The 233,706-nt window shown below is 56.2% G+C and overlaps 19 protein-coding genes across 34 annotated transcripts; 9 read left to right on the forward strand and 10 right to left on the reverse strand.

Moving 5' to 3' along the window:
- Positions 1-1,782: 1,782 nt before the first annotated feature.
- On the forward strand, positions 1,783-15,077 carry CRTAC1 (cartilage acidic protein 1). 4 transcript variants are annotated; one of them, XM_040072025.2, is made up of 16 exons: positions 1,783-1,846; positions 5,534-5,730; positions 6,915-7,111; positions 8,005-8,135; positions 8,724-8,880; positions 9,433-9,567; positions 9,868-10,013; positions 10,193-10,329; positions 10,970-11,052; positions 11,517-11,617; positions 11,705-11,873; positions 12,381-12,526; positions 12,659-12,701; positions 13,145-13,288; positions 14,495-14,620; positions 14,946-15,073. In XM_040072025.2, the coding sequence occupies exons 1-16, from the start codon at positions 1,802-1,804 to the stop codon at positions 15,071-15,073; spliced, it is 2,085 nt and encodes a 694-aa protein (XP_039927959.1). In that variant the 5' UTR covers positions 1,783-1,801. The 4 variants fall into 4 exon arrangements, with proteins under 4 accessions (XP_039927959.1, XP_039927961.1, XP_039927960.1 ...); XM_040072027.1 differs by lacking the exon at positions 12,659-12,701 and having other exon boundaries at positions 14,946-15,077; XM_040072026.2 differs by lacking the exons at positions 14,495-14,620; positions 14,946-15,073 and adding an exon at positions 13,535-14,176.
- A 300-nt stretch (positions 15,078-15,377) lies between these two features.
- Positions 15,378-23,812, reverse strand: GOLGA7B (golgin A7 family member B). Of its 2 annotated transcripts, none has more exons than XM_040072030.1 (5): positions 23,753-23,812; positions 17,767-17,892; positions 17,222-17,374; positions 16,972-17,073; positions 15,378-16,858 (listed from the first exon to the last, which is right to left on the reverse strand). In XM_040072030.1, the coding sequence occupies exons 1-5, from the start codon at positions 23,807-23,809 to the stop codon at positions 16,754-16,756; spliced, it is 543 nt and encodes a 180-aa protein (XP_039927964.1). In that variant the 5' UTR covers positions 23,810-23,812; the 3' UTR covers positions 15,378-16,753. The 2 variants fall into 2 exon arrangements, with proteins under 2 accessions (XP_039927964.1, XP_039927965.1); XM_040072031.1 differs by lacking the exon at positions 23,753-23,812 and adding an exon at positions 18,931-18,982.
- A 2,225-nt stretch (positions 23,813-26,037) lies between these two features.
- SFRP5 (secreted frizzled related protein 5) lies at positions 26,038-30,015 on the forward strand. The gene is made up of 3 exons (XM_040071446.1): positions 26,038-26,569; positions 27,230-27,307; positions 27,713-30,015. Exons 1-3 carry the CDS (start codon positions 26,038-26,040, stop codon positions 28,051-28,053), a joined length of 951 nt encoding a protein of 316 aa, XP_039927380.1. The 3' UTR covers positions 28,054-30,015.
- A 1,133-nt stretch (positions 30,016-31,148) lies between these two features.
- ZFYVE27 (zinc finger FYVE-type containing 27) lies at positions 31,149-36,066 on the reverse strand. Of its 2 annotated transcripts, XM_040071824.1 has the most exons (12): positions 35,870-36,066; positions 35,715-35,785; positions 35,458-35,644; positions 35,191-35,286; positions 34,889-35,001; positions 34,046-34,176; positions 33,611-33,682; positions 33,425-33,445; positions 33,091-33,235; positions 32,744-32,790; positions 32,186-32,267; positions 31,149-31,963 (listed from the first exon to the last, which is right to left on the reverse strand). In XM_040071824.1, the coding sequence occupies exons 1-12, from the start codon at positions 36,064-36,066 to the stop codon at positions 31,899-31,901; spliced, it is 1,227 nt and encodes a 408-aa protein (XP_039927758.1). In that variant the 3' UTR covers positions 31,149-31,898. The 2 variants fall into 2 exon arrangements, with proteins under 2 accessions (XP_039927758.1, XP_039927759.1); XM_040071825.1 differs by lacking the exon at positions 33,425-33,445.
- A 1,528-nt stretch (positions 36,067-37,594) lies between these two features.
- Positions 37,595-40,218, reverse strand: MARVELD1 (MARVEL domain containing 1). Its single transcript, XM_040071230.2, has 2 exons — positions 39,150-40,218; positions 37,595-38,616 (listed from the first exon to the last, which is right to left on the reverse strand). Exon 1 carries the CDS (start codon positions 40,039-40,041, stop codon positions 39,514-39,516), a length of 528 nt encoding a protein of 175 aa, XP_039927164.1. The 5' UTR covers positions 40,042-40,218; the 3' UTR covers positions 37,595-38,616; positions 39,150-39,513.
- Positions 40,219-40,957: 739 nt separating this feature from the next.
- AVPI1 (arginine vasopressin induced 1) lies at positions 40,958-41,585 on the forward strand. The gene is made up of 2 exons (XM_040071936.2): positions 40,958-41,241; positions 41,322-41,585. Exons 1-2 carry the CDS (start codon positions 40,958-40,960, stop codon positions 41,380-41,382), a joined length of 345 nt encoding a protein of 114 aa, XP_039927870.1. The 3' UTR covers positions 41,383-41,585.
- A 760-nt stretch (positions 41,586-42,345) lies between these two features.
- On the reverse strand, positions 42,346-49,658 carry PI4K2A (phosphatidylinositol 4-kinase type 2 alpha). The gene is made up of 9 exons (XM_040071935.2): positions 49,255-49,658; positions 46,568-46,768; positions 46,194-46,325; positions 45,956-46,109; positions 45,301-45,362; positions 44,755-44,854; positions 44,366-44,499; positions 44,020-44,079; positions 42,346-43,882 (listed from the first exon to the last, which is right to left on the reverse strand). Exons 1-9 carry the CDS (start codon positions 49,645-49,647, stop codon positions 43,721-43,723), a joined length of 1,398 nt encoding a protein of 465 aa, XP_039927869.1. The 5' UTR covers positions 49,648-49,658; the 3' UTR covers positions 42,346-43,720.
- Positions 49,659-50,192: 534 nt separating this feature from the next.
- On the forward strand, positions 50,193-53,795 carry MORN4 (MORN repeat containing 4). Of its 2 annotated transcripts, none has more exons than XM_040071249.1 (5): positions 50,193-50,266; positions 51,862-51,959; positions 52,088-52,202; positions 52,288-52,397; positions 52,548-53,795. In XM_040071249.1, the coding sequence occupies exons 2-5, from the start codon at positions 51,893-51,895 to the stop codon at positions 52,694-52,696; spliced, it is 441 nt and encodes a 146-aa protein (XP_039927183.1). In that variant the 5' UTR covers positions 50,193-50,266; positions 51,862-51,892; the 3' UTR covers positions 52,697-53,795. The 2 variants fall into 2 exon arrangements, with proteins under 2 accessions (XP_039927183.1, XP_039927184.1); XM_040071250.2 differs by having other exon boundaries at positions 50,217-50,266; positions 51,839-51,959.
- Positions 53,796-53,889: 94 nt separating this feature from the next.
- On the reverse strand, positions 53,890-56,806 carry HOGA1 (4-hydroxy-2-oxoglutarate aldolase 1). The gene is made up of 7 exons (XM_040071635.2): positions 56,563-56,806; positions 55,854-55,982; positions 55,636-55,763; positions 55,390-55,524; positions 55,122-55,218; positions 54,859-54,992; positions 53,890-54,284 (listed from the first exon to the last, which is right to left on the reverse strand). Exons 1-7 carry the CDS (start codon positions 56,789-56,791, stop codon positions 54,135-54,137), a joined length of 1,002 nt encoding a protein of 333 aa, XP_039927569.1. The 5' UTR covers positions 56,792-56,806; the 3' UTR covers positions 53,890-54,134.
- Positions 56,807-57,612: 806 nt separating this feature from the next.
- ANKRD2 (ankyrin repeat domain 2) lies at positions 57,613-60,439 on the reverse strand. Of its 2 annotated transcripts, XM_040071447.1 has the most exons (9): positions 60,116-60,439; positions 59,619-59,732; positions 59,378-59,539; positions 59,082-59,189; positions 58,806-58,904; positions 58,487-58,585; positions 58,263-58,361; positions 57,899-57,997; positions 57,613-57,809 (listed from the first exon to the last, which is right to left on the reverse strand). In XM_040071447.1, exons 1-9 carry the CDS (start codon positions 60,182-60,184, stop codon positions 57,705-57,707), a joined length of 954 nt encoding a protein of 317 aa, XP_039927381.1. In that variant the 5' UTR covers positions 60,185-60,439; the 3' UTR covers positions 57,613-57,704. The 2 variants fall into 2 exon arrangements, with proteins under 2 accessions (XP_039927381.1, XP_039927382.1); XM_040071448.1 differs by lacking the exon at positions 58,487-58,585.
- A 1,078-nt stretch (positions 60,440-61,517) lies between these two features.
- UBTD1 (ubiquitin domain containing 1) lies at positions 61,518-66,625 on the reverse strand. The gene is made up of 3 exons (XM_040071617.1): positions 66,550-66,625; positions 62,540-62,767; positions 61,518-62,348 (listed from the first exon to the last, which is right to left on the reverse strand). The coding sequence occupies exons 1-3, from the start codon at positions 66,617-66,619 to the stop codon at positions 61,963-61,965; spliced, it is 684 nt and encodes a 227-aa protein (XP_039927551.1). The 5' UTR covers positions 66,620-66,625; the 3' UTR covers positions 61,518-61,962.
- A 164-nt stretch (positions 66,626-66,789) lies between these two features.
- On the forward strand, positions 66,790-81,934 carry MMS19 (MMS19 homolog, cytosolic iron-sulfur assembly component). 2 transcript variants are annotated; one of them, XM_040071609.2, is made up of 31 exons: positions 66,790-66,899; positions 70,515-70,563; positions 71,279-71,379; positions 72,866-72,951; positions 73,371-73,445; positions 73,997-74,066; positions 74,263-74,391; positions 74,603-74,664; positions 74,945-75,031; positions 75,342-75,416; positions 75,677-75,754; positions 76,030-76,168; positions 76,510-76,664; positions 76,833-76,911; positions 77,170-77,295; positions 77,593-77,674; positions 78,016-78,113; positions 78,489-78,626; positions 78,856-79,011; positions 79,261-79,360; positions 79,518-79,620; positions 79,730-79,804; positions 79,938-80,064; positions 80,148-80,248; positions 80,324-80,380; positions 80,492-80,678; positions 80,791-80,873; positions 80,973-81,137; positions 81,217-81,276; positions 81,393-81,493; positions 81,569-81,934. In XM_040071609.2, exons 1-31 carry the CDS (start codon positions 66,809-66,811, stop codon positions 81,594-81,596), a joined length of 3,063 nt encoding a protein of 1,020 aa, XP_039927543.1. In that variant the 5' UTR covers positions 66,790-66,808; the 3' UTR covers positions 81,597-81,934. The 2 variants fall into 2 exon arrangements, with proteins under 2 accessions (XP_039927543.1, XP_039927544.1); XM_040071610.2 differs by lacking the exon at positions 70,515-70,563 and having other exon boundaries at positions 66,826-66,899.
- ZDHHC16 (zinc finger DHHC-type palmitoyltransferase 16) lies at positions 81,886-88,172 on the reverse strand. 5 transcript variants are annotated; one of them, XM_040071614.2, is made up of 11 exons: positions 88,094-88,172; positions 85,657-86,316; positions 85,245-85,439; positions 84,950-85,038; positions 84,725-84,753; positions 84,388-84,521; positions 84,121-84,168; positions 83,450-83,535; positions 83,051-83,174; positions 82,908-82,978; positions 81,886-82,569 (listed from the first exon to the last, which is right to left on the reverse strand). In XM_040071614.2, the coding sequence occupies exons 2-11, from the start codon at positions 85,891-85,893 to the stop codon at positions 82,455-82,457; spliced, it is 1,128 nt and encodes a 375-aa protein (XP_039927548.1). In that variant the 5' UTR covers positions 85,894-86,316; positions 88,094-88,172; the 3' UTR covers positions 81,886-82,454. The 5 variants fall into 5 exon arrangements, with proteins under 5 accessions (XP_039927548.1, XP_039927549.1, XP_039927545.1 ...); XM_040071615.2 differs by lacking the exon at positions 84,121-84,168; XM_040071611.1 differs by having other exon boundaries at positions 82,908-83,174.
- A 51-nt stretch (positions 88,173-88,223) lies between these two features.
- Positions 88,224-90,542, forward strand: EXOSC1 (exosome component 1). Its single transcript, XM_040071618.2, has 8 exons — positions 88,224-88,339; positions 88,551-88,666; positions 88,844-88,918; positions 89,490-89,578; positions 89,793-89,826; positions 89,942-89,992; positions 90,071-90,155; positions 90,294-90,542. The coding sequence occupies exons 1-8, from the start codon at positions 88,309-88,311 to the stop codon at positions 90,398-90,400; spliced, it is 588 nt and encodes a 195-aa protein (XP_039927552.1). The 5' UTR covers positions 88,224-88,308; the 3' UTR covers positions 90,401-90,542.
- A 514-nt stretch (positions 90,543-91,056) lies between these two features.
- Positions 91,057-93,680, reverse strand: PGAM1 (phosphoglycerate mutase 1). Its single transcript, XM_040071616.2, has 4 exons — positions 93,467-93,680; positions 92,819-93,093; positions 92,136-92,316; positions 91,057-92,040 (listed from the first exon to the last, which is right to left on the reverse strand). Exons 1-4 carry the CDS (start codon positions 93,606-93,608, stop codon positions 91,871-91,873), a joined length of 768 nt encoding a protein of 255 aa, XP_039927550.1. The 5' UTR covers positions 93,609-93,680; the 3' UTR covers positions 91,057-91,870.
- A 116-nt stretch (positions 93,681-93,796) lies between these two features.
- RRP12 (ribosomal RNA processing 12 homolog) lies at positions 93,797-105,800 on the forward strand. Its single transcript, XM_040071592.2, has 34 exons — positions 93,797-94,249; positions 95,123-95,358; positions 95,459-95,542; positions 95,733-95,809; positions 95,977-96,082; positions 96,255-96,371; positions 96,485-96,623; positions 96,932-97,059; positions 97,346-97,444; positions 97,530-97,621; positions 97,699-97,810; positions 97,973-98,070; positions 98,215-98,329; positions 98,588-98,730; positions 98,916-99,037; positions 99,168-99,232; positions 99,342-99,504; positions 99,595-99,749; positions 100,121-100,188; positions 100,382-100,475; positions 100,654-100,812; positions 100,936-101,016; positions 101,097-101,202; positions 101,346-101,453; positions 101,555-101,712; positions 102,066-102,157; positions 102,245-102,406; positions 102,586-102,758; positions 102,875-102,991; positions 103,269-103,318; positions 103,639-103,717; positions 104,711-104,778; positions 105,173-105,255; positions 105,447-105,800. The coding sequence occupies exons 1-34, from the start codon at positions 94,045-94,047 to the stop codon at positions 105,547-105,549; spliced, it is 3,957 nt and encodes a 1,318-aa protein (XP_039927526.2). The 5' UTR covers positions 93,797-94,044; the 3' UTR covers positions 105,550-105,800.
- Positions 105,801-108,682: 2,882 nt separating this feature from the next.
- Positions 108,683-134,217, forward strand: ARHGAP19 (Rho GTPase activating protein 19). Of its 2 annotated transcripts, none has more exons than XM_040072001.2 (12): positions 108,683-108,757; positions 120,917-121,182; positions 125,141-125,221; positions 125,564-125,773; positions 126,331-126,557; positions 127,073-127,159; positions 128,103-128,168; positions 128,901-129,089; positions 129,769-129,867; positions 130,449-130,541; positions 131,013-131,081; positions 131,486-134,217. In XM_040072001.2, exons 1-12 carry the CDS (start codon positions 108,696-108,698, stop codon positions 131,540-131,542), a joined length of 1,506 nt encoding a protein of 501 aa, XP_039927935.1. In that variant the 5' UTR covers positions 108,683-108,695; the 3' UTR covers positions 131,543-134,217. The 2 variants fall into 2 exon arrangements, with proteins under 2 accessions (XP_039927935.1, XP_039927937.1); XM_040072003.2 differs by lacking the exon at positions 108,683-108,757 and adding an exon at positions 118,096-118,144.
- An 8,354-nt stretch (positions 134,218-142,571) lies between these two features.
- On the forward strand, positions 142,572-201,169 carry SLIT1 (slit guidance ligand 1). Of its 3 annotated transcripts, XM_040071247.1 has the most exons (38): positions 142,572-142,789; positions 154,713-154,784; positions 155,075-155,146; positions 155,796-155,867; positions 184,174-184,245; positions 184,385-184,456; positions 184,861-184,932; positions 185,248-185,411; positions 185,797-185,944; positions 186,450-186,521; positions 186,774-186,845; positions 186,952-187,023; positions 187,146-187,289; positions 187,438-187,601; positions 187,720-187,743; positions 188,174-188,318; positions 188,452-188,526; positions 188,751-188,894; positions 189,153-189,296; positions 189,414-189,580; positions 190,658-190,790; positions 191,837-191,905; positions 192,287-192,358; positions 192,569-192,640; positions 192,927-192,998; positions 194,499-194,662; positions 194,958-195,082; positions 195,259-195,356; positions 195,971-196,110; positions 196,472-196,565; positions 196,736-196,873; positions 197,234-197,471; positions 197,559-197,689; positions 197,781-197,935; positions 198,006-198,294; positions 198,601-198,812; positions 198,890-199,292; positions 200,972-201,169. In XM_040071247.1, the coding sequence occupies exons 1-37, from the start codon at positions 142,587-142,589 to the stop codon at positions 199,132-199,134; spliced, it is 4,617 nt and encodes a 1,538-aa protein (XP_039927181.1). In that variant the 5' UTR covers positions 142,572-142,586; the 3' UTR covers positions 199,135-199,292; positions 200,972-201,169. The 3 variants fall into 3 exon arrangements, with proteins under 3 accessions (XP_039927181.1, XP_039927180.1, XP_058277503.1); XM_040071246.1 differs by lacking the exons at positions 142,572-142,789; positions 154,713-154,784; positions 155,075-155,146; positions 155,796-155,867 and adding an exon at positions 180,610-182,400; XM_058421520.1 differs by lacking the exons at positions 142,572-142,789; positions 154,713-154,784; positions 155,075-155,146; positions 155,796-155,867 and adding an exon at positions 180,610-182,036.
- Positions 201,170-203,358: 2,189 nt separating this feature from the next.
- On the reverse strand, positions 203,359-217,769 carry LOC131378588 (uncharacterized). The gene is made up of 2 exons (XM_058421494.1): positions 217,712-217,769; positions 203,359-212,666 (listed from the first exon to the last, which is right to left on the reverse strand). The coding sequence occupies exon 2, from the start codon at positions 212,597-212,599 to the stop codon at positions 208,175-208,177; it is 4,425 nt and encodes a 1,474-aa protein (XP_058277477.1). The 5' UTR covers positions 212,600-212,666; positions 217,712-217,769; the 3' UTR covers positions 203,359-208,174.
- Between the last annotated feature and the right edge of the window lie 15,937 nt (positions 217,770-233,706).

Here is a 233,706-nt window from a genome sequence, read left to right on the forward strand (position 1 = left end):
ATCCGGGTGGTTACCAAACCTGGGATGCGCCAGCAACTCGGCAGCAGGGGCGCTCACCCTGAGCGCACACGCACTCATGCAAGGCTGCAGCCAGGCACTGGGGCTGTGGACGCTGGAGGCAGAGCTCACTCGCAGCGCTGGGGTGCGCCGGGGCACACGAACACAGCATTGCACATGTGTGGAGGTCGCACTGACTTCCCTGTCTGGTGGGCTGGCTTGGCATCGTGGCTCACCGTGGCAAATGCAGAGAGCAGGTGCGGTTCCTGCCCCATGGCAGTGCACTATAGCAGGTTCCCTGAGCCTGGATACCAACATTCTGGCTGTGAGGACCCTGCAGCAGGCAGCCACGCAGCAAGCCTGGTGCTCAGCCAGGCACCCTGCAAGAGGGAGTCATCAGAAATGAAATAAAGGGATATTTGATGTCTGTATGGCAGCACCTTCGTGGGAAATAATCACTGTGACTGGAGAGCTCTCGAATCTAGCAGTGAGAGAAGAACCAGGAGCAACAGGAGAAGCTGTAGCCAAACGTTCAATGAGAAATAAGGGCTTTAGCAGAGGAGGTGATTAGCCACTTGAAGCAGCCCGAGTGGCATGAGTCTCTGTAGTTCCTGCTGTCTGTCAGCATGTCTCTCCTGCTGAATCTCACAGTGGCCACAGCCCCAGACTGTCCTGGGGCACCTGTGAATGTGCTACACTGGGGTGACCTGGTAGCCTTGTGCCCTGTCAGTACTGTCCCAGTCCCTGTCACAGCCACTTTGTACTTCCAGAAACACACAGAGAGCTCTGTGTCCAGCCCCTCAGGAAATTGTTTTGGGAAAGGCAGGCTTGCATAAATACAATCCTGCCTCGGACATCCACTGGCTACAAGATTTTGGGCAAGCCTGTGCCTTGCATGACCTGAGATGGGGCCTTTCTTGGAGTTCGGGCTGGCTGCCAGGGCACAGCCACTCCTGGGGTCTCTGCAGAGAGAGGTGGTGACATGCAGGGTGATGACACAGGCCGGTGCTGACCCTTCGGGGTGTTGCTGAGTGTTATATTCACAGGACAACGGAATGGTTTGGGATGGAAGGTACCCTAAAGATCATCTAGTTCCAATCCCCCTGCCATGGGCAGGGATGCTGCCAACTAGATCAGACTACCCAGGGCTCTATCCAGCCTGGCCTTGAACGCTTCAAGGGATGGGGCACCCAAAACTTCTCTGAGCAACCTATTCCTCTGTCTCACCGTTGTCACTGTGAATAATTTCCTTCCAACATCTTGTCGAGATCTCCCCTCTTTTAGTTTAAAACTCTTCTCCCTTGCCCTTCCAAGGAAATAGCGTTGCACCAGGGGTGCGCCCAGCTCCATTCTCTTTCCTCCTGCTGTGCCCGACCGCCGCCGCCCCCAGGCCGGGTCAAGCCCCCGGCTCTGGCCAGTCCATCACGCCAGCTGCCCTTGCAGGAGCTGGGGAGCCGTGCCCAGCCGCGCTCCCCACCCCGGCACCCCCGGAGTGACCGCAGCGAGCCGGGACACACCTCCCGCCGCGGCCACGCAGCTCTCTCGGCCGCGGCTCCGGCACCCCGGGAACGGCCCCCTCCTCCCGCTACCCGGGGCGATGCTCCCGGTGCCCCGCCGCTGCTCCGGGGGCCGGGGCTGGCTGCGGGCGGCCCCACCCCGCGCTGCCCATTGGCAGCGGCGCCCCCCGCCCCGCTCGCCGCCGCCGCCGCCCCCTCTTAAGGCGCAGCGCGGCCGGAGCGGCCCCGTCGGGAGCCGGAGCCGGGAGCGGCGCGGCCGCGGGCGGGAGGCGAGGCGGCGGTGCGGGATGCGCTCCCGCCGCCGTGGGGGCTCCGGGCGGCCCCCCCGGCCCGTGAGTAGCGGCGCGGTTTTGCTGCTCCGCGAAGTTTCCCGGGGACTCCGGGGCGGCGAGGGGCGGCTCTCGACTCTGGCACGGGCACCGGCCCGGGGAGAAGTTGGTGGAGGGCGGAGCGGGGCCGCGGGCACGTATCCTGTCCCCGTGGCGCGGAGGGGATGGGGGATAGTGAGGCGGGAGGGAGCGGGAAGAAGGATGCGATGGAAGGATGCTGGACGGGGGAGGACCGCGCTCGGGAGGCTGTACGGTGATGGGGGGGTGTGTGCTGGGACGGGGGAGCGCTGGCAGGGGCAGCAGGACTGTGAGCGGCGAGAGACAGCCCCTCTTTGTAGCGGCACTCGTGCTTGGTCGTGGCTGCGCCCGTGCAGGAGCGGGGGCGGTGGGCAGAGGGGTCCGGCCATGTGTCCGGCCATGTACCTGCCTGCGTGGGAAGGGGCTGGCTGTGTGTCGGGGGGCCTGAGCCCCCAGGGAGCCCGAGTCCGTTTGGACTGAGCTCTGAGGCTAAGGTGACTGCTCATCTCCACACTGCATTAGCTGCTGCTGGCTGAGCCCCAGCCTGCCGGGTCCGGCGCTGAGTCCTGCATGCGAGGGCCGGGCTCGCAGCAGCGAGCAGACGTCGCAGCAGGACCCAGGCTCGTGGGCTTTGGCTGGAGCAGAGGCACTGCAGGGTCTGGACTGCATGGGATTGAGGAGCTGTGGAGGGGCACTGCTGGTACCCTGAGCAGCCCAGCTGCTGTGGAAGAGGGGTCTGCTGGGTCTGCGGGACGTCTCCTGCCTGTCCTCTGCCCTGGCAGGTACAGCTGTGGCGGCCTGGGAGTGTGAGGAATGAGAACGTGATGTTACTGGGGCACATGCAGTGTGGTGGCACGAGGTGCTGTGAGGTCACCATGTTGTCACTGATTTGGGGTGCAGTGAGGCCCTTGCTGCATGATGTCAAGAGATGTCATAGAGGTGCCGGAGGTGACTGCGGCCCAAAGCGGGATGTTGCTGCAGTGGTGGAGCATGACATCACTGGGGTGCGTGGTGTGCAGGGCAGCAATGTCACGGTGACATGCAGCACGGGGCGGCCACACAGGGACCTGACACCCGCCTTCCCCGTGATGTGCACTGGGGGCTGGCGATGTCCATGAGTATGCAATGAGATCTGGGGACAGCCTCTCCCCACTCATGGTGAGAGGTCAGGGGCACAATCGCCTGCCTGTCCCATGGCTCCCTTTCCGGTCCCATCCCACCCTCCCCAGTGGGCACCGTCAGTTGAAGCCATGCCTGGGCTCAGATGAATGCTACATGCTGCATCTCTGCCGTGGGGCCAGCACCTCCCCCTGGGCCGCCTGGCTGCTCCCTGCATGGGTGCCTGTGGCATTCTCCCGGTGCCTCTGCCCCTGCTTGGCACCTTGGCGTCGTGCCACTAGCCATACTGAGGAAGCACCCTGGGGTGACCTTGCCACCGGATGCCACAACACAAGCCAGGACATGGCTCTGCTGGAACAAGATAGACTGAGGTCTGCCCTGCGTACAGGCAGAATCCCAGAGCCTCAAACCTCAGGTGAAGCTTCATGCTGGGACTGCGGTTCTATCAAAAGCATTCTGGGAATGATGAGGCCCTTCTGCATCTGACATGCAGAGCCTGAGTCTCCTTCCCTTCCCCTTCCCAAAATGGCCTGGCTCTAGGCTGGACATCCCTTCCCCATGGCACCAAGCACCGGATCCACTGGGAAAAGCCTTTTGTCTCCAATCAGGAACATTGTTTCCTACTGGAAAAGTTCCATCCATCTTGGAGGGATTTCAGCTGCAGCTGGATGAGGCAGGGGGGGCACCTGGGTAACAGTCCAGGCTCTGGGGAGTGGGAGCTGGAGTGGGGAAAGACAGGGAACCCTGCCAATGGCCTGGGGACAGCCACCCATCATCTGCCTCTGGCTGGGAGTGAGGCAGCACTGCTCTGAAGGGCCAGGGGCTTGTGTGGCAGCCCTGCACCCATATGTCCACAATGTCAATGGCTCCCTCCCGTGCTCGTTTTGGTAACCCTGGAGTGGGGCTGTGGCAGAGGCTCTCCCTCCTTCACTGTGTGGTGCTGCAGTGACACTCAGGGACTTTCCCGTCCCTGAGCAGCCCAATGAATCCTGTCCCCATCATGTGTCTTGAATGGGACCCCTGCACCAGGGAAAGATCCAGGCTCCTGCCCCTTGAGAGCTGCTCCAGACAGTATGGCAGGGTAACAGGCACAGGAGAAGAATAGACATAGCACAGGGTAGAGCTGGGGACACACACACATCTACTCCTGAGTCTGTGCCCAGGGTACAGATGGGGTTGGAGAGGAAAGGGGAGCAGCCTGGTGCAATGGAATACAGGGCTCTGGGTGGTGGGGACAGTCGGGTTAAGGTTTCCTCTGCAGCTGGAGAATGGCCCCTTGCTGCCCAGCCATGTGGTCCTGGAAGTTATTTAGTTATGGCAGAGTAATCCTGCCCCCCAGAGAGCCTTGAGACCATTCCCATCCCCAGGGGAGGCAGCAGAGGGCTGTTCTCCACAACCCGGTGGGGTCTAAATCTTGGGCACCTTCCCCTCTGCATGCTGGGCATGTGTGGTACCACACAGCTGCCACAGCTTCCTTGGCTTGCTGTTGGAGTCCAGCAGCATGGGGATCAGCTGGCAGTGGGCTCATCCACTCCTGTACAGGAGGACTGTTCTGGTTGAGGAGGGCAGTCCTGCCCAGGGAGGTGGCACAGTCACTGTCCCCTTGCAGGTCAGGTGCCCCAGCCACCTCTCCAGTTTGCAAGAACAGACCAGGCTGCTTTTTCTCCCAGCTGGAGCGCAGGCATGTGGGACCGTGCCCGTAGTGTGGGGACACACAGCTCATTTCTGGGCTCTTCCCTCTAGAAGCGACTGCCTGGCCTGGGATAAGGGGTTGCCCTCCTGAGTGCCATCTTGCTCATCACCTGTGCTACAGCCAGGTCAGAGCCAGCTCCAGGATCTCTGCAGCCTTGCCAGCAGTGCTGGCAGGCACTATCCTCTGCAGTCCAGGTTAAATGAGCCTCTCCTCCCAGTCTCCTGTTCCTCCCAGCATCTTCTCATGGCTGCATCCCTGTGTAGAAACATTCCCTGGCCAGGCTGGAAGGAGCTCACCCTGCAGGGACTATGGGAGGAACAGTTCCAGCAAGATGGGGAAACTGAGGCATGTGGGAGTAACCTAATAAAGTATCCCTGTGATTTCCCTGTGAACTTCCCCAGCTCTGGAAGACCAATGGGATAGAAAACAAACTCCTCAGGACAGTGAATGTCTTCTTCCTCTGACTCAGCCGAGGGAGCAATGATTGACATTTTGACTTAGCAGGACCTTGGATGCCAGTGGTACCTTAGGGCAGAGCAAGCTGGGCCTGAGCCCAGCACTCCACAGCTCTCCTGCTGCCTCTCCAGTCCCTCTCATAGGATGGGCTCCCAAGGCTGGGCTGCTGCTCAGCCCCAGCTCACTGGAATATGGTCTTGTCTGAAGGGTGGACGGCACCCAGGACAGTCCATGCATGGGGACACCAGAGTGACAGTGCCCAAGGGTCAAGGGACAGGTGGTGTGGTGCAGGCTGGGGGGCTGTGGCAAGGGGTGAAAAGAGGGCATGTAAGGACAGTGGGGCTCCTTGGGCACCGTGGAGCAGAGTCTCCTCCTGGAGCTGATGGGCTTTAGGTGTCTCCCAGGTGTCCAGGATGCTGGCGTTGTGCTTGCTGTCCCTGGCCTGGCTCAGCGAGGGCTCCCAGCGCAGCGAGCCCATGTTTGCAGCCGTCACCCACCGCCTTCTCCCGCCTGACTACGACAGCAATCCCACACAGCTCAACTATGGCGTGGCTGTCACTGACCTGGATGCCGATGGCAACTTCGAGATTGTGGTGGCAGGGTGAGTGCTGCACCTAATGCCTCAGTGACAGCGGGACTTGTAGCCCTGCAGGGACAGGAATTCCTCCCTCCTCTGTGGTCTTGTGGCCGGCTGGGGGGGGGTTGTACACAAAGGTGGGTGGGTTGGGGTCTGCATGCACCCACCAGTGAACGTGCATTTAGTGTGTGCCCACACGGGGTGTTGATACCAGCTGAGTGTCTGTGTAGGACCATGTGAGTGCCCCCATCGGTCCCTTCTCTGTGGGGGGGTGGCAGCTGCCCAGCAGCCAGGGTCCACCCTGCAGTGCACAGCCAGGGTCCCCAAGCAGTCTCAGCTCCTCTGACAGGCCTCAGCTCTCTTTGGAGATTCAGTTAATTGGCTGGAGGTTTTTTATAGTCCTTTACTGGAGTGATGGCTGGGAAGGGCTGGCAGGAGCTGGGGAAGCAGGGACCCATGTGCTGTGCTGCCAGTGCCCGAGTGGGACTGGACACAGAGCAGCTGCTGCCTGCAGGTCCAACCCTGGTCAGGAAGAGCCGGGACCTGTAGGGTCTGTGTGTGTACTGGCACTGCTGTGAGCGGCTGCTGCAGGGTATCTGTGTACACACCACCATTCTCACTCCCTGAAGAGGCTTGCACGCACAGGTGTGCCCAACTAGAGAGTGTTCTTTACCCTCACAGATCCCATCCAGCTGGATGGAGGCACTACAGTGGCAGGTGGCAGAGTCTGGCCCTGCTGCTGTTCTGAACATCCCCAAGGCAGGAAAACACGGGCAGTACTGGGAGACCTGGAGGGCTCTGGGCCACCACTCCCAGCTGTGCTGAGTCAAGAAGGCAGCTGGGGTTTTGTAAGCAGTCGTGGTGCCCGTTGTATAACTTGTTTACTGGTGCGTTGGGCAGGAGCGGGCAAGGAGCCAGTGGGACACACCGTGCTGAGAGGATTTGCCTTGCATGCCGGTTTTCTTGCCCTGGGAAAGCTCTGCAAGCAGGGAGCTGCACCCCGTCCCGTACTGCTATCTGCCTGGCCCCCACTGCTCCCCTGGTGTTGCCAGACATGGGATGCCTGACAGGGTCCTTGGCCTCCGTGGACCTCTATGCAGTGCCCATCATTGGGAGAGTATCGCACCCAGTGCCCCCCCGGGATGAGACAGCGGCTTTCATCCCATCCCCAAGCCTTGGGAAGCCAATACCCCTGCTTACACTCCCAGGTACAATGGCCCCAACCTGGTGCTCAAGTACGACAAGGCGCAGGGGCGGCTGGTGAACGTGGCGGAGGACGTGCGGGGCTCCCCGTACTACGCGCTGCGGGACCGGCAGGGCAACGCCATCGGCGTGACAGCCTGTGACATCGATGGCGATGGCCGCGAGGAGATCTACTTCCTCAACACCAACAACGCCTTCTCTGGTGAGCCTGGCCGCCAGCCGAGCCCCAGGCGCGGGGGGAGCCCCCGGCGTGGCTGCCCGTGACCTTCGGCGCGTGAGGGATGTGTGCGGCCTGGAGTTAATTTCTCAGTTGAGTGGCTCCATTGATTGATGGCAGCACGGGTGGGACACTGAGCCCAGCCAGCCACCGAGTCAGCACTTCCAGCTGCCCATCGCCCTTCTCGTGGCACCCCAAGTGGGACGGGAGATTCCCTTCCGCCCCCTCCCCTGTCCTGCCGCAGGGACCCTGCCCTGTAAATCCCAGCTGTGCCATGCAGTAGTTGTGCCCTTTGCTCTCGAGGCTCTTCTGTGCCTACTGCACCAAGTCAAGCCTAATCCTGCCCTTCTAGTGCTGTCCCTGCTCCTGGCATGCCTGTCGTGGGAACAAGACTTAACGTGCTCCAAGCTGGCGCTGGGAATCCCCAGAGCTCCCTGGCTTGGTGCTCCAGCCCAGCTCTGCCCTGTGTCCCTGACCTCCAGGCAGCAGATCTGTCTTCCCCGTGCTCCTAATTACCCAGGCTGGCAGTGGCTGCTGGCACACCTGTCCCTAAATCAGGCTCTGCCATTGGCGCTGTCACAAGTGGTGTAGCTCGCTGACTGTGCCTGCCACTGAATCGATCTCTTTTCTGTTTGTTTTTTTTTTTAACCTTCTTGTGGATGATCTACAGGGCTCTGCGCCATTGGAACATATTTTAGCTTAATGAGTTGATTCTTCTGAGTGTCTCCCAATGGCCCTTAAGGGTCACAGGGCTCTTGCAGCAGCAGCCCAACCCTGTATGGCACTGTAGGGGGCTGCAGGGGCAGCAGATATTTGGGATGCTCTGGAAAAGGAGGAGGGGGGTGCTGGAGCCCACTGACCTGTGCCCCCTTCCCCAGGCATGGCCACCTACACGGACAAGCTCTTCAAGCTCCGCAATGGGCGCTGGGAGGACATCCTGAGTGACGAGGTGAACCGGGACGTGGCCAGCCGCTTCGCTGGGCGTTCCGTTGCCTGCGTGGACCGGACGGTGAGCAGGCAGGGTTCTGCGGACACGGGCATCTCTGCCCCCTTCCCGCTCCCAGTGCCCCTCCAGTGGAGTCCTGGGGTCCCACTCCCTCTTGCCCATCCCATGCCCTGCTCTGGCCAAGGGTGTTCCCCAGCTGCCCGTTGACTGTCAGGGCTAGCACCGCCCCAGCTGTAGAGACTGTGGATGCCGGTCCACACGGTTGCCACCAGCTGATAAACGTGCCTGTCGAGGTGATTTATGTTCCTGTCACCTGCTCTTTCTTCTTCCTCCTCCTCCAGCGGTTTGTTTCCAAATGATCATCGCTAAATCAGGGTGCAGCTGCTGCACGGGACAAAGGGGGCGGTGGGAATTGGGAGGACCTGGCACACCGGGGTGGGAGGATGGCGAGCCCCGTGCCAGCCCTGACCAGAGAGCCCCTGGGGGCAATGGGCACATCCCTACTCCCGGGCTTTGCAGAGCTCTTGCTCAGCGCACGGTAGCAGCGCCTGCTCCCGCGGAGCAGTAAGAGCATTCACAGCAGCCATCCTGTGGTCCCCGTGGAGATGAGTTGCGGGTGGGAGGGTGCTGAGGCGGCGCTGCCGGCTGCAGGGCTCCGGCAGGTACTCCATCTACATCGCCAACTATGCCAGCGGCAACGTGGGCCCCCACGCCCTGATTGAGATGGATGTGGCTGCCAGTGACCCTGCCCGTGGTGTCGTGGTGCTGGTGGACGTGGCCGCCCAGGCTGGCGTCAGCAAGTTCACAGGTACACCCGGCTGCTGTGGAGGGGACGGGGCCCTGCCGGGCGTGGCGAAGGTGGGACCCCGCTGTGGCAGGGCCGTGCAGCCGGAGGTGGTGCCACGCGTTGGGCTGCCTGACTGCCCCATCTAGCGGCAGCCCCACGGCCCTTGGAAGGGACCAGGAGCACGGGATGCGCGCCTGGCAGGACCCCTGTGCCCACCGTCACCGCGGCTAATCCCTCCAGAGCTCACGGCATCCATAGGGCAGGCAGCGGGGCTTGGGAGCGTAGGCGTCGGGAGGAACGAGCCCGTGCTGGCCCACCAGCGTGGGGACTGCTGCGTGCCCCGGCGGTAAATTGTCACTAATTAGGAGTGTTGTCACCATGGCGATGGCAGTGATTAGGGTTGGGACTGACACAAGCGGCTGCCAGGCCCAATTAACTCCTGATGAGAGGGATTGGAGGGGGGCAAGAATGGGACACTGCGGGGGTGGGAGGGTGCTTGGGAGCACGGTGTGGGCAACACCGAGGGAACATGGGGAGAACAAACTGTCCCCTCACCCCGGCTACTGTCCCCAGGGGGCCGTGGGGTGGCCGTGGGCCCCATCCTGAGTGACAGTGCCTCCGACATATTCTGCGGTAATGAGAACAGCCCAAATTTCCTCTTCCACAACCGGGGGGACGGGACGTACAGGGACGTGGCAGCTGCTGTGGGTGAGTAGGGGAAGCTGGGGGGAACACACAGACACTGGGGACCTCAGGGTAGGGGTGGCTCTGCCTGTCCCTGCCTGCACTGGATGAATGCCGGGGCCGGGGTGGGACAGCCCTAAGGACCCAGAGCCCCCCTGACCACTGCACAGTGGCTGAGAAACATCGGGGCATCCGTCAGCGCCGGGATGTAACCCTGGGGGTGAGGGACCTGTCTGGGGACGATGGAGCGCATCCTAGGAGGTGTGCTGGGGACAAGGAGGCGGTGGGGTTCCCGTCTCCCCCCGTCCCCTTGCGGCTCCCCAGGGCTGGATGACCCCTACCAGCACGGACGCGGCGTGGCGCTGGCTGACTTCAACCGCGACGGCCGAGTGGACATCGTCTATGGCAACTGGAACGGGCCGCACCGCCTCTACCTGCAGAGCGGAGCTCCTGGGCGGGTCCGATTCCGGGTGAGGGCTGGGAACCCTCGCACTGATGGCTCCGCCGCTGGGCCACCTCGGCCAGGGGGGCTGGCTTCACTCTGAACGGTCCTTGAGCCGCACTTGCCAGCGGGGACGGGACCCGAGGCATCAAAGCGGGACCCGTGTGTCCTGCTTCCTGTGCCTATTGTCAGGCTATGCCCGTGCAGGACATCGCCACCCCCAAGTTCTCCATGCCGTCCCCCGTCCGCACCGTCATCGCAGCCGACTTCGACAATGACCAGGAGCTGGAGGTTTTCTTCAACAACATCGCTTACCGCGGCTCCTCCGCCAACCGCCTCTTCCGGTAGGAGCCCCTGGGGCCGGGGGCTGCGCCCTGCTCTGGGGGTCCAGCAGCCCTCACAGCACAGCCAGGCTCACGGGGCTCCTCTCCAGCAGTGCCACGGCTCGGGCTCAGCTCATCAGAGGCGTCGTGACTGAGCCCTTCCTGGCATCATTACCAGGCACCGTGATCGTGCCTGCAGCAGCCCCTGGGGTCCCCAGCACCACTGATTAGCAGCCGTGTGGAAGCTTGCTCGTGGCTCCTGTTAATTGTGGGGGTCAATTCTTCATTACTTCTGTGTAGCACCTCCTTGCCTGGTGTGTAGTGTTGGGAGCTGGTTGTCTACCCAATGCTTGCACTCATGGGTGGATAGAGGGCAAGGGTTTTGCAAGGAGCCCTTTGGAGGCTCTCCAGGTTCCAGAGGGATGCAACAGATGGTGTTGCTACTCTGCAGTTCAGACTCAAAAGCTCTCATGAAACTCCTGCTGCCCCTGCATAGAGTGGGGATGTGCCAACAGGCAGGGGATGGTCACATCCCATCCATGCCCTATAGCCATCCAGGCTGTCACCCCCACCGTGGTTCTGCAGGAAGGGACAGACATGCCCAGGAAGGTTCTGAGGACAGCAGGGGCTGGCATTAATACCCTGTGTGTGTCCTTGGCAGGCTCATCCGCAGAGAACACTCAGACCCCATCGTGGAAGAGCTGAATCCAGGGGATGCACTGGAGCCTGAGGGACGGGGCACGGGTGGGTCCACCCCGCTCTGGCACAGCACTGCTTGGCACCTTCTATGCCTGAGGATGCTGCACTCCTGCCTGAGTTATCTGCTTGCTCCCTGCCGGCAGGCTGGAACTCCCCTCACCCAGGAATGGCTCCATGCTTTCTCCCCACACCCAGCCAACAGTGCTATCTCCAGTACCCCAGAGGCACTCTTGAAAAACCCCTTTATGGGTGTCCACTGCTCAAAGCCAACCTCTGCATTTGGGAGGAGGTCAGGCTGTGACCCACAGCCCTCCAGGTGCTGTCTGTCCCCTCCACAGCCCAGGGTGCCCACGCACCTGATTACAGGATTGGAGTCACCCCATCTTCCCTTTTGTCCCTCCGTGGCTAGGAGTGCTGCCATTGCCAGTGGAAAGCCACAGAAATAGCAAGGTCTAATTCTGGGAGACATGGGGCCAGGCCTTAAGCACAACATGATCCTGTCCTTGCAGGAGGTGCAGTGACAGATTTTGATGGCGATGGGATGCTGGACCTCATCCTATCTCACGGAGAGTCCATGGCACAGCCAATCTCCGTCTTCAAGGGCACCCAGGTGAGTCAAGCAGGGTTGTACCCTCGTGTTGTACCCATCCTTCTGTCCCTCCCAGCTCCGTCTCTCTGCTCCCTCCTCCCCTTGCAGGGCACCAACAACAACTGGCTGCGTGTCATCCCCCGAACCCGCTTCGGGGCCTTTGCACGGGGGGCCAAAGTAGTGCTGTTCACCCGGCGCAGCGGGGCCCACCTGCGCATCATTGACGGGGGCTCCGGGTATCTCTGCGAGATGGAGCCTGTGGCACACTTTGGACTGGGTGAGCGAGGGGGCCAAGGGGCTGCCTCCACCTCCAGCCTTCCCTGGTACTCCCCGGGCAGGGGCCGTGTCTGCTTCCCCGGTGTCCTGCAGCACAGTAATCGGCTGTGCCTGTCGCCCTAGGTGCGGTGGGTGACATGCAAGGCTGTGGGCAGGGTGTCCAGCCGCTGCAGCTGTGCTGCAAGGGGCAGCTGCCCCCTTCCCCGTCCCCTGCCTGTCGCTTTGCCCAGGCAGTAGGGCTTTCTTTTCCCTTGAACTCTCCCCTGGTGCAGCGTGTGCAGCAGCCAAGCCTGCAGGGGTGTCCCTGCCCACTGCAAGGTCATCCCGTTGTCCCCATGCGTGCCCCTCAGAGTACATCCACGTGCGTGGGCTGTCAGCATGAGCACCTGGAGCTGGGCTCAGGGAGCGAGGGAACACTTTGCCCCTCCCATCCCTACCACCCCACTGGCCTCCTTTCAGCCCCTGCCCACCCTGGAGACCCTCCCTTTGATGGGCTGCCCGCCTGCAGGGCGTGACGAAGCCAGCAGCCTGGAGGTGACCTGGCCAGACGGCCGCGTGGTGTCACGAGCTGTGGCGAGCAGCGAGACCAACTCTGTCCTGGAGATCCCCTACCCTCTGGACGTGGAGGAGCCACTCATGCCTGCCCTGCTGGAGGTGAGGGCCAGGTGTGGGTGTAGGGTGTGAGACTTTGGAGACAGAAACAAGGGACTGGGCTCTGCTGGCTCAGTGGCTGCCCAGAGCTGATTCCTCCCCCTCCCAGCGGTGTCTGCTTCTTCCCAAATGCAGTGCGGGCAGGGATTCTCCCAGCACGAGAATGGACGCTGTGTAGGTGAGTGGCTGCTGGAAGCACAGGTGTGCCTGTGGCCAGGATGCTGTAGCATAGCCCCATGAGGGACACTCTGAGACTGGGAGGTGGCTGCCTGCCAAGTGGCTCAGTGCCAGGTACAGCTGCCTGCCTGGCACATGGCCTGGGAATGGGACGGCAGTACAGCTCTGGGGGGCACCATGGCATCACAAGGAGCAGCGAGAGCGCTGTGCTAGGGCAGGAGGCATGGCTGGCATGTGGCAGGCTTTGTGCTGCAGCCGTGAGCGACGGAGAGGCGGCAGAGATGCAGCAGGGCAGCTGTGGCCATGCTGTAAGCCTCCTGGGCAGAGGCATGGCTTATGCATGGCTACCACTGGGGTGACCAGCTGTGAACCGGGGGAACTGGAGGAGGGGCTGGCAGCCCAAGCTCTCTGCCCAGGTGTCTCACACTGAGGACCCTCTTGCAGACACAAATGAGTGCACTGAGTTCCCCTTCATCTGTCCCCGGGACAAGCCCATCTGCATCAACACCTATGGCGGGTACCGCTGTCGCAGCCACAAGCGCTGCAGCCGGGGCTTTGAGCCAAACGAGGATGGCACAGCTTGTGTGGGTGAGTGACAGCTGGGACACCCTGACTCCATGCCAGCTGGCTTCAGCTTCAGCTCCAGAGCACCACCTTGGGATGCTACTGCACCCCTGACAAAGGCCAGGCCACAGCCTGCAACCTGTCGGATAGCAGCCCAGCCAGCTCCACCCTGGTTCTGTGTCTGTTTGGCTGTGCCTCCCACTGAGCTGCCACTGACTCCCCTTCTCTTTCTCTTTTTCTCTCTTGTTCCTTCTCTCCTTCTCTGTGCAGCTCAAGTGGCCTTTTTTGGGGGATATCCCTCTGCTGGGAGCTGGCCTGGGCTCCCCCATGATGCCCTCCTCCCTCTAGTCCTCGGACTCTGCCTTTGTCTCTATGCACTTTAACCCCTGCCCATAACACCCCAGAGAGCCTTGGCGGAAGGATGGGCTGGCCTCTTTCTGTCTCTCTTTTTCTCTTTCTGTCCACATCGAACCACCCTGGAAATGCCAGCTGGGACATACTGGGGTGACCTTCAGTGGGACGGGCACAGACCTGGATGTCCTGTGCACCATGTCTGGGAAAGCAGCCCTGGGGCAGCCTGGCAGTGCCCCTTCCCCAGCACACCCCGCTGCCCCAGTGCTATTCCTGCCGTGCTGGCACCTCCCCGGTGGTGGCTTGCTCCGTCGCCTCGATACCGTACCGTGTGCCTGCTGGTTTGGCCTGCGACGTGTGTGCTTTGCCTGCCCCTCCTCGGTGACGGGAACCACCTCCCCAGCCCTGGCAGAGGAGGGTGTTCCCAGCCCTGCAGGGGCAGGATCTTCCTGGTCTGTTTTTTTAATGTATTGACCCTACTGTTTGGAGCCGGACCCTGCTTAGTCCCGACAGTCTTCCAGCCCCTCTCCCGAGAATCTCCAATAAACCTTTTCCCATCTATTCGCCTGATCTGCTGAGCTCTGCGGGCAGGGCTGTGCTTGTCCTTCTGCCCACCCTGCCCTGGGGCTGCACGGGGAGGGAACCCAGGAGAAGAAGCACCCCCAGCCTGCCCCAGCTCTTGCCTCCCAAAGGGGCTGGGAACTGGCTGGAGGGTGATAATGCCCCTGGCCCCGCTCTGCACTGGGACTGCAGCAAAATGTGCAGCGCTGAAGGGGCTGGGGTGCAGCAAGCAGCCCTGCCTGCACCCCAACAACAAGGCTGCACTGCTTTTCCCCTCTGCATGCTATAACCCCACACTGCTTTCTTTACCCCCACCAGACATCGACGAGTGTGCTCAGGGCTTGCACAACTGCAGCCAGCTCTGCATCAACACCCCTGGGGCACACACCTGCCTCTGCCACCCAGGCTTCCGCCCCCTTGATCCGGCTGCCAGCCGGTGCCTGGGTGAGTATCTGCAGTGCTCAGCCACCTGGTGCTGCCAGGGCAGCCTGGGCAGGCAAAGCACACTGCGATGATCAGGGGTGCCCAGCTGTGCTCACAGCTGGGGGGCAGAATGGACAGGCTGTGGCTGTGCAGGAGTTGGTGGAGTAAGGACATCTGCCACGCAGCAGCCTTGGCACCAAGCAATGGCACCATCACCTGCCTTTGTGTTCCAGGTTCACCCAGCCCTGCAGCTGCCCCCTCATGCCCCCTCCATCCCTTGGCCCACCTATGCCAGGCATTCCATGTACCCTTGGCACAGCTCTGATCTTTTCCCCCTCTTTCCCAGACATAGATGAGTGCCAGGCACAGCCTGGCCCCTGCGACCATATCTGCCACAACACCCCTGGCTCCTTCCACTGCCACTGTCACCACGGCTTCTCCCTGGGTGCTGGCGGACGCTGCCGGCACAATTAGCCTGCTCTGGCACAGCCAGATGTTCCCTGCTACCCCCCAGCACTGTGCTGGTTGCACCAGTACCAACCAAATAAACCCTTTCCTGCACCGTATTCCTTGTGTGTCCCTGTCCCGGGGCCACATGACTGCTACACAGGTCTGTCCCTACCCCCCCAGACTGCCCTCTCCTCCCCATCCCCTCCCTTCCCCCACGCTCACCCTCGTGGGGCTCCATGCCACCCGCTGTGAAAAGAGATCCCCGGCCTGATTCTGTGTCCCCACGCATTGTCCCGCTCGCCTCTCCAACACAAGAAGAGGCAGGGTCGGCAGTGGAGGAAGAACTGTGGGGTTTATTGAGGAAGGTCTCCATGCAGGGGTGGGGGGCTCCAGCAGGAACGTTGAGGCCAGGGCCACCCCACACACACACACATCATGACCGAGCCAAAAGGAGTCCCACGGGGCAGAGTCCTCCCTCCAGGGCCCCAGGAGAGAAATGCCAGCTCGGTTCAGCCCTGCACCCAGATAGGAGTTCTTCTCCTCGGGGTGCTGGATATCACAGGGACCCTCCTGTTTCCCCCTATCTGACCCTGGACCGTGAACCTCCACACCTTGCCACCAGGCCCAGGTGCCCCTCGAGGTCCCCTCTAACAGGCCAGGCTGAGAATTGGGGTGCTGGTGGCAGCTGCATGCAGGACATGTGGGCAGGGGAGGATCAGCAGTGTGAGAGGAAGGGTTTTATGGAGCTGCTCCGCTGCGCACCCTCCCTGCATTAGGGCAGGTCATGGGGCAGAGTAGGCAGGGGGCTGCTGGCAGCTAGGAACAGGCAAACTCTGCCAGGACTGGGCAGGGAGACTGCCTCACCCGTGCCACAGCTCAGTCTCAGCTGTGCCAGGCCATGAATGAGCCCAGGGCACACGGCACAGGGACAGCATCGTGCCCAGCACTGCACCTCCCCGCCCTGGACACCAGGCTGGAGAAATACTTGGGTCCAGCTGGAGATGGCAGCAGGTCATGCAGGGAGCAGGAGCAAGTGCCCAGTGTCATGGCAGTGAAGGATGCTGCTGGAGAGGATGGAGTGCCAGATCAGGGAGGGGCCAGGGGAGCAGCAATGGGGCAGCGGGTGGGGCCGTGCTGGAGTGAATGCATGGCCCATCATGCAGAAGAAGCGGCACCAATGCTCTGCCAGGCCCCCTGAATGGTGGACAAGCAGCAGGCGAGCCCACAGCACAGCACCAAGAGCAGGGTGACCCAAGCAGGAGCTGTCAGTGTCTGTGGCCGTGGGGTTAAGTGTGTGTCCCTTGCCAAGCGCTGCCTGAGGCTTTGCCAGTCCCGGAGCTCCCCGGTGCAGGGACGCTGCCAGCTGGGACCGCCGGGAGCGGGGCACGCTCCTTTCGCTTGCGGCACGGGCGGCTGCACCAAGCACATGGAGGGCCGTAGCAGGAGCCCCTTGGCAATAGTTTGGCTCAGTGGGAAGCACCTGGAATGCCCCGGCACCGGTCCCTGCCCACAGTGGGTCCGAGCAGAGGCAGACCCACTGGGAGGGACAAAGAGCAGGTGGGGTGGGCAGCCCCACTAGGTAGCCCCGGCCTCCCCCTCCTGCTCTCCCGGGGCTCAGAAACGGGTGCTCTGGTAGTGCAGCCTGCGGAGGTCGGAGAGGCCACTGTCCCGGCAGTACGAGTCCCCGCAGGGACTCCCTGCCAGTCACCGGCCCCCCGCTCCACCTCCACCACCGCCGCTGCTGCTGCTGGAGCTGCCGCTGCTGGAGCTGCCGCTGCTGCACCGGTCCTCATAGATGGAGATCTCGATCTGGGCCCTGCTAAGGATCATTGGTGAGATGTGCCAGCCCCGCTGCCCAGCACCCACGCCCAGTCCCCCCTCACCCTCACCATCCCCCAAGCACCCCGCTGCACAAAGGATACGACCCTCATGCCACGCTCCAGGGGGTCAGTGAGCAGCAGCCCCCGTGGCGCATAGATCTTCTCATTCTGGTCCTGGATGTACTTGGAGATCTTCTTCAGGACCTGTCAGCACAGGGAGGGACACTCAGGGCCTGCCAGCATTCCTCTCTGCTCTGGCCTCCAGTCCCATGTTCCCTGTGGCATCCCTGAGCCATCCCTGTGCCCACTGCCAGCTGTGCCCATCCCTGAGCCCTCCCCTGCCCCTCAGCACCTTCTCATAGTGTGTCTCCATGCAGAGAAAGATGAAATAGGCAGTGGCACAGGCCAGGCACCCCTCGAGGTATGAGCTGCCCCCAATCTTCTCTGCCTCGGCGTAGAAGCCATTTAGGGTTTTCACAGTTTCCTCAAAAAGTTGCCGCTCAATCTAGGACAGAAAACCAGGGTGAAGAGGAGTGTGACCAGGGACTGACTCCCTGCACCTCATTTCCCCATTCCTGGAGGGACTTGGAGAGCACTTAACCCTCTCCTGTCTGCCCAGCTGATGCCTCAGCTTGCAGGCCCCTGCCCACCTCCCACCCATACCAAGACTTGCTGAGCCTACAGCCTTCACCAGAGCCTCCCAGTCCCCAGGAACACCAGAGCCCTTGCGCACCAGCCAAGGCAGCTGTGATTTCGTGCACCCAGCAACACTGGCTGGCCCAGCGCCATACAACACCCCATAAGTCCCCACACCTTTAGACCCTTCTTCCCTCTGAGCCCCCACAGGGCACTGCCACAGGGCATTCCCCCACCCTGACAACCTCTCAGACTCCCTACCCGGCTCTCCAGCTCAGGGGGAAACTTTGTCTGGAACTGGCATGTGGTCCCGTCACTGTAATCCCTCTGCACAAAGACCTTGGTGGCCAGGGACGCGCTGCGCCGCAGCTCCTGCAGGCTGTGCACCTGGGGGCAGAGGGCGAGACGGGGGAGCTGGGCATCCCTGCTGGAGGGCTGGGGAGCAGCGCCATTCCCCCAGGGCCGGGGGCTGCAGGCTCACACACCCCGGGGCAGGGAGGCCCTAGCACAGGCTGTGTCACGCCATGAGCACAGCTTGGCGCTGAAGGTGCGAGGCGGGGGTCGAGGGGAGGATGCCGTGGCAGTCCCCTGCTCGGAATGACGGTGAGTGCGTGTGCTCTCGGTCCCGGGCAGGTGTCGGGTCTCACCCCCAGTGGTTCCTGCATGCGCAAGCCAGTGGGCCACGGCCCGGGGAGGGGACAGCCCCCTGTCCCCAGCAGCGCCCCAGAACACAGCCAACCCAGCAGCCGCCAGGCGGGAGGATGGGAGCGAGCCGAGCAGGAGCAGGGACTGGGCAGCAGGGCTGCAACAGTGGCACAGCGGGTGGGCAGGCTGCAGTGGGGCGTCTCCATGAAGAGAACCGGCAGTCTCGGCGGCAGGTGCTAAGCCCCGACTCTCCACAGGGTGTGAGAGCCCGTGCCAAGCCCCGAGCTCCATGCTGCGGGGCAGCTTCGGTGGCTGGAGGAGGGGATGGAGGCGCCAGGTTGCGCCAAAGGCGGGCAGCAGGCCCCTCCCTGCCCTTCCCCTGGGCGACCCGGGGCTACCGTCTGCTCTGTGCCCCACACACCGTCTGACGCTGTCCCGCGTCCGCCCCACGGCATCTGGGAGAAGAACCCCCGGTCCCACAGCCCGACCCAGGCACGCCGCATCCTTCACCCAAGGCGCCCCGCAGCCACCCCGCACCCCCACGCCCCTCCGGACATCTCACCGGCCTTTCTGTGCCCGCGGAGCCCTGGCAGCCCCCAGCCCCACGCTCCTCTCCCCACGGACCCCAGCCGCACGCCGTCCTCCCTCCCCTCCCGTGCGGACGGAGCCCGGCCCCTGCCGCGCCCGGGCGGCGGGCAGCGCGGGGCGGGGGAGCTCCGCCGCAGCCCGGCCCGGGGCTGCCGCCGCCGGGGCGTCCCCGCCTTGCCGCCGCGCACCCACCTCCGTGGCCATGGCGCGGCGGGCGCCGGGCCGGGCTGTGCCGCGCCGGGGGGACCGGACCGGGCCGGACCGGCGCCGTCTCCGGGGCCGTGCGGAGCCGCGCGGGGCCGGGCGCTGTCCGCGGTGCTGCCGAGGCCGGGAGGCGGAGGCGGGCCCGGCCGCCCCGTGTGCGCAGCCGCCCGGTCCGCCTCGGCCCGCCCCGAGGCACCGGCGATGGGCGCCTGCCGCCGCCGGCACGGAGCCCCCGGAGGACGCGGCCCCGGTGCTGCGGACGGCGGGAGCGGCCGCCCCGGGGCTGGCCCCGCGGAGGGGCTCCGAGGGAGGGCGGCTGCCGTGCGTCCCGGGGTACGGCACGGTGAGCGCCGGAGATCTTTGGGATGCGGCTGTGGGTCCCCGGAGGGAAACCTGCCTGCCGAGGGGATGCTGCCGGGCGTAACACAGGGTCTGAGCGGCCGTGAGGATGGCCCGGCAGGGATTTAGGGAGTCGGCCGCGGGACTGGCAGACCGCCGTGCCAAGGGGCCTCGTCTGAAGCTGTTTGTTTGCGAAGGAGTTGCAGCTGGTGCGATCAGGGCGCGAGCAGACATCAAAGAGCAGAGCTAACGAATTCCCTGTTATCTCTGCCCACTGACAGCTCAATTAGAGCCGGAGAAATGCCAAACGGGGGGAACAGAGCCTCTCCCGAGAGGCGAAGAAGGGGGGCTCCCAGCTGGGGCTGCAGTGGGGCGAGGGATACAGTAGCTGGGCACGGGGCCCTCAGCAGGCAGGAGAGCAGCCAGCCCGTCCGTCAGCACCTGGGCCACGCTGAGACAGCGCGGGGCCCTGCCGGAACATCTGCTCTGGCAGCGAACATGGCTAGCACAGCTAACACACAAACACACAGCTAACACACGCAGCTAGCACAGCTAACGCACAGCTAACACACAGCTAACACAGCTAACACGCAGCTAACACACACAGCTAACACAGCTAACAAAGAGATAACACAGAGATAACACACAGCTAACAACGCAGTTAACACAGCTAACACACAGCTAACACACAGAGCTAACACAGAGATAACACAGAGATGACACAGAGATGACACAGAGATAACACAGAGCTAACACACCTAACACACAGCTAACACAGCTAACACACATGGCTAACACACACCTAACACACAGCTAACACAGAGATAACACACCTAACACACAGCTGACACAGTGAGATAACACAGCTAACACACACACAACACATCTAATACACACAACTAACACAGAGATAACACAGCTGGCACACAGCTAACACACAGCTAACACAGAGCTAACACAGGGCTAACACGGCTAACACAGCAAACACGGCACAGCCAGCTGCCTGCAGCACAGGGGTAGCTCTGTCTGACTCCTGCTCCCTGCTCTGAGCACCAGCCCAGGCTCCGGGCAGAGCCAGTAGAGGCAGGGCCTTGGGGTGATTGGTAGCGTCCCCCTTTCTTTGGAGCACGACAGAGCTTGTGGCCAAGGGACCAAAGAACACATTCAGTCAGGGACCCCAATTGGAGGGTTCATCTTCGCCACAGACACAAAGCTATGGATCCCACAGCTTTTGGGGAAACCTGCTGCTCCCATGGTTCAGAGCAACCCTGCCAGCCCACGCTCCAGAGTAGTGAGGTACACCCTGCCTTGACAGTGCCACAAAACCAAAGGACACCTTTGAGAGGGTGGTGTGTGAAGCGTCCCGTGCACCCAAACGCATGCATGCGCGTTGGCACAGGCACTCGTGCGTGCACTCAGATGCCCACATCTTCCTGCACGCCCCATGCACCCCAGGCACACGCCCAGGTGCACATGCAATGTGCTCACACGCCTAAGCCTGTCCTCAGATGTCCCCAAACCTAGACCCTGCGTCCCATCTCCTTCCCACGCTGCATGCCACTGCCACGTCAGTGCCCGCCTGGCAGGTCCTGCCGGTTGCCATGGCAATGCTGTGCCTGCCAGGAGATGAAGTTTGCTCTCCTCTGCTGCAGTGAGGGGCCGAAAGCAGCCGGGGGAGGTCAGCTCTCCCTGCCACCTGAGGCTCTGCCCATCGTCCCGCATCCTGTAGTGTTGCCCCGGGGTTGTCTCCTCTAGCTACACCAACCCAGCCCAAACAAAGGACCTTCAGTTCTGGGCTCCACGTGCCTCACAGGCTGTGGACCTGCTGTCTGCATGTGTCAAGGAGTATCCTGGGGTGGGACATCGCCCCACCATAGGGAGCTGCCTTCTGCAAACCACACTGCCCAGGACCGAGGCTTGTCCAGTGGCAGGCAGGACACGGACCTGTCCCAAAGCGCTCCCCATCACCACACAGACCCCAGCCCTGCCTGTAGTGCCTGCAGACCCTGGTATCTCCGGGGCCCACTGGGGCTTGCCAGCTCCCCCGTGCAGGGTGTGGTGTCATGGGCTTTCCAGTTTTAGCCAGAGAGGGACAGACCCTGCTGGTTTCCATGCAGAAGGAATAGGCCGGTGCTGTCATGCCATGCCACGCCGTGCTATGGCTTCCAGCAGGGCAGGACAGAGCTGGAGGAGGGCTGGCATAGCCAATAGAATCCCAGGCAGTAGGAGCAGAGACAGCAGGGACTTAGGGCAGCCTCAGTGTGCTGCATGGCCCTGCCTCCCTCCCCAGACCGCTGCACTGTGAGGGGTCCTGGCAGGGTTCTGACCCTTCTACTCCATCTGCTCGGCCCAAAGGGACAATTTTTCAGGCTGCCCTGCATCAGGGATAGGCATGGCTGGTGCCAAAGCTGCCTTTACTCCCCTGTCTGGCTCTTCCCTTGCACCTGGAATGAGGCAGCTATGACCTGTCTCGCCAACAAACCCCACAGATCTGTCCTTTCCCCCAGCCCTGGCTAACCTCCCAGAGGCCCTGGCCCTGGCCCCATGGCACAAACATGGGGCACACTTGGTACCCCTATGGCCAGCCCTCAACAGACAATGTGCCTGTGCCCATAAGACCACAGCAGGCATGGCCCAGCAGTGCCCCTGCTCCAACCCCTGCACTTGACCAGGGGCTGTCCCTAGTGTGTCTCTGGGTGCATGGTGCCGCACCTCATCCCGGCAGCTCAAGCCTCCCTGCAGTACAAGGATGACCAGGGGCATGGAGGACAGCTGGAACCCTGCAACCAGTCTGGGATCAGCCCCTGGGGCTCCATCCTGCACCCACTGCCTGCTGAACCCCCTCCAGCATGTCAGAGCTGTCAGCAGCTCCAGCTCTGCTTCAAAGGGGCCACAGAAGGGCATGGCAGCTGTTTCTCGTAGCACTGGAAGTGCTTTCAGTAACGGTGGGGAGCATGAGCTCACTGTCCTAGTGAGGACAACGGTGACATTTGGGAGGCACAAACACTGCGTGATTAGCTGATAACCTTTCCTGAGAGATCCCAGGTGTGTGCACCTGGAAGGAAAAAGGGAGGGGGACAAGGCCCCCACATTGTGAGCCTCTGGAAAACAGCTCCAAATGCCCCAGCCTGTCCCTTTATACAAGACATGGAGAGTGCCTCAAACTGGGGCCAACTGACCCTACAGACTGGGCGCCCTGAGTGTGGACACCCCTCTGTGGCACCCGTGGTCCAGCTGCGTCCATCTGAAGGGGTGGTTCTAGGATCCCCATTGCATTGGGAGCCCCCACAGAGGGCAGGGGCAGCTCCCCAACACATCCCACAGGAGTCCACAGGCGCTGGGAGACACAGCTGCCTCCTGCACACAGGCAAGCAGAGGAGGATGTGGTTTCAGAGCAAGGTGCCAAGGTCTGCCATCAGCAAAGGTGCCAGATGGGAGCAGGGACTGTGCGAGGATTGCTCCCACACCGCGGATGGGGCTGGAGAAGAAGTGGTGGGGCAGGGAGGGACGAACAGCGCCGCAGAGAAGGTCCCCGCGCACGGTGCCGTGCTGAGGGAAAGGGGCTCTGCTCAGAGGGTCGGCACATGTGACATGCCCCCTCCCTGCCCTGCTGAGTCGGACCAAACGCCGGGGGCCGGGATCGGGGTGTCCGGCAGCGAACAGGGCGGGTGTGTGTGCAAGCCGGCAGGAACTGGGCAGGGCCGGGAGGTGCCGGCTGGGGGCTGGGAGGGCGCTGGGGCGGTCTGGGCTCCGCAGCTGGGCCGGGAGCGCTGCCAGCACATTCCTGGGGCTGCCGGGCAGCGGGCGTGTGTGTGGGCGCGGGGCAAGTGCACGGCGATGGCAGACCCTCCCCTCTGCCCACCGCGATGGTCCCGCGTCACCCCCGGGCAGCCTCGACCCCGCGCTGTCCCCGGTCACGGCCCGACCTGCCGCGGCCGCTCCCGGCGGGACCCGCACGGAGCCGCGCTGCCGGCCCGGCACTGCCCCCGCCACCGAGCTCTCTCCTGGGAGCTGCTGCACGCCGTGGGACTCGTGTCCCTGCACGGGCGGTCCCGGCGTGTGCCATCCCCTCCTGGGACTCTGCATGGCCATCCTTTCCTTAAGGCCCTGCTCCACACCGCGCGCAGCCCAGCGCCGTTGCAGGGTAGGAAGCAGTAGGGGACTGAGACAGGAAGGATGAGAGGGTGGGGAAAGAGGAGGACGGGAGGGAGCCCAGTCAGCCCACCCACCCAGGCCCAGGGGGTGCATCTCTGCTGACAGAAACAAGGTCGGTAGGGCCCGAAGCTGCGGCAGGAGGATGGGTGGGGACACAAGGATGGAAGAAGGCGGCCGGGACCCTGCTCATCTTCTCGTTTCCTGGGAGCCTCCTGCTTGCCTGGCTGGGATCTGCTCTGTGCTACAACCAGGCACGGGTCCTCCACAGGGAGGGTCCGGAGTGTCGAAGGAGCATCCCTAGGGGATATGCTCTTACCATGCCACCCTGGCTGGCCGTCCCCGAAGTCCCCACCGCAGAGGGGGCAGCGCCCATGGCCCCGCTTCCGGCCTCGCTGCTGTGACAAGCGGCACAGGCAGTGACACAAGCGGTGGCACAGCCAGCTTTCTGGAGTGACAGGAGCAGGTGTCACTCTCACAGGCAGCTGCATGGGTGCAGAACGGGGATGTAGGCACCGGAGCAGCCTGCGCAGACAAGACGCAGGGAAGGAAGCCAGCTACAGCTGTCCTGGGTCCATTCCCCTTCTCCGGGGTATGGCCAGATCATCCTGGGTGGGAAAGGGTTAAGGAAGCAACGCGGATGCACCAGAGACACCCCCCCCAGAGCAGAGGCACTGTCTCAGCCGGGAGGTAAGGCTGCCAGAACACCCCATCGGGGGGAGCAAGGGGCAGACACCACTCTTGTGGGGCCAGGCGTGCTCCCCGCAGCACGGCCAGGACGTGACTCAGGGCTCTAATGAAGGCGTCATGACAGATGAAGGGACCGGGGCAGCTGGCACGGAGACCCTTGCTCAGCCCCAGCCTCACCAGGCCCCTCACCTTCATCTGGTATGGCGCCAGCTGGCACAGAGTGCTCAGCACCCCAACACCTTCCTGGGAGGAGCTGGGGACATAGACACCCGACTGGGCTGTGGGATGGGGCAGGCTGAGAGCCAGGAGCTGGTCCCTGCTCAAGAGGACAGTGCTGGCAGTGCCACGGGAAGAGCCCGGGGACATGGCACACCCGTGACTGTGCTCAACATCCGCACGCCGGCAGCTCCACCCTGCACACCCAGCCTCCCTCTGCCTCTGCTCCCAGGCCTCCCCAGACACTTCCCAGCCCCTTCCCAGCCCAGCTCCCATGGCAATTGCACCCTGCCCAAGCCCATCCATCACGGATTAGCTATTTTCTATCAGCATTTATCTCCAGACAGTCTTACTCTTGCCGTGACAGCCTGATGCCTCGACCACCCTCCCTCCTGCTACCAGGCAGCCCTGATAACAGGCTGCTGTATCTTATCGGGCTCCCCGGCAGTTACACATTAATGGTGCCATCTCCGGGGCTGGGCTGGGCTGGGATGAGCCCAACCCACCCTCGGGCTGGAAGCGAGCATCGCTGGGTGATGCAGTGATGGGCACCGAGCACAGAGGGCATGGGCAGGGCGGGTTGTGCAGCTGAGGTTCCCTGCCCTGCCTCGAAGCAGGTGGACCCCACCAGGGCTGGGAGAACAGCCTCTGCCCCCAGCCCAGGGCAAAGAGCAGCTGCTATCACTGCTTGCACCGGACTGTTTGCTCTATCGCCCATTAACTGAGCTGCCTTATCCAGTGGGCAGGGGCCAGCGGCAGCCCAAAGCCCGTTGGCCAAGCAGGGACATCAATCACGGGAAAGGGAGGGGTGCCCCAGATAACCCCTGCAGACAAATGGGTTTCTAATGGGGTCTTAAGCCTTGCACCCCCCATCTCCAAGGGAATGGGGGAATGTCATCTGGGCACGACCCTCACATCACTTGGGCTCTAGCTTTACCCACAACCTGAGCACTGGCAGAGCCTGAGTGCAAGCCTTTTGCTGGAAGGTGTAATCCCAGTTATGCCTGTGCCAGCAGACCATGGACTGCCCAAGGCACATGCTGGCAGAACCATCCATGAGGAATAAGGACCCCATGCCCACGGCATCGCCTCCTTGATGGCACACCTGGCACCTGGGTACAGCAGCCCTCCCAGGGCTGCAGCAGGAAGCATCTGGGGTGTCCTCTTCCTTAAACCCCAGCACCCGAAGCATATTGTCTTGGGAGGAAAGAGTAGGGAGTGGGGTGGCAGAGGGTAGGAACCAGGGTGCCCTGCCCCACGACACAGCATGCCTCTGGGGTGCCAGGTGGGATGAGGGCAGCGGGATGCTTGAATAATGGGGGCAATTTGAGGCCGCAACACATCGCCGTGGGACAGGCGAGCCAGCCCTTCTAGAAAGCATCACTCTAGGGGCACACAGAGCCAGGGTGGGCCGGGGGGGATGCATGCAGGGCAGCTCCCTGGGAGGGCGAGGGGCACGGAGCACCGTGTGCCGGGGAGGGGAGGGAGGGAGGTGGCAGCGATGTGGGCAGACTAGGGGGAGCCGGGGGCCAGCCCCGGGGGACCCGGCAGGCAGAGCAGATTGGCTGCCGGCGAGGTCTCCAACCTCCTTAGAAAGGGCAGTGAGCGTGGGAGGCGCTAAGGGAGCAGGCAGGGTGCCGAGCCGCGCTCCCGTCCCGCTCGGCAGCCGCGGCCGGCAGCGGCAGGCGGGCAGCGGCGATGCCGCAGGCGGGCGGCCACCCGGGCTCCCGGGGCACGGCGCTGCTGGCCCTGTCGCTGGCCCTGGCAGGGTCCCTGGGCGGCGGGCAGCACTACGACTACTACGGGTGGCAGCCCGAGAGCCTGCCCCACGGGCGCTTCTACGGGCGGGAGCCGCAGTGCCTCGACATCCCGGCCGACATGCAGCTCTGCCGCGACGTGGGCTACAAGCGCATGCGGCTGCCCAACCTGCTGGAGCACGAGACCATGGCCGAAGCCAAGCAGCAGGCCGGCAGCTGGGTGCCCCTGCTCGCCAAGCAGTGCCACACCGACACCCAGCTCTTCCTCTGCTCCCTCTTCGCCCCCGTGTGCCTCGACCGGCCCGTCTACCCCTGCCGCTCCCTCTGTGAGGTGGTCCGTGACTCCTGTGCCCCTGTCATGGAGTCCTACGGCTTCCCCTGGCCTGAGATGCTGCACTGTAGCAAGTTCCCCTCTGACCACGAGCTCTGCATTGCCGTCCAGTTCGGTAACAGCAAAGCCACGCCGCCACCAGGTAAGCGGGAAGGGGCCTGTGACGGGATGGGAATGCACGTGGAGCCCCTGGACAGCCATCCCTTCACCCCTCAGAACACAGCTCAGGACACTGGTGTTGGCCAAGGATTTTGCGTCTGTGGCAGGGCAGGAGCGGGCACAGCATTTGTCGGGGCACCACTCTTTGCCCAGGGGCACTGGGCTCCCAGCTGCCTGCACAGAACTGTCGTGGGACAAGGAAGAACCTGGGATGAGGCAGGAGCCATTGGCGGATGCACCGCAGTGCTGTGTCCCTCTCCTCCCGCTGGGTCCCATGTCAGCAGCAAGAGAGCACGCTGCACCTGCGGGTGTTGGCCCCCAGTGCTGCTGCAGGGTGCTGTCCGCTCAGGCAGGAGAAGGGGCATCACCCAAAGGCAGCCTAGGGTCAGGATCAGGGCTGGAACAGCCTTTAGGCTGGGGCCAGCCTTACTGCTGCTGTGCCTCAAAGTGCCAGCATCTCTTCCCCTCCTGTGGATGACCCCGGCCAGCAAGGCGCTCTGTGCCTCCCTGCGTCCCCCCAGCACAGCTCCCGAGGGAGCAGAGGAGCTGCTGGGGTTCTCCCAAGCGTGTCCCTGAGGAGATGGCCCAGGTGACAAGTACCATGCAGCAGGAAGCTGTGACAGTAACTGGTCTCTCACTGCAGTGTCCAAGATCTGCACCCAGTGTGAGATGGAGCACAAGGCGGACGGCATGATGGAGCAGATGTGCTCCAGTGACTTTGGTGAGTGCTGCGGTTTTGTTCCCAGCCCCCCGGACAAGGGTTTGTCTTCCCTAGGTCTGACAGCTGGGGTGGGAGTTGGCCAGAGGGCGGGGTTGTGTGGGGACAGCCCCATGGGAGACCCCTGAGCCATTCCCTTGGACCCTTCATGCATGGGATGGGTGGACCAGAGGAGAAGACATTGATGGGGATAGGCAGAATGGGACATTCAGGAGGGTCGCTGGGGGCCTCTGCAGGAACCCCCCCCAACAACCCCTTTCCCCTCCCTGCACAGCAACTTCCCCAGAAACCCAACCCCGGGAGGGGCTGCACCCTGTCCTGCACAGGTGCCTGCCCTAGACCCGACCCTCCCCAGCCCCCCAGCAGTGCTCCCTTCCCCCAACCATGCCCCACGGCTGCCCCACACAGTGGTGAAAATGCGCATCAAGGAGATGACGGAGGAGAACGGGGAACGGCGGCTGGTGGCTGCCCAGAAGAAGAAGGTGCTGAAACTGGGCCCGCTGAAGCGCAAGGACACCAAGAAGATGGTGCTGCACATGAGGAACGCGGGTTCCTGCCCCTGCCCCCAGCTTGACAGCCTCAGTGGCAGCTTCCTGGTCATGGGCCGCAAGGTGGGCGGCCGCCTGCTCCTCCTGGCCATCTACCCCTGGCAGAAGCACAACAAGGAGATGAAGTTTGCAGTCAAGTTCATGTTCTCCTACCCTTGCCCGCTCTACCACCCCCTGCTCTATGGGGCTGGGCAGCATTAGGGCTTTGCCCACCCTGCCCTTTCCCAGAACTCCTGCACTGGCCCAGCATCCCATCCCCGGCTTCCCTGGCTGCACCCCAGGACCTCAGCTCTGCTCACCTCAGCTCCTTGGTTGTGCCCCAGAACCCAGCTCTGCACCTGCAGGATTCCCTGCTGTGTTTGTGGGAGCCCTGATCCACAGCCAGGACCCCTGCCTCCTCCTGAGAGCCCTGCTCTGCCCCCCTGGGACCCGTGTTCTGCTCCAAGGATCCCCATCCCCACCCAGGAGCTTAGTTTGGACCCAGGACCCTTGTTCTGCATGCTTGTAAGCCCTGGTCTGCACCGGAGACCCTTGTCTACTCCCAGGTTCCCTGCCCATAAGCCCAGAGACCCTTGCTTTCATTTAGAATCCCTGCTTGGCCCTCTTGGCTGCACCTGGGACCCCTACCCTGCACCTGTGTCCTTTGCCCAGCTCCCTCATGATACGCTGCAGACCCTCAGACACCAAATACATCCCATGCCCTCACCTGGAGCTCACATCCAGGATTATCTCACCGTCACAGAGACCCAGCCCAGGAAGGTCCCTCTAGCCCCTCTGCTCCCACAGATTGACCCCTCAAGTGCCCAGAGCAGCACAAACCCTTCCTGGGCTCTCACACTCCCATGACACATGGCCCAGTGTGTGAGGGAAGCCCCCTCCAAGCATCCCAGACCATCTCTGTTGCATCCCTCACACACACCCCTGCTGTGACCCAGCCATGCACCCCCTGCCCATCAACACCACAGTAAATTATTCCACTCAGTGAAGTGTGTGTGCGACTCACTGCAGTTCACGGGTAAGAGCCCCTTGGGATTCCCTCAGGGACCCCAGAAGAATGTGAAGGGGGTCCCAGTCCTGCCCACTGAGTGAGGCAGCCTGAGGGAGCGAGGTCACCTCAGGATCTGGCTCTAGCCTCACTCCAGGTGCCGTGCCCAGAGCCCGAACCTGGGCAGTCCAGCCAAGCCAAGGGATGCAATTCCAAGTGGTCACAGGCATTCCTGGAGACTCAGGCACCCCTGCCACTCCAGGGAGCCTGGGAGGTCATTGAGATGACTAGGATGGGGGGACAGGGCCCCACAGCTGGGTTTGGCAGGGGTTTACCAGGGAAGTTTCTTCGTTTGTCACCCTTGGGGATAAATCCACGGTCTGGGAGCTCACAGCACTTTGTGAGAAGCCTGGCACTGAGTACCATAGGGGCAGATACTGGAGCAGGCAGCCTCCTACCCTGTCCTCCCCACATCTGAAAGTCCTCTCTGCAGCTCCCTGCCAGCCCTGCTTGGCTGCCAGACCTCCCATGCCACAGCTTCTGGCCTCCTCCAAAAAGATTCCTAGGGCCACCCACCTGCACTAGCCAGGAGCCTCCCAAAAGCCCAAGGACCAGGACCGTCCTCAGCTCAGCCCCTGTGATGGCAGCAGTCCCTTAGCTCAGCTCCACTCCCCCAGCTGCCCCCCAGTCCCAGCTGGCAAGAGGGCAGCCTGAACGACCCAGTCGTGTTTGCCCAGTGCATACCTGTGTCCACCTGTCCCAAAGGGTGAGGCGAGCCCGAAGGTGGCCTCCAGGATATTCACCCAGTGCCTGGCTGCCTGACACTGTGTCTTCTCTTCGGAGCTGGCTCGACCTCAGGGAGCCTCCCGGGACAAAAAGGAAATCGCGGCTCCAGGATGTCTGCACCCACCCCCTTCTGGCTGACAAGAGCACTGTGCACCTGCCCTGCTCTGGAGTGACCTCTTCTCCTTCGGCCCTCCTTGGGCATGGCCTTGGCCCCACTAGTCAGCCTCCAGAGCCCCAGATCTCCCGCTCTGACCAGGGAGAGGTGCCTGTGCCCCTGCCCCACAGCCAGCCAGGAATATGGGGCAGGCAGCTGCTGCCTCAGCCTCGCACCAGAAGTGGGCATTCCTCCCCAGCCACTCAGAAAAAAAAAAATAGGGAAAAAATTCAATTATTATTAGAAGGTATGTTCAGAGCTTGACTGCTGAGCACACTTCCATAGGAATAAACACTGTCAATTACATTTTATTGCAAAACTTAAAAAGCATAAATAAAACCCCATCTCCTACAGCCTAAGTTTATCTGTAGCCCTCTGTATTCTGCGTCATTAGCATCTTCTAGAGAGTGTTCAGACATACACAGTCACAGTGCTCATTGCTCCAAGTGTTTTCTCTAGAAATACAAGTAGCTCCTCTGCCTCCCCCTCTCAGCTGTCTGAGCAAGTTGACCTCTCCCAGCCCCTCACAGCTCAGTAGAAATCCCACTGCAGACACCCTCACAAACACACCCACAGCTCCTGGGGTACTACACAGCCCCCTCCCCAATGCTACAGCTGCTCCACTGCCCCCACTAACTGCTGAGCCCTCTGCACCCCCGCCCCCTGCACATCCAGCACAAGCCAGACACCCTCATCATCAAATGCCAAGTTCAGCTTTTCTCCAAATTTCCATGTGAAGGAGTTTATGAGCCCACAGCCAAGTGTTTAGGCTGTCTGCCCCATAGGAGCTCCCACACTGGTGGGTTGTAGAGCCTGCAGCAAGGTCTGGGGTCCAGCAACTTCTCAGACTGGTGGGTGTCACATCCTGGTGGGCACTGGCTCCCCAGATTCCCTGGCTTGGGGGAAGCTGCAGCTGGCTGGCAGGAACCCAGGCCATGGCTGTTCCCAGCTGCACAGCAACCAGGGTCACATTCCTGGGATAGCTGAGAGCTTTGCTGTTCACACAAGGAAAGGTCATCCTTGTGCACACAGGCAGCTGGTGGGACCACCGCCTGGGGAGGGCAGGGGAAGCAGCAGCCGCGGGAGGCAGAGGAAGCTCAGTAGCTCCTGTCAGAGCTGAGGTGCTCCCTGGCTCCAGCCCAGCAGGATTCAGCCCTGGCACAGCTGACAGGCAGCTGCACACAGCTCTGAGCAGAGGGCAAACAGGGCTACAGCAGGACGGAAGATGGGGATTCCAGTAAAGCACGGAGCTCATGGCACAGGAACACCATTTCTCCAGGAGCACCTGCAGGACAGCAGGGCCAAGGTCACAGAGGTGTTAGAGTGACCTGGGACTGGGACAGCTTTCACTGGGATGACACAAGAGGCAGCTGAGGACAAGAGATTTATTGGTCATTCTCTATATGCAATTATATATTAATCTGTAGTAGAAAGCAGCAGTCACTAAGTGCACCGAGCAGCACCAACTCCTGCCTTTTCTCACACTGGAGATCCAGCCACACAGCTCAACCCAAACTCATTCTCTTTCCTCCTCCAGGCTACAGCCAGTTTCAGGGGTAAAAGACTAAACCTGCAGGACGTGAGGCTGAGGAGCACAGCAGTGACTAGCAGTCTCAGCTGAGCCCAGATGAAAAACCTAGCTAGTCTAAGACCCCAAGGGATGCAGGAGGAGCTCTGACTTGATCCCAAAAATACAGTCACTTATAGCACAGTGCTGGAAAAGGTAGGGACAGAGCCCTGAGGTTGTTCTGCCCCACCCAGGAGGTGAAGGCAGGACCACGAGTAGGAAGGATGGCTCTTCCATCACTGAGCCAGACCACAGGGCCTGAGCAAGCACGTGGCAGGGCACAGCAAGTGCCAGAGAGCACCCAGGGCTTGGAGCAGCTGCAGGGATGGGGCACAGCCATGGGCAGTGCTCCACAGGGACCCAGCTGGTGCATGGCAAGGAGGGCTGCTCCGTCCAGCCTGGCGCTGGCAGGAGGAGCACAAGTGCAAGCGTCCTCTGGCAGGGGAATGCCACGCTGGGATCCAAACAGTCCAGGCTCCCAGTGGCAAGGGTGCCTGCCCGCTGTCCCAGGTCTCAGGCAGTGCAGGACACAGGAGCTGGCTGGGCCTGTTTCATCACTTGATGAGCGCCTGGTTGCAGAGAGCGCACACAAACACCGTCTCCTTCTGAGCCTCTGGGGCTGGAAAGGAAAACAAATGTCAGAGATGATCCCCTTTTCCCACTGTGGGCTAGGGACCCCAGCCATAAAGCTGCTTCGAGAGCTGCAAATTCATCACTGCTCTGTCATGAGCCAGGCTGTGCTGGGCACATCCTGTCTACCCTCCCCACCAGGGCTGGGGCAAATGCCTGGGCAGACAGAACACGTGGAAGTAGGAGCTCTTCCCTCCACCCTTCAACTCACCCGTAGCTCCCATCACGGCCTTGGGGACTTTGAAGGAACAACACCTGGAGCAGAAGCTGTTCCCACAGTTACTGCAGCTCCGCTGTGGAGAAAGATGGAGGTGAGCCCCAGGTGTACATCAGACTAACCCAGGAGTAAGTGAAGGGGGCCAAAAGTCCATATCTCCTTCTGAGAACTGCCCACAGACCGTGTGCCAAGCATCACACGCAGAGCTCAGATAAGGCAACAGGTCATTCCCACTAGCATTCCCACGCTCTGCTCCACCAGAAAGGCCACAGGAAATGGACCAAAAACCAGGACACAGAGCAGGTACCATCGACAATAACATGGTTTGGCGTGAGGCAGCTTCCAAAGGAGTAAATGGACAAATGCTCCACAACACAAGGGATCCTTGGTGCCATCAGGCATGTGACAACACCCAGCATTTAGCTGAGGTCATTTGGGCTGTGACCGAGGCCAGACACCTGAGCTGCTGGAGAAAGCCAGGGCAAGCCAGACATGAGCAACAGCTCTGCCCCAGGGGCAAACAGCAAGCTGAGGCAGAAGTCGAAGACTCACCCTCTTCTTGAGCACAGAGAAGGTGGCAGCACAGCTCGTGCAGTTCCCTGGAAGAAAGAGGACAGAGGTCAGGCAGGGCTCTGTTGCCTGGGGCTGCAGGTGGCACAAGAACATCCACAGCTGTTGTAAAGGCTCAGCTCAGAGATGACATTGCTGCACCTTCCCACCCTTGCCCTTCCTAGGAGTGCTGGGACCATTCTCTCCATGGAGTGGAAAAGGTCACTGGAGGTGTCAGCACAGCCTAGCAGGTACCACACTACTCTCTCCACCCCAGTCCTATGGTCACTGGAAGCAGCACAGATCCCACGCTGCTGAGCTCCCCAAGAAGCACCTGCTCCCAAACTCACCAAAGTTGTTGCTGGGGTAGCGCTTGCGCAGGCGCTCGGTCAGGCGTGACACCTTGCTGCGGATCACCTCATTCTTGCTCATAAAACCATTGTCTGGGAGGCTGAGGTCAAAATCTGCTGAGCATTGAGAGGTCTCATCATCCTCCTGCAGAGAGCAGAGCCAGCTGAGCACAGCAGGGCGGCTGGAGGCACACAGAGAGCTGCAGGGCAGCCCACACCAGAGGCAGGCACCCAACAAGCCGGGTGCTCCACCTGGCATTTCTACAAGCCACTGGCACACCAGGCAAAGCTCCAGCTCAGAGGAGACACCACACCATGGCATGGCAGTACTCACCATGACCAGCAGCTGGTTCTCCTTCTCCCGCAGCATGGGACAGAGAGGAGAGTGAGTACACACGGAGTCAAAGGCACCCGGCCCCAAAGTCACTGTCCCTGAGCACCCAGTTTGCCCAACAAGGTCCTTGTCCCTCTCCCACCTCAGCTGCGCTGCAGGCACAGCCCACCCCAACCAGCCTCAAACCTCAATAGCATCTTTGAACTCTTCATCGGGTTCAGCCTCCTCCGCTTCCTCCACACTGCCAGGGGTAAGGTCCTACAAGAGATTCACAAAGCTAGTCCTGCTCTTCCCCTGCCTCTGTTCAAAGGTGGCCCCACATTTCTGAGCAGGTTCCAGGACAATGGATCTGGCCCCAGGCAGCCTCAGAGATGACACAAGTGCCAGAAGGCAAGGTGAGCACCTGCCTGCTCAGACCACATCCTTGCATGTGGCAAAAGGACTGAGCCAGGCCCCGAGGGGAGAGGGCAGCATCCCAGTAATTCAGGAGTGGCTCACAGGCTTCCAGCAAAGCCAGCAGGTGGAAAAGTTTGTGTGTAGAGGGAGACAAGGGCACAGTCAGACCCAAGGGCTGACTCTGCAACTCCCACCCCACAGCTGCCAGCCCTGCCCCTATCTCACCTCTGCACTGGTGGGGGTGGGGGTCCGATCTGGGGCAGCAGCTGGTGGCAGGGGTTCAGCAGGTTCTGGAGAGCTCTCGAGGGGTTTGGAGCCCACACTCTGCTCGATGGAGGCCTTGAGCTCCATTACCACTGGTTAAGAAGGGAATACAGCTGGAGCAGAGTGGTATTTCCCTACTCCCAGCCACATCACACAAAAGCCAGCTGCAACACCTGACCTCCAGGGCTCAAGGTGGGGCATTGACACATATCATTCACTCATCAGATGCCCTGAGCACTCCTCTGCTCACACATTGAAGTTAAGACAGAAAGGAATGCTCCCACCACCTGCCCCGGCTCAGGACAGGGAATGGCAGGGGCCAGCGTAACAGCTCAGACATATCCAACACTCCTCCAGCATGAGCCACGGAAGAGGGCTCCTCTCTCTCCCAATGGCACATTTTCAAGCCTGTGTCATATATTGCCACAGGCACCGAATGTGTTTGAAGTCCTGGAGAGCAGGGTCAGAGATCAAGAGGGGTGGAGAGGCTCACACAAAGCCAGCATTGACAGACCCTGGTTTGCCACGCCACAGAGGAGAGAAGGAAACAGCACCTGGGCCAGGACACACATCAGGAGAGACTCTCACCTCCAACAGCTGGGCCCTGGGACCACACCACCCACCCTGGGCTGCTGAGCACCACCCCTAGGACATCACTGCCTTCAGGGGAGTTCAGGGTCTATGGCAGAGCCTGACATGGGACAGTGAGCGCATGTGAGGGAGAGGTCCAGGGTAAGATCCCTGGCTTCAGAGGGCTTTTCCCCAACCCATCCCACACAGGGCACTTCCAGCCAGGTCTCATACCTTGGTAGAACTGGGTGTTGCCCAGAAAGAGGGTGCTGTTGAGGATGGCCAGGACCCAGCAGAGGGGCAGCAGGTAGAGGACACAGATAGTGCCCAGTAGCGCCCCATAAAACCTGTAGAAAGCAGAAGGATACTGCGGTCAAGTCAAAGCAACTCACTCAACAGCATAAAACTCCTTCCTTCATCTGGTATTCCACCTGTTCTCTGCAAGTACCAAAGAAATCAAACACAGCACCGCAGGCCTGGCTGAGCCCCTCTCCCCACCAAGCCCACCACAGGGTGCCTGACCCGGTACTACTCACTGGGAAGAGACAGCGGGGTTCTCCCAGTACAGCACACGGTACACTGCCTCACAGCTGCAGCACATCCCGCTCAGAAACCCCTCCAGCTGGATCAGGCTGCAAATGAGACAGTCACAAAAAAATACCCCACAAACACACCCCCCTCATTCCCCACATTCACACGGGTTACGGTAGCCAAACTGGCACGAACCCCCACAGCCTCCAAGAAGCCTTTGTGGCCGCAGAGGCCCCCAGAGTCCCAGCGCTGGGGAAGCCGCAGGGACTCACAAGCTCTTGACCTGGGCGATGGCCTCCTGCCGCGAGAGCTGCACCTTGCGCAGATCCTCCCTGCGGACGCTGTGGTACCTCCTGCGCACCAGCTCCGGCTCCGAGGGCCGGGCCCGGCACGTCTCTTGCAGGTAACCCAGCAGGGCCGGCACCGCCACCAGCAGGGCGAGCACCGAGTACCAGGCAGCTGCAAGAGGCGGGACAGCGTCAGCCCGGGGGGGCCGGGAGGGGGACCAGTCCCGACCCCCGACACGCACCTTGGCCGAGGGTGAGCAGGAGGAAGTTGAGGCCGAGGCAGACCAGAAGAGAGCACACAGGCCGCTGCCACCTGCCGAGACGGAGGAAGACAAGGGACGTGAGACCCCGGGGACGGTCTCGGTCTCGATCCCAGCCCAGCCCAGCCCGCACCTACCGGAGGAGGGAGCGGACACCCTCGACGGCGTCCCGCAGCGGCTCCAGGTAGAGCTCCAGCCGCCGGTAGCTCCGCACCAGCTCCAGCAGATCGAAAGCAGCGGCGGCCTTGGGCGGCGACGGCTCCGGCGGGGCCTCAGCGGCTCCCGTCGCCCCTTCGGGGCCGCCTGCCGCCCCGTCCCGCTCCACCGCCTGCATGACGGGACCGGGAGCGGGAGGCGAGCGACCCCGTCGCGCTCGGCCCGACACCGCCGCGCGCTCCCGTGACGCGACCGGGAGCGCCGAGAGCTCCGCGCGGCCAATGGGAGCGCCGGGCCGGGCCGGGCTGGGCCGGGCGCGCCGCCGGAGCCACGCCCGCGGGGGAGCGGCGCTGCGGGGCCCGCCCGGCTCGGCCCGCCCGCGCTGCGTGCCAGCCTCCGTGCTGGGGCCTGCGGACCGCTCTGGGCGTGAGGCTCGGGGCGGAGTCTCGGTGGGCCCGGTCTAGACACGTAGGTCGGCCCTGGGCCGGGGCTGCTCAGGGTCCCGTCCCGGTCCCGACTCGGGTGTGCTCTGGTGTAGGGCTCAGTCACAGCCTGGATTCGGTCCCAGTCTAAGGCTGGGCACCGATCCGGTCTAATCCTGATTCAGGGCTCAGTCCCAGTCTGGGTCTTGGCATAGCCTGCATCCAGCTGTGTCTGGCACGGTGGGTTTGTACCCATGATGTTGCTGGGCCACCTCTGCCCAAGAAGAGACCAGAGAACAGCCTCACAACCAGAGTTCCTGGGAAGGAGCAGCAGGTTCCCCACAGGCCCGTGAGTGTGTCTGGCAGCTAATTCACTGTCCCTCCATGCCCCCAAAGCAGCCCAGCCCTGCGTGCACTGGCACTGTCCTGCCCAGCAGCCTGCAGCCCTGCTCACGGGCCCATGCTCCAGGCACCATGAGCTGTCCTAAAAGGTGCTTGCAGTAGAGCAGGGATGCTGGCTTCCAGGGATGCTCTGGGGATCCTGGGCTTCGTCTGATGCCCAGGATCATTACAACAGAAGTTGTAACCTTGTTATAACCCTATGCTGGCTCTTGGACAACGAGGGCACAATGCTGCTGCCAGCTGCCTGCAGCCTCTGACAAACAGGGCATGTGTGCCATGAGCAGAAGGCTGGGGACCCAGTAACACCCCAGCTGCAAGTCCAGGTCCAAGACTCAACTCTGTCCCAAGAATGCATCCCAGAGCTGCAGCCAGTCCTGGGAGATGCTGGCAGTCCTCCCTTGGCCCCTGACCCAACAAGAGCCAGACAGTGTCCAGTCAGTGTGTATATGGCTGCCCAGTGGTGCCCTGGCCCTGGGACAGAGGCCCCTTTCAGCAGGGAGTGACGAGGCACTTAGGAATGCAACTACATCCTGTCCTCAGTACATCCCATAGCCACAAAGCCCTGGGGGTTTGGCCTCCCTCTGCTCTGTCTGGAGCCCCATGTGAGCATCAGGCTGTGCCCTGTCTCTGGGCAGGTGGCAGGGCCAGGGAAAACTCCCATCCCCAAGGGCAGAGGCTTAAGCCTCTCTAGTAGGAGCAGTGGCTTGGCATCAGGGAGCCTTCCTGTGACCCCAGAGCACTCCAGGACTCTGTGACCATGGCCAGAGGCTCCAAGCCAGAGAGGTCCCAGGGTGAAGGGCTACAGAGCTGGGTGTGATCTCAGCTCAGATCTCATACCCAGCAGGTCCCAGCCACACCACAAAGCCTCAGACACCCAATATGTGAACGCCAATATTGCTTTATTTGGAAGGTGAATCCATTGGCACCTAAAAGGAGGGTCTAGGAGGATAGAGCTGGTGTGACAGACAGGGCTGCAGAAAGCCAGGAGAAGGCACTCATGGTGGCAGAAGCACCGAGGGCATTTTGGACAGCCTAGGCCAAGGGCTGCACCAGAGTAAGGCAGAGGCAGGTGGTGTCAGGGACCAGCCTTGACACAGGGCACAGACAGCATGTCCTGCCCAGGGAAGGGGTACATGGCCTGGGGCTCGGCAGAGCCCCTGAGCATGATGGGGTATCCGCTGGTACAGTGGATATCATGATGGAAGTGGTGACCCAGTACCAAACCCAGACCCCTTCAAGCCCCCAGGGGAATCACGACTGCTGCTCTCCACCACAAAAAAAGACTCCAGGAACCCCAGGCAACAGCAGCTATGGCCAGCTGCTGGGGATACACGTCTCACTGACTTGAGTCTACACAGAGACTGGAGCAGAGCCTTCCTTGCACTGGGAGCGATAGAGAGGACCTGCCTCCAGGCAGGGTGAGGAGGGCTTGTGGCAGGGCAGCCCTAGTACGGTGTTGCTACAAAAATTCTGTCTCTGGCTGCCCATTTCTCTAGTCAGCCCTAAATGGCCTTCTCAGAGCTTGGCACCTGGTTGGTTGTGGAAGCTGATCCAGGGCTGGGCTGGCTCCAGTGTCAGTCTCTTCTTCTGTTCTCCAAGACAGGTTGTGCTCCCACAATGCCTGGCCCCAGCTCCCCCATGGCCAGAGTGCCAGCACAGCCTAGCGCTGCCGTGCTGCAATGCTCACCCTTCCCCTCCACCTCACCACAGCTTCCAGGCACTGCCCAGTCCCAGAGAGTCCAGAGATGAAAATTTTCCAGGACGGTAATCCAAGTGCGGCAGAGACAGGCAGGGCTGCAGGCTGGTGTCCAGAACCATCAGCAAGGCTGTTTCTGTCCCTTTTGGATTAGCCTGGCCCCAGGGCTGGTCCAGTGGCTCTGGGTGGCTTGGAGCCACAAACCTCTCTGCAGGGACAGCAGGAGAAAACAACCCCATGACTGGCTCCTTACAACCCCTGGGGCACCCAGCCCCATCCCAGGACTGAACAAACTCCAGGGCTGGAGGAATTTCCCCCCTGCCCAGGGTCACAGAACAAGTTACAGCTCCACTTGTCCTTCCCCTCCCTCCACAGCAATGGAGACCTTGCTGCCCTGCTCAGTCTCCAAACTGGACTGGAGTGATGCTGGATCTGGCTGTGAGGTACCTGGGTGTCTCCACAACCCCCGAGTGCAAGGCAGGGAGGCACTGAACCCCAAAGGGCTCCAATAAGATGAAGGATGATTTCAGGCCAGACAGAAGGAGGGGGCCAGGCTGGGGAAGCCAAGTTCAGAGCCTCCCTTAGGGAATTGTGGAGGCGCCATGCAGCTGCAATGGCAAGATGCAGCTTTATTGCAGGTCAGGGGGTTTTGTGCCCATCCAACTCCACTAGGCACTGCTGCCCCCAGCTCAGCTCCCCCAGACCAGTCCCCCTTCACCCCAGGGAAAAGTCAGCACCCACCTGAGCATGCAGCATCTGCAAGACCAGGGGCAGGGGATTTTTGCTTGAGTCCTACGGGGGCTCCCAAAGATTGGTATCCCTCTTAGGGACTCTCCATTTGGGTCCTTCCACTTGCAGTAACCTACGTCTGTCCAGGGGTGGGAGAAGGGCCTGTGCAGTGGCTCGGTGTCCATGCTGTCTCGGTGCGCTGCAGGGAAAGCCGTGCTTGGCGAAGGCCTCTGTCTTTCCATCCATCTGTGCAGGAGTCTCTGGAGGAATTGCAGTGCAGTCAACCAGGAGGGGATGGGGTGGCTGGGTTGTTTCATCCCAAAGACAGGCTGTGTCCTGTCTGCGGCTGAGAAGGGGAGCCAAGTGGCACAGGATCTTAGATGATGTCTTGCTGGTCCTGGCAACGCCGTGACAGGCAGTAGAGCCCAGAGAAGAGGTACAGGCAGGCAGTGATGCCCCCGCAGATGGAGGCGCTCAGGTAGGCACTGTACAGGCAGTGCTGGCTGTAGCCCGGCAGGTTGCAAAAGCTCCTCTGTTTGGCCTTGTGACCCATGATGCCGGTGGCAGCTGCGTAGAGCCCCATACCCAGGGCCAGGTCGTGCACCAGGTTGGTGAGCAGCCAGCGGGAGCCCAGCCAGGGGACCAGCTCCCAGCGCCCCAGCAGGCTCAGCCCGAAGAGGGCCAGGGTGAGGAGCCAGACCAGGACGGCGGCAAACAGAGCGAAGTGGGCCGCCCCCTCGTATTTATGAGCCGCTACCGTCACCCAGAAGGCAGCGCCCAGAGCCAGCTGCCCCAGGCGTAGCAGGCCCAGCGGGCTCCGGAGGTAGGCGCGATGGAGGCTGAGGGAGCCGCGGGCCGACGGCCCCGGGGGCGGCGGCACTGTCGGGGGAGCCGTGCGGGCCATGGTGCGGCCCTACCTGCTCCGGCGCGGCTCGGGCGGGACTCAGGGCCCCGGCAGCGACTTCCTCCCCGACCGCTGCCAAACATCTGGCACTTAGCGGTCCTCCCCGCGCGGGGCCTCTCTCCTCTCCTCCCCGCCCCGCCTCCGCGCCCCGCCGCACCTCCCGCCAGCCCAGCGGATGCGCCGTCGGGCAGGCATCGCCGCGCCCCTCCCATCCCACTGCCGCCGGGGAGGGCCACAACGCGGGGCGCAAGGGGCGGCGGGAGGACGTGGGAGACGGCGACCGATGCCGGCGGCGGGGCCCGGGGACGGCGCACCGGGATCCCGTGCGGCGGCCGGCGGGGGGAGCGCGCCGGGGCTCCCCTTACGTCACCCGGGATTCCCCTCGGAGCGATGCGCGGCCTGGCCCCGCCCGGGGGCGAGGCCCCGCACCCCGCCCATGACGTCATCTGTGCCGCGTGGCCCCCTCAGCGCGGCGGGGCCGCCGCGCCCCTCGGCGCCGATTGGTCCTGGCAGCGGGAGGCGGGCGGGGACGGGCCGGGGGACGGGGCGGCACGCAGCCGGGGAATGAATGGGGCGCGCGGGGCCCCGGTGCGGTGGCGCCAAGCGGGTCCGGGAACGCAGCGGGCATCGGGCGGAGCCGCCACCGGCAGGTCTGTGCGAGGGGCCGGCGGGCGCGGGGCGGCGTCGGAGCGAAAGTGGGTCACGGCAGGGCCCAGCGCCCCGGGCAGGGCGGGACCGGACTTGCGTGCCCCGGCCCGAGCTGGGGCGTCTCCCGCGCTCCCAGGCGGCCCCGCCTGCGCGGCTGGCCCCCTGCCCGGCTTCCCGGACCGCCTTTCCCCCGATGCCCCCCCTTCCTCACTGGGCATCCGCGCCGGAGCCTGACGCCGACTGTTCGGTGCCCGCAGCGGCCAGGGCCATGGGCACTCCGGCCTCGGTGGCGAGCGACTCTCCGGGACGAGCGGCGCCTGCAGCCCGCGCCCGTAAGCAGGCCTCGGCCAACATCTTTCAGGGAGTGGGGCTGCGAGAGCTGCGGAGCCTGTTCCGGAGCGGCGGGGCCGAGCGGCCCGAGGAGCGAGCCTGCCTCGTCTGGCGGTACGCGGGCCAGCGGCGCATGGCTCGGGCCCTGCGGCGGCTTCGGCGACGGCGACCAGCCCGGCCCGGCGGTGGCATGGCAGCGCTACGGGGCTTCGAACACCTTCGGTAGGTGCGGCCCGCGGCGGCGGGGCAACCGGGGGAAGCGCGGCCGGGCCACGCCGCTAACACACACCTCTTGCCCGTAGGATCGCGGAGAAGAAGCTGGAGGGTGACTGCGGGGCCGAGGCGGACTCGGGGTCCATGTAGCAGCGCTGAGTGACTGCTCTGCAAGGACCCTAAGTATACTGGGCAGGGTGCAATGAATGGTTAATAAAGGGTGGACAGTGGTGGCTGGGTGAGGCTCTGGTTGTGTCCTGCCCCTTCCTGAGTGGCAGAACCATGGTCCAGGCTGTTGTATGGCACCTAGCACAAGGGGAATGGCCCCACACCACGGGTCACGTCGGAACAGACCTGTGGGTCGGCTGCTCCAACCTCCCTGCTTAAGCAGGGTCATCTGAGAGCAGATGTCACAGGATTGCATCCAGATGGTTCTTGAATCTCTCTTATGAGGGAGACTCCACAGGCTCTCTGGGCAATCTGTTCCAGTGCACAGTCACACAGTAACTGCCCTGGCACAGTCACAGGGACAACTGAAGAATAAAGCTACATGCTGCCCTTCACGAGAAGGAATGCTTGGAAGATATAATAGAAATTCTCCAGGGAAAGATTTCTCTGCTGGAAGACCAGCTGGCCAAGCCGGAGGAGTGTAGCACCCACTACAGAGAACAGAGAAGTCACAGGGGACATTTTGAAGCTGGAGGGGCTGAAGCAGGAGGTATCCAGCCTCACTGCCGAAAGAGCAAAGCTCCAGGCCATGGTCCTGTGGCTGAAGAAGGAGAAGCAGCTGCAGGAAGCAGCCCTGCAGTCTGATGTGGCCACTTGGAGAAGTGGCAGATGAGCAGCCTCATCTCCAGCCTCCAGAGCTCTCTCTCCAAGAGTCACTGGGCCCAGGAGAGACTGGAGCAGGACCTGCAGACACAGGATGCCCAAGGGACAGCTTGGGGCAGCTGGTTGCCCTCAATGCCCAGCATGAGCAGACAGGAAAGGGACTCTGTCCTGCAGCAGCTCCAGCAGCTGCAGGAGGCAAGTGCAGCCCTGTGCAGGTACATATGGATACCGTATGGGCTGAGGAGCCCCGACCTGCTCTAGGGTGCTGTGGAGGCGCAGATGTAGCCAGCTGAATGGCAGCTCTGTTATTCAGATGGTTGCATGGTTTAAATACATTACATACATTTCTACAGTGCATTAGAACAATACATTTTGGGTCAGTCAAATGTAGCTAGGCCTGGCTGGGGAGTTGGGATCTCCACTGCTGCCCCCTCTGTGCTTACACAGCCAGTGCTGAGCCCCCTCCCCATTGCAGGAGACAAAGCAGCTGCTCTGCCGTCCCAGGTTCACCTGCTTTCATCCCTCTCACTCCCCAAAGATGGGCTCACAGGACAGCAAGACCCAACACTGACTTTCCCCAGCAGCCTGAGAAGTCACAGCTCAAGGCAAGCACGTGCAGGCAGCAGCCCTGGTGCTGTTTTATACAACACAAGCTCAGCAGCTGCTAGTGAGAGAGGGGCTCCCTGCCTCCCCCACCCACAGCAGGCCTGCGAGATTGTCAGCTCCAGGGCAGCCAGGAGTCCACGCTGGTCCCCCAGTGCTCCCACCCATGTGGTGGAAGAGCCCCTCCAGCCCTTCCCTGGCAGCCCCTGCCCCTTGGAGGGTCCCTAGGCACAGACAAGGCTGGCACCATGCTGGCTGCACAGCAGCCAAGGAGCTTGCTGGGAGAGGGGAAAAAGTTAAGCAAGAGCAGCCATGGAGACCAGGCAGGAGAAATGGACTGGGGCAGAAGGAGAGAGCTCCCATGGGAGAGCTCTGCAAAGCCGCCTGCTCTTCACAGGGACAAGCCAGCACCTTTTTCCCCTTAGTGTCTAACTGCACCCAAGCCAGTCCCATGTGTTGTCCCTCTTATGTCCCCTCCTCGAGCCTCTATAGCCAGAGAACAGCCGTTCATTGTGGTCCCCGCTACGCCAGTGGGCAGCAGGAACTCCCCCTGAGGAAAGCAGCGTGCACGGGGTTGGGGCACTGGAGGGACAGTGGAGGAGTACGGCACACCCTCAGGGAAAGGGAGGGGGTATCACCTGCTAAAGGCCTTCCCAGCCAAGCATGGTGGGGGAAAAAAAAAAAGGGGCCAGTGGGTGGTGTGAGGGGCTGGACGGATCCTGGCTCTGTTCATCCCAGCCCCAAGCAGGGGTGCTCAGAACTGCATGCAGGCCAAGGAACGGAGGCAGGGGCAGGGTCCCAGCCATGCCACAGTTCCTGGCAGATTCCCACACCTCCCCTGGCCTCTGCCCCAGGCAGGGCACTAAGCTCCCATGGAGCTGGGGAGGGACTGTGCCCAATCTGTCTGGCTCTTCCAGTTCAGCCGCAGGTTCCTCCAGCCGCATCTGCTCGCTCTACCCTGAAGGTCGAGTCCCAGCCACAGGAGCCAGCAGTGGCCCAGCTCCTCTCGCAGTGCTAGTCCGAGGTGGCCAAGCCCTGCCCGTGGCTCCCACAGCTACCACCATGAGAAGAAAGGCTTCCTGCTCTGGAAGCTCTGTGTGTAGGACTCACTGGCGGAGCGCTGGTGGGAACGTGCTGTTTCCACAATCACAGGTGGCATCTGAACCAGGTGCAGTGGACTCTTCCCATCTTTCAATGCCTGAGTCAGGTTCAGGATCTGTATAGCACAACAGAGCAATGCCTGAGCTGCCCTGCTAGAGCAACAGAGAGCATCCACTCCAGCACCCTTCCTGCCACAAAAGGCAGGACAAGGCTTCTTACCTTACCCCATCTGTCTTCCTAGGCACAGCTTACCTGGCCTCTCATGACAGCAATCTGCTTGTGAAACTGTCCTCTGTCAAAGCCAGGGTCTTTCTGCAAGAGAGAGAGCAAAGAACACAATGAGATCCACCCACTGCTTCATGCCATTAACAAGATGCCCGTTCCCCAAGTAAGCCCTGCCCCCTGTCCCATGGGCTTCCTGCTTCTCCCACGTTGAATCTTCAGCTCCTGGAAGAAGGATAACCCTGCTGTGCCTAAGCACAGAAACACTTTCAGGAGCTTGATCACCTTTCTGTCTCTGCAACCTTGACAGGGAGCTCCCTAACACCACTCCTACTTTTTTTCCTCCCACATTCCTTCACCCACTCCTCCAGCTCACCTTGAAGAGCTCATACAGATCTTCCTCCAGGTCCTTCACAAAGTTGGGGTCTGAGATCTTGGGAAGAATCAGGTCCTTGATCTCCTGTGAAAAGGGGATTTTGGCCTGGGGCAGCCATGCCCAGTAGAATGGATCTGTGGAAGGAAGCAGGAGACATTAGAATTGGGGAAAGCAATGCATGGTGCCACATGCCCCTGGGCACTAGATTCCCTGAATCTGGGACACAGGGTCCAGTATCTGCCTTCTCCAGTCTGCTGAGGAGCTGCCCAGGAATCCAGAAGTTGTAGAGGCACAGCCCTAGCCCTTTCCTCTACAATCCTTGAGGAGGATGCCCAAGCATAGAGTTGTATGGTTTGCCATGGTGCCTTGGCATAGCCCGAAGGACTCACATGCTCTCCAGGAATCCGGGTGTTTCAAGGGAAAGGCCAAACCATTGTCTATAGCAGCCAGCTTGATGATGGGCTCCTTCACCACCACCCAGTCGCTGTCCTGGAAGGAAGTGAAGCATGTCACAAGGAGGTCCTCCCAGTAGGAACAGTCCTTCTTCTACTCCCTGCAGCCTTGCTGTCAGGATCTCTGACCTGGCTAGCACAGAGGCACAGCAGCCTCTTGCCTGTAGCATGGCCCCTTAACCGCAGCAAAACAGTCTGCTTTGCGTGGGAAGGGGGACAAAGCTGTTTCCCCCTCCAGGCCTCACTCCAAGGTCCAGCAACACCGGTTTTCCCCAGCATCACCAGCTTCCCCCACAGAGTTCAACTGCATCCTCACAAAGTCTCACTAGGCCACAAACGGTAATAAAAGGCCCATGAGACAAGATCAGGCCTCAGCACACTTGGAAACCCAAGCCAAATGGGAAATTCCTGTCCTGCTTGCTAAACAGGCAGCTTCCAGGAGCAGAGTCCCTGTGTTGCCCCTGCCCAGGAACGGCCACTCACCCGCACGCCCGCGCTGTCCAGGGGACAGTCATACTTGATGAGCCAGTTGTCATTGCCCCGATCTGCAGGGAGATAAAACCAGCTGTGTCAGCCCCAGGGCCTCCCTGCACCATGCTGGGCAGAAGACTATTCCTTCTCTGTCCCAGAAGTGAGACAGACACATTTTAGGCACAAACTCCCAGAGCCCTTAAACTTGCTACAGGCATGGCAAGCCACATCAAGCCCCTCACAGACAGCCCTGGAGGTCCACATATCACCAGCTCTCAAGAGAAAGGTCAGCCTGCAAGCCCCAGAGTGAACCTCAATCTCTTTCAGCCTAGCAGAAACTCAGGAACACGGTGTGAAGTGGTATATAGGGGCACAATCAGGTGCTGGATTTCTAGATGTCCCTGGATCCTCACAGCTGGCAAACTTTCACCTGAGCACCAGGGTAGATTCAGATCTGCCAGTAAACTGGCCAGCAGCCAGAGCCTCAGGTGGTGAGCAGCCCAGCAGCTGCACTCTGCCTAGAGGCAGATGTCACCTGGCAGCAATCGAGGGGAGTGGAGTTTTGGGTGCAGGGAAAAGCCACCAAGACCCTATCTCACTCCCCTTTCTCCAGCCTGGTAGGATAAGAAGGAACAGGCAGCATCCAATGCCCAGCAGCTGGCCCTACCTGTGTTCCTGATGATGTAATCCAGCACCACCAGCCGCTCAAACTGCAGCAGGAGCTGCCTGTTAGTGTTCTCCGGGAGCGGCTCAGCTTCAAACCGCCGCAGCCAGTAGTCTGCATCCTTGTAGCCTTCCACAAAGAGCTGGAAGGAGCCCACCTGAAGCAAGGACAAGCTGCATTACAGAAGGCCACAGAGGCCAGGGAGGTGCCAACAGGCAGGCATGAAGGCTTGCAGCCCTACCTTGGGTGGCAGACCAATGCGGTTGAAGCGCTGGCCAACCTTCGGCACCTTCTCCAGGGCCAGCCTCTTTCCTCGAGACTTCACCCTGTCAATGGCACTGTAGTTAAAGGTCTCACTGGCCAGATACACCACCTGGAGGGACACGAGCACAGTCAGCAGGGGCCTCTGGCAAGTCACAGGACTGCCCGATAAAACCAAGACACAGCATTTCCCACAACTCCGCTCAGCACAAGGACCCCCACAGCTCGAGCAGGAACAGTCCTAGTCTAGAGCACTTGATCTCCTAGGCCAGCAGTGCCACAAGGTGCAAGCAGAGTTGTGTGGAAGCACACAAAAGCCTACCCAGAACAAGACTTCAGCAGCTGTCCCCTCACCTTTGTGCGGGGAACAATGTTGAGTTCCAGTTTCTGGTCTACCAGGCTGGCACCCGCCTCCGACAGGTAGCCCTGGTTCAGGACAAGGCAATCTCTCCCAAAGCAGCACGGGCAACACAACTTCTGTAGCCACTTGGTCCACTTGGGGTTCAGCTGTCCGTATGGCTCCTCATTCTTGGGCTTGAAGACACCAATGATTTTCTGTGAATGGGAGAGAAGCAGGCTGAGTCCAGGAAGCTGACAGAGCTGGGACATCTTCCCAGCCGACAGTGGGAACACTAAGGAAGAGGTCCAGAACTGCCCCTCATTAGGATAATAGCCAGCCTCCCAGGACCAGGCAAAACCCCACAGCTCCTGGGAGGGAGGTGGGCAGAGGTGGGAAGAACCCCTCTCCAGCCACTACCCCCTCCCACAAGAACAGGATGCTGCCTAGAGACCTTTATATCCAACATCTGTCCCAAAAAACACTAGTGATAATGCGGTCTCCTGGTAAACACATCAGTCTCACTCCAGCGACCTTTGGATGGCTGGGGAGAGCTACTGCTCATTGTTGGTCATTATGTCCACACAGGAAAGGGACAGGTATAGCAATCCCTGCCCTGGCTCAAAATTTCCTTGAACAGAGCTGATCCCAAACTGATCAGAGGAAAATGACCATAACAGCTGAGCACCTGCAGGACCCCTGAGGAGCGAGGGCTCTGGGCTGGGGGGTCCAGCAGAAGGGCTGATACCCTGGATACACTGTGGATAAGACGGCACAGGCAGCTCCAAACTGGCTACCAGCTGGTACGAGCAGCAGTCCCAGCCCCTCAATCCATCCTCGCATACACCAACCCAACAGTGGGGACAGCAGCGTAGGTACCCCATGGCGGGCACTGCACTACCACTGAGCCAGTGCTGCTATGGCACACAGATGAGAGAAGGGCACAAGTCAGACATCCCTGGGGGGCTAGCAGTCCTTGCTCTGGGGTGACTCAGCAGCACATGCAACCAGGCCTTCTCCCCATGGCTACTGCTAACCCTGGCCTGAGTGGGCGTCACTTCCCCAAGCTGAACTCCTGCCAGAATGTGGAAGTAGAACATGAGTCCCAGTGCTTCAGCAGGGAACCTCAATGCAACCTCAGTCTGTCAGGGGCCAAAAGCCAGGCCAGAGCAAGCAGAACCAAGGATTTGTCCACCAGGAAGACAGAAAGGAAGAGTCTGAGGGAACAGGATCCCTTGAGCCATGTCCAGATCACATGGTGGAACCACTTTCCCTAGGCAGGCAGGAAGGTACCAGCCTCATGTGGCTGTCACACGACTGCCACACATCCTTGGATATAAGCCTGCGAAGAGGCCTATCAGGAGCTCTGGCAGCATGAAGCCCTGTGCTTCATGGAATCAATCCAGCAGAGCAAGGCCCAGCCAGGCAGGGATAGCATGAAAGCAGAAACCAGAAGCCTGGCAGCACAGCATCCCCTTCCAGACAGACCCGTGCCGAGAGCAGCACTGACAGGGAAAACAGGTCTGCCTAGTGCCAGCAGCAATGCAAAGGGAGCCCAACCAGCACGAAGGAGCAGCTGGCAGTGGGGTGATCATAACCACCAGGGCTGGGCAGCACAGCCCAGCTGGAACAGCTCAGGCCCCAGCAGCCTCAAGGGAAATAATCAAAGAGCAAAGTTTTTTTCCCCCAATATCTTTCCCCTGCTGCCCACAATATCTATGTGCCACAATCTCTCCCATGCCAACAGTAGTATGTTTTTGGTAACCCTGGGCAGCAATCACAGCAACCAGTCACGCACCATATTTGCTGACAGCAGGATGATCTGGGGGACCTGCCAGCTGACAAAGCCAGCAGTACACAAATATTGGCTCCTCACACTCATGCTCCAGCAGCTGTCCTTGAGCTTGGGTCTCCTATAGCCAAGCAGCTTCCAACCTGCAATCCCCAGGCCGCTTATCTGGCTGCCCACTCCAGGTCTCATATTGGGCAATAGGAGGGAGCCGAGCTGTGGCACAAGTGTGTATTTCCCCACATGCCATCAGCTGAGCCAGGAACTGCCTGCCACAGCTTCCAGGAGCCAGCTTTCAACTAAGACACACCAGAGACCACACAGCTCACTCCTGCTTCCCTGGAAGCATCCCAGCACACATCTGGCAAGAGAGTCACAGGAAACAACAACAGCTCAAGTTGCTGGGAGCAGGGAGCAGCAGGTCACTGCCTGTGCTGCACACTCATCCAGTCAGTGGCACAAAGACAGCTGCCAACACAGCTGACCATGTCTAGAGGAGAGCAGCTACATGCCAAGCACTATACCAACCACACAACCACAAAGACATCTCACTCAGTTCAAAAAAACAGGCCAAAACCAGCTCAGCCCGCAAAGCCACAGCCCTGGGGCTGGAGTCACTGTGTTCAGATGCTGATGCACGGGCCTGTGGGAGGGGGTGACCCTTCCTCTTTGGGCACAACGCCGCAGAAGAGGCTGAATCAGCACCTGGACACTGCTGCCCCACATTCCCGCTGTTGGTCCCACTGTGCTTCTCCCCGGGGAGGCTCAGAGCCGCGCTGGCCGCTCCTACCCTCCGCGGCCGGTCAGTCCCGCCAGCGTCCCGCTCCCGGCCAGCGCCGCTCCGCCCGCAGGCCTCCGGAGCCACGGGGGCAGCACCACCCCCGGGTCGGCCGCGCGGGGCTAGGCCCAGCTCACCCCCTGCGGGTCCTTCACGAAGTAGCTGCCGCTCGAGCCCTGCGAGATGCGCTCGGGGAAGATGCCGCGCTCGCTGGCCAGCTCAGCCCGCCGCACCACGTCGGCAAACTCGGGATCCTCGGGGAAGTCGTTGCGCTCCCGCTGCGCGGCCGCCGCCGCCGCCGCTGCCGCCGCTGCCGCCGCCTGGGCCTGCGCCTGGGCCTGCGCCGCCGCCGGGCCCCGCGCCCCGCGCTCCAGCAGCGGCTGCCGCTCGCGGTCGCGGCCACCAGGGGAGCCGGGAGGGGATGGCGGCGGGGGCGCGGCGGGAGGGAGGGCGCGCACGGCACCCCCCGGCAGCCCGTAGTCGGGGGCCTGCGCCCTCTCCGGCGACACTAGCGGGCTCGTCTCGTCCATCGCACCGCCCGCCCGGCCTCGCCGCGCCTCTGCCGCCGCTTCCGCTTCCGCCCTCGTCGCGGCGCTCCGGGGACTGCTCCGCCCTCTGCCACACCCCAGGGGCTGCTCCGTCCCCCGCCGCGCCACGCCCAACCCGGCCTCTGCCGCCGGAACCGCGGGGGCGGCTGCGGCCATGGTACCGCCGGGGTTCGTTCCGCAGCTCTCGGGCCTCGCACCGTTCGTCCGGGGAGACCAGGGTGTGTTCGTCCCCCGTTACCCCCGCGGTGGCGGCTGGCGCCAGTGCCCTACGCAAAGATGGACGCCCTTGAGTGGCCGTGCCCACTGCTGCCCTTCACAAAGATGGCGGCAGGGCGAGGGCGCGGCCCCTCTGCCGCCACGCCCCCAGGTCCGTTCCTCCTGCCCCACACAAAGATGGCAGCCGGCGAGGGCGTGCTGCGGAGCTGGCCAATGAACAGTCGCGTTGCTGGCGGTTGCCGTGGAAACAGCCAACGGCGAGTGGGGATGGACCCTGGCGGCGTGGCACCGCCCGGCGGGGCGGGGTGCTGGCAGGGGCGGTGGCCGCCACCGCCCCTCGGCGGGCCGTGGTGGGGAGCGGTGTAGGCGGACAGCGCGGAGCCAGGTGAGCGCGGGCCGCGGGTCCCTGCGCCGCCAGCCCCGCCCGCCTGGCTCCTGGGCACGCACCGGGCCCGTGAGCATCGCCATGCGTGTCCCGGTGGTGGGGCGTGCGCGTATCAGCCGTGGGTGCATGAACACACCGGGGCGTGGGTGCATCAGCCGTGGGTGCACGGACACGGCGGGGCGTGGGCGCATCACCCGCGGGGACAGAGACACGACGGGATATTGGTACCTGGGGGTGTGGGCGCATCACCCGTGAGCGCGGTCACGCCCCCGGACACGCTCCCCAGGTGGGGTATGCGCGCATCGCCCGTGGATGCGTGGCACGGGCAGGATGTCCGTGGGAATGTGTGATTCAACAGGGTCGTGCACCCCTCGGCCGCCGTGCCATTCGGGCTGTGCCGGGCGCGTTGTCCCTGCTTGCGGCGGGCGCGGTAGGTGCAGGCTCGGGGTGGTGGGAGCCCAGCGCTGCTGGGCAGGATGGAGTGCTCGTGGGGTGCTCTCCTCCGGGTGGAGTGTCACAGCCCGCGGTAACACCCTCTCCTCCGCCGGGCATGGCTGGGCAGGCTGCAGGGTGGGAGCCGGCGATGCGCTCCCGGTCCCTCCCATCAGCAGAGAGCACTGTTCAGTCGCTGCTCGCCTTAGCTGGGGCCATTTCCCTGGACACAAAGCCCTGGCAAGTTCCTGTTGTGCTCCTGAGTGCCGCGTCCTGCTGGTTCATGTGGTTCAGTACCCACCTCTTGGGTGATACGCAGCCGGCTGTAAACAGATAGACCCCGCTTAGGTGCTGGGAGCCCCTTTCCGTCGCTGGTACTGCCTGAGCTGCACCGGCACTGCTGGAGAGGCAGTGCTCAGCCCACCTGCGGGGCTGTCTCTGTTCTGGTCCCTTTCCTGGGTGCTGGGGAGAGCTGTGCTGTGTGGCAGGGCTCTGCGATATGTGCAGGGCTTCAGGGGCTGCTTCTTGTTTGCAGGCAGGTTTGCAAACCCTGTGTAGCCAAACAAAGCCCTGAAGCCCCAGGATCCTATCTCTGCTGTCCCTCTTAGGAGGAGTGTCCTCTCATCCTTGGGGATGAGCCGGATCTGTCCATTCTTGATGCCGAATCTGGAAACCCCACAAGCTCTCTGTTCCCTCTCCTGAAGAACTGCCGATGAACACAATCCAGGATGAGCACAATCCTCTCCAAAATGCTTGTTTCTGCCTGGGACTGCCCCAGCAAAGCTGAGAGTGGCCCTTGGCCTGAGCCTGCACAGTGCAGGACCTCTGGGGTTCTGCTGGAGTGCCATGATGGAGGCAGCCAGTTCTTGACACGCTTCTCTTCCTGCCATTCGCTCACATTTCACAGGGCTGTGACCCCCGTGGGCTCACATCTCCCTGAGCCCTGCAGTGGGGTGGGCAGCAACCCGAACCTAGCGGCTGGGGTTTCAGAGCCTAGGCAAGGCAGCCGTACTCCTGGGGTCACCTTCTCATCTGTGCTGTGCCCTAGCAGAGCTGTCCCCAGGGCAGATAGGCGCCTCTGTGCGAGCTGAGAGGATGCAAGGGCTCTGTGCAAGCCGAGCTGCTCTCCCTTCCCAGCAGCTCTCTGTGCCTCTCCCTGCCAGCTCGTGTCCTGCTGTGCTGGAGGCTGTTGCCATGACCCTCACCAAAGGCTCCTTCACCTACTCCAACGGAGAGGAGTACCGCGGCGAGTGGAAAGAAGGTGAGATGTGGCAGGAGAGAGCGGTGCCACCTGTGCTGGGGGACAAGCAAACCCCACATCTCTGCCTGGTTCCACACCGGGGCAGGTCCCGGCCCTGTCCAGTGCTGCCCATTTCTGCTCTCACCTAGGTCGCAGGCACGGCATCGGACAGCTGACGTTTGCTGATGGCACCGCTTACGTGGGGCACTTTGAGAACGGGCTCTTCCACGGCTGTGGTGTGCTCACCTTCTCCGATGGCTCCAGGTGGGCGCGGCGCTCCTGCGTGCACCTCCCTGGGCATTCCCACTTGCCGTGGGGAGCTGCCGCCTCAGGAGATCCTCCCACACAGGTACGAGGGGGAGTTTGTGCAGGGCAAGTTCAATGGCGTCGGAGTCTTCACCCGCTGTGACAACATGACCTTTGAGGGCGAGTTCAAAGGCGGGCGTGTGTATGGCTTCGGTGAGTGCTGGTGGTGTGGTGCAGGCATCTGCACGGGCCCTGCTCAGCACAGCCCCTTCCAGCACCATCTTCATCCCTCCTTCCCTGGCCCCATCCCCGGTGGATGCGGCTCCCTGCCTCTTCACTCCCAGCCCTTCCTCCGCTCCCCAGGTCTCCTGACCTTCCCTGATGGCTCCCACGGCGTGCCCCGCAACGAGGGCTTCTTTGAGAACAACAAGCTGCTGCGTCGGGAGAAGTGCACGGCCATCATCCAGAGGGCCCAGGGCGCCTCCAAGTCTGCCCACAGCCTGACAGTGTGATGGTGCCCCACATCCCCTCCCACCAGAGCAGGGATCCCCCTGCTTGGGCACTGGCTGGTCCTGATGGCCCTGGAGAAGGGATGTGGCACTGCTGGGTGCCTCCCTGCCCTTCGTCCCCTCCAAATGTCCTCCTGCCAAACCCCTGCAGCTGGAGGGGATGGGACCCTCTGCTCTCCACCCAAGTGCCCTGGGGCAGCCGTGGTGCCTTCTCTTTCTGGCTGTAGCCCTGGCACCTGCTGGAGCAGCAGAAGGACAGGGTGAAGGGGCTTGGCCACTCTTCCCTCCAGGAAGACTGTGGAGCACTACGGCTGCTAGCCAGCTGCAGAGGATGGAGCAGGGGGGTAGAGGCTGGTCCCTGACCCTACTGCCAGGGTGCCTTGGCTGGAAGCTGCTGACTGAACCGTGTGCCCCCAGAGGGGCAGCTCCTGGCTCACTTTGCTGCCCTGGTCCTGGAGGAAGGGTGGGCACCGCGGGCATACCGTGGCCTGCACCCTCAGCTTTGGTTGACTGGCCATCCCCCTGCATGCCAGGGTACAGTGACATTGTGTCCCCAGAGAACCCAGCCTGCTCTCAGGGCCAGCCAATGGGCTGTGTTCCCCTCATCCCTGTGCCAATCCACCCATCCACCCGCTGCCTTGGGGACACCAGCAGCAGCATCCCCACCAAGAGAGACTGGGGAATGCCCAGCCTGGTGCATGCTGGTGCAGGATGGTAGCAATGGTGAGCAAGGAGAAGGGTCAGCTGGAGCCTGGAATGAGGAACATGAGCAGGGCTGCGTGGGGTGCCAGGGCTGGAGCAGGAGGCCTGGGCAGGGTGTGAGGCGATAGAGGTATGGCGAAGGGGCAGGCAGGGGGTACACAGTTCCCCATTTTGCCCCCACATGCGTCCTTCATCTCCCCACTGCATGCTCACGTTCATCCCAGTGCGGTCTGGCTGGCTGTGGCACAGGGGTCCCGGCAGCCCTCACTGCCCAGTGCAGGGCTCCAGGGGCTGTGCCCTCCCTGCCAGTCTCTGCCTGCACCGGGTCCCGTGCCTTGCTGTGACCCTGCCTTGTGCTGCTGCCTGCACGGGCCTCAGCTGAGTAAAACATGTTGCCAAACACCCGTGCCATGTCTTTTTTGCTGGGAGCAGGGATGGCGCGGAGGCCTTGCACAGACAGGACTGCAGACACAGAGAGGAGATGGTAGGTTTATTCATGGCACAAGGATCTGCCTCTTCCCAGGTGAAAACAACAGCACCCTGAGGGCTGGCAGAGATGCGGGCTGGCCTGCGGTTGCCCTCCTCTACCCACTCTGCCCAACGCAGCCCAGTCCAACAGGAAAGAGTAACATAGGTGGCCCTCTTCTGGCCACCTCCCAGTGTCCCCAGAATGTCCCCAGTTCCCAGGTCCCTGACTCCTGTACCTTCCTGGTGCAGGAAGGGGCAGATGGAGAACACCTCACAACCAGCCATTGGCACTGAAGGTGCTCCTCAGCTCTTCAACCTGGGCGGGGCTCAGGGGGGCCAGGGGTGCACGGCAGGGACCTCCATAGTACCCAAACCACTCCATGGCCTTCTTCAGCCCCGGGATCCCAAACCGGCGGGTGACCTGTGAGAGGGAGGGCATGGAGGCTTCCTGGCTCCCACAGGCCAGCGTGATTTCTGGGCTCTGCTGTGCAGCCCCTGCTCCTTTGCTCACCATCACTCCTGTCCTCCCCATGTGGGGCTGCAAGGCTGGCAGGGCGTGAGGTGGCTGCAGCACCCTATGAAGTGCCCACTGTGGGGTGGGGGTGCAGAGCACATTCACACAGGACTCTACACTGGAGCTCTGTGGCATGTTGGGCTCTGCAGCAGGGACAGGCCATTCCACAGTGGGATCAGGGGGCCAGGAGGGAGCAGCTTTCCCACACACACACTGCTGCCTATAAATAGCCAGCAAGGCACTCACCGAGGGTCAGGTCAGGCAGTGCCCAGTGCCATTGGACAGGCTGTTCCTTAACATACCAGGGCTGGCACTTCCCATCTCACCTCAGCCCATCTTGGCTCACTGGTCAGGGTGCTGTGCTGTCCTGTCCCCCTGAACCACCCCTCCACCTGCTGCAGCCCCAAGGACTTCCATTCTTTGCCTCTGTCATGGCCTGGCACGCCCTCCCCTTGGCGTCCCAGGGGTTCTGCCTGCTCACCGCCGTGTTGGGCTCAATGAGGCGGTGCTGCAGGTCACGGGCCTCCTGCCATTGGCCCTTGCGGCACAGGTGGTCCAGCTGACATAATGGGTCACCCAGAACATTGGCGAGGGCACACACACCTCCAGAGGCACCTAGAGACACCAGGACGCATTGGCAGCCAGCTCAGCAAGCTGTACCTAGCTAACACCTCCCCATCTCTCATCCACCTCTCCCTGCTGTCCCCAGACAGTGCCCCAGCAAGGATGGGCAGCTGCACTTACCCACAGCATAGCTCGCCAGCAGGAAGCTGGCTGATCCTGCCAGCACCTGGAAATCCTCCCGCCTTGTCTTGTGGATCATCAGCCCCATGCGGGTGATCTGGGGAGAGACATGCTATGCCCTAGAGTAGGCATCACCCAGTCCCCGTTGCTGCAGGGGGCCTGCTGGCAGCCCTGGGGTGCAGGGAAGGGCTGCAAGTCCCAGTTCCCCCTTGCCAGCTTAGGTCCAGGTTTGGTGTTACACAGCCTGGGAAAGTCCTGCCCCACTCACGTCCCCACCGCTGTCCTTGATCCCAATGATGTTTGGGTGCTGAGCCAAGGTGATGACAGCCTCCATGGGCAGGTCCAGGCCAGTGTTGGCAGGGACGCTGTACAGCACCACAGGGATGGGGGATGCGTCGCCAACCTGCAGGCAGCCAGGCAGATTTCAGTAGCTGGAGTGGGTTGGGAACACATATGGACTTGCATATCCTGCTGCCCCAGCTGGGGTTGCTGTCAGGCACTGGACATGGCTCACCTCTGTGTAGTGATGGACCAGTGCAGCAGTGGTCATGGCCCCCCGGTAATAGCAGGGTGTCACAACCAGCGCCACGTCAGCCCCTGCCTCTGCCATGCTGACTGTCAGCTCAATGGTGGCCTGGGTGGCTGGGGAGGAAGCAGAGGGGTGAGGGGTGCTCCAGGGCGGGGACACATGGCCCCTGCACTGCCCCCCAGGCTGCCCACATGGTCACTCACATTCGCAGCCCGAGCCAGCCAGCAGCAAGCGGTCCCTGGGCAGAGCCCGTCGCACGCAGCTCACCACCTCCACCCTCTCACGGGATGCCAGGTATGGATACTCCCCGTTGGAACCCAGCGCCACCAGCCCTGGAACACAAATGTGGGGAGGGCAGAGCTCAGGCACAGGAGAAGGTACCCCCCATTGCTCTCACTCCCTTCTTTGCTGCTGGCACCCAGGCAGAGCTGCACAACCCACAGTGTGCCCGCTCCTGCCTATGTCCTTGCAGTCCCAGCCTCCTGGTCAGAAGAGAGGAGACTCTGGGGAACATTCTCATGAGGCTGCAGCCTCTTCTGCAGCTCCTCTCCTATCATCTATCCACTCTTGGCAATCAACAGATCGATATCCCCTTAATTTTTGAGTGTGCATGGGACTGCAGTGCATAGGTTAAAGCCTGCAGCTATGTGTGGAGCATGTGTGCAAGCCTGCACACGTGTGGAGTGTGTGTGCAAGCACGTGCTGGTGTGCAGTGTGGCTGTGCAAGGACACACACGTGTGCCTGGGCACGTGCCACACAAAGGGCCCCAGGTGGGTGACCCGAGGGGTTGCCAGCCCTGGAGCAAGGTTCAGCTGGAGGCTGAGCACCCTTGGGAAACTGGCAGGCTGCCAGCGTGGCTGGCAGGGATCTGACGGGAGCCTGCACGGGGAAGGACAGTGGGCAGCCCTTACCTCGGAAAGGGATGCTGGCATAGCGGCGCAGGTTCCCCTCCAGCTGGGCATAGTCCACCTCCTGTGTGGGCGAGAAAGGGGTGGTGAGGGGTGGGAAGATACCCCCAAGATTGAGTGAGGGCTCTGACCCCTGGGGGGTGCTGAGCCCCCGGCACTGCCTGGGGGCTGCCCAGTGCAGAGCTGCCAGGGCAGGCCGGAGGGAGGAGGTGAGGCGGGTGCTGAGTGCCATTGCGGCCGGGTGCTGCCGCTGCCTGTGCTGCTTGCCTCGCCAGGGGGCTGTTAATGTTTGACAGGGCACGTGAGGGACCCACAACACTGCTGGGCAGATTACATGGGGGGTGGTACCAGATGAGCTCAGGATGTTCTTGCCCCTTCAGGAGCTGGCTGTAAGAAGCTCAGCCGCCGCTCCAGGTGAGCTTTGGCCACCGTGGCCATGCTTTCCCTTCTGCTTGCCAACCCTGGCAGCCATCCCTCTGCCCTGTGCAGGGCTGGGCTGCAAGGCCAGGGAGGGACCAGGCATTGCAAGCAGTCCCAGGGCTTTGGTCAGGGATCACCTGATCCCGCCCTCAGTGTAGGGTCTCCTGTGAATGGGTGAGTGTGAGCATTTCCATATAGGGAGCAGTGAGCACTGCTCTCAGCATGTGTGCAAAGGGGCCACGTGTCCCCTGGGGATGGCTGCAGCAGGAAAGGCAGAAGGACAAGAAGCCATCCAACCCCACAGAGTGGCTGTCCAGCATGGGTACAGCTGCTGCTCTCTGGCACAGCCCCAGCCTCCAGCACAACACGGACTGGGATTGAGCTGTCCTCTATGCATTTTTCCTCCCTGAGCTTGCCCAGGTGCAATTTGAAGGACTGTGAGCAATCAGGGTGTCCTGCAGTGAGGAGTCCTGTCCTTGAACCACTCGGTGTTACCAACACTTGAGTCCTTGTGATGGGACCCAGGGCTCATCATGCTGCCAGATAACCCTGCTCCCAGAATAACCCAGCTTCCCCAGGCCCATCAACCCTGGTGCAGGCTGCCCAGCCTCAAAGCCACCTGAAGCCAAATGCTGCTCTTTGCTGGCTTTTATTGACACAGAAAAGTCTTGTCTGGATCCTGCTCCTTGGAGCTGAGCCCAGCCCCTGGTCCCTGCCTGGTGCCATCATGCAGGGACCTCCATCTCCCCCTGCGGCTGCTCCTTGGTCTCCAGAGCCTGGCGTGTGTCCACCTGCCACTGCTGCACCAGGTCTGTCGGGGTCTTGCCAGCCTGTAAGAGTGGGCAGAGAGAGGCTGGGCACAGGGTGGTGCAACATGGTGGGGCAGCAGATGGCCTTGGTGCTGGCCCCACACACTCACCTCATTCTTGGCCATCATGTCAGCCCCGTGCAGGATCAGCGTTTTGATGATCTTGTAGCGACTAAGCCGTGTGGCATCATGCAATGCTGTGTCACCTTCCTGTGAGAGACACAGCTTCACCGGAGATTGTGGTCCAGGGACAAGGACCTGTCCCCACCACTGCTCCCCAGCACACCAGCATCCACACAGACAAAGGGGACTGTTCCTGTCCCAGACCTAGCTGTCGCTGCAACCACCCTGGGGCAGGGATGGGTGTGCGTCCAGATGTGCCCCACTGTGGGTGGTGGAAGCCCTCGGAGGGGTCAGTGAAGGGAGAGGGATCAGTGTTGCCCCCCAGTGATGCCTGCATGGCTGCAGCACTCACCCTGTCTGGGGCATTGATATCCACGCCACAGTGAATGAGATGCTCCACAATGTCAAGGTGTCCGGTTCGGGTGGCCACATGCAGGGGTGTGCTGAGCAGCTTGAGGGGGGATGAGATGGACATCAGGGGGGATCAGCACCCACATCTGCTAACCCAGAGGGGCAGCTCTGGTACTCTAGGATATGCCTCTGGCACAACCCTGTGTCCTGCTCTGCCCTGCTCACCTTGTCCTTCACATTGAGGTCTGCCCCACGGTCCTGCAGCAGCTTGACAGCATCCAGGTGCCCACCCCGGCAGGCCCAGTGCACGGCAGTGCAGTCCAGCTGGTCATACAGTGCTGTGTCATGGTGGGGGACACCCCTACCCTGTGTCTGTCCCCTGCCCCATCAGCTTGAGCTGAACTGGCAGAGCCCTGCCTGCAGCCACCTCCATGATGAGGACAGCACTGCCCCACTGCAAGGTCCCCAGTCCCGCTGTAGTTCTGGCTGCAACAAACCCAGATGCTCAGACCAGCATGCAGCTGGAAGCAGGATTCAGCCTCACCCGGTCCCTGAAGTCAACAGTGGCCCCACTGTCCAGCAGCTTCTGCAGGATTTCCACGTGTCCCTCCAGCGAGGAGCGGTGCAGGGCTGTGCGGTGGAACTGGGGGACAGGGTGGCACATTGGTGGATGGATTCATCCTCCCCTGCCCTGTCTGATTGTACGTCCAGCCCCGTCCCAAGGGTCCCAGCCCTCACCCACAGGCATGGTGGGACGTGGCTGCAGGACGTGGTGGCATGGCACAGGCAGGGGGCAACCAGTGGCTGCCAGGAAGGCTACCTCATCACATGTGTCGGGAGAGCCACCGTCTGCCAGAAACTTCTCAATGACGTGCATCTTGCCCTGGACAGCGGCTCGCAGGAAGGTCTCTGGCTCCACAGGACCCTCCTGGCAATGGGACAGGCTCAGGGCTGGGGCAGCACAGTGGCACAGGAGAGGGGACAACGTGGGGGCCCCCCTGCCCTGCTTCCCCAGGGTGGTCTCTGAGTGGCAGGATGACCTGGGGGCCGGCCTGTGGGTGGTCCAGCCCCTATCCTAACCACTCCCCTCCCACATCCTGGGACACCCTGACGTACAATCTCCAGGGGCTCAGGTGGTGGAGTGGGCTCGGGGGTGGCCGCCCGCTCTGCCCGGCGCTGTCGGCGCTGCTTGCGGAGCTCGATGAGTCGTTGGATGCTCCCCACATCGATGATTTCCCGCCTCAGATCCACTGAACTCCTCCGCACCTTCTCCTGGCCCTGGTGAGCACACACAGTGCCTCATTTGACTTGTCAGTCACCAGCCACCCCTGGCCACCCTGCACCTCAACCCACTCACCTTGATGGCCTCAAGGCCCCAGTTCTTGGGGCCACAGCGTTTCTCCTCCTCCAGCTCAGGCGTGCTCATCCGCTCCACGGCCAGCGGCTCCCATGCGCCATCTCCTTTGAGTTTCTGCACAGGCACAGTGGGTGCTGCATGGTCTTGTCTGGGCACAAAGCAGCCCCACTACCTCCATCCTCAGCCTGCCAGGGAAGGTGGCTTTGGGCACGGCTCCACTCGCCACGGAGGTCTGCGGGGCGCTTGGCAGCCCTTGGGCTTGCGCTTGCCTGCCCACCCTGCTTGGTAAGCTGGGCACCTGCGGGCTGCTCAGTTCTGCCCCATGAGCTAGAGCTGCCGGGTAGGGAACTTCATCCCCCTGAGAGCCCTTGGATACCTTCATATATCCCCCAGTATGGCAAGGTCGGTGCCAGCCTCCTCACGTCCCTAAGGATGGACAGAGTACAATGGGGGTTCCTACTACAGCCCAGGAAGGTTCCTCTGCCCTATGGACCCACCTCCTCCTTCTCCTGCTCTGCCAGCTTCTGCTCAATGAGCTCCTTGGCCCGTTCCACATCCAGCTCCATGTCTGCATGCAGTGCACAGTCCGGTGCAGGATGTGTCCTCTTCTTGCTGCCACAAGCAGGGAGTTCCCAGTCCTGGCTCCTGGTGCTGCCGGCAGCTTCACTGCCCGTGGGGCTTTATGCTGCTGGCCCCTCTGTCCCACAGCCCAAGGGCATCAACAGCTGTGGCCGCTCCACATGACTGGGGCAGCTTTGCCATGAGCTCACCCTCCTGCTTTCTGGTGGCTGTGACTCACCTCTCCAGCCCCACACTCTCTTAAAGAGACCCCCCCACACGCCGCATTGACCAGGACACCTGTACTTGTTATGGGGAGCTGCCGAGTGCAGAACCTGTGACAGCCAGTCAAAAGAGGGTCAGCAGAGCAAGGACATGATCCAGGGTCATCCCATAGGCATGGAACCTATGCCTGCGCCACCCACCCTGGGCACGCAAAATGCTCCCACGGCTCCCATCATCCTATCAGATGTTGCAGGAGTTACCAACATTGCCTGAGGCTCCCTGGCACTCTGGGCAATGGCGTGTGGGGCGGGGGCTGCCCACCCCAAAGGGAGGCAGTGGGTCCTCTCAGCTAGCAGCAGACAGCATGGGATGCCAGGAGTCGTGGCCCCTCTGTGCTGCTTTAGAGGATGACCTCAGGTGTGGAACATTCCGAGCAGCCCAGCCAGGGTCCCTGAGGCTGCCTGGCCTGCCCCATAGCACATGGCAGCCTGGCAGCAGGAGACTGGCCTCACGTGGGGCTAACAGCAGAGCCGGCAGCTATTCCTGGCAGCAGAAACATTGTTCAACCCTCCTGAGCACTCCCCCCCTTGGGAGATGAGGCCAACACTGCCTTGTGCTGGGACAGTTAATGCGCTGGGCACCGTCCACCAGCACAGGACCCGGGGGAGGGACGGACAGCTACACGTCACTGTTACCCTCCTGGGCAGCTGCCAGGGCCACCCTTGGGTGCCCTGTCCCATGGGTGTGACAGCCTCCCACAGCAGAAAGACACAATTTTACCATTTTCACCAGGGCAGGCCATGGCAGCCATGAAGGCAGTCTTGGGACTGTTCCCCTCCACAGACTGTCCCATACAGCTCAAGGGCAGACACGAGCTTAAACCTCCAGAGGGGAAGCACCAGGAAAGGGATGTGGTGACCCCACACTGAGAAGCAGCTGGGATGACAATGGGACAATGCTGGAGAAGGGTCCCAGCAGGCAAACAGCCAGAGTTAGCAGGAGAGGGTCAGGGTGGCACTAAGGAACACAGCTGGGGTGTCCAGGCTACCCTTGACCACCCTGTGCCCATTCCGACATGGGAGCAGAAACAGGACAGACACAGGGACCTCCCGTGGCTATGGGTTACAGCCCCCTCCAGCCTGTCCCCAAGGCCAGAGGAAGGATGAAAAGGCTTTATTGATAAATACAGACTATGTACAGAGGGGAGACATCTCCACCCAGCCCAGCACCCCACGGGTCTCCTGGCCAGGGGGAAGGCAAAGCCCAGTGGGTCACAGCCTCCCCCTGCCGGCACAGCCTGGCAGAGGAGCCCCAGCCCCGGAGACATTTGGTCTCGAACCTCCTTCAGCAAACACGGCGCCTGCCCGTGTCCCCAGCCAAGGGGAGCCACCGTGGTGGCACAGCCCCATGCAGACCTCCCTGGGGGAGTCACCTGTGTGGAGGACAGCCTCAGGGGGAAGCAGGAACAGCTCCGGATGGGCCGGAACTCAGCACAGGGAACCCCCAGAGGTGCCACTGTCCCCCAGCCCCCTGCCCTCTCCCCTCAACGAGTAGGGGTTGCTCAGTTCCTGGGTGGAAGGGGCTGGTTGACAATCACTTGCACAACAAAATCCTTCTGGATCTTGGTGTCCTGCAGTCGTGTGCGGTCAGTGAGCAGCTTGCCTGAGAAGAACCACCGCTGCCAGGCCAGGTCAATGCCCTCCTGCGCCTGCAGCTGCTTCTTCAGCTGCCCAATGGTGTCGCTCATACTGGCGCTGAGCCGCAGGTCCTTGCCGGTGGAGAGGCGCACCTTGAGGGTGAACTCCCGCCGGGTGTTGGGCAGAGGTTCAGCCGGTTCCACCGCCTCCTCCTCGCTCCGCTCCAGGATCAGGTTGACGGGGGGCGCGAGGCAGTAGACGGGCAGCTGGTACCGGTTGCCCAGCTCATCATAGCACTCCGTCAGGGACCCTGGGGACAGCAGGATAAGATGCTAAGATGTTCCCAAATGGGGACAGGGCCACCCCAAGCAGCGTGGCACAGCCTGCCTTACTCCCCTTGGCTGTGCTGAGCTCTGGATGGCAGGTGGAACTCCAGCCTGGGACCCCAGATATGGGGTACTCAGCACACACCCCACCCAAACCCCCAGTGCTGACCCTCACCATGGGGCAGGGTGATGCTGGCTCCATCGAGGATGGCCTGGGCCAGGCTGTGGTCATTGGCTTCTACAGCATAGGCAGCTGCCTTCAGGGCATCCCAGATCTCCTTGCGACCTTCAAAGGCGGGTGCCGTGTCCCAAAACTCGTCCCGCTTGCTGCGCAGCTGTCCGTCTGTCATGGGGTAGTCACTCTTCCACTTGGGACACTCCTTCTTCAGGGGCTCATTGCGGCCTGCAGAGGGCAGGATACTCAGCCAAAGGACAGGGTTTCCCCTTGGGTCCTGAGCCCCCCACCTCCCCATACCCACAGGTTCTTCCTGGGGACCCCCTGCACCCCAGCAAGAGTCTGAGGGATCACCCTGTCCAGTGAAGAACGGCCCTCAATGTTGCCAGGTGTAATTGGGCTAAAGCTAGCCCAGCCCAAGATCCCACTGGCCCCACAGCAGTTGCTGTCCCAAGTGACAATCTTTGCCCTCAGCGGGGACAAGGGCTCTTGCTTCCTTGTTTGGGGGACCAGTTGCTGCCCCGTAGGCTGGCCACAGGGCCTCAGGGCCCTTTGATGCAGAGCAGTATTTATAGCTTGGGGAATTAGCCAGGAAATAAGCTGGTGAGTGGGAACAAGAAGGAGATTACAAAGGCTGAGCTGCAGCAAAGGGGGGTCAGGACCTCACCGTCCCCTCTGCCCACCCCGGGGGTGACAGGGACCAGCTGCAGGCAAGATAGCAGGCACACAGTGTCCCGGGCATCAGAGGGACAGAGGGCATCGCTGCCAGACTGCAGCTGCCCCAGCAACAGGCTGAACTGGGCTGGCTCTCCCCAAAACAGCCCCTAGCCGCATCCCCATGGACCCTCAGCAGGCAGCATTGCCCAGGGATCTGAGCCACCCCAATGTGAGTCCCAGATCACTGTGCCCTCACTACACTGGGCTGTGGATCTGTGGGAACAGCCCTGTCCCATCGGCCCCACAGCCAGGCCGGACACGTGGGGCAGGAAGGAGTGTCACTCCCAGCTGAGCTGGGGACAATGAATAACAACAGCTCCTTCCTGTCACCCCTCTCCCTGAGCTGGCCAGGCAGCACCCCTCCTGTGGGGACAGGATGAGGGGAAAGTGAGGCTCCAGCTGGGCAGGAAGATGCCTGTGCCCACACAGCGATCTGCCAGGCAAGGTGATGCCACACACCCCAGCCACTGGAGACAGCCACCACTGCCAGCTGTGTGCTGAGCCAAGTTCCCCAGGCAGCTGCTCCTGGGCAAGCGTGTGGTGACACAAGGCACTACGTGACCCTCTCAGTAGTACCAGCCTTGCCCCACCCCACCCAAGACCACTGCAGCCAGCATAGCAAGCATCTGCTTCCCAGCAAGCACCCACCCCAAGGGGTCCCCAAGGGACACGGGTGCTCGGCTACCCCAGGGCTGGGCACCAAGCATCCCTGGCTGGCAGCATCCTGCCCACATCCCTGGAGGAGCAAGGGCAGGCGGCTGCAGCCAGTGCTGCGGATTCAGCAGTCACGGTGCTGGGCCAGAGGGATTTGCAGCACCATAGGACACAGCAAGGTCAGAGGCAACACCTGCCCCAGGAGGGCAGTGGAGACGTGTCCACAGCCAGCCTGAAGGACATGTCTGGGATCATGTCCCTACACTGCTGTGGCCACCAGGTTGGGGCACATGTCCTCAAAGCCAGGATTCCTGGCCAGCACTCCCAGTCAGCAGCATTCTCCCAGCTCTGCTTGCAACAAAGGGAAGAGGCTGGCCCAGGAGAGGCAGCAGGATTGGGGCTGTGGGGGTCGGCTGTGGCAGGGAGCAGGAACAGACTGTGACTGCCTCGTGTGTACAGGCATGCCCAGCAGCCTTGCCCAGGTAGGCAGGGGCTTAAGCTTCGTCTATTTATTGCTACCGCCCAGCCAGGCCTGCACCTTCTAATCACCTCCTGCTGCTCTATTCCTGGCCCCTTGTGCAACCCTCCACGGCAGCACCACCAGACAGGTCCATCCGCTCGCTGTGCCTGGACTCGAGGCAACAGGATCTGGCTAGCAGCCTGCTGCCTCCTGCCCTGTGCCTGCAGCACCTTGCCCGTGGCTCAGCCCCCCGCGGTGCCCTGGTGAGGGACCCCCAGGCAGGAGGATGTCACCCGAAGGCTTCCCTGCCCTGGGCTTGCTCCCTGCCAGCAGGAGCCTTAGGCAGCCCCAGCTGACAGGTCCTGGAGGCCCTAGAGAAGGTGTCAGCCAGATGGCACACACCACTGCTTCCAGCAGTGCTGGCTGGTCCACTCCCGAGCCAGGCAGGGTTGGGATGTTGTGTACCATGGGCATCCCCAGCTCCTGCTGCGGTAAGCTGGCCACACCAGGGACAATGCCGTCACCTGCTGCTGGGAGGCCTTGCAGGACCCCTCCACAGGGGGTTACAACAAGCCCCAGCCAGGGCAGGAGCTGGCCAGGCAGATGGGCTGCTTAGCAGGGCCCCCGTGGCAGCAGAGGGGAGCAAGCAGAGTCCCCCTCCCCGCTGATGGTAGGTCCTCGTGTACTGGGACCTGCTGACCCAGGGCAGTGTCCACATACTGCTGGTGAGGGCAGCTGTAGCCTTGCTTCATCCTCCATCACTTGCTGAGCAGCTCCCAAGGGCTGGTGGCACCATGCAAGCAAAGGCAGGAAGCAGCCAGGGCACCTGGCACAAGGGACAGCCCTGCTCTCCCAGGAAGGGACATACTGCAGGAAAGCAGCAGCATACCAGGAAGGACCATGACCCATTCCAAGAGAGCAAGTGGGGATGGAAACACGGGCTTTGCAGCCAGCTGTTGCGAGGCACGGGAGGGGATCACACAGATCCAGATGTTAGGATCTGACCCCACCCCCAATCACAGCAGCCTGAGGTACAAGGCAAAGGCCTCAGAGCTCACCAAGCTAAGGGAACAGTCAGCCAGAGACCCCAGGCCTCACTGATACCCACAAGAAGGCACTCCTGGGGGGCAAAGTGTGTCGGGGTGGGGAAGGCTATCACCCCAGTCCATGGCAGCAGGGCATCCCCGGGGCAGGCTGGCACACCCGGAGCCCCGCGCGGCGGGGGCGGCTGCCCACGGCACAGGCACGGGCACAGCCTGGCCCGGCAGCCACGGCACCCTGCATGCGCTGCCGGAGCGGCGGGCACCGTCCCACGGAAAACGCCCTCCCCTCCCTCATCGCAGCTGCAGGCGAGGGCAGGGGCGTCCCGTCCCGAGCACACGCTTCCTGCCCCTCCTCTCCCACCGCCCACTACCGCTCTGCCATAAACACGGTAATTACCGGCTGCGACGGCACCGACCGGGGAGGCGGCAAGGGAAAGGCGTGATTCATCCTACCAGCCCACGGCTTCTCCGCCGAGAGTCCACCGTACCCATCCCCGCGGCCTCCGGGACCCTCCGGCACGGCATCACGGGGAAGCGCCTCAGGGCACCCGGGTGTTCGGCTGCCGGTAACTCCGGGGGTCCGCGGGGCTGCACCAGCCCCGCCGCTCTCCGGACGGGCGCAGCCGCTCCCTGCCCTACCCGCACCTCCCGAAGCCCCGCGCCCGCCGGCAGCATCCGGGTGTAGGGGACAGCACCGACCCCGAGCAGGCAGCACCCTGCCGTTCGCGGGACGAGCCGCGCCGGGGGACGCTGCCCAGACCGGGAGCATCCGGCACCGCGCAGTCCTCCCCGGACAGCACTTCCCGGGAGGAGCCGGGAACCGGCAGGGCTCGGCTGGGCGCGTTGCGCACCCCAGCCCCGACCCCACAAAGCCTCCGGGGCGCCGGGACGAGAGCTGCGGTTCCCGTCCGCTCCCGGGGCCGCGCACCGAACCGGGATCTCCGCGGTCCGGGAACCCCGAGGGCACCGAGCGGCTCCCGGGGTTGTGCGAGGGGAGGCCGTCCCGTGGCGGACTGCGCCCCTCCGGTGCCCACGTTCCTCCCGCGCCACCCCCAGGGCGACACCGGACGCCCCCCCCCCGCCCCGGTGCCCGCGATCGCGGGGCTGCCCAGCCGTGGGGGACGATCCCCGCTCACCTGCTCTCTTGCGGGTGCTGCCGCCGGCGGCGGGCCGCTCCCGGCGCTGCCGCCCCACGCAGCCGCCCATGGCGGGGCCGACCGGCGGCGCTCGGCATCGGGGCCGCGCCGGCTCCGCGCTGCGCCCGCCCGTGCGCGCGGGGCCCGGTGAGCGCGCGGGGCCGCCCCGCCCCCCCGGGCGCACGTGACCGCCGGCACCGCCCCCGCGCACGCGCGGTAGGGGCGGGGGGGCCGGGCCGCGGCCCTGCGCGCGGGTGTCATGGCGGCGGCCGGGGCGGAGGCGCTCGCCGCCTCCGTCCGGGACTTCGTGTCCGGGCAGCAGGACGGCCGCGCCGCGGAGGTGGCGGCAGGTACCGCGCGGGGGCGGGGCCGGGGCCGGGCGTGGGCACGGCGGCGGGGCCGGGCTGGGCTGGGCTGGCCCTGGGGCGGGCGTGGGCACGGGCGGGTCGTGGCGGTGTGGGGAGGTGTTTGGGAGGAAGCGTGGGGCTGCGGGGCTGGGCAGGGCTGGGCAAGGCAAGGCAAGGCAGGGTGTGGAGGCGCGGGACGGAGCGTCCCTGTGGGTTGTGAGGCTGCCGTGCGGGGCAGGGCACGTGGGAGTGGATAGGGTAGGGCCTGCAGCTCGGCGCTGCCAAGATGTGCGCTAAGAGTGGGACAGCCGAGAGGGTGAGAGGCTCCAGGAGCGAGACAGATGTGGGTGGCAGAGAAATCGACAGTGGGAAGAGAGCTCGTGGCCTTGCTGAGTAACCGTGGGATGGTTGCAGACTGCCCTCACTGTGGTTCCTCCCCCTTTCCTAGCAGGGCTTGAGGTGTTTGCTGTTGTCAGATAATTTATCCTTCTGCTTGGAGCAGCAATTGGGTGACTTTGTTGCATTAGGGTAGTTACAGCTTCAGGAATGTACCTCAGGCTTTCTAAAGATAAAGGTGGTGCTTTTGTGTTTGTAGGCAGTGGCTTCAGCATGTTTCAGGAAGAAGCTCGGAAAGCCAAGAAGGGTTATTTATATATATTTTACATTACACAGACAGGTAGCTTATAGACCTTTCCCGAGGCCTGATGGCTTGCGAACTGCTCTGTTGTGTCTTGGTGATGAGATGTGCTGGCAAAACAGGAAGGTGACCCAGTGGCCCATGTAACACAGAGTGAAGAGAACGCTAAGGAAATTTGGCAAAATTCACTACACTATGCGACATTCAAGATGTTGCAGAAGGGTTGCACAGTCTTTGACATATTTGGGGTAGGTGTGGGGAAGGATAACCTTAGAATTGCTGTTGTCACCTGATGTCATGTTAGAGAAGTGCCTCCAAGAGAGCTTTGTTTCTTGGAAGACGTACAAAGAGAACTGCTCCCCACTTGCTCCCCCCAGCTCTTTTCCGTCGTGTGGCTCTTGTGACAAAGCCGCCTTCACAAACAGTGGGGCTGGCAAGTGTCCTTGAGCCCCTCTGACCTCGTACAGAACCACACATCAGAAAGGATTAAATTGCATTGTGTATCCTTGAGCAAAAAGGGAGGTCTTTTCTAAGCTCATGGCCATTGTGCAATTGCTGTAAATAAACACATTGAGCTTCCCCAATTTGCTGCTGAGGACTAAAATGAGCGTAGCTTGGCAAGTGGCAGAAAGGCCTTGGTGCTGTCATGTGCAGGTAGGGCTGCATGGGTCAGTGGGTGGCAGAAGGAGGCTGAATTCATCTTTCTTAAAGAATGGGGAGAGAAGGTTACTGCTGTTACAGGATCCATTACGCATTCTCTGTGAATGTTGTGCTTATATTTTGAGGGTATGGAGGATACGAGTGGAAGGCCTCCAAAAGTGACTAACACCTAGAAGGACAGTGAAAGGGGGACAGACCTGCCAGGAAAGAGAGCAGGTTGGTTCCAAGTAGCAATCCAGCACAGGCTGAATTGCTCGGTTCTGTTAAATCTCTGGGAACTACAGGAATCCCAGAATAATGAGGCAGCCCCTCCTGGTAAAGGGATTCAAGGTGCCTCATTAACCTTGGGGCATGTGTGCTGCTGCCAGATGTGGAGGCAGCGGTTTCAGGGGCTCACCACTGTGCCTGCCGTGCTGATGAGGCGGGTCCAATTAGCTGTGCTGGCGCTCACGCCGTGGCCTGTGTGGCGCTGGCCACGAGCACACCGTGCTCACAGGCTGTACCTGGCAGGGGTGGCCACGTCATGTGAGGTGAGGCTGATCACACCTGAGTCCCTGAGAACAGAGGGAGCTCCCTCGCTGGGCTGAGCAAAGGAGCTGCTGACCTTGCTGCTGCTGACCATGGGGAATATCGGTACCCTGACTGTGGTTTAGCCATCACACTGCAGCTCTTTCCTGTTGAGTAGGGGACCAGAAGCTTTGTGTAGAGCTGCTTTCACTCTCTGCAGACACAGAGGCAGAGCACCTGGCCACAGAGACGGCATTTGTCTCAGACTTTTTCTGTGATGATGCAGAGGCACAAGGACTCTTCATGAGCTTGCAGAGCAAGATATTGGGATGCTGGATGTGGAGGGGCCATCCAGACTCTCTCTGCAGCCCACTCTGCTTTGGCTGGTACACAGCATCTGCTTGTTGTTTTGCTGTTGTTATTCTGCAAGAAATTTTGCCAGCACATCACAAACATCACAGCTGTCTCTGAGGGCATCCTCTGTTCCATCTGTGCCTGTCAATTCTGAGACCTGCTGGGCTCTTTTTCCACACAGCTCCCCTTATCTGTTCTGTTTCTCAGTTCAGGTTCCCTCTCCCTGCTGTGCCAGGCAGGATTGAAAGCTCTGTCTCTGGAGTCAGGACTGCCTGCTGTCAGAACACACTGTCAGAAAACAGTCATTCCATCCCTAGAGACAGCTCTGTGATGAGCAGTGTGTCTTAATACTGGAATTAACTGTTTAGGAAGAGACAGTAAGTGCTTGCAACAGCACGAGACACTAGCTGGAACAAGGCCTGGGAAAGCCCATAGTGAAACTTTTGGCTTCTGAGAGGTAGGTGCCCTGTCAGTCATGTCAGTTCAGCAGGACAAAGAGGTGAGCAGGTCCCTCCAGAGTGCCCAGAAGTGCCCCTGGACAAAGACAGTGGGTCTCAGTGACTGCCAGGTGATTTGGGTTTTTTGTGGAGGAATGCTTTTTTGTCCAGGCAGAGAGGGGTGTTTTCCAGCAATGTCACTCGACACCTGAGCTGCAGTTTAGGGGTCTGAAGGTAAGGTAGTCCCTTGCGGGCCACCCCTGAGCAGAGGACATACAGAGAGCTTTCCTTCTCGGAAGGTGCCACATGGGCAATGGGTGGCAGTAATGGAGAACCTGCCCTTCTGCCTAGGTTCTTGTAAGGTGCACCAAAGCCTCCTGAGGAGTGACTCTTCCCCCAGTTGAGTTGCAAGAATATGGAGGCACAAGGTGAATGAGGCAACCTGGCAAGGAATCTGAGTCAGAGTTGGAAATAGACTCCAGGAATCCCAGCATTTTATCTCCCTCTGACCACAAAACTGTCTTTCTCCTTGCCCTTCATCTTGGAAGAAGTTTGTGCAGATCTTGCTCAGCACAGCGTGGAGATGATGGAGTCAAGGTGGGAAACTGAGTGTTGGGCTACTTGTTCAGCCAGTTCTCCCTCAGGAAGCCCCTGGAGAGCTGCCCTCTGTCTCCTCAGGCATGCTCACATTAGAGAAGGGGGTTTTAGAATCTCAGTGGAGTGGAGCACAGCAAGACTTCTCTTAGGAGCCACACATACAGCCATGCTGCAGGGAGAGGGTGAGGCAAAGTGCAGGCAAGTTCCTCCCTAGCTGTCTCCTCTTGGCTCTCAGTCTCAGAGGTGTTTGCAGGCAGGGCTGGAAGCAGCTCCACCTGGCTGCTTCCATGGCTCCCTTGGTGTTTGGTGAGGAGTCAGCACCAACCAGCCTTACCCACTGCGGTGCTGGGATGCTTCCCAGCATTCATCTCCAGGAACATGCCTGCATAGTCTCTCTGGTTCACTCTCTTTACCTCCTTTCTCCAGGGGTGAAAGATGGAAGGTGGACAGTGCTGCAGCTCGTGGAAGCTCTGGGGTAAGAGAAGCCTTATGCAAGTTCTACATCGGGTAGGGGCCTTGCAGGGGACATTCCCACAAGGAGGCATAGTTAGAAGGACAAGTGTGCTCCTCCAGCATGAGCTTCAGCACTGGATGACGCATTACAACAGGCAGGGTGTTGTCTGCTCACAGGATGGGGCTTGGGCACTGCTTTGCCCTCCCTGGACGTGGGAGCTCTTTGGGAAAGAGTAAGGCCGGAGCTGCTCTAGCTGCTCTACCAGGACAGAGGAGAGATGCTGTGGCAGGCAGCAAACTGCAGGGCACTTTTCACTTGGGGCTATCTGCAGCAGGAGCTGCCTGAGCACACAGCTGCTCAACACCGTGTCACAAGTTGGCTGGCACTCAGCTTCTGCTTTTGTCTCCAAACTGTCATAGCCTGGGCTCATTTCTCCCAAGCTGGGTTTGCCTCACTGTAAGAAGTTTTTGTGATCTTGGGAGCATGGTGCAAGAGCAATTTCTCTGGTCTGACTTGAGAACTTGGATTTCTTTTGCATTGTTCTGGGGCTGAGTGCACACATGCGGCACAGACAGGAGGAGAGGAGTCTGTTTCCACTCTGCCAGCAAGTCAGACATGATTGGGCCCACAGAGCAGCACCTCTTTGTTTTTGTAATGTGCCTGCTCAGGATGTGCTTCCTGCTTGGATGTACCTGCTCACAGCAGACTTCTTGGGCTTTCTCCCCTCTTGGCCTAGGTTTTCCCTGGAGAACACAGAACCCCGGACACGAGGGCGAGGCATCCAGCTGTTGTCACAAGTCCTGCTCCAGTGTTACTCCCTGCTCCAGGAGAAGGAAGGTAAGGGCTTTTCTGGCCCTTGAGTGTTTGACAGGGGACAAAGCCTGTACCATTAAAATATCTGTCCTGCAATTGGCAAAGGGATTGATTTAACACTGTGACAACTTTGTACGTCCCTAAGAGTCAAAGTCCAAGGAGGGCACAAGGCTTTGCACTGCAGTCTTTTTGCTAACCTCATTACACAGTTCAGGTCACTGTCTGAACACCAAATCCCTGGACAGCTGGGGCCCCTGACACTGTGTGGGTGTTGCACACCCAGGTGTGCTCAGCGCCACATGGGGCATGTTTGGGATACATCTGTATGTCAGAATCCTTGGGTGATGATTCAGAGCAGGAAGACCGTCCTTCACACACCAGTCACACTGCAGCCCTGCAGCCTGACCAGGTTAATGCAGGGGGAACTGTGGGGCCTGGGGAGGAGAGGGGATCAGTGTAAGGATGAGAGTGAAGTGGGAGACTGAAGTGGGGAGGGGAAGATGCCCTGTTCACGGGCACAGGGGGAAGGTCAGCTGCCCCATAGAAGCTGTCTGGCAGCAGGGAAAGCCAGTAAGTGCTAACAAGCTTTGGCTTGGGGACCTTGGAGATGGGAAGCTGAACTTACACCAGCAGGCTGGCTAGATAGAGGGCCTAGCTATAAGTAAGGTGGAGGAAGGGGAGGATGGAAGTAAAAGATGCTTAGTCCTTGGAATTTGGTTCTCTTTGACTGGAGCCAGGCAGGGCTGAGAGCAGCTGTGCATAGAACCTTATCTACTGCAGTAGATGGAGTCAGGTGTGATGATTAATGGGAACTGGGGTACTTTAGAGGTACAGCCAGAGGTGGGGAGGTTCAGTGTGGATACTTGAGGAAAAAAGAGGCTCAGGGCAGCTGAGCAAGGGGAGTGAGCTGTGTAAGAGCCTCGTGTCCCTGCTCACGCAGGTAATTTCTCAAGCGCTGCGTCAGGCTGCCTCCTGGGGGGCTGAGTTTCTGCAGCAGCTGTGGGCACAGGATGCTGCTAGCCGGCTCTTCCAGTCTGCTTCCTGCTACCACTCCCCAGGGCTGGGGTGTGCAGGCGCCCGTGGCCGTGACTCAGGGGCCAGGAACGTGTTGTGGAGCCAAGTGCGAGGAAGCCAGAACTCCTGCCCCAACCCTGTGCCCCACCCCATGACACCCTCTAGTCTCCGCTGAGCAGACTGCCACTCGGCTGCTGGCGTCTGCGTCCACATGTCCGGACAGGCCAGGGCAAATGCCTCTTGGGTAGCTCCAGCACTTCTGCAGCAGCCAGAGGTGGCTGCTGCCCTGCTGCAGTTAGGCGTGGGTTGCTTACAAGGAGAGAACAAAGATGTTGGAGCCAGGTGGGCGCACCCAACAGCAGCAGTTTGTCCCATTCACCAGTGCAAGATGTGCTCACTCTAAATCCATCAGCTTGTGGTTGAGCTGGAGTCAGCAGCCAGCAGCTAGCAGCTGCATTTCCTAGGGCTGACATGCATTGGTGTCTGTTTCTGGCAGTACTGCATCTGGTCCTGTTCTATGAGAGCCGGCTGCAAGATCATCACCTGGTGATTCCCTCGGTGCTCCAGGGACTCCGAGCACTGGTGAGCTCACACCCCCAGCCCGCAGTGCTGGGATGCATTCCAGAGCAGTGTCAGGGAGGTGCAACACCTGGGTAGGGGTTGGAGCAGCGTGTCAAGCAGGGCCTGGCTGGGCTGTCAGCCCATCTGGCAACATTGCCTGTCTCCTCTCTTCTGCTGTGCCTCTTGCAGAGGAGCCAGAGACCGGAGACTGTCTTGATTTCCTGCCCTGTGTTGGTACTGGGGCAAGGATTCCCTGGCCACTCTGGGGAGCAGCACAGATGATGGGCATCTTGTCCTGTTCTGTCTGGGGAGGGAGGGGGTGGTGAGCTTTCCCTCTTGTGGAAGATGATCCTGCAGGCAGCTGCTGCATGGAGGCAGGAGCTCTGTTATGTGGCTGCTGTCACGGTATCCTATTCTTGCTTTTCTCATCCTGTCCCCAGAGCATGTGTGAGGTGCTGTCCCCAGGGCTAGCAGTGTCTGTGCTCAAAGCCATCTTCCAGGAGGTACATGTGCAGGTGAGTAATGTGATTTCCTATCCTCCTGTCCTTGATCTCTGCTCCCTATGTGTCTGGGGATGGCCTGCCTGCCCTGAGGACTGGTCACATTCAGCACAGTGCAGTGCTTTTGCAGAGCTCAGAGACAGCTTGGCTCCCTGCAAGAGACACAGGCAGTAGGCGAGAATCCTGTTTGGCCGTTGTCCTCTCTTTTCCGAGCCCTAGGGGAATGATTTCCTTTTGTTGCGTTCTCCAGGCTGTGTATAAGTGCCCCCAGTCCAATTCTCCTCACATTTAAGATTGTTTTTGCTGGCAGTGCCTTGGGCAGCATGTGTGGCCCTTGTGTGACTGATAGTGCGTTTATGCAGTGATGGGACACAGTCATGTTCATGTGCCATTGCATAGTTATGTGCACAATTTGCATGTGATAAATGGGATCTCTGTGCCCGGAAGCAGCAGCTGAGCTGCTGGGGGTCCTGCTCTCTCCTGAGGGCACGTGCTGCCTGTGGGGTAGTGGGTAGCTGTGCTGCCATGTGTAGAGGATGTTTTGATTGCTCTGCTCCTCCCTTCAGTCCTTGCTGCAGCTGGACCGCCACACAGTCTACAGCATCATCACCAACTTCATGAGCACCAGAGAGGAAGGTGAGGTAGCAGATGGCAGAGCTTCTCTGGAATTGTTGAGGCTGGGTAGAGGACTCACTTTCACCTTCTCTCAGGGCTCTGTGGCTCTGCCTGGGAGACCTGGAAAAGGGCTATGGGGCTGGGGCAGCTGGGCTGGTGTAATGCCATGCTGTGAGGTCTGATATCCTGCACCTCCTCACTCTTGTTCTCTCTGCAGAGCTGAAAGGCCTGGGTGCCAACTTCACCTTCGGCTTCATCCAGGTCATGGATGGGGAGAAGGATCCCCGCAATCTGCTGGTGGCCTTCCAGATTGTGCGTGATCTCATTGCCAAGGACTATGCCCTGGGTGAGCCTAAACCTGCCGTGCAGAGATGACTGGGAGACATGTCCCTTTTCTTTGAGCTGTTGGAGGGATGGCTCTTGGGTCTGACCAGGCCTGGGGTGGTCCCTAACATGCTTTAAAAGCTGCAGAGCTGGCCTGTTGTGGGTGCCAAACATAGCTGCTGTGCCTTTCTTGCCCAATATATTTGCTTACCCCCTCTCTCCTCTGTCTGCAGGTCCCTTTGTAGAAGAGCTGTTTGAAGTTACATCCTGCTACTTCCCTATTGATTTTACTCCGGTGAGTGATTCTGCTGTATGCCACAGCCTATTCCTTATTTCCTTCTGGTGTTCTCTTAGGGAGTTTTGTGCCCCTCAGGGAACGGGATGAGAGGGTGGCCAAGGGTCTTGGCTGGGCAGTGTTCAGCCGTGAGCTGTGGTACCCAGGCTGACAGGCTGGTGCCAAGCTAGCTGCAGTGACTGGCACTGCTGCTGCTTTGCTGGAGATGAAGTGATGCAGCCTTGGCTGATGGCTGGGTTGGGATGTTTCCTGACTGGTGTGTGACCTGCTTCCTTTCCAGCCCCCCAATGATCCTCATGGCATCCAGAGGGAAGACCTGATCCTGAGCCTCCGGGCCGTCCTGGCTTCTACACCCCAATTTGCTGAGGTACAAAGCTCCTTGGGGATTCTTGAGCACCTCACTGTTCCCTGAGCACAGGCTGCCTTTCATAGTACTGCAGCTCCTGCTTTGACTCTGGGACAGGAGTGACTGGGACCAGGAGCTTGCACTTGGGCAGCCCTGTCTCATGCTGGGGCTGGTCATGGGGAGGGTGCTGACTGACTCCCTGGGAAGGGGCTGCCTATTGCAGGTATCCCTCCACCTCTGCTCTCCTGGCAGAGGCTGAACTTGCAGCCTTGCAGAGCCATGGACAAGGTGCTGCAAGGGATGGGCTGAATTAAAGTGCTTCTTTCTGCAGTTCCTTCTCCCTCTGCTTATTGAGAAGTTGGACTCAGAACTGCAAAGTGCCAAGCTTGATTCGCTGCAGACTTTGGTAAGGAGAGATCCCCTACTCCTTTCAGCCTACAGCTGATCTGTGGCAGTAGCAGCTACCAGCCACTTCTGAGCCCTTCTCCCTGCCAGCCAGAGACTCCCCCTTGCAGAGCCACAATTTCCAGAGTCCTGGTTTGGCCTGTATCACTCTTTCCTGGTTTTTTCGAGTGATTTGTGCAGCTCAGCATGAGCAGTGTCCCGGCACCGTGTCCTCCCATTACTGACTTCTCTGTGATGCTTTATCCTGGCTCCCTCTTGCAGACTGCCTGCTGTGCCATCTACGGGCAGAAGGAGCTGCAGGAATTCCTTCCCAGCCTCTGGTCATCCCTGCGCAGAGAGGTGAGTACTGCAGGGCTCCACCGTGCCTGGGCTTCTGCTGAGCAGGAGTTCTCAACCAGGCTGGGTGAGCCCCATATGTCCCAGCAGCCCACACCTGTGACCTTGGAGTGCCCTGGCTGAAAAGTGGAGGGGACAGGCCAGCCCTATCAGCGTGTCTGTGTGGCTTGAATGTGCCCTGCTGCATGTTCAAATTGTGTGGGGAAATGAGGCAGGAGCCTGAGGCCTGTGGTTGTTGTCGGCATGGTGTTCAGCTCATCCTGTGACCTTTCCTCCAGGTGTTCCAGACAGCGAGCGAGAAGATTGAGATGGAATGCCTGGCTGCACTGCATGCTCTCTCTGCCTGCCTCTCCCGCTCCGTGCTCAGCTCTGATTCTGAGGATCTGCTGGATTCCTTCCTCAGCAGCATCCTCCAAGGTAGCTATAAGAGACAGGCCTGAAAGCATCCTCCTGGGTAGAGATCTGCCTTCCTCTTCTCTTTCAAGCCTCTTCTCTTTCTAGTCCTTACAGTAACTTTTGCCTTCTCCAAGGTAATGGGCTGCAGGAAGGGAGGATGAGGGGATAGAGCTGCGTCTGTCTCTGCTGTGACTGCACTGTCTGTGTGCTTGTAGCTGCGGGAAGCTGCTCAGCTGTGCTATGCTGTGCTGCAGCTCAGAGCTGCATGCTGGCAGCACGTTCCAGCCCCGCTATCAGCTGTGTCCCCGCACGCGAGGCAGAGGAGCTCTGTGCCGGTGCAGCTGACGCCTAGCCTATCTCAGATTGCAGGCACCATCTGTGTGAGCCCGACATGAAGCTGGTGTGGCCCAGTGCCAAACTCTTGCAGGCAGCAGCGGGAGCCTCCCTCCGCACCTACCACCGCATCAGCCACAGTGTCCTGCCCCTGCTGCTGGAGCAGTACACCAAGCACACGCAGGTGAGGGGCACCCACGGGGCCTGGGGAGCAGCAGGGTGTCTAAGAGGACTCTTCCTTGGCTGTGGGTAGAGATCCCGTGGGCATCGTGTGGCCTCGTGGTGCTGGGCTGAGGTGAAGCTCTGTCCCAGCAGTGACAATGATCTGGATTACACCTTTGTGTCCCTGCAGAGCAGCCAAAGGAGGACAATCCTGGAAATGCTGCTAGGCTTCTTGGAGTTACAGCAGAAGTGGGGACATGTGGAAGAAGGTGAGGACGGCTGGTCACTCTGCAGGCACCTGTGTCCCAAGGGCTGCTGGCTCTGACCTCACTTTTCCTGAGTGCTGACAGACAAGGAAAACTCACTGGCCGGTGTGGCTGCATGTGTGAGCCTCTGCCATGTCATAGGGACATCCCCTGCATGATTGGGTATCCAATGCAGCACCCCAGAAAGGGTCTGTCCAGTGCTGTGATGGTGGCTGTGGTGACAGCCAGGCACAGGCAGTGATTCCATGCCCCCCTCTCCAGATGAGAGCATTCTGCTGTCGCTCCAAGCCCCGGTTTGCTCTGTGGTGTTCTCGGCGCTGGTGGATCCCAGTGTGCAGCTGCAGCTGGTTGGGATCAAGGCTTTGACTGTCCTGGGCTCCCTGCAAGGTTGGTGCCTTTTTTCACTTGAGACAGAGGGAGGTGTCACTCTCTTCTAAGAGACATGGTGGCTGCTGGGACATGCTTGTCTGCTGCCTGTAAGTGCACAGGAGTAGCGGCAGCATGTTCTACGTGAGCTCCAGGGACATTTGGTCTCTCTCTTGCCTGTTTGGGCACCTTGTATCTCTGGCATTTGGTGTGCTGCTGCATTGCTGCTGGCCTGGATGAGAGGGAAGGATCCTGTCCAGCACACCAGCATCTTCGCCTTTGCTCAAGGGTAGGATTTCTCTATGGCTCTTGTTCCAGGCTTCCTGTCTTCCTCTGATCTGGAGCTAGTTGTGGACCACCTCATCCGTCTTGCTTTGCATGAGGAGGATTCCCAGAGCAGGTGAGGGCTGGGCTGGCATCATTGCAGTCACCCACGCTCTGGGAGGAGGAACAAAGCCTGGCTTTGCTGCAGAGAGGGGCTGTAGTCTGAGGGAAGGCACAGGAACTCTCTGAACAAGATGACTATGTGGGATAAACCAGACAATTAATGGGCTGGAAATAAGAAAGTCTAAGCCTATCAAAGCAGGGGGCTCTGCTGTGCCTACCTGAAAGGTGAAAAAGGCAAGTTGCTGAGAAATGGGGTTCTGGAGACACCTTCTGGCCATGTCTGTGCAGCTGGTGTACAGCAGCCCTGGATTTGCAGAGCTTGCATCACCTTTTCTACTCTCTTTCCCACGGCAGTGAAGCAGCAATGGAGGCAGCTGGATCCCTGGCCCCCACCCACCCAAAGGTTTTATCTGGACGCATGGTACCCAGGCTTCAAGAGGAGCTGCAGTCAGGTAGGGCTGGGAAAGCAAGTGGTGACTGGTTTTGGGGTAAAGCATTTTCCATCCCCATTGGGCTCCTGCCAGGCAGTGGGGCTGTGTTATGTGGTGTAGGTCAGTGGCTGTCCTCGGGGATTCCCAGCGCTGGCCCTGTGTGCTGGTACAGGGTCTGTGCTGTGCTGTGTTGGTCTAGTAGCGAGCCTTTGTGTGGCCAGGGTCACCCTCGTGGGAAGGAGCTGCCCAGCTGCACAGCAGGCAGAGTGTCTCGAGCCTGGCGTGGGCTGTGTCTGCTGTGCTGCTTCACCCCATCTGCCCTGGCACGGTCTGGGCTCTGACTGCCTTTGGGTGGGGTGTCCCCAGGTCCCCCTCTGAGGTGTGTTTCCTCTTCAGATCGGGAGGAGAGCTACCACAACCACCACTCCTTGCAGCAGCGCTGCCTGCAGGCCCTGGCAGCCGTGTCCACCCATACCAGCATCGTGAGGGAGACCGTCCCTGTCCTGCTACAGCATCTCCAGAAGGTGCAGAAAGGTAATGCAGCTGATGCAGGCAGCTCCACAGAGCGTGTCTGGGCAGGAGCTGCCTGTGTTACTGGTGATGGCTGGGAGAAAGCTGGAATGGCAATGCTACAAGGAACCCACACCTGGGCTGTGACTCCCGCTGGTGGAGTGGGTCAGAAGAGCTGCATTGTCCCAGGATCCTGGTGCAGATCAGGAGGCTGGGTGCTGAGGCTGTTTGACTTGGTGACTTTGCCCTGCAGGGACTGAGGCCAGGAACACCCAGGACATGGTCTCCGTGTGCCAGAGCCTGCACCGCGTGGCCCTGCAGTGCCAACAGGATGCCGAGGGCTGCTGGTACTTCCACCAGACGGTTGTGCCGTGCCTGCTGGCCATGGCTGTGCAGGCAGCCATGCAAGGTAAGTGCAGGGCTGCAGTGGGAGAGGGGACAGCAGGCAACTCCCAGGCTCTCAAGGGTCTCTGATCCTGCAATCAGTGCTGCTGCTGCCGATGCCTTTTCGCACCCATGGCCCTCAAGAGTGGGCTCCACTGCTCCCTGCCTCTGTCCCAGAGCCTTGCCCCATTCTGGTGTGTGTTCAGGGGGCTGTGTCTGCCTCCTCCCTCTGAACAGCAGGCTCCAGCAAGTTCTATTCTCCCACTACCTGCAGAGAGCACCCACAGACTGCCAGGCAAGACACTGCTGGAGGAAGAGGTGCTGGCTGCCATGATCCCAGTCATCAGTGCTGCCACTACTCACCTGAGCCCTGAGTGAGTGAAGCTAGGGCAGGAAACAGGGTGTTCCATTGTGGGGAGGGAGCAGGCTGCATGCCCCCTGCTGCTATCTGTACAGGGCGACCCTGTGCCTCCTGGGAGGTCTCCAGTCACCCTTCCAGAGCAGCACATTACAGTGTCTTTTTTCTCCAAGGCTGGCTGCCCAGAGTGTGTCTCATGTGGTGCCCCTCTTTCTGGATGGAGAGGTCTCCTTCCTACCCCAAAACAGTTTTCCCTGCTCCTTCCAGCCTTTCGGGGTATGTTTGGTGATTGGGGCTAGGGCACCAGAATGGGCTGGAAATGAGGATGTTGGTACAGCCTGGCAGAAAGGACTGTGATGACATGGACACTGTTCTTCCCTTGCAGGAGGGGGAGTGCTTGGAGGCACAGAGACGCCTGGTTGCCCTCCTCATGGCCTTTGTCTGCTCCTTGCCCCGTAATGTACGTTGATGGGGAGCAGGGTGGAGAGGAGCCCTACCCGAGCACCCTCCAGGCTCTATCCACACCGAGCTCCAGGGACAGACAGAGGGAGCAGCTGCAGCCCTGGGCCGTAACATGTTCTGTGTCTCTTCAGGTGGCAATCCCTCAGCAGGAATGGCTGCTCCGGGAGCTGCTGGCATTGAGCTGTTCCTGCAACTGTCCCTTTACAGCCACCACAGCTGCCAAGTGCTTTGCAGGGCTGGTGAACAAGCACCCAGCAGGTAAGGGAGGCTGGGGCAGATGCCAGGTGTCCCTGCCCACTGCTGCCAGGGGGAATGGCTCAGCTTGTCCCTTCCATTCCCAGGGCAGCAGCTGGATGAAATCCTGCAGCTTGCAATGAACAGGATGGAGCCCAGCCTTGCGGAGGGGCCCCGCCGAACACAGGCACTCACCTTGCTGCTCTGGGTAAGGCCTGCCCTGGATGCGTGGGGCAGGGGAGCTGGGGGACCCAGCCTGGCACTGACTGCTTTGCCTGCACAGGTGACCAAAGCCCTGGTGCTGCGCTACCACCCCCTGAGCTCCTGCCTGACAGACAAGGTATGTGGTGGTGGGGCTAGGTGATGTCCAAGAAACCTGCCTTGCCTCCCCATGGCTGGCTGGAGATCCCCAGCAGCAGGGCTCCCTGTCTCAGGGCTTTCTCCCTCGCAGCTGCTGGGCCTGCTGGGTGACACGGAGCTGGGCCCTGCCGCAGCCGATGGCTTCTCCCTGCTCATGGCCGAGTCCCCAGACGTGCTGCACAAGGGCTGCCACGCTGACATGCGCATCATGTTCCGCCAGCGCTTCTTCACTGACAACGTCCCCAAGTTGGTGCAGGGGTTCCATGGGGCTGGCCCTGGTAAGTGGCCACCCCCAGCCCAGCCTCACCACCCCTGAGCCTTTAACCAGGTACCCTGAGCCAGCATCCCCTCCTTCTGCAGGCAGCTTGTAACCATCTCTGCTCTCCACAGACGTGAAGGCCAATTACCTGAAGGGCCTGTCCCATGTGCTCAACCACCTCCCCAAACCTGTGCTGGTGACAGAACTGCCCACGGTAAGGGCCAGCCTGCGTGGCAGGCAGGGTGAGCTGTGACATTGTGGAGCGCATGGTTTGGGGTTACTCATGACTCCCATGTTCTCCCTCTCTCTGCAGCTGCTGCCCCTCCTGCTCGAGGCCTTGTCCTGCTCAGATCGTGTAGTACAGCTCTCCACACTGAGCTGCCTCCACCCGCTGCTGCTCGAAGCTCCTCAGGTCATGAGCCTGCATGTCAACACACTGGTCACCAAGTTCCTCGACCTCACCTCCAGCCCCACCATGGTGTGTGCATCCCCTCCTTCCTCCCTGCAATGCCCCTCTCTCCTGCCCTCTGTGCTGCCCTCATCCCTGTCTGTTCCAGGCTGTTCGCATCGCCGCCCTGCGCTGTGCCCATGCCCTCACCTGTCTGCCCACACCAGTGGTAAGTGCTTCTGCAGCCCCCTGGTGCCTGCTCCTGCATACAGAGGGGCAAGGGGGTCCCTCCTGGGGGCCAGCCAGCATCCATTTCTCTCACAAAGAGCCCCTTCTGTCCTACAGCTGCTCCCATACAAGGGCAGAGTTATCCGGGCGCTGGCCAAGCCTTTGGATGACAAAAAGAGGCTGGTGCGGAAGGAAGCAGTGGCAGCACGTGGAGAATGGTGCGTGGAAGCAGCTGCTGAGGGGGTGTTGGCGTGTAGGGGACATGGCTGATAGTACTATCTTTGTCCCTGCAGGTTCCTGCTCGGGAGCCCAGGCAGGTGAGCGCCCTGTGTCCCCTCCCTCTGCTGACCAAGTCTGACCAGCGCCTCGCTAAGCCACCAAGTCATCCGACTGATGCCACGGATCCTCAGAGCCCAGGACTGCCCCGAGTGCTAGGGCTGGAGCGTGCAGGCCAGCAGACAACACCCCTCACTGCAGTCCCTCCCCAGCACCTGCAGCAGGGAAGGAGCTGTGCTGCTTGTGGCTTGCCCACCCTCTGCTGCAGCCAGGAAGAGTGATGAACAGACCCCATCACATGTGACTGGAGAGGACAGGTCTGTGCACATGTGGTGTGTGACAACCCATGTGCCAGAAGAATAAATATATCTGTTTTGATAATGCTCTGAGGGTCTCCATGCAGCTCAGGCTCAGTCCTCAGTGCTTTTGTGTATGCTGGTTATAGGCCCTTCTTCCCCTTTTAACATTGTGGTCCCTCTTCTCCCATCCCCACAAGTCCATGTCCCTCACAAGATAACAAAAACAGACTCCCTTAAAAAAACACAGTATTTAGTAGATAGTCTTAAAAAGACTCCCCTGGGTGCACTTGGGGGTGGAAGTGCCATCCTCTACGCCCAGCCCTTCAGGGAGCTGAGCTGGGCCAGTGCTGGCCCATACCTGTGCTGAGGGGCAGCACCATCAGCTGGAGCAGGGAGCAGCAGCTCTGCCACCTTGCCCCTGGGCTGCCTGAGGGCAGGCATCCAGGCACCAACACTGTCCACAGAGTTTCCCATGGCTCTGGCTCCAGTCAGCGATACATGCCAGCCTCCTGCCAGGCACTTTGGCCAAAGGAAGCAGCAGCAGCAGAACAGGTTTCCCATGCACTCCCCTGCCCGTGGGAAAGGATGTCCAGAGCACAGGGCCTCAGATGGCCAGGAGTGGCGCGCGTTGCTCCGTCACACAGGGAGGCAGGTCCCAGCTCAGGCCTGTCCCGTGGGGCAGGTGAGGAGAGGGCAGCAGGACACGAGTGAGCCAGTGCCTGTGGGGAAAGTGAGGCCACAGCCAAAAGGTGAAGTCTTGGTGCCTCTCAGCTTTGAGGATCCATATCCTGAACTGCCACAATGGCTGAAGTCCTCAGCTGAGATTCTCTTGGCAAAGGTGTACTGGGCAGGCCGCCTTGTCACCAGAAAGGGCTTCTGAGGCACAAGGCCAATGACATCCAGATCTTCCAAGCCTTACAAAGCCCAGTGCAGTGCAGAGTGTGGGATCACTGTCGTCCTCTCCCCCAGTAGCCCAAGGAGAACTGCTGTTTTCCCTACAACCCCAAGAGCTGCTGAACTACCACCTTCTCAGGCAGCAGCTTCCCCAGGATTTTACCTTGGCACATCCACACCCAGGAACACCTTCCAGTTATCCCAGCTGCCGTAACTGTAGGGGTTTCTGAAGACCTGCAGGACAGAGAGAGGCACATCACATCTCGTTCTGCCCCAGCCAGCCCCCATGCCGTGGGCTATGCTCACCTTGCCTTTCTTCTGCAGTCTCTGCCTCTCCTTTCTGTTGATGTGCCGTTCGATGCTCGTTTCCCCGCGGGTAATGAGGGCAGCATGCCACAGCGTGAGGGCACCCAGAGCCAGTGCAACCGAGCTAGGTATGACAAGGAACAGCAGGTGGAACACAGGCCTTCCTTCCCTGGTGCTGCAGCTGCCGGGGGCTGAGGCTGCCTCCCCGCACCCACAACCGCATAAGTGGGTCAGCTTGTCTAATCTCCTGTGACAGAGACAAAATCTCTCCTCTGCGGCCCAAAGGCTGGCAGGGCAGCGACATCTGTGCCAGAGTAAGCAAGCCCAGCTACAGGCGCATAGATGGTGAGCAATGTCACAGGCTTCACTGTCTTTTCCCCAGCCCCTGGGCCCCCTCACCTGCACAGGACCCAGAGGTAGACCACACTCTTGTGGAAAGCTCGCTGGCGAAAGGAGAAGGTGGGTGGTGGGGTCTGGTAGTATGTCTGAAAAAGGACCAGATGGGGAGGATTACCCAAACTGCTTTACAGCTTGAAGCCAGACAGGGATTGCTGCACTCCTCCCTGCTGCAGAGCTTGGACACCAAGAAAAGATTGCAGCTGGAACTAATACAACAGCCAGGGTGAGGAAGAAGCAGCCCGGGACAGCCACAAGACAGACAGACAGACACCCAGAGCTGGCATGGGAGTAAGGAACAGTGGGCTGGAGGTAAGGGGGCAGGGAGCAGCCATGGGACTGGTCAGGACACTGCAGCTGGTGGTCAGGGAAAGATGTGTATGGAGTGCTGCAGCTTCACCAGGAGACCATGGCCTGAGCAGCACATGCCAAGAAGCTGTCACCAGCCCAAGCCCCTGGAAGCTGGGTGCACAGAGGCAGACCCCAAGCTGCTGGAGGCACTGGCCAGAGCAGAGCTGCCTGACCAGCCCCAACTCTCTGATACGTGAGACAAACATGGGGGCTGGTTCCGATAACAGGGTGCTCCTTGAGAGCAGAGCCCCAAGCAGGACCCAGCCTGCAGGGCAGCTCTGCTCCACACTGCCTGGAGCAGCTGGGGGGCAGGGATGTCCCACCTGGTTGGCAGCCACCTGCAGTCTCTCCTTCTCAAGCAGTTTCATTCTCTAGGGGGATGGAAAACAGGGCACCAGTTATGTGTCTCAGAGGAGTGGGGCAGGGACCCTTCCCCTCACACCCACACTGGACCAGAGCAGCTGGGGGCCTTGCCAGAGAAGGAAGAGGGGAAGCAAAGTCACTACATGGCCAGGCCTGGCCCAGCCTTGCTCTGCAAGCTCAGCCTGGGGAAGCCAGGCAGTCTTGGCACGTGGCGAGAGGCTGCTCACCTCAATGGCTGCATAGGCATCCCGGAACATCTCCCAGCCGCTGATGCTGCAGTAAATACAGCCCATGGTCATGAACAAGCAGAAGGAGAAGAAGTAGCGGTGGTTGTAGTGTCCCACACAGTTGTTTAGCCAGGCTACCTCTGGGGTTAAAGGTACGTAACTGAGAGACCGTGGGTCCAAACCCACCCCACAGACCAGGGCGGTTCTTCTGGGCCCTGTTCCCATCACTCATTCCTGTGTTGGCTGTCTCCTCAAGAGAAGGGAGTGGGAGAAAAGGGGGAAGCAGGGCTGGTTCCCTCCCACGAATGTGCCACCGGTTAGTACAGCAGAAGGATACGGCAGTGGTGGTCCATCTTCAGCACACACCTGGGAGAGAGGAGACCAGTGCCAGTGTCAGAGCCAGTGCAGGTGCTGTGTTTGGGAAGGGACAGGCACCTTCCAGGCTACAACTGACAGGGCAAGGAGGTGGCAGAGCAGAGAAGAAGGGCCCCTGTCTCACACTGAGGCAGGGGATGAGGAGTGGGGTTCCAAGGCTGCCCCAGGAAGAGGGAGGGTGCCTTACCTGTTGCAGATGCTGCAGTGGTGGGTGCGAGCTGGCTTAGGGGCAATGCATTTCCTGCAGATGGACACACCAGTGAGGTCATTCTTGGCCTGTGCACAGGTCAGAAGAGATTTGTGCACCTTAAACAAGCATCTTACGCTCCTGCTCTCCCCTGTGCCTACCTGCTGCCTCCCCACTCTGCACTGCCCAGCCTAGCTTACCCAATTCAGAGGCATCCAGCAACAACACTAGGCTGTTCCCAGTGACCATCCGTAGCTGATCCCCAGTGTCCAGCTGAGCAAAGTTGGTGCCTCACCTGTGGTGGGTGCCCAGGTGAAGTGGTGATAGCCATGTAGTAGTGGAAGACAATCATGATGAGGTTCCAGTGTCCATAGGCGAGATGCCAGCATATCCAGGCAGGTGTGTAGGTCTGCAGGATGAGGGGCAGCAGGCAGATGTACACAATGGCCACAATAGAGCTCGTCAGCCCAATCACCAGCGCCACAAACACCTACGGGAAAGGAGCCTGGTCACTGGAGAGGGCAGCGCCTGCCCCTTGCTGCCTGGGGAGAGGCACAGGCAGGACAGAGCCAGAGGAAACCGATCTGAACCACACACTGAGGTCCCAGCTCACTTCCTGCCCGAAGCACAGGCAACCCTGAGCCCATCGCCCCAGCAGCACGCTTGCCCCAGCACCACGTGTACCCTGCCCAGGGAGGGGGACTCACCACACCAAACCATCGGGTGACATGGTCCACCAGCCAGTAGACCGGCTCGAAGAGAGAGTCAAGCACCACATCGCCGTTGGTAAAGGAGTTGTAGAGCAGGGAGCGGAGGCAGAGGTGTCCGTAGTGCCACAGCTGCTCCACCTGCCGCACCAGCTTGAACCGACGCCGCCGGCCCAGCCGCAGGCACTTGAGGAGCAGGCGCATCACCGCGGCAAACATCCGCTGCCGGCTCCTCATCCCTGCCACACCACGCCTGGGGGGACAGGAGCTCGGCGTGGGCAGGCCACCCTGCCGCCTGGCTGTCCCTCGGGAGGGGTTTCCCCTCCCTGATGTGCTGATGCCGGTGGTGCAGCTCCCTGAACTGACAAGGATGCCGAGGTGGAGAAGCCGAGCCCGGGCTCCTGGAGGCTGCGGGGCTGCCGTCGCCGGGAGGTCTCTTTGCACGGAGAAGGGGTCACAGACCCCTCAGCACCTGAGCTCAGGTGCTCTCTGGTCCCATCTCGTCTTTCCCAGCGGGGAGGGGGCCGGGGGAGTGACACGGTGAGTCTGACTCAGAGGAAACCAGAGAAGGTGTGAGCATCCAGGATGCTGGGCCATTTCCAGGGATGATTTCAGCCTTCCCAACATGTTCAGGAACAGGGGAATCCACACAAGGAGTGCCTGGAGGAGCCAGTACAGGATTACTCCTCCTCCCCTAGTCCCTCCTTAACTCCAAAAAGTAGGATGCTACTTCCCTTCACCTCAACTTCTGGACCAAGCTGCAGAGGCTACCCTCCTAACATCACAACCTCACTGCATGAGTCCCAACACTTCCGTCTTTTCCTTGCCTGGATCCTTGAACAGTGCCACACACTAGCAAATGAGAAGCCCAGGCAGAGCCCTGGGCCCATGCTCCCCTGCCTGCTGAGCCTCTTGTCCTGCCCAAGAGCTTTGCTGGGAGTGACGAGGAACCCGATCTGGCCCCACACATGGGAAAACGATCTGCAGGGCTGGGGCCCCCCAGGCTTCCGTGCAGGCAATACCCATCAATATTAAGCAGTGAGGCTGCCCCAGGGTCCTGCCAAGGCACGTTCTGAGCCTGAGCCAAGCACCTGCCTTGGTCTGGTGCCAGGCACTGGTGTCAGAGCTCAGAGTCCCTCCAGCAGGGATCGTCTCTCTGTGCTGCTGTGCCCACCAACACAGCCCCTGCAGAGCAGCAGGGAGGGTGAGGGCAGAAGCTGCAGCATCCAGACGGGCTGCCCAAAGGAGCCAGGGCTCTCTTCCACCCTGCCTGAGAAGCGTGGGACTGACCCCAAGGTTGGGATCTGCTGGATATGAGGACCCCAGACCCAGCAGCCCATTCCACGTCACAAGCACGGCTCCTGCCCAGACTTTCTATACCCTGTTACAAGAGAGGTGGGATATGCAAACGTCTGCATCACCCTCTCCTCCACATTCCCCCTTTGGCTTGCCAAGAGCTTTTCCTTGAAACTCAGCAGGTGCAAAGCAGAGCAACAACTTCCTGCCGTGCAGCCTTTGGGTGGCACACATCCCTTTGTTGCCAGTGTGGTAAAAGACAAAGCTGCAGTCAGAAGCAGGTGTTGAGGTCAGCCCTTTCCTCCAAAGACACAGCCCCTTCCTGCCCCACGGAGAAGCTTCCTCACCTACAACAGCGGCAGCTGTTAGGCAGGGAACCACTGGGGAGGCAGCCAGCCTGCTCCAGAGCAAGACACACTCTCCCCAGTCACCTGCCTGAAGACAGCAGCACAACCACAGAGATGAGGCTCCGGCAGAGCCACGCAACTTTCCCCTGCCCAGCTGGGCACTGGGATCCATCCCTGACCCTGCCCATGGCCGTCCCCACGGGCCAGCGGGGCACCGAGCCCATGGGAATGGGACAGCAACCACCAGCACAGATATGAGCACCGGCAGCATCACAGCCGAGGGGTGGGGAACCTTGGATTTGGCCCCACCCCGGCAAAGGCGAGGCCTTCCCCCGCCAGGTCCAGGCACCCAGGCGCAGCCCTGTGGCACCCTCCGGTGGCTCCACAGCGCCCGGCTCCCCGGGTTCAGTGGCACCCAGCCCCACAGCACCAAGGCACTCTCCGGTATTCAGCCCCATCCTCAAAGGCTGCCCACGCCAACAGCCCCACCGCATCCAGCCCCGTAACAGCCGGGTCTCCCTGCCCCGCAGCATCCCGGCCCCTCCAGACCAGCAGCATTCCCCCCACAACCTCCCATCCCAAATGCACCCCCAGGGCGACAGTCCGCCACTGCATCCCGGGTCCGCACCAGCACCTCCTGCTCCACAGCACACGAAGCCCCCCCATCGCCTCCCGGCTCCCGCGCTCCCTGCCCCAGAGCACCTCTGTATCGCCGCCCAGCCCCACGGCAGCCACAGCCCTACAAGCCCACAGCCTCTCGCAAGGCCCTGACTCCCCCGCCCGGCGCCGCCGACCTGGGGCCGCCGCCCGCCGCCTCCATGCCCGGGCCCCGCCGGCCCACGGGCAGCGCCCGCGCACGGTATGCCGGGAGCACCGTCTGCAGTGGACTACAGCTCCCAGCAGGCCCCACACCAGGTAAGAGAGAACCAATAGCCGCCACGCTTACAGCACCGCATTGACGTCGGGAACTAATAGGGTGAGGGCTTTCTGGTGATGCCTGGTCGACAGCATGGCGCCTCCCGCACGCTACTGCGTCCCTGGTGAGTGCGGCCCGGGGCGGTCCGGGGCTCCTACTGCCCGCAAAGGGGATGCGGTGGGTGAGGAGAGGAGTACGGGGCGAGGCAGTGCGGAGGGGCTTGGCCCGGGGATGTCCCGCGCTGGGCCGGCTGGGAGCGCTGTGCCCGGAGCGGCCTGGGGCCCGCGTACCCGGAGCGGAATGCCCCGGCAGTCCCTGAGCCCATGTGTCGGCAGGTGAGCGACTGTGCAGCACGGAGGAGGCCACGGCTGGTAGCGGGACCTACACTCGTCATGGCTTCATCTTCTCCTCGCTGGCTGGCTGCCTGGAGAAAAAGACTGAAGACAACGAGGTGAGCGCGGCCGCAGCACGGCTGCTCCGATCCCGGCCTGAGTGCCGTACGCCCAGGCTGCACAGCCTCCCTGGAGACTGGGCTGAGACGGGGAATTGGACTCCTGTGTGGTTCGTCTCGTGATCCTGTGCACGAGTTGTGCCCTGTGTTGACCCTCCCCTGTGTGTTGCCTTGCAGCTGCCCGTGGTGTCAGTGGTGAGAGACAGCGAGTCGCAGCTCCTGCCCAACGTGGGGGCTGTGGTGACATGCAAGGTGGGGCGCTGGAGCGCTGCGTTGACAAACTGCACGGCCTCGACTCTGTCTCCTACTGAGCTTTGTTCCTGCACACGGATAGGGTGGGGTTGAGAAGTCCCTAGGATTCTTAGTCCCCTCTGTACAACTCCCACAAGGGCAGGGGCAGCCCAGGGGCACCCTTGAGTCCCTCACTCACAAAGAAAGTGGGTATTGGCATGAGGAGGGACACCTGCCCTGAGACTCAGGTGGGCTTGAGGGGAGGATTTTCTTTGCTGTCCTTCCAATAACTCCTGGGGCAGGGAGCATGCAGGTCAGTGCTTCAGTCAGCTTGGAGAAGGGATGGCAGGGATTAGTTTCCTACATTCCTGGTGGAGGGAGAGGGACTGGGATCACTGCAGGTTTCAGCCTTACTCTGGTGCCTTGGATTGCACAAGTATAATCTTTCTCATCTGGCTTGCTGCCAGGTGTCCCACCATTGCTTGGTCACAGGGACGAGGAAGCCAAGTGAAATATCAGCTCCCCATGCAGCATTGCCTGCTCCCTGCCCTTTTCCTGCCTGGAGCACTGATTCTCCTTTTCCTACGTGCAGGTCTGCAGTATTAACTCTCGCTTTGCTAAGGTGCACATCCTGTATGTTGGCTCCACACCACTGAAATCCACCTTCCGAGGCACCATACGGTACGGAAAAGGTTAGGATCCCCCACCCTTCAGGGGGAGGAAGGCTGTTGTGGGCAGCGCAGCTGGCTGCCCTGAGCTGGAGCTCTGCCCTGAGCACTGGGCTTGTGTCCAGCAGGTCCTGGCAAGCCCCCAGGGAGGCTGGGGCAGCTTCTGCCACAGGCTGTTGAGTCGTCTTTGCTCATTGGCACTCAGATCCCTCCATGTCCTTTTTCAGGAGAGAAGATATCCGAGCCACAGAGAGGGATAAGGTCAGTGAGCTGCTGCCAGTAACTGTTCTACACCCGTCATCCCCGGTTTCTGATGTGGGTGCCCTGTTCCCCCACTGACGGCTCCCTGTGGCATTGCCTGCTCTCTCCTGTGCAGGTAGAAGTGTACAAGAGCTTCCGCCCCAGTGACATCGTCCTGGCCAAAGTCGTATCCTTCCCCCTCAAGGACAGTGGGTTGGCTCGAGCTCCCTTGTGGAAGTCTTTCCCTTAACTCCTATCCAACCAGATCTCCCTGGGGGACGCACAGTCCAACTACTTGCTGAGCACAGCAGAGAATGAGCTGGGTGTGGTGGTGGCACGGAGTGAGGCAGGTAGGGACAGAGACAGGGTCAGGACTGAAACAGTTCTGCCCCATCCCTGCCTTAGGGGCAGCTGATGCAGCTGCTTTCCTCTCCACATGGGGGAATACAAGTTTGGGAAGGATCAACGCTGATATACTGTGTCTCCAGGGGTGCCGATGGTGCCCATCAGCTGGTGCGAGATGCAGTGCCCACGGACGCACACCAAAGAGTTCCGTAAGGTGGCCCGGGTGCAGCCCCAGTTCCTGCAGACCTAACACCTGAGGGGGCAGGGGGCTGCAGGACGGGGGCCAGTGGAGCCCGAGCAGCCCCTGGGCTCCCACCTGCTTCACAGGTTCAGTCAGGCCTCCACTGGCAGGATAGGTTTGCTACTTGTGGATAATAAATATTTTTTTGAGAGCTCCGTTCTTTATTCTTTACAGTCAATGGCTGCCTGTGGCACTATGGTATGGCCCCTGCAGCACAGCAGGTGAGGGAACAGCTTCCTCAGCACCAGGGGCAGAAGGAAGCACATTTTCCCTGCTGGTGAAGGGGAGTGATGGAGTGACTTTGCTGCAGTGAGGCCAATAGCACAGAGCCCTGGGCTCTGCACTCATCTGACTAGGCTGGTTTCCCCACACTGGAGTCAAGCCTGGAGCACAGCCTGTCTCAGCACACCACTAATCAGTGATGCTGAGAAGAGCCTGGGGACATATCTCCCTGGGCCACACGTGGCCTGCCCTTAGGGGTGAGGGTGTGGTACACCCAGAAACCACAGCACGGCAGGGTGTCACCCTCTTGGCCAGGGATTGCAGAGCTGAGCTTTGCTCCTTGAGCCTGGTACCCTCATGTCTGTGCTCAGCAGCAACTGCTGCCTTGTGCACATGCTGGCAGCAGGGAGCCCCACATGGCCCAGAGACACAGGGACTCCTCCTTATTGCGCATTACTCCTTTATTGAACTGGAACAAGACAGCTGCTATGGTTGGACAGTTACACTGACCCCGTGCAAGCCCAGGCTCCTGACACCGGCAGAGGGGAGGCCACAGTGACAGGCCACGTACACACATGTGAGGGATGGGACACAGCAGCACCTGCTTCACCAGCAGGATGAGCATCAGCTGGGGGAAGCATGTGGCAGACACAGACCTCCAGGCAACAGGCTCCCTTTCCCTTGCCCTTGTCTGAAGGCAGTATCATTAAAGCAGGGGCTGGCAGAGCTGGGCCCAGAACTGTGAGAACACCCTGGGGTGCTGTGCCACATGCACCAAAACACAACCCTTCCAGTAGCATCCCAGTCGCTGTGCCGCACACCCATGAGGGGATGAGGTACCCACCTCAGTTGCTGCCTGCACTGCACTTGCCTCACTACTCCCAGGAGGACTAAATCAAGTGACAAAACTACAGTAAACAGGTGACGAGAGCTGCCAGGGACACAAAGCAAAGGAGGAGCCTGGCAGGGCAAGGGATTGCTTGGCCTGTCCCTCTGCAGACAGGGTCCGAGGGTTGGGACCACAGCATGGACACCTGTGTGCAGGGCCAAGGCTCCCTTTCACACCAGACCTCTGTATCCAGCCCTCGCCCTGGGGCCCCCAGGCTATCTGCAGAGGGGAGCCTAGTCTGAGGGAATGGGCCTAACCATGGGGAGCGGCTCCAGCTCCACAGCTCCAAGTTCCTACAACTGTGGGGGTGTGAACAGAGGGGTGGGGATGGCAGGGGGCTCTACTATGTGCTGGTCTGCTGCCTACCCTCACTTCTTGGCCTTGCCCTGAGCAGCAACAGCCTCCATGGCCTTGCGCACGGTCTCCTCATCTCCCAGGAACTGCATGGGCTTGACAGGTTTCAGGTTCTTGTCCAGCTCATAGACAATGGGGATGCCGGTGGGGAGGTTGAGCTCCATGATGGCCTCTTCTGACATGCCTGCAAACACAGCAGTGCCGTCACTCTGGGACCTTCCCACAGTGCCAGCTGGGGAAGGAGAGGGTCCCTGGAATGCCCCTGCAGAGGTGACCTACCTTCCAGGTGCTTGACAATCCCACGAAGGCTATTGCCATGAGCAGCAATAAGGACTCTTTTGCCCTCTTTGATCTGTGGGACGATTTCCTCATTCCAGAAAGGCAGAGCCCGGGCAATGGTGTCCTTCAAGCTCTCGCATGTCGGCAGCTGGTCCTCTGTCAGGTCGGCATAGCGACGGTCCTGGGAGAACGACCATGCTCACACAGCAGCCCAGCGCCCCCCATCCAGTGTGGGAAGATGGTGGCAAGATTCTATCTCTGCCCCAAATTCTCTACCTGAGGACCCACCAGACATAAGCAAAGCCAGGCTTGGAAGCAAGGAAGTGCCTTTGATGTTTGGGGCTGCAATGAGCCACAGTCAGGGCTGTGAGGCCTCCTGGGAAAAGTCATACAGTGACTATCCAGGCAAAGAAACCAGATCAAACATCCATGAATAGGTCATGGAACTAATGATTAACAGAGATATTGTGCCCTCTGCTTTGGGTCTGTCTGTGTAATGCCCAGGGGTTCAACTCCACAGGGAGGAAGCAGATTAAACTCAGCCTAAAGTCTACCAGCACCATGCACAACACCCCCAGACAACATGACAGAGACACAGGAGACCTTATAGAGGAAGCCAGGCCATACTGCAGGTGACTTTTAAGAGACTCTTAGCAAGGTAATCAAAGAGAAACACGTCTTACCTTTGCAATGGTGCTGTAGAAGGGGTGGTCAGACTGCATGGGAGGCGGAGGGATGTCATAGGAGCGCCTCCAGATCTTGACCTGCGCCTCACCATGCTTCGCTGCTGTCTCAGCCTTGTTCAAACCCGTGAGAGCCCCGTAGTGCCTCTCATTTAGGCGCCAGGTCCGGATAACGGGTAACCACATCTGATCAATAGCATCCAGGACGGTCCAGAGAGTACGAATCGCCCGTTTTTGTACCGAGGTGAAGCAGATGTCGAACTCATAGCCGGCATCTAGAAAATACGGGGACAGGGGGAGGCGGGGGAAGCGCAGGAAGGTGAGTGCCCGGCCTTATGCAATCGGTGAAAGGGCAAAGGCGGCGGCCTCATCGCACCGGTACCGGTCGCGTCCTCGTCCTTACAGAAAGTGGCCGCGGCCAGGATGCGACCAGTACCGGAGAACCAACATACTGCGCTACCTACGACTCTCCACGCAGCACCGAACCCCCGACCTGGCACTAGAGGCCCTCGCCTGGCATCGAAGAGCCCCAAACCAGCACCCGTTAGGCTCGACGTGGCCGCACTAGGCGGCATCCCTTCCCCCTCGTCCCCCTCGTGCCCCGCGACCCGCTTCTTGGCCGACACCCCCTCCCTCGTCCACCGGTACCTCGGAGGGCCTCGCCACCGCGCCGCGCCTCCTGCTGCCCGGCGGGGCTGAGGTCGGCGTCGTACCATCCGCTGAAGCGGTTCTCGAGGTTCCAGGCGCTCTCGCCGTGGCGGACGAGGACGAGCCGGTACGCGGCGGCCATGGTGGGCTGAGGGACCGGCGCGCGCTGCTCCTCACGCCGCTACCGCGCGCAACTAACGCCCCCGCTCGGCCCCGCCCCGCCCCGCGCGCCGCCGCCGAGGGGGGCAGCGCATGCGCCGAACGCGCGCCAGGCGGAGGCGCACGTAGCACATGGCGCGGCCGCGAAGGGCGGTGCGACCTTCACCGTGACGTCACGATACGCAGCAAGACGTAACTCGTGGTTCCTCGCCCGTGGCTACGGGCTTGGTCTGAATAGTTTTACAGGGCCGCGGCTTAAGCGCGGGGATGTCTGGAGGACTCTTTTTGGTGGCCCCTCTGGGGCCTTCGGGTCTCCCATCTCAGCCCTGATTGGGCGACACCCCACTGAACCTCCCCGACACCGCTTCTCTCCCGCTTGCCCGGGACGCGGCCTTCCCTGCCCGCTGCCCTCACTCAAGATGGCGGCTGGCGCCGGAAGCGGAAATGGGGCGCCGGGCGCGGCCGCACGTGGAGCCGGGTCCAGCATGGCGCGGAGCGGGAGGCTCCGCTCGGGGGCCGCGGCTAAGCTGAAGCGCTGGCGGAAGGGCCACAGCAGCGACTCCAACCCCGAGAGCCGCCAGCATCGTCTGGCCGCCCGCAGCCGCTTCTGCAGCCGGCCGGCGGGTAAGGGCACGGGCGGGCGGGGCGGTAGTATGCCAGGGCGGCCAGCTCCTGACCTGTGCCCGGCGCTTCCCGGACCGTGGAGGGACGCGGAGGGCTGCGGGGCGAACGTTGGGGTCCTCCAATAGCTGGGGCTGGGGCAGGAGGGAGACCGGAGCTGCTGACAGTTCCAGGGTAGGCGGAGGCAGCAAACCGGGGAGGACAACTGAGGCCACGGCGTAACGAGTTAACGTCATCGTGACACCGGGCCTCAGAAGCGCAATGGAGCACCGCATGCTGCAGTGCCTGTCGCTCTGCGAGGCTCCCCAAAGCCCGTGTCCATACGTCTGAGCGTTGATGTGGTGAGGAACGTGACAAACTAAAATTCAACCGGCCACTTGATGGGGAATGTTAACCAAAGTGTGCCAGGCACTGCGAGAGCACCGGCTGCTCCTGGCCAAGGAGATCTTTCTCCTGCAGATGCTGGCTGCAGACTGATGTCTGGGTCTCAGAGGGACATGCAGCATCTGTCCTGGCTGTCTGGTTGCTCGGACTTCAGATGGAAGAAAATAAATAGGGCAGGGTACAAGAAGGACCTCAGTGTTAAAGCTTTGGTACACTGGTATATGTTTGTGTGGACGTGATGCTCTTTTTCATCAGAGATTACTCGACTATGCTCTGGTTTCTTTGCATAGGGATGAGGAAATCTTTATAGATTTTCTTGAGCTTTTGCCCATTGGAGCGATGCAGCACCTGCTGGATATCCACCATCCACATGCTGGATATGAGCTCCAGCCAAGCTAGTCTGGCTTGGGAGGGGAGGGGAGCATGGGGGATTTCGGGGTCACTGGCGTAGTAATGCGACTTCTCAGTTCTCACACATCTCTCATCCCCCAGAGAAAAGTAACTTGACGGTGGATGCAGTGAAGCTGCACAATGAGCTGCAGTCGGGGTCCCTGCGTCTGGAGCGGGCGAGTGACAGTGCTCAGTTCCGTATGGAGGAGGACAATGCTGAAGAGGCTGCCACAGAGAAGTCCTCTGGCACCTTCCTGAGTGGGCTGAGCGACTGCACTAACGTCACCTTCAGCAAGGTGCAGCGCTTCTGGGAATCCAACTCTGCTGCTCACAAAGAGGTATGGACAGGAGCAGGGCTGGGGAAGGGAGGAGCCTGCTGGGGATGGCCCCTGGCTATGAAGCTTAGAGATGCTGACCTACTTTGCTGGCTGCTCACAGATCTGTGCAGTGCTGGCGGCTGTGACGGAGGTGATCCGCTCCCGGGGCGGCAAGGAGACTGAGACAGAATACTTTGCTGCACTGGTGAGTGGTTGTGTGGAAGACACTCTGAGGAGGGATAGAGAGAGGTGCTATGCTTGTAGCCTGAGTGTCTTTGTTCAGCAGAGATGCTGTTGGGCTGCTCCTGGTTTCTTTTCCCCCTTCCAAGGGTTGGGGAAGAGCTGGCCTGGTGTAAATTCCTACACCTGATAGCTTACCCACCTTCTGTTCCCAGATGACTACACTGGAGGCAGTGGAGTCCCCTGAGTCGCTGTCTGCTGTTGCCTACCTGCTTAACCTTGTCCTAAAGCGGTGAGTGGTTGGCAGAGAAGCAGGGAGAGCTACCAGAACCCATCACGGAAAAAGCATTGGTGCTGTCTTCCCTCCCCAGCTGGAGTGAGCTGGTGATGCAGTCCCCTTTGTGACTGCTACCAGCCGTCTGCTCCTTACTCCATTGACACATCACCTTCTCTTGGCAGGGTCCCAAGTCCTGTTCTTATTAAAAAGTTCTCAGATGCCTCAAAAGCCTTTGTGAGTATCATGTCCTCACAGGCCTGCAGCAGCTCCACCTCTGCCCTGCGATGGGTGAGTAGCCAAGAGGCAGCCAGCCATTTTAGCTCTGCCCGGGGTCTGCTGACTGCTGGGGTCAAGGCTGCTGCTCTTGGGTGGTGCTGGATGCTTGACCTGAGGCCCTTGCAGTGAAAAGGAGATGTCTCTGTGGGGTGATGCTAATGGCCCTGCTGCTCCCTTGTCATAGGTCCTCTCCTGCCTGGCCACACTGCTACGGAAGCAAGACTTGGCAGCTTGGAGCTACCCCGTCACCCTGCAGGTCTATCATGGCTTGCTGAGCTTTTGTGTTCATACCAAGCCCAAGGTGAGAGCCCAGTGCTTCTGGCAGGAGATGATGCTGCTTTTGTGTTTTGTTTCTGGGGATGGCTGTACCCCCATGTCTGTAGTTTCTACTCAGCCAGGTTCTTCTTCCCCCAGGTGCGGAAAGCAGCACAGTATGGCGTGTGCTCTGTCCTGAGGGGCAGCGAGTTCATGTTTGGTGATGCAGCGCCTGAGCATCACCCTGCAGCACCTTCCACTGCCAAGTTCTGTGTGCAGGAGATTGAAAAAGCTGGAGGTGTGGGGCACTGGAGCATGGGGTCTGTAGCTGAGTGTGGGGGACTCTGTCACTGTGGGAGAATAAGGACTTGGAGGGAAGAGGGGAGGTTGCAGCACACTGGATTGCTGGTGTGGGTATGAGATATCTTCGGGGCACCTATGGTGTTTTGTATCCTCCTCAGCCATTCCGTTGCTTTCCTGTTCCTAGAAGTCGGGAGTGTTAGCCCTGGTTCTGTGGGTCAGCCCCACTGCTGTCATGGGGGCTTTGCTTTGGGCAGGGCTTTGCTGTGGTGTGCCATAGGCTCAGAGGTTGCTCTGCTCCTGTAGGTGCCAAGGAGGCCACCACCACCCTGCATGTCCTTGCCTTGCTGCGGGATGTGCTGCCCTGCTTCCCTGCAGCTGTGGTGAAGACCTGCTGTGAGACCTTGCTCCGAGTCATGACCCTCAGCCACGTGGTGAGTGTTCCCACTCCTGGGATGACAAGGATGGACTCTTTCCCCGTGGTCTACGCTCTGAGAGGGATCAAATTCTCTCAGCTGTCAGCTGGGAGCCTGGAAATGCAGGATGCAAATGGAGAAGAGCCCAGGACAGCTTGCTGGCCTGACTGCTGTGGAAGAGGGAGGCCTTGCAGATGGGACATAGTTGCAGTAGTGCTGGTTTTCCAGGGCAGAGCCTGCTTTGGGGTAGGGGGACAGTAGGTTTAAAGCAGAGCACCCTTTCCTGACGTTGTGTCCCTTGCAGCTGGTGACAGCGTGTGCCATGCAAGCTTTCCACAGCCTCTTCAGCGCCCAGGCCAGCGTGGCCTGTCTGCCAGCTGAGCTCAATGCCCAGATCATCACTGTGAGTGTGGGCTGCCAGTGTTGGGAGGGACAGAGCTGGCAGTTGTACAGCACCCAACCACCTATCCAACCTTCTGCTTCTTCAGGCTCTCTATGACTATGTCCCCAGCACAAGTGACCTGCAGCCGCTGCTGACCTGGCTGTCCACCATGGAGCGGGCACACATCAACCTGGGCAGGTGCAGACAGGGGCCATGGCTGGGCAAGGGGAGAGATGGCTGCTTGGTCTCTAATCTGGCCCTTCTTTCCTCTCCAGGCTGCAGAAGGACCTGTGCTGGGCTCACCTGCCGCGGCTCTTCTCTGCTGCCGTGAACTGCTTCCTCTCCCCACACTCCCAAGTGGTGTCAGAAGCAGCACAGACCCTGGAGGTACTGCACCCACACACCTCCCCGCTTGGGTGCCCTGGGCCTTGTGGGGGGCTCTGCCATGGAGCTTGGGGCTTGCCAGGGTTTGGTATGCCCATCTGTGCCTGTGAAGCTGGAGGTTCTGGGGTCCAACAGCTGTCCCGTTTTTTTTGTTTGCCCTTGCAGACCCTCCTGAATGAGTGCATTGCTCCCCACATGGAGGATGTGGGCACTGTGTCAGCATCTGCCCCAGCCCCTGCTGCCTACCTGTGCAAGATGTTCAGGTGAGGAGCAGTGATGTGGAAGGGACTGGCCCCATGGGTCTGGCTGAGCTCTGATCAGCCTCTTCCCAGTCCACAGTGGGACCTGGCAGGCCTGGTGGGCACCCTGAATACTGACAGTGTGACCATCTTCTTTCTCCTCCCCAGATCAGTGGAGGAAGGGCTGACATATCGTTTCCATGCAGCGTGGGGTGAAGTTCTGCGAGTATTGGAAGTCTTCTTCGAGACATGTGGGAAGCAGTGCCATCCCATCATGAGGAAGGTGAGCTAGTCTGGGAGGGCACAAATTCATCCACAGAGGCTGGTGGGGTGGCTGTGATGCTGTCCGGGCTGTGTTGCCCCCTCCAGCTGTGGAGCAGGGCCGTGCTGTTTGCTGTGCTCTGTTGTCCGTGTGTGGCCAGAGCGTGCACAGCTCTAGGACACTTGTCACAGGGACATGAAGGGCAGCTGGCACCCCTGGGCGGGCAGAGTGATATGTGCCAGACCTATGCACATGGCTCTTCTGTGACTGTCCCCACAGTGTCTCCAGTCCCTGTGTGACCTGCGTCTCTCCCCACACTTTCCCTACACTGCCGAAGTGGACCAGGCAGTGGGGGCTGCTGTGAGCACCATGGGTCCCGAGGTGCTACTGGAAGCTGTGCCCCTGGAGATCAATGGCAAGGAGTGAGTGCAGTCATGGGGGAGCAGCTTTGCAGCTGTTGTGTTCCCATTCAGTCCCCATGCAGTGCTGCAGGTGTGGCTGCTAAGCCTAGCTGTGCCCAGCTTTGGGGCTGGGTGAAAGTGCTCTGTGCCCAGGGGCTGATGCTGGCAGTGCCCCACACCCTCGTGACCCATGCCTTTCCTCCCAGGGAGACACTGGATTTCCCCCGGAGCTGGCTTCTGCCAGTGCTGCGGGACAACGTGCAGGATGCACGGCTTGGCTTCTTCACCAGTTACTTTTTGCCTTTGGCGGCCACCCTGAAAAGCAGAGGTGAGGAGAGCAGCATGTTGGGGGTCTCAGCAGTCCAGGGTGTTCTGTGGGACCTCCCTTCTCTGCCCTGGGGTGGAGCATGGCTTTGCAATGTCTTCTGCTCTGCTCATCCTCTCCTTCTCTTCTGCAGCTCTGGAGTTTACCCAGGCTGGGAAGAGTGTGGAGGCCAAGATCTATGACACGCTGCAGTGGCAGGTAACAAGCAATGCCTGGGAGCCCTGCCGTAGTGTACCCCTGGTACCGGGCTGGGGAGCAGTGACTTGGGCAAAGGCTGTGGCCTCTCACCTTTTCCTTTGCCTTCCAGGTCTGGACTCTGCTGCCTGGCTTCTGCACCCGTCCCACAGATGTACTGGGGGCCTTCAAGGGGCTGGCCCGCACCCTGGGCATGGCCATCAGCGAGCGCCCAGATCTCCGCCCCACTGTGTGCCAGGCCTTGCGCACCCTCATCCACAAAGGCTGCAGGACAGGTTGGGGGGGAAACAGATCCTTGTGATGGGTTCCTGTCACCTATGGGAAGGGAAATGCTGATCTGTAGCCCTCTGTCACCCTTTCCCTAGATGCAGAGCGGGTAGAAGTGGGTCGCTTTGCCAAAAATTTCCTGCCCATCCTGTTCAACGTGTACAGCCAACCTGAGGAGGATGGAGGCACAAGTGCTCAGCGCCGCTCTGTGCTGGACACTGTCCGTGCTTACCTGACCATCACAGATCCTCAGGTGAGGGGCTCGTGGGGCACTGGGGCAAGCTGCCCTGGCTCAGGCCAGCAACTCCCAGCCAAACCCAGTCTGATGGGGCTTTGGTGCAGGCTGGATTGAAGAGGACAGGGAGAAGCTCTGACCAGAGAGCAGCCGTTCCTGCCCTTATGGGCAGGGAGACCTTTCCAGCCCACAGTCTGGGATTTCCCAGTCTTGCAGTCACATTAGACCTGTCATGCACAAGCTCTGTGTGTCCAGGTCTTTTTTGACTCACTGGTGCTTCTGGTCTCCAAAAAGTCCTGTGGCAAGTTGTTTGTCAGGTGGATTGCAAACTCTTGTAAAAGCACTTGCTTCCATCAGTTCCAATCCTGCTCTCTGTGCCTACCCTGCAGATGGTGTGTGGATTCCTGGAGAGAGCCAATGCAAAGCTGACCAGTCCTGAGAGTTCCGAGTTCACCAGGTAACAAACACCTGTGAGCTGGTGCTAATGGGTAAAATTCCTGTCGTGCTCCTGGTGAGCAGCCCTAGGGCATTGTCCTGTGTGGGCTTTGACACCACTGTGGACTTGATGTGACTCCCAGCTGGTGTCCCATCTTGGTCGGGATGTAATGCCACAGTTAACAACTGCAGCTGTGCGTCCTTCTCTGCTGCAGACTCTCCATCCTGGACCTGGTAGTAGCAATGGCACCCTATGCTGATGAGCAGTCCCTGGACTCCCTGTACCGTACCATCCAGCCTTCCCTCCAGGTGAGTTGGTCCGCAGCCCCGAGAGGTGCAGGGGCTGCAGTGGGGCACCTGCTTGCTGCCAGTTTGGACCCAGGGACTGAGCAGCTGCCCTCGGGGATAGGTCTCTTCTGGGTGGTGTGGGGTGCTGGTGTCCCCTCAGACACCATAGCGAGGGGGAGCATGTTGGCTGTCCCTGCAGAGCAAAGAGCGCAGCATGCAGAAGAAGGCGTATCGTGTGCTGGAGGAGGTGTGTGCTGCTCCCCACGCTCCCTGCCAGGCCTTTGTCCACTCCCACCTCCAGGACCTGCAGGCAGTGCTGCTGGACTCGCTCAAGAGTGCAGCATCCCCGGCCAAGAGGGTGAGAGCAAGGGCTGTGGTGGCGGTGATCAGCCATTGCTGGAAGGGAAGGGATCGGATGGGCAGCAGGGGTAACCAGGTTGTGTCCCTGGGTGTACCAGTGCTGGTCTGTTTCTTTCCCCAGCCCCGGCTGAAATGCTTGTTCCACATTGTGAAGCAGCTGTCTGCAGAGCACGAGCCTTTTGTCACTGCCCTGGTCCCAGAGGTGAGCACGGTCGCTGGGAGGAGCTGGCTGGTTTTGGCTGTGGTAGTGGCAGCAGTGGTGACATGCCTGTGTTCCTCCAGGTCATCCTATGCACCAAGGAGGTGTCAGTGGGGGCCCGCAAGAACGCCTTCATGCTGCTTGTGGAGATGGGGCATGCTTTCATCCGCTTTGGACCCACCCCTGAAGGTGAGCTTCTGTTCTACTTGCTCAGCTCCACGGCCACTCTGGCTCCAGGGAGGTCAGACCCATGCCGAGCATTCTGCTGAAATGGTCCGGGGATGCTGCTGGACACAGAGCGAGTCAGGGCCTGAGTCATCCCCCTCTTGCAGAGGCTATGGAGCGGTTCCTGCTCCTGATCTACGTGGGGCTCACAGGCTCAGTCACCATGATCAGCTGCACTGTGCTGGCGCTGACCCGCCTGTTCTTTGAGTTCAAAGGTGAGCAGGAGCAGGAGGGCTGGGGGGATGAGGCAGAACCCTTTGGCGAAGGTGGGTGCTAGGAGGAAGCCATCTGTGGCTGAGTCCCACCATGGTTGCAGATCACCTGGAGTTCAGTGTGGTGGAGCAGCTCCTGCAGAACATCTGCCTGTTGCTGGCCTCCCGCACGCGGGATGTGGTCAAGGCAGCCCTGGGATTCCTGAAGGTCACGCTGCTGCTGGTGGACACCAAGCTCCTGGCCAAGCATGTCCAGACGATGGTGAGGTCATGCACAGGGTGCTTCGAGGAGGGTGGTGGGGCAGAGCTGTGTCTGCCTTGGGCAGCCAGGAGCATTTCCAGCTGCATTCTGCCTGGGAGCCAAGGAAACAACCTTGATCTCAGTGGCTGAGAGGGCAGCGGGGAGGCCCCTCTCCTGAATCCTGGCACTGACGTGCCAGAAAAGCCCCATGAACCAGCACTGCCAAGCATGGAGACGTCCCCATGGCCTTACCTGGGGCAGGCATGGAGAGATGGCAGGCAGCAGGGTGAATAAGGTGGCCAGGCAGATGAAGGTTGGGAGGCTGGGTCCCCAAGGCAGGAGTGCTTTGGTCTTGAGGGTCTCTGTCCTGACAGCTGGAGGCTGTGGGGAACCTTTCAGATGACATGAGGCGCCACTTCCGTATGAATCTGCGAAACCTCTTCATCAAGTTCATCCGCAAATTCGGGTAAGCTGGGCTCTCCTAGGCTGGCGAAGGAGCTCTCTGGGAAGCAGTGCAGGAGAAGGTGGTGCTGACTGCTCTCTGTTTCCTCAGGTTTGAGCTGGTGAAGGGGCTGCTGCCAGCCGAGTACCATAAGGTGCTGGTGAACATCCGCAAGGCGGAATCCCGGAACCGCAAGCAGCGTGCCCTGAAGAAGGCAGCTGCGGATATGGATGAGGAGGAGGCACCACCACCACCACAGCCCAGAGGAGACAGGTGAAGATGGGCTTGGGGTGAACAAGGAGCAGCCCTCACAGGGGGCTTGGCACTGGATCTGCTCAGCTCGTGCTTCTAGAATGATGCTGGAAACATCGCCATGGCTGCTATGCATTGAGGGGCAGGCTGCACCCCTGGGCATACTCAGTTTCCCATCATTCTTTCCACCTTTTAAACAGTATGGAGGAAATCCTGGCTGACTCAGAGGATGAGGAGGAGGAAGAGGAGGGGCGGCATCGGAGCAAGGAGTGGAGGAAGCAAGCACGGCAGAAAGGCCAGGCATGGCTCAAGGAAGGGGAAGATGATGAGCCCCTCAACTTCCTGGACCCCAATGTGTCCCAGCGGGTGTTGGGTAAGGAGTAGAGTTTCAGGTGGGTCTAGGGTGGGATGGCTGCAATGCACAGTGGGGTACAGCTGCCCCCAGAATTTGATCCTTCTTGAGGCACTCACCCATTTCTCTGTGAGCAGCCACCAAGCCAGGCCCCAAGCGGTCCAGAGGAGTGAGCCATGATTTCCAGATGTCTGAGGACGGACGCCTGATCATCCATGAAGAGGAAGAGGAGCTGGATGATGATGAAGCCAAAGGTACTACCTGGGCTGACAGAGGCCACTCTAGACTTGCTCTGGGTCTCGGAATGGTTTTCATCCTGCCACCTGCATGTGGGATCTTGACAGGATGTGGGTGGAAGTGGCAGGAGTTGGTACGTCCTCGTGTCATGCCCAGTGGCAGTCACCTACATCATCAGGAAGGTGCTGGTTCATCAGAGGCACCCTGCTACTGCAACCCCCTCCAGGGGCTAGTACAGTACCAGGGCTCTCCTATGCCCTCATCACACACTGACCTCCTTGTCCTGTACCACAGGAGCAGACGAGGAGATGGCAGATGTGCTGCAAGATGTGGGACTCCGCAGTGTGAGTATGGGGCTCAGTGTGGTCCTGAGGAGGTGCTGGGGGAACTTGTCCTTGTCAAACCACTGTCTGTGCCATGGCAGCTGCAGCTGTGCCCAAGAGGCCAGTGGGGAATTGCCCACTGGCAAGCTGCAGCTGTGCCCAAGAGGCCACCAGGCAATTGCCAGCTGCTTGGAGGGGTGCAGGAAGTTGTCTGGGGTAGGGATGTGCTGTCTGGAAAGTCTCTGGGTGCCCATGGGAGGAAGCAGGAGGTTGGGGGTCAATGAGAGGGCAGAACTATAAGGACAAGCCAGCTGCAGGGTTCCTGCTGCCTTTTTCTGCAGAAGAAGAGTCAGAAGCGTCGGTTCAGAGAGGAGCCAGACGATGAGGAAGCTGATGCCGGAACCTGTTCTCAATATAGAGGTAAGTCCTCTGCCTGTGCCCAGTCTGGGGCTCCCCAGAACCGTGTACCCATCTTGCTGTGCTGCTGCAGTGCAGCTGATTCAAAGATCACAGGATCACACACTGGGTAAGATTGGAAGGGATCAGTGTGTCATCTGGTCCAACCTGCCTGCTCAAACAGTGTCATCCCAGAGCACGTGGCACATGATTTCATGAGATGGTTCCTGAATATCTACACTATAGGAGGCTCCAGAATGCCTCTCTAGGCAGTCTGTTCCAGTGCACAGTCACACACACTGGAAAGAAGTTATTCTCATGTTCAGGTGGAACTTCCTGTGCATCAGTTTCTGCCATTGCCTCTTGTCCTATTGCCCAACAGCACTGAGCAGAGCCTGGTGTCATCCTCTTGACACCCTCCTTTCAGATACTTAGAGACATTGACAAGGTCCCCTTTAGGTGCCTCTTTTTTCGGGCTGAACAGGCCCAGTTCTCTCAGCCTTTCCTCATAAGAGAGATGCTCCAGTCCCTTGATCATTCACTGGACCAGCTCCATGAGCTCTGTGTGTCTCTTGTACTGAGGAGCCCAGAACTGGACACAACATTCCAGGTGCATCCTCACTAGGGCTGAGTTAGAGAGGCAGGATCTCTTTCCTTGACCAGCTGTCAATGCTCTTCCTAATGCACCCCAGGACACCATTGGCCTTCTTGGCCACAAGGGCACTGCTGACTCATGAACAACTTGTTTTCCACCAGGATCCCCAGGTCCTTCTCTGCAGAACTGATTTCCAGCAAGTTGGCCCCCAGTCTGAACTGGTACCTGTGGTTATTCCTCCCCAGGTGCACTTGCCTTCATTAATTTCAGACAGTTCTCTACACATCTCTCCAGAGATTTTACTTGTGGCCACCCCTCTGCTGTCCTGACACCAAGAGCTGGAGACAGAAACAGCTTCCACAGCCTAGAACTGAGCAGGGGGAGGCCTAAGACCCCTTTCCAACAAACATTCTCTTTTCCAGCTGGAGGCTCTGGGATCCATCGGCCGGTGAAAAAGGAGCCAGCCTTCGGTGCAGAGTACAGATCCAAGGTGAGGGTCCCATGGGGTTGCAGGGTTTGTGTGCAGGGATGCTTGGACTTTGCTGGGCAGGAAGCACCATTTGTGTTGGGAATCTGGTCCAATAGCACCAAGGTTGGAGGGGATCTCTGCTCCAAAGGGAGTTGCCCAACACTCAGTGTATCTGAATACTGCCAGCCCATTTCAGAGTTTCTCTTCTATCCTTGCAATGGACAGTCCCTGTTCACTGCTCAAAGCAGGTGTCTGTAGCATTATGTTGGCGGGAAATCAGTTCCCAGGACAGTGTACTCAGCTGGAACCCCACTGCAACAGTCTTTGGGATAGCCGGGTGGCAGGGTTGCACGGGAATGGGATGCACACATCTTCCCTGGTGCTGCATCTTCTCCCATGTCACTGTCTCCCACAGAAAGGTAAAGGTGATGTGAAGAAGAAGGGCCAACTCGACCCCTATGCCTACATCCCCCTGAACAGAGCTAAACTCAACAGAAGGTGAGGCTAACCAGGAAGGGCAGAAGGGTGGGAACGGGTTTGATCCTGCTTTTTGTTAGGGTTTTTTGGTGGGTTTGGGAGCTCCCTGTCATCTGCTGTGCCACTCCTTGTGGAGTCTGGAGCGGCATCCCCATGCATTAGGTGTGCCCAGTGCCTGTACCAAACCAGTTCCTGCTCTTTGCTCCCTCTAGGAAGCGGGCGAAAATGCAGGGCCAGTTCAAAGGCCTGATGAAGGGAGCCCAGCGCGGGGCCAAGGCCGGCCGCAGGAACCGTCTCAAGTCCCAGCGCTCCTGAGGACACTCAGGTGCTCGACCTGCCCCTACCCAAGGACACAGCAGTGTTAGTGGAACAGCTGGGGGTCCTCTCGAAGGTGACCTCTGTTTGTTGGAGACTCCCTGGGAAGCCACTTTGATGTATTATGGACTGATGGCCCTTCTGTGCCTAGAGAAAGATGCTGGGTTGCCTGGACAGGCATGGGTGTGAGTGTGTGAGAGCATGTAATATGTAAAGAATTCTCTATATTGATAAACGCCCTCGGTTCTTACCCAGCCCAGATTCCTCCTCCCCTTCAGATTTTGCATAACTGTGCTTCCTGTCCATGTGCAGTGGGTCCTTCTACTGCTGCAGGACTGCATCCTGCAGGGCTCATACCAGCATCAGCCTGGACCTGGAGCCAGAGCTCTCTCTCCCACATTGGGCATGCCTGGAGGCTGCCAGAAGCAGCACTGTGGCCCAGAGCAGCGGGGCATGTGCAGTAGGGCTGAGGCATGGAGCTGGCCATAGAGCAAAGCCAGAAGTCCTTACAACCAGCTTTCTTTAACAAACTCCTTGGCAGGCTCTTCTGCCCAAAACCGTGGCCAGGAAATCTGTGCCGCGTGGAAAGTATCTGCCATTTGGCCACTGGACACTTTTCCTATATCAGCCATGCCTGATGGCAGGGCATGAACAGTTTGCTGCAAATTTCTTCAAACTGGCCGGAAAACTGCTACAGCAAACCTCTGTGCCTTGTCATTTCTCTTACCTTTGAGAGCTGAGAGAAGCCCTTTGCTCTGGCCACTTCCTGCCAGCTAGACCTGAGCAGCACGAGTAATCCTGAACCTTTTTACTTGCTCAGCCCTTTCACAGTGGCCTGAGCACCAGGTTTTGCCCAGCTACTTCTGTGCTGAGATGGTGTTTGGCCAAAGCGTGCTGAAGAGAGTGGGCTGAGGGTAGTGGACGCAGGTCCCATTGCTCACACTGCTAGGAACTGTGTTGGTGAATTTAGCTGGCTTTCCCTTCCTCTTCCATATTAAAAAGCCTTCAGCCCTTTGTAATTTCCTATTGTGGCAGCTTACATGCTGGAATTGCAATGCTTCTCAGTTCTCTAATAAGCTAAAGGGATTGTGCTTGTTCAGCCTCTTACTGCAGGCTTCTTTCTGGAGGCTGCAAATCCAGTTTTGTGACTTTCTTATGCTTTCTTTTTTTTCCCCAAGATCCTTTTAAAAGCCTGGGATGGAGGAGGAGCACTTGTACTGGTACTGGTCCTGCGTTGTCAGGAATGCTGTTCCCTTTGTGCTTTCCCACCCAGGGCTCTCAGTGGGACCCTTGAGCCCCAGGACCATGTTGAGGTGCTGCTGCTTGTCCTGCCAGAAGGGAGCTCACAGCCTGGCCTACGGGACGGGCTTCTCCAGCAGCACCTCATGACCAGGAGCTACACCATCTTCCTCTGCTGCCTGGGCCCGATGCCCTCCCTCCTGTGGGAGCAGGACATGGGGAGACAGGCAGCAGCCATCTTCTGAGACACCAACACCTGTAACCTGTGGCTCTAGGCCCAGCAGAGCTATCTGTCTTCCTGCTTTCCCTTCTCTCCTTGGGCCTGGAGAAGGCTGTAGAGAATTTATTTGGGAACTCCAGCTTACTCACTCTATTGTTCTTCATTTGCACGTTGTTGCTTAAATTAGTGTGTGCCTGCATGGAGCAGGAGAGTTTTCTTAGAACTGAGGATGGCGTTCACTTGAGCCGGAGTCCAGAGAACAGATTCCACTGCAGCAACATCTTGTTAATCAGCTAATTAATCATGTAATGCAATGGAAAGCCTCTTCAAGGAGTTGTCATCCTGCCTGAGCAGGCTGGCTGCATGTCAAGCCTGCTCCCCACCAGCAGCTGCCCCTGGCAGGGAGCAGAGCTGCGTCTTGGGGGCCCTCAGGAGCCTGAGCACATCTCTCTGACATGGGGCAGGGTGAGGGCTGGTGTGGGTCCTGCCTCCTGGAGCTGTCTACCACAACAGTTTTGCAGTTACGTATGGAGAGGCACAAGGGGACTTAGAGCCATGCTTGGCTTTTGCTGCTCCAGCTGGGAGATGGCTTGAAGGCTGTTTCTTCACCTAGCAGGGTCTTAAACCATGCACCTTCTTCCTGCAGTACCAGAATTGAGCTACACTTGTGCATGACATTGTCACAAAGGGTTCTTAACTCTTGCAGATATCAGTTTGAGGAGGGGCTGGCAGGACTAACTGGTTGCCCCCAGTGCTGGCTGGGACAGTTGCAAATACCCACCCTGATTCTTAAAGCTTAAACTCAGGGACAGCCCCGATGGGCCTGTGTCCAGCCAACATCCAGATGGATCACCCCATCCTCCAAGCACACTGCAGCACCTTTCAGGGTTCCCCTGTTGCAAGTTGGGATTCCTCACACGGGTGGTGCAGGGATGGGAAAACCCTCCTGGGGACAGCAGTGTAAGAGGAGCTTTGGTGTTTAAGCTGAAATGATTGGCAGCAAGATAATTAATTGTGTAGTTTTAAGTGCTAAGGGACCACTCCAGCTGAAATCTAGTCAATTAAAAAAATATTACATTAATTCCTAGTCCCCTCAACACTAGAGTTTGAATTGCTTCTAAGTTGTCTCTCTGTAGTTGCTACCTGAGCACTGCAGGTGCAGCAAGTGTGCAGGGCCACAGCGACCCTGGCTGTGAGCACGGTAAGTGCTTTCACCCACAAAGGGGGAAAATGCGAATAAAACTGCTCTTCCAGTGTCTATGTTCTCTATTTGTCCTTGATGGAGAGCAGTGATAAAAAACCATTCAAGCCGACATGGGAATTGCAGTTCATGGTGTAAGTCATGCCTCTTGGAGCATTTGGTGCAGGCTCGGGGTCCATCGGGCACAGTGTGCGTTTCCTTGCAGTGAAGTGGGTGCGGTACCCGCTCTGCAGCCGAGGGCCGAGGCTGGCGGTGCCGGGGTGCCCCGGCGGTACCGGGGTGCCCGGCGGTACCGGGAGGCAACGCCGAAGGCCTGCGCCGCCGGCCTACAACTCCCAGCAGGCCGCGCGCCGCACGGGTGGCTGTTCCCCCACGTCCGCCCCCTCGTGCGCGCGGATCGGCCGTTGCCCGTTCGAACCGGCCAATAGCGACGGGGCGGTAGCGGCCGCAGCCAATAGCGTCGCGCAGCGCGGGCGGGGCGGGCCAATGGGCAGGCGGAGCGGCAGGTATGAGATGGCGGCAGGAGCACCGGCGTCCGGCGGCGGCAGGTAGGAGCGGGATTTCAGACACCCCCTCGCCCCGTCCCGGCGGCGCGCTCTCCTTGGCCCCTCGCCGCCGTTCATACGGGTCGGGCACCCCGCACCGGCCGGTGGGCAAGAGCCGGTCTGTGCGCGTCGGCCCGCCCACTGCGGCGCTGCCCGTGCGAGCCGCGCCGTCCCCGCTGCCGCGCCGTCCGCCGGTGCCCCGGCACCTTAACGGAGCTGTCGGACTCGGTGTTCCGGCGGCTCCGGAGCTCGGCCGAGCCGCCGCGCAATCCGGCGGGGGTCGCGGTGGGACCCCGTGTCCCCGCGGTGCCCGTGTTCCCGCGGGCTGTGCGGCGGCGGAGCGCTCCCCGCAGCATCCCGGTGCTGCATTGCGGGGAAGCGCCGCCCGCTCCTCTGCAAGGGGACAGATCCCGCCCCGGGCGGGGGGTGCTCCCGGGGGCTGACGAGGCGCCGTGCCCGCCGTGCAGCTCTGCCGGGCTGCGGCCGGGCTGGCTCGCTCCTCCTGCAGCCGCGGAGCCGGCGCCGAGCGCTTGGCAGTTGCAGGGTTTGGTAGGGTGATGGCACTCTATAGACTCGCTTCGCATCCAGCCCTCTTCCTCCTTTGCTTTGTCCCCTCTGCTCGCGTTTCTGGCTTTCAAACACACAAGCGATGTCAGCTTCACGTAGTTCACCTTTAGCTCATACTTCTCTATGCAACACCGTTCTGTTACTGCCGCAATAAAATAGCGAGGACTGCGTGAGCACCTCGCTAGAACACCGTTGTGTCGGATGGCTGTTAAAAGGCTGCAGTATTTTTTTTCCCTGTCTTTTTTTTTTTCTCCCCCTGTATGTGTGCTGTGTAGCTGCAAGCTGAGTAGTAATTCTTGAGGTAAATAAATTCAGTTGAGGACTGAAGTCTTATGCTCAGCCTGATTCACAGTGGTGCCATCCTGTTCTCTGCTGAGTGAGGCCCTTCCCGATGGCACTTGCTCTGCTTATCTGGGGGCACTGCTGTGGTGCATGGGATGGGCAGAGCACTCATCCCTCCCTGGCAGGAGGGATGAAGAGATGGTGCTCATTGCAGTGTATTTGGGCAGGGAGTACCTAAAATGCCAGACCTGGTAAAGGGATGTGGATGCTCACTACAGCTGACACTTGAAATGCCCTTTTGGAATAAAGCATTTTTAACATGGCCTGGATCAGCCTAAATGACTAGATTTGTTTTTTTTCTATGTTGGCAGTAGTCCTTAGGATGTATTCCCCCGTTCTTTATCCCCCACCCTCTGCAAACAATTATGTTAACGCAAAGCCTGAAGTACAAGTTTTCCTCCAGCACTGCCTGTCGCCCACAGGTAGCGCTAGAAAATCGATCTCTTGCTTTGCTGGTCTATCACCACACACACCACAAAGCTTGCTTCTTTTGTGCTTTTGCCCCTGTTGCCTTTCATCTGGAGAGAAGTGCAAGTTAGCTAGTAAAGCTTGCATGCTGTGCATGTGGTATCATAGTATGCTGACTTAAGGACTGGAATGAAAAGCTGGTTGACCTAAACTTACCAAATGTTACTGATCACGAAAAAAGATGGTTTGTGTGGGTGTCTCTTCTGTCTGTGGTCTCTCTAACCTCTCCCTGGTTCTTCATAACAGAGAATGAAAATTGCAGTGTGCCAGAGTGCTCAATTTCAAAAGAGAAACATCTGTCTGTTTAATTAATGCATTTATGTCCAACTCAAGGAGTGCCTAAACACTTTGCCAGGCACTCATGTCCGCCATTTGATGTGGCAGGGGTGGGATGAGCAGAAGGGGAAAATGCAATGGGTCTAGAGGAAGCTGGAAAAAACTATAAAGCATCTTGCCAAAATGGCTTGATAGAGTGGCACTGCACAACTGGACATTAAGAGCTTGCATCGTAAACAGGTTATGAAACTCCATTCACAGTTGCCATCTGTGTTTTACTGGTAATAGGAAAATGTTCACTGGAAACATGACTTGATGGCAAAAAATCAAAGTGACTTGCTGAGGGTCAGGCAGAAAAAATGGTTGATTTCAGAGTTAAAGCCAAGTCTGAACACATGGCTACTTTTCTCTGAAGATAGCCTGGGAGCTGGGGACAATCTTATTCATACATTCCCTTTTCCACAGCCCTCATGAGAATCTTTGAGACCTAGATTAGTGTTTGACCCCGTCCTCAGTCCAAGTCCGGGGAGGTATGCATCTGAACCAAACTCAAGGCCATGTTGTATTTGCAGTATTTTTATATGTTTGCATGTAACACCCTGTCCTGTTCCCATCCAGAGTAGGATGGGCTTTGACAACAGGATCCTTGTTCTGCTACACTTCAGTTTATTGTCTGTTTGCGTGAAGGGGGAACATTGCTTCCCACATAGCCCAAAGCAGCATCTGGGTCTCCTTGCCAGCCTGGTTGTTTCCTTGTTGCTGTGTGCACATTTACACGCCTATGAAAATGTCACAGAGCTTCGTTACCACTCCTTTAAAGGTGCTGGGCATTTAGTTCAGTCTGAAACTGAAGCACTGAGTGCTAGACACTGCTGGGAAATCAAATGCCTTGTCCTAAAGGTCAGAAGTCCTCAGCGTGTGTTGATTTAATAAGTGACATGAACAGATGGGAAGGAGATGGGGCGGCGTGGAAATGTTGGCTAATGTCAAATGGTTGTGCTGGAGTCAAGTCCATCTTGGAAATACTGTCCCTCTGTATGCTGCATTGGGCTCCTGGTCACAGCTGAGCCCTTGTATTTTCTGGTTATTTTGGACCTAGCTGGTTCTGTGGGATCTCATTTTCACTCGCCCTTCAGCTGGAGGCAGGAGCAGGGAGCCGAGGCCCTTTCCTTGCCCTCCGCTCTGCTGGGCTCAGGCACAGCCCTGCTGTGCTGCTGCTGTGCAGGCTGTAAGCAAACCTGCACCGTGATCCTAGCGACTGACACCATGGGTTCCTGTGTTCCCAAGTCACAGGGGACTTGGAATCAGCATGGGCAGAGAAAGGGGAGGAAATGTGGCTGCTTGGTGGGATAAAGAGGCTGAAGTTTTTCTAAGCTTCACCGGTCTGGTGTGTCCCTGACCTCTCATTCTGGTAGTGCATTAATTACACTTACTGTGCTGTCTGGCAGGAGCATGGGGCCCTTTGCTCCAAAGTGCGATACCCTCATTCCTAGACTCCTGGCCTTTCTCACCTCTACGCTAGGTAACTGCAATTAAGTCATCTAGAGTTTCCTCATAAATTTTGTTTTCAGAAACTATAGATAGCAGGGAATGTGATAAGCTGCTTAATAATTGCCTGCCAGCTGGCTTACAGGAACTTTTAATGTGTTTGCTTTTGGCCTATAAAGCTCTAATAATTTGGACTCCAGCCAAAACATCCTTTCTTCTTGAACAGTAATGTGGCAGCTCTGATTTTCAGAGACAGGAATTTCTCAGGGGAAATGGCATTAGTTTTCCTTTTTGTTTTTCTGGAGCTCATACTCAAGGTTGAAACATAGCTTTATGGTTTGGGACTTCCATATGGGCATTCCTACAGCTCTGCTTGCAAGCTGTCTTATAGCAGGAGACAAGCATGCTGTGGCTCTCTGTGCCTTGGAGAGCAGGAAGCCTTTTACAGAACACTCTCACAAGCTCTTGGGGGTTTCTGGAGCTCTCCTCATGCACATGCCACTCTGCATTCTCTTGAGTGGCCCCTGGAGCATGTATAAATATATCACAGTTCCCTGGGCTCTGCAGTGAAACACACTTGATCCAGACAGAGATGAACTGTCAGGCAGGATGGGAAGACAAGCTGTATCTCACCAGAGTTGCATAAAATGATGCTGTGGGTTATTGTCATATGAATTCTGGTATCTGTGTACAGTATTGCAGTTTTTGACATCTTAGCCTGCCCAGATCCCCTTCAAAAGCCCTAGGCCCCCATACTGCTCAGTTTGGTGAGTTAATTGGGCTGTTTTGTGTATCTCTGTCTCTCTGGTGCCGCATGCTGTGCTGCTCTGTGGCGGGCCCAGCCTGTTTATCTGTGTGCCTCGGCAGCCCTGACCAGATGTCACCAGCTTATTTAAATGCTGGCATGCATCCAGGTGTTCCTCATCGCAGTTCCAGCTTGTAAGAGTTTACACATCTGGAACAAGGGATGTGGCCTCTGACACACTCAGTGATGTCTGTAGAGGATTGCTGATGAGGAGGGATTTGATGTGCTATCATCCTTTGCAAACACCACTGTGATACAAAACACAGATGCAAGGATGCAGCTTGTTCACTGCAGCTCTGGAGCGCTGTGGAATTACAGAACTGTAGTGAACAAAAACCAAGAGCTGCGATTCCTGGGTACCTTTGTCCTCTGTATTTGCCAGGCTGTGACTACAAAACCTCACTAACAGTACTGTGAGGAGCTGGCTGTGGGTCCTGACCCAGGTCTCAGTGTCCTCTCAGTCCAGAAAAAGCAACTGCAGTCAAGCAAACCTGTGAGTGCTGCAGCACACTGTACTCAAATTTTGGTGCTTTGCTCAAGCACCAGTCTACCAGCTGAAAGTGGGATGGGATTCCCAAATGTGTTCTGGGCACCAACTGGTGCCACCAATTTTGGGTATCTTCCTGCTGGAGGAAAACACCTGTCCTGCCTTGCTGGGTTGCTCTGAGTTCCCAGACTGGTTGCTACAGTAGCTTGTTGACTTTGCTGTGTTGTTTTTGTGTAATTGCTTGCTTTTTCGTGTCAGAAGTAAACCTGATTGTTATGGGTTGCTGTTTATAGATGGGATGGTAGTTGTGTTCTGACCTGGACACTAGCTTGGAACTACTGGACTGAGAAGCATCTAGATGTGAGTCTTTGCTCACCTCTGAACTCCATTTCATCCTGCCTCTGAAGGAAGCCCTTGGATTCTTACCTTCAAGGGTAAGGGTGATAATCAGAGGTGCATGCAGCAATTTTGGACTGCTAGAGGCCAGGGAAGTATAGGCAGATTTGGGCAATGCCTGTTATTGACTTCCATCCAGTACACTCAACATGGGAAAATAAAGAGGATAAAGACATTTTAAAATGAGAAGAGCAAAGGAATGCTATCATTATTGGCAACTGGAAGGTACCCACCAGCTCACTGGGCGTACACCAGACAGATGTTTGGTGGAAAATTGTTGTGGAGCTTCCTCAGGCTGTGTCCCACCCTGCAGTGAGGGTTTGAATGTGCCACACAGTGCCCTGTGGCACTGCCAAGCTTCTCCAGCTCCCTGGCACTGCTGGCTTGCCTCTGCCTCACCAGCAGCTCCCAGCCAGTGTGTGGTGCTCAGCTCTTGCCTCCTCAGCCCCATGTCCCAGCTGTCCCTGCCTGATAGCTTTCAAACCAGCTCCTTTATGCTCAGTCCCATGTCGCCCCTTGCGCAAAAGCTGGATTTCTTCTGAACGTCTGCAGTGTGACCTGATTATTTTTCCTGTCCTTCCTCGCCCTCCTTTTTAATAGTGTCTACAGAAAAGCTGGCAGAGTTCAGTTCTATCAGTCATGCTGACTGATAGTGCTGCCTCTTCTCTTGGGATTCCTTCTCTTTTCTGTCCCTCCAGCATTCATTTCAGATTTAGCTATCAGCCCTCTAAAGACAGGGTATTGCCTTTGTTCTGTTTGTGCAGCACGGAGCACAGCGGAGTCCCCAGCTGTGACCGAGGTTCCCAATGCCACAGTGATAAAAGTGAGCAGATCAGTAACGAGAAGAGGCAGCTGCTGCCATCTAAAAAGATTCTGTTTCGGTGCTGGTTTCAGTGAAACCAGGATTGGATCTAAGACTGTTCTTCTATTGCTTCTCCCAGTAGGAGTTTATATTAAAATAGAGACACAAATTCATTGACAGGCATGAGAATCAGAGCAGCATTCCTGTTTAACACTGTTCAACTGCGTTAATCTGATCTTAAGGCAGACATATGAGCTTGCAGATCTTTAATGTAAAATTACTGGATTTCTGGTGGTAGCTGCCTTTCTGCATTTTTTACAGGGTCTTGAGTAGTCAGTTGAGCCATCACAGAGTGTGGGAGCACCTGAACCTGGGGTGGTGGCACTGGGAAGGAGACTTGATGAGGAGCAGTGCAGTCAACATGCATTTCCTCTCTAAGGCACCCCTCGGTTCTTTCCCCCCTAGCACTAGAAAGCATCTGGGTGCTCTGATGTTGTGATGGCTGATTGAAGTACTGCTTGATTGACTTTAAAATATTCCAGTGGCTATTATTAAAAATATCACAAAGAATTTACTCAGGTCAAACTTGAGAAGTTTCATGCTGAAATGCAAATTTATTGATGTTTCACGTATATCAAGCTGTCTTGCTACTTCTGTTTTCTTTGACGCTGGTAATATATTGCGTTTTCATTTTCTTCCAAAGCACAGACCCCCATCCCTCCCAACCCTTTTATCTTTTCAGATAAGTCCATCTCCTCCAGTTTCACATCGCAGATGCATAGCCAATGTTGCCAAGATCTACTCCCAGTCCTTTACTGACACAGAATTTGAATTCATAGATGATAGCAGTGACATGGATAACCAGTGTACCTGGTTTCCAGAAGGTGGCCAAGAGTTGTATTCGTTCCAGGTTGTTGAGCACAGGCCACCATCGCACGACAGCAGCTTTCTTACCAGCACCTTGCTGTTTAAATTGTATATTATTATCTGGTTCTCACAGCCAAAAGGCTGAATCTCTCTGTGTAAGCTATTTAAATGTGAAGAAAGCAAAGCAAAAATTAAAAAGGCAGCGCTATCTCATAAGGCTTACTTGTGTCAAGGCTCGAGACTGTAGGCAAGGGTTGGCACCCACTGTGCCACTGTGCTGTGCACTGTGTACTCATCACAAAAGGACTCTGCCCCTGAAGACCTTATGAGTATAACCCTGGGCAAAAATTACTGCATGTTTTTCTTGACATTTTTCAGAGGCTTATCAGTCTTCCTGTGAAGAGTTAGGGTGCCAAGTCTGAGGCCTGACTATGATCTTTGTTACACCATCTTACAAGAATGTCAGTCTGAAGTACAGCCCTCAAAGCAACTTTAACTGTGAAGTCACTTCTAGTCTCTCTGCAATCCATTTCCATTAGACTATTTTATTTTTTTATTCTTTTTTAATCTAGGAAATATTTTGTCTTCTAGTCCTTTTGTATTAAAATGATTCCATATAATTCCAGTATGGTTCTTTCATCTCTTTGCAAAATCTGGGATGGCTCCTATCTGGCTCTGGAAATACTGTCTTCAGACATCCTCATTAATTGATTCCTTACTCTGGCACAACATAGGAAACAATGCTACTTCTCCCTCCCTGGGGAAATCCGAGCCTGTGTGCATCTGTCCCGTGTCCCTTTGTGCTTAGTCAGGCAGAGAATTGTTCCTGTTTTGTGTTCTTCAGCACTGCCTGCTTATCACCCCACTCTCAGTATTTGGTAGCAGCCTGGCTCTTTCTTATATTCTAAAGATTTTGTTATTATAGAGAGAGATTTTCTTCTATTACCTGCCTTACTTTCAAAAGCTCTTTAATCCTTTTACACCTCTATGGTAAAACCTGTCTACTGTGGTGTGTCTGAAGCATAGGGCCACAGTGATGACACACAAAGTGTGCCAAATGGCACTGGAGATGGATTTTGCCCACTGAATTAGACGCATCAGGCTCCTGCGAAATCTTTAGCTTTCGGTGTATCTGCTTTCCCAGCTAGACAAACACAGCTGATGCCTTGCCCCAAAGGTAGCTCTTCCTTTTCTTTCTTGCCTTCTGTTCTCCTTATGCTCTATTTCATGTTTCTCAAACCTTTCTTCTGTCACATGTGTGGACTTAGAACAATATCAAATCTGTGAAAGCCACTAAACCAGCTCCATCTCACCTATCCAAATGCAAGCTTGCTGCCACGTGAAGTAATCTGCCTGCTTGCAGAGCTCTTGCACCACAGGTTTGATCACCAGGTTTTGGCAGTTGAAGTCTCATTTTTGTCCTAGTTTCCAAGGCATTTCCCTGGCCTGGATCTAGTTACCTTAGGGATTAATTGATCCATCATGATTTTGACCTCCTGCACCATCCACTCCCCATGAAATGATGGGGCTGTCATGCCTGAAGCAAAAACGCTGTGTGTGACAGACAGCTTTCTTTGTGACTTGGCTGGGATCACAGGCTTTGCCTCTGAAGGATACTAGAATGGCAAGAATCTCAGCACAATATAGGACCCTTTTTTTAAAATCTGCTGTCTTAATCACAACCCTATTAGAACAAGGTTTTATTATTCATTGGGATTTGATTATATTCATGAGACTGGAAAGGAAGCTATTCATTCCTTTATTTTACTGTCTTTTGACGTGTCGTAAAGCAATCTGAGATCACAGCACATAGAAAATATAACTCTGTAATTGCAAGCAAGGAAAAAAAAAGGCAATAAACTCCATGAATACATGTTTGTCTCCTCTTTGCTGCCGTTATATAAACTGTGAGTGTAGGTAGAGTACATCCATCTCTCTTTTTTAACATGAAAACAGCAGATGGGGCACATGGCTCTTTCTGAAGGTTATGGTGTGTGCAGCAGTGAGGATTGGCAGGGTTATTGTGTGTAAAACCAGTGGGGGCTTTATCTTTGCTCAGAAATAGGGGTTTGCTTCACATTTCCATTTTGATTAGCAATAATGATACAAAAGCAAATTTTCTGTGCGAGGAAGAGCTGCTAATAAAGTGACCTTTCAAAATTAAGTAGCTCATTGAAGTGCCATATCACAATAAGCGTATACAAGGCTGGTCCCAGCTGCAGCAGGCAGGGAAACTGGACGGGAATCCAGAGAAACGTGGAACAGGAGTCCTGAAGTGGATGAACGGCACATGGCAATGGCCAGGTGCTGTTTCCAGCTCTGAGGGGCCAATCTGTCTTTGAAAGGATCTGAAAGTATGAAAGGCAGACACAGAGAGTTTCCAGCAAGGTTTCTGGGCACGGGGTTGTGCAGTTAAGGGACTTGGCTATTGTCCTGCCAGCGCTGTAACACCGATTGTGCTTGGATGCTGTTGGGAATGTGTTTGCATGGCTTTACTCATGGTAAACACAGGGTAGACTTGGAACTATTTTGTGGATTCCTCTTGGATACAGGTGGAAAGCACTTAATACCACGCTGGTCCTAATTCAAAAGCCTGGTTTCTATGTAGGAATTATTTGCAGTTAAACTCCAACTACGCAGCCTTTGGCAAGAGACATGAATCAATTTGTCCAGCTTTTCTTTTCTGTTTTGTCCCTGTGTGAAGGCTGATGCCCAGTGTGTGCCAAGGGGGCCTTTCAGACCCAATAATGCGCCCTTGTGTCTCGTAGCATGCGTGGAATTTGCATAGGCTGTGCTGGGACAGGCAGGTTTCTTTTGTTGCTGGAAACAAGGAGCAAGTTCTTTTCCCTGTCTCTGCTTCCTAATGCCTCTTCAAAAGCTCTCAGCACTCATGTAAGAAATTTACTTTATTCTATTTATTTTTTGCATTAAATGTTGTTGGACTTAGTGCGACTTGTAACACGGGCTGTGCAGAGAAGTCATATCAGCCAGTGCTAGTTGACAAAATTGTTTAATTTTCTTTCTGTGAATCTAGATATCTAATTGTCAGAGGGAAGAGATAATCTGTGATGCTTGATGTAACTGCTGCAAAGTATTTGCATATCTTCTCTGTGGGGAAACAAAACTGCTAGTGAGTGAATAACAGTGCACGGATCATTGCAGGCAGGGTCACTGGGCCTATACACTTGCTATTAACCCTTCTCAGGATCTGTATTGCCACAGAATGAGTTGTCATGGGTTTCAGGCAAAGGGCTTGCTCCACATTGTGGGCAGAGCTGGCACTTGTTTGTGCATTGTAGCCCTATGCAATGAAATGCGAATATGATCAGATCAATTGGCAGTTGCTTTTTGGCAGCTGATACAGAGTTGTTGCATTTTGGTCTTGATTTATTGCAGATAACAAACTGCTGAAAAACAGGCTGGGAGGTGCTCAGCAAAATATGGCCCCCATTTGGAGTCAGCGGTGTGCTTGCTAGGCCACTGAGCCAGGCAGCTGGGAGCCTTTAAAAGCTTTCTAAAATTTTAGATGACCTGGCAGATTGCCTTGCAGTCTGCCTTGCAGACCTTCTTCCTCTCCATCCTCTTGAAGGCATCTTTGGCATCCATGGAGAACAGTGTGAAGGGGAGGGGGTTTGGTATGGATTCTCACGATACAAGAGTTGCTGAGAGCCTCATTTCCTCTTGTTTCAGCGAGTATCTTTCTTCTTGTGGAGCCCGAGTCCCAGCTTCTGTTCTGTTATTCTGATCACGCATTCTGGAAGTCCTGGGGGTAGTCTTTCAGGTCAAAAACGTACAGCAGTAGCTCGGATAACTGCTGGGTTCACAGATAACGTGCAGAGGTGGGCTGGAGTTCAGGTGACTTGCCAGTATGTGCTTTGATGTTCTCCTGTCATGAGTTACTGTCAGTTTACATCAGAACAGGGAGATGCTAAGGTCTCTGAACAAGCAGTGAAGTGTTCTGTTTCTGGAGCCAATGGATGTGAGGTTCAATGGGCTGTGAATGCTTTTGGTGGCAGCTGTGTTGAGCAGGGATACCCAGCATGGTCTGAACACAATGGCATTGCCTCCACCCTTCAGCAGTGAGGAGGGGAAGAACAAGGTGCTCCAGTCTTCTGTAGAAAAGCCTGTTTTGAAGGGAAAGCCTTCATGGGCTTGGGGGTGTTCAGCAGAGCACTTGCTGCCCCACATCTGCATCTAAGAGACTGATGTGATCCCTGGTACATAAGAACAGCATCCCTATTAACTGTGCCCTTGGCAGCTGCTCTTGGAAAATGGTGTCCAGTGAGAGCTCACAGCTGAGGACGGGTGTAGAAAGAGTGGAAAGTATTATATAGGAGCTAAAGAATGATTAAAGGATCGGGGAATGTTGTGAACACACACAGTATGTGCAAGCTGAATGGGTAGGCATCCTCCTTCCAGAGCCCTGGAAGAACTGGCATATCCATTCCCAGAGCCAGGCTGTCACAGCTGAGTATGAAATCAAGACAGTAGCTCGTGACTGGAGAATAATGACACTAATTCTCACCTTTAAGTAAAAGGGTGGCAGGAGAGGCAAGCTGGGCAACTAGCCTGTGTGCTTGACTTAAGAAACATGAAAACGGTGGGAAGACAGTAATGGAAGACCTAGAGGTAGATGGAAATTGAGATAAAAGTTAAGTATGAGCATTAAGAGTGCTGATTAACATGAGATATCTCTTTGATAACTCTTTGATTTGATTTTCAACATGGTAAATGTACCTATCCTCTGGTAGAGTTTCGTACCTGTTCAAGATAACTCTTAGCAGAGCAGTGTCTCGGGTTCATTCCTTTTCCCAAGCCACATGGGAAGCTATGAAATGAAGAGAGTAGGTGTCAGTAGAGAATAGGGTGGTCAGATATAGGGCATGTAGGGATGACAAACAGGTAAGAACCAGATGAGCTGAAAAAGGATGATCTCGGTTAAAAGTTAGTAGGGGTTCCTCAAAGACTGACCTTGCACGGCTCATGACAATGACTCACTCCAGACTCAGAGAGCAGTAACCAAAGGGTTGGCAGCATGTCACCTGGGAACATTTGACCACACCCAAGCAAAACTGAGGGTTCAGTGTTACACACATTTATGACCTTAAAAACAAAGTCCCAGGACATGGGAACTATCTATTTGTTGATAGAGAAGTAGGTATGATAGAATGGCAATGGGAGCCGATGAGTGTAAGCTGGCCATGAAAAAATAGATTGTTTTTTGGACTTTCAGGCCACTGGGAGTGTATTTCTGGGGAGGAAGGGAAATAAAACCAAACTTATTTATGACTTAAAGCAGTAAGCTAATGTAAGATATTGGGTATCATCTCTGCCAGAGCTAGTATGATGTAGATGCAGTGAAACAAATAGTAGAGATGCAGATGTAGTGAAAGTTTTCATTGGGTGTTGCCATGTGTTGTCTATGTCACCAACACGCCGTGGAGTGCTAGTCTTAGGCTGTCTTGTACTAACAGTCCAGAAATTATTTTGCTCCATAGGGAAATGTAACTGTGCTGTGCTGAACACTCACCAAAGTCAGACAGTGCTGTTGGTGTAGACTGGTAACTCTTGTGTCAGCAGATGTCTCCTTCAGGGCAGACCAGCTGGCTGTAAAAACCAAAGTGATGAGGAGTTATTTTTTTTCCCCTCTTTCCCTTTTTTCAGTGATGCCATCTGCAATTTTGTCATCTGCAATGACTCCTCCCTCCGCAGCCAGCCGATCATCTTCAATCCTGACTTCTTTGTGGAAAAGCTTCGCCATGAAAAACCAGAGGTGTTCACAGAGCTGGTTGTCAGCAACATTACCAGGCTCATTGATTTGCCTGGGGCGGAGCTGGCCCAGCTAATGGGAGAGGAGGACCCAAAGCTGCCTGGGGCAAACAGCACAGCCTCTGGATTTTTTCGTTCTCTGATATCTCTGAAGCGCAAGGGTGAGTATGGATGCCATGAAGTCTGGTGCCCACCTTTAGAGTGATGCTATAATCAATTATTGCACTCAGTTTACAAAACTTTCAGCCTGTAGTTTTGAGTTTGTGTGGAATGCTTAATACTACAGTTTCACAATCTCTGGGGCTGCCACTTCTAGAAAGGAGCAAAACAGGCCAGGAAATTGATCCCAGAAATGCCCTGCACTTTGAAAATATCCTTCTTCTGGTATTATTGCTGTGGTGTATGTCAGGCTGGCTTCAGTGAGTCCACTGCCCACTGTGCAGCTCAGAAATCTGTAAGCGTCTTCCATCCAAATGCTAGTGGTGCTCTGATCCATGTCCCAATCCAGCGAGTCAGTGACAAAACTCTGCAGACTGACTGATGAAGCCCAGTTTCAATTCCGGGAGGTGACACATCTCTCTTTCTCTCTTAGACAAGCATTCCACTGGAGTTTTCTTCTGCTAAACTGACTATTCTTATCTCCTCTCAAGTTCAGCTGTTTTGGTTGTGAAACATTAGCCCCAGGCCCTTTGCAGAAGTCTTCTTTTGAGCGTAATTGTGTTCAGCTCCTTTTCTCTTCAATGGCTGGCACTCACCACTCTGTTTTGTTGAAACTAAAAGGGTGTTCTAGGTGTGTATGTCTTCTCCCGCCTTTGCCCACACTCAAGGGGAGCCTGGTTCTCCTGGTAAGTTCAGTTAAACCTTCTCACCCATCTAGACAGAAGCAGTCTCCATCTGGGCCTCTCACATTCCTCCTCAGCTCTGATTTCCCAGTTTAGACTGGCTGGCTGCTGGCAGAGAAGTTATGAGCTGCCTTCAGATGTTGGCAGCCTGAGGCTGAACACTTCTGATCAGTCTTCCCCTTCCTCTGAGCAATTCTGCTATTGTATCTCAGAGAAGGGAGCTATTGCTATGGCATAGTTTGACTACCGCTTTTTTCTTCTTTTTTCTAATGGTCTTCAACCATTATATAATTTCTCTAAGTGTTTCTGATTCTACCAAGCCTATTCCTCCATTGTGTTTCATAAGGAAGAGCTTTGCAGCCCCACTGATCAGGCAGAATTCTCTGGTGGCAGCTTCAGCCCTCCACTTCTGTCTGACCCGGCAAGAATCCTGTTACATACACTCACCCTAGGAAAGTAAAGGACTTCAAATCAAGTCTTTTAGCATCCTTAGATGAGAATTACTTAATATTGCTGTGACTTACTTTGCTGCTTCATAACAGGTCTTCGTGCTGCCCCTGAACTGCAGTTAGACTGTGCCCATACCTGTTACTGCTTCTGCCTCTTCCCAGAGGGTAGCAGGACACCTTAAGTTCCAACACTTGCCACTTGACAAACAAGTGAATGAGTAACCAAACTGAAAGTGTTTTCTTATTGTGTATGGAAACCCCCATGTTCTTGTCAAAACCTTCCAGCAGGGGCTGGTGAGCTTTCTCCAGCTCAATTTTTTTTTATTATTAAATTATCTGTACTCTGTTGGAGCACTGCTCTTATCAGACCTGACGTCTCCTGCTAATTCTCTTCCCCAAGAGCTCTGCCTTCCCCCATTCAGATGTCTCCATGGCCATGTGTCACTACAGCTAGCAGATGTTTCCAAGTCTGCTGGCTGCACTCCCAGGCTGCAACAGCAGTGTCTCCCAGCATTGACAGGCACTGTCTGTGAACTCCTTGGCCGAACTCTGAGAAAAAGAACTTTGTGGCTACAGAGAAAATCAGTTTCATGTACTGCGTGTTTCATCTTGGAGCTATCATTTGTTTTTCTTCATGTTATAGACCAGCTAGAACAAACAAGTTTTATTTCTTCAAAGCCAGAGGCCAAGGTCCATGGAGCTCAGAGCTGATCAAACTGCAAATACTTACAACATCTTTGAGCATCAGGAAACTCAATCTCATGCTGCTGCTTAGTTTCAGAAGCAATAGTACAATAAGATCTAAGCCTTTGTAATGCAGCATCCATTCTCCAGATACGTCTTTCAAGTTTCTTTCAGAATCAAATTCACATTCAGATACCAGCTTCTGACTTCAAAACTAAATCAAATTTGTCAGTCCCTGTGTGTCTCAAGAAAATGTATTTTCCTCTTCTGTTCCTTCCTGGCCACTGTTGATTCTATCTATTGAATGTCTAATGAGTTTAGTTTTCTTCAAGGATAAGAATCTTTTGCCAATCATTCTCTCCCTCTGCACTCAAACCTTTCAGATCTTTCGTGTGGATCAAGAGTTTGCAATGCCCTCCTTTCTCTTGCAAGACTGAAGCATGTGCTTTATCAGAGTGAGGTCAGAAAGTTCTTGATTTAACAGGAGGCTGGAGTTCCTTGTGGCTTACCATATATTTCAGAAGTCCTGTAAGAAAGCAGAACATTCTTCAGGCGGGATAAATTTAGTTACACAGGATGGCTGGTAGAGAAGTGCATTGGGTTAACCAGGTCTCTCCCACATGCTGTGAGTATCAACACTACAGAGCAGTAAGATCTGTAGTAAAAGAGACCAAAAGCAAGTAAAATCAAAATGATATGTGGGGTGAGGAGGGGGGGAAAGCAAGAGAAAGCTTGTCAGGGAGATAACTTCTATCAGACCAGCCATTGCATTGCTTGCATTGCTGGGCTGTCAGCTGCAGCAGTAAGGAGAGAAACCTTCAGTGCAAAGGGTGCAAATGTCCAGCCTGCCCTCAGAAGTGACCCATGTTCCTGGCAGTCTGGTCATGGAGAAGGGAGGGATATTCTTTTCTTATGTCAGTTGTCTCTTTGAAAGCTAAGTACAAGGGCAGGACAAACCAGCTCTGTACCTGGTTCCAGTTCTCAGTCCCAGTCAGCATGTTGTGGTACAGTCTATCTTGTCTCCAGTCCAAACCTATATGCATCTGAGGGAAGAAGTGTGGTATCCAGAGTTCTGGTTGCAACCAGTAAAGTTTCTGGGAGTCATCTCCACTTCCTGAGGGGCAGATCATAGTGGCTCTGTGTGTTCGACAGAAAAATCCATTCAGTAGCAAGGGTGCATTTATTAGAAAACACTGGCCTTCTGGATAATCACTGTCTCACCTGGGAAGTTCCTCTGTGGACAAGACGAGTATTCTACATTGGTTCAACAAATGCCCTTCATAAATGGACTTCTCATGTAATATTTCGTTTCTTGCAGAGATCCCGTTCCTTTCAGCTCACTTGCTTCCATCTTTTGGGACTATAGCCTGTGTTATTTACTGGAGTTCTAGAGCTGGCAGCTCATGCCCAATCTCAGACCCATGAGATGGGAACAGACTCTAAGAGTAAGAGGAGCCCAGCTTATTGCTTTGCTACTTTCCTTCTGCCTTGTTCAGCTTTCATACTTTACTCAGACCAGGGCAGCTGACATGGAAGAGAGATTCACTGCGATGAGGAAATTCCATGTTTTACCCATGCCTGAAAAGGAAGCTAGTGTGAGCCAGTCAGATTATGTCTGCCCCCCCCAGCAGTGCTTATTTGCCCCTCCCATAAACTCATAGCTCCAGCTCTTCTTTCTCCTCCACTTCATGGCAAGCCACAGGGAGGATTAATCTGGACATTTCTTTCACGGTGTGGTGTGTGTCAATGTGGCAGGCACCAGGCCTGTCCAGGCTCTTACATCTTTTCCCATTATTTCCCACTTTGCTCTTTTCATAAGGTCTAGGCTTGCAAATTCTATGCCATTTTAAACTGAAGCATCTCTTCTGGTGTTGTTTTTTCTTCAAGAGCTAGAGAATATTTGCTTTAGCTGATAAAAGCTGTAATTACAAAGTGAGGTAAGAAGGAGGATGATGGAGCCCATGTGAGTACAGCATGGTAGATGAAGTGACTTATTTTGGAGTGTTAGTGATATTTCACGTCTGTGAGGGTCCTTGTGACCTTCATTGGTGCACTGCATGTTGAAATCCTGTTCTTTGGGGAGCACTGATTTCTGTGGCTGTTGGGTTCTGAGCTGCCTGAAGACGTTGTCTTCTGTTCTGCAGAGAAAGGGGTGGTGTTTGGCTCGCCGCTGACAGAAGAAGGCATTGCACAGGTTTCCCAGCTAATCGAGTATCTGCACAAAAGTAAGTGGCTCTGTTTGCTGTCTTCCTGTCCCAATGGGTGTCTGTCTGGCCCACCTCAGGCCTCTGGTGCAGACAGCGACAAGCTCTGAGCTCTCCAGCAGCAGGAGTTTGGGGCTGCACTGGGCAACTGTTCCCCAGAATTGCCTAGCAGATTTGTTGGTCTATTTCCCTCTGTACAAGGACTTTCTCTCCTGATGGGAGACAGCTTGCAGTCATGTCCCTGAATGCAGTCACTGAGGTTTGCTGTCAAGCTCTGGAAAGAGGAGAGAACTACTTTAGTAAGAAGGTGGGAAATCAGCCTCTGATTGTTCAGTGCTCTTTTTTCTCCCCTCTGCTGAGCAGATCTAAGAGCAGAAGGCTTGTTTCGAGTGCCAGGCAACAGCATCAGGCAACAGATCCTGAAGGATGCTCTGAACAGTGGTACAGATATTGACCTGGACTCTGGAGAGTTTCATTCCAACGATGTGGCCACCCTACTTAAGGTGTTCCTGGGTGAATTACCAGAGCCGCTGCTGACACACAAGCACTTCCATGCCCACCTCAAAATTGCAGGTGAGTGGGCAGCAAGAGGCAGTGATGGGCAGAAGGACTGGAACTCGCCTCCTGGAAAGCACACTAGGCTGTGAAGTGTATTCCTTAAAGGCAGCGTAAGAGGGACTCTTCTGCCACCTCAGCCTGGTGATGGAAAGACTAGAGCTGATTAATGAATCAGACCAAGTCTGTCTAGACCATTCTTCTCTCAGATACCACAATGGTAAAGCCCACAGTGATAACCTGGGTCTCCATCTGTCTTATGTCCGGGACTCTGAGCAAGCTGTGGTTTCTATGTGTTTAATAACTGTTATTGAACTACCTTACGTGAACTTCCTCCATCTTGCCTTCAAGCTATCACTGCTCTTAGCAGCTCTGTTGTTCTGTGGGAGGAGTAGCATAGATTAACACATCAAGTGGGGAGTTTGAGAGCTGGGGGGAAGAGAGATGGAGGGCCAAGAACTGTGCAGGGGTTTGTAGGAGATCTGCATATGAAGAGAAAAGGATAAGCAGTTGCAACAGACTGCTCTGAGGGAAAGTGATGTACATCCTTCATGTTCTGCCTTGTGATTCGGCAGATTTGACGCTGTTTGATGAGAAGGGGAATAAGACCAGCACTCCAGACAAAGAGCGCCAAATTGAAGCCCTCCAGCTGCTGTTTTTGATCCTTCCCGCTCCCAACCGCAGTCTGCTCAAGCTGCTGCTGGACTTGCTCTACCAGACTGCCAAGAAGCAGGACAAGAACAAGATGTCTGCCCACAACCTTGCCCTCATGTTTGCACCCCACATCCTATGGCCCAGAAATGTGAGCAATGCCTCAGTGTCTGTGGGTGGGATATTGCAAGGTAAAAAGCAAAGGCTTGGCAGGGGAAAAACCAAGAGGAGAAGGTTAAGTACTGACACAATGATGAGGGTTGGAGGCTATGATGGAGAGGTGGGAGCCTCCTGGCAGGACTCAGTCCCAGTGTTCAGCCCAGACCTGCCATGGGTCTCATTTGCAATTTATGCATCTTCTTTTCCAGTAAAATTGAAAGCACAGCACAGTCATGCTTCTTAGAATGTCAGCTCCAGAAAAACCTTGCAGATCTCTCTTCAAGGTTTCTTATGCTGCTGGTGAACTTTTTAGCCACAGACTTATCTGATTCTCCTCTCAGAGCAACTTTGGCTCTGTGAGCTCTGCTGTTGACGTGCTATAAGCCCAGCCTGTGTGTCACCTCAGAGTAGATCTCCTGCTGTGGCACTGCGTGTGTCTGTGTCCCAAAAGAGACCCCTCCTCCTCCCCTTCTAATGGATGTGCCTTTGGCTGTGTCCCCTTGCCAGGTGACAGCAAATGACCTTCAGGAAAATATCACAAAGCTAAACAATGGAGTGACCTTCATGATCAAACATTCTCAGAAGCTCTTCAAGGTAAGTGTGCTTTGGCATCTCGCTCTCCTGCCTCCATCACCGGGAGACTGAATGCCCCTTGTCCAGACAGATCCCACATGTTGAGTGTATATTCTGTGGGCTCTTTTCTGCGGTAGGAGAAGGAGGCTTTCTACAAGAAACTGTTCCTGTAGTGACTAGGGAGGAGGTCTTTGCTGGGCAGGCAGCCCTGGAGGTGGCTTTCCCAGGGCAGGTTAGCAGCACGGTGCAGTGTAACACTCCCCTCTGCTGGACACCAGCACCTGCTGCCCGGCAGGAAACCTGGCTCCCGAGGGCAGGTGCACACCAGGCTGCACTCAGGTTCTGGCAGGATAAGGAAATGGAAGGGATTTGTCCTGCCTGAGTGCTGCCAAGAGCAGAATACGTGATGCAGTGGGTTGTTTTGTTGTGACTTTCTCTGCAAATGGTCATCAGGCCACTGTTGTTACAGGCACTGTCCAGCTCTGAGCAGGGTGCTGTGGAAGGACAGTCAGGAGTGTGGGGCTTTCAACTGTTCCTCCAAGGAAATGTTTCTACAACAGACAGTCTCTTGTTCAGGGCCTGTTCTCAGTCTCAGTTCTCAGGGTCTTCCTGGTCACTGGAGGCATCAGCTCACTGCAGAGTCCTCCTGTGGAGAGTTCCCCTTCTACCTTCTTTGTCAGGCCCCAGTTTGGCCGGCACAGAGCTAATTACTTAGAACAGGGTTCCACAGGAACTTTCCCTGCTCTGAGTTCCACTTGTGCTGAATGTCTGCATGTAAATGATACTGTCTGTGAACGGGGAGTGCACAGGGGACATGAAATTCCATGGCTTTGTTTGCCAGGAATGGCTGAGTCTTGATACAAATGGCTTGTGTTGCGTGGTTGAAAAGCAACTCTTGCTGGAGCCACTGTTGCCCCAAGGCCAGAGCTGTTAAACATACATTTGGCCTGTTCTCTGCTCACAGGCTCCGGTGTACATCCGGGAGTGTGCCAGGCTACACTACCTGGGATCCAGAGCCCACACGTCAAAGGTAAGGCCAGCAAATGCAGCGCCTGCCCTCCATGAAAGGGCAGCGGCTGTGATGCTATGAAGGGATCTTTGTGAGTGATAGAAGCTGAAAACAAACCAAGGCATGAAAGAGGATCTGTCAGAGGGCAGGAGCAAGAGAAGCATATGGTGTGGTAGTGCAGGCAGCTGCATTAGGGAAATTGGACAGAGTTGAAGCATCTGTTAATCAAAAGCACAGGGAAGGAAAGCTACGAGCCCCCGTTTAGCAGCAAACCTGCTCTCTGTGCCCAGTACCTGCAGCACCTGCTCCTTCACAGGGCTGTGCCTTCCAAACAGACAGACATGCCTGCTGCCATGGCCAGGATGCTTGGCAGAAGTGCTGAGATAAAGGCTACTCGCTGCCACTGGGACAACATTTGTGTCTTGCCAGCAAACACTTCCCTGCCTCATGTAGCTGCAGAAGAGGGAAGATGCATGGCGAGGAGCTGCACTGACCCTTCTCAAGCCTGGAAGGGCTCCTGCAGCTCGCATCTGGGAGGGGAGGGAAGAAGCAGTGGGGTCACCTTTGTATTGCTGTCACCTCTTCCTGGCACGGGGCCTGCTGATGCAGTGCTGCTGCAGAGGGGTAGGGAAAGCACAGCCCTGTGCATTCACTGGGGTTGAGACAGCTCATGAGACTCTTCCTAGCCTGGCTCAGATGGGTGGCTCCTTGGGATTAAAGCATGGCAAGCGACTTCTGTCTCCGCTTTCCCAGGACGACCTGGATTTGCTGACGTCTTCTGGCTCCAAGGAGCTGCAGCCCCTCAAGTCTCAGAAGCGAAGCCGCCTGGACTCTTGCCATCAGGAGGAGACCCAGCAGCGCACGGAGGAGGCACTGAAGGAGCTCTTCCACCACGTCCACAACATGCCTGACTCTGCAAAGAAGAAGAAGCTTATCCGGCAGGTAGTGTGGGGAGGAAAGGAATCTTGGGGTATGCTTGTCAGCACAATCCTGGGCACGGGGCTAAAGACAGGGCCTTGAGAGCTGCTCCTAATCCTGAGCAGGCTGGGGAAAGTGGGCTCTGGGCTGTGTAAGGGGCAGAGCTGTAAGAAGACAGGAGGAGGAGGTGTCCTGGATGTTGCTGTACCAAGCAGCGCTTTTGAGCTCTGTTTTTCAAACTAAGGACTTGCTAGCCAGCAGTTTCCCAGTCCTGATCATGGCCTTGTTGAGCTTCCTCCCTCAGAAAGGGAAAAGTTTCTTCCCCTGTTGCTTGCAGAGAGTGGACAAACTGGTCTCCTCTTGGTCTCAGACAACTTGCTGCACCAGACAGACTGGTCAATATGGTCAGCACCAGTCATGACTGCCAGTCTCCAGCTGCTGCCCAGCCTTCTTTCTGCTCCCAACATCTGCTGCTTTGTTAATCTAGTAGCCAGCACAAAGAACCTTTGCATCCAAACTCCCTGTGGTCCTGGGTGGAAGGTGTGGCCTTCCTCTGCTTTCTTTCTCCTGCAGTTCTGAGCTGCTTCTCCATTTTAGGGGGTGAAGGAGGGAAACTGAGTTCTGGGACAGCAGGCAGAGCAGCACACAGCAGTAAGGGACAGGTATAACTGTGCTAACAAACTGTCCTCATGTTTCCTCCTAGTTTAATAAGCATCCAACAGCTCTGACTCCTGTCTCTGATGTGCCCGCATCCCCAGCACCGCGACGCACCCGCTCGCGCTCCTTCAGCGGCCTCATTAAGGTAAAAACAGCCTCTGACCCTTGCTCTCTGCTGTGAATTTCTGATGTTGCTTTTTGCTTCTGACTTGCCCTGCCTTGAATGAGACCCTCAAAGGGTAGGGAATCCTCAAAGTATTCCATGCCAAACAACACAGATCCACTGGGGCAGAAAAGGCAGCACAGTGACAATAGGCTTTGTTTGTGTAAAGCGTAATTATCTTGAAACACATCTATGCATCTTTCTGGAGAATTGATTGCTTCCTGAGATGAGATCAGACGAGGATTGACAGGGAGCTGATCATGTAATCTCACATGTTAGCACGGGTTTTAGCACATTATGGGCTGCCCTACAGCAGCATGTACCTGCTTCTGACAGGCTGGGCTCCTGGGCAGACCTCAGCTCCCAAACCCTTTACAATCAGGTAGGCTCAGCATAGTGGTGTGGTGTTTCAGGTGGTTCTGCTTTGCAATCTTTGTCCCAGCTTGGCTTCCTTTTTTTCTTTCCCAGCATTCAACTGCTTACCAGAATGCATCCTGCTCCTTCCCTTTCTTTTCCACTTTGCACTCTAAGCACTAGCCAACAGCCCTTTCTTCTTACAACAGCGGAAAGTTTTGGGAACTCCAGTTATCCTGGAGAGGAAGAGCAGAGATACCACACCAGAGCCTGTGCGGGTCAGCAAAGAGAATGTCCAGCTGGTAAGAGCTGCTCCCAGCACCACTGAAGCTGCTGGTGGGGAAGTGTGTGAGGGGAGTTTGACTGCAACTTCAGCAGTCCCTGGGGAGCTGTTCTCTGCCCAAGAGAAGGGTGCAAAGTTTCTTCTGTATGATAAAATATTGTCCAGACAAGCTGCTCTGAGCAGAGCAGAGCAGATGGCAAGGGCAGCATCAGAGCAGGAATGACAGCACGGGGCCTCTACTCCAGTCTTGTCTCTCTGGCTGTGTCCTGCCCTGGACCATTGTCTTGTGCCCCCTTCCCTCTCTCTCATCCTCCTCCACTGGTTGTACAAAGACTGCTGCCTTATGCAGTAGGGTTGTCCCTTGGCTCAGACAAACCAAGAGTGGATTTGGGTGATAGATGCTCTTTGGTGGTACAGGGTGCTCCCAGGGAAGGCTGTGGATGCCAGTTCATTCACCACCTCTTTACTCCTATTGCCCTCTCTTGTCCAGTTACAGAAATGTGGCTCTCCAGCTCATATGTCCCCCGCGAAGCTGAAGTCTTTGGAAGGCCAGAAAGAGGTGAGGCACTTCCCCTTACCATTCCTCTTCCCGCAGAGAACCTGGTGTGCTGAAATCTGCCGAGGTGACAGCACACACTCAAGGCTCTGTGACAGCTGTGGTGCCCCAGCTCGTAGCAGTCTGCCCCATGCCGAGCTGCAGGGGGAAACCAGACCCTGAAGGGTCTTAGAGCCCTTCTGCAGGGCAGTGCTAACAGCCTGTCAGGGTGGCAGTGGGACAAGAGGCTGGGGCAGCCCAAGACCTGCTGCTGTGTTTGTTCCTGTCTGCTCACGGCCTCATAAAGCTTTAGCAAAAGGTGTGGGAGGCTGAATCAGGGAAGGGTCCTTGCAGAGGGATAATGTCCGCCTTTCTTTGCGTGGTATTCTGTGTCTCAAGCATTCAACTGCTCTCATTCTCTGCTACAGGGATCCTGTAGACGCATGCGAGCCCGCCTGCTTTCCAAGGATTCATCATCCCTCTGAACCGCCTCGCACCAGTGCATGGGTGGGGATTGCCCAGCCTCGCAAGCTGTGAATAGAAAATGTGCTGCGCTGAGAGGGGAGTGCTGCAGGCTTACAGCAACCCTCACCAACACAGCAGCACTCTTGAAACTTTGCAAGGATTGCAGGGATTTGTTTCTTTCTGTATATAAATTGTGTTTCATTCTACTATGGGGCAAACCACTATCTAACCAAAACTTGTGCAGCATGTCTGACCTGCTGGCTCTGGGAAGAGCTGGAGTGCTTGCTTACAAGGAGAGCCCTGTTCATTGCAGGGCCCTGTGTGCACTCCCAGCTTTCTCTGTAATGTTGCTAGGCTGTATTTTTATGCTTTTCTGCTCTGAGTTTTTAACATGTTGGCTTGTTTTTGCTTCCTCCCCCCTGTAAGCAGTGAGAATGATGGGCTGTAGCCCTTACCCACATCCTGACATCTAAGCTTGACTCCAGTCTTCCTCTGGAGGCGTGCCCTTCTCTGCTTCTTCTTGGCTCCATTTTGCTCTGCCGTTTCCAGAGGGCTGAAGTGCACAAACAGAGCACAGGATGGGCCTGGAAGGAGAAGCTCTGGATGCCATCTTTTCAAGCAGGGCCAGTGGAAAGCAGCTTCCCCAATGAACTCATCCCTCTATTTTAGCGTGAGCTGGAGGCAGCTCTTACTGCCTTCGTGTTTCAGTGGCACAGTTCTGTACAAGGAGTGTCTTAGCTTTGTGTTCACCCTCGGAGGCTTAAGCTGAGGAGAGCAGGAGGCTGACAAAGGCCATCTGGGGCTGAACAGCCTAGTCTTTGGAAGTTAGGGTGCCTGGGGCAGGCAGAATATTGTGGCTGTGTGTGAAAGAGAAAGGGTGAGAGGTAAGAGAGGGCTCCATCCATTTGTGATGTGCTGAAAAAGGTGCCAAAGGCTTTGGCTGAAGATATCTGAATGGCTGGTAAAGCAACTGGCTGCTTAGTCATTAAACTGTGGGAAAGGGCTAAAGCTGGGTTCAGCTCTTTGGTCTGAGCTGCAGAAATGAGATGAAACCCTCTAGGTACAGGATAAACCCCAGTCACAGCTGGCCAGTGTCAGTGGCCTCGTTAAGCCAAAGTACTCCAGTAAGCCAGTCTTGCCAAGAACCTGTCTGCAAGCACTCTTAAGTAGGATACACACATGATCACTACTGTGAAATAAAGATTTAATCAGCCGGAGGACCATCTAAACACTTCTCAGCCCTTCTCGGCAAAGCAAATAATCTCTGGAATCCAATTATATTTGTCTTCTAATCCTTCAGAACCAGCAGCCAGCAGGAGTTAGAGCTCTGCTCTTGACAGCTTTCTGAAACAACTGGTGGCAGGAGGTGTGAATATTGGGATATGAGCAGGGAGTTCAGTCTGATTGGCTGGAGCTGTCAGAACAGGGCTTTGGAGCCCTGTGCAGCTTAGCTGGAATTTGTCACTTTTTTTAATTGTAATTTTTTAAATTATTATTATTTTTTAAGATGCAAATCTTTGTGCTGCTCTGTACACAGAGTGGTTTTTGATACTTTATCAGGGATGCTTGTCCCTAGTCTGACCCCAAGTTGGAGCCCTGAAAATATAGGGGGTAGGGGGACTGTAGATGTGTGAATTGGGAGTTGCTGGTGTTAGGAGCCTCTGTCACAGCAAAGACCTGTGGTTCTTCAGGGACCAGACTGATGATGATGCTGTGAGGAAGGGCAGAGGCTGTTTGCTGTGGTAGTAGTATGTGCTTTTTGGATGTGTCTGTAATAATTCCCTCCAGAGGCTGAAGCTGTCTATGTGCTTTTCTCCAAAAGGCACCGCGTTTTTCTGACTGCACTTCTGCCCTGTCCCTGTCCCTGCAGCCTGTTAGCAGAGACTTGGGAATCTCAGTTTTGCCTCTGGGCAGAGATGAGGCACAGACAAAGGTCAAGTGGCAGCACAGGGAGAGCTGGGTCTGCTCCTGCTATCTCTGCTCTTCCTTGCACTGGGGACAATTGCTAGGTGAAGCATTTGTTCACTCCTCCTCCCCCCGCTGTCCTTACTTGGCGTATCTCACATGTCTCTGTAGGGGTGACTACTTGGCAAGGCAGTCTTGTACCTAAAACTGAAGACACTGCTCCCATATAGATGAGACAAATGTGACTCTCCACTGTCCCTCCTTACTGATGGCTCTAGCTCAGGGGCTCTGTCTGGCTTCTGGCACAGCTGAGATTTGTTCAGCTCTAAGAAAAGTTATCTATGGGGCAATGGCCAAGCCTTCTGCATGTGTCAGATGCCCTACCTGCCAAGGAGGTGGGTGCTATCTCCAGACAGGGCAGTCCCGGGAGGGGTTCAGTGCCCTGGGCTTTAGACTGTGGTTCTGGGCTCTCCATGCTGTGGATAATGGTGGTGGCTGACAGATTCCACCCCTAGGACCTTGGCTGTTGCAGTCCCAATGCATTCACGCTGTCTCCCAGGCACAGGAGAGTTTTAGTCATGCTTGGATGTGTCTTGTTTGTCTGCAGTGTGCAATGACTCATAAGGATGCTTCTTCCCAGAGCAGCCGCTAACTGTTCCCAGAGTCTATCATTTCCAAAGTATTTTTAATCTTTGTCCTTATTTATATACGCTGTGTCAGTACTGAAAGGCAGACTGTTGCCTTTCTGTGTGTTCATGTGAAAACACCACATTAAATGCTTTTATTTTTAGTGGTTTTGCTTGGTGGCTTAAGCAGTTTCATTGGGATAACAAGGACTTCAATCCACCTTCAAAAAGAAGGAAAGGTCTGCTTAGAAGCCCAGAGCTACTACTCTTAAGTGTGGGGGTGAGGTGCTGCCCACCAGCTTCCCATGGCACTAGGGCTTGAAAGCCTCTGGGATACTTGCATGATACAGGGTGCCCAGACAGGCTGTCTTTTCCTTGGAAGTATGAAGTTGGACCTCTTCTTTTCCTGTCTTCCCCCTGCTGTCAGCCAGGGTGATGGGAAATCAGGTTTACAAAGAACACTTTATATAAATAATGTATCAAATGAATAATTTTTTCTCTGTAGGGCCATTCTTCTCTTGCCGCTCTTGGCTGCCGAGATAGGATGCTTTCTGCTTGCATTTTCTTTTCCTCCTTCTTAATAATGGCGTCTCAGATTTTATGCAGATTATTTCTCTGTGAAGTTCTTCCACGTTTGAAATGCCCTGGGCTTGCCTGCCATAGCTCAGACACTCATTAACATCCTCGCCATGCAATTGAAAAGCAAGCAGGAGAAGGAGCAGCACGGCGTGTTTGAAAGCGGCGCTGCCTTCCCGCGGGCTGAGCCCCGAGCGAGCCCCCTTCTCCTCCGTGGCTGCAGTTGGGTGTCATGGGAATGGTGAGCCCCATGTCCCTGGAGCTCAGGGAGCGGGAGGCAATGGGCCTCTGTGCACTTCAAAGTGGGCAGGAGAGCCTGCAGAGACATTTCTCCTCTTGAGCGTATGGAACAAAGGAATGCAGAAACTCACAACAGCTATCTTCAATACTGAAAATCCAAATATCACCCCCCTGATAGGCTGTGATTCAAAGTGACAGCTTTATCTGACTTACATAATTTAAAAAATGAGTAGGTTTTGGCTTCTGAAGCCACAATCCAAGCACTTATGCATGACTGCAAGGGAAAGGGCAGCATCCACTGGGACCCACACTGGGTGAAGGTATATATTTAATGGGGATCACTTGTCTCTCAGTGTGTTTGTTTTGGCCTGTTGGTATGTATGCACAGCAGTGGCATTACAAAGCAAACAAGCAGTGCTCACCTTCATTTCATTAAACAGTTTTTATCTCAAACTGCGCAGCACAGACTTGCAAATAAGTTCTTCAGAGTGTCACTGCTATCTAAATCGATTTTTGCAAGTTGTCTTGATTTTTTTTTTTTAACTGCTCTGCCCTGGTTTGGAGTTGAAATAAGATATTTTCTCTCTTCTAAATTATCACGTGTGGCTGGGAGCTGTCATGTTGCTGCTGCATCTCACTGCCTAGGGCAACAGTGTAGACAAAAAACATGACTACTGCTATCGATAGATACTGGCATCAGCCAGACCACTTATCAGGCTTTACAATCTCATTGGCTTGGATTAACTAATATTTTTTCATGGAGCGAATAAATTACCATGTTTAGTTCTGTTTGCTCATCTCCTCAGCAAGGGTTTTGTGTTGAAGCTCATAAACTGTTCAGGCATGTAGATGCCAGGATCTCTGTGCTGGGTCCCACACTGACCTTACACGTCTATGCTATGACCCAGAGCAGGATCTCAACTGGCACCACATCTCTGGCCCCAGCGTTGTTCCTGTGCCCACATGGAGAATGTGATGGGGTTGCTCCTGTGCAAGGAGCTGCTGTCCCCACCTCTGTATCACATACTGTGTTCAGATACTTCCCAGCACCAGCCTTCAGTTTTAGTCTGGGTCAGAGGGTGACAAGTTTTCCTTTCTCTGCTGAGTCACAGCTGGAGTGGCCATTTCTGTAGCCCCCTCAGCAGTTCCTCCTCTCCCAAGCCAAACCAGCCTCCCTTGCCTTGCTGTTGGGGAAGATTTACGAATCCACAGCCCATGCAGTGCTTTCCATGATATTAAGGTCATCTCCTTTTCCACCGGAGAGAATTGTGTCCCGCTTGATCCTCTGCTTTTGGCTGAAGCTCCTGTGCCACTGGGAATTGTGATGAACAGAGGTGCCAACCTGCCTTGGCCACCACGGCTGCGTGTGACCTGATGTGTGCACGAACTGTATGATATGGGGGTGTCTGTGTTCACCTGCGGTTGTGTTAGAGTTTGTTTCTTCCAACCTTTCTGCTTACAAAGCTTGAGCCTTGCTTGGATCCTGCTGTGGAGCAGGATCTCAGCGACCTCTTGCACAAAAGCCTCTGGCTCCATTGTGCCTCTCCAGGCCGTTCTTCAGCGGCAGCACAAGAGGGGGCTGGCAGCACATGCTGCGGGACAGGACCTCCTGCCCGCCCCGCAGCCCCGGGGGCCCCGCGCCAGATGTGCTGGGGGCAGGCTTGGAGACGCCTGGTTCTTCCTCCCTGGCTACATCTGGCAGATGGAGGCGGTGGGAAGCTGGGACTATAAATAAGGTGAACGAAAACATAAAGAGCACTGAGAAGGCTGGGGAAGGATGTCCTCAAAATCAAAAATCGGCTCTGCAGCTAGCCCCTAGCATGGTCCTCCAGCTCTAAGGAGAGTCCCTGCCTGCATCCAGGGCCAAGCAGAGCAGTCACAAGGCAAGCTGAATCCTTTCCCTTTCTTTTTCAAGTTAGTTTTTTGCTACTGGCATCCTCTTACCATTCTTCAGAGCCAGACCCTGGTAGCCAGTCCTTCAGGCTCATGCCTCTGGGGCTGGTGCTCCTTCCTGCAGAACCTGCAGCCCGGAAGTTTGTCTCCTAGAGTGTGGAAATTTGGGTAATGGAGGCAAAGTGGAGATGGACGGAGTTCCCTTGTCCCACATTGAACAGAATCTGACTTTCATTCTCTAGTAGCTTGTGACTCTCTAAGGGCTGGGGAAGGAGGAGCAAGGGCGCAGAGACACATGCTCACAACTGGGACTGACAAGGCACAGAAAGGCCATCTGCAACAATGAGCCCAAGCGGGCATGCAGCTTATTGATCCCACCCCACCACGGGACTGGCTGCCAGCTAGCCAGAAATATGGAGCATGCTCATCTGCACCCAGGGAGTCTTCATCAACAAAACCAGGACAGAGCCTCTGCCTCCCTCATCCATCAGGCTGAGGCATTCCTTATTTCTCAGGTTAGATGTTTTCCCAGTCCAGGGATGTCAGTGCAATGGGGGTCAAAGGGCTTGGTGGGAACGAGCCCTGTTCCTCTAACAACAGAACACTATCTCTGCTTACCCTGTGGCCAAGGTCATCAGCTGAATCCCGAAAACCCACCTGCTCTTTCTGGGAGGCAGGGTTTTATGGCAGAGGAGCTGCAGTTTATGGCACCGTGGAGAAATATGTTGGATGCGCTTGGCAACAGCAAATGGAAAGTTAGTCTATTAAACAGTAAATTATCCCTCCAATGCATCTTCATTGAGGAAGGTTAATGAGTGGCTGCAGGCAGAGTGAGTGGGAAAGAGCGTGTGTGTACGCACAGCGCGGATGTGGAACAATTGCTGCATCTGGGGACGCTGGAGCCCCTGATCCAACAATAGCATTTCCATGTGCAAGGCGCTTCACAGACACCTCCTCGCGTGTGGTTTATTCAAACCAGCTTGCGCTGCGCCGCAGAGCTCCCAGGCGGTCGGTGTGTCCAGCCGTGCTGGGAACAGCATCTCTTCATCTGCATCTGGGCTGCTTGGTGCAAATGTTTTCCTTGTGGGCTAGAGCTGGTTTTGGGAACCCAGGCTGTGGGGCTCAGCCCCTCTGTTGAGTCACGCCGCAAAGCAGGGATGCAGCGCCTCGCAGACTGTCCCCCTCCTGCTGTTCCACAATTGTTCAAGGCAGTGAGAGACTGGGTTCCTCCTACCTGGATGGTCCGTGTGGTGTTAGGCTGGGACCGAATCCACCTGCTTGGGAGTCTTGGCATCTCCTGCATCATCTCAGAGCAGTCAGTGGATGCTGTTCCTTTCACTTGGTCCCAATGGTGAAGGTCACCAGGCAGTAGAGCTGCCCAGCTCCTGCAGTCAGTCAGCACCTTTGCAGAGCAATGTTTGGGAGGGTGTTGTTGGTGGTGTTCACAGGGCAACACTGGCAGTGTCTAGTGGGTGGTGCTGGCTATGCTCACGGGCAGTGCAGGCAGTTTGCAAGGCAATGCTGGCCACGTTCACAGGGTGATGCTCTTGCTGTTTGTGAGGGAGGGCTCATCCCTGGAAAGACAGGAAAGAGCGCATCCCAGCCCTGCCTGCTGCTGCCAACCAGGCGAGATTTACTGTGATCCCAGTGCCCCCAGCTGCCCACACCACTCTATAATTGACTCATCAAGGGCATTGTGTGCTACAGGAGCCCAACAGGTACCCTAATGGGGCTGACACGCCGGCCCGCTCCCACACAATGCCTCACTCTCCCAAGCCCAGTGTGCCTGGCAGGACAAAGGCAGCCTGGCCTCCCAGCATGAGCCAAGCTGGCCAGGCATGACAGATGTGGCCTGGGACAGCCCGACAGCCCACCCTGCACAAAATCTCTTGGGGACGCTAAGATGCTGAAGGTTATGGCCACTCTGCTCCCAGCACATCTCCACCTGGGTCTTATGATCACCAATCCCCAAACACGAGCTGCTGGTGGAAGGTAGGGTTCAAAGCACAGCCCCAGTGCAAGGGATGACAGATCCTGCTGTTGGCAATGCTCCTCAGCAGGGAGGTTGGAGCAGGCACCGTGCACACGTGCTTGTGTTGTGTTTCCGTGGCAAGGCTTTGGTAGTAGGGGGACTTCTGTGAGAAGCTGCTAGAAGCTTTCTCCATGTCCAGTGGTACCAGTGGCAGTCAGCTTCAAGATGGATTGACCACTGGCCAAGGCTGAGCCCATCAGTGATGGTGGCAGCAGCTCTGGGATAATGTATGTAAGAAAGGGAAAAGTTTCTGCACACCATCAGCAGCAGCTGTGGAGAAGAAAGAATATGTGAGAGGAACAACTCTGCAGATACAAAGGTCAGTGAAAGAAGGGGAGGAGGGGGTGTTCCAGGCACCAGAGCAGAGATTCCCCTGCAGCCTCTGGTGAAGCCCAGGGTGAGGCAGGATGTACCCCTGCAGCCCACGGAGGTCCACAGTGAAGAAGAAATTCACCTGCAGCCTGTGAATGACCTCACACCAGAGCTGGCAGATGCCCAAGGGAGGAATGTGAGAAGTCCCTGTCCTGAGGAGGAAGAAACAGCAGAGACGAAGTGTGATGAACGGACCACAGCTCTTATTCCCCATCCTCTTGTGTCACTGCTGGGGAGGAGGTAGAGAAAACTGGGAGTGAAGCTGAGCCCAGGAAGATGAGAGGGATGGGGAAAGGTGTTTCTAAGATTAGGTTTTACTTCTTATTATCCTACTCTGATCTGAGGAGTAGTGAATCTAACCAATTTCCCCAAGTCAAGTTCTGTTTTGCATGGTACAAAGGGGCCAAGGTGTGCTGCCTCCCCTCTGCATGCCCAAATCCAGGGTACAGCACACTGCCTTGAAGCCCAGGCATGCTGGAAGGTGCTATCACGGGACCCAGTGCCAGCCCAGCCCACGGGAGAGCTAACAGGGGCAAGCTGTGACCCATCCTGGGTGGACGAAATGCCAGGATGCTGCCCTGGGGGGCTTGGCTTAAAACTGGCAACAGTTTTTTGTTTGAAGCTTTGTAGCTGCTTCGCATCTCTTTGCACGACAGGTCTGGCGCGTACCCTGGAACCCTTCCCCGGATCTTCCCATGAAAACTCCTACAAAAAAAAGCTTCTGCTTCATTTTAACCAAACCCAGAGCCCATCAGACGATCCAGATGGTCTATCTCTCTATCAAGCAGTTTGGCCCAAATCCCAGTGGCAGACGGCAGGACCAGGCCTCCCCTGATAAAGAAGTTTGGGGTTTATTTTTCTCCCTGCTCCTCATCCATATTCAGAGGAACCCTGGGATTTTCCTGGGCAGCTGTTGCTCTCTGAGGCCCACCCCGTCAGGGTGCCTGGGTGACTTGGGATCACCCAAATGCATCAGGGGCTGAGGCGTGGGAGGAGGATCTTGGTGCGCAGCCCGTCCCCCGACACTGCTGTCCTGGCTCACCCACCCGTGTTGTGTTGGCAGCCCTGGAAGGGTGTTGCTTTTGCAGCTGGAGCAGATGCTGAGGGGTTGGCCACGGCTGGCAGCCCAGCTCAGTGGGATGCACCGTGGTGCCGGGGCGTGGGGCACTCTGCGTGGCAGGCGGAGGCAGAAAGCTCACAGAGAACAGTGGGAGCTGAGGTACCTGCAAGAAAAAATGTGGATGTCGGTCTGAAATGGAGTTTTCAGCTTCCCAGTCCTGCACTCCCACTGGAACTGGGACAGGGATGGCGGGCTCCAGGCAAGCCCTGCCGGCAGCTCCCTTTGCCAAGACCACAGCCCGGTGTAAGTGACTGGGTGTTGCTGCAGCTGGACAGAGAGATGGAGGGAGCCTGCTGTTTCTGCAGATCACAAGGATTTGCCTGAGGCAAGTGCTGCAAAAAAAACGAAGGAAACAAGATCCCTCCATCCCTCCTGCCTTCCTGCCAGCACCAGAGGTAAAGGGCAGGTTAGGAAGACCCGGTTCTGCTCTGCCAGCCAAGGGGTGAAGTGGAGGGCAAAGGTGGGCGATCACAAGGTCACACTGATAGCAGCCTTTGGGGGACACCAAGCCATTCTGCAACAACCTTCACCCCCCAGAATTCAGCCAACGTCTACAGTTCAGCCCCCCCCCCTTCAGGTGCCATTGATGCCAGGGTGTCCCTGGGAGCCCCAGGACAGGCTGCAGGGCCACCTCTGCAGAAGCTATGCCAGCAAGGGGTCGGCTCCCAGAGTCCTGGGAAGCAGCTCATCTTCCTTGCTGTCAGGGCTGCTGGGTAGCAACGAGGAACAAATCCCTTTCATCCATCTCAGGCACAGCTTCCTCCTGGGACTGGGGCCAGAGGAAGGAGATGTCACGAAAATGCAGACAGATGATGGGAGCCAGCATTTGGGATGGAAAAGAGCTGCTGATCTGGGCCAAGCTGGTGCAACCCTGTGTGTGTGTGAGGTGGCCCTCGCTGGAGCAGGACCCCAGGCAGACACCTCCCTCTTGCCCTGATTAAGGAGCTTGTGGAGCTCCATGTGCAGAGAGCATTGATTTAAGAGGCACTCCGGCCCCTGGGACCTGCCACCATCCCTGCAAATATCCACCATGCCCTGTTTCACTGGGGTGTCCATGCTCACACACCACCCTCCCACTGTGGTACAGCGCAGCAGGCTCCCATCTCCCCTCCTTCTGTGGATTTCCTCTCTGAGGAGGACATTTGTAGCAGTTGCTGCCAGAAGCCGGGGCTGTGTCGGGCACATGAAAATACCTGTTGTTTTATTTAAGGGCTCGGCCCTTGGAGCCATGAGGTTACAAGTGTTTCACGTGTCATTAATAAAACAAGTGACCAGCCCTCCTGGTTACACCCTCCTGCCTTGCATTTGCAGATCTCGGGGGAAAATGGAAGGCAATAAAATGAATGCAATGTTTGCGTTTCTGAGATGTCAACTGTTGAGGGACAAACTTATAAGATTTCTTGGCTTCACTTCCTTTTGCATTGAAATAGGTGCATTTGGCTTTTCCCTTTTCCCTTTAGGTTAGCCAAAAAGACATTTTGGTTACTTGACTTTTAAGGATGTTCCTCTGGGATGGAAAAGAACATAGCTAATGCCGCAGCCAGGACTTCAAGATCTGCTGTTTGTGTGTGGGGCAAAGCACAAAGCAGAGCTGCCCCCAAGTCCCCTCTGCACGCTGGGGCGCCGAGCCGCGGAATTCCCACTCACGGGCCAGGCACCATTCCCGGCTGACGAGCGCCAGCCTGGCGCGCGGTCCCCGTGGGCTGCCCGGTCCCCGTGCCTCACCCGGACACTGTGGACGATGGGATGGGGTTTCAGGATGCCGGGTGGGAGACAGGCCAAGGCTCCCTTCAGTACATCAGGGGATGAGAAAGCTTTCTGCACCCCCGAGGAGAGGTGGGAATGCTCTGCCTGCGGCTGTTTCTCGCCGGGGTGCCGCTGCCGCTGCCTCTCCCGGAGAAGTCGTGTGCCCCGCGAACCCATCCCTGTCCCGATCCGAAGCCCACCTTCCCGCACGGTCGGGGCGGCGCAGAGCCCCGACGGCTCCGGCCCCCGGGCCGCCCGTGCCGTGCCCGGCCAGGACCGCCGCTACCTCCGCCGCCGCGGGTACCGGGGGCGCGGGGAGGGGCTCGGGCGGCGGCGGGGGGGCCCGTCGGGGCGGGCAGGGCGGGAGGGAGGAGCCAGCGCGGGGGCTGAGCCTGGGCTGCGGGATGGGGCGGCAGTGAGGGTGGGCGGGTGCGCGCCGACGGGGCTTTCGCCCCGCAGCCGAGCCGCGCCGCGTCGAGCCCGGCTCCGCTGCCTCCGCTCCGCTGCCCGGTGATGCGCAGCGGCCGCACCCCCTGACCCTACCGCCCGCTGCCATGGCGGCCCCGACCCCCGGGGGCCCGGCGGGGGTCCCGGCGGGGCTGCGGGCCGCCGCCTGGCTGCTGGCGTGCGCCGCGCTGTGCCGGGGCCGCGCCGCCGCCTGCCCGCCGCTGTGCGCCTGCAGCGGCACCACGGTGGACTGCCACGGCTCGGCCCTGCGCGCCGTGCCCCGGAGCATCCCCCGCGGCACCGAGCGCCTGTGAGTACCGCCGGGCTTTGTCCGCCGCCGGCGGGCGGGCGGCGACGAGGGTGCGGGAGCCCGGCGGGGCGCCGGGGCCGGGGGCGCGTCCGAGGGCGTGTGTCCCAAAGCGCGTGGGGAAGGAGTGCCCCGCGGGGCCGCGTGGGCGAGAACCCCGCGGGAGGTGCGGGACGGGCTCAGCAGCCTGCCGGGAGCGTGTGCGGGAGCCCGTCAGGGGATGCGTGCGGAAGGGGCTGTTCGCGGCCGGGGTGTGCAGCAGCCTCTCTGGGGTGTGCGCGAGTGCCCGCCGGCTCTGTTAGGGGCAGTCAGTGCGTGTGTAAATGCCCGCGGGGCCCTGGACGGCCGCCCAAAAGGCGCCTGTGCAAGAACCTCGTGGGGTGGGTGATGTGCGGTGTCCCGCTACGCCCGGGGTTGCGTGTCCGTAAATTCCCGTCCAGGGGATGCGTGTGCGAGGGCCTGTTAGGTGAGTTTACGTGTACCATCCCCTTCCTGAGGGAGCTGCAGTAGCCCGTCGAGGTGGAGAGCGGGGTGTGCGTGTAACCCTTTCTCTGTGTGAGGGTCGTGCAAGGGCTCCGGCATGTGCAAGACCCCGCGTTTGCCAGTCTTTGTGCAAGTATGTGGAGCGGGGCTGGGATTAGAGCAGTGCCCGAGGGAGCGGGTTGCTCCGGGGCGGCATTTCCGCCGGGGCAGCCCAGAATGGACCGGGCGTGTGGGTCCGCCAGCCCCATGGCACCCCTCGGCAGGTGTGGCCACCGCTCCAGTGACTTGTCAAAGGGGAGTTACACAGCCACAGGGGTTCTCTGAGGGATCCTGTCATCCCAAGTCCCTACCTGTGCTGGGCACCCTTTTGTCCCCAGGAAGCTCTCCTGGGAGTGCTGCACATCTTGTTAGGATCAGGTCTCACTGCCCCAGCTCATCCTGAGACTCCCCCACGGTGAGACCAGCCTTCAGCCGTGCAGATCACCCCTCGTGAGCCAGACAGCTCACCCATCCTCTCCAGTCCCCTGTGCCTGCACCTCACTGCTCATCAAATCCCTTGCCACGTCCTCATGGGTGCTGGGAGGTGTCCCTGGCTCTCTAAGTTGGGCCCCCATGAGGAAGGCTTTTCTCTCAGTCATGATCCAGCCGGCTGTGTGGGTCCTGTGTTACCTGCTGAGACACCCCGAGCAGGAGGGGGTGTCTCTGCTGCTGTGCCTGGCCGGGCAGGTCTGCCTGCCTGGGGTTCTGTGGCTGCACGGGGCCCCCACCCAGGGAGAGCAGCATGAGCTGAACGTGTCCAGCCTGCTGCTGGCAGCAGGTTCCTGGCACGCAGGAATCCAGTCCGGGCAGGAGAGCGGGCTGAGCCCAGCCTCTTCCCTCTACTCAGTAGCAGCAGTAGAGCATAGTGGCACAGTAGCTGCCTGGCTCTGGGGCCAGGCTGCTTCCACATCCCCCTTGCAGTGCAGGGAAGTGTTGACTGCTATCTCCTTGGGCAGCAGAGCTGCAGGATATGTTGTAGGACAGCCACACACGGTGCTCCTGGCTCTGTGCTGTGCTGTTTGCATCTCCCGGAGTGTGGCTGTGCCCTTTGCCTGCAGATTGACAGAGAGGGCTAGTGCAGGCAAGGACTGCATGCACGGACTGCAGGCAGCCTGGCAGCTGCCAGGGCTGCACCCAGCGTGCAGCATCAAGAGCTCTGCAGGATACCACTTTAGAGTTTTCTTTTCTTCTACCATAATTATCCTCATACAAATGATTATTACCCAGCATGGCAACCAGGCTGCTCTGAGTTGCCATCCCATAGACCAAGTCTGAGACAGGTTCCCCCTTTCTGCTGTGCCCAGGGCAGGGGGAAGGTTTATGCATAGCCTGCACTAGCCCTTTCTGCCTCTTGGAGAGCGTAATGGGGTCCTTGGCATCAGCCGTCCATGCACCTGGGTGCAGGGTCCTGGGGGGTGTTGGCATCGAGTCCTCACCCCTGCCCGCTGGGCAGGTGCTCAGCACTGCTCAAATGAAGCAGCGTTGGAGTGAGCTAATGGAGGATTGCCCTTGTTGGGTTTATCCTGTTCGGGCAGGGCATCTCTCCTGCTCTGGCAGTGGGTCCTGCTTCCTGTCTCCCGTTCTGCCTGCACTGTTGCCTGTTGCCATTCAGCAGCATTGGGTTTTCTGGATTTTAATGCAGCTGGCGATGCCGGATCTTCTGTCTGGATTGAGCTAGACATGCTTGCTCTCTCGTGGGTGTTGTCTGCTGGATAACTACTTCCTGCTGTTTTGCACACCCGTGCAGGTGCTTGAGGGTGTCTGTGCAGAGCAGGTCTAGCTCCTAGCAGTGAAATCCTGCTGTAACAGCTCGTAAGTGAGTTTCAATTCCCTGTAAGCAGGCTGCAACCTTGCAGTCTTCAACTTCCCAGTGTTCAATGGAGCAAGGTCAGCAGAGGGGAGCCACAGGGGAGTTTGCAGCAGGGTCTGTGCTCGGGACTTGCTCTCTCCACGAGTCAGCTCTCTGTGGGAAGTCATCCTCTTCCAGTGCCCTCCACTGCATGCTTCTTTTCCCAAGCCCTGAGATGCACAGCATGAGCAGTGCCAACCTCACCGTGCATCCCACAGTGCCAGTGAGCAGTGGTGTCCCTGCTGTTGGATTTCTTGCCCGTTGCATTTCATGCCAGTACTGTGTTTGGAGCCTCCAGGCTTTCTCCAGCCTCCTGCCTGGCTGAGCCCCTGGACAGGGCAGCACTGCTGCTGCAGCCATGCCTGCTTGGCACTGCCGTTGTGGGAACTCAGCAGCATCCTGTGACAAGGTTTGTGCTCTGTCACTTCTGAAATACACCCTTTTCCTTTGAAGAACAGGGAATTAACCTGCCTTGCAGAGTCACTGCACCTTTGGAGAATCATGGGCTTGGGGAAAACTGTCTTGTCTTCTGCTTCACTTTGCCGTGTGATATCTTCCTGGTAGGTGCTGTGCTGTTGGTAGAGAGTAAGGGCTGCAGATGTGTCTAGGATGGACCATGAGTGATGGTTGCCTGGAGGGGACACAGGACCCCTCTTCCTTTGTGCCAGGGCACAGCACATTGCTCCCTAAGTGCCTTTTAGTCTGCAACCCAACATAAATGGGGGCTATGCCCCTGTCCACTGACGGGATTGGGGCTGAGCAAGGTGGGGAGCAGCAAAGTTTCTGGGCACTTTGCACAGATGCCTGTGCTCCTGCCTACACCTCTGGCAAGCACAACAGAGACCTGAAGGCTTTGTAGGCAGGATGGGGTGATAATCCTCCAGCACTACAGTGTTATCTGCCTCCAGGAGTCCCTCAGGCCCCAGCCAACAGAGAAGAGTTGTGGGAGACGTTTGCAGTTTCCTTCCCCATTAGCTTGCTTTTCTTTTCTTCCTTTGAAATTGTCTCTGAAGAGCAGACTGCCCTGTTGAGGAGGTGGATAGCTGTCCCCACTCCAGCAGGATCAGTGCAAATTTGCAAACTCTTAAATGGCAGTTTCCAGCCCAGCTCTTTACTTGTAAGAGATTAATTGACTGTGATGGTGTTGCACTCTCTCCTGCTATTGATTTTTTGGCTGACAGCTGCGAATTGCCCCACTTGCCCCTTTTGCCTCCTCTCCGATGAGCTGAACATCCCCCTTCTCATTGTGGGCTGTGCTGTGTCCCTCCCCGCATTTGGAAGGCAGCAGAGCTGGGTTTGGGGGTCCCCATCACTGCATCCCTCTTGGCTCTGGATTTTCCTTTGCAGGGTCCCTGGCCTCAGCATTTAATGGGGTTTCTGTTTGCCTTGCTCCCAAACTTTGGGTTTTGCCTGTGCTGAAATGGGCCCCATGCAGTCTGTAGCCAGCCTGCCATCCCTCTGTGTGCATTGGTGGAGGGAAGGGGTGCTGAGCTACGGCCTTTGGGTGCAGGAGCACCATGCCAGGGCAGCTGCACCTGAAGCACTCTTGCATCACCATCCCTTGCTCAAATTCCAGCAGCAAGCTCTTGTTCAGGGCATGTTTAATCCATCCACCTGCATCTACCTCTCACCAGTTAATCAAAACGTCTCGCAGCAGCCAGGCTGGTGCATCACAGCAGCACTCCTGTGTTCCACACCAGTTGTTGGGCTGCTTCTCCTTTCAGGGGCTTCGGGCAATGCTCGTTCTTCAGAAGCACCTTGAGGAAGGCAACCTCTCCCTTCCCTGAAGTGCCTGGGCAAGTTCTCAGTGAGCAGTCTGGTTGCAGAGGGTCTGCACAGGCTCTGCAGAGCTCTGGAGCAGGATGCAGGACCTTTGTCCAGCCAGGGCGGTGCTTGGCTGGCCCTGCAGCCCTCAGCTCTCAGGAGAGCCAGTGCTGGGTGCTGGGAGGATGCAGGCTGGCTTGGGAAGGTAGCCTGCCCAGCCCACTGCAGTGGCTTCCTTGGGAGCCTTCCTGGACAGAGGAAATTTGCAATTCTATTCCAATTTCTCCCTTCAGCTACGTCCAAGGCAGATGCTGTCTATATATTGCCATGGTAACGCTGCGTTCTCACTCTCTATGGAATTGCATGCTGGAAAAATATTAGTTTAAAAAACTATGTCGTGTTTGTATTGACTGAAGTGGAGGCTGATAGTGGAGGATCTATTGTCCCCTGGTTGGGAAAAGTCACCAGTAACAGGCAATAAAGCCAGGCAGATTGGCCTCTGGTGACCACTTCTCACCCCACACAGCAATTGCTTCCCTATAAACCCTTCTCTGGCTCTGCTTTATTGCATCCTTTAAAACAGATATTTTTGCCTTAAATGTGCTGCCACTTTGGTCCTCCAGAGTGATGCATTGTGCTAACAGCGATTCCCTGCTGCTGAGGTGGGAGCAAGGAAGGGGAATTGCTTCCAGCTTTAATTGTGGGTCTCTCACGTGCACCTTCAGATGCTGCTGCTGTGCCCAGAGGCTGCAGCCCCAGGGTGGGCTGGGCACGGTGGCCGTGGTGCCAGCGCAGGGCAGCACACACAGAAACAGTCCAGTTACAGAAGCAGACTCCTAACAGGACGTGCATTTGCTTTGAGTTTCATTCTCCTCTATTTCATTGTTTCCTATCAAAACTCTGGCCGGCAGAAGAGTGAGGCAGCTATAAAAGGCAAAGGCAAATGCGTGAGGGACCCCCACAGGGCAGCAGAACCTGCAGCCTGAGGGAAGAGAAGGGATTTGGGGTACCAGAAGGGTGGTGTGGGCAGGGAAAGGGTGTCCTGTCCAGGGAAAGGTGTACAGGCCCATGACCTCTCACTGAAGAGGGGCTTTTCCTGTACCCTTGCTCTGATTTGCTCTCTGGCAGACTGCTGGAGGAGAGTCCTGGAGCAGGACGTGCATGTGGGCAACCAGGGGAGCCTTTGTCTTGCTTCTGAGTCCTTCATGGTTCCCTGCCCGCTCCAGAGGTGCTTAGTGCTGCGGACACATCCTCTCGATCTTTATTGCTACTGAAACAACCTTTCATAAAACCTGAGAGGCAAGGAGATGTTTCTGTGCGCGTTTTGCTGAAAAGCCGTAAAAACCACAGTTGTGCGTTGGCAAATGGCCTCATCCCAGGGGATGTCAGGCCCAGATCACTGCTCCCTGGCAGGCTTCCAGGGCGAGTAGCTCCAAGGCCAGCTCTGGCAGCTGGCCCTGTCCCCACTCGAGGGACAGCCAGGGTGGGAGTGGTGAGGGGAGCAGAGCTTTTCCTGCTGTACAGCACCAGGATGCCAGTTAGCAATGGGAGCAGTAAGGATAGCCCGGTCCTTGGGGTTGTGGCCCTGCTGGAAGTGAGGTGGGATGAGGGGACCTCTCCATGGTGTTGGTGTGGGGCTGGCCCAAGGCTGTCCCCTCAGGAATCATCTCAGACCTCCCTGCTGCCTTCAGGCTCTGAGGCTGTGCTGACTATCTGCTTCCCCAGCATGCATTTTGGATGCACTTGCTGCTCAAAATAGCAGAGGCAAGTGTCCTATGGGGAAGAGAGGCTGCTCGAGGAGGAAGATCAGAAAAAGGGAAGATTAATTTTTAAAGCAGTGCAGCCAAGGAGCAGCCCTGGGCACCAGGAGTGAGAGAGATGCAAGCTCCCGGCCCTGGATATTTCTGGGTTGGAGGAAGTCCTACCTCCCAAATGGGATGTTCCAGGAGACCCATCTGATCTGGGATTGAGTAGGCACCTATAACTGAGCAGTTCAGGTGTGCCTGTCCTCTCTTTCCTGGTGTGAGCTGCTCCAGGAGGAACGAGCCAAAGAGGTTTTGCAGGGGCAGGTGTAAAGTGGAACTCGATTTGATGAGTGGCAGGATGAAGCCTGAGGGCTGGGCAACCTCCCCTGCCCTAGGAAACAGAGGAGCTACAGAGCAGCTCCTCACCAGGCTACTCAGCGCAGCATTAAAAGCCAAATTTTGTAGGTATCCAGTAAAATCTGTTCTCTTGGCTGAGTCTCAGTTTCCCCATTTGTGAAACAGAAATGCCCCGCTGCCTTTTCTCTCTCCCACTGGGGTTCAGGGAGGTTATTTATTTATTTTTAACCTGAAGGTGGTACAGCACAATGCTGCGTGAGTGTAAAGCATTCCCTGACTGCGAGCAGCTAATGGCTGTGGCATGAACACCCCAGAGAGAAGTTAGGAGAACAGAAAGCCTTCAGGATCCTCACTGCTACTTGCATGATCGATGCTGTTTGTAATGCTTAAAGACCTGTGGTGATGCTAACCTGCTGCAGTACCTCGTAAAAGCCTACAGAGCCTCCCGTGCTCTGGGGGCCGTCGCTGTGCTTGGGATAGCTGAGTTCTCTTTGGCCAAGGACAGCGATTCCTTATGAGCCCACACAGCTGCTCTGGGCTCTGCTCCTTGGGCACCTGCAGGCAGCTGGTAGGGGTGGTGCTGGCAAGGCGTTCACCCCGTGAGTGACACCCCCAAAGGGACTTGCACGTATCCCTTGGGCACCGTGAGAGCTCTGGTCAGCACAGGGATGGGATGGAAAAGGAGAAGAAGGTGCTGAGCCCCTTGTGCAGCTGTGTCAGCCCAGGACGTGTGTGACCGGTGTCCCCTCCCTGAGCAGCGGGCAGCAGCACCCTGTAATTCCCTTGGAGGGGATGAGTTAGCACCCAGCCATGGCCTTACGGGCTCCAGAGAGCTGGTGCTGGTGCTGGTGCTGGTGCTGGTGCTGGTGCTGGTGCTGGTGCTGGTGCTGGTGCTGGAGGGGACCAGCTCTCCCAGGACTGGGAAGGGCCTCTGCCTCACATTTCCTTCTTTGAGCAGCTCAGTGAGCCTGTGCTGGGGCTAAGTTACATTCAAGCAGCTGGGTGAAATCTTGAGAAGACTTGAAAAATGCAATAAAAGTGTAGGATGAAAGGCTGCAGCTGCTCTGTCCCCCAGTGCTGAGCACAGGGGTCAGTCTGGAGTCTGAGCCTCATCCGTGTTTCCATTAGCAGTCCGTGTGATGGGACACGAGCTGCTTGGGACAGTTGAAGATGCCACCAGGCTGGGAGAGATGCAAGAGGGCTGGAGAACGGGCTGAGGTTTCAGAGTGGGCTTGGTGAATGGGAGGAATGAGCTGACAGAAAAGGAGCTGTTGCCTGGGGACTCGAGGAAAATGTTTGGTGGGAGGGAATCACCAACAGCACAGATGAGGAATGGGAGTACAAACAGAGTGAGTCCTGCCCCTGCCAAGTCAGAGGGGCCCTGAGGGAGAGCTGTGCCCTTGGGCTGGGGGATTGCTGCTGGGAAAGAGGCCTGCACGGGCAAGGGAGCAGCCAGATCTCTGCACCGTGGTGGCCTGGGCAGGCAGAGATGGGGTTCATCTGCTGTGGGAGGGGTTCAGGTGAGAGTTTTGTTAATGGTCCTGGAGGCAGGAGCAGTGACACGCTGGAATAAGGCACAGGCTGGTGTCAGTCCCTGTCCTCGAAGGAGCAGTGCGTGCGTCTGCCTGGATTGATGGAGGGTGGCAGAGGTACCGCTGTGGGGAGCGTGACCTTCCAGCCTTCATTTCTCTGCTTCCCTGATTATTATCTGGCACTGCCGGCTCCAGCTGGGGTCAGGGCTCTGGGATGAGGACTGTGGAGATGCTGGGACGGGAGCGAGGCAAGGGCAGGAACGGCAGAGCAGTGAAGACCGTCGACACAGGGACACATCTCATGGACAGCACACCAACCCCACTGGGCACCAGGGCAGGGGCAGCCCTTGCAGCAGGCACCACAGGAGCACGGATCCTTTTCCACCAGCCCCTGCAGTCGCTGCCCAGAGCTGTGGGCACTGTGTTGGCCCTGATGGGCCAGGGCACATTTTGCCCCTGGTGGGTGCAAATGCAGGAATTCATCTCATAGCCTTTCCCTCTACATTCTTAGAAGCGGGATTCCGGGAAGCAGAGCAGTTAGGAATTCTGCCTCAGCAGGAGAGCGGAGCTGAGCCGAGCCACAAGGACAGGAGTCACATGTGTGCGAATAGCTGATGCCTTGCAACAGTGTAGGGATAGTGGGATTGCGCTGTCTGCTCCTTCCCGCTCCTGATAAATCAGTGCCCAGGGAAATATCATTCATGTTGGCTGTATTTAATAAATTAACTCTCAGCACTTGTGCTCTCTGAGGTTGTTACTGAGTTAGTGTAGCTCCAAACCCTGCAAAGGGAAAAGACACATCGGACCCCCTGGGAATGGATAAGCCATCCAAAGCTAGAAACCAAATATAAACCCAGACTATGCAAATCCAGTCTAACGAACCCTGCTGCAGCACAGACATCCCATCTGGGAGTGGGATGATCCACAAGCAATGTAGCAAAGGGACTGATTGTTTTAATGACTTTCCTCTTCCCAGGGAAAAATGGGAGGGGGATTTCTGAAACTTGAGGGTTGCAAACGTGAAAAATTGCTGCCTCTCCATCAGCAGTGTGAGATCTGGGGTGCTGGGGGGAAGAGGAAGGCAGCCTGAATGAACCTGAGGATGCTTTCTGGTGTTAAATTCTTTGAATCGTTGAGGAAGGAGCACGCCCTGTGTTTTCTGCTTTCAAGTCACAGTCCAGAAATACAACCAATCTGCTGGGCAGTTCCCCAGACACATCAGTCCTTATTGAAGCTCTGCTGTGTGGAACAGGGCAGAGTGTTTTGCTTCACTAGGAAAGGGCATGGAGGCAGTGGGAGAGCAGCTGAGCAGCAGGGATCCGGCTTTCTGGGCACTGCAGACTGTAATTTATCTCCGTGTGGAACCGAAGGGGGTTCAGAGGGGAAAAAATGTCATGAAGTTAAATGGCAGTGTTGCCTCGGCATCCTTACAAATAAGCTTTACCTGCTGTTCGTTCCCATCTTGGTTGCAAAGGCCATCATTTACCTGAACAAAGGCATGGAAGGATGCTGGGAGCAGTTGTCAGGGAGCGCACAGAGGCAGTCCCTGAAGGAGGAGGACTGTCAAGGGGCCCTGAGACACAGCCCCGCTTGGGGATTGCCACCAGCCCCACTGCTGAAGTTCCCTGAGGATGCTCAGCAAGCATTCAGGGAGCGGAAGCTGGGGTGGGCTGCGTGGGCAGCAGACCCCAGGGTTGCTGGTCCTGCCAGTGCCCTCTGGTGCTACAGTCTTTGGGCTGCACTGTCCCAGCAGATGCCTTGGAGAGAGGGCAGAGCCTGGTTTTGGTGTGTGCAGGCACTGGCCGTGTCTAGCCTATTGCTTCCATGTGTGTTTCTTCATGTTTCCATGCTGCTTTGCCTGTGCTCTGCCTCTGGAGAAGGCTCTGGGATGCCGGTGCTCTGAGGACAGCATCACCTGGGGCTTTGCAGGCTGAGGTGTAAGTCCTGGCTTTCAGGTTGGGCAGTTCTAAATCAAGCCTCTCTGCTCCATCCCTCTGCAGTACTGGAGATGTCTCAGCTTCCAGTTACGTGTTGTACTGGGATTGTACTCTAACCACACAGTCAGAGGAATGTTAGGTATGCTTAAAAGGAGGAGTCCTGCTGGGAACCCTCCCTCATCAGCAGCTCGAATGGGTTCCATTACCTCCAGCTTGGTCTCCAGCGTGGCCCTGGGGATCTTCCAGGCAATTTTTGCCAAGGAACCTTTAGGACATTCGGAGAAAACCACTCCTGAAGCTGTGATTTCTCCCTGCCCTTAGCTGACTCCAGGACAGTGGTCCATCAGGAGGTGGGCACACAGCTGCGCATACCAAAAGACCCCCTTTTGTGGTGACGAACGTCCCTAAAACGTGTGACACAGCCCAGAGCTTCGTGCCTGGGATCTACACGCTGACTGACCGTGGCTTTTGCTCGCGCTGGGAGGGTCAGGTCCGTCTGATTTGGAGGGTCAGGTCCGTCTGATTTGGAGGGTCAGGTCCGTCTGATTTGGAGGGTCAGGTCCGTCTGATTTGGAGGCTCATCCCCGGCAGCCCGCTGTGCTCTCCGTGCCGGTGGTACTGGCAGCCGCGGGGCTGCAGGGCCCTAGTGTGGGTTTCAGTTTAATCACTGGGGCTGAGGAACCTCTATTCATTGCCGCTCGCATTCATCTGTGTCCTAGTAACGGTGCTCTCCCAACCTCCTTCCCAACACAGGCGCACACGGCTGGATAATGGCAGGAGCCCGGCAATCGCGGAGCTGAATAGCGCTGTAATTACGAGGCTGTAATGGCGAGCTGGAACTCATTAGCCATTATCAGCCGTTTCAGCGGGACAATGCCAGCACCCCGGGGTGCGCGGCTGCGCTGGCTGCACCCGGTGGCCCTACACGCTGCTCGGCGGCCCCGAGGCCAGCCCGCCGCTGACCTTGGCCCCTCGCAGGGCTGCGGAACGCGGCGGAGGGAAGCTTTGGCTCTGCATGGCAATGATGGACTGTGTGTTCAGCCAGTCATGTCACATGAGGCGTTCCTGGTCCCGCTGTCGGGGCTCAGGAGGTTACAGACCCCAACCTGCTCCGTGGTGGCACTCTCTTGTCTCTCCTTCCCTGGCTCCAGCAGCTCATCCTTCCCTGGGCTGACTTCCCCTGTAGTAAATTGTTTTCCTCTTGATTTCTGCGTCTGTGTTCAGTGCAGGCAGTGTGTCTCCAGCCTGGGAGCCCTCCCCGAGCCCTGCCTTTGCGTGGGCATCCTCCATCCCCAGCACACGCCTTGGGCAGATTGGCCTTATGGCAAGAAGCCAATGCTTCCATGCCTTGTGATGCCAAGCATGGATAATGTGTCCTGCAGTAGGGGGCTGCACAGTGATCCCCAGCTGCACAGACTGTGGGTCCCAGGGCTGATGGTCCTGCTTTTCCTACAGTAATCACATCCTGCAGTGCAGAAAGACATTGCAAAGCTGACTGCGAGGTGCAAATCTCTGCAGCTTCTGGCTTGATGTGTTTTAATGCAAGATAATCCCAGCAGGAGCATGCTGGAGAGCATGGCTGAGGAGAGCTGGGAAGGTGTAGCCGGCAGGCTGGGAGCAGAGGCCCTGCCACAAGTGTGACCAGCAGTGACATGTGTTGTCCTGGTGCTCAGCAGAGCCTGGGCAGGACCAAGGCTGTGGAGTGGGGGTAGGTACCTCTTATTTCCACTAGCAGAATGAGCAAGGAGGGGAAGCATCTCCTTTCTGGCTGCACTGCCTGTCCCTGTGCTCACCCAGGGCTTTTGAATGAGAGAGTGATGCCACAGAGCAGCTTGTCCCGTGCGAGCTTCTCTTGGTAGGTGAAGCCTGAGTGTGGCTTTTTCTCCAGGAAGAAGGTGTGAAATGGCTGTGCCCTGAGCCAGTTGTGATGCAAGGATAATGGCAGGAGCTGGACAGCCCCTGCCCCTTGTTGCCTTATGGCCCATGAGAGATGCCAGCTCACACAGCCGCAGCCATCCAGACTTCTGTGTGCCCAGCTCTGCTTGGGGATCAGGGTCCTCTCTGGAGCCAGGGGCCATTCCTGGTGAGGGGCCACAGAACTGCACCAGCCCCTACTGTCTTTTGGGCCCTGCCTGCCGTTTTTGGGGAGGTACTGGGAGGCCCAGTGCCTGGCTACCTCCTGAGTGCTCCCCTGCTAATTTCTTCCTCTTCTCTCTGCAGGGAGCTCAATGGCAACAACATAACCCGAATCAACAAGAATGACTTTGCTGGGCTGAAGCAGCTCCGTGTCCTGTGAGTTCCTGTTGGGGGGCCAGCTGCCCCCACCTTGGTGGATGTTGTGCTTGGTTTGTGGCCCCTCCTAGGGCTGCTGGAGTTACTCAGCCTCTTTCTGTGGGCTTCAGCCAGCAGGGCTGGAGGGTATTGTGTTGGGCTGAGCATGGTGGATTTCCAGCTGGGAGAGAGTGGGAAGAGTCTGGGTTGTGCTGAGAGGGGATAATGGGAGTGAGACGCCCTGGGTCAAAAGAAGAAATGGGGGCACTGGGGAATCACTTTTCCAGAAAGCTGACCCCTTCTCTCTGCAGGCAGCTGATGGAAAACCAGATCAGCATGGTGGAGCGTGGGGCATTCGATGACATGAAGGAGCTCGAGCGGCTGTGAGTGTCTGGTCCTGGAGGGAGGTTGGTGAGGGGCTGCTGGATTTAGCTGCAGAGAGCATCCTTTCCTTTTTCCCTTAAACCCTAATGTATCAGTGCTGCCTGACTTCAAACAGTTTCTCTTCTGCGTGGCAGTGGTATTTTACAGTTTGGGAAGCACATCTATTTCTGTTTCTGTAGATCTTAGAGTTCTTCCTGATGCTTTTGAAGTGAGGAGCAGGTTAAACACGAATGACTTTTGCTGTATCAGCTGTGTCCTGTGTGTTAGCAAGGGAGCTGTAAGTTCTGGTCCAGTACTCAGTAAAATAGCTCAGCAGTTTAAAAATCCCAAGCTGCTGGAGCAAATATGAGGAGCCGAGCGAGCAGCAGGTTAAGAGCGCAGTTAAGCAGCAGTCAGCAGTTAACAGCTTGGAGTCCTCTCTGCATGTAATTACAACACTGTGAGCAGGGCTATTAGTGCCCAGTTGGTTGTCCCTGCCTGGGACTGTGGTGAGCAGGATGGGGGTGTCCTTGCCAGGTGGGATGCTCTGCTCTGTTGGCGTCTCTGAGCTAGCCGAAGTACCCAGCTCTGCCTGACACATCCAGCTGGGCTGCAGATGGGGTCATTGCTTTGTACCCCAAACCCTGACCCTTTCTTCTTTCCCTGCAGACGGCTGAACCGCAACCAGCTGCACACCCTGCCCGAGCTTCTCTTCCAGAACAACCAGGCGCTGTCGCGGCTGTAAGTGCCTTGTGTGCCCACGGGGCCCCCTGCCCAGCAGCGGTGTGGGCTCACTTGGGGGGCTGCCATGGGGTGTGCAGGGGCACTGGTGTCTCGGGAGGGTGCTGCTCCTGCGGGGAGTGTGCTGCTGGTTACTGGTGTGTTGTCCAATGAAGGCTCAGCACGTGGCAGGGGAATGCACCCTGTTTCTGTGTGACCCGAGCATGCAGCACGGTCTGTGGGAAATGGGCTGTGATTTGCAGAAGACCTGAGACTGGCGGTGTTAAGGGTGTCCTTGTAACACATGGGAATATGGGATGAGGTGCTGGCAGTCTGGGCTGGGTCTGGCACCGCAGAGTTGAGCTGTGCCTGCACAGTGTCAGGTGGAGGGGTGCTGTGAGCTCCTCAGCCTCCTCCCTGGGTGTGGATCACAGCTTTGGAGCAGGGTTCCCTTACACACTAGCCCAGGTTCTCATGAAAGGGGGGTGAAAGAGGGTGTCCCTAAGGGGGTCACATTCTGCCCAGGGGAGCCCCACAGCCCTGCTCAAGAGCTGCCTTTCTGTAGATGTCTGGAGAAGGAGGGGGAAGCCCTGCCTGGGGCAGACTCAGCCCTTCATGCCTGCTACTCCCTCCTCGCATTGCTCTACCTGTCCCCATCCCTGCCCGTCCCTCTGCACCTGCAGAAACAACTCTAGGGACTGTCTCTTGCTGTGCAAGCCCCGGCTCCACAGATCCCTGTGCTCCTCCTCCCTCTGTGAAGCAGCAGGCTGCTTGGGGAGGGCTTCTGGGGCTTTGATAAATATTCTCTGTTCCATATTGGGTTTCCCTTGCCTGGGGCTGTTTTGCTCAGGCAATGGTGCTTTCAGCAGTGCCAGCATTGTTCAAACAAAGTGTTTACAGGCTCTCAGCTATGTCAGGCACCACATACATTGGGAAGGGTGCTGTGAGGAGGAGAGGGTGCGTGCCAGACTGGGGCTGGGTGCTCTCCATCACTCAGAGAAGCAGCTTACACCCTGTGGATTGGGGTGGTGGTTGCCAGGACACAAGCTTTCTGCTTGCTGCATCTTGTATCTCCCTTGATCAGCTGTGACATGAGGATGCCAGGTCCCTGCTGAGGCAAGGCAGGAATGGATGAAATAACTAAATGTGCTGAGACGTTCCCAGGACAGGCATGGCCATGTTGGGGCCAGGCAGCCCTGTCTGTGCAGTCAGGCTGTGTCTGAACCATTTTCTTCCAACAGTGCCAGGGAGTCGGTCCCAGAGTCCAGCCTGAGGCGTGTAACGAAGGGTTAAAACGCTGTGTGGGTTGCCAGCATGGGATGTGTGAAGTGGTGGACAGGTGCCAAAGATGGGCCTAGGTAATGGCAGCTGATAGCACAGGCGTTCAATTCATTATCAAACGGCATTCGTTGAGCTCAGCTGTGCCGTATCGTGGCGCCAGCAAGGGCCCATCCTCCTCCAGCCGCCCATTGCAGAACAGAAACGTGGGCAAGAAAAGAATTTTACCAATATTAGTGTTTCCTTCTTAATCTTCTCTAGATTTTAATACCGGTCCCTTTCAACAAGCAAACCCTAACAATTCATTGCGGAGATGCAGGAGAGCAGCGTGTGTGTCTCCCACACAGACAGTGTGCCCCTGCACAGCCGCCAGGCTCGTGTGGAGCCAGGGCTGTGCCACGGTGTGCATGGGGTGTGCATGCCACCAAGGGTTTAAGAGGGCTATGCAACATGCTCCTTGCAGCCACCTCATGTTCAGGTGCATTTCAGCCTCTTCCTGTTGTTTGTGGCGGTTATTTCAAACCTTTTCCCTCCCACTCTGTCTTGAAGTGGTTTTCTGGCCATTTCTGCCGTGTGCCAGAGGATCTGCTGCTCCCTCTCCTCGAGGCTTCCTCGAGCTGCTGAGGTGCTCAGGGATGTTTTGGGGGGATGGCAGGGCAGGGGGTGCCCTGGGTGGTTTTTCTAGACACACACGTTGGTTTAGCGGGAGGTGGGATCTGGACCAGTGCTACTCCAGCCAGTGCGGGAGGTCATAAGGACACTCTGAAATTGCTGCAAACCCGGGTCAGACTACAGGGGTATGAGTCAGTGGGGAACAGGTTTAAGCTAAATTGAAATCAGCTCTCCTTGAACGAAACTGGAGCCTCCCCACAGGGCTTTGCACTTGTTTAACTGCTGAAATGGATCTGGGGTGGCCCCACTGCTCAGGACCCCCTCCCTGCCCTGAAACAGGCAGGGTCCTGTGGTGGTCTAGGAAAAGAAGGCTGTTACCAAGCACCATTTTCTTGTAAATCCTGGTCTCCAGATCATTTCCAGCAAACTGGCTTCCCCTTGACCGGCCAACTGCGGCCACCCATGGCATGCTTCTCGAGTTCTGGAGTCCTTGCTGGGTCCTCATGTCCTCAGACCACTGCACTAGGAGGTCTTGAAGTAGCAAAAACTGAGTGAATGAGGCAGGCTGCGATCTGTTTAGCTGGGAAATGAGGCTGTCTGGCAGCTGAAGCAGAAAGCCAGGGGTGGATTGCAGGAGCTGCTGGGGGTTCCTTAGATGGGCCCTTGGGTGCTGGCCTGGGTGCTCCAGCCTTTTCTAGACATAGTCCTGATGGATCTTTTTCAGCACATCGGTAACACAGAAGATGAAGGCAAGTCTATTGAATTAGGGGTATGTGATAGCCATAGAGCAGGTTCCCACTGTACCTTTCCCACTGAACCTGATGAAAATTTTTCAGGAGACAAGAAGAGTCCCTCAGGTTCGGGTTGTGATGGGGAGCTCTTTGTCCACCTCCTGAATGTCAGAGCCATGTTGGTGGTACTTTGTGGTCTCCCAGCCCGGCTCGAGTGACAATTAGATACTTGGCTGTAAAGAGCATTTGTGCATCAGGAAAATGGAAAGGGTCGGAGTTAAACCTGATCCGTCGGGGCTTAAATAAACTGGGAATGGCAGGAAAGGACCAACGGAAAGCAAACCTCAAATGAGGGCATGGGGGAGGTGAGACGCCTGGAGAGGAATGTTTTCCCCTTGGAATTTGGGAATATTGAGCTGACGCCTGCCCAGAGCCCATTTCAGTCTGAGATAGGGAGGGGGGCCCTTGGCAGTGGGGCCAGGAGGCAGGGGGACCCCCTGCACGGCCTCCTTTATTTATGTCCCCGCAGTGAGCGGGTAACTCATTAAGCAGTCCCGGTGGCTGGAAATGGTGCTGATCTGAGGTTTCGCTGGAGAGCGCCTGACCTCAGTGACCCATTCTCAAACTGGGTTTAATTAAACTGTCAGCACTGGACGGAAGAACAAAGCTTTGTGGGCTCCGGGGGGAAAGCCAGGGTCCCCCAGCAGCTCACTAGGGAAGAGCACATCCCCTGTGAAGTGGAGAGCTGATAAAAAGATGGATCTTTCCTTCCAGTGAGGATTACCCAGGCAAGAAGGTGACCTCTTCTATTGCAGTGGCCGGTGTTGGTCCCCAGTGTGCCACAGCTGTACACGTCTTGGCTCAGCAATTGTGCTCCTGTACAGCCCTGATGCACTCCAGGAGCCAAGGGCATGCTGGTAGACCTTCCTTCACCATCTCTCTCCCAAGCTGGCAGGAGCTGGCATTTTTTTTTGGCTTTCCCAATAGCCCCCAACAGAAAAAGCAGAGTTTCTCTCTGCTTCCTTGGGAAGAGTGGGGGGACGGATGAGAAAGGAGTTTTGTAGCACTCTCTCCCTTCTCTGCTCACCTCCCCTTAAAACCTCCTCCTGAAGCTGTTCCTAGCTCCCTTTGGGCATTCTGGATGGGGAATGTGAGGAGGAGAGGGGAGCCTGGAGTGGCTGTAGCAGCAGGGTGAGGACAGAAATGCTGCGGGCACATCAGCGGGGAGGCAAAGACATGGGCTGTTGAAATGTGCTAAAGGCAGCCAGGATGGCTATAAATAAATAGTTTTCTCCAAGGGAAGCCGAGCTGATGTGAGGGAGGAGAGGAGCAGTGGGTGCTTGGCTGTGAGGAGCCCTGGGGAGTTGCTCCTGCAGGGGAGTCACAATCCCGGATGGATGCATCCCCATGGGAGTGGCTGCCCAGTGGTTTCCCTCAAGAAAAGCTGCAGTAGCTGCTCCTTGCTCAGGCAGAGTGAAAGAGAGTGAGCAGAGAGTAGGGGGGGAAAAAGTCTTGTCTCCAGAAGGAGGAAGATTTAGGACATGGGCCGCAGGCTGTCAGTTTCTGTCGGACCCATGCCAGCAAAAATGGTGAAGGAGATGGTGCCACATCTTAGCTGGCAGCCAAGCCCAGGGGGAAGGGCTGCGGTGCTGCTCTCAGTCTGCAAGGGCAGGGGCTCCCTGGAAACAGCATTAACATCTCAATCAGGGCTGGTGACTTTCTGAGCCGGGGACAAGTGAAATGTTGTAGGAGCTGGGGGGATTGTCACGCTCCCACTCCCGTGAGACTCTTCTCCTGCAGCCAGAGCCTGCAGAGGAATAGTGATGCTCTGTGACTGCCTCTGTCTGGGAGCTGACAGGGGGACCAGGGGCTGGTTCAGACCCACCGTGGACCCAGGGGTGTTTAAAGATCCGGGAGTTTTGAGCTGAGTGGCAAAGAGCACCACGGCTGGGTGTGCTGCCTGATGAGGAGAGATGATATTGGAGAGCCCTGGGGCTGGTTCCTTGCACCACCTACCCCTGGGCTAAACCCAGCCCTAACTGCCTTTAGAAAAGCAGGCAGGGAAAAATGGAGGGCTGCTAAATAACTTGAGAAAATGCAAATGACATCCTTCAAGAAGGAGAGGATCACAACCATGCCAGAGGAAGCTGTGAGCTGAGTAGTAGCAAAACAGGGTGACAAGTGAAAAAGGAGCTGTCAGGGAAGGGAATAACAAAACAGGCCCTGCTCGGATGGGGCTGGCTGAGCGTGGGAGGTGTTGCTTGCGAGACTGTACTAGTGACCGTTCCTCTTCGGGCTGCACCAGGAAAACCCCCAGAGAGGGATGGCCGAGATGGAGAAAAAAATGTGTGCTTGGTGACAGCTGGGTAAAGGAGCGGTCCTGTGTCCCCACAGTGGGTAGTCATGCTGGTGCCAGGTGGGAGGTGTGGGTGCCAGGTGGGGACGCTCTCTGGGGAATGAATGTGCCACAGCTTTGCTCCCTCCCAGGGGGGGAGACCTGCCTGAGCCCCATTTTCAATTTAGCGGGGGATATTTGGTGCCTGCCTGCTGGTTGGCTCCCTGGAAATGCGGTCAGTGTGGTGGGCTGGCTCCGGCTGTGCCCTGGCTCTCCTGTTCCAGACACCCGCCCCCAGCTCCCACAGTCACTCCTGCTGGGGCTTTGCTTCAGGTTCACTCCCTCCTGCAAGGTTTTGTGCTGGTTCTGGAGCTCGGCAAGTGCCCAGGAGCCTGCAGCCGCTGCGTGGGAAGGGGCCTGCGGGCACAGCATTGTGTTTTCATCTCCCCACGCTGGAGCAGCGTTGCTTTGGCTCCCTGGGCGCGCGGCCCTTTGCTCTCCGCACAGACGCGCGTGTGCTGACGTTCTGTGCGGAGCTCTGCGGTCCAGGAGCAAAGTGCCACGGTCCGAGCAGAGAGCAGCTTTCCTGGAGCAAACCTCCCTGCTTCCCCTTCCCCAGCATCCCTCATTTTGTCCCAACTCCCCCTCTAGCAGCATCCCCCTCCCCTTGCCGGGCGAGGGCCAAGTGTCCCCGCTGTCACCGTGCCCACGGTTTGGACCCCGGGTGCCGCACCCCATCGCGCTCCCCGACAAAGCTCTTTCTGTTGGGGACAGAGCAGGGCTGGGGGGGCCAGGCTGGGATGTGTCCCCCCGAATACCAATGAGGAGGGGCAGCGTGTTTACCCCCGTCGCCGGGGGGAGGGGGAAGCCGCGGGGTCTGTGTGCTGCAAGACACCCCCCCACACCAGCTGGGGGGAAGGGGAAGGGGAGGGGAGGCCTCTCTGCAGCCCCCGGGAACAAAGAGTCAGTGTGGCTCGTGACAGCTCTAAGGAAACGCAGGGAAACAAATGTGCCACTAATAGGTGGGGAGGTTACCTAGGGGAGGATGCTGCCAGGCGGGCGGGCGGCCAGCCCCCTCCCCGGCGGGCTGCCAGGCGCTGAGGGACTGCTCCTGGCACCCCAGCCTTGGCGGGGCTCGGGGGGTGCAGAAGGGCCAAGCCGAGGCGGGCTGATACGTCCTTGTGCTTCTGGCCCGTGGGGACAGCATCCGTACAGATCCCTCTGGGGTTTTGTGCTGGGTCACCCTGCTGGGAAGGAGCACCCTTGTGCAGGGGCAGAGCTCACTGCCTGCTGCTCTTCCCGTTCTTCCTCCATCATTAATGTGCCACAGAACTCAGCTCTTTTTGGGTGGGGAGAGGGCAGTAACACTCCCTGGGGGATCCTGAGTGCGGACAACCTCAAAGCCTCACAAATTAAAGGCATTCTTAAGATCTCTTTATATTTAAGCACTCCCATAAGCGTTTCGGGACTTGACCTGCAAGTCTCCAGAGGCACAGGAGCACTGGGGTGAGGGTAGCAACCATGCCCCAACCTGCAGATGAGCAGCCTCCCTCTTTGCCTCCCACCAGCTGGGCCCTGTCCCACCGGGGCGCTGGTGCAAGCCCAGCACAGGGATGCCCCGGCTCTGCTCTGTGCCATCGTCCTGCCCGCGAGCCAGGGCTGCCAGCAGTGGGCATTGCCAGACGGCTGCCTGGAGATAATCTGCCCCATTCCCTCCATGCACCCCGTTGTGCTCCTGACTCACGGCCGGCTCCAGTTTTCTGGCTCTTGAGAGGCTTCCAAGGTTTCCCTGGCAATGCACAGGGTCAAGTCCCACTCCCGGGGCTCTCTCCTTGGGCCACCGATTCTGCTGGGCTCACCCTCTGTCTTGCTTTGGGTGCAGGCTTGGATTTGGGTTTTGGAATGTTATTAAAGCAAAAGGGGCCGAGTCTGTGCTGAGGCGCAGCTTTCAACCCCCTGCCCCTTTCAGCAAAGCCCTCCCCTCCACATGGAATCATGCGGAGCATCCCTGTCCAGCTTCCCAGTGGTGCACCGGGAAATGGGAATTTGCAGCCCATGGGAAAAAGCAATGAAAAATCAAGCCTTCTTAAATCTGAGCAGCAGTGCTAATTACACAGCTACTAAAACACAGGAATTATTTATTCTTTGCCTGCCTCACAGCTCATTGCCTGCATTGTCCCACATTCAGCCTTTGGCCACCTTTGGTCCCCTGAAAGAGTTAAAAGAGCACTTGGAGGAGCTGATCCCTTTGTCCATCCATTTTGAGCACAGAATAAAGGCATTTCCTTCCTCCTGTTTTCACAGCTCAAATAGTAGAAGGGTTCAAAGTGATATTAAAGAATCGTGAGCAGAATTAACCTCTGGTAATTTGAGTTCCAGAATGCAGAAGAAAAAAGTCTTATGCAGTGATTTGAGGCTAAGTTATAACTTGGTACCACTGCACGTGCATCCCACAGACGTGTGACTGTGCAGAGCCGGGTAATTAAGCTGCATTTGCTGGTTGTTCTCCCCGTGGGTGGGTGCTGGAGCCCCTCATCTCTCGTGCTGGGATTGCCATGAAAACAAGCTGTCAGCGGTGTCCACCACTGATTCCAACAGGGTGCCGGTGCCGTGCTCTTTCTCTTCTGCTCCCAAGGGACCTGTGGTCCTTCTGGCATTGGTGCTGCAGCACGCAGCCTGCAACCCCGACTCCAGCAGTTGGGCTTGGTGGGCTACAACTTTCTGCCCAAGCGGGCTGCCTGGAGCACTGGGATTTAAATCCCTTACAGCTTTATCCAGTGCTGTATGTGGGTAAAGTTCCTTACAGCTAAAGTGCTGTAAAGGCCAAACAGATGAGTGCAGGTGGGAAAGATGCCCCTGTCTGGTGATTCTTCTTGCCCCTGTCCGGCACGTACCAGGCAAAACATGCGGCAGCGTGTCTGAGGCGAGAGCGGTGGAAATGCAGAATGGGTGTGGGTTGGGGGATAGGTGTTCAACCCCTGGGATACTCCTTGGCAGCTCCTCTCTATTGCACAGCCAGGCTGTTACTGCCCGGCAATTAACGCTGGCGCTATTAATTACCAATCATAGGGATAAAATCCGGGCCGTGTAGCAGGAGAGGGCATCTGTGCTTGTGGGGTAAACACGAGCAAGGAAGTGAGGAGCAAGCGAGGGGGCTGGCTGCATTCCCAGGACTCGGCGGTGTTTCCAGCTCTTGCTGTCTGACCGGAGGCATTTCCACCTCCCGGTGTTGTCGTCCCGCTCTAGCTCGCTTGTTCTCCTCCCCACGGGCTCAGCATGTTGCTCATTCCTGCATCCTACGATTTCACAGCATCCCCGCAGCCGGGTGCTAATGAGATTAGACCCAAGCTTTAAGATGTCTCTCTCTATCCTTTGCCATCCAATTACACAGCCCGCATGGTATCTGATTGCCTGTGAGAGGGGAGGACTGGGGCTGCCTGGGATGGGAGGATGCAGCTGGTCTTTCTGGGTATCAGCCCCGCCGTGCTGAGTGGTTTTCTTTCTTTTCTTTTATTTCTTTCTTTTTTTTTTTTATTTATTTTTTTTTTTTTTTTTTTTTTTTTTTTTCCCAGTCTCCCCTTGGCTTTGAGCTGCTTCATTTGGCTTTTTCATCGCTTCTCGATGTGGCGGCTGGGCAGAATTTGTTTAAATTAACTGCTTGAATGGCAGCGTTTGTGTGTGTTGGTGGGGGGGAGCTCAGACAGCACCAGAATGGATGAGGGGGATTAAAGGTGCCTAATGGGTTCCAGATGGGCATCCTGGACTGGGAAACACCCCCACAACCCCAACCCCAGCCAGGGGCCGCTGGTAAGAAGCTTGGGGCTGGGATGTTACAGCAGGCGGCTGCTCTGAGCATGTGCCGATGGGTCTGGGGTGCCCTGAGGTTCCCCAGGGGATGGGGGTGAGCAGGCAGATGCACCACAGGAAGCACCTTCCCTGGCTGGCTCGGAGCATGGGGTGCAGCAGGCTCCACTCTCCCTGCTGCAAGGCTCTGGGGATATGGGGATGTGGGGCTGAGGACAACCATGTTGTGTGTGATTCCAGCTTTCAGAGGTGCCTCAGCTCCATCATTAGCTGACACTGCAAATACAGCCCACCGGGGCAGCACCACTGGTGCATCAGTTTCTGCTCTGCAGTCCTGGTTGCAATGAGGAATGATAATATTTAGTCTTGCCCACATCCTAGGCTCTAGAGTCGCCTGGGGCGGGTGCTTGCTCATTTGAACATCCCCACCACTGCAGAAGTCAGCATATTTTTTGTATTTACGGATGGAAAACTGAGTCACAGAGACAGGAACTAAATTGCCTGTGCAGCCCTGCCAGTTGCATTTCGTGGATCTGTAGGGGTTAGAGACGTGGTGACAGCCCTGCCCATCATTCTAAGGGCTGTGCCTCTCACCAATGGCCAGATTTCATTTCCAGACCTGCTATGTGGTGCCAGGGCTATGTGTTTGCAGCCTGTCTGGTGGCAGAGCCTTGATTGGAAGCGTGTCAGTCCCAAATGAGATGAAGAGTGTGGAAGTGAAGGGCTGCTGGGGTTTGGTGTCACTGGCAGGGACTTCAAGGTCATTGCTTTTGAGTTTTATTAATGGCTGAGAGAGGGAGGAGGATATAAGCTGTGAGACAGTCATCTGCTGGGAATATCACCTGTGCTGTAGGTCAGCACATCATTTTGTGGGGATTTTTTAGGGGGAGCAGGGCTACAGGAGCAGGCAGGTTTAATAGAAGCGAGCATCACACAGAACCTTTTGCTACTGAAAGCTGGCAAAGCCCTGCTCCTGGTGGGAACGAGCCCACTCACCCTAAAATAGCTTTTTTGTGAAGGCAGTGGTTTGCTCTGATGTGTCCAGCTGCATCCAAGCAGATGCCAGAGCCAGGGAATGAGGCAAGGCTCAGGAAGGAGACCCACAGCCACACTCTCCATCCACGAGGGAGGTGACAGAGGAGGGCCCTGGCTGGCTGTCACAGGGACACATAGGGTGCTTGGGAAGTGCTGGCTGACCTCCAACGCTCTGTTGGCCAGCCCTTCCAGCCCATCCTTGGCCCCACATTCCCCCACCCAGCTCTTGTTTCCTTCCACAAATATTGAGAAAATAAACAGCATAGCCAAAAGGGGACATCCCTGCATCCCTCCACACACAGCTGCCTCCCCAGGGAGCCACACAGGTGGTGACCCTGCATTCCTCAGTCTGAGCGTTAACTGAGAGAAAGCAAATACTGGCTTCTCCTGGGGCTGCTCCAGCCTGTGCCTGTGGCTAGGGCTGCCTCTTGCCTAAGGAAAGGGACTCGTGGTGCAGGCAGGTCCCCATCTCTGGCAGGGGTGGTTGCACAAACATTGCTCTTCACACGGGTAGCTCGTGGATTTGAGCCTGCTCCTTAGGACAGGATCTTCCAATCCCCCATCCTCCTTGACTCTCTTCATCCTGGTCTTGTCTCTTAGCAACTACCCCTGCCCAGGACCTGGGCTGTGTAGGGAGGGATGTGACTGCCTTTATGCATCAGTCACTTTGTCACCTCCGGAGTGAGGGTGAGGCCGTTAACCCCCGGAGCACGGTGAGTGACGATGGAGCATCCCTGCCATGCCTCCCCACGGTGGCAGCCGCTGCTCTGCCTCCAGCTTGACACCGATCCTCGCTACAACAACGATACGGGTGGCAGTCAGGGAGGAATTAAAGGATAATTAATGCCAATCCACATGGAAAATTGCTCTCGTCAAACAAACCTGATATCATTTTTTTTGATGAGCTGACAAATTGGGTTGATAAGTAGCGACTGTGCTGACATGATATACCGAGACTTCTGCAAGTCATTTTGCTTTTGCCTGGAAGATACCACAATGAAAACATTAATATTCTGCAAAAATCTGTGTAGCATTTCTGACGGCATTCCTCATGGTAGAAATCCCGGGGGGAATTGCCGTGGTCACCTCTCCGTCAGGGTGCACCGGGGGTCTGATGGTGGTGAACTAACGTTCACCATCTCCACAAAGCTGCCGTGGTCGAATATTTGGCAGCAGTACTGACTTTTGCCAACCACCCCCCGAAATCCTGGTCTCTCGTTGCCTCCTCTTTCTGCCTTGCACCAGCTGAGGGTGAGCTGAGGGTGATGTAGCTTGGGCAGAAACCACCTGCACAGTGCCAGAACTCGGTCTGGGAGGAAACATGAGCCAGCAGGTGAAAGGAGCGGGGCTGGCGCTGCGGGCGGGATGCCGGTGTAGCGGGGACGCTCCGCCTGAAACACTTGCACTGGAAAACATCCTCATGCAAGGTCATGCGGCTGGGGAAAAAAAAATGTAGGTCACAGCTACAAGACGGGGAGCAGCGTCTGGGGATGCGGTTACACTGAAAAGGACTTAGCAGCCACGGTGTAAGCCTGCTCTGGGATGCGGGCTTCCAGCCCGGGCAGTGATGGATGCGCCGAGTAGCTCTGGGTACTGGGGAGTTGCCACTTTGGGGGGCAGGAGAGAGGCCTCTGCTAAGTATAGTTTCTGCTTCAGGGCCCACAGTTTAGAGAGATGTTGGGAAATTAGAAAATGCTCAGAGAGGAAGTGCAGGATAATTGGAGGCCTGGAAAATCTGCCTTCCAGTGAAAAGAATTAAAAAGCTCAGCCTGTTTAGTGTATGCAAGAGGAGGCTAGGAGAGAAATTTATCTCCATCTCTGCATACCTGCATGGGGAAAAGCCTAATTATAGGGATGCCATTAATTAAAAAAAAAAAAAAAAAGAGAAAAAGCATAAAATCATTCAATAGCTGCAGGCTGAAACTAGATAAATTCAAAGTAGAATTAAATTTGTCTCTTTCACGACAGAGAGCAATTAACCATTGAACACTAGGCTGGGAAGAGGTGAATTGAACGTCCTTTGAAGTTGCAAAGGAGACTGTACTTCTTTTCCCAGTGGTGAAAACTGGAAGTGTCAGTTGGAGAGCCCTGGGAGGGCTCTGGGTCTGGGCTGAGTGCTCAGAGGTGTCCCAGTGATAAAGTGTCCCCTTCTGGGTGATGGATGACACCCCATCCGCTCTCCATCTCTGGGCACTGGGGATGTAAGTCCAGTGCCTCCAACACAGGCCAGGTCCTTAACTGCTCTCAAAGCCCACAGGCATCCCCGCTTTGTGAGGCTGGCGGAGCAGAGCCGGCTGCAGAGGCTCTTCTCTATCCGGGATGATGTGAGTTGATGTCTGAACAGGCACGTCAGGGGCTGCCACGGCCGGGGGGCTGCTGGGTGTGGGGGGGTTCCAGGCTGTCCCTGCTGCTCTCAGCCAGGCTGGGGGAGATCCACCGGCGCCGGTCTTCCCACGCTCTCCCCAGGGGATGCTCAGCCGTGGCCTTCCCGACCTCTGCACTGCAGTCCTGTCTGAGCATCTTAGGCAGAGATATATTTTACTAGCACTGTAAAAGGGAGAGACAGCTTTGCTTTAATTTAATGAGCTCTAGAGTACCTTGCCTGGTTAGGTGCTGGCTGAACTGTGCAGGGGCTCTGGCTTGGGGTTCACAGGGCAAATACTGTTGGTGGCCGAAGATGTTCTCTCTTCCCTACACTCCTCCCTTGCCCATCACAACTGTTCCTCCTGTGACAACTAAAACAGAGTGCTCCCTGCTTACCCTAGCATGGGGCTTTCCTGTCTGTCAGTGCCCAAAATTTTGACTGGAATAATGAGAATGTGAAACTGCGCTGTAGATGAGGACACAGCTCTGGGGAAGTCACACCGTGGCTGCATATCTGGGGACATTTACAGAGCGGGAGGATGCTGTGGGGAGCTGTTGGTGCCCCCATGGGCAGGGCACTTGCAGGCTGCCGACCCCTGATCCCCTGGTTGTAGGACTGTCTTTACACCCTCTGGGAATCTTTGTGCTCCTGTCCTTGCAGCCTGCCACTGCAGGGCCTGGGTTTTGTGCTTTTGCTTCTTTTTCTTCCCTTTATTTTCCAGCCTCTTTGACAAAGACACCTATTCTCCCCTCACCGTGCCCTGGGGATTTACACAGAAAGCTCACCCTCAACACGGCAAAAGAAAGGCCCGGGCGGCCCGGGAGAGGAAGCTCACACAAAATGTGGTGTGTGGCTCTTTGTGTGCCCTTTGTAATTCCTCTGCACAATGAACTGCCGCGGCCACCCACCAGCCTGGGGCTGCCCCAGGTGCCTCATCCCTCACGCCTCTCCCTGCGGCAGCGGGCAGAGATGGGCACGCTCCCGGACGGGCGGCCGAGAGCACGGCCTTTGTGCGCAGAAAAGGGGAAATTTGGGCGGGACGGAGATCGCCGCCTTCCCGCAGCAGCAAAAAGCACCTTGCATCCCCGCTAGCCCCCAGGCAGAGCGCCGGGGGTCCCTCCGGCAGAGCCCTTCCATCAGCCCCGCTCTGACGGCTTTTAACATGCTAATGACCCTCTCAAGGGCAGGAGCGGCTCTGTGTAAAACCCATGTTCAGCCCTCGGTCATGGACATTTGCTCGGAGACACAGTGTTAAATATTTATCCTCCCCGCCTTCCCCCCGGCTCCGCAGGCATTAACAATAGCGATTGCAAGCGGCCCCTTCCCCCTCGCCGGGAGCATGTGGCTCCCGGACCATGACAGCGAGCGTTATCGTTTGTACCTGTGAATTATTGATAAGGTATAAGATAGTTCTTGCGGTGAAAAAAAAATAATGAGAGGGAGAGGCCGCAGCCTGGCGGGGCAGGCGCTGCTTCAAACCCTCTCCTCCAGGAGCAGAGCGGGAGGTGGGACCCCGTCCCTGCTGCGTCCATCCACCAGCTGACCGAGCCGCCCTCAGCAGCGTGCGGAGCCGGGCGACTCCTCCCGGCGTGGCTCTGCCTGGCGCCTGTCCCCTCCCGGCCCTTCCCCGGGGGAGGTGGGCAGCTGCCCTCCCTGCCCGGCCCCACGCTGCCTGAGCCGCCCGTGGGGCAGGGACGGCCGCTCAGGCAGCTGCCCGCGGGTCGCGGCGGCGAGCGGGGATGTCCCAGCCCGGCGGGGAAGGGGCAGGTACTGCCCGGCCCCGCAGACGCCCTGGCTCCACGGAGCAGATGGGAGAGCCTTTCAGCTGGCCGGGCTCGGGGGCTCGGGAGGTCTCCAGGGGCTGAAGGAGAGAGAGTGGTCCTTGTTCTGTGGCTTTATGGCCACAGATATGCTGTCCCTGTGCCCTAATGTGTCCCTGGAAAATCAGGGATGATGCTGCTGAGTCCCTGGAAAGCAGGTGGCTGTCCTGAAAAGGGGTCAGGTCCCTGGTTTAGGGCTGACGTTGGGTTGGAAGCTGAATGCAGAGCGTCCATCCCCTTAGCCGTGTCCCAGAGAGTCCCCGTGGCTGCCAGCTGGGGCAACTCCGAGCTCCAGCTCTGCTTCGCAAGCCTCTGGGATGCTCTGTGGGAAGGTGCAGATGGCTCAAGGGGATCTTGTCATGGTGGTGTGGGCAGTCTGATTGAAATGGTTCAAAGCCCAGCTTTGATGTACTTAGACCGTTAACGCTGCTGCTGGGTCTTGCAGGGAGAGGACGAGCAGGAGAGTCCAGGCATTTAGCGTGCAGATCCGGGCCAATCTGGGGCTACACGTCTGTGTCCCTGGGCCTGGCGGTGGAGAGCCAGGGTCTTCCTCCCCGCAGAACCTCCCCGGAGTGCTCTTTATGTTGTGTGCATAAGGAAGCACTGCTGGGAGAGGAGCACTGAACGGTCTCTCCACCAGCCTCAGAAGATGGGCTGGACTCCTGGAGGCACCCTGTCCTCGCCTCTGCTGCTCCCCACAGTGCTGCTCTTCCAGGTGTGCTGACACAGGAGCGGGCAGAAAATAGCAAAGGCTGGAAAGTGAGAATTAAGGAGTGATTAATGGAGCACGTGTGCGTGCAGTGTGCCTGCATGCTGGAGGGAGGGCGGACGTGGTGCAGTGGGTGATGGGTTGCAGTGTGTGCCGCAGTGTGTGGACACAGCAGAAGTTCCCAGGCAGTGCAGCAGTGTGTGGGGAGAGCCCCCAGCCCAGGGGTGCTCCAGTGTCAGGCAGCGTTACCCTGGGTGCGAGCTGCAGCATGGGAGCCGTAGCAAGGAAGGAGTTGAGTACAGCTCTTCATCTCACTGCAGCAGAGCATCCCTGAGCAGGTGATTGATCCCAGCATTAAAGGGTCTGGGAATGTGAGCCCTTGTCTCCCTGCTCACCCTTCCACTCCCTGACTTGTCTCCAGCTGTGCAGCAAATACAAGCCGGTCCACTCGGATATCAACTCTGAAGTGTGAAATTCAAATACACGCTCTGTCCTCATCCCCTCTCCCGTGCCTGATGGGATGCACAGGGAGCAGCAAGAGCACCAGGGAACACCAGGTACATGAAACAAGCCCTGTTCAAAGCCTGGCACTGCAGCTTCCACTTGCAAGTTAAGTTTGCAGGCAATTATCAGGTGGTGTTCCCTGCCTTTGCTCCCGGCCTTTTCCCTTGCAAACCGCCTGCTCTCTGCTCTGCTTTTAGGGGAAGAGCCTGGCACCAGAGCACACAAACACTGTGCTGGGCTGGGCTCCTGCCTGCAGGTTAAGGTGGGGGATGCTACAGCCCTCCTGTGCCCCCTCCTGCGGTCTCCATGGCTCCAACTCAGCACTGAATTGGGCTCACACCAAGCCACAGTTGAAGACTGAGGAAGAGAAGTTTTCTGTGCATGGGACAAAGCAAGACAGCAGAACTTTGGCCCCTTACTCCGGTGGAGGAGATCAAACCCAAGCCCTTTTTTTCTCCAGCTGTATTTTGGCTAGAAGGGTGCAGTGGGGGTGGCTCATCCCGTGCCGGATCCCAGGGTGCTGCGGGATGCTCACCAGCCAGAGCTGCGGCTCTGTGTGCAGGGGGAGGATCCTTCCTCAGAGGCGAGACAGCACATGTAAACTCGACTTCACGAGACATCAAATGTCCTGTGGTCGGATGGAAATTGGCTCTTGGAGCTCCTTTCTTACAGCACATAGCAGCTCCTGGCTCCCGCTCCCCCCTCAGCGAGTGGATAATATGAGGAAGCGCCTGCTCCCCTTGAAGCCACTGTGCCTGGGATCTCAGCTCCAGGCTCACTGACAATTTGCATTCCTTTGCCTAACTAACCAGGAGCCCTCTTACATCCTACTCGCCTTTGCTGGGGGGCTCACATGGCTCATGGGGCAGCAGGACTGGCAGAGGCATTTCTGGACTGCCTCCTTTCTGCTTCAGCAGTCTCCAACCCTCAGGAAAAAAAAAAAAAAAATCCTTTGCCAGAAGAGTGGGCTCTTTACCCAAATTACTTGAAATTATGTCCTGGATTTCTGTTCAGCCAGGTCCCTGTATTGTTCCTGAGCAGGATTTCAGTAATTAGCTAATTTGCAGTAATTCAGCTAATTTGGAGTATTTTACATATGTAATATGTTGTCAGAAATGCTTGTAAAAGCCTATAATATTTAATTAGGAGGCAGATTTCAGCATATTAGGTAGGAATGGGGCTGTCTAATTAGTTATTGATGATTTCATATCCATGAAGGTAATTAAGTAAAAGCTGGAGGCAAGCTCCCATGTATGAATCCACCCCATTTTGGGGCTGTTCTGGGATGCAGCAGGGTTGTGCTGGTTGTCTGGGACTGGAGCAGCTCGTACCTATCCAGGGCTGCTGCAGGGCTTTCCCCTCCATGAGAGCCATTCCTCGTGTCAGGAACGCCCAGCCCACAGTCCCAGCTGCAGAAGGACATCTCACACCTTGGTCACATCTCCAGCCCCCTCTGGCAGGGCTCTGACATCTTCTGGGGCCTGTGATATGCTTGTCTCTCAAACCTGGTATTTTTGGTCTCAAAACTGATCTGGAATCTGACAAAATATGAATCATCCAAGAGATGTAAAAGTGGGCAGAGTCCTGGGCACACTAGAGTGTATTTTTAGACAGCACGTGTTGGAATTTGACTGTTTCACAGGGTAAAAAGAGGAGGTTTTCAGATCTGAGTGCTCTGGCCATGCTGGGAGCCCTACTACTGGCTCTGCATTGCATTGTCTGCCTTCCCACAGCAGCACAGGAAGGAGGATAAGGTCAGGCTGTGCTGCACAGCCCCTACCCGACTCTCCCATCACAGGGGACCGCATGGGGGGTCCAAGCCCCGTGAATCCCTTTATCCACTGCTGGGAGCTCATGGCATGGGCACGCACATGCAAACAGGATTGGCACCTCACCCTTCTGCTGGCCCCAGACAGCAGCCATGGCTCCTGCTGCACCTGGAGCCAGTCACTGGGGCACTTCCAGGAGCACGGGGGTCTCTGGGGACACCAGCACCCAAAGTTGCGCCTGTAGCCCAGCCATGGTGCCGTGTCCTTACACTCATGCCAGTGATGACGACTCATATTCCTCTCCAGGCTGTCCTGAGATGGCTCCTGCTGCGTCTGGTGGTGGGATCCCAGTCTGTAATGCCCCCAGTGTGAGACAGGCACCCACCTCCCTCCAAGGGGGCTGGTACCTGCCCAGCTGCACTGGTCTGGGTCTTTCCCCCCTCTGCGGGGTTTGCAGCCAGGACCCCACTGTTGGGGAGATTTCATTCTCCTTTTTATCTTGGCAGTTGGAAGCCGGGGAGCCGATAATGATGAAGGAGTGTAAATGTCAGCAGGAAACCAGCTTCAATCAGAACTGTTAAAAATAAACCTGCCAGGCCCACTCTGGCAGGGGTAATCAGCCTCAGCAGCTCCCCTCCCCAGGTCCTAGAGCACGAGACACAGCCGTGCCAGCAGTGCCAGGCCACCTGAGCAGCTGTGCTGGAGGCTGGCTACAACCTTGGCAGCTCCAGCCCCGGCCAGCACCGCCCCTGGAGCTATGAGGAGCCCCCCAAGCTGAGCAGGGTGAAGGGTCCCATCCCCTCTTCCCAGGCAACACCCTGACTCTCCCCTCCGTGGAGTTCCCCTCTGCAATCCTGGCTGTGGCAGGAGATGTGCACATGCAGGTAACAGAGCCCCCAGCTACTGAGGCACATCCACGGGGCAGAGTCAGCCAGGGGCTCTTGGGGTCACAGAGCCGCTGTCCCCAGGGTACTTCGGATGCACTTGGAACAAAGACAGGAGGGGCGTTGTTAACCCAAAAGATAATTAACCTCAGGGCAGTTTTGAAAAGGGCTGTGGGGCTGCTCCAGCACTTGAACTTTAATACAGAGATTGAAGATCCGTGTGAGACCCCTAGGTGCCCACAGACTCAGGGCCAGGACTTTCCAGTCTGTGCCTTGTGGCTGGGTGCTGCTGTTGGGCTTGATACTCCTCCAAGGCTCCGTGCATGTGTGGATCAGGGAAAGGGAGGAGCACCCAGATGTGCCTCCAGCAACTCATTTCTGCCTCCCCAAAACAAGGAGGGGCTGTTGATCCACAGCACAGGCAGCTCCATGGGGTGGGAGCTGCAGCTGTACTACCTGCAGGCAGAGGCTTCCCCAGACCTGTGGTGTGGTTTTGTGCCAGGGGCTCTTCAAAGAGCAGCTCTGTGGAGAGAAGCCTTGTGGGCTGGGATGCAGCTCCCAGTCCCCTGTGGCGTGGCTGTGACTGAGAGTTGCTCTCCCAAACCCACTCTCGAGAGGAAATGTTACTGAGGCAAGGGGCTTGGGCCAGCCTCGGGGCAGGGCTTTGCTGCCTGCCTTCCAGCAATTCTTATCTTGGCTTTGATGTATGGCACATCATAAAGAGATGGAGTCTCTTTATCTGCCTGTTGGGTTTTCCCTGTGAGTGTGTCGCTGCGTTTGATTCCCATGCTCTGGTGCTCTTGTAGCCCTGCCCTCGCTCTGCTGTTTCCCTCTGCCTTTCCTTCTCCTATCCTGGCTGTTTCCTCCTAGCCCTGTATAAAATCACATCTCTTTTACCAGCTGTCGGGCACCGATTTGAAATGTCCCACTGGCTCCACCCTGGCTGCCTTTCACCCTGCAATGCATCTCTCACTTCTCATCCCACTGCCAGCCTCTCCCAAGTGCTTTCAGGAGGCCCCAGGCTATGAGACATCAGAGTTTTACCTGTCTGAGCGCTAGGGCCAAACGTGAGGAGTGTGAAGGACGTTTACTCACGTCAGGGCTCCTGCCAAGTTCTCCAGGTGTCTTGCAAGGTTCACCCTTGGTTTCAGAACATCCTCCAGCCCACAGGGAGTGTGCTTTAGCCCTTCTTAAAGCTGGGGCCGTTTGCTGTCCCAGGACGAGTAAAGCTGAGGAGCAGCATCACAGATCCACAGCATCGCTTCTTGGCTCACCCAGATCTGGGACAGATCTGGGACAGCCTGGATGCAATTCTCAGCTTGGCTCAGCCTCATTCACACCTCGGAGGAATCCAGGAGGGCTGGCAGAGCTGGCTTCACACTTATTAGCAATTAAAAGCCTCAGAGCCTGAGAGTCAATTAGCTCTGGGCTGTGCAGTGCTGCAAACCCAGGGGATGAGCCTTACAAACGAGAGCTGCAGCCAACTCCCCACAGGGCTCTGGGCTGGCTCACCAGAAGAGCTATTTGCTTTTTCATTTACACCTTGGATGAGTGTTGCAGCGTGGAGTCGGGGGTATCTTCTCGGCTGTGAGCTGCCAGGCAGGGAGCACGCTGCTTGCTGCAGGATGTAAGGCTTCGTGGCAGGCAGAACCGGAGCCTGGCACTTCTCAGGGCATGGCACAGGCATGCATGGAGTTGTGATGGGGATTGACCTTGTCCTGTCACGGAGCTACTTGGGAAGGTCTTGCTGTGGCACACTGCTGTCTGCTGGAGGTAGAACCATACATGGTCTGGCAAATCCCTGCCACCACCTGCAGCTCGCCCTGTCCCAAGCTCTGGAGCTGCTGGGCTACTCTGATTTGCTGGAACATGTGGGTCTGTGAGCGCTACACTCTGGGCAGGAGTTTCCCTCGGCAGGGTTGGAGGGCCTGGCGTGCAGCCCTTGGGAAAGGGACATCTCCGTGCCTTTTATTTGCAGGGAACATGCTTGAAAAGAGCCGGGGTGTGCAGATGTGGAGCAGGTAGGTGCACAGGCTGGAGGGTAGTACGGGAGCTGGAAAAACATGCTTTGGTGGAGGGTTCGTGCAGGGATTTCCCAGAAGCAAAAACATGAAAAGAGAGAGGAGAAAAGATTTGTTGAACATCAGGGCTGAGGGGACCTGGAGGTGGTGAGAAGCAGGGGTGCAGAAAAGCAGGAGGCTGTGCAGCAATGGGGCCAATGGCTCCCAGTGGCAGTGGGACACCGAGGCTGCGAGCCAGGCAGGCGCAGGTTTAACACTCAGTGTCCAGCCACACGCTTGCTGGAGGGAACGAGCCCTCAGCCAGCAGACAGTGGGAACCGGGGTAGGTGTTGTCAGCCACAGAGCAGGTCCTTTCGCAGAAAGCGACAGGCTGGCTGCTCCCACAGGTGGCTTGCAGGACACTTCCCTGCTCAGCCCGGGCTCTGCCAGACCACAGGGCACTGGACGCAGAAGGTGCTGTGGCTCTCTCAAGGCACTTTGGGACGCGGGGGAGCTGATGGTGATGCCGTAGCCTCGTGTTGGCTCCCCTTCCCGCCGATAACGAGGTTGCAGGAACAAAGGGACGCTGTAGGGAGGGGGCGGTGACAGGCAGGAAGGGTTTGCAGCTTGTTATTTCACTTGTGTTTCCATTAGAGCTGCTGCTTTTAACTTGTTTCAATCTCTGAAGAGGCTCCAGGGTGTGTAGCAGATGCTTTATTCCCCCTCCCTCCCACCCTCCCTCTTTTCCTTGGCCAGCTCCGCTTGTTCCCATAGCATCCCCCTTCCCACGGAGGCCGAGTCCCGCAGCTCTGGCATTGCAGCGCAGCCCACGCAGGAGCCGATCCTTGCCGGAGCTGGACCGGAGCCACCGCACAGGCGCTGCCCTGGCAGAGAGCGGCTCAGCAAAGCCCAGCTCAGGGAAGTGCCCTCCCGGCACAGATCATCCCCCTTCCCCAGTGTCCACGCATGGGGCTGCTGGTGTTACCCGTGGTGCAGCATCCCTGGGGCGTCCCCTCAGCCCGCACTGGCACCGTGGTGGCACCCTTGGGTGATACCAGCGAGAGGTGATTGCTGGTGCTCCGGTAAAGACAGCGGGTCGTGGCATGGGTCAGAAGTGTCCTTTGAAGCCACTGAGATTTATGCATGCCCTGAAATGTTTTGCTAAATCAACACCACCACGCTGGGGCTGGGACTCCTCTCACTGTTGCCATGAAGCATATGTTGCCTTTTACACGTGCTCTGCTTGTCTGTCCAAGCAACAAAGCTCTCCGGCTTTAATGTTTTTGGAAGCATCTGCATATCCTGGGAGGGAAGGAGCCAGGGCCAGAGCCTGGGGTCAGCACGGCGCTTTGGGGAGGGCAGGGTAGTATGCATGAAGCGTTGCTCCCTGCTCTGTTCGCTTTTACACTTTACTGTGAGGACGCAGTGGACAGACAGAATTTGTTGATAGTGCTTGTGTCACTGAGGTCTGTGGTCTGAAACACGCAGCACATCGTGGTGTCAAGCTGTGTTTTGCCTTGCTGCAGCAAAGGCTTGTTTTGTCCTTACATATAAGGCTTGGCAAGGAGGAGCTCTGATTCATTGCTTTCACTGGTGCTGAGAAAATAAGAGGAAAAGAAATATTATGAGAAACTTCAGGTGGGATTGGAGTCAGCTCTCCTAAGGGACGTGATTATTTATTCTCACTTGAACCACAGTGGATATGACTTGGTGGCAAGAGATGCTGAGGATGCTGGTCCCTTTGGGAGGACTGTGGAATCGTATCAGCCACATGGGCGGTGTGTGAGCAGGTGATGATGTGGATTCATAGCCCTTGCACAGGGAAAAAGGGACACTCAGGGCCTGTGTGATTCAGAGCATGGGGACCCTGTATCTTGCAGGGGAGGACACGAGCCCTGCTTTCCAGCAGGAATGGGGTAGCAGTATGCACGTAAGGGCATAGAGAGGCCAAACATCTCACTGAGGTGCAATGAGCCCTGCACAGGGCAGGAGAGGTCAGTGGTGGCTTTCAGGCCGGTGTGGTGACTAGTCTGGCTGGATGTCTTAATCTCTAGGACCCCTGTAGGGACATCACCCTTGTCTTTGCACATTGCTTTGCTGTGCCACAGAGACATCTCTTGTGCTGAATTTGGTTGCTGCCAGCATCCTTGTCCCTTTTGTCTGTGCTGTCCCTGCTCCGTGCGCCCTTTCACAGTACCCATCAAGGCTCTGTGGGCTGGGAGGCAGTTTCTGTGGCTGCAGGTTGCAATCTCTCCCAGCTCGCTGCGGGCTGTGGCAGCCAGAGCTAGGAGGATAATGAGATCTTAATAGTCCAATTATATCCCATCGATTTACTCAGCACGTAATTGTTGGCGGCTGGGGCTGCCTGAGGAGCTGCTCCACTCTGGCTGCCAGTGGGGAGGGCTGTGCCACCCCGCCCAGCCTGGGATGCTCTTCACAGCAACCAGCTGTTCCCCCTTGAACTCCTGTAGGAGCAGCACCTCCCTCCCCCACTTCCAACTCACTGTCATCCCCCCCTTCCAGGAGGGGCAGTGACCAGAATGACAGGCAGAGATCGGAGCAGGGACCCTGGTACCCTGCCCTGGCTGGACATCCCAGCATCGGGCTGACCCCAGGCTGCTGTCCCCCATACTGCCCTGGGGAGCAGAGAGGTTGTGCATCTCTGCCTACCACTAAAATGGGCTGACAGAGGTGGCTCCTGGTGGGTAGCAGCTCCACCAGCCCTGTGGAGCATCAATGTTTCATGCTGGGACGAGTGCCCCCTGGATCCCAGCCTCACCTCAGCGGTGCTGTGCCAGAGGCAGCTGTGCCAGAGCACAAATGGCATTTCCCCAGCAAGGGCTGTGGCACCAGCAGCTATTAAGCAACCCAGTGTCTCTCAGATCACCCCACACATGCTGTCTGTCCCAGCACAGCCTGTTCAGGGCAGAGGGATGAGCAGAGACAGGCCTGACAGCTGTTCACACCACCACCTTCACTGCCTGACAGGTGACAAGGGGTGAGCTGAAGGGACAGTAAGACTCCTGCATTACAAAAAAATCAATAGACTAATCAGCACTTACATTAGCAGCAGCAGCCCAGAATCCCCCAGGGGTTCTGCACTCCCCGTTGCCACTTCAGGGCAGGAGCTGCTGCACCCACTGCTTGTGCCAGCGTCAGCACCTGCAGCCCCGTGCTGGGAGAAGTGTCACCCACATGTCCACAATCCCACATGTGGCTCCACAACCCACACGAGGTGTTGCACACAAGTCCCCAGTGCAGCAAAGACCCAGTGCCCAAGGAGGAGTGTCCGTAAGGGAACTGCTGGCTGGAGATGGGGAGCAGCCACCCCGACGCTGCATTAGCAGGATTCCAGGGCAACAAGGCAGAATTCTGTCCACTGTGTGACCTGCCTCAGCCCCCAGTGCCAGTGTGAGCAGGGCCCTGCAGCCCTGTCTCAGGTTCAGGCTCCTGTGGCATGCCCCCAGCGTTATGTCACACTGTTTGATTTGCAATGGGCTCCGCTGCCCCAGCTGCTGGCACCACTCCATCCTGGCCAGGGGAGATGAGACAGACATCCCAGTGCCCCCAGCCCATGTCACTCCATTGTCCCCAAGGTCTCAGCCTCTGTGCTGCCTGCTACACACTGCAACCCCAGCCCTGGGGCCGATGGCGTTTGCACAGGACAAGGTGGGAGGGCAGAGCCTGATGGCACGGTTACAAACAAGCCAAGGTGTAGCATGGTGAGCTCAGTGTGAGCCCCTGCCGCTCAGGCAAAAAACATGGTGGGGTTTCTGGAAAAGGTGCCTTGGCAGGGGCTAGAAGGGGAAGTGGGAGGGAATGGGACAGGGTCTAAAGCGGCATGATGTGGGGGGAAAGGAACATTATTTACTGCTTTTCACAATACTGGAACAAGGGATGACCTATACAATCAGGAAGGCAATCTAAAAATCACAGCTAAGAGTGAATCCTCCGGATCAGAAGTCCGTGGGTCTCTCAGGCACAGCCAGCTCAAAAGGAAAATGAACAGAAGCAAAGTGCAGAGATACACCTGCCAAGCCTTGCTGTGGCATGTGGATGCTTGGGAGCTGATTCCTGCTGCCGGGAGACCAGCTGGGCACACCTCTGGTAGCACCACACTGCCCAGCGCAGGCTGCATGGACAGTGGCAGGGACTGAAGCCCCGTAAGGAATTTCCAGCATGGATGCTGGGGAGGAAACAAGGTGAAGAGAGGAGCATCCCCCTGCGCTTCACCTGCACTGGACCCGGGCATGCGGGCACTGCCAGGGTGGAAGGTCACTCACCCGCCGCAGTGTGGCTCCGCAGCCCTCGCCGGCACGCTCGGGCCACGACACGGCTGCAGCTTTGGCCTGGACAAGGTGCCCGCGTGGCTGCCGGCACCGGGCACGGCGGACCTCAGCCCTGCCGGGCCGCCTGGCCAGGGCAGCGCCTCTCCCCGGCGCTGCTGGCAGCGGGGCGCTCGGGGGGCGCGGGGCGGCGCGGCTGGGAAGCAATTACCACCCCGCTGCGTCCGGCCGTAATCCCCTCACACGGCGCAAGGAGCCGCCTCGCCAAACAAGGCTCAATCAGGTTAAAGTGTGAAGTCGGGATTAGCCGAGAGAATGAGAGCGTGGTAATAGCCCCGGCCTCCCGCCCGGCCGCCGCGGCCCCGCTGCGGCCCCCTCCCTCTCGCCCGCCCTCCGGCCCGGCGGGCTCTTGCCGGGGAGATTAAGGCTGCCGGGGTTTGTTTGCCTGAGTGGGCTCCCCACTGGGAAGCCATGTCGAACAGTTTCGCTCGGGCGGCGCGCCGGGGGGTTGGCTCCCGCCCCGGGCCCCTGCCGGCCCCCAGGAGCCGCGTCCCCGCGGCTGGCTGCTCGCCCAGCCTCCCCGGGAACCGGCGGCGCTGCCGCGGGGCTGCGGTGCCAGCAGAGGCAGCGCCGGGCACCTCCTGACGCGCCGCAGACACCGCGCCGACAGCCGTCACACGCGGTGGGGCAGAGCAGCCGGGTGAAAGATCTCAGCAGGGAAGCTCCTGAAGTCCCGATCCCTGACCATCGCCATCCCTCTCACTGCTCAGCCAAGGAGGATTTGTTTGGATATCGTCTGGCCATGAGACTTTCAGGGGACTTGGAACAAAAGTGGGTGCCTGCCTTCTTGCCATTGCACACCTGTGGGTTGGAGATGGTTGCTGCTGTTGTACAGGCATCTGCTGGGTTAGAAATCCATGTGGGAGGTGAGCCTGGTGACTGAGGTGTCCTCCATCACCTCCTCACCCCTTGTTATACTTCCCCCTTTGCACCCCTGGGACTTCCAGACTTCTACTCTGTACCTTGTGCTGTGCGAGGACAAACTCCAGCTGCATGGTCCTGTGGGACCGTGGCACAGGGATGGGAGGACAGTGGCACTGTGAACGGGCTGGCTCTTTGGTAAACGCCTGGATCCGGTAGCCAGGAACTCTTAAACCTGGAGCTTTAGGACAATACCTGGAAGTGAAACCAGAGAAAGCAGTGAGAGTGACTGTGACAACTCCCCCTCCTCTGTGCCCGTCCGTCAGCCGGTCCCCAGCGGGGCTGTCACACCTGCCAGCGCTCGTGGTCACCGCTGCAGGCTGGCACTCGGCATGCGACGGCAGTGACGCTCCTGCGGTTGGCGGGGTGTGAGGCGGCAGGGATGCAGCCGCTGCGGGTGCTGTGAGTGGCACGGCGGAGCGAGGAGAAGCCGTGCCATCTGCTGTTTCTTGTGCGCCAAAGTGTAAAGCAAACATAGCTGGGAGCTATGAAACACCAGGAGGGAAGGGGCCATGCCTTGTTCCAAGGCCGGGGCCCAAGGATTCCACAGGCAAAGCATGTGTTTGTCCTGGTGTCGTCAGCTGTGTGACCGCGCAATGTAATCTGAGCCCGGTGCCGGAGCCTTGCTGAAACCCTCGCATCCAGCGTCTGTCCCTCTTGGCTTCGGTACCCCCAACGGCAGCACGTCATGGGTGACTGTCACAAAAAGCTGTGAAGGGGAGAAGCCTCGCAAAGTCAGTTGCAACCTTCTAGCAGCATTTCCCTCGCAAGCTGTAAGTGAGCAGCTTGGAGACAGACGCTTGGGTTTACTCCCTGGGCGCACTGGGACTCCCATGTGCTCCAGGCGGAGAAATGGGAGCAAGCTTTCCATGGGGGAGCCAAACCAACCGCAGACAGCACCTGCCTGGGCAGGCAGTGCCAGAGCTGGGAGAGAGGTGCAGAGCACTGGCGTGTGGTGCTCACCTCTGTGAGGGGTTTAATGCTGGAGGACAGGCAGCTGCCGAGAAGGAATGCGGTGCATTGAATGCTTTGCTAGGAAGAGTGGTGAACTGCACCTGGAGGGTTCACAGAATCATGGTATGGTTTGGGCTGGAAGAGACCTTGAAGATCATATAAGTTCAAACCCCTGGCCGTGGGCAGGGATGGTGCCCACGATAAGGTTGCTCAGTGCCCCATCCAACCGCACCATGAACACTTCCAGGGATGGGGTATCCACAAGTTATTTGGACAACCTGCTCCAATGGCTCACTATCCTCACCGTAGAGAATTTCTTCCTTACATCTGATTTAAACCTCTGCTCTTTTAGTTTAAAACTGTTTCCCCTATCGCTGTCTGCCCATGTAAAAAACTTGCTATCTTTTCCAAAGAGTTTTCTAAGGGATTTCTTCTGGAAGCTAAAAGAGAAAAGAGGGATTGGTGCAGTGCTATCTTTTTCTGAAAGGTCAGTGCAATTCCTAAGGGTCCCCCAGGGTCATCACATCCCCAACATCATATGAGGAGAAGATGTTTGCGTTTGAAGGAGTGCTGGGGAATTGGAGGCTGCCGCAGGTGTCTGGTCCTTTCCCTTTGGGGAGAGGGTGGGGGGACTCTGACCCCTCGTGGGTGTGTCGGGCCGGGGTTCTGGGAATAGCTGGCACACAGGGCAGGCAGTGCACACAGGACAGGCAGCCTGGCAGTGCCGCCACGTGGGTTGCTGCGAAACTGCGCCTGCTGCTCGCAGAGGAGCTGGGCTTGTCCTTCTCCAGACGCCTGGGCAATTCCTGGGGCAGCATCTCCCTTCCACTGCCCCAGCAATGATGCTTTGCCAGCAGGGTTTGGTTTCCCAGGAATGACCCAGAGTGATGCACAAGCTGGGCAGGGGCTGGTGCATCACACTGGGACTGTGTAGCATCTCCTTGGTGGCCGGGCATCCCACTGGAGGGCTGGGCAAGCCCACTGTCCTTCTGTTTTCTTTTTACTAATGCATCTGTGCAAGTAATGCTGGTGCTTCCCCCTGGGAACGTTTCCTCATTGTGGCAGTGAAGCTTTCAGCCGGGGTGAAGTTCCAGTTTGGAGACCTCCAGGTGGTTTCCAGGCAGCTTGTGCCCATTTATTGAGCCCACTTTTTGGAGGAAATGAGGGCCTGGGGAGGGACGTGGATGCTGTGCCTCCATCCTGACCCAGTCCAGCTGTAGGGTATCAGTAGCAAACGGACTTTGTTATGTTGAAGCAGGGCTGATGAGCACTATGTGTGAAATGCTGACATCTGTGGACACCCTAAACCACCTCTTGGGGCTGGGATGGGGGTGTCTGTGTGGCCTGTGTAATTCTGGGGACATTTAATCTCTGCGGGATACCCTGGTCCTCCTCCTCACTCACTCATGGACTTGCGTAGGGAAAATGCTATGTTGTGCCTCAGTTTCCCTCTGTCTGAGGGAAGGAGACGGGAAATTGACCTCCTGCCCCAAGAGTAGCTGGAGCAGGACTGTGCTGGCACCCCGGGATGGGAGCAGGCAATGCAGTTGCCAGCCAAGTTTGGAGGAGCTGCTGACTAATAGCGTGGCAGAGGGAATGGCTGTTTGGGAGCCATGGAGAATAAATAAATTAAAAAAGGTCTTCCCACCGCTGAGCCAGTCCATCCAGACCCTACTTGCAGCAAGATTTGTGGTCTTCATGATCTTTAAAAGCCAGCCCAGGCATGGTGGGAGATCTGACCTGCTGCCAGCCCTGCAACACAGAGCCCTTGCTGGCTTGGCATGCCCTGGCATTGCAGAGCAGGTGATTACACAGACAGTACCCTGCAGTGATGAGGTAAATAATGACCCGATTATTTGTGCCCTCTGAAGTGCAGGTCAGGCTCCATGGGAATGCCTCCTGGAGCCACTAAGTGTAATTACCAGTTAATCAGCAGGGACCTGTAATTATAGCAGTCAGAGAGTATTTAAGTGTGGAGGGTTTTCCCAGAGCTGTGCCAGTCAGCTCTGCCTGTCAGTGCCAGGGACCGAAGTGCCCAGGGAGCCCCAGTCACTTTGAGCTACCACAGATGGAGCTGGACTTGCCTCAGGACAGCAGAACAGTGGTCAGCCCAGGACCTGAAGCCAAATTACAGTTTGTCTGAGTCCCTGAGGGATCATTGAGTGCTGAGGCACGCCCCTGCCTGTGGATGCCGTGCTCCCATGGGACATCACGCTTTGCAGGCACTGCCCATTTGCCTTCTTGTCTCTTTCTTCTGCAGGGATCTGAGTGAGAACTTCATCCAGGCCATCCCCAGGAAAGCATTCCGTGGGGCCACCGACCTCAAGAACCTGTGAGTCCTGGCAGTGTTGGGCATGAGGGAGTTCGGGGTCAGGTCCAGTGGCAGCAGGCAGCAGAAGTGATCAGGAGCAGTGATTGCTCTCTGCCCGGGCTGTCCCAACAATTCTCCCTCTTTTCCCTTTCTCCTGCAGGCAGCTGGACAAGAACCAGATCAGCTGCATTGAGGATGGGGCTTTCCGTGCCTTGCGGGGCCTGGAGGTCCTGTAAGTGACGGGGGACAGGCTGGAGCCTCCAGTCTGCCACCCCATGCAGGATGAGAGTGTCCTCGGGTGTCCCCACTCACTGGGGTGCTGCAGGGACATCCCCAGCATGCCATTTCTCCCTTGGCTCAAGCAGGGGCTGACCAGGCTTCTGGTGAGCAGCTGCAGAGCTGTGCTCCAGTGCTTGATCGTGCCCCAGGGGGACACCTGGGTGCCACTGGCTGTGGAGAGGAGAAACCTGGAAAGGACAGCAGGTCCTGCTGGGTGTCTGGGCTGTCCCCAGCCTGTAGCTCTCCATCCATTCACTCTGTGCTAGGTTGCTCCCAGGGGTTAGTGCCTCCTAGACCATCTCATGTTCCTACTTACAGCCTGTCTGCCCTGACCTGCCCTTCTTTGTCTTCCTGCAGGACCCTGAATAACAACAACATCACTTCAATTCCTGTGTCCAGCTTCAACCACATGCCCAAGTTGCGGACGTTGTGAGTGCCGGGGCCATGGTGGTGGTGGGAGTGACCTGCTAGGCTAGAGTGAGGTGTCCCCAGCTCTGGTGCTGGTGGCTCAGTAGTGCTGGGACAGCACCGTGGCGGGGGAATGGCGGGGGCACCCCTGAAGAACATCTCCAAGTACTGCCAAGCAAGGTGGCCTTGGCAGCTATCACAGATGCTCTTGGACCCCTCTGCATCTCCCTCTGAATTCCCCCAGCCTTTGGGATGAGCCAGGCTGGGGCATTCAGAGGCAGAGGGGTGGGCAGGGCTGTCCTGTAGCTGCTGACCGCTCCGTCCCTCCGCCTGCAGCCGCCTGCATTCCAACCATCTCTTCTGCGACTGCCACCTGGCCTGGCTCTCCCAGTGGCTGCGCCAGCGCCCCACCATCGGGCTCTTCACCCAGTGCGCCGCTCCTGCCCAGCTTCGTGGCCTCAACGTGGCTGAGATCCAAAAGAACGAGTTCAGCTGCTCCGGTGAGGGGGCAGGGGAGGTGGTGGGTGCCAGGGCAGGGACATGGGCCAGGGGGACAATGCATGTGCCACCAGTGCAGCCCATCTCCACTCCCTGCCATGTGTGCCAGCTCAGGGCCTCAGAAACCATGCTGTCGGTTCATCTCAGTCCCTGGTGTGAGGACAATATGGGGACAATGCCACCCTACCGATGTGACAGTACATCAGTCCGTGCCTTTGGAGCTTTTGCAGGGGGTTGGGGTGCCCCAAGAGCTTATGCATCCACTCAAGGGTGCCATGAACTGTCCCTGGATGCTGAGCTGTCACCAGGGTCCTTTCTTCAGGGTGCTGCCACGTGCTGGCCTGACTCAGCTCTTTGTGATCCCAATGCTGGCTGCTTCCCTGGCAGGACAAACGGACTCAGCACATGCCCAGCTCTGCAGCTTGTCCTCCGGCTCCTGCCCGGCCATGTGCACCTGCAGCAACGGCATTGTGGACTGTCGGGGCAAGGGGCTGACAGCCATCCCTGCCAACCTGCCTGAGACCATGACAGAGATGTGAGTATGGCCCCAGACTGTCACCACCGGGCTCTGGGTGGCTCTAGACACTGGGAACACAGGAGCAAGCCCCACAGCTCAGCCACTCTGTAGGGCAGCAGCCTTCCTTTCCCTTCTCGCACACTGCCCAGATTTAGCCCTGGATTTAGCTGCATTAAAAATGTAAATAGAGAAATAATCTCCTTAGAGGAATCCAATTATGGTGCAAAGCCCCTGCTGGGATGGTGCACGAAGCATGTGGGAGACAGCAGGCACCCCCAAACCCGAGGGGCTGGGGAGGAGAGGTGCTTGCTTCAGCCCAGCCACCATGGTTCTCCCCCTCATGGCACCTCTACCTGGTGGAGAAAGCCCCAGCCATAGGATGCAAGTTGTCTCTGGGCAGAATATTTCCACTCCTGTGGGTAACTTACTGTGGCCTTAGGGGTCCTGCTGGCCCAGCTCTGTCAGTGGGGTTCTGGGGTTTGGCCAGCCCTAGAGCCCTCATCTCTCCCTATTCTCTTTGCAGACGTCTGGAACTCAACGGCATCAAGTCCATCCCCCCAGGAGCCTTCTCACCCTACAAGAAGCTGCGGAGGATGTAAGTGTGCAGCCTCTACCAGCTCACCTTGAACCCCAACACCTCTCACCCTGCTGGCCACTGCTGAGAGCTGACAGACGTGGGGCACCTGCTGTGACACGGGTGCTCCATATGGCAGCCCTGGGAGGGGGTCCTGGATAACCCCAGCTCTGTATATTGGATGTTGGGGGTGGTCTCCTGGAACTAGCAGAAGGATGAGGACATGGGACAAGAGAAGAGGGGACCAGGCCACCTTCTCCCTTTGGGTTTCAGAGACCTGAGCAACAACCAGATCTCGGAGATCGCCCCTGACGCCTTCCAGGGGCTGCGCTCGCTGAACTCCTTGTAAGTGCCTACGCTGGTGTGGGTGGGATGGGCTGGATGCTGTACCCCTTTACCATGGCCCACACCGCTCCCCCGCATCTCTCTCACACCAGCCTTCTTTCCCCAGGGTGCTGTATGGCAACAAGATCACAGACCTCCCCAAGGGTGTCTTTGGAGGACTTTTTGCCCTGCAGCTGCTGTAAGGCACCGGTGGCTGTGTGGGATGCTTTTCAGGGACATAGGGAAGCAGCACTGAGGTCCCTGGCACCCATGGTGCAGTGAAGGGGCGTGCCCAGACTCACATCCCTCCCTCCCTGCCAGGCTTCTCAATGCCAACAAGATCAACTGTGTACGGGCAGATGCCTTCCAGGACCTGCAGAACCTCTCGCTGCTCTCGCTCTATGACAACAAGATCCAGAGCCTGGCCAAAGGCACGTTCACCTCCCTGCGGGCCATCCAGACTCTGTGAGTGTCCACACCAGCTCCTGTGCCCGGGCAGGCGAGCCTCTGGGGGAAAAGCCTCTCCAGGGCTGGAGCTGGTGATCACCCGCTGCTCCTGGCAGTGTGTCACCCACTGTCCCCGTCAGTGTGTCACCTGCTGTCCCTGGCACAGGCACCTGGCCCAGAACCCTTTCATCTGTGACTGCAACCTGAAGTGGCTGGCGGATTTCCTCCGTGCCAACCCCGTGGAGACCAGCGGGGCCCGCTGTGCCAGCCCCCGGCGCTTGGCCAACAAGCGCATCGGCCAGATCAAGAGCAAGAAGTTCCGCTGCTCGGGTGAGAGCTGTCCCCAGCCGGGGCTGTCACAGGCGTCCTGCGCCGTGGCTGCCCTCGGCCCTGACACAGCCTGGTGTCTGTGTGCTCAGAGGGCTGATGTGCTGGGTTTTTTTTGCAGCCAAAGAGCAGTATTTCATCCCAGGTGAGCAGAGGAGCCACACACGTGTGCATGGGTGTGTGCGCGGTGCCCTTCTGGCCAGGCTGCCTGGGGGGATGTTGTGTCTGGCCCAGCAGAACCCCGCTTCCTTTGCCCCGTGCTGGGTACCAGGATGTGCCGTGGCGTCTCCCATCGTGCCGTTACCTGCATGGGCACAGAGGTGTCCCCAGGGTCCAGCTCTGTTTGCAGGAGGGTGGTTGGCAGTGCACTGCCCCGTGTACCCAGGACAAATACCTCTGTAGATAAGCTGCTTTGGGCATGGAGAAGAGTAATATGTGTGCAGGGGCTGGAATGAGGGGAGCTGGGGAAGAAAATGAGATCAGGTGGGGATGTGGGAGGATCAGAGGGAGAGGGGGAGGTGCAGTCCCCTGTGCCTCTGCCTGTGGGAGCCCACGCTGCCTTCACCATCACACAGGGACAGAGGATTACCATCTGAACAGTGAATGCAACAGTGACGTGATCTGCCCCCCAAAATGCCGCTGTGAATCTGGCGTGGTCGAGTGCTCCAACCTGAAACTCACCAAGATCCCAGACCGCATCCCACAGTCCACAGCTGAGCTGTAAGAGTCTCTTCCCTCACTCTGCCCTCCCTCCTGCAGCAGGCACCTTGCTGGCACTGGGGTTTGGCTGGGGGTTTGGGCTGTACCAGGCACTTTGCAGCCATCTCCTGAGCTGCCCTGCTGCCCACTCTAGGCGCCTGAACAACAACGAAATCTCCATCCTGGAGGCCACTGGCATTTTCAAGAAACTCCCACATCTGAAGAAAATGTGAGTATTGCGTACAGCTATGTCAGGAGTGCCCAAGGGCTCGGAAGGCACATGGGGGTCCCGATGCCAGGGCAGACTGGGGCATGAAATGGAGGGCATGTCCCAACCTGAGGATCCTCTGAGGGACTGGCATCATGAGGTGCTTTGTGGGATCTGGGGGAGGCAGAGTTCAGGATGAGGTCAAGGCGGAACCCTCATCCCAGCCTGGTTTTCCCTCTTCACAGCAACCTCAGCAACAACAAGGTGTCAGAGATCGAGGATGGGGCGTTTGAGGGGGCGTCCTCTGTCAACGAGCTGCACCTCACTGTCAACCAGCTGGAGTCTGTGCGGAGTGGCATGTTCAGGGGCCTGGATGGGCTGAGGACACTGTGAGTCCCTTCTCCTCCGCGAGCACCCAGATGGGGACGTCCTTACTCCTTGCCTCCCTGCAGGGCCAGCTCAGGATGCCCTGCCCACCAGCTGGCTGTATCCAGTGCTGGGGGGGCAGGTTTTTGCTGCTCAGGGACTTGCTCAGGCTCGTTCTGCTGCCCAGCACCGAGGTGGGCGCAGCCTGGGCACTGCTAAGGTGGGTTTCCCCCGCGGTGCCTGCCTGCGTTGTAGGTGCCCTCGTTCTCTTCCCTCTGCAGGATGCTGAGGAACAACCGCATCAGCTGCATCCACAACGACAGCTTCACAGGGCTGCGCAACGTCCGCCTGCTCTCGCTGTACGACAACCAGATCAGCACCATCGCACCGGGCGCCTTTGACACGCTGCAGTCCCTCTCCACGCTGTATGTCCTGGGCCCCAGGGGATGCCCCCAGCCTGTCTGCGTTGCAGCAGAGGGCTGCAGGTCCCCCTCGCCTGGGGGCTGTTCAGGTGCTGCCCTTGTGCTCTTTCCCGTGTGCAGGAACCTGCTCGCCAACCCCTTCAACTGCAACTGCCAGCTGGCCTGGCTGGGGGACTGGCTGCGCAGGAGGAAGATCGTCACGGGGAACCCTCGGTGCCAAAACCCTGACTTCCTCCGCCAGATCCCGCTCCAGGACGTGGCTTTCCCTGACTTCAGGTGTGAGGAAGGTAACTCACGAGCCCTGCAGCGCCAAGGGTGAGGGGAGACCGGGCTGCTCCTTCCAGGATGACACCGTGCTGCTTGTCCCAGCACCGTCCTTGCTGCCAGGATGTGCCTGTGGCAAGGCGGTGGCTCGGGGGGCCCCATGAATGCCCTCCCCATGTGATACGAAAAGTTTCCCTTCCTGGGACCCAGCCCTTGGGCACTCACATATCCACTCCGAAGCCAGAAGAGGAGTTTGCACCCACTGCACCTGGGGGCTCTTGTGTGTAGGTGTGTCCATGCTGGCAAACGCCGTGCCCTGGGTGCTGACTGGAGCAGAAGTGTAGGCAAAGCGCGCTGGGATTCACCCTGCTCCTTCCCTCCTCAGCCTCACACATGCACGGGAGCTGGCGGTGGGCAGATGGAGCAGATGGGGAGTGTGCGTGGGGAGAAAAAACTCTTTATATATATATTTCTTTTTTTCATTTTCTTTTTTTTTTTTTTTTTGATTTTTAATTTAGATCAGCTTTTGAGCCCTCTGGAAAATATTTACAAACAAATCATCCTTTCTCCAGCTTTCCCTCCTCCACCACATCAAAGACTGAAGGGTTGCATCTTGCGCCTTTCCTAACAGAGATAGCAATAGCGTACGGTTGTCCCGGGGATGTCTTTCCTGCAGGATTCCAGCATCATGGCAGGGAGGGGGAGCAATGCCAGCTCCTCTGGCTGCTCAGCGTAGGCTCTGCTTCATCTAACCTGTGTCTGGGAGATGGGTGGAGGAGGTTGTTTCAGGAGGATTTGCTTTCTTCTGTGCCCTTATCTATGTTTTCCCTGTGACTGCATTTTTGCATGAAAATGGTGAAAATCAGCCGCCCTGAGCTGGCTCCACACCAGAGGAGCAGGCGATTTCTGGGCACAGGAGCAATTTCTGCACTGCTAACTCCCAACTGCTGTTGCCTGCAACACCCTGCTTTGGGAGCAGGGGAGGATGGTTGGCGTGGGAGGGGAGCCATCCTCGGCGGGCTCAAGGCTTTGAATCTGGCCTCACACAATGCCCAAGGGCTGGACCCTGGTGACTTGGTGGCTTTCCATGCCTGGTGCAGGTAAGGAGGAGACCAGCTGCATCCCCCGGCCCCAGTGCCCGCAGGAATGCACCTGCCTCGACACAGTCGTCCGCTGCAGCAACAAGCACCTCAAGGCCCTGCCCAAGGGGATCCCCAAGAATGTCACAGAGCTGTGAGTAGTGGGCAGGTACCCAAGCTCTCCCTCTAACCCTCCATCAGCTTTGCTGCTCTGGCTGAGGGGCCTCTGCTGTGGGGTTGCTGGTGTCAGGGCAGAGACTCCTGGGCTGGTAGTGGGAGTAGGACCCCACTCATCCAAGGTATCCTGTCCAGCCCCAACAGCATCTCAGCAGCGTCTCAGCAAGAGTCTGAAGATTCAGGGCTGTCAAGTGTATTGTGCAAGAGGTGTTGTCCCCCAGCAGCTGAGACCCTTGTCTTTGGCCCTTGGGAGGGGGCAGTGAGGGACAGCCACCCCCTGCAGCTGTGGTCCCCACGCAGCCATGCAGCTCAGGGCTCTGTGGTTCTCTGCCACCAGCAGCAGGGACAGGGGCACCCTGTCTTTGCCATTCCCTCTTACCACAGCTGCAGGGATGCCTTGGCAGTGCCAGGCTCAAGCACATGGGCAATGGCATGTGGTCTGCCTGGGGTCAGCCGCCCATCAGCATGGATGTCAGGGAGATACCCATGCAGCCATGCCAGAGCTGGATGTGCAGCCTCTGTGAAAGGGGCTCTGAACCCATCTGGGGTGAGGGATGACAGCAAGTCCTGTGTGCAGGAGGTGCAGGCACTGCTTGGGCACTTATATATATATGCATACCACCCCTGCAGCCCCCTCCACAGTCTTGCACACTCCTCTCTCTGCATCCTGCTCCATCTCTCACATTCTCACACACGCCTCGGGAATGGTTACAGCCTCCCACGCTCCCTTGGGATGTGTAAACACGGCACATTGCTGGCTGTACCTGCACACGTAGGCTGCTGGGAGAGTGTCCCCAGGGACATGCCTGCAAACCCAGGTGTGCTCATGTTCTCACGCACTAGCTCCCCTGCCAGCCCAGGAGTCCCCTGAAAGCCCCTTGGGCCTTGGGTGCAGGAGGGAGGTGATGCTGGAGATGCTTCTTGAAGCCTGAAGTCTGTGGTGGTGTACAGGAGAAAGAGGGGGAAGAGGGAGGGATCTCCTGCTTTTCAGTCACCCCAAGGTGCTTTTGTTCTCCCTTGCAGCTACCTGGATGGAAACCAGTTCACTCAGGTCCCAGGGCAGCTGTCTACCTTCAAGTACCTGCAGCTTGTGTAAGTAGCCAGGAGCGGGAGCCCAGGCAGCTGGAGGCACTGCTGGAACTTGTGGGTGAGGGCAGGGGCTGTATCCATGCCGTGTCATCCTGAGGAGGGGTCTGGCAGTGTGCAGGGACCCCTGACATCCCTCTGCGTCCCCCCTCTGCTCTGGAACACAACTGACTGGCAGTGATGCTCAGCCTTTGGCTGCTCACCACCTGGTGCCGAGCACGGAGCAGAGAGGGGACAGGTGGCACTGCTGCCATCTCCCTGTGTGACAGCCCTGCAGCTCCCTTGGAGGCTGTGCTGTGCTGCTGTTCATGCCCCACTGCAGCTGGGCAGGCTGGGGAGCAGCGAGAGGGGACAAGACTTCCAAGCCCTGGGGTTTCTGTTTTCCAGCGATCTGAGCAACAACAAGATCAGCTCCCTGAGCAACTCCTCCTTCACCAACATGAGCCAGCTCACCACCCTGTAAGTGAGGTCCCTGAGGTGCCACGCTGGGCTGCAGCCCAGCTGAGCTGTGCGGGCTCTTCGGGGGGACCCTGAAGACGGGGGGCTGCTGGGGATATCAGGGTCTCCACCCTCTGCCTGGGTGCAGCTGTGGTCTGAGATGGAGCAGGTGTAGGCCAGGGTGGGTTTCTTGCAGCACACACAGCTGTGTTCCCTGCTTCCCTTCCGCAGGATCCTCAGCTACAACTCCCTGCAGTGCATCCCTCCGCTGGCCTTCGAGGGCCTCCGCTCCCTGCGGCTGCTGTAAGTGCCTGCCCAAAGCCCTGATGGCTCCTTCTCTGCTGCTGTCCATGTCCCTGTGTCCCCTGTGTCCCCTGTGCCCTCCTGGAGCTGGGTGCGTGCAGGTGGGCAGGGTAGAGGCTGCAGGAGGAGCACAGGAAGTTCACCTGCTCTCAGAGCAGATGGTGCATTTGCCACAGTGACAATGTGGTGGGGTCTAGCTCTGCCACCTGGATGTGTGGGATGGGGCCACAGTCCTTGCTGCCCACCCTGGAGCCCTGGGCATTGCAGGACCTTCTGTTCTCTGCAGGTCTCTCCATGGCAATGACATTTCCAGCCTCCCCGAGGGCATCTTCACAGATGTCACCTCCCTATCCCACCTGTGAGTATCTCCTCCTGCTCCTCAGGGCTGGATGCAGGCTCCATAGACCTTTAAAAACTACTGGGCTGAGCTTGGCTTCTCTGAAGGGTGACCTGCCTTCTCCCCTCTTCTCTGGGCTGGCACCCGTGGCAGCATTTGTTGGACAGTGCTGTGACCTGCTGCCCATGCTCAGGCTCAGATCCACGTGTGCAGCTGGGTCTCCCAGTGCTGCTGGGCTGTCCCTGTGTTCTTAGGTGGATGTGGTGTGGGGTCCTTCCCCAGCCCACTAGATCTCTGGGGTCCCCCAAGGTGTAGGCCAAGCCGTGCAAAGAGGTGTCACAGCTATGGGCTGGCAGGGGCTGCTCTGACACGCACCAGGGTGTTGTTAGCATTCTGCCAGGGCACTTCCCCACAACAGCCCCCCAGTCTGTCATCAGGTATCCTCCTGCCACTGGTGGAGATTCAGCTGAGTGAGCCTGCACACCAGGAGCATTGCCCTGTACCCACCACCTGGGACCAGGGTTTAACTTTGCACACAGTGTCATTTTGGTCCCCTCCCTGTCTCCTAAGTAAGCTGTTCCCAGCTGCATGCTCTTGGAATCTTGGGAATCGTGGGCTGTTCCTTCAGTCTGCGAAGAGCAGCTTGATACCCAGTCGTGGCCTCCTTGTTTTTTGGGGAGCAACACTGCTTGCTCTGCTCCAATTTCCCTCGGCTGTGCTACCTTCAGTGCAGACAGCTGGCACTGCCAGTTCCCGCGGGCTGAGCTGGGTCACAGCCGGTGCTGCAGGTGCTGTAGGACCAGGTTAGTCAGCCCCAGCAGATCTGCTGTCCCTGCTGCCTGCCCTCTGGGCTGCCATCTCCGTCCTTTGTCACAGGTGTCGGTCACACCGGCCCTCCATCACTGCTGACCTTTGCAGTCAAGGAGGATTCAGACACACCCAGGCCCTCCACTTCCCACATCATCCTCTGCTTCCATACCCTTCTCTGCTGTGGAGCAGAGCAACTCTCCATCCTCCTTTCCCAGAGCAATTCCTTGCTTTCCCCCAGTGCTGTCTGCCCAAGCTCTGGCCGTGGCCCACTGCTCATTCCCACCAGCCCACCCCTGTGTCTCTGTTCTGCAAGCTTGTGCAGCAGAGCTGGGGCTGGCCCTGCAGCTCCCATGCAGGTCCTGTTGTTTCTGCATTGCCTCAAGGTACTTTGCCCAGTTTGCTGGCCCCAGGCAGCTCTGCCTGTGTGCTGGAGAGGGACTGCCAAGAATTCCTGTGTGGGCAGTGGAGGAGAGCGCCAGTGGAGAGCATGGAGCTCTCTATGGGCTGTGGGTCTGGTAGCAGGGTGGTCAGAGTGGACAGCATTGTGGGGCTGCGTGTCCCAGCCCTCACATTGTGGGCAGCACCTCAGGTGAGTCCAGAACGGAGGAGCACTGGTTTGCCCATCATGCGGCGTCCCGGTCAAGTGACGAGAGTTGTGCCCAGTTCCCTGTGTGTGGCAGCAGGTGCAATTTTGCCCCTCTCCTTGTGCAGAGCCATCGGGGCCAACCCCCTGTACTGCAGCTGCAACCTGCGCTGGCTCTCCAGCTGGGTCAAGACGGGGTACAAGGAGCCAGGCATTGCCCGCTGCGCCGGGCCCCCCGACATGGAAGGAAAGCTGCTGCTCACCACCCCCGCCAAGAAATTTGAGTGCCAAGGTGAGAGGTGCCCACGCTGTCCGTCCGTACCCTCCTCTGGGCACCGAGCAGAGCGATGCTTTGGCTCCAGGATTTAGTCTGTTGAGCTGCCTCGTGGAGGAGGGGGGGAGCAGGTTGATTCTATCCTCTTACCTGAGCGGTGGCACTTCCCCGGTGACGGAGCGAACCCGTGGCTGTCCCATTGCCTGGCGCAAAGCCCCTTGGACGGGCTCTGCCCCCACGTGGGTGCCCACAACAGGACACGTCCCCGTCACTCCTCACGCCGACGGTCCTCTCCGTGCCTCCCCTCCCGCAGGCCCGCCGGCCCTGAGCGTCCAGGCCAAGTGCAACCCGTGCCTGTCCAGCCCCTGTCAGAACCAGGGCACCTGCCACAATGACCCGCTTGGCTCCTACCGCTGCGCCTGTCCTAGTGGCTACAAGGTACCCGGTACCCATGGGGACATGTCCCTGCAGAGGGCAGGGGAGCGGAGCAGAGCCTCTGCCATGCCCCCTGCGGGACCACCTACCCTCCCTGTGTGCCACAGCATCCTGCCGAGTGGGATGGGGACAGCTGGGCAGGGGCTGTGGCACCCTCCCACCTTTCCATCCCTCCCCAGGGCAGGGACTGCGAGGTGGCACTCGGTGGCTGCTCCTCCAACCCCTGTGCCAATGGGGGGACCTGCCAGCCTCAGGAGGGGGAAGGAGCTGGGTTCAGGTGAGTGCTGGACAGGAAGCCATGAGGAGTGGGTGTTTGGGCGGTAGCATGGGACCCTGGCATCCCATGGAGACAAGTTCTGATACCCTTTGCCTCCTGCCTGCTCCCTTGGACATATAGCTGGGATATTGCATTTGAATGGGAGCTCCAGCTCATGTTGTCTGACTCCACTTCCCCATGCCCCCAGCCCAAAAGGCTCCTAGGCTGAGGTCAGAGAGGGAGAGGAGGGTTCCATCACCGCAGGAGGCAGGGGGAGGTAGAGGGCTTTGGGGTTGGGACTGCTGCTCCCTGTGGGGCTGCCTTACCCTCACTGCCCTGAATGCTTCAGGCCATTCTGGGAATCGGGCTGCAATCAGGAGCTGAAAACAGTTGTCAGGCTGGGGGTGAGGAGGTAGGCTGTGCAGCCCCTCCCTGTGCTGAGAGGCCTCTCAGCCTGTTGTTGTGGCAACACAGCATCCTCGGGCAGGCTGTGCTGCCACCCACCCCTGTGCCCAGGGTCTGACAGGAGGACACCAAACACAGCTCTTTGCCAAGGTCCCGTGCTGGTCATTTTGGGGGAGCCGCCCCAAAATGTTCCATTTAATTTTCCTCCTTGACACCCGGCGCTGTGGCAGGTGCCTGTGCCCGGTGGGCTTCGAGGGCCCGAGCTGCCACACCACCAGCGACCCCTGCAAGGAGCACAGCTGCGAGAATGGGGGCTCCTGTGTGCCCAGTGCCACCAACTACACCTGCCTTTGTCCTGCCCACTACACAGGTACCTGGAACGGAGTCTTGCCATCCCTAAATGGCACAGACCTGTGCCAGGGAATGTGCCCAGTGCTTCTACCCACCCACGAGGGCTAAACAGCTCCTCTGCCTGCTGTCTCAGTGCCATTGCCATGGCCTCTGGGCTCAGTTTGGGTGCACCCAGGTGAACCCCCACACCCTGGGATGCCCTCAGTGCCTGGCTCAGGCAGGAGCTGCCTCCAGGGGAGGAGAACGCTGTGGGTGAGAGCTGTGGGCTCGGCAGCTCCCTGTCTTGAGCTGAGTCCCCCAGGGGTCCCCTCTGCCCCATGGGGACTGGGGCTGCTCCTCTGGTCCCGGAGCTGCTGGGCACCCCCTCTTCTGCCTTGCAGGGGAATTCTGTGAGCAGCCACCCAATTTCTGCTCAGATGAGCTCAACCCCTGCCAGCATGACTCCACCTGCATCTCCACCAGCCAGGGGCCCAGGTGAGCCCCCTCCTCTGCAAACCACTTTTTCTGGCTGGCTGGGCGTGGATGGATTTACTTTCTGGGACTGCAGTGAGGGGGCATGGAGAGGGGGGTTACAAGGGGAGGGGTCGCACCCACCGGTGCAGGGGGGAAGGAAGGGGCAGCCTCGAGCCCCCCACCTGCCCCAGGTGTGAGTGTGCACCCGGCTACGTGGGGAGCAACTGCAGCGAGGACTTCGACGACTGCCAGGACCACCGGTGCCAGAACAACGCCCGCTGCCTGGATGAGGTGAATGGCTACTCCTGCCTCTGCACCGAGGGCTACAGGTACCACCAGGAAAACATGGGACACCTGGGGTAGTGGGGGTGGTTCTGTGTCACTATGCAGAAGGGACAAGTCCTGGCTTCCAAGTCTGTCTGTCCATCCATCCATCCATCCTCAGTGTGAGAGGAAGGAGTGAGGCTGGGACTGTGTGTCTCTGGGGGTGGAGGCTGGGGGGAGCCAGCATCATTGGGGAGGGACCCCAGGGCACGGCTCAGCATCCAGGCATCCCTCTGATGCCAGTGTCTGGGAGAGCCTCCCCAGGGACCCCAGATCAGGGGCGGCTGTCAGAGCCCCGTGGGGCTTTGGGCAGGGTGTAGGGCTCTTTCCCAGCCCCCGCCCCAGCAGCGCCCTTGGCCCCACAGTGGCCAGCTCTGCGAGATGCCGCCCCACGCCGCTGGCCAGCCTGGCCTCTGTGAGCGAGCTGAATGCCAGAACGGGGCCCCGTGTGTGGAGCGGGGTGCCCGTGCCCTGTGCCAGTGCCTGCCTGGCTTCGGCGGCCCCAAATGCGAGAAGCTGCTGAGCGTCAACTTCGTGGACCGTGACACGTACCTGCAATTCACCGACCTGCAAGACTGGCCCCGGGCCAATATCACCCTTCAGGTGAGGGCTGGGGGGGCATGGGGGCACTGAGGGATGGCACTGGGGGTCTGCCCCAGGGATGTGGGCTCCCACCTCTCTCTCTGGCAGGTCTCCACGGCTGAAGGCAATGGCATCCTGCTCTACAACGGTGACAGCGACCACATGGCTGTGGAGCTGTACCAGGGCCACGTGAGGGTCAGCTATGACCCCGGCACCCACCCCAGCTCAGCCATCTACAGGTACCTGGCACCCCTTCTCCACTCACTGGGAACCTCTGCCCCCATTGCTTCGGCCTGGGGGCGTCCCCGGTGACCCAGCCATCCCCACCAGTGCTGAGACCATCAACGATGGGCAGTTCCACACCGTGGAGCTGGTGACCTTCGACCAGATGGTGAACCTGTCCATTGATGGTGGCAGCCCCATGACCATGGACAACTCGGGCAAGCACTACACGCTGAATAGCGAGGCTCCCCTCTACGTGGGAGGTAGGACAGGGGCTGGGCGATGGAGGGCATGGGGGGCATCTGGGTGCGCTGATGGTCCTGCTCTCCCCAGGAATGCCCGTGGATGTCAACTCGGCTGCCTTCCGCCTCTGGCAGCTCCTCAATGGCACCAGCTTCCACGGGTGCATCCGCAACCTCTACATCAACAATGAGCTGCAGGATTTCACCAAGACGCGGATGACGCCGGGGGTGGTGCCGGGCTGTGAGCCCTGCCGCAAGCTCTACTGCCTGCACGGCATCTGCCAGCCCTCGGGCGCCCAGGGCCCCGTCTGCCACTGTGAGCCTGGCTGGGACGGGCCCCACTGCGACCAGCCCCGCGGCGGGCCCTGCCAGGGGCACAAGTGAGTGCCCTTACCCCAACTGTCTGCCCTTCCCACCCCTCCCGCTGCCTGCCCACCCTGCCCTGGGGCTGGTTCCTGGTGCTGTCACGTCAGTCCCGTGCAGCCGCAGCGGTGCCCTGCCGTGCTGCTGGCACTGACTTGTGCCAGGCTGTTCCGTGCCGGTGCCGTGCCTGGGCCACGCCACGACGGCTGTGTTGTTCCAGGTGCTGCCGTACCAGTCGCAGTGTGCAGTGCTGGTGCTCAGCCACGCTCAGTCCTGCTGGGCTGTGCCTGCTGCTGCCACCTGACAGCACCGTGTGCCCACAGGTGTGTGCACGGGCTTTGCCTGCCCCTTGACGCCCTCTCCTACAGCTGCCAGTGCCACGAGGGCTACCAGGGCGCGCTCTGCAACCAGCCTGCCGAACCACCCGACCCCTGCCGCCAGCAGCCCTGTGTCCACGGCCACTGCCACCTCAGCCCAGGCGGCCAGCCCGCCTGCGAGTGCCATGATGGCTACACCGGAGCCCTCTGTGACCAAGGTAGGTGCCGAGGAGCTGGGTGTCCAGGGAAGGCAGCCCCACGGCGCGACACCGGGCTGACCGTTGCCGTCCCACAGAGCCGGAGTGCCGCGGGGAGCCGGTGCGGGACTACCACCAGGTGCAGCGGGGCTACGCCATCTGCCAGACGACGCGGCCGGTGGCCTGGGTGGAATGCCGGGGGACCTGCGGTGGCCCCGACGCCAGCTGCTGCACCGGGCTGCGGCTCCGGCGCAGGAAATACGCCTTCGAGTGCAGCAACGGTGCGACCTTCGTGGAGGAGGTGGAGAAGCCCAGCAAGTGTGGCTGCAGCCAGTGCCTGTGAGCAGCCGCCGGCCCTGCAGAGCCGGGGGGCTGGCGGGGAGAACCCCCCGAGCCAAGGACCTCACCGTACGCTACGGGCGTGGTGCTGCTCTCCGGGTGTTCCGAACTGCAGTTGCATCTGAGGAGCCCAGCAGAGGGTAGAGCTGGTGCATCTAGAAGGTTGGGAAGGAAACAGGAAAAAAAAAAAAAAAAAGGAAAAAAAAGACAAAACACCCCTCCCCCCCACCCCACAAACAAAGCAAATGTGTAGATAGAGAATTTTTTTAAGAACTGCAGCTACACAGATGTGTGGATATGGAGTGGGCACCCTGCCCAGCTGCCCCGTCCTCTCCCTGTGGCACTCTGCCTCCCTGCCAGTGAAGCCCCACAGCCATGGAGGGCAGTGCCTGCATCCTGGGTGAGTCCCCTCCCTGGCAGCCCTGCCCTTGCATCGGCCCAGCGATCTGAAGGCTTTTCCAACACCTGGGACAGGAGGAGGGAGGCCTGACATGGCAGGGCCTTGTGATCTATGGAAAGCCACGGCTTACAGTGGGCTGCGTGGTGTAGCCAGTGTCCTGCAGTCCTGGTGAGCCCAGACCTGGTTTCCCATCCTCCTCCAGCAGCCCTGGTCTCTCTCCCTGCAGGGTGCCGGAGCCCACAGAACCCCAGATAACATCCCCAGCCCCGTGGCCCCAGCCTGACCCTCTGGTGACAGCCCCAGTCTGTGCATGCTGCCTGGGCTCTGCAGCCACGCAGAGCACGCGTGGGTCCAGCCCACTGTGGTCACATTAGGGTGGAACAGGACCAGGGCAGTGGCAGGCACACTGAATGGGAGACGGGAACCAGTGCACAGATGTTCTGAGGGTTCCAGTGCCAACCTGCCCTGTGCCATGGGGTCAGCACTGTGCCATTCATGTGGAGAGGGCCCCAGATTCCCCTGGCTCAGCCAGGTGGCTCTGCTCAGATGTGGGAGCTGTGTGAGGGCAGCACAGAAATCCCTTTTTTCCAGGCTCTGTCTTAGGGGGAGCAGGCCTGCAGCTGGGTGAAGGTGCCCCATGTCCCACTGACCCAGCCAGCAGGAGCAAGAGGCTGCTGGGACAGCTGGGATGCAGGTTTGCCGTGCCCATCACCGGGGCCTTAATCTTGTGCATGCCAAGTTGAAGAGGCTGAAAATGTCCAAACCTGCAAGCCAACACCACTGCCAGGGCAGGACCCACCAGCTCTTGGACTCAAGTGCCCAGACGCAGCAGCTCTCCAAAGCCCACAGTGCCAGGGCGTGTGCTGGGCTGGTGTGGGAGCGGGGGCACACGGGGAGCTCCTGCCGGGGTACTGCACGCACCCAACATCCACGGCAGCATCACCTCCACGACTGTGGGCGCCAAGGATAGCGGGGGCCCAGCCTGGGACATTGCACATGGCTGGACAGTGAAACACCACATCACCCTGGTGGACAGACTCATCCCAGAGCTGCAGTCCTGGGTCTCTCCATCACACCGCTCCAGCACTTTGGCTTCAGGTCTGCACTGCCAGCTGTGGCCGGGCTGCAGGCACCTCCACTGGATACACCCAGCTCTGCAGGTGCTGTCACCATCCCTGCTCACCACTGGCATCCAGGGCATCTCCACCACCACAGGGATGTGTTTCTGCCATAAATGCCCTCTCCATGGGATGCGTCTCATTTTGCCTGTGGCCCACCGGGGGCTTGGTTGTGTTGTGTTTCTGTTCTTGCTGTACGCTAACCGCTAAAGTATCTCTTTATACAGAATACTTACAGATTCTAATATATATTTGTATTTCATTTTGTTATAGTATTTTTATATGTTTGGGGTCAACAAATGATGTTTTCTTTTTGTTTACAGATGCTACTGGGCAGGAAAATGACGGTGGCTTTGTTTGGCCCGTGGGGTTTGTGTGTGTCACTATTGAAGACGCTGGTTTGTACTAGGCTGGCGAGGGAGGCGCTGGGCATCCTTCCGCTGGCAGAGGCTGTATTGTTTTAGGAGATGTTTGGTATTGTCTATGTTGTCTTCCATGTGAACATGACATTTATTCATTCAGAGGCTTGGCCTCTTCTTTCCTGGTGGGGAGAAGGGAGAAGCTGGTGCTTGGGAGCCGCTGTGTGAGGAGGTGGCACAAGACGGAAAGAGTTGGTTGTGCTTTGGGGGATGATTTCCTACTCCTGGAGCAGCCCTGGCCAGCGCTTCTGGATGACACATTGCCCCCGTGGTGCAGGGACAAGCAGCCAGGGTTACCCATGCAATGCCTTGCAAAAGCAGCCATCACTGCCAGGGTCTTGCATGGGGGAAGCTGAAGGGCCAGTGCCGGCTGTGGGGATGGAATGACTCCAGGGGCAACCGGGCACTTGCAGCTCTCTGGGGAAGGGTAGAGGGGGCCTGGGCAGCAGTCCCCAGGAACACCAAGAGATTGCACTGTTGGTGTCACAAACACAAGTCTGCCATAGCTCAGGCACTGATGTGGGAGCACTGAAACCCCGCACAGGCATTTATATGCCTCCTCCGTAGGGAGAGGGTGACACTTGGAGGGTGCCAGCCTGCTGTGCGTGCACTCACTCACCTTCAGTCTTCCCCACTTATCACACCAAACAAACATTGATATCAAAGAAACGTTTAATAAGCTGCAATAAAATACGGACCTTTAGAAAGCTCATAGGGTGAATATTGACAGTGAGGAAGAAAAGAAAACAAGGTGGTGGGAATCCTTGAGGAGTTCAGATCTGAGTCAGGGACCTTTTACCTGGAACAAGAACACAACTTTTTCCATAGGCTAGGATGAAATAAAAGACAGGAGCACAGAGTTCACAAAATGTCAACATTTAGAGAATCGATACATATTCAAAGTTCAAATGACCCAGCTCTTATAGCTATACATATTGATTTAAAGCAACTTAATATAATTTTATTTTCTTTTTCTTTTTTTTTTTTTAATATATACACTTTCAAAGGTTTGTCAGGTGAGGTATGTAAACATTATCTAATGGAAACTCCTCTCCACATTTCCAACCGAGAATTCACAGCAGACAGTTCATTTTCCCAACTTGTGGCGCAGTACTTCCCACTCATTCCCTACACCAACTGGGAATGCCGTCCCAAGCCACGACTCTCCCAGGTGCAGTCACCGGCTCCCACTTCCCACTGCTGGTCTGTACAGTTCACATTGCTTGGGCTCAAACATACAGTACCGGAAAGGAGGGATTTCAGCTCAGTGTCTAAAATTCATATAGAAACAAACAGAGAAACAAAACTCTCCCAGGGAAGCAGACACAGATGAAGGAAAAACATTTGCCATCAGGGTGGAGATAATATTTAAACGTTTTACATCTTAAGAAAAAAATTACTGTGTTGTTTCCTTTTTTTTTTTTTGTTTTTCTTTTTTTTACACACCTGTTCCAAGGGCGAAGGAAGTGTGGGACTGGTGAAGGGTCCTGCAGGGCTGGGAGCCAGCAGCACCCCCTCACTCCATCCTCCAAAGTCAGAGACTCATCATCATAAAAGCAGATCCTGCTGACTCTGCCCCACATAGACAGCTGGACTGGAAGGTCAGAGCCAGCCTTCCAAGCAAAAAGGGGCTAACAAAGGGAAAAAAAAAAAAAAAATCTAAACCCACTTAAGCAAAAATTACCAAATGACCTCAAACCTCCTGGAAGGAGAATTAAAATTGCAGAATGATAAGCAAATGAGCAAATGACCTTCTGGAGCCGGCCCTAGGACTAGCAGCAACAGCAGTGTGCTCCCTTGGGTCACCCGTACCCACAAAGACAGTATTCACTAGTGGGAATTTGCTACCAGCAACTACCTACCCTACCCTGGTGGTTTTGGGGGGTGCTCCTTGGGGGTGACAGCATCCCCCACTTTCTGCATCCCTGGGGACACCTCCTTGAGTACCTCCAGGTCAAGAGACCCCCCTACATGCCAAGATGGACTGAGCCCCTGCCGGGAGCAGGGTTATTCCCACCTGGCCCTGAGCCCCGAGAGCCCCTGCCATCAAAGCAGACATTATTACTACAAATCTTATTGCTTGCAGTGCCCCCTGTCCTGGGGAACAGCCATCCTGGCTGGCCATGGGAGTTCACGGCCTCCCTGGGGACCGTGGCCATCGACCAGGTCTGACATCTTCAAAACGAGATGAAGAGAGTTAATGCTTCAGCTTTGACACAAAACCAAACCAAACACCACCACCACCACCCCCCCGCCCCCCCGTCCCATCCCCCACGCAATCATCAGCCCTTTGGCTGCGGCACGCTGGGCAATACAGCCCCACCGACCGACACACCAGTCAGAACGAGAACCTGTGGAAAGCCCATGAAATAAATATTTTAAAAACCTATTTACAATATTAGATCTGTGAGCATGAAGTGAGAGAAAAATGCCTTTTCCTGCCCCCAAAAAGCTTAAAAAGTAGGTTAGCATCCTGCTGCCTAGCACAACACTATCTTACATGGCACCTACACATAATATATATTCACATTTCATTTTAAAATTAGGTACTCTAACAAACAGACTTAGAAAACATTGGCTAGCAATACAGCCCGTGGGACCGCCTGGCCTCCAGACCCATGTCATAAATGCTGGCCGGCTGCGTCCCAGCTCCTTCGGCTGCCCAAAGCTGCCAACGTGCCCTGAATCAAAACCACCAGCTGCCCTCTGCTGCCCTTTGGGGAGAAGGTGGAAGTGCTCGTGAGAGAGAGGGCTTGTCTGCGGGGAGGGGAGCAGGGAGGACGGGGACTGTGATTTCTGCTAAGCCTAGGGTTGAGCTTAATACAAACAAGAACTCCTGAGAACATCTTAGAACAGATGGATTCATTTCACAACCACCAAGCTAAAGGATGGGCCAAATGGATGCTACAACACACGGGGAGAACACACGCGACATGGGGACACCATAGCCTTGTGGTTTGCTCAAAAAACCTACTGCTACAAGAAAAGCTCCAGTGGCATTCCCTGTCAAGGAGGAGCCTATCCCCATCTTGCTCCTGGGCTGTCCAGGCACACACAGCCCAAGGATGCAGACCCAAGAACACCTTGGCTGGGGTTCAGCCCTCTTCCCCCGGCATGACTGCTGATGGTGGAAAGGTGAGAGCCTCACCTGGATGGCCACTCACACCTCCATGCTGCCTCAAGCACTACGTGTACCCTTGGAAGGCTGGGAATCACAACTTTCTCAGTCACCTTCAACTGGGAATGCAGTTGTCAGGCTGAAAGTTTATGAGCTGGAGGGAAAAAGCGTCCATCAGCAAGTCTTAAAAACAGGGCACCAGTGCACCTGATTGCATGTCTGTTTCCTGGGAGGTTACTAGGAGCTGGCAGAGCTTTTGGAAACATCAGCATTTCCAGAGGTGCCACAAGAGCAGCTGGATCATGGGTTGGGCTGCAGCTTTGCTCATTGGCACACCAGCAAAAAGTGACGTGGGCAGCCAGCCAGCCTGCTCAGTCCAGCCCTGCATGGCATCCCCAGCACTGAAGCGACAGGGGTGCAGAGAGCAGCGGGAACAATTTCATCCCCTCCTCAGAGCTCATGGACCTTGATCAGCAATGCAGCAGAAAGTTTGTCAGAAGCATCGGCGCCGACTGGTCGGCTCTTCAGAGAAGGTTTGCTGCAAATCAGTTTCCCTGACATCCTGGCAGCTGACTACAGAAACCCCACTGCACAGAGCGAACACCAGCAAACAGGACCTTGCCAGGGATGAGTAAGTGAGGAATATAAATACGTGCACACCTTGGGTACATATCACACACCCTGTCAGCAGGGAAACCCATTCCAGGGCTAGCCTTGCTAAACAATATCCTAACAGCTACAGCTAGGAGGAACCATCCCGGGCTCAAACTGCTCTTGCTACAGCACCAAGTTTTGACTCTGAGCTTAGCAAACGCAGCTCCTCCCAGTGGTTAATTAAGATGGACGGATCCTGAATGTGTGAAGTGTGAAGACCCAGGGCTGCCGATGACAAGAAGAGAGAGAAAAATGCAAATGAGAGAGCGGTGCTGGTGGCAGAGGATAGTGAGGACATCTGTGGAGGTGCAGAGCTAAGAGGATGCTGCTCCTAGTTCACGGACCAGGATGCATGACGGAGACTAGTTTCAAAAGGATGAGAAAGTAGCCAGCAAGAAAAGCCAAAGTAACAGAAAGAGTTCTACTTTGTGGGTTGTCGCACTTGAAATCCAGAGCTGAAGAAGTAGAGCAGGGAGCTGTGGGGTAGCCCAGGGGAAGAAAAGCGCAATGAGGCTGTGGATCTGAGGATGGCACTGTGGTAGTGCCAGTGGGCAACTCTGCGCCTGTAGCACATGGAAATACACTCCATGTCCATGTGGAATAAGGTACTAAATCATGTTGCTTTTTTTTCTTCCATTCGTTGAGCTCATCTGCAGCTCCCGTCATCCCCTGCATGATGTAAGAGCCACATTTATTGGTAACAGACTGCTCTAAAGCAGGGACTGTGCCTCAGCAGCACACATCACCACTGCCTGTCAGGGACACTGTCAGGAAGCTCAGTGTTCTGATCCCACCACTGCCTAAGCCAAGCAGTGCACACTGAACTGGGACAGATCTCCAGAAGCTGCTCCACTCCAGCACCAATGACACCTGCTGTCCCCCAACCTCACCATGCTCAAGCCAATCAGTGCTGGTGAAGCCCCAGGGTGCAGGAAGGCATCCAGGACTGGAGCAGCAGCACCCTATCTAGAAAGACTCTTTCCCCTTGCTTTGTATAGGGTTTTATCCTAATGGGATTCCTGCTCCCAGAAGTACAGAAGACAGGGAGCAGGACAGCCTGCATTTATCATTTGCCAGCAGCTAAAAAATGAGAGAAGAAAGAGAGAGGGAAAGCCTCAAGGAGTGCACGGTGCATGGTGACAGGTGCAGGCGCTTCACGAGTGATGGTGAAGGACAGGGAGAGGGGATTTGCTGCAGGGGAATGGTGTGAGGAGCAAAGGTAAGAGGTGTGCTCACATGCACACTGGGCCCAAAGGAAGGAGAGGAAATCTGGGCCCATGAGGCTAGAGAAGGACCACAAGCAAGGATGGAGAAACAAGAAGGGAAAGACACCCTGCAAAAGACCAGTCACCCTGTACAGATCAGTCACTTAACAGCCATCAGTGCCCTCCTGCTTTACACCTCTCTCAAAATGCTTTTAAATCTTTTCTGATGGAGTGTTTGACATATTTAATGCATGCAGTAAAGATTAAAGTAATAGATAACTTCATATTAATCTGTACAGGGACTGACAGGCTAGATTTAATCACTTGCTAGCTGTTCAGAGAGTTAACTTATTCTAGCACAATTCAAAGGAAAGGCAAAGGATTTTTTTTTAAATCAGCCATTTCACAGTAAGAGAAAAATGTGCCGCAGCATTGTGCCTGTCAATGCTTGGGAAAGGGAGTACCTGCAAGAGAGCCAGAGGTGCTCTGTGAAGGGCATGCAATTCAAACACCTGGTTTCATCCTTTGTACTAAAAGGGTTCAATGAAATATTTTAATACAATTATCTGCCTTTCACCTCCAGTGCCCAGGCTTTGAGATCTGGGGTTCAATGCCGACCACAAAAAGCAATTCCCTTTGCAGCCAATCCCGTTCCAGCCTCTGCTCCCAGGGCCAGCATCTCTTGAATTCATGGGCTGCACCAGAGCCGTGCTCTCATCAGGGACAAGCAAGGAAGCTGTTAAAGGTCTGGCAGCCTCAGGGCCCACACAGTGCCCTTACAGGCACTCCTGCTTTATGTGTGGAAAGAGGCTGGCATTGGGATTCCTGCAAAGGGTCCCTGCAGAAATGTGAAAGTGAAGCTGTGGGGGTGCAATGGCTGAGCAGAGGCCTTTCCCTAGCACAGACCATAGCCCTCCCCAGCTGGTGGTCATCTCTGCCCAGCAGAACCAGCACACAAACTCTATGCACTTCTAACAGCTTCTTCTAAGAGAAGACAGGCACTATGACCCTGTTCTGTGACACAAGCAAGGACAAACCTCCCACACCTTGCAGTAAAAGGGTGAAATGCAAATTGCGGTAAAAAATTAACGCAAGCCAGTCCCTTATCCCAACCTTATTTCAACTGCAAATCCTGGCTTAGGAGAGCACTAGGCAAGACGTGCGCAAAAGCACAAGGTGAGGGCCAGAGTTCCCTTCCTGCAGAGCACCAACATTAGGAACTCAAGCCCTTAAAAAGGGAGAGATTCAACCTTCAGTGAAGCGCTGCAGAAAAGCTTTGCCATCAGAGACCACAGAAATCACCACAAGGACAGGGAAAGAGGAGAAGGAAGTCCGTCCAAAAGCAGAGCATGGCAAGACTGGTTCATCCCTGAAGCCAGCAAGAAAAAAGACAGATACAGCCCAGCACGCCCAGCTGGCAGCAGTGGATGTGGCAGCCTGGTGTGCCCACAGCATCTCCTCAGCCTGAGCGGGCTCTCCCCACCCATGGGCCATGCGGTGAGGAGCCGGCAGCCATCAGCAGTACACACACCAGTAGCTGCTTCACATTCTCCTGCAGCTAACAGTCTGGGCCACCAGCAGCTGCTACCAGCAAACTGACAGACTCGCCTTTCTCTCCCTTAGTGATGTGAAATGGGTTTGGTTTTGCTTTAAATGCCACTAAGAAGACAGACAGAAGGAGGACTCTGAAAGAAAGGGAAATGTTTGTGTGCACCCAAAGGCTGACAAAAGCTACTTCATGTGCACGAAGGTGGTTTTCTTTCTGCTACAGTACAAGTGCTTGTGCCTCAAGTATAAAACGCAAGCCTCCAAATCACACAGACGAGCTTCTTATTTTTATTTTTAAAGTGATAAATAAGGCACTGTACTTTTAACGAAAACTGCCTCGTTCCAAGTTTAAAAGAACCCAAGGAACGTTCAAACTGCAGAAACTTCCTTCTGAACAGCAGAGCCAGACAGACCAACCTTTTCTCTGTCCAAGACACATCTGCTGATGCCTAAAATCATGGGCGTTATCCTTTAACTGCGGATTTTTAAAGGCTTGCTACAGCTTATAAAAGCAGCTTTAGTTAATGCATGGTAAAGGGTTACTACTATACATCAGTTTTGTACATGGCTACCGGTTCTTTGCTATTTCGGGTCCAGTCGTGAGCGTTTGCTGTGCGAACAGTCCACTTTTGCCCTCAGCTTCCTCTTGCCCTGAGACACACTGTTCTCCTGCATCTTCTTCATGGACCTTGTCAGGGTCTTCCCACTGCTGTGCTTCTTGTTGGCCATCTTCTGTGATCGCGTGGAGGACTCCCCCAGGGGCTTCTGCTTTGGGGACTTGGACAGCTCCTCGTGACTGGGAGGCAGCACGGCCCGTCTGCTCGTGTTCTCCTTGCCCTTCCGCACGGGGAGCCGCATCTTCTCCAGCTGCTTCTTCGGGACTCTCTTCTCTTTCAAAGACATTTTCCTGGCCAGTTTATTGCTCCTCTCCATGGCAGTCTGCTTTCGGGTGGCGGGAGATTTCGCGCTGACCTCCGAATGTTTTATTTTACTAGCCTTCTTGGCAGGCAGCTTGTCCTTGGTGGAGGAGCTGGATCGCTCCTGGGTGCTCCCGCTCTCCTTCAGCATCTTCTTCTTCTTGCTGAGCTGGAGGTCGACTTTGGGCAAGGGATCTTCTTGGGACCTGCTCTTCCCCTTCCGCCCCTTCCCTGTTCCATCCACTGAGGGAGATTTAGAAGGAAAGGCAGCTGCTTTGATCTGCAAGGCCAACTTTGGAGACATCAGTGGGTTGATGCACACACTCTTCTGGCTCTGCTTGCTCTCCAGGATCAGATGGTCCCCTGGGCCGTCACTCCGCTTCTCTGCCTTCACTATGCGCTGCTGAGCTCGCAGCTTGCCCCGAAGATTGGAGTACTTGCGCAGGATCCTGGTGCTGGCCTGCGTGGGAAAGCTGAGGGCAGGCTGGATGGTTTTGTCTTCACTGAGCTCCTTGGTGCTGGCATCAGTAGGAGATGTCTGGCTGGGAATGGTGGCTTCTTCAGCCTCTGCTTTATCAGCATTCTCACGAATTTTGGCCCAAAGCTTTTGATTCTTCAGGTTATTCCGAGCCGGGGTAGTAGCAGCGAACTTCTTGAGATGTTTTTTCAAACGTTCAGCTTGTAGTGAGCTGGGGTAGAGACTAGAGGAAGAATATTTCTGCATGGGGACTTTCATGGGGGGGATCTCCCCTGGGAGACGGGTGTTGAGTTTCTTCACAATCACTAGAGACCTGGTTTCAGTAGTCTCCAGAAACCACTGGCATATGTCAGACAGCTTAAAGGCCTTCATAAACAGCATCTGCACAGGAGAAAGCTTCTGCACTTCCAGCGAGCCTCTGCTTTTCCGTGTTCTTTTCTTGCTTTTCCAAATCTCTTTCAGTCTGTCAGCTTTGTTCTTTACCTTAGGGGTTGGCTGGACCTCCTTCTCCAGCTGAATCCAGCCCTTCTGGATTTTCATGTATTGAGTGTTGAATTCAGCAATGAGCTCCTGGTTCTCCTCTTCAGCACACCACTCCATGAACTTTGGTTTGCTGTCAGCCATGTCTATATCCTCCAGCGTTGGGCAGTCATCATTCCCTGAACTGTGTCCATCCCTCCTTTTGGGGATTGCTTGCATAGACTCCTTCCCTGGTGTGTTCTTTTTTGCACTTTCTACAGGTGAGGGTGCATGTCGTAAGTTATAAAACTGCAGAGCAACCTTTTTGTGCTTTGCCGTTTTTGCTGGAAGATGCTTGCTTCCACCTCTGCTGCTGGGACACGGAGGCAAATTGGTCACCAGCTCGTAGTTCACTGGCTTCCCCAGATCCCTGGCACTGTCACAGCTCTCCTTGTCCTTTGCACTGGCATTGACTGGTTTCACATCCATTTGCTCAGCATCATTTGCAGGAACACTGTTCTCTGGAGGGAGGTCTAGAATGTTCTGCTTCTCAGAATCAGCTGGGATGCTGACTTCCAGCATCTCACCCGCTTGACTTTGGCTGCTTTTAGCAGAGGACTCATCTTTAGAGGAATTTTCTCCCTCTGCAGCAGTCTCTTTTGCTAAGATGCTTTTATAGGTTTGTCTGGTAGTGACACCATTCTCCCTGCCTGTCTGCTGCTGAGTGATGCTCTCTGGAGCCTGGCCAATGCCTGGCCCTTCGCTGGTTTTGAGCAGCACATTGGGGAAGCAGTCATTTGGGAAGTGCATGGATGCTGCCTCATCCAGCTGCACTTCGCTCTTGAACCGCTTAGCGCCAGGGCTCTTGGAGAGTTTGATCTGAAGGCAAGGAAGCTGCACGGAGCTGGAAGAACCAGAGTCCTCAGCACTGCCCCCGGCAGGTGACTGGGATTGTTGGCTTCGGAGACACCGGTCGGATGCCACTAGTGCTCTCCTGCCTTTCTTTCGCTTCTTGTCTAGACTGTCTTTGGAAGAGACAGAGTCTGAGCTGTTTGGGTCGGGTGGCATTTCCCCTTCAACGGGCTCTTTTTCACCTGCTGTGCTGTTATTCTGCATCGTCTCCACTTCTAAAATTTTGGTGAGAGGTGTGCTGACGAGGACAGCATCCTCTTGCTCAAGAGGGCTGTCACCCACCACAACCAATGATTCGGTTTCTGGTTTAGCATCAATGCTTTTGTTCACATCCCCACACTGCAAAGTGGCAGGGGGCTCCAGGGGGCTCTCCCTATCCATGGTAGCAGGGGGCTCCTCAGGAGCCTGCAAGCCTGGAGAGCATGGGGAGGGCTCTGCCAGACACTGCCCACAGAGCTCAGCATCCCCTGAGCCTGGAAGCTGGACAGGTTCCCTGGCACCATCACAGGGCAGAGGTGTTGTGTCTGCAGCGGCAGAGGGCTGTGAGGAGGACTTTGGCTCTGGGCTGGCAGGAAGGTCTGGAATAGTTTTTATGTCAGAGCCTGGACAACCTTCCTCCTCATCATGTGCATTTGAGACTGGAAAAGCAGTAATATCAGCAGCCTGCCTGCTGCTGCTGCCATCCCCAGAGGAGCCCAGGCTACTGCCAGCCTCCCAGGTGACAGTGCCTCCTAATGTTATCTCCCCTCCTTCAGCAGGAGGGGAGCCAGGTGGCGGTGAGCTGGCCAAGCTGTCCTCTTTCTGGGGGCTGGGTGGAGCAGAGAGGGAGAAGAACGGCATGGCCACAGCAGCTTCCCTTGATCGCGATGCTCGGGTATCCCGGAGCTGCATGGAGCCCAGCTCAGCTCTCTCTTTCGTTTCTTGGCTGATTGGTGCCACTTTAGCCAGGAGCCTCAGGGAAACCCTCTTCTCACCCTCCCATCCTGCCCCTGCAGACCCCTCCACCGAGAGCACCAGGGGTGGCTTCGCACTTACGAGGGTCTCTGTTCGCAGCGCCGGGCTGCTCGCCCTCTCCTCCGCCCGGGAGCTCTTAACCAGCGTGCGGACAGTCGGCAGCTCGCAGCACTCCCCGTTGAAGAAGTACCCGCGGGTGCTCTTCCTGGCCGTCCTGCGGGACGACACCAGCCGCTGGGTCTCGAAATGGCACTCGGTGATGGGCTGGCTGATGTACACCACATCGCACTGGTTGTCGTAGTCATTGACCCTCAGCCCCGACGCCTTCTTGCTCTTCCGAGAGGGCCTGAGGGAGGCTGCCTTGGCGCGGGGGTGCCCGCCGGGGGTCCGGTGTGCGGCCGGCGTGGCGCCGGTGGGCAGCCAGCCCTCTTTGGACTTGTCGAGCGTGCCCTTGTCAGCTGGGTGCAGGTGGCAGCCTGCCTTGCCCTTGGCCGTGGCATGCAGGTGGTTTTCTTGCTTTGGTCTCACATCTTGTTCTTTCGCGTCCAAGTCCTGGTGCAAAGATGCTTTCGAGCCGCATTGCAAAGTGTTCTCTTTGTCGGCTCTGCGAGGCGGGGTCACTGCAAAGCCAGGATCCCAGGACTCCTCTGGGAGAGCCCTGAAAGAGCTCTTTTGGGATCCCAGACAGCTGTCTAAGCCGTCCTCGCTGCTATTCACATTTGCCACTTTGACTGAGATATAACCATCCATGAGAGTCTTATCTGCTAACTGCTCCTTATTATCCTCACACTTCCTGATACCGGCTTCTTGTTCATGTCCAGCAGCTTGCTGCCCTTCCAGGCTCTTTGCAGTATGATGGAAATTCAAAGAGGAAGAGTTCAACGTGCTGAGGTATCCTTGGGTGGGGCTATCCTTTGGACTTGCAGACCGAAGCCTGGAGATGGGGAGCTCGCAGAAGTCCCTTCTCAAAGCGGGACTGGAGTTCTCTGCTCTGTCCAGAGACTTCAGTTCCACTGGCTGCTTCGGGGCTTGTCCCGTAACATGCAGGGGGCCATCGGCCCCTGACTGTCCTGGGTCCAATATAGAAGGGAGCTTTGATTCAGTACAAGTAGCACCCTTATCCTGATTTTCAGTGCTTCGTTGGCTACAACCAGAGCCACAAGTAGAGGCCTCCATGCTCTCAGATTCAGATAACTGCTGGCCGTCAGAGTCTGGTTGTACTTCAGTGTATATGTCGTTTAGCACACGAATGAACTGCTTCTGGTGATGTGTACACAGTCTGACCATAAATTTTTCCAGTGGAGACTTCGGCTGATTGTTAGAGTCTATTGCTATTGTCTCTGCTGCATCCTCACTAGAGAGACAAAGAGAGAAGCAGTCAGTAACATGTCCTAGGGAACATTAGTTTATGCTGCAAAACCAGTTTATGCTGCAAAACCCTTCTCCTCCCAGTCAGGCATATCACTTGCCTGACCTCCAGGTGAGATCAAGCATTCTGTTTTCCTGGGGCTGGCAGGTGTCCCTTCAGTCCCACCATGCCCACTTACACGTGCACACTGCTGGCAGGACACAGGCTGCACGTTTGTTTGTCTGCCACTGCCAGAGCACTCATAATTACACTTCTGCCTAGGACACCCCAGTGTGTAAGGCACCGTGTCACATGTTCAAAGCAAACCTAAAAAGAATCAGACTTAGTATCTGCACGGCACCCGGTGTAGAAAGCCCAGCATTTCCAGGATGGCTGCACACCTCTGCTCCCTCACTCTGCACTGCTAGGCTGGGTGGGAACAGAGCAGCATCCCAGCTGGGCATCCAGATGCCAGGAATCTTCAGCTACTCAAAGTCTTAAAATTCTGCTTACACCTCAGTGGCAGAAGATGGGTCTGAGGCCAAACTGAGTAGATCTGATCCTCTTCTGTAGTCAGCACAGAAATTCTGGTGAGCTTTGAGACCCTGCAGGACCTGCAGGCAGCAAGGCATCCTGTGCCGTGTTGTGCCATTTGCACCGACCTTTGATTAGCTGCCATTTAATAAAGTTTTCCTGCAGCTGATGGGCTGCCAGCACACCATGGTTGTGCAGAAAGGTGGGCTTCTACAGCACAGGGTCACTGCCACTAGCTAGCGCTCAAACCCAGGCCGTTATCAGTTACCTGCTTGGCAGAGGCAATTAATTAGGACTTACTGGTGAAGAGGTTAAGGGATAATTACCCAGTGTTTGCATGAATGCATCATGAGTGCCATGCCAGGTGCTGTTATCGAGACCGTATCTGTTCCCAGCGGCAGCACAGGCGACTCCCACCCAGTCCTGACCACACCAAGAGGGCCCCACACTGACTGACACAGGATCTTTAGCAGTAACGTGGTGTTGCTTTGCAGCAACACTTGCACTTTGCACCTTCTGGCCTTGTACTGGAGGAGTGAAAGTCCTTTCTCCCCCTACAGCCTTTCTCTGCCTGCCCCTCCATCAGACAGCAAACTCACTCACTCAGCTGGGTCAAGGGGGGCAACGCTTATCAAAGGGTTCAGGGCCAGGGAGGAGAAAAGCAGCTTCATCTGGAGTGTGTTTTCCCGCTCCATGCTGCCAGGCACAGGGCTCAACAGGTGGATGAGGAGGAAGAGCTCCAGTTTGGAGGACTTATAAGCAGAGAAATGGAGAAGGGAAAGCCAGTGGCCAGAGCTAGCTGTTCTCAGTGGCATCAGACACACCAGAGCCAGCCCTGGGCAGCCCTCACCTGCTCCTTACTTACTGCTTGCTGGCTGCTTTCTTTGAACCGACACACACCGGGGAGGCACCTCCAGTACCCTGATTCCCTGGGCTGGTGGACACACCTGGGGCCACTTCAGACTCAGGGCTGACCAGGTCTCTTCTTTGCCCAGAAATGCCAGGCTGTAGCCAAGCCTGCCCTGAGCAGCTGCTACCCAGCCCTTTGCTTTCCAGTTTGCCCAGGCATAACGTGTTTTACACATTTGCCTCTCAAGCCCAGCCTCTCGGTTTCCTTAAAGGCTTCTCAGGCAGGGTCTTCCTAAAACCACCTGGAAAGGCTGAGCGAGCTCAGTTTGCCGAATGTATCCCAGAACATACTCCCGGGGTTAGCAATAAACAACGTACCTGGAGACTGCTTTACTACACCCAGGTGAGAAAAATGCCCTCCAGCAACCGTCTGAACCGGTCCTACCCGGCGCTGCGATGGCTTTCAATTTGGAACGTCTGGGATTAGTTTAAATAAAAATACTCAGGTACACCCTGGCCCCTCTCCAGAGCCTTGCATGGGAAGGGTTATGTCAGCCAGGATCTCTTACACGGCCCAGCTCCTCCCCTCGATCTGCTGAATAACAAAAGGGGATAAAAAAAACCCTTTCAACCCCCTGGGCTTGGAGCAGGGGGCTTTTCGAAGAGGCAGAGCTCAGGGTAATCTTTTTTCCACCTCTGCAAAGAGGGCGGTGACTCCCCTTACCTACTCAGCAGCCATCTTCCACCGGGAAGAATGAATTTATAACAACAGCAGCAGAGATGTGGCCCTGCCCTGCCCCCCCACTGCCATGCTCCCTGGGCATCTGTGGGAAGGGGTTATAGGGGCAAAACAACCATCTCACTCCTTGCTGGGACACCTTCGGGTGCTACACCCCATGGCTGTGCAGGAAGACCCCATGGCATAGACAAAGTGACCGCCCGGGTGGGTGGCAAGAAAGGAAAGGCTGGGTGATGCCTGGTGAGGAGGAGGTTGCAAACCTCCTCTGTGTACAGAGCTGGTTCTCTGTTGGTCTGGGAGAAGGGACCAAAGTGGCTGGGCACTGTCCTGTCCTGCTTTGAGGCCGTGATGCCGAGCACAGCTGGCTGCAGGTCACATCTGCTTTGCACAGGCGTGTGGGATGGAAAAGGCTCATGTCCTGCTTGCATTGGAGAGGGGACCTTGGCTCCCTGAAGGTTCCAGTGGCATTTCTGCCTTGTCTTTCACCTATTTTCTTCCTTTGAAGTATGACTAAGGCCTTTGTGCTCACCGTCACCTTATTTGCCCTACTGTACTCCAAGGAGACAATCAGAAATACACAGAGCTTGTCAAGCTATAAATTTAAAAAACAGAGATAAATATTTTTCCTTCTTGATAAAGGAAATAAATCCATTCAGTTTTGATGCCCTTTCTACCTAGAAGACCCATCTCACACTCAGTGACACAGTTCACCTGGCACATTGCATTCAGGGTCCTCTGGTGTCACGCCAGCTCAAAGATAGGCTGAAACTTCTCACCTTGAGCTCATCTGCTCCTTCCCCAGTCCATTCCTGTTTGGGTACTGCAGGCAGCATTGCCTTTTTCTGGGTGTCTAAGGGCAACTTTGGGGCAGAGCTTTCACCGCCACCTGCAGTCAGGCTCTGAGAGTGGCTAGGTCCCAACTCTGTCCTTCCTCTCCCTGTGCCCCCAAGGGTGCCGAGCTGCAGCCTGTGCCCCTCTCGTCCCCAGATCTCCCAGACACACAGAGTTCTCTCCCTGTGGCCTGCTAATCTGTGTGCCTGCTAATCTGTGTACCTTGGTACCTGTTCAGCATTTCCCACTATTCCTGTCTGTTCTGGCTATCACTAATAGATATAACGTGCCCATGGGCATTCTCTTGCGAGGCAGCGATGGACGCAGGACTGACCACAGGCTCCCTACTTAAGGCATTTTTGGAGAAGAGCTTGTTTCTGGCTCACATGTAAGAGCAGAGTTACATCCAGTGCCCCACATTTTCAAGCAGAGTTGCTTATGGACAAAAAAAACTGTTGCAGAGAAACTTTTTTTTCTTTTTTTTTTTTTTTTTAACTTGGCTTATCAGAATAGAGGAGAGGTGAGCTGACTGCAGAGCTGAAGTGTCTTTCCAGGGAAAGGTGCCAGGTGCAGACAAGTTCCTCAGCCTGGCAAAAGCACAGCGGGAGCTAAAGACTGACCAGTAAACACAGAGGATGGGAATTGGGAACATGGTTTTAAACAGGACAAAAACTTATTCTCAGGAGGCAGCCAGTCCTGCCTCTGAAGAGGCAGACAGGCAGAGTCCCACCTTTTTGGAGACACAGGCCAGCCCCACAGAAGCTGCTGGGCTGGAAAGACCAGAGGGGGAGCCCAGGGCTGCCCATCCCACCTACAGCCTTCTCCTTGGTGCCTGTACTCACCCCTTCCCACAGGGCTTGGCCCAGGGTTCTCCTAGGTTTGGGTGTGCATGAGGAATGAGCCAATTCTCTCAAGGGCTGGAAGAGCCACAAGCCAAGAGATTCACGACCAGTGAGAGACTATGTGGGGACCCTTTATGCCTCTAGCCAAGCTGTAAGTGCAGTCACAAACCAGGTCCCCAGAAGGATTCACTGCAATGGGAGAGGCAGCCCACCTGTCAGTGAGCTTTCCTGCAGAGCCTGGGACATGGCAGGTCTGCCCTTTCTGCCCACCAGCCCCAAATGCTGCCTTCACAAGGCTGTGGCTGCTGGACTCCTCTGCTCCTGTGCCCCAACGCCCTCCTTCCAGCCCCACTGCACACGCTACCCTGGGCCAGCAGAAGAGAACCCCAGTGTCCCAGGTGAATTTTATCACCAGAGCCCCTCACTACCTCCCAGCCCTTCTCGATTTCCCAGGGCAGCCCTGTTCTCTTCCCCTTCCCTGCCTGCCACAGAAGGTGTCAGAAGCATCAAGGGGCAGGAGCTGTCAGAGGCACAAGCGGAGCTGTTGCTACGCAACCCCGGCGGTGCAGCAATTAATGCTGGGGAAAACGTGCTGCGCTCTGAAGCTATTTGCATAGCTGCGTGCTGCAATACATTTGTTTGCATTGTGCCTCCACTGTTTAGTGGAGTTTAAAGTCAACCCTCCCCCAGCTCTTGCTAGAGGGGACCTGGGGCTTCCAACAAAGGCCACGCGGTTGGGGATGAAGGGGCTGGGGGAAGGCAGAGGTTTGTCAGTCCATAACACCTATAGACTGCACAGATAGAGGATTTACAGTACGGGGAGGAAGGGCTAAGTTATCCGTGTCTCTCTCTACACAGCCTGAGCTTTTCCCAGCTCCTGCAGTGCCCCCAGCCCACTGATGGGGTTGTCATATCTCTTCCTTCCTGTCGTACCGGGGTGACACCGTGCTTGCTCTGCTTGTGAATGCCATAAAAAAAGAGTTTTAGGAGCAGCTCAGCCTGCCTCTGGTTCTATAGTGTATTTGGGCAGGGAGCAAGAGGGGAAGAAAGAAAGGGAGAAAGAAATCAGCTGGCTCATACCAACCTACCTGGGAAGCCGGTCTCCAAAACCCTGTCAATTGCCAACTGCAATCTTCTGGTTTGCCCACCCCAAGTTTCTCACTATTGAACATGAAGTCTGTGCCCTTTTCGGGCTTCTTTTTTTAGCCCTTGAACATCATTTTGATTGATTATAAGTTTACAGGTATGTTTTGTACCTCAGAGGCACAAGAAGCAGCAGCAGAACAAAAGTTCAAGGCTAAGTGTTTCTGTTCCTTTCAGACCACTCTAAGCACCAGGATTATAGTTCTGTAAAAGAAACAAAACATAGCTACAAACTTATAAAATCCAATTCAGTATTTTTACAGGGATGACCTTTCCCCTCCCTCTCCTGCTGCCACACAGCTGACTCTGCGCCAGTCGGCAGAGAGGTGCCTTGCACCACCCAAAAACAGAGGTGCCACTTGAGTACCACATCAAGCTGAAGGCTGTCTTGGGAACATGACTCAAAGCAGAGATTTGAGAAATGTGGATGACTAAGAAGAAAGACTAACTGGCGAGCAATGCCCTCCAACATCTGAACTCAAGCCACTGACCATGCCCACTGTGAGCCCAAGGTCTGGGGCAGCGTCTCACCGCCCTTGGGTGGCACCTCCAGCCCCGCTGGTTTCAACCACTTATTTTTCAGGGTGAGTGGAAATGCCTTTTTGAGGGGTTGTAAAGGAAGAATACCCTCTTAAAAGGGATCTGCTCACTGCTGACAGTCAGGTGAGCCGACCCCAGCCCCAGGGGTGCAGTGAATCCTGCATGGATTGCAGGATTGGAAGGGCTGGCTGCATGGATTGCGTGCGCTTGGAAGGGGCTGTGCTGTGAGCTCCCAAGGACAGGCTTGCTTTGCCTGTGCCGGAGGGCTGCATGCAGAGATCTTACCCAGCAGAAGGGGGAGATGGGTTCTCTGCCAGTCCCAGTTCAGCTTGCTGGAATGGCTGTGCAAAAGCAAACACGCTGGGAAAGGCCATGGGGACAATCTGACTGTGCTCAAACCCATCTCCACTCACAACTGCAGCACAGACCTCGTGCCTTGAGAGGTGCAGGACACGCTTCCTTCTGCTGGCAGAAGGGATGTGGCGATCCCTGGAAGGGGACGGGCAAATCAGCCGTGGGCACGAATAGTGTAAGCCACTGAAGCAAGATTTTCTGGAGCTCATCTTTCAAAGCCCCAATTAAAGGCTGACACTGGATGCACCAGTTTAAATGCCTGTATTTCAATCCTCAGAAATATGCCTGGCACCTCACACTCCCCACACACAGATGAATGAGTCTCTTCACACCTCTGTGGGTGCTACAGTAATTCTCTCTCACTGCACTGAAAAAAAATAGAAAAGCAGCATGCAAAGAGCTGCGGCTCCACATAACAGCTAGGAAGGAGGAAAAGCACTCTCCTTCTCTAAATTATAAGCTGAAGTTGTGCAAAGCACAGCCAAAATAACTATGGAAATATTGCTGCCAGGCTCTCAAGGCCCCTGAATTTACTCCGTCCTTGGTGACGCACATGGAGATGGACTGAGCTTGTATTTCAACTGAAAAGCAGGAAGAAACAAGTTATAGATGGGTTTTGTTTGGCTGGGGTTTTTTTGTCAGCTGCATGTATTCATCAGCGTATCCAGGTTGTACAATCAGCCAACTGGCTGGACAAGTAACAGACATCCATTATAGATTCAGACTTTTAACCCTTCAGAGTAGTGTCTTTTGTTTGTTTATTTATTTTTTAAACTAGTTAAGCATTAAAAATCACTTCTCCCCACCTGTAACCAAACAGAAATCAAACAAATCAAAGTTGGTTTTAAGAAAAACCTAACAGCAGCCTCAAATAAGTTTTGCTTTTTTATATTCCTGTCATAACTTCCTCGACTCCCACCTTCCCTAAAACCCAACTGTATTTTATAGTAGTTTATCATCTCTGTGATACTTCTAATACAATATTTAATGACTAATTAAAAATTTCACCACTGAGCTATTGCTTTAAAACCAGGGGAAATTTATCATGTTGGAAATACTATTCTACATAGCAACTTTCAAACCCTTTCCAGAATTGTCCTTGCTAATTTTTCTAATTATCAAGATCATTTGGGATCTTCTCTTTAAGGGGAAAAAAAAAAAAAAGTACCATTACTGTTTCTTTCTGAGGCAGTACCCAGAATCTTTGCTGAGCTAGGTGTTCCAAAAGGATAGATAGCACCAGAAGACCAGAATAGATAGAAAAACAGACAGCACCAGAAGACAGATAACAAAAGCATGCAGGGGGAAAAAAGAGTTCTTACAATGATTTTCGCAGCTTTGCACGTTTTAAAAAAAGCAGCACCCAGTTAAGAGAAGGGAGAATGAACCTCAGGGACTGTGGAGTAGGGAGAGATGCCCTGAGTCTCTTTAACAGTCGATATCCTGGCTCTGGACCTGAGGTGACACAGGTGTATGGCCTCTCCCCTGCTCTGAGACCATCGCTGTCAGTTCCTGTCTGTCCTGCAGCACACTGAGGACAAAGCTCTCCCTCCCCAGCCTTCAGACATGCACAAGGTCAGCTGGAGTCACTGCAACTGCAGAGGTTCAACAACTAGCAAACTCCCACTGAAGGTGCACTCATCTGCAGTAAATGAGGGCTTGTGAGAAGGATAGGCTGTGCTGTGAGAAATCCCACCTTCCTCTCCTAAGCTGAACGTACACTAAAGGCGGAAGAAAACTCAAATGCATTGGACACCCTGCTCTAAAACTTTCCTGGTCCCTGCTCCAACAGACACATTGCCACGCACAGCCCCTGCCTACTTCTAGAAGTCTTCAAGGTTTTCAAATTCTGCAGCTATCCAGGTTTTTTTTTCCCCAACATGGATATGAAAAATCAAATGCAGGAGTTAGGTAGAACACTCACTACAGTTAACCACACTCAGCACAGCCTGGCTGCCAAAGCTTTGGAGGGGCCAGTGGAGACATCTGGAGAGAAGAGGGTATCCTGGGTGTAATTAACAGATGTTGGGGGATATGACCCCATTTAAGATAACCTGGAGATTCAGATAATTGGGCCTCAGATAATCAGGGCCACGTTTTTAATAGAAATAGTACCACAACTCCTAACGGCGGTACTCCCCATGTGCCAACGCCATCCCTCCTTGCACAGGAATGCCTGGTGAAATATGAATTAGCCGTTTGATACATGCCCATACTCTCTGTCAGCTGCTGGGCTGAGCAGCAAAGCCTGTTTCTGATGCACCACTTTGGCTGGCTGCTTGGGAAATAGGTTAAGGCAGAGATGTGGATTGCAGCCCTGGATGCCTGGGGACAAGGCTGCCTCAGAGCTGACGGGCTAGGTAAGCTCTGTTTTGAAAGTGGGTTAATTTAGCTGCCATTCAACTACCATTAAATGATGTAGGTTAATTTTATAGTCAGATAACTATTAAGAAACCAAAACATAAGGCAGGAAACGTCTCTACGCATACCAGTGAGGAGAGATTTCCTCTGCGCTAATGCACACCCCTCCCCTTCAGCTCAAACCTCTCATCCTTCCATTTCTGCACATCCCTCACATCATCTTTTTTTTTTTTTAACCCTTGTGATTACACACCCTTATCCTTTCTCCCTCTCTTAAGAGAGTCTATTCCTCCTCTCAAAAATTCACCTTGATATCCTGGCCCGCAATTATTTTTCTCCTTTGTTTATACTGTCACACATCTCAATGCTAGAGGAAGACTAACAAATCCAAACCACATCTGACTCTGGCAAATGCCCACTAAGAAAGGTTCCATCTTCCCCGACACAGACAATATTTGTGCAGCTACGTGGTAAATTGAGGTAGGAAACTACACCTTGCTTAGTATGTAACATTCCATCACTACTAATACACCCAGTTTACTTTAGGGGTATTTATCATATTTAAAGCTTCCTCAATTGGCATTTTACCCTTTATAAATGGATGCTGCAGTTGCAATGTACTTTATCTCTGTGCGACTCTCCTTTCTGCAGCATAATGATAGGTATTGTTTGTTTCTTTATACTGGTGACAAAACCCATCAATTGCTGGTTTGGCATAAAAGGAAAAATAAAATTAAAAAAAATTATCAACAACAGCTTATGCCTGCAAAGGAACAGATCCTTTGGAAAAAGCAGAGGGGTGACTCATCAGTCCTCACGTGCAGCGAGGAAGGAACAAGCATCACAGCCCTGCAGATCCCCCCAGGATGCCTTCACAGATTGCCTCCCTCTGACTTCTGTGCTTTCCTGGTCCCTCCAGCAGGAAAATGAGACCCTACCTTTCACAGAGAAAGCCAAAGCGATGATGGCCCATTAGCACGTGCTGCCCATCAAGCAATCACAGATCTCCTCTACCGCAGATGTTTTTTATCATATTAACAGTAAGTGCACTACGCAAACCCTGAGAGCTCACAGAAGTGAACTCACGCTTACCGACGCGGTTGTAACGAGACAACAACGCTAACGGGATGTTGGCATTTGCACTGCGCTCTTTATGACCGCAGAAATACAGAACGGGACCGTACCCAGGAATCGCAGCTAAACCACCTCTGAAAAATCCTCCTCGCAGTAACTCAGATGTTCAGATGCTGACACCGGAGCCCAAACAATGCACATCATGGGAATTCTGACCCACAGAAGGCTGAGTGCCAAATCCCTTGTTGTCCTGCTGAGCCCTCGCTACTCTCATAAATCTTGCAATGAAAGTCCTTTTTTTTCTTATGAGCTATAAAAGAACAGATGAAAAAGCCAAAACCCCACCCCCATCAATCTGCTCTTTGCCAGCACTAGGCCACTACCTTTGTCACTTTGATTTTAAGCTTTATAATTATTACTATATTACAATATTACATTATATAATTATTATTCCAAATGTAATAATATAGTATTTCTTTTAAATCCTGAGTGATGTTATTTTTTCTTTTATCAATTAGCAACCCAGTCTACACTCCAACAAAAGTAAAGGCACCAGTGTAAGGACAGGTATGGGCAAGGTGGCTAGAATTAAAGAGCAGACGAGTGGTCACCCTTACCATACACACTTGAGTCTGTTAGCCAATACAGGGCCTAAAACAGGAGCAAAAATCTACTTGCTTTTGTGCATGAGCAGCAAAGCTCACTGAATTACAGCTAGATAGACCTCTAGTGAGCAGCAGGGTCAGGCAGCTGCCACCATGGTACAACTAGAACTTAGTTATTAACAACCACACTTCAGGTACCAAGTAAGCTTGTTTAGCTTTCACACCTTGAGCTGATGGATAGAAACAAGAAAGAAACTTGTATTTCTGTACAAACAGAGTGTATTTGCTATGATAGCTCCTTATGCAAACCCAGAATCCTACTGGGTCTTTTTTTACAGTCTCCTTTCAAAATCAAATAGTTTGTTTTGAACCCATGATAACACCTCACAGGCAGCTAGTTGCTTTAAGGGCCTGAAAGGAAATCCGAGGAAGATTCCATGTTTGACCACAGTGCATCTGAAAGCATGAAAAAACTATACTACCACCTTCACCTGAAAGGGGAACATGGTGGAAACTAGTGGATCCTCCAAGCAACCACCTCAGGCTTAGATTATAGCAAGGAACCCAGCACAAATATTGGCTGTGTATATGAAAAACCTCTTTGGATGTGCAGGGAAGTTGTTCGGCTTCTCCTGGTGTCAGGTTTTCCCTGCAGTCCCAGAGTAACTCAACAATTAGTATCAAGGCCTTCCTCTATAGCTCAGGAAGAAGAAAGGCTTGGCTTTAAGAAATGAAACCATAAAAGCTCCTTTCAAAGTTAGGAATTTCATTCCAAATGAGTTAAGCAAGCCCTACACTTTAACAGCTGGGCAGGAGGGATCTGGGACATGTGACAATGGGATCTTGGTGCACATCAGAAAAAAAAAAAAAAAAAAAAAATCCAAACCTTAGCAGGTGTAACCTATTTACCACAGTAATTATTACAGGCAGTTTGCTGATAATCCTGTACAAACCACTCCTCCTGTCAGCACACGGCTGCCTGATCTGCACCTGGAGCAGGAGCCCAGCAATGTTAGGCAAGCAAGCTGTGACCAAGCCAGCCCTGGAAACCACAGCCAGGGAGACAAGGCAGGAGCCACATATCAACAGATCCACTGCAGGCTCGCATACAGGTGACAGCTGTACCCCACCCTCAAGGTGTTAATGTGAGGGCTGGGTGGGTTATGGTCCAGGACTCTGGTCAGCTCCTTAGGGGGATGCAGCTTTATTTTCATACAGGCAACTTTTGTACGTTCAGGCAGCAGTGCTTGTATTTCTGTGCTCTGAAGTATACCTTAAGCGCTTCTAATTTTAGTTGAGCTTTCAAATGATTTCTGGAAAACTGAGCTGTAGCCATCTCATACAAAAATCTGCCCTTTAGTTAAGTGTGTTAGGAACAGACTCCTGCAGAGCTGTGAGACACCTGCAGAGGAGGAGGAAACAAGAGAAGATTTTTAGAAGTTCTATTTCAAATGTGATCTGTAATTTTGATACATTCAAAGTGACCTGTAAGAACAAGATACAGTTGTTTTGTGTTCCTCTTCATGATACCAAAAGGGAGCTTTTAAAGATTGTGTTGTCTGCAGCTTTCAAGTAGGTGGGTAAGAAAGACCTTAATTAATTCATAATTCGTAGGTGTGAAGTCATTCACATTTCTTTCGATTTTCCTTTTAGACAGCTGAGAACACCTTGGATTTCAAGTTACAGAGTCTGCATCAAATGTACCAGATCAGAGGAAACAGGGCTCACAAACTGAGATCCTTCCAGCACTGCAACATCTATTAAAGTGTCTCAAGAATAATTACATTTAAAAATATCAACTTTCTCTTTAATCTCTTTTCCATCTTCATTGTATCAAAGTCCATAATCCTAGATTTGCCCTAACACTTCAAGCTCGTTTTTTTGAAATTGCTTTTCATCTGTAGCTCTGTTCCTCTGCACAGGAATTACATTCCTAAACAGGTCCAAGAACCTGCTACTTGCTTCCAGTTAAAACCTCCACTCAGCCAGTACCTTTGTTTGGGCATCTGGCAGAGCAGAGTTGGCAAATTAAGAAAATAGTGATTTGCTGAAGTATCGTCCTGAATCAGGATTTAAATCCTCCCCCTCCCCCAGACCCACTTTTGTCATGCCTCTATGAAATTAGAGAGCTCAGCATGCTCAGGCAGGAAAGCCACTGGTGATCTGTCTTACTGCAGATGCCAGAGCAAGCTCTGCACTGCTGCTGTTTGACTGAGGAGCCACGACACAAGGGCTTGGCTCTGGTTACTTGGGAAGGTGAACCTGTGATGCTCAGGAATTCCCTTAATTAAACCAGCTTCACTCACAAAACTGAAGTTAATTTCCAACTTTCATATCCTTCATGCTAAGTTTAGGGAGTTGCCTCCATACAGGTTTAGTTTAAATGCCAAAACTTGCAGTTGCACTTGAAGCTGAAGCTTCCCTGCTCTTCCCCTCCCAGCAGCTCTCACTTCCACAGAGGAGCAAGGTCTCATTTCACATCTGGGCGAGTATCTGCATTGTAGCAAGTGACCCAGGTGTACGTGGGTGTACAGTCCACTGCTGCTCCACAAAGAATCTGTTACTTCAGAAGGTGACCAGATATGCTTGCGGCAGGTAGGAAAAAAGGCAGCTGCCTCTTCTAATAACAGACTGAGCAGCTCAAAACCTGCCCTGACTCAAGATAAGCTGAAGGAAATTAGCAGGTGACTTTTAAAGCTGCCTAACAGGGCTAATTGTGTTTCTTTTCTGCTTTTATAAGAGACAACAGCATGGAAGCTTGTTTCTGAGTCTGGATGCAACATCTTGTGAAATCTTGTGATGATACAGGAAACAGCTTTTAAAAGAAGAAATCAAGATTGTGCTCCTTTAAGTTTGAACAATTTCATCGTAGCAGTGCGAGACCATCAGCTAATCCTTCAGGAAAAGCAGAAAAACTTGGTATTTGTGACAATCGCAGGACTAAAAGTGTCAATTAAAAATGTTCTGGGACAAGCCTGCACAGTGTAATGCATCCTGAAAAATGGCAGATGGGAATATGGTTCATCACTTTCAAAGGCTATTTTCATAGATTTGACAGATGTATTCAGACAAAGATAAAAATATATGATAAATGATAGTTTACTGCACAAGGCTTTCAAGCTATTTACACATAAAAACTCACTGAATTCCTGAGTAAGTGTAAGATGTAGTCTCTAGTTAAACCAAGTTTTTTATTCAAGAGAGATTTGTCTTGTAAAGAGAAACCAATGACAACACCCAATTACCATTTTGCTTTTTGTTTTTAATATCGGTATCAGTATACAAGAAATACAGTCGTTAGTTTGTAATGGAACAGTTATTTAAGGATCTTAAAAAAACAAAAAGGCACTGAAAACTGCAAAACCTAAATTACCTACTTTTCAATAGCACATGCTAAGAAAGGCAATTTCTCAGGAGAAAAGAAACCTAGGCTAGATACCATGCAGCATTATGAATTTTTCTGAAGCTAGGAAATCCCCATGCATCACTCTCAAAATCATCCTAGAACTGAACCCAAAGGTGAGCAGAAATGCCTAAACTCACGTGGGTTCCATTATACACCACTTAGTGTAACCTACTTTTTAGTATTCAGCATTTCAGTATCAATAATGCATAACGTCAAAAGTAGTTCAACCCCAAGTACAGTCACGAGAAAGTAAACATGGATCTTGGGGAAGGGCTGGCTGCAGTGTGGTGTCACTGTTGGACTTGCCTTGTGTCCCCGTGCAGAGGGACAGCAAGATAAGAGTTTCTGGAGCTTTAACCGTGCTAGTGGGGAGCTGGGGTCCTGCCCTCTCTGCGGAAGAAGAGCAGAGGAAATAAAGCTGCAGAGAAAATAAAACCCACAGCAGTGCCTTGGCGAGCAGCTAAGCAACGAGCCTGTGCCTGGTGACGTGTGCTCCAGTACAAAGCTCCGCTGCCCAAAGTGGCGCTCTGCCCGCCACCACCCCAGAGCCCCAGACCGACACACACAGGGCTCGGGCCACGCTTTCTTGGCTCATTACTAAGTGCTCGGTGAACATCACTACACCACATTTTACTTTCCCTCCTGAGAGATTGTTTGTTCTTCACTGGATAAATTATTTACCATTAAAAAATTAAGGTGGCCGGTAGGGAAGCGCAAATTAGAGTATGGGAGCTCATGAGACTGGGCTGCTATGAGACAGCGTTTCAGCTTTCACATGTATTCCCTACCCAGCTGCTAAAGCAGCTTGATCGTCAATCCTATTTAGGACAAGAACCCAACGGAGTATGGAGACTCCAAAGCTCAGTTCCTTCAGCCAGAAATTGCTTTACCTTCTATTTTCGCTTCCTCCCCTGCTTCTCCCCCCTTGTGATAGTTTGCATTTCATATCCTTGGGCTACTAATACAGGCATTTAGAAAGCACATTAGAAACAACAGAATTGGAACCCCTTGACGTTTTTCACAACAAAATTTATTAGAAGAATAGTGGTTTTGAAAAGTCTAGCATCCAGTGAAAACTACCATACACAACGTTACAGCTGGGAATGTGTTTCCAAAATGACATGGTCAAATAATACAATGGATCCATTAAATCTTACACATGCACAACAAGAGAATTAGCGCTTTGACATACAATGCAAAAAATAAATGGACCACATGAAATAAAAATTTAAAAGTACTTATCACATACATTAAGACACAGCTTATTTAGTCCAGTCAAAAAATCAGAACTGCATTAAAAAAATTAATGTAGTGCAATCAAACCAAAAACCTTAATTTGTGATCATAAGTGCTCTACTACATAAAACATTGATCATAGCAAGGAACAAAAAATTCAAATCACACAGTACAAAAAAAATCTGTAAATAAATATAAACTACAGTACAAGAGAAATATTAAATTATACAATTCCGTCAAACTGTAAACAGTATATTGAAATGAGGTCCATAAGAGTAAAGGGGGGGTTCCTGTTTTTTTTTCCCATGACACTTGAACTTCTAGAGGTCAGAGAGAAATGCCATTTTCCATACTCTTCCAAGACTATGGGTTACATAAATAGAAAGAGAAGACTTTTTAGATGTAAAGTGTCAAATAATAAAGCAGAGGTGCTGCTGACTTGCAGCTGCCAAGAGATCACCACGAAGGCAGAACAGCAGATTTTAGTTTCAGATTTAGCCTCCAGGTGAGCGCAGCACAGAGGCCTGGCACTGCAGGTGTTCGGTAAGAGCGCTCAGCCTGAGAAAGGAGGCACCTCTTGAGCTCTGGTCCTACCCAGGAGGTGGAAGTAATTATGGACAACCTGGACCTCTGCTGATTATCTGACAGATTTACATGCTTGTCATACAAACACCAACTTTGGCAGAACAATTACTAATAAACTCAAAGCACTCCCGGCCCATTGGTTTCCATCACAGTGGCCAGTGCACAGAATTCTCTAAGGACATTGCATAACTAGAGTGTAGAGGTCAGACAGCCAAGGACCCGTGCTTGAGGTTAGAAGTAGTTATGGTGAGAGAGAAGCAAGAGCCACGTTAAGAAGCTGCCTCTGCTGTTCGCAGAAGCAGCTGGGAATGTATCTCATTTTTAGCTGCGCTGGCTAGTAGTGGCATTTTAAAATATATAAGTTTAAGATAACATATATACTATATATGTATATAATATAATACATATTATATAATATACATAGGAATTTCTTACAATACATACCAGGAACCCCCACGCGATCTGCTCAGTAGTAATAACTGAATATACAGAATGCCACTATAAGTGTCTGAGGCACTGTGTGCTGGAGAGTAAATATGCAGCTTTAAAATCCGTTTGGCTGAGTTATACCTGGATACCTGAACTGAGTTTTAAGTTGACATTCATCAAGGATGTGCTATCAGCACGTCAAAAGAAAAGCAAAACAAAATACAAGTCACTGCTAGGTTTAAGAAGAGAGTACAAGTACCTGAATTGAGTGAGGATAGTGTGTAAACTGTCCCTGAGGGTTTTTAAACAGTGTGTGTACAAGTTGGATTCCTAAGAACATTAGTTTAAACTTACATTGCGGACTGATAAAATACCAATGTCTGACAATTTAACAAGTGGAGGTTAAAAAGAGTTATGAGCAAACACTCAAAACATTTTATACATTTTAAAGCAGCAGTAAGCTGCTGTAAGCATACATCCCATCAGTACAAGCAACACGTGGGACTCAGATAAAGGTTTCTATTTGCAAAAAGCCCATCATATATCGATAAGTAAAGAATATTCACCTGCTAAATTAGAATGCACCTAGTTACAGACTAGCAATTCAAGATTAATTTTTTAATCAAATACTTTGCTATATTTTGCTATTACATACTAAAATTCCTTAAGCTCACTAATGCTGGTATTCTAATCTATTTTTTTTTAAATGTTCCCCCTTCATTTAAGAAATATACCATTCCACAACTTAAACATTAAGATCCATTTTCAGTCCTCAGATGTAAAAAGCATGTTATTGAGTTTATATTAAAAATTTACATGGTAAAAAGGCTTGAATTTCAGCCAGAGATTCTAAATACTACTCATTCCCTGAAGGCATAAGGGAGAAAGAATCCCTACTCATTTTTCTTGTGATATAGTTTTCAAACTGAACATTAAACAATGGTCCAAAATGTTTGCTTTTTTTCAGTTTGGGAAACTTCCTTTCCCTACCCATCATCCCAGATTCCCAATGTTAAGCCCTGAAATGGCCTACTGAAACGATCAGTTAAAAATACCAGGCATGTATATATACATCCCCTGCCTGAACCCTAGAATACTTTGTTGTACTAGTCTTCAAAAGACAAATTAGTATCCCAAGAGACCTTGTGATCTGACCTGACAAGTTGTTAATGATCCTAGTTTGTATATTTGAAGTATCTCATAACCTGAAGACCAGATTCAATTAAGACTCTGGCATTGTAACAGAAAAAGTGCTGCAGTTATTTATCCCTTTTCTGGTACTTTAGAATAGGTCAGACAAGTGCTTTTTGTAGTGACAGTAAAAGTTTACATGCTTTCACGCAGGCATAGAAAAGTATTATCTGCAAAACTATTTGAGAAATGTAGCACCAAGTAACTGATAAACTGTTTAAGTAGCTCTAGTAGTATCCTCATTATTTCTGAGTAGGAAAATAATATTAAGATAAACCGTGTTAGGTGATGATGAGAGAAGTTGTTTTTGATGTTAACTTTTCCTGCTCCAGTCAGAATGAAGCTTTTGTCCTAATCCCTGCTCTATAAGGTAGTTATCATCTTGACTCCTCCTAAATTACACTTGCCAATTCAGTAGAGACAAGCACAGGCGGAGATGTTTGTTTTAAGAAGGTAAATTAAATGCCCTGAACAGGCTGAAAAAAAATCTTCCTTCCTAGTACATCACCCAGGAAAACTGATTTTGCAACTGAGCTAAGAGATTTTTGTGAGGATTAAATAAAGCTCTCTTAATATGAAGGTTTTTATGACAATACCTGAATTTAGGCATAATTCAGTAGGACATGAGGTCCAAAACTGCTGCTGTAATACTGGTTTAGAGACTTGGCCCCAATCAAAGAAAGAAGAGGGGGGAGAGAGAGAGAGAAATGGACACTGGAACGCTCTAAGCACTTAACAGCTTTTTCTGGTATACATGAAGTGGATCTACAGATCATTTTGAGTTTGTAATATCTCTCTGCCTAGTGATCATCACAGCGTGTTGTGTTTATACACTGGATAGTCTGAAATGAGTTACTATAGTGGCTACTTTATCTGCTACATTCATCAGAACTGCATACAACTAGCAGTGCAGATTTTCAGGTTTGTGAAGGTTCCAATTACTGAATTTTCAATATAAATCAAGATCAAGTAGAAACCTTTATAGTACCAAAACAAGTCTCAAAATTATTTTCTTACAGCTTTCTAAAACAATATTAGCCAACATTATGTACTGATGCCAAGAAAAAGCAACATCGACCTAGACTGAAATTACATTTAATTTCTGAAACATTTGTGGGGAATACCTAGAGGTTTCTGATCCTCATGAGAATGAGGGAAGCAACCCTTCCCATCCTACTTCTAACATTTGGCAGAGAATTCAAGCTATTTAAAATATTGTGACAAATCTTTCAGAAAGGTTAATAATTTTGCCTTTGCAAGATTTTGGACTGCAATAAGAGTATCCATTCTTATACTGAAGAGTTCAAATTTTGTCTTCACTGAAGAAAGAGGTCTTTACATTACAGATGCAGCCACACTGTTTTTGAGAAAAAAGGGAACGGCAGAGTGCTCCCTTCACTCCTTGGACACTGTGTTCTTCTCCTAAGACTCAAGGACATCTTAAGAGCATTATGTGAAAGTAAACTGCAAAGAAACACATGGCAATTCCAGTTTTGCCTGTATAACAATCGTTGCAGATGATACAAAAAGCAATTCAATCAGAACTAAAAAGTTGTTTCACAAAGCTTACTCAACCCTAAAGCCCCTGAATCACTTTGCCAGCTCCCATGAATTTCCATGGAAAGGCAATGTACTCCCCAGTACTCATGAATGAAATATTTAGATGTAAATGCTGGCCTGACACAAGACAAAGCATAGGCTATTCCTTGACTGCTCCTGCCTAGTCTAAACACAATTGCAGTTACCTGCTCTGTTTAGGAATTTCCTCCACCGGTGGAAAGTTCTACAAAAAAGGTCGTGCAGGAGTTGTGACAGAACACAGAAGCTGAACGTGTTCCCTTACTAGAGGCATTATCCTATCTGTACCCCTGCATTGTCAAAACTAATTATTTCTCCAATTGCCAAAAAGCTCGAATTCAGGTCTAGCAGTAGGGTTGGTAATGCAAGCATCAAGTTACGAGTTCTGCAACAAAAAAGAAAGTAAAGGCATACCTGTATTGCTTATGCAGCAACTCCTCCTGTGCAACAGGGGAAAAATAAGAAATTCTAAAGGAAACTGCCTTGAACCTTAAGAAAAAAAAAATCAGGGAATGACTGGAAAATAAATTATCTTTAGACAGAAATAAAAACGAGTCCAGAAACGTGTCCCTACAATATCTAACTGGAAACGATCAACTCTATAGCTGTACTCAAGCATTACAGCCACAATAATGCCTACAACACTGTGGAATGAGGATCCAGCTGGCTGAAAGTGAGGTAATAGTTTGTAATAGGTCAGAGTTCTAAAAAAGCACTTTAACATCTTACAAATCCAAATTTAAAAAAAAAAAAAAAAGGAAAAAAAAAAAAAGAAAGAAAAAAAAAAAGAAAACACATTTCATACATGTTGGGCTTTCTCACCAGAACTGTACGATAATTAACTCCACACCAGGACCCCTACCACACTAAGCCTTACTCATCTTCAATTATATGCTGCAGCAAAGATTTACCAAGCAACACCTAAACTTCAGTACAATATGAAACTTCGATTCTTAAAACTTTATACACACAAAATATAAAATTACTTTTCTAGGATGGGGTAGGGGAGGGGGATTCTCCTTCATGGTACTTGGACTGAAAAACTAGTTTTCAGAGACTGCCACAAATATAATTCACAGTTTCTTGCTGTCAGGCTTTTTCAGCTACATCAACAGTAGTACACAACAATACTGTTAAGTCCAATAACTACATCGGATGGACATTCTCAGGAATAAGAGAAAACTAGTGACAAAAAATACCTGAAAGGTCTCCTCCTAACAACATCTCGATTTTTACAGGGTTGCAGTTTGTCTATGTTACACGTTAATGCGATCTCAGAAGAGCAGCAGGAGAAGGCTTCAAAAAAAATCTTTCTCCTGTCCAAGTGATCCAAGTAACATAAGCATCCACTTACCAGAAATAAGATGAGAAACAAGGCTTTTGTTACAAAGACCGCAGTGAACCACACCTTCCCACACCAAAATATGGTCAACCAGGGATTCTGGCCATGCAAACTGCTGGTCAGCAGAAAATTAAGCATGCTAATGGACAAACATTAATTCCAATCATATATTTAAAATGATCCCAAATACTACTAGTTAGCTACACTGAAAGCACCTGCAAAAAATATGTAGTGAAAAATGAAACAAAATCTTAGTGATCATTGCAGCACTTAGAGTGATACTAGTCTTAAGTGATGAATCACCTCAGAGAAAATACGTTAGATGGGACTTTGAAACAAAAAAGTAACATTAAAAGGTGCACCTGAATATTACAGACTAAATTTACAAAACCTACAATAAGGTAAAATATATATCTTTCGAATATTCAGCAGCTTTTTTTTAAATTTGTTTTTATTTTTTGAGAGGCTCATGAAATTTTAAAAAGGGACCACTAACTAATCTCAACCATGCTTCACAAAACAATAATGGCTATTTCATATTGCAGTTACCAATGTAATGCAATTAGTGCTTAAAAAATAATCTACACTTTTTCTTTTTTTTCCTTTTTAAACAGAGACCTTTGGAGGAATTATGGTTGTTCAAAAGCTTCTTGAAAAAGAAAGATTACCTGAATATTAAGATATCACAGATCAAGTGTTGTGTTTAAAAGCTTTGCAGTTATGAGTATTACAATCTTCAGGTCTCAGGACATTTAAACTGAGAAAGTTACGTGTTTGGTTTGTTGTTGTTTTTTTTTTTTTTATTTTTATTTTTTTAAATCCACTTTCTAACCAAAGCAAATAAAGAGTACTCAACTTCTCACTATCTATTTACAATTCTTAGCCTACAGTCTGAAATGACAAGACAAATTCTCTTTTAAAACTGCAGCATTAAAGGGTAGGCACACCATTCTTCTGCTGCACGATTGTCACCCACTTAAACATACACATACAAAATATTTAGGTTAGTAAAATGAGCACTCCACGTACACTACAGTGACAAGTTTTATAAAACTCAACTCATGTTTCTTAAATAAGGACAGCTGCAAAAGGTTAAACCTCTCTCAAGAGTAAAACTGTGTTACTTTTTTTTTAACTTGCAACAAACTTTCTACCATAACCTCCAACAGCAGATGAAACCACACTTTAAACTGCGCCTTTATTGCAATCACCAGCTAAACTGGAGCATATTGCAGAGTTTATATACTGCTACTGAGCTTAAACTGCTTTAAATGCCAAGATGACAACTAGAAAGCTACAAGGAACCAGGATTTTGAGGACTAAAATATATTAAGTAAACAAAAATAAAGTATACTTGGGGCCAAATGGCCAGTCCATTTCAAGAATGAGCAGTGCATATTTAAAACA

The sequence above is a fragment of the Hirundo rustica genome, chromosome 8 (assembly GCF_015227805.2).
Source record: "Hirundo rustica isolate bHirRus1 chromosome 8, bHirRus1.pri.v3, whole genome shotgun sequence".
NCBI classification, from domain to species: Eukaryota; Metazoa; Chordata; class Aves; order Passeriformes; family Hirundinidae; genus Hirundo; species Hirundo rustica.

Bases quoted from the DNA above. Each gene is read 5' to 3' on its own strand.
- SFRP5 (XM_040071446.1), top strand. From the start codon at position 26,038: ATGCCGCAGGCGGGCGGCCACCCGGGCTCCCGGGGCACGGCGCTGCTG. The intron at 26,570-27,229 runs GTAAGCGGGAAG...CTCTCACTGCAG, and splicing joins CAAAGCCACGCCGCCACCAG to TGTCCAAGATCTGCACCCAG. The intron at 27,308-27,712 runs GTGAGTGCTGCG...TGCCCCACACAG, and splicing joins GATGTGCTCCAGTGACTTTG to TGGTGAAAATGCGCATCAAG.
- RRP12 (XM_040071592.2), top strand. From the start codon at position 94,045: ATGGCGGCTGGCGCCGGAAGCGGAAATGGGGCGCCGGGCGCGGCCGCA. The intron at 95,543-95,732 runs GTGAGTGGTTGT...TTCTGTTCCCAG, and splicing joins CAGAATACTTTGCTGCACTG to ATGACTACACTGGAGGCAGT. The intron at 100,813-100,935 runs GTGAGAGCAAGG...TTCTTTCCCCAG, and splicing joins CAGCATCCCCGGCCAAGAGG to CCCCGGCTGAAATGCTTGTT.
- HOGA1 (XM_040071635.2), bottom strand. From the start codon at position 56,791: ATGGCACTCAGCACCCGCCTCACCTCCTCCCTCCGGCCTGCCCTGGCA. The intron at 55,219-55,389 runs GTGAGTGGGGCA...GTCTCTCCCCAG, and splicing joins TCAAGGACAGCGGTGGGGAC to ATCACCCGCATGGGGCTGAT. The intron at 54,285-54,858 runs GTGAGCAGGCAG...TCCCTCTCACAG, and splicing joins TCATTGAGCCCAACACGGCG to GTCACCCGCCGGTTTGGGAT.
- MARVELD1 (XM_040071230.2), bottom strand. From the start codon at position 40,041: ATGGCCCGCACGGCTCCCCCGACAGTGCCGCCGCCCCCGGGGCCGTCG.
- EXOSC1 (XM_040071618.2), top strand. From the start codon at position 88,309: ATGGCGCCTCCCGCACGCTACTGCGTCCCTG. The intron at 88,340-88,550 runs GTGAGTGCGGCC...ATGTGTCGGCAG, and splicing joins CGCACGCTACTGCGTCCCTG to GTGAGCGACTGTGCAGCACG. The intron at 89,827-89,941 runs GTCAGTGAGCTG...TCTCCTGTGCAG, and splicing joins GAGCCACAGAGAGGGATAAG to GTAGAAGTGTACAAGAGCTT.
- MMS19 (XM_040071609.2), top strand. From the start codon at position 66,809: ATGGCGGCGGCCGGGGCGGAGGCGCTCGCCGCCTCCGTCCGGGACTTC. The intron at 71,380-72,865 runs GTAAGGGCTTTT...TGTTTCTGGCAG, and splicing joins CCTGCTCCAGGAGAAGGAAG to TACTGCATCTGGTCCTGTTC. The intron at 80,679-80,790 runs GTAAGTGGCCAC...TGCTCTCCACAG, and splicing joins GTTCCATGGGGCTGGCCCTG to ACGTGAAGGCCAATTACCTG.
- CRTAC1 (XM_040072025.2), top strand. From the start codon at position 1,802: ATGCGCTCCCGCCGCCGTGGGGGCTCCGGGCGGCCCCCCCGGCCC. The intron at 10,330-10,969 runs GTAGGAGCCCCT...TGTCCTTGGCAG, and splicing joins TCCGCCAACCGCCTCTTCCG to GCTCATCCGCAGAGAACACT. The intron at 11,053-11,516 runs GTGGGTCCACCC...CTGTCCTTGCAG, and splicing joins GCCTGAGGGACGGGGCACGG to GAGGTGCAGTGACAGATTTT.
- PGAM1 (XM_040071616.2), bottom strand. From the start codon at position 93,608: ATGGCCGCCGCGTACCGGCTCGTCCTCGTCCGCCACGGCGAGAGCGCC. The intron at 92,317-92,818 runs GTAAGACGTGTT...TCGTTCTCCCAG, and splicing joins TCTACAGCACCATTGCAAAG to GACCGTCGCTATGCCGACCT. The intron at 92,041-92,135 runs GTAGGTCACCTC...CTGTGTTTGCAG, and splicing joins GATTGTCAAGCACCTGGAAG to GCATGTCAGAAGAGGCCATC.
- ARHGAP19 (XM_040072001.2), top strand. From the start codon at position 108,696: ATGGGCAGGCGGAGCGGCAGGTATGAGATGGCGGCAGGAGCACCGGCG. The intron at 129,868-130,448 runs GTAAAAACAGCC...TTCTTACAACAG, and splicing joins CCTTCAGCGGCCTCATTAAG to CGGAAAGTTTTGGGAACTCC. The intron at 130,542-131,012 runs GTAAGAGCTGCT...TCTCTTGTCCAG, and splicing joins GCAAAGAGAATGTCCAGCTG to TTACAGAAATGTGGCTCTCC.
- LOC131378588 (XM_058421494.1), bottom strand. From the start codon at position 212,599: ATGGTCAGACTGTGTACACATCACCAGAAGCAGTTCATTCGTGTGCTA.
- PI4K2A (XM_040071935.2), bottom strand. From the start codon at position 49,647: ATGGACGAGACGAGCCCGCTAGTGTCGCCGGAGAGGGCGCAGGCCCCC. The intron at 46,110-46,193 runs GTAGGGCTGCAA...TCCTTGCTTCAG, and splicing joins GCATTGGTCTGCCACCCAAG to GTGGGCTCCTTCCAGCTCTT. The intron at 45,363-45,955 runs GTAGGGCCAGCT...ATCTCCCTGCAG, and splicing joins TTACATCATCAGGAACACAG to ATCGGGGCAATGACAACTGG.
- ANKRD2 (XM_040071447.1), bottom strand. From the start codon at position 60,184: ATGGAGCTGGATGTGGAACGGGCCAAGGAGCTCATTGAGCAGAAGCTG. The intron at 59,540-59,618 runs GTGAGTGGGTTG...TGTGCTCACCAG, and splicing joins GGGGCCTTGAGGCCATCAAG to GGCCAGGAGAAGGTGCGGAG. The intron at 57,810-57,898 runs GTGAGTGTGTGG...CCACTCTTACAG, and splicing joins ACATGATGGCCAAGAATGAG to GCTGGCAAGACCCCGACAGA.
- AVPI1 (XM_040071936.2), top strand. From the start codon at position 40,958: ATGGGCACTCCGGCCTCGGTGGCGAGCGACTCTCCGGGACGAGCGGCG. The intron at 41,242-41,321 runs GTAGGTGCGGCC...TCTTGCCCGTAG, and splicing joins CGGGGCTTCGAACACCTTCG to GATCGCGGAGAAGAAGCTGG.
- MORN4 (XM_040071249.1), top strand. From the start codon at position 51,893: ATGACCCTCACCAAAGGCTCCTTCACCTACTCCAACGGAGAGGAGTAC. The intron at 51,960-52,087 runs GTGAGATGTGGC...GCTCTCACCTAG, and splicing joins CCGCGGCGAGTGGAAAGAAG to GTCGCAGGCACGGCATCGGA. The intron at 52,203-52,287 runs GTGGGCGCGGCG...CCTCCCACACAG, and splicing joins ACCTTCTCCGATGGCTCCAG to GTACGAGGGGGAGTTTGTGC.
- ZFYVE27 (XM_040071824.1), bottom strand. From the start codon at position 36,066: ATGCAGGCGGTGGAGCGGGACGGGGCGGCAGGCGGCCCCGAAGGGGCG. The intron at 33,236-33,424 runs GTGAGTACTGCC...TGCTCTCTGCAG, and splicing joins AGAACCAGCTGCTGGTCATG to GAGGATGATGAGACCTCTCA. The intron at 31,964-32,185 runs GTGAGTTGAAGG...TTTCCTTTCCAG, and splicing joins GGCCGTGATGGGAGCTACGG to CCCCAGAGGCTCAGAAGGAG.
- ZDHHC16 (XM_040071611.1), bottom strand. From the start codon at position 85,893: ATGAGGAGCCGGCAGCGGATGTTTGCCGCGGTGATGCGCCTGCTCCTC. The intron at 85,440-85,656 runs GTGAGTCCCCCT...CCTTTCCCGTAG, and splicing joins TCACCCGATGGTTTGGTGTG to GTGTTTGTGGCGCTGGTGAT. The intron at 84,754-84,949 runs GTAAGGCACCCT...CCTCTCTCCCAG, and splicing joins CACTGCAGCATCTGCAACAG to GTGTGTGCTGAAGATGGACC.
- UBTD1 (XM_040071617.1), bottom strand. From the start codon at position 66,619: ATGGGCGGCTGCGTGGGGCGGCAGCGCCGGGAGCGGCCCGCCGCCGGC. The intron at 62,768-66,549 runs GTGAGCGGGGAT...TGCCCTCTGCAG, and splicing joins CAGCACCCGCAAGAGAGCAG to GCCGCAATGAGCCCCTGAAG. The intron at 62,349-62,539 runs GTGAGGGTCAGC...TGCTGTCCCCAG, and splicing joins CAGCATCACCCTGCCCCATG to GGTCCCTGACGGAGTGCTAT.
- SLIT1 (XM_040071246.1), top strand. From the start codon at position 181,970: ATGCGGTGCATTGAATGCTTTGCTAGGAAGAGTGGTGAACTGCACCTG. The intron at 189,581-190,657 runs GTAACTCACGAG...TGCCTGGTGCAG, and splicing joins TGACTTCAGGTGTGAGGAAG to GTAAGGAGGAGACCAGCTGC. The intron at 192,641-192,926 runs GTAAGTGCCTGC...TGTTCTCTGCAG, and splicing joins CTCCGCTCCCTGCGGCTGCT to GTCTCTCCATGGCAATGACA.
- GOLGA7B (XM_040072030.1), bottom strand. From the start codon at position 23,809: ATGGGCGCTGCCCCCTCTGCGGTGGGGACTTCGGGGACGGCCAGCCAG. The intron at 17,375-17,766 runs GTAGGGAGTCTG...TTTCTGTCCTAG, and splicing joins CCCCTGAGCTGGAGAGCCGG to ATTGAGCGGCAACTTTTTGA. The intron at 16,859-16,971 runs GTATCCTTTGTG...AGCAGGGCCCAG, and splicing joins TGGAGCGTGGCATGAGGGTC to ATCGAGATCTCCATCTATGA.